The sequence below is a fragment of the Acipenser ruthenus genome, chromosome 17, assembly GCF_902713425.1.
Source record: "Acipenser ruthenus chromosome 17, fAciRut3.2 maternal haplotype, whole genome shotgun sequence".
In the NCBI taxonomy this organism is placed as follows: Eukaryota; Metazoa; Chordata; class Actinopteri; order Acipenseriformes; family Acipenseridae; genus Acipenser; species Acipenser ruthenus.
In genome coordinates, this window is record NC_081205.1 from 10,528,908 (window position 1) to 10,778,146 (window position 249,239).

General features: G+C 40.7%; 8 protein-coding genes and 1 long non-coding RNA gene across 31 annotated transcripts; 6 read left to right on the plus strand and 3 right to left on the minus strand.

Annotated features, from left to right (window-relative positions):
• Positions 1 to 2,161: 2,161 nt before the first annotated feature.
• ubald2 (UBA-like domain containing 2) lies at positions 2,162 to 24,347 on the plus strand. The gene is made up of 3 exons (XM_034039682.3): positions 2,162 to 2,556; positions 8,972 to 9,028; positions 19,769 to 24,347. The coding sequence occupies exons 1-3, from the start codon at positions 2,437 to 2,439 to the stop codon at positions 20,090 to 20,092; spliced, it is 501 nt and encodes a 166-aa protein (XP_033895573.3). The 5' UTR covers positions 2,162 to 2,436; the 3' UTR covers positions 20,093 to 24,347.
• Positions 24,348 to 39,968: 15,621 nt separating this feature from the next.
• Positions 39,969 to 84,913, minus strand: LOC117423169 (uncharacterized protein C16orf96). Its single transcript, XM_034038654.3, has 16 exons — positions 84,077 to 84,913; positions 71,342 to 71,446; positions 68,624 to 68,674; positions 68,198 to 68,311; positions 66,597 to 66,912; positions 65,398 to 65,483; positions 59,280 to 59,402; positions 58,499 to 58,573; positions 57,732 to 57,896; positions 57,034 to 57,152; positions 56,212 to 56,277; positions 55,354 to 55,449; positions 50,755 to 50,920; positions 50,105 to 50,252; positions 46,591 to 46,701; positions 39,969 to 43,389 (listed from the first exon to the last, which is right to left on the minus strand). Exons 1-16 carry the CDS (start codon positions 84,524 to 84,526, stop codon positions 43,187 to 43,189), a joined length of 2,394 nt encoding a protein of 797 aa, XP_033894545.3. The 5' UTR covers positions 84,527 to 84,913; the 3' UTR covers positions 39,969 to 43,186.
• A 2,356-nt stretch (positions 84,914 to 87,269) lies between these two features.
• mfsd11 (major facilitator superfamily domain containing 11) lies at positions 87,270 to 101,649 on the minus strand. Of its 4 annotated transcripts, none has more exons than XM_034039869.3 (15): positions 101,547 to 101,649; positions 100,202 to 100,297; positions 99,776 to 99,922; positions 99,502 to 99,557; positions 98,303 to 98,410; positions 97,741 to 97,820; positions 95,556 to 95,652; positions 95,256 to 95,314; positions 94,141 to 94,306; positions 93,457 to 93,497; positions 92,424 to 92,489; positions 91,834 to 91,959; positions 91,414 to 91,588; positions 91,032 to 91,167; positions 87,270 to 90,285 (listed from the first exon to the last, which is right to left on the minus strand). In XM_034039869.3, exons 3-15 carry the CDS (start codon positions 99,869 to 99,871, stop codon positions 90,124 to 90,126), a joined length of 1,368 nt encoding a protein of 455 aa, XP_033895760.2. In that variant the 5' UTR covers positions 99,872 to 99,922; positions 100,202 to 100,297; positions 101,547 to 101,649; the 3' UTR covers positions 87,270 to 90,123. The 4 variants fall into 4 exon arrangements, with proteins under 4 accessions (XP_033895760.2, XP_058845931.1, XP_058845932.1 ...); XM_058989948.1 differs by lacking the exon at positions 101,547 to 101,649 and adding an exon at positions 101,338 to 101,538; XM_058989949.1 differs by lacking the exon at positions 101,547 to 101,649 and adding an exon at positions 101,215 to 101,258.
• A 304-nt stretch (positions 101,650 to 101,953) lies between these two features.
• srsf2b (serine and arginine rich splicing factor 2b) lies at positions 101,954 to 106,124 on the plus strand. Of its 5 annotated transcripts, XR_009307563.1 has the most exons (5): positions 101,954 to 102,538; positions 102,996 to 103,318; positions 103,994 to 104,234; positions 104,862 to 104,966; positions 105,706 to 106,124. XR_009307563.1 is itself a non-coding variant. In XM_034039692.3 (3 exons), the coding sequence occupies exons 1-2, from the start codon at positions 102,183 to 102,185 to the stop codon at positions 103,309 to 103,311; spliced, it is 672 nt and encodes a 223-aa protein (XP_033895583.1). In that variant the 5' UTR covers positions 101,954 to 102,182; the 3' UTR covers positions 103,312 to 103,318; positions 104,862 to 106,124. The 5 variants fall into 5 exon arrangements, 2 of the variants coding, with proteins under 2 accessions (XP_033895583.1, XP_033895584.1); XR_004547812.3 differs by having other exon boundaries at positions 104,862 to 106,124; XR_004547813.2 differs by lacking the exon at positions 103,994 to 104,234.
• A 1,455-nt stretch (positions 106,125 to 107,579) lies between these two features.
• mettl23 (methyltransferase 23, arginine) lies at positions 107,580 to 114,130 on the minus strand. Of its 7 annotated transcripts, none has more exons than XM_058989952.1 (5): positions 113,961 to 114,130; positions 112,668 to 112,772; positions 110,366 to 110,603; positions 109,813 to 109,897; positions 107,580 to 108,824 (listed from the first exon to the last, which is right to left on the minus strand). In XM_058989952.1, the coding sequence occupies exons 1-5, from the start codon at positions 113,973 to 113,975 to the stop codon at positions 108,620 to 108,622; spliced, it is 648 nt and encodes a 215-aa protein (XP_058845935.1). In that variant the 5' UTR covers positions 113,976 to 114,130; the 3' UTR covers positions 107,580 to 108,619. The 7 variants fall into 7 exon arrangements, with proteins under 7 accessions (XP_058845935.1, XP_058845938.1, XP_058845933.1 ...); XM_058989955.1 differs by lacking the exon at positions 113,961 to 114,130 and adding an exon at positions 113,514 to 113,635; XM_058989950.1 differs by lacking the exon at positions 113,961 to 114,130 and adding an exon at positions 113,336 to 113,502.
• Positions 114,131 to 114,594: 464 nt separating this feature from the next.
• jmjd6 (jumonji domain containing 6, arginine demethylase and lysine hydroxylase) lies at positions 114,595 to 127,299 on the plus strand. Of its 3 annotated transcripts, none has more exons than XM_034038614.3 (7): positions 114,595 to 114,678; positions 115,362 to 115,497; positions 118,220 to 118,608; positions 119,243 to 119,529; positions 119,922 to 120,057; positions 121,274 to 121,412; positions 122,498 to 127,299. In XM_034038614.3, the coding sequence occupies exons 2-7, from the start codon at positions 115,369 to 115,371 to the stop codon at positions 122,627 to 122,629; spliced, it is 1,212 nt and encodes a 403-aa protein (XP_033894505.1). In that variant the 5' UTR covers positions 114,595 to 114,678; positions 115,362 to 115,368; the 3' UTR covers positions 122,630 to 127,299. The 3 variants fall into 3 exon arrangements, with proteins under 3 accessions (XP_033894505.1, XP_058845939.1, XP_033894506.1); XM_058989956.1 differs by lacking the exon at positions 114,595 to 114,678 and adding an exon at positions 114,808 to 115,040; XM_034038615.2 differs by lacking the exon at positions 114,595 to 114,678 and having other exon boundaries at positions 115,060 to 115,497; positions 121,274 to 121,509; positions 122,498 to 122,636.
• Positions 127,300 to 135,361: 8,062 nt separating this feature from the next.
• si:ch73-366l1.5 (FILIA-N KH-like domain-containing protein) lies at positions 135,362 to 175,354 on the plus strand. Of its 5 annotated transcripts, none has more exons than XM_058989957.1 (5): positions 135,363 to 136,015; positions 157,256 to 157,310; positions 158,336 to 158,477; positions 160,219 to 160,287; positions 174,823 to 175,354. In XM_058989957.1, exons 1-4 carry the CDS (start codon positions 135,539 to 135,541, stop codon positions 160,250 to 160,252), a joined length of 708 nt encoding a protein of 235 aa, XP_058845940.1. In that variant the 5' UTR covers positions 135,363 to 135,538; the 3' UTR covers positions 160,253 to 160,287; positions 174,823 to 175,354. The 5 variants fall into 5 exon arrangements, with proteins under 5 accessions (XP_033894963.2, XP_058845940.1, XP_033894964.2 ...); XM_034039073.3 differs by lacking the exon at positions 174,823 to 175,354 and adding an exon at positions 172,062 to 173,862; XM_034039075.3 differs by lacking the exons at positions 160,219 to 160,287; positions 174,823 to 175,354 and adding exons at positions 165,875 to 165,924; positions 172,062 to 173,862.
• A 3,997-nt stretch (positions 175,355 to 179,351) lies between these two features.
• Positions 179,352 to 192,715, plus strand: LOC117423165 (alpha-N-acetylgalactosaminide alpha-2,6-sialyltransferase 1-like). 4 transcript variants are annotated; one of them, XM_058989960.1, is made up of 9 exons: positions 179,377 to 179,547; positions 181,527 to 182,085; positions 183,669 to 183,837; positions 184,332 to 184,497; positions 185,547 to 185,685; positions 190,263 to 190,366; positions 190,450 to 190,533; positions 191,978 to 192,077; positions 192,326 to 192,715. In XM_058989960.1, the coding sequence occupies exons 1-9, from the start codon at positions 179,444 to 179,446 to the stop codon at positions 192,494 to 192,496; spliced, it is 1,596 nt and encodes a 531-aa protein (XP_058845943.1). In that variant the 5' UTR covers positions 179,377 to 179,443; the 3' UTR covers positions 192,497 to 192,715. The 4 variants fall into 4 exon arrangements, with proteins under 4 accessions (XP_058845945.1, XP_058845943.1, XP_058845944.1 ...); XM_058989961.1 differs by having other exon boundaries at positions 181,553 to 182,085; XM_058989959.1 differs by having other exon boundaries at positions 179,378 to 179,547; positions 181,503 to 182,085.
• Positions 192,716 to 240,953: 48,238 nt separating this feature from the next.
• Positions 240,954 to 246,343, plus strand: LOC131697934 (uncharacterized). The gene is made up of 3 exons (XR_009307564.1): positions 240,954 to 241,069; positions 243,757 to 243,907; positions 246,077 to 246,343. It is a non-coding gene; the product is annotated as an uncharacterized LOC131697934 (long non-coding RNA).
• The last annotated feature ends 2,896 nt before the right edge of the window (positions 246,344 to 249,239 follow it).

Genomic DNA, 249,239 nt, shown 5'->3' on the forward strand with positions numbered 1-249,239 from the left:
TAAAGTGGGGGTGCTGAAAGCCATTGAACAAAACTGTAACCCCTATATATGATGGAAGCCATGCAAAGCCAAGGGGGTGCTGCCCACCCCGCAACCCGCACCCCGCACCCCGCACCCCACACCCCGCACCCCGCACCCCACACCCCGCATCCCGCACGCCTAGTTCCAGCGCACTTGTATATGCCACCTGCTGGAGAAATTAATTGCTGGCTTTTCTGTACACCCCCTTACTGTGGCGTGGTGTCTGCTATCATTCAGAGAGGATATGGATTGTGCTGCTCCAGTATTGAGCTATTATCGTTTTTCTCTAAATCTGTCTTTATCTGACTTTGGTCTTGTCTGGAGAATCATAAGTGCTGGGACTGAGCAGCCTTCATTGCATTCAAAGCATGACTTTTCAGAGACACAAGTCACATTGTCACAGGGTTTGACAGAGATGAGGAAGGCTGGTCAGTGCCAGCACGTAGGAGTCTCCAGACAAGGTCAAGGCAGATCAAATACAGTTTGGAGCAACAGAACGGAACTTGGTGACAATAACATTTTTGGGCAATAGAGGGAACTGGTAAACATATTTTTAAAAACCAGTTTGTGAAAAAAAATGTTTAAAAAATGTGACTGGGCCAACCAGTTATTATAGACACAGTAATGTGTACATTTATTAGAACACCTCAAGATTTGTCATTTATATCCTTTATACCTATCTGCATGAAAACCTCTTCTTCCTCTATCTTCTATCTTCCTCTTCAAATATATGCAGTTGAGCAAGTCCTCTCCCAAGAGCAATGCTACCCAACATTGGTATTGAGGAATGGCAAGATATTGAGAATACAAGAGGTCTGACGGTGCAATAAATACCCCATTCCTCACCGCTTGTCATTCCTAGACAATGTACATAATTTTGAGGTAGCACAGCTCTTCTGACCAACACATGCTATACAGCTGTTCATTTTTGTAACGTAACGTCTTTGTAGATACGACATCTTGATAATTCATTTTTTACCTGTAGTGCTTTTCTATTATTAGTGAAATGTTTTGGCCAGATTCAACTGAAACAAACCCCATTCTGCTTGTATTGTACCTTGACAGCACGTACCACCTACAAACACACACTGCAGTAGTGACTGTACACGCCATTACACGTGTCATGTGACTTCTCTGTGGCTGTAATATCTGTCTTTCCACGATAGATGGCGCTATGGGAGTATGTATTTATTTCGCTGTAGACAGTAAGACAGCATGTTTGTGTATTGGCTATAACATTTAGCTTTTGTAATGCCTTGCCTCACCACGCACCAGGGCGCCTGCGTGTAAGCTGCCCAGAGCTGCGTTGTCCTCCGACGCTGTAGCTCTAAGGTGGCTGCATGGGGAGCCTTCAGTGTGTAAAGAAGCGGGCGGGTAACACGCTTCGGAGGAGAGCTGAGTCCCTCCCGAGTCAGCACAGGGGTGGACCCTAAAAATAATTGGACATTCTAAATTGGAAGAAAATAATCAAAATAATTGGCGACGACTAAATTTAATTTATCTAATACAATATTTACAGATACTATCGTGTATATTCTGATAGTTAATAGTAATATGTGGATGGTAAGGAAGTTTACAATAATATTGCTTTAACAGCAATTGATAAAACTGTATGTGTGTGTTTGGTTCAATACCGGTAAATATGTGTTTTTTTTTTTGTAGTCGTAGTAGTCGTATTAGTATTGCATGGTAAAACGTTTACTTAATTAAATAGTCTTTGTTATCCGCCTTCTCAATATTCAAGGCAAAACATACCATCACAACAATACCAGCAGAGAACAGTCGCTCCTCAGAAACGACTGGCCTCTGCAGATGTAAGCATCGCCAATCAATGAACTCACTGAACGCCTCCCGAGCAAAACAAAGCGCCGCAGCACCCAATCAAACCCCTCGGTACTGTAGCAGACCTTAATTAGTGCCTCCCGACCAATGAAAACGCAAACCTTTTTCATTTGTATCCAATTCCAACATTCAATGAACACAGAAAACAAATACTATGCAATCGGCGGTGGTGATGAGGGCTCAGTAACTGATTTGACAAATATGGAACTTCGAATGGCCACTATCCAATGATATTAACTCAAACAAAACGGCTGTCCAACCAGGTTTGGTATTTCCCCAAATATTACATCACTTCAGTACCGTGGACGGCCAATAGGATCGCCTGAATCGAGTATAGAGAACGTTGATATATTTCCTGGCAGCCAATCCGTGAGATCGTTCGGCTGTGTTATTGGTGGTGACGCATGAAAATATTTTTGTTGGTGCTAGAGAACAGGACGGAGTGTAGGTAGCGCTAGAGTCTAGTCGAAAGGTTATTTATTTGTTTATTTATTGCATTTTTTTTTGTTTGTTCCACACCGAAGACCAGTCGCAGCTGCGTCTTTGTTTTATCACAGCAATAAAAAAATAGCCATGTCGGTGAATATGGACGAGCTCCGGCACCAAGTGATGATAAACCAGTTCGTTTTGACTGCTGGCTGTGCGGCGGACCAAGCGAAACAGCTACTGCAAGCGGCTCACTGGCAGTTTGAGGTGTGTGTGTGTGGGACCGGGGGACGGGGGACAGATGAGAGGTATACTGGTACTCGTGTTGGCAAAAGTCTGATATGAAGTTATTTATAATAATAATTTGAGCCGAGGGATTGGGGTGGGGGCAGGGTTAGGTTGTTCGAGTTGGACACAGGACGGTTGGGACACCGAGTTTGAATTTGTGTAATTTAATATGTAATGGTGTTGTAATACACGTTTAGTTATGTAAATGCCCTGTTGCTTGTTTATTTTACTATATTACGGGATTTCTTCAGCATGTAATCGATTGGAAAACGAAAACAGTGAAAGTGAAACGCGTGTATAAATTGCTAACACGCATCAGTTATTGACGTGTCCTTAAAAAAATCTTAGCTCTGGGAAAGTTGGTGACATTTGTATAGCATTCGTTTAATCCTATTGGTTTTATGAAGTGCGTACTGTAATGTTGGCCACTGAGTCAGTGAAACGTATATATACAGATTTCCTTTGTGTATTTCTACAGTTTAACGACATTGTTCTTTGTTTACAGTAGCTACAGTTCTCTCTACACAGAGCGGTGCATTTCACATTTTTGAAGGTTACGCAATCATACTCTTTCACTTTTCTAATTCTCAGATCTAGACGAAAACAGATTAAGATACATTAATACAATAATAATGTAAGTCTCCCACAAGTAAAACAAACAAAAAATGCCACTGTACATAACAACAGCAATTCTATTAAGATATTATATATGTGTAGTATCTTAATAAAATATATCGGTGTAGGTAGATATACAGTAGTGTTGAAAAGTTTGGAAACGACAAATGATTTGCAGCAAGATTATGGGTGGGGATTGTTTTCCCCATTTTTCCTCTCTCAGACCCCTTACTTACTAAATACCCGGGTATCTCTGAATAGATCATCGTTTCCTCTTTAAAAATAGAGATTTAAATGAACAATCTCTCCCAAAAGTGCTGTGATACCCCGATGTGATCCACAATGCAGAATGTTTTCAGAAATGTAAAAATTAGCTTGTCATCTGTATTGGATGAAGGTAGAACAAGGTGTTTCTGAAATAAATGTAGCCTATCTAAAATGGACATTTTCATTTAATTAAACAGCAGCAGGTCTAAATACTTAACATGAAAATATCTTCAGTATGCGAAGGTGCCGGAGTCAGTTTGGCTGTATTTTTGTAGCTTGTAGACAGACACGCCAAAACAGCTTCCTCTGAGAGACTCAATTCTACACATTCCAGCACGTTCAGGTTTGTAGTTGTGCATGGCTTCCCTCCTCTGTGGTGTTTGGAAATGGGTTTCTATTTGTGCAAATGTACACTCTCCCTAAAGTGAACGTCTGCACAGGTAGAACTGGTAGGTTCTCTCTTGTTTGTTTTTCATTTTGAATGGGTTTAACGGAAAGCATCGTATTTCGATGGTAATCTTGCCATGTCTCACCCCCTACTGTCATCTCTCTCCCTATCTGTAAAGGAGATTATATATCCTTCCTAGCATAGATCTCCTTTTTCTAATGATGCAGGCATTTGGGGATTAAAATGAATAATGAATGCAGATGTGCGTCTTATTAATACAGAACCATTTTGAACGGTGAAGACATGCTGGCAATATACAGTGAGGTTGCAAGGGTGGTCCACTTCTTGGGTCCATTATCTTCTGCTCTTTTTAAAAATAAAATGTTGCATTGTGCACCTAACTGTAACCCTGTTATAATGAACCAGATGCACAAACCATAACAAAGGGTGTAGACTTGCTCCCCAGCTCCTACTGTGTAGCATTTTGATCTTGGGTTTGTCGTTATTTCACTATTACTGTTACGTAATAGTCTGTAACTTAATGGAGGTACCTTTGGTGTTGCCTACAGAATATGGAATGCAAGATCCTATATTTAGAACTCTGAAAGATAAAAAAAAAAAAACTGCAGAAGCCATTCAAATTCTCCCCCAGCTTCTCTGTCTGGAATGCCGTAGGCTTCTCTGATCTCATGGAAGAAAGGGCTGTGTCAGAGTGTTTGTTATTGCAGCAAAGCATGGTGCATTTACAAAGGATTCAGAAACATTTCATTAAACAGAACAGGATGTAGGGTTTACAACATAACACGTTGGTTAACATTGCTGTCTGGTGTGTGGGATTAGTTCCCCTGTATCCTTTTCAGCATTATTCTGTTTGTGATTATTATATACATGTCTTTTGTCATAAATCTTTTAAAAAGCAAAATGAGATGCTAAAGCAGGTTCATGCAGGGTAGGCGCTGTCTCTCATTTCTATCAATTTAATATTCTGGTACTAAAAATTATTTATTAACAAAAAAAATCAATTTAGTTCAGGTGGTATACAAACCAGTAAATAATAAACTAACCAATAATTCTACTCGCTAAGCCACCCAGCAGCATTTAGCCATTTTGCAGATTTCACCATGTATACAGTTTGTTGTGTGAAAATGTTGAATACTGCTAGAGACACAGAAGACAAAATTGAAGACAGTTTTAGTAGCAAGCAGCTGCATCAGTTGAATGATAACCCAGGACATGTGGATAAAAAACTGTAGTCTGGTATCAAGGGAATTATCCTCTTGCTAGTCTTTCATTGAGAAACGCAGCAATAGGATGAATGTTACGCGCCTCCAGGGATGTGGCATAGCTGTAATTACTGGCTGTTCTTGCTGATGTTGATCCAGTATCCAGATGGAATGTAACAGCATGGTGGCGGTTCAGCTGTATTGACATGAGTGTCTTAATATGCCAGTTTGGAAGGAAGAGGTGCCTTGTGTTTCCTGACTCCAGTGAACGGTGAGACTAGACAACCAAAACAGGAGGAAGTCTGTTGCACTCAGAGAAAGCTTCTTAAAATGGATGTGTATGCATTGCATTTCTCTCACAGTGACAACCCAGTTTCTCATTGGCTGGTTAACATGCCTATATCTATATGTCTCTGGTTCATGCTGTAAACAAACAGCAGATAGTTGTATAAAGTGACAGTCTTTACAGTCTGGTAGTTTCTGTATTCTAGATTCTCTCAATGTGCAGGGGGTGGCCAGTAATTTTTTATTATTATTATTATTATTATTATTATGTTAGATGCCTTTGTCCAAGGCAATTTACAGAGACTAGGGTGTGTGAACTATGCATCAGCTGCAGAGTCACTTACAACAACAACTCATCCGAAATACGGAGCAGAAGGAGGTTAAATGACTTGCTCAGGGTCACAGAATGAGTCAGTGAGTGAGACACGATTTGAACCGGGACCTCCTGGTTACAAGCCCTTTTCTTTAACCACTGGACCACAGAGCCTGCTCCAGTAAAACATTGTCTGTCATTTTACCCTCTGGGCTCATCAGTGACTTTTTTCATTTCCATTTTACATGCCATTTCCCTTACATTATGCCCATGGGCATGCTTTGTTTTTGTTTTGTTTGTTAAAACTCTCTGGGTCAATTGCAGCGTACCAGTGCTTTTAGTCCACATTAAGTGGACTAAAATGCGCGCTAGAAAATCCTGCACATTTTTTATAACTTAAATCTGATTGCAACATACCAAGCAGGTGATCCCAGTAATTGGTTTAACTGATCGGAGCAAGTTAGACCAATAATGGGGACTAACCTACAGCGAGTGCCAAGCGTAATGCATCACCCTATAGAATGAACATATTTTGCATCAACGAAACCTGCTAAATAATGTTACGTTAATGTATTACATTACATACTGCTTTGTAGTTTTCCATATACTTAACAAAAAAATGACAAATTGAAAAATGTGACATTTTCGAAATCCAACATGAAACACTGTAATACTACTATTTTGGCTTCAGGTAGACACTTGCGATTTCATTTTGTAGTTTCTTTGCTTAAATGATGTTAAATAAAAGATCTAAAGTATGTTTATATAGTTTATTTTATTCTAGGAGATCTAGACTAAACCTGCTTAATCCACTGGTTAGACACATCAAGTGGACTAAATTTTGTACAGTGCAATTGACCCTCTATTTCTAGTTTTAATGCTGTTTACGCTGGAAAATATATAGCAGAGAAGAGGTCAAGCAGGTGATCCATACCAACAAACAACAAACCAAAAGCTTGAGAGCATTTAAACTGGGAAATAAAAGTATATATTTGAAAATTAGAAAATGTTGGCGGGTTAAATAAAACTTTAGGGGAGTTCAGAATAAAACTAATTTCGTTTCCATGTGTAGCTCGGGATGTGATGGCCTCGGCTCTATTCAGACTGTGTTCCTGACTGTCAACGTGAAATGTCTCTCCATTTCAAAGGGGCATTGTGTGCCTCGTGTTTTTACAGTGAGCTAATGCTTCAGTTTTTTGTCCTGTTGTCCCCTCCAAGTATTGAGACTGATGAATATATGCAGAACGACTGGCGGTGGGACATTTGTTGATTTACTACAGTAAATATCTACAGTAGTAGTCTTTAATACATAATTTCTTTTCAAAAGCATTCTTTCTTGGAGCAAAATATTATCCATTTAAATTCAGCACGACCGAGTGGGGAGGACGTTTGTTTTTAATTTCATTCACCCCAACAAATTGATTTCTGCAGTGACTGCCAAGGCTGGTAGTGAGTGATAGACTGCATGCTTCTTGTGAGACTGCATGCTCATTAAAATTACATTTGCTCAAACGGACAACAAATTACCTGGTTTACTGGAATGTAATACACATGTGTATATACGTAAAGCGTTAATCCTAATGTATGGTAAAGTGACAACAGTAAACATCCAATGCAACTTTAATCGCCTCTCTGTCTCTCTCCCCCCTCCCCCGACTCTACAGGCCACACCTTTCTTTTCCTGTTTTACTGACAATAACAAAGGAAGACGGGCCTCTGTGCTTTACAATGCAGCAGAGTTCAAGACTCCTTCAAAAAACATCCCCATATGTTCAAAACTATTCAACTCCTCAGAGGGGCATTGTTTCTAGGACTGAACGCACACGTTTATTTTTAAATGAACACAACACGCATTGGGAGATACCAGTGACACTACTCTATATGTTACAATACACCCACGCACTGAAACAAAGACAGGCCTTGTATGAGTTTGAAATGTAAAACCAGCTGGTTTTTTTTTTGTTTGTTTTTTTTCTCCTTTCCCGTAAGTCTGCAAGGTTTTTGATTACATTTGTCCCACCAAACAAAACCTTTCTTAATTTCACGATTGTGGATTTTACCTTTATTTGTTTTAATACAGTAGCCACATTCGATTTGTGGTTGGCCTTTAGGAACAGCATGCCTGTAGAATTGTGGCTGGATATATCTGGCTTCAGACAGGAACACTGTACACTGTAGAGCCTCCCATGCACTGGTGGATGTTTTATTTATAACCTGCTGTATGTTAATGACGTACTCGTTGATCATGAAGGAAGTGGTGGAATTGTCCTGTACACTATCTCTCAGCGATTGCGTGTTGAAACTTGCATGTCCTTGAAACCTGGCGACGACGTGTTTTGTAAAAGAGCAATAAAAAGCACACTGCAAAAAAGAAAAACTCAGTGCTTGGCTACCCCTCGCACTGCTTGATTTGCATTTTAACATAGCCAAGGGTGATTTAGAAATATGTTGTTCTGAAGACATTCCGCCACTAAAGGAGTTATGACTGCGCTTCTAAAATCCATTCCATTGCCTTGTATTTGCTCTGTGCAACGTTATGGCTGCCCCCTCTTTTCTTGTGTTGAAGATCTTCTGTTTCTTTGCTTGTAATTTGGAAGCTCCAGTGGTCTAGCTGCAATCAGACCAGCACAGCAGCTTATCTGTTGCACAGAATTTTAAATTGCTATCCTGACATAACATAAAAAAAACAAATGGCCCCAAAGATTATCAGTACAAAATAAGGGGCAGCCAGTATTGATGTATATGCGGCTCATACTGTGACTAAATGTTAAAGCACTGGTAATGGAAATGTATGGGAATGTAGACTATTTGAAATGCCGCTTGGAGTGTCAACTCTCTGACTGAACCAAGCTGAGCTGTTGAATAAAATGAAGTAAAAAAAAAAAAAAACAGTTGATTGCTGATGGAAATCAACTATTGCTAGGACAAATAATTAACATTTTAAATGTGGTAAATATCGACATCTCACAAACATTTGTATTTGTTATTTTTTATTTTATTTTAATTTCTTTGAAGCGACCTGCCCTATTACCTGCCAAAATGGGCATTATCTGCAAGACTTCCACATTGTAAAACATGATCTAGCTGCCAGAAATGTTAATCTTATTTCACTAGTACAGTATATAGTCAGACCACAAGAGTGTTTTAAAATGCGAAAACAACATTTTGAACAGACCTGTGCTGTTTTCATTAAGGGGGGTAAACCATAAACTAGAACACGAGTGAGTTTCTGATGACAATGAAGGGCAGTGTGTTACTTTTTTTATTCTAAAACATCTTCTCTCTCTTTCTCTTTGAATCCAGACGGCATTAAGCACTTTCTTCCAGGAAGCCAATGTTCCCAGTCACCACCATCAAATGGTAAGATTGTTTTATTTCTGTCACCTGGTTGGTCTGTATGGCACAAGTACAATGGGCATTCCAATCGAGTCTTACTGTCAAGGAGTGTCCAAACACAGCTGCATCACAATTGAATGAGTAGTTCACACGATTAAAAATGAATACAAATTCAAGTTTGACATGTATGTCAAAACGAATATATCCCCATCATAATAATGTGCAGAGGGGGTAACTCCCATTGGATAATATTTTGAGCCATTCCAGATTTTACTGTAAAGTCAAATTTATTCACAGCTGAGATTTCCCACACCTTAGTGTTTTACTGTACCATGACTTGAGATCTATGTCTCCCATTGTTCTGCAACTTGGTAAGGACACTCCTTACTAGATCAAAGGTCATGGCTGTGCAAGAAGCAAACAAAACAGAAATGTCAGTACATGCCAGCCTTTCAGTTCAGTTCACAATGTCAGTATGAGCACCTGTACAACACCTAGCCAGCTTATTTCCACCAAGCACATTCTTGTGCTAAAAAGCAAGAGCTACAATTAATAGAAGATGGAAACAGTTATATGTAATAACAGGCTACTCTATGATCCTAGTAAGGCAGAGCAGAGGAGTCGCTGTATTGAAAGCTAACCTAGCAACCAAACGGAACACCTGAAAAAGTGTAGCTTGCATGGGGCCGCTATTCTACATTGCTTTGATGTGAACTGCCACTTCATTTACATAACAATGTTTGCATAATTACAAGGTTCCCTTAATCGGAACCCATGTTGTAATTTAGTCTCTTGAGATTTTGTACATTCAATTGTAGGAGAACGATTGCTTGCTTATTGCCTCAGTAATGAAAACCCGAGTAGGATAATAAGAGACTGTCATGGCTCTACAAGGATGGAAATAAGGCTTCCGTTGCATAGCAGTTAGTTCCATTCCTGGTTTTACTATGAGTAATAAAAGTACACCTGAGCATGTTACCTGTACACTGTGGCTAATCAAACTCGCAGTAAAGAGGCTCTGTGTGTGTGACACGCAAAGAATACTCCCACATTGATTCGTTTTTGCAGATATCCACAGAGCCATAACGTAGCCTCTGCTTACTGTAAAGCAGACTTTGCTTGCGCTGTACTCTGTGTGTATTTTGCTTGCATTAGGGGGGGGGGGGGGGGAGAGAGTCACGAGTGCATGCATGTGCTTGCCTTCTGCAGGCTGTGTACAGCAGGGTGTGTCTCTACCTGCATTATGAGAGCTTTCATGAACGTGTGTTTGTTTGTGTAAATGGAAACTTGCTTTTACTAGCTTTGTGGGGTTGGAAGCATCTTTGTATGTGGTGAGAGGTCGGGTGGATCCACCTGTTATTAAAGGGCACATAAGGTCATTCCCAGCACATCTCCACTCTGGCACGCACTTGCCGATTCTTCCTGAGCAATATCCGAAGAATCTGACCCTTCCTCACCAACTATGCTACCCAGCTCCTGGTCCAGGCCCTGGTACTCTCCCGCCTAGACTACTGCAACTCCCTCCTGGCTGGCCTCCCTGCGTCCACCACCCGTCCGCTCCAGCTCATCCAGAACTCTGCTGCCCGCCTGGTGTTCTCTCTGCCTCGCTTCGCCCACGCTACTCCACTACTCCGCTCGCTCCACTGGCTCCCGATCACCGCTCGCATCCAGTTCAAGACTCTTGTACTAGCCTACAGATGCCTTGACCAGACTGCACCCAGCTACCTCCAGACCCTCATCTCTCCCTACACCTCCACTCGACCTCTCCGCTCCGCCTGCACTAGAAGACTGGCTCTACCTCCGCTACGCTCCCCTGCCTCCAGAGCCCGCTCCTTCTCCACCCTTGCTCCGCAGTGGTGGAATGACCTTCCTACAGATGTCAGGACTGCCCAGTCCCTGACCACATTCCGGCGCCTCCTTAAGACTCACCTCTTCAAACAGCACCTGTAGAACTCCTCTGTTTGTATCCTGGGACACTATCACCCTTCATTTAAATGTGCTTTATTTTGCTCTTATCTGCCCCCTATTTTACTGCATTTAATCCTGTACTTCAGAATACTATAATCTGCCAAGTGTTTAACCTGTAGTATTTTGTATTTAATCACATCCTGATGTAACTATCACTATTTAATCATATCCTGATGTAACTATCATTATTATCTGCTGTATTATTGAATTGTGGTTTGTCACACTTGAACAAAAGTTATTGTATTTCTTGCTCTTATTGTATTACTTGTATTGTAACACTTGAAATGTATTTGCTTACGATTGTAAGTCGCCCTGGATAAGGGCGTCTGCTAAGAAATAAATAAATAAATAAGGACCTTTTTATTTTATTGTGTTACATGATCCCATGTGTTGTTACAACTGTTTACGTAAAATGTGTGTATTGTTTAAAAAAATTTTTTAACAATTATTTGATCACTTTTTTAAACTTTTACATTGCATTCCCTGCCTCAAGATGGCTTTCCATGTACCCGCATGGACCACTCAGAACTACATTTCCCATCGTCATCCTCCTGCTCACATATATAACAGAGATGGATTAACCAGTGAGCAGGAGGATGATGGGAAATGTAATTTTGAAAGTTTAAAAAAAATGGTCAAAATGTAAAAAAAAAAGAAATGTTTAAAACAACACACACACCTTAAGTAAACAGCTGTAGCAACACATGGGAACATGAAACACAATAAAATAAAAAGGTCCTCATGTGCACTTTAACAATGAAATTTACTCCAGTCTACTTTTAAATGAGAAAAAAAAAAAACTTGTATTTAAGGTACCTTGTGTTTAAAAGTAAAATGTGTAGACGAGTAAAAAGCTTTGAGAATTCAAATTTAGGCTCCTATTGGCTAATACCTTCATCAGTGTTATTAACCAAAACAATTGTCTTTTAAATGATAGAAGAATTTTTTATATACAGAAGACTGCACGTCCTCTGCCTTTACCACCCCTATTGATTAATTTGCATGTGTAATGCATAAATATTCTGCACCCCCCCCCCCTCTCTCTCTCTCTCTCTCTCTCTCTCCTCTCCAGTTTGTACGTATATGCCATGGTTTAACTGTGAACTTTGCATGTGTTTTTAGTTCTGTGTTATTGCAGCTCCTTATGTAGTGTATCATACAGTAGGTGAATTGTTCTTTGTTTTCAAGCTGTCCATTGCTACTGTAGCTCTGTGTGTTCTTGTGTGTGCATGTTAATTTATTTGTATTGTGTATTTTTATTCTCCTCTTTGTTGGTTTTGTTGTTCTTCTCTCACATGGTGCTGCATCTCTTCTTCCTCTATGCTTTATGATCGCTGGTTGTGTGTGTCTGTGTCTGTGTGTGTTCCTCTCAGTGTATCGGCAGCAGCAACCCAGCTTGTTTTTATTTTGGCAGCAGCCATTACATCATACTGCTGGAGCTTGTATTTTGGGGGGATGGGCAAAGGAACACTGTGTATGCTGTCAGCTACTTAAAAACACAACATAAGATTTAGTGAGCCATGTTCATGTTACACTGCAACTGGAGACTGGATGGAGAGAGAGAGAGAAACAGAGGGGGTGGGTGGAGGGAGTTTAAGACCTACAAAAATAGATGGAGGGGGTACTGTTCTGTTTAGAAAATCTGTCCCTAATAATTGAGATACTGCGCTTTAAGCGGAAAATGCAAATGCAAGCGCAGAGCACATGCGAGTTGGTTTAGCAAGACTGAGACTGTGTTGGTGTGCATGTGCAAGCCTTGTGATTAATCCCCGGAGTAAATAATGAATAAATACTTGTCAGTATGATTACCAGGGACCAGGTTTTATCTCAAATGTATTAACTGATGGCTTAAATAAAGAAGTTCTGTTCTTCTGTGTGGGAGTCGTTCCCTCTCTCTAAGATAATTTTGTGGAGTACAGCGTTTATTTTACACCTGACGTGTTTTTTTCTGTTAAATAAATGAATGATTGTCCGTGGTACTATCATTCAGTATTCTGTTTATACCACAGCAGGGTTACAAATTAACGCTCGCCCGTTCGCCGATGCAAAACTGATGAGGACCAGTTGGTGTCTGTGTGCCTCTATTCCTGTGGGAAAGTGTAGAGATACTCTCACATTCACAGGCTTGCATTTAAATGATGCAGGAAACGTACATTTTCACACAGAACTGAAACCTCCTGTCATCTCCCCTTGTCATGCTGAGTTTTGCATGATTTTTAGATATGCAATTGCGTCGGCGTTTCATTGAATTTTGTCCAGGTGATTACTTACGCTATTGATTAATTCATCACCGTGGTTTAACTTTGAACTTTCGGTATACACAGAACGTACTTTTTAGACATCAAAACAGTATATAAACGGCCATTTCCTCACATTACGTTTCACTTTTCAATGATGTATTTCTTGTTTGAAAAAGCCCAGTTATACAACGCACTTATTTGGCAGGTTGATCTTTAATCAGTGTAAAATATTAAAGTATTTAAAACTATATAGATTTAAGGGATGATTGTGCTGTCACGCGATAAAAAAAAAATGTGATTGGTTAATTTATGGGCATTAGTTGATTAATCGGTGCACATTTTTAATAAAAGTAATGATTGTTTAGCGGCTATCCTGCATAGTAATACTTAAATCAATAAAATCTAAAAAAAAAAAAAATGTCCAATGGGAATTTGGTCTTTTTAAAACAATTTTTATTATTATTTAAATTTTAGTAAATGTAACAAATGTTCCCTTTCTGTCCTATTACCCTAATAAAACCATTTAGGGGCCTGATAACTCCTGCCTCTTTTTCACTGTACAACCGAGCCCCCATGGCAACGTAATGATGAAAATCCCTAACCCCGCCACTGGCTCGGCTCAGCTCGCAGCCGGATTCAGATGTCTTGTGAGGCCACAGTTTCACGGTTTGGTTCCACCCGTACAGTACCGTACCGAGCCCTCACGGGTCGGATGTGCCAGTGGAGAAGGGGTATCAGTCACACAAATGTACTGTTTAACCACTCTGGGGTAGCCCCATAACAGCAAAATTATTAGCAATGCACAAACACGGAAATCAAAAAGCACTCTGAGGTTTATAACTAAATCAACAGTTTATTTATGATGTTGGTCAGGATAAATGCGCCACACTGGATTTTACCACAGAGCTCAACAGCTCTGATTACAATGCACACAAGTAACTTTGCAGACACACATTTGTCAATCATTTAAATCAACACAGATAAACATTCCAGTTCCAAATACATATGTACACCCGTAGCACACTATCAGCAATCCTTGTACAAAACAAGACAACAATTATAATTTTTACACAACTTTAACCCCTTTTTATACAAGCTTAAAACCACAGTGTCCTACCACTTCCCGGGAGAGAGAGTATGCTTCAAATCAGCACTTCCCTAAACAGCAGCGCACATTTCTTTCTCTACCCAGATTTAAATTTAAATTGTAAAAAAAAAAAAAATCTGCGACCAAATCTTTAGTTGATTAATCGGTCTGATTTAATCTGTTATTCTGTAAAATATTAGAACAGCATTTCATATGGTCCGTAAACGTAATGTGAGGAAATGGGTTTGCACTTGAGCTAAGTGTGTTGACAAAATTTTAGATTTAGTTGATAATACCGTAAGTTTACATTTAAACCAATGACTAGCGTATTGCATCTTTTGAAGTAAGTGTAAAGTAATTTTACAAAAATGTGGAGTTTTATACCGGGTTGTGACCCCCCACCACAAAAGAAAAAAAGACGATAATTCACAAAAACAAGCAAAATAACAGTGAAAAGAGGCAATAAGTCTACACCTTCAGAAAATAAGATGCATTGCAAGGCTTGTGTCCAGCATAACACATTTGTGACCTTTAAGAGAGATTTTTTCTACCTTTTTAAGAGAGTCGATTTTAAAGCACATGAAGAATCAAGTAATCATTATAACTGTGTGAAACTGATGAAGGCAAAGACTGCCAAACAAGGCACATCAAAAGCATAACAGTTACTACACACCATAAACACCTCTGTGGTTTTAAAGCTAAACGTGCTTTTCAGAACAGCTCAAGCCCTTGCAAAGCATCCACAACTGTATTCAGATTTTGAATGGATGTGTGACCTGGATGAGACAAAAGGATTCAATGTGGAGAAAACCTCTCGACATTATAAACAGGCACAGGAGTGTATACACGCTATTGTGAGGACCCAGCATCCAGCCCAGTTAACCAGAATGGCAGCTGCTAAATATTTGTGGTTTATCTTGGATGGTTCTACAGATAGTTCCATTACTGAGGCAGTGATATGCTACATGAAGTATGCTGTCAACGGTGTTGTCCACACAGACTTTATTGGGGTTCGGAATGTGGGGAAGGCAGATGCAGAAACCCAATCAATGTATCTGGGAAGGAGCATTAATGTTTATTGTATCTGTGTGTTTTGTTTTTTTCAATTTCTAAATTTATAAGTTTTTAGGAAAATCCAATTTAAGCCAAATATTTTAGGGACCCCTACAGCTGTTGTTGATACCGACTCGGTAGCTTCACATAAGGACTCGTACGTTTCAAAAGGTACGTCCTTAGGACCAGTACCACAATTGTGTTAGTTTCTAACCTTGCACAGATATATATTTAAAATAAATAGCATTACATGTGTACATTTTTATATTAAATCGATTAAGGCAGGGGTGCGCTGCCTGGGTTCTCTGTTGAGCTGCATTAGGCACTGCGTCCCACTATTAGCACTCCTTGGAAAAATGTCAAATTAAAAACATTTTATATGTTTAAACCTGTAACATTATAAATAACCCTAATCTAAGCTGTCCTTTATTCATTTGAATAATATTGTGAATATAGAATATGCACTGAGTGAAAAAAAAATTGAAACAAATTTTAATAAATAAAATAAATTGCAAAAACTAAACAGACGTTTTTATCAAACCTTTAAATTAGGTACCTTTTGTGGACTTTAAAATGTTAGAAATGCAGTTATTTTTCTTGGTCATCAAACATGAATCACTTTTGAGTAAAACCAGTACAACGTGCACAGAAACATAACTCTTAATCCTAATTTCTGAACGCTGTGTAACTAAAACGTCCAGCAGTTACCTCTCATGCTGAACTGTCATGCACAAAAAAGACGAATGCGCACAATACAGAAGGAAACGAGAGGCTTGCAGAAGTTACTTTTTTTGCCACTACTCTGTACAACCAAATAGAACTTGCAAAATCACATTCAGTTGACTTGCAACACCCCCCCCCCTCACTTAACCAAAGAAAACTTATGAAAATAAATCCATCTGCAGCGAAATTTGAATCTGTCAAAAAACGTTTATTTTTTAATTTTTTTAATTATTATTTTCCAACAAAACATATTCTAGCATTATTTAAGACGACTGTGAACGAGCCAGTAATCAATAAAATAGCAGTATATCCAAACATTTTAATAAATTAATTACCTGTATGTAACAAGATTTATCAGTTTGATTAATAACTTGATTTAGTTAATATTGAAACATACTGTACATCAAAGTACTCTATTTTAAATGTTAATAGTTAATTGGTCACAAAAACGTATACATCATAGGCATCAATTGAATTTTTAAGTGCATGTTAACAAGTACAAAAGGTTTAAGAAAAAACCCATTCCAGCACCTCAGTTTGGGAACCCCTTAATTAAGGGATTATTTTATCTGGTGGATCTTTACTTTCATTGTCAACAGACTGTGCTCCGACACGGATTAATTTGACCCCTGTTTATATAGACCTTGTTGTTTCCTACTGTTACCGTGTTAATGAAGTCAGACGCAGGCAGATCGGTAACTGGCATTTCTTGACTTCACTGGTTCTCAAGGAAATCAGAGTCCAAATCAAACAATAGAAATGAGACATTTTAAAGTTTTATAAAACGTATCAGTGGCAGTATTGGTTGAAGCACCGAAGCGCAGCTCCATCCTGAATTTCAGCGGCACTCCACTGGATTGGAATGGAAACAAACACATTCGTAACCCATGTTATCTCACTCTTATCTCTTATTATCACACTCGAGTGGGATAGCACAAATGTATCCCGCACTAGATACACGACGCTTGTGATATAAAGCTAATCCAAAACAAAAAAATGAAAGCATTTTCTAATGTCGACGTGAGAATTTGAGCAACAAGAATCTGTGTTTGTCCCAGCAGAATTGTGAAAGTATAGATTTTTTTCTTCTGACTTTGTTTTGCGTGATTTTATTTCGCTTGTTAGGGAATTGAAGTCCTTTGGGAATAATCAGTCCCTTCCTTCATCGTGTGAGCCTTTTCCTAGTGACAGAAAGATGGATGATTTCCTAATCGAATGTCCGTCCATCCTCTCTTTCTCACTCACTCCTTCTCTGGTGGCACAGGGACTTTGTGCTGCATGGCTTTGAAAAGCAGAATACAATCCTTGAGCAGCTGCAGGAAATGATTTAATATACGAATTGTGACCTTTTAAAATCACCAGCCACTTTAATCAGCTAGGCTGTAAAGGTTTGAACATTTAAACGGTAAAGGGAAATACAAATCTTCAACGGCATTGTGTTTCAGTGAACATTTAACCAAGAAAGTTGCGTTCTAGGTGTAGGTCTTGTATTGAAATGAACATTGTGTCATGTTTGATGCATTCTAAACTACTGCAATAGAAAATCCATGTAAAATTGAAAATGCACACAAAAGGAAAATATAAATATGACAATATAGACAATCAAGGCTAAAGTTTCATTGACAATGTATCTGATGGTTTAAATCATAAACAAATGTTTACACTGAAGGTTTAAACGTTTTCTCTGTAAAACTTGGGTTACAGTATGTGATACAGTACCAGATTAAAAAGAACAAGATGAAATAGACTGCTGCTTTTAATAGGTCGCAGTTCTGAAATTTGCAGTTTCAAATAACCAAACTGATATGAAATCAAATTAGTGATATCCACAGTTCTCGGAAAACCAGACCCCTGTTGAAATTCTCCAAATGTTTACTAAGATTTCCTTTAAATTTTTGTAACGCGGATACCAGAACAAAAAAAGCCAAAGGAATTCCAATCATTGTGAGTTGAAGAAAAGCCAATCTTTTGAGTATTGCAAACGTCGAAAGGTGCAGAAAACATTTGAAGCTCTGTTCAAATAAATCAAACTTCTTACAAATAACTAGGATCTGTAACACACATATTGCATTATCTTTAAAAAGGGGAGTTTTGGTGATACAAGTGAGAGGTGCTTTTGTTTTAATCTGTGCAAGAATGCTTAGAGAACGCACAGAAGGCACCTGCAGTGGGGGAAGCGGCGTCCCTCTCTGGCAGGCAGCTGGGGACACCGAATCTCTGCAGGTAGAATCCCTGCGTTACTGTTACTGAACTCCTGATTGGAGTGGGAGGAGAAAGAACATCTGTAATTCTACAGGTGTTTGTCAGTAGAAAGAATACATTGGTCAATTAGCACGACTGTAGTTTCCCCTGCTCAGATTTTCCAGGGCAGCCCCTCCTGTTTATAAACGGCACAGCCTCCCCACTCACAGCATGCAGGCTCGTTTGAAGGTGGGCCAAGGGTTTCCCCTGGCTGTATTGTAATGTTAGTGTGTAATTGTAATCCGTATCAGTAGGGGTACAGCAGTAATAGTAACTGGATTGTGTCACATGAGAACCATGCTTTGTACAATACTAACCTGGAAACAAATGTAATCAAAACTGGATTTATAACTTTTGCTGTGCTACATTTTGCAACCAAAAAAAGTAATGTTTTTGAGAAGGTTGCATATACTGAAGATATACACAGACGCATATACTTCATCCACAAAGCCTTTGAGGCAGCAGCGACCTTTTTTTAAACAGTATACTGTAGCTGTTCCTGTGCTATTTATAGTGCCGGCCGTGGCTAAGCCTCTGATGCTGCTTGAAAAATGAGCCCCTTCCTTCCTGAGCAGCTGCCGTCCCACAGCGCTGTTATTGAGCTGGTACTGCTGGGACACACGGCTCCAAATCACGGGCTGTGGAAACCAAATTCTACAAAACAAACGTTACTCAGGAAGGAAATGACTGCTTGTCGTGTTATTTCTCCCTTTTAGCCCCCTTACATCAGAAATAGGCATCTGTTTCACACGCTGCAATACACTGGTCTCCTTGTAACCCCTGTATGCAAAGCTTCATTAACATGCACCACATGTTGCAGGCTTTGCTGATCGATGATGTTTTGCAGTTTTTATTCGTTGGTTTTTCTGCTAGGTTCTGGACAGCAGTCATGATTTAAGTCCTATCATGGGAAGATCAATTGTATATGTTTTTAATTATGGTTTGGCCCAAAATAAAAAAACATAAGTGTTTAAACAGTTGGTGTACAACATGAAAGCCCAACAGTGGTATAATAGTTTACTCAGTGGCTGCGCTTCAGCACTCCAGGGTGCACATAGTGAGCAGACTATCTTAAAAGAGATAACTAATATTTCTTTTAAAGGTCTTCTTTTTTTCAGTCTTTAATTTGAGATATGCAGATATTTTAAGTATCACTACAGATGAAATGTTGCTGCTGATAATTGTAGGTTGTGCTACAGTATCGGCCGATTTCAGTCTCCTACAGTAGCTGCGATCAGACCTATAAACCATTTGTCTGTAGCAATATATCGGAAATATTTGCGTAGCCTCATTTTAAAATAAGAAACAAGATTCTTGGGCACGATGCAAGTAATGATGTTAATATGGAATGTATTTTAAAGCTGAATTGCATAGCTCTGTGTACAGTCTCTTGTTACATCTGTTTTCTAATGATTCAGTAACCCTGCATTTCTTCTCCTTCTTCCTTTTTAGATGTGTACCCCACGCAACACCCCGGCTACCCCTCCCAACTTCCCAGACGCCATAACCATGTTCTCCAAGCTGCGTGCCTCGGAGAGCATGCACAGCAACAACAGCCCGGTCCCAGGCTCCATGGCCTGCTCCCCACCGGGAAACTTCAGCTCCTTCTGGGCTTCCTCGTCCCCCAGCCACCAGCCCGCCTGGCTGCCCCCCTCCTCCCCCACCAGCCACCACCTCCACTTGCAGCACCACCTCCACCAGCCCATGTGGCCCCCAGTCTCCCAGCCCGGCAGCGCACAGCAGAAAAGTGTGACCGCCATCCACGGCCAGAGATGAGACTCACAAACTCCAAGAGCAGACTGGCCTGCTATGGGGAGGGAGGGATGGGCAGAGGGTGCAATAACCCTTTTTCTTTTTTTTTTCTTTTTTTTTTTTATAATAATATTAATAATAGTTAACTGTCAAATTTTTTGTGTGTGTATGCATATTCATGTGCAGTATAATGATCATCACTAAAACAGGGGAGAGAACCACTAATCACAATCGGATACAAACATTATTTCTGAGAACTACTACTATATTGCGTGGACTTGAAAGCACTGGAAAATGTGTTGGTGTAGCAGCAAGAGTGGCACCCCCTACTGGGCTGGCATAGACACAGATTTTTTAAATTTTTCTGTGTTTTTGTTCCCCTCCCCAACATGACATCAACAAGATACTCTTCATTCAAATTGAAAAGCGTCTTCACTGTTCAGGAGCACATTAATTACGTAGAGCATGGATGGTACTGCTTACTAGGTGAGAGGAACAGTCGGCACTTTTTACCTAATCGTCTTTGCACAACTATTCTTAACACCAGCCTCAAGAACAAGATTTTTAACTCTATAAACCTCTATAGCACAGCCCAGGACAGATGTTATTGACATGATGATAATGCACTGCTTATTTCTACAGCAAACCCTGAGCGTTTCTCGGTTCTATTTAGATTCTTTTTTTTTTAATTGATACCAGCAATTTTAAAAAACTCAGTTCTTCAGTTTCTTTTTTTCTTTCCTTCCTTCCATCAAACTGGTGTCTGACTCCTCCCTACACCACCAGATATGTTGGCTACATCTCCAACTGAACTGTGCATGGTCCCAATAATGAAAGATATATCCAGATAACCATCAACAACTCCTGCCACTTCCAGACCTACCATGTGACAGCAGGGTGAATGGGAGAAGGCAATTTTGCCTAAACCTCAGAATACAACAATCATGTCCGACATCCTAAGTTGCAGAAAACATCAGGGTTTATTTACACAATGCAAAGACCACCCCAATACTGCATTGCCTTACCGCAGGGTTCCTCGGCTCCTCTGAGTCCCCTGTCCATGCAGTGGGAGAGCGAAGCTACACAGCACACCTTTCCTGAAGCTAGGTATTCACCGTGGTTAGAAACACACCACAGCCAGGCTGTGTTCTTCAGGGACTACCTTCTCACCTCTTTTATATTGAATCTATACTACACACGTGTCTATATAAGAAATTATGGATTTTGATTACTGATTGCTTAGTTGGATAATTACCAGTTACCAACTGTTGTGCTTTAGCTGTAATATATCAACGTTTTGAAATTCCTGACAAAAGCCTGTACATTCTCCACTCTCAATACATCAAAGAAAGATGGACTGCCCATGGATGGTTGTATACCAAGGTTGTCTATAAGCTAGCTTTGTATAACCATGGCAGCTGAATGAAAACGCAAGGTCATCGCATCTCGCAGTAATATTTTACAGAGAACACTACAACAGCGTAACCTCTCGTCTGCTGCTCCGCTCTGCCTTCAGTACAATTACATTTAGAAAGACTGTAAAATAATGGCAGCAAGTGTATGAACATCCATCTTAATTTTATAGGAACAAATCCGAGCGAATTTCATAATGTTGTTAATGAATGCACATGGGTTTAAATGCAATAACAAATGAATAAGAGGGATTAGAATGTAAAGTAATGGGTAATCCATTGCAGTTCATGTGGATTTGCAGCCCTTACTCTGATCTTGCAACTCACTTGCATGGTCAAAGAGCTAGCTAGAGGCTCCGTTCATTCACTCTCTCACACTCCCTGCTGACTGAAAGAGTTGTAGACATATGTGGAGCACCTTTAAACTATAAGGAACAAGGTTGAGCGGACAAACAGTCCAACAAACTCCTTCAGCAGAACAGTTTGATTTGAAACGGCTGCAGATGATGGATTGACTTTGGGCACAACCTCCCCACTGGACTTCCCAACGCTACACTGCACCAAGGTGGGATTCTGGGGATTTCAGGATTTCCTCGTTTGGATTTGCATGCTTTAGCCCCCCCTGGCTATTTTAAGTTCTGCGATTTATGGAACACACCATGCAATTTGGGATTATTGAACTCGGCCCATTAAATACAGACATCATAGGAACCTTTTACTTTTGTACACATCTCTTCAGTAAACAGAACTACTGTGTCATAGAAACTATGAATTTTGACAGTATTTTTTTTTTAAAGATCTGTAAAGTGTTCTGGGATTTATTATTATTATTATTATTGTTGTTTTCATTTTTATTTTTGGACACTGATGTTTTTCCTCTTCTCTCCATGAAGTTTTTCAATGCATCAAAAAAAGAAATGATGTTGGAACAGGGGTTTATTGTGCTTTAAAAGTGTTTGTGGGTTATGAACTCTTGTCTTGTTTTTACTAAGGGGTTTGAATTGGATGGTCAGTTTACAGCATTGCCTGAACATAATGCACTGCCCAGCCATAAGTATATGGGGTATACTCTGCTAAGAATCCAGGGCACACTGAGTGACTGACTGATCGCACTTTCACCTGTCATCCCAAAAAACAAGTCCTGCAAGGGTTTTCTTCATGCCGCACATTTCTCTAGTGTTTGTCTGGTGTTGGAACCGCTGCTTAGAAAGGGGGTGTTTAGCATTCTAGTAACTTGTCTAGTATGATTTCCAGCAGGTATTTGAGTGGGATGATTTATTGGCTGAAATTGAATGGTAATCCTGCAGAGAGAGAGGAAGAGAAAAAATCCCTGAAATCATATGTATGCACAGGGCATGTTGTCCAAACCTGCATTCAGAATGATACTATGTGAGCTTGATCGGAGCTGTGTCAGCAACACGGTTTTATTTGGGTCTATGCTACAAATTGCATTTTGCATTTTCATTTGAATTCTTTTTTTATGTTTTTGATTTTTAATCTGCCAGCAGCGGTTTGGCTGAACAAACTGGTTAGTGAGTCTTTAGCTTTTGTGCTGTGTCACCATAGTAGGCAGTTTACATGTCATGCAGCAGCTTGTGCAGCAAGTCTTAATTGAATGAAGCCCCTGTTGTGGTAGGTAGTACACCCTGCTGTATATTGCAATATAAATCTCAGTTGTATGGAACACTGGGAGCACATCGAGGTACATTTGAAAAGCACAGTGCTGTACACTCATCACTGTTCAGGCGCTAGGACTTTTCATATTTGATCTGTGGTATGATTTATAAAGATCAAATCAGGAGGAGAAGGTACTTTTTTTAATGCTGTGGATGAAATCACATAGGAGTAATAGTCCAGGAGTCAATAGTTCCCTGGATATCCGCTATCCATGGTAACCTCTGCATTGTATAATGTGCACCGGTCTCATAACAAAGTGCCTGGAGTCTAGTGAAACTGTGCAGTCGGAGAGAAGGTGACCTGTACTGGCGCTCCAAGTCAGCCGACGCAGAACACAAATGAATCCTCTCTCTCTCTTTTTTAAGTTGGAGACTTACGGAATTGTCTGTTTACAATAACTCTGGTGTGACCTCCTGCATTGTGGATTTTCTGTTTAAAGGATACTGTTATTTTTCTACACAAACCCTGATATAGGAAGCTTTGCAGATTGATGGCATAGGAGTTGATTTCAGTGATGTAAACAGAAGGGGATCTTAATACATTTAATTACATACGATGATGTGTGAAGGGGGAGTCCTTCCCCAGCCCAAAACGCCATTAACAGTACAGTGAAAATAGTTCTGCATTAGAGCAGGGTTACGTGGTATTGAGATTCGCTGCGGGTTACATCATTGAAATAGACCCATTTATTGTTGCTTAGTTCTGTTGCCTAGTGACAGTGGATTGCTCGTCTATTCAGAAGGGCCCCTCTGTGACAATAGAAAAGTGCACTTCAATGTGTGCTGTATTGGTAACATACACCACAGTGCAGAATGGCATTCTGCCATCCAAGGCATTTCTCTCACTAATGGGGGCTCCAAATCGTTTAAAACAAACAACTTTATATCAGTCTAGTTGGATCATGTTTTATAGACAGACTTTCAACTTTTGCCATGGACCTCCGGACTATAGATAATTTGTGCATGCCCTAGTTTGTAGCCTGACATTTAGGTGACTGTTCTGTTGTATGATATAAACTGCAGGAAAAAAAAAAAAGTTTAATCAAAAGCCAAAATTTTCTTTTGTATATATGTAAAAAAAAAAAAAAAAAAAAAAAAAATGAAAAAAGTACCATCTTTCCTGTTTTATTTTCCCCGTTTGAAATTTGTATTTATATATTTAAAAAAAATAAAGTATTATTTGCTACCATCCTAATGTGTCCATGTTTGTTTTTAAAGTTTGAGTCCTGTTATCACATTTTATTTGTTTCTGGGGTTAACAATATGAGATGGGGATAGAAATTAGACTCCAATTGCACTGCATGATTTAAGGGTTGTATTTAGGGTCAAGTGCAAAGGTAAAAGCAATTTTCTTAAAGGAATAAAAGTTAATTACCAGCAAGAAACAAATTAGTTGCATGCAGTACCAGTTGCACTTGCTTCAAAATAGAGCCCAAATAGTGTATTCGATCATTCATTTCTCAACCTGGATTAATGGGAATAAACTTAAATAATGTGTTTCACATATAGAATTGTTTTGCAACATGTTTCCACTTGCAACTGGGACTGAGTTGACTGAACTCAAAACTCTTGTCTCTTCAGCTATCGAGCTACATGAGCCATGTGAATGACGCTAGAGGCGGGTCTTAAACCTGACTAGAAAAAAAAAGCGATGCTAATGAAATTGACCAGGCTGGGGCGTGGTGTGGAACAGGCGAGGAGTGCAGGGCGGTGTGGGTGGGCTACCACATCAATGTCCTCGAACTGCAAACAGTGTTTTTGGACTGGCAGCACTTTTCTCAGGTTTAAGGCAGGCATATGTTGATATGGACGGACAACACTACAGTGGTGGCTTACGTAAATCACCAAGGCGGCCTGCGGTCACCCCACCTCCTTCAAGTAGCCAGCAAACTACTGTTTTGGGCACCCGACAACATTCTATCTGTCAGAGTAGTTAATCTGCTGGGAGTTATGAATGGGGCAGCAGTCCTCCTATCAAGGAAGGTTCTGTGCGGATCGGAATGGAGACTTCGTGGTGAACATGATTTGGGACAGATTCGGGAGAACAGAGATGGACCTTTTTGCCTCCCTGAAATCCATTCAGGAGAGCTGGGCTCCGCTAGGTGTAGACGCCATGGCCCACAAGTGACCAAGGGCTCTACTGTACGCCATCCCGCTGATAGCTGTGCTACCGATGTGCCTGGATAAGATCAGGCGGGACCGGGCCAGGGTGCTCTTAGTATTATTATTATTATTATTATTATTATTATTATTATTATTATTATTATTACTATTATTATTTGTTTTATTTAGCAGACGCCTTTATCCAAGGCGACTTACAGAGACTAGGGTGTGTGAACTATGCATCAGCTGCAGAGTCATTTACAACTACGTCTCACCCGAAAGATGGAGCACAAGGAGGTTAAGTGACTTGCTCAGGGTCACACAATGAGTCAGTGGCTGAGGTGGGATTTGAACCGGGGACCTCCTGGTTACAAGCCTTTTTCTCTAACCACTGGACCACACAGCCTCCTTAGTAGCCCCATTCTGGCCCAGGAGGACTTGGTTTTTGGCGCCGTCGCAATTACTGTGCGACCACCCCCGGCAACTGCCTCTCTGCTGCGACCTGCTCAGTCAGGCGCGAGGGACCCTGTGGCACCCTGACCCCTCAAGCCTACAGCTCTGGGTCTGGACCCTGAACAGCTGCATTTTAGACAGCTGGGGCTGTGTTCCATACCTGGTGTCTGACATGACACTTCAACCCCACTACATGTCCCATGCCAGTCATTCTGCAGTTCTTGCAAGACCTCTTTGATGAGGGGAAATCACCCTCAACATTAAAGGTGTACTTGGCAGCGATTTCTGCTTGCCATGTTAAAATCAACTCTGGTGGTCCCTTCCTGGCAGGGCAATTTATGAAAGGGGCTCGGAGGCTGCACCCTCCCTTTAAGGACAAGGATAAAAGAAAATATAAAAAGAACCTATACTGTGGCAGCCTTACCGTCTGACCCTCTGATTTAAGTCATTCTGCAAGTAATGGACTTTGCGAAGGCTTCGATATAATTACCCATTATGTAATGGATATATTTCATACTTGAAAGGGAATGTTAGGTTATTATCATAACCCTGGTTCCCTGAAATATATGGAGGACATTTTTAATAATCAAAGTTGCAGCACCAAATATTAATGAATGCAGATCAACTGGGTTGGGGCATTTGTTGCCTATTTTGCCCTACTAAGACCCTTGGTTTACTAAATCTATTTGTATCACTGAAGGAATAATCTTCCCACCATCAAATACGCAAAAATAGAAATCTGTGCTGTGCTGTGTCACCCAAATAATCATCCCCATCACAATCACAACATTTCTAACCAATCAGATTCAGCAATACAAGTATTTCTTAATTTAGTGACTGGGTGGGGCACTTGTTCTACTAGAAAAAATGTGTTTCAGCAATGGTGAATGCCAAGACAACATTCAATGAGTCTGAATGCAAGGGGTCTGAGTTGTGACACGGACAATATCCTCCCCCGGCTGCTATGCATTTATAAACCCTTACCTGCACTTGGTGTAACTGTGTGCGTGAATGGTACCTTGAGATACTGTAGTTGGCTCATAGGCCTGATGTGTCCTACAGTGACCTTTTGAATTATTTCAGTTGCTCTCATGATTTGTGTTTCACGTGCTTTAAGATTATATCCAACTGGTTTGCGTGCGAACGTGAAAAACAAACAAAGGCGTTCGTGCTAGCCAAGCCTGACCGCACTGGACTGGTGTCTCTCCAAGTCTTTATTTGATGGTATGCTCTGGCGATAAGGTCTGTTCTCCTAGCTGCATGTAAACAGTTGCAAAATAATGAAGGGATAATGACACGGCTGTGACGTGTCACATGGTAATAATGGAACTTCAAAGTCAATAAAAGACTGAGTTGTTTATTTACCTTTTTCTGAAATAATCCCTATATTCACTGAAAGAGTTCACTTTGAGAGCACAGCTCGTGCATCCCTGTGTAGTGTTTCATCAGTAAGCAATGGATTTAGAACAGGTTTCATTAATTAGTGTCATGTTTTCCGTTATTGAGCAATAACAGAATGGCTGACCTCCATAAAACAATGGGAGAGCAGTGGGTGCTTGTTGTATAATATGATAAAACACTACCCTCCCAGAACAGGGCAGGGGAATAAATGCAGAAAGCAGACCGACTGGGTGGAATATCTGTTCTTCATTCTACCCTAAAAATTGATTTCTGAATGTCTGCTCACCTCTTTTGAATATTTCAAATCCATGTCATTTTTCTTTTCTATAGGACAAGCCACAGAGGTTTTGGTTCATATCTGGCATATAGGGGCAATTTTTTAATTATCTTCAGGACAGGAAAAATGCAAAATAACAACTCTGGTCCAACCTATTCCATGCCATAGGTGTTCTCTAAAGGGCTCGGTAGACCAAATTGAAATACTAACATTGAAGTGTTAAAGTGATTGTAGCAAACAAAACAGCCGAGGTACAAAAACATGAATAGTTCCTGTTCAGAGTATTCATGTCTTCCACATAATTGTGTCTTGTGTTGTGAAACCTCGTGCTCCAGAGCAGACCCACAGCAAGGTCAAGTTCCAGTTATTTTGTCTACAGTCTGGCTGTCTGGCGGCTCTATGAATCAACCACTCCCCAGCTTGCCTGGGAGACACCATTCTGCAGATCTGTAGCAAGTCTGCCTCTTATACCTAGGTAATAGCAAGGACCCTGAAATATCTTTACAATCAGAACAATATACTGAAAGATTCAGGAATGAATCAATTTAGGGGTGTGTAATTCTTATACCTGTTTTGTTAGCGGACCAAAAAAAATTCTTCGTGTTTAAGAGAAATATGCTGAATTCTATTTTAAAAGTGCAGGACCTTTAAATAATGTATCGATCAAACTACTTTTATTTAACCTTCATTTTGCATTTCTTTGCATTTATTCTTCCAGAAGCACTGTAAACTAGTTTTCATCTGATCTGAATTGATCCTCTGTAAAACAATCTAATCACAAACGGCTTGATTATGATGATGTGAGCACTTTCATATCGACATTACAAGTTGATAGCTTAGTCCCGCTTGGGTCTTGTATAAACCCCTCGATCATGATTTTTTAATTACATTTTTTGACATGTTCAGTTTCTTTGAAGTTGCCAAAAACTTTGGAGAAACTTCTATGCATTATAAAATACATACATAGATCATTCCAACCAGCATGACTATTTGAGAACCAGCACCAAGATAAAACTATTAAGAACGTTAAGAGACTTTCAACCAGAAGTCTTTATCAATGTCTTCATTTAGTAAACTGTGGATTGTGGTACACCTGCATTCACCAACTATGCTACCCAGCTCCTGGTCCAGGCCCTGGTACTCTCCCGCCTAGACTACTGCAACTCCCTCCTGGCTGGCCTCCCTGCGTCCGCCACCCGTCCGCTCCAGCTCATCCAGAACTCTGCTGCCCGCCTAGTGTTCTCTCTGCCTCGCTTCGCCCACGCTACTCCACTACTCCGCTCGCTCCACTGGCTCCCGATCACCGCTCGCATCCAGTTCAAGACTCTTGTACTAGCCTACAGATGCCTTGACCAGTCTGCACCCAGCTACCTCCAGACCCTCATCTCTCCCTACACCCCTACTCGACCTCTCCGCTCCGCCTGCACTAGAAGACTAGCTCTACCACCGCTACGCTCCCCTGCCTCCAAAGCCCGCTCCTTCTCCACCCTTGCTCCGCAGTGGTGGAAACCTTCCTACAGATGTCAGGACTGCCCAGTCCCTGACCACATTCCGGCGCCTCCTTAAGACTCACCTCTTCAAAGAGCACCTGTAGAACTCCTCTGTTTGTATCCTGGGACACTATCACCCTTCATGTAAATGTGCTTTATTTTGCTCTTATCAGCCCCTATTTTACTGCATTTAATCCTGTACTTCAGAATACTGTAATCTGCCAAGTTTTTAACCTGTAGTACTTTGTATTTAATCACATCCTGATGTAACTATCACTATTTAATCATATCCTGATGTAACTATCACTATTACCTGCTGTATTATTGAATTGTGGTTTGTCAAACTTGTACTTTACTTGAACAAAAGTTATTGTATTTCTTGCTCTTATTGTATTACTTGTATTGTAACGCTTGAAATGTTTTTGCTTACGATTGTAAGTCGCCCTGGATAAGGGCGTCTGCTAAGAAATAAATAATAATAATAATAATAATAATTAGGATGGGCCTACATTTGACATATAGGGACGTCACAAAGGCTCCCATTGACAGCACAGCAGAGTAACCACATGACTGACTCAAAATAGAATCTTGAAAAACAAAAGACATGTAAACTTAATGTAAACACTGTCTAGCTGCTGTGATTTGCAAGCTGTTGATCTGGGCAGTGAAGTGGCGTAGAAATAGGTGAAAGGTGAACTCTAAATAAGCTCAGTAAGGGGAAGTGTGTGTCCACTCTGAACAATAAAAAGCATTGCTGTCCAGCAGTTCTATTGAGTCTACACTGGTTTCCGTCGGCTCATTAACTTCACGGCACACATCCACGATTCTAATCTAACAGAATGTTTCCATTGTGGAGGAACGCGCCATGTGTAGCTCCTAGGTGTGCCTGTATGAGATGTTGACTTGCCAATCGATTAGAGACTGGATAAGTAAAAATCAGAACCACCCCTGGTCTGTAATGTAAGTGATTATCAAAACTGAACTGGGTGCCAAGCGGCCTGAATTAATAATAATACACTTGCATAGTACCTGCCTTGCTTTGACAGAACCATCTCAACATAAAATGTATTCTCGTTTGTTATCTTATATATTTAATTTTATTTTTTAGATTTTGTGGCTTAAAATGTTAGCTGTATTTTAGCAGCTTTTGGTCTTTTTTATATTATAGTATGGTTTCATCGACCACAATCAGCACAAATCTGTCAAAATAGCACATGAATGAATAAAAACACCACTGTCCAGAAAGACAGGCAGAAAGTTGGGAAATAATATACAAATATGGACGAGTTTTCAAACAACTTCTTTTTTGTTTAGAATTTGTCTGTTTTTGTATATTTCATTATATGGGTCTCAAATGTGCAGTTTGGAAAGAAACACATGTTATATTAAACATTTGAAAGAAACACGTTATATGGTACTACACTAGGTTAAGGAAATCTCTCTTTTTTATTTTGTAGTTGCCAATTGATTTTACCCCATTTTTCTCCCAATTTGAATTGTATTTTTAGGCTTAGCTCACCGCTACCACCCCTGCGCTGACACAGGAGTGGCGAAGACGAACACACACTGTCCTCCGAAACGTGTGCCGTCAGCCGACCGCTTCTTTTCACTCTGCAGGCCCACCATGCAGCCAACCCAGAGCTACAGCGTTGGAGGACAACGCTCTCGGCAGCTTACAGGCAAGCCCGCAGCGCCCAGCCAGTCTACAGGGTCGCTGGTGCGCAGTGAGCCGAGGACACCCTGGCCGTCTTAAGTCTTCCCCCCCAGGGCGGCGCTCGGCCAATTGTGCGCCGCCCCCTGGGAACTCCCGTCCACCGTCGGCAGTGGAATAGCCTGGACTCGAACCGGCGACCTCCAGGCTATAGGGCGCATCCTGCACTCCACACGGAGCGCCTTTACCGGATGTGCCACTAGGAAGTCAGCTCCTTCCCCTATTGACTGATATGCTTCGACCCAGAAGACACTGCTTCTGTGCTGAATAGGCATGCCTTACAGAGGGCGTTGCAATGAGATCACTCAGAATTCCATTGCCACTCATCAGAGGCATAGCGAGAATGGAATGGATGCACATCAAAAACAGAGACAACCTTCTATCCAGGGGGGGGGTGAATCTGTGCACCTCCAGCACAGCACATGAAATAGGATCCAGGTGTAAAGGCTTTCCCTGTATGTGTCACAAAGTTCTGTTTTAGTTTTATTTCTACTAATTCAGGCCACTTCTACTGATGGTTGTTGTTAAAATAATGGTCAGTGTATTATTTACTGTGGCCTGTCCTGAGATTCTGGGATTCCATGAGCCGGGGATATGAGGAGGCATCTGGCTCTGTTTAACACAGCATATTTAACTTGAACTCTCTGCCTGGTTGCTGTGGTTGGAATTCCCATTAAGAGGGACTCTAGGCTGCTTTGCCTGTGGGAGTCACACCAGAGTGTATCCCTCCTGCCTACCAAGACCCTGCCTCCAGCACCCACAACAATCCAGGCTTGTTTACAGCCATGGTGCTCCCCAGTACATCTGTACAGCACAGCCACCCCTAAATAGTAAATGACATGTTGATTGAATGATGCAGAATTCTGCAAATGCTGTGTATTTCTTTTGATGTTGTTTCTTAGTATAACGGATCATTGCCAGAAAAACTAAGAGGGAAAGTTACTGAAAGTGCCAGGTCACCAGATGGTGGTGGCTCTTTCTTCTATAAAGAGAACCTAGAACTGAAGACTCCTGAAAGCTTCTTAACATAGACTTATCAAAAATAAAACGAAAAAACGATATTTGCACTAGAGACCACTCTGAATGATTATGTACAGTAAGGATCCTCTAAAGCTAAACAGATAACACAGGAGCGCAGCTGCACCATGGGAGTCTGTTACCCTGCTTGTTATTCTACTCCATCAGCCTGGATTTATTTATTTGTTTATTTAGCAGATGCCTTTATCCAAGGCGACTTACAGAGACTAGGGTGTGTGAACTATGCATCAGCTACAGAGTCACTTACAATTACGTATCACCCGAAAGACGGAGCACAAGGAAGTTAAGTGACTTGCTCAGGGTCACACAATGAGTCAGTGGCTGAGGTGGGATTTGAACCAGGGACCTCCTGGTTACAAGGTCTTTTCTTTAACCACTGGATCCTCTCATGAATCCTCTCCTGACGACAGACCGTACCTGAGCTAGCTCCCAGAGAATTAGATAACTGATCAGTGTCTGATTTCTGTTTATACTAGGTGCCACGTTTGTTGTGTCTAACAATAAATGTTTATGCTGTAGGTGTGTAACTTTTGAATATTGGAATCAATAAATGGAAACTTACTAACATAGCCATTGGTATTGAGTGCACTCATTTGCAGACACCAAATTAAATGTGTTTCCTTACAATTACAAACATCATAAAAGGTACAGTAAAGCAAGTTATTTCACAGTCTGCATACGAGTTTACCAGCGGTGTCGTAGTGCAGCTCTCAAAAGGGGCCCTTTCATTTTTAACAAGAAGTTTCTAGTTATTATACATGATAAGCCCATCAAGCATATCTGATAACTCATACAAGCTGCTACATATCTCCTCTGTTCCATGTTAAGAACCTGTCACCTGTTGCCATGGTGCATTTTGAGCTGCGTTTGATTGTGGTAATGCAGGTTCGCATTCCACAGCCGTTCAGAGTTGTAGGTGCAGTTAAACAGAAGGCCAGACAGGGGACAAGCTGTCTCGGAAGAAATATAGTTCAATTTTTTTTTACGTTAATAATTTATTAATAATTTTGCATTGAACCCACTATGAAAACAAGTCAGACCCAGGGTAGCTGCAAGGGTGGAGGTGGAAGAATTGAACACAAAAGGAGGAGGGCATTTGTCTGTCCAATTAGATTAGTAACATGTGTCGGGGGGGGGGGGGGGGGGGGGGTTCCCTCCTCCCGAACTTTAGTTTCTAAACTACAGTATAATTTAGGAAACAAACAAGAGTCTGGACCAGTTTCATGAAACTGTATTTAATTAAACCAGCAATAAGAACGCCCTGAGAGGTGATAAAGGTAATATAAATAAAGGGTGAAATGAACTATCTGGGGGTGACTGAACCTGGTTCAGTTCTCTGTCACTTCCTCTATAGAGTCTGTGGACAGGCTTGGCTGGTTCAGGAATAGGCCCTTCTAAACTAGTCTCTGTTTACATTCTGTTACTGGGTTGTTTTCACTGAGATAGAGAGCTGTGCTCCAGCAAACTGCTTTAGGTTAAGTCAGGGCAGTTTATTCCTCAGTGTAAAGCTCCTGTGCGAGTTAAATAAATCCTAATAATTCCCTGCCCAGATTATTAGGACTGAACCCCTGTCTTAAAGTGTTCGCATAAAAGGCCTCCTGACAAAGTGAACCCCCACCCCACTAGTTATATTTTATGTTAAGGACCTCTGCGGTTACAAAGCGAAGCAGTTAAATAGTTGTTTTGAGAGTCAGAGGTAGGCAGGCAGGGAGAGAGGAAGGTAGGCCGTGGGGCCAGAGTGGGTTTTATTTATGTTTTGTTCACTGTGAGACTGTTCTGGAGTTGTTATTATCAGCAGTTAATTTGCCATGTTTGGCTCCTGTAGGAAAGTGTTTAGCCAGGTTCATGTGTGTAATCATTCTGCTCGGGGGGTGAGGGGATGGGGGTACTTGTAAACACTGGCAGGCTGTGCACTATGAAGAGCTGTCTTTGTTTGGACAGACCTTCACAACTGAGATTTGAAAAATACTGTGGTGTGTAAGTGCTCCTGAGAGGCAGGGTGACCTGTACATAATCTGAACTGCCCAAATAAATCTTCTCTGAATGAGGGGGTCAGCATTCTGGGATCAAGAGGAGGGCAGGGGGTCACATCCTGTGAACTCGCAGTTTGCAAGGCTGGCAGTGTGATCTACACAGCGACAGGTGCCCTGGCTGTTAGTATAAAAACTAAGAGCAAAGAGGTTACTGTATCTCTCAACCTTATGAGTTCCCTCTCAGCAGTCAGCTCTACTGTTGATATGTCCACCTTCTGTAGCTTCAATGTGCAGTGTTTGTCTGTATGTCTATATGTTAGTCACTCTGCACCTTCTTCAACATTACACTGATGTGTATACTTGACTACCTCTCTGCATGGCCACTGTAGCGCCCCTGTCTGTCCATTGCAGATCATTTGATTCCCCTGTCACATCATACAGTGACTTCCTGAAGTATGGCTGGTTTGGACGTGCTCAGATTTCATATCTCTGCTGTAATTGAATGTGAGAGCTGATCGATAGCATGGGGTTTCTGTCTGACTGAATTGTGTCTCCTACAACCTTCAACACCCAGAGGTGAAGCACAGCATTAACGCCACAATTCCACAGCAGAATGCAGGAACACACATGCATACTAGCTAATGTATTGGTGCCCCAATATATTTTAGTTTTTTTTTTTTTTTTACTGGTGAAACCAGATAAATTAATGAAGACCCATTTGTCAAATGTCATTCTCTCAGGGAATGCACCAAATCTATTATAACCAATAAAATACGCCCAAACTGCACTAGAAGGTTGTAATTCAAAAGGTTTGCTCTTGTGGTTTTATGTACCAAGAACCCCTTGATGGGGATTGCAGCCTTATCTGCCATCTGAATGTATTTTTATGATTATTATCATCAGTTTGATAATCATTGTTTCTGCTGAAAACCACAGCTAAGGGAATTGTGTAAAGTTTTTGTTCTGTGGGTTTTTTTTGTTCTTTTTTTATCTGAATGGGTAGAGTGACACACCTTTCCTGCCTAGTTCTCAGAAACTGTATCGTTTTCTGTTTCTCGTAAAGAGGAAACAAAACTGCCTTAAACCTAAAAGGAGTTTGAACTTGTCAGGCATGAGAGTGTGATTCTCTCGCATAACCAATTCAGAAAGTAAATATGACTTTGGTATGCAAATAATTTAGCCCCAGCTGTGCCATAGATAGTTATTTCATGTGGTTTGGTTCTCTGTGCCCACAATTCTCTTCCCAGGTGATTTTCATTGGTAATGTAGTGACTCTGTACAAGGGGTAACACAAGGGCAGCTACAAGGGTGTACCGGCACCATAGAGGGAACTGTTTACTGTGTTGATATACCAGTGGCATGACCAATACACACATTTTTAATTCATTAAAACAGATTAGTATAGTACTGTGCGATATTTGTTCCACTGTGCTGGGAATGCTGTGTTTGGCTAATGGTTCTGCAAGCTAGAGTTTCTTCAGGGAGAGGGGGAGAGAGAGAGAGAGAGAGAGAGAGAGAGAGAGAGAGAGAGAGAGAGAGAGAGAGAGAGAGAGAGAGAGAGAGAGAGAGAGAGAGAGAGAGAGAGAGAGAGAGAGAGAGAGAGAGCGAGCGAGCAAGTGGGACAAACACCCAACAGAAATCCTGCATGCCAAATTAGGCCACTACCCACTGATTCTTATTACCCACTGACTCTTCAGCCCAGAGAAGAGTCCCTTCAGCCAGCTGGCCATGAAGCTCATTGTACTGAGTGACGCTGACATAAGTCAGCTTCTGGACAGTAATGCCAAAACAATGCCCACTGTTACCTAGCTCCTCATTTCTGATCTTCTTTCTGTAAACACCAAGTTACTTAAATAATGACATATAAGAATTCTATATTTCTGTAGAAACTTTCACAAAGTCACCAATTATAAAACAAACAGGAGGACTATTGGAATATATGTTTTGCAATGGTTGTGATTGAAATTTTAAAAGAACCCATGTTAAAGAAGGTTGTTGCCTAACAAACACTTAAAAATGAGTAAAACCGACTCTGCACTTGGAAAAAATCTTTTTAAAATTGTCTTTAGCTATAACAGAGCTGGTATTCATAACCTCCTACTGCTGCAATCGCTAGGAGTAAGCAGAGAAGACTATGGAGGACAGGAGTAAACAGTATTACACTGAAGAGGGTCACAGGACAGTTCAGTTTGAAATAGCCTCAACTTTACTGTTGGTTATTTGAAGTTTACACCACTAATTTAATTGTGTTTTGGAACCTGTGAGTCTGTGATTAAATAATTTACTCTACATTGTATGGGTTAAAAGGACAAGCATTTACACAGAACATAAGCTACACATTAAACAAGACCTAGTGAAAACAAGCCAAGCTAAGCACACAGTACCTAACACTGTTTAGATATTACATCATCCTGTGACTGCTAAAATGATAGCAGGAGTTACAATATACTGTACAGTAATTCAACAATTCAAGTCATAAATAAAACAGTACCATAACTAGGCTGGTGGGCTGATTCTTGGGTACTGTTTTTAGTTATTTCTACGCCGCTTGTCTCCCAGTATAAGCACACCGCAGCTGAGACAGGTTTGAATGCAAGGCGAGGGAGTAAAGATGTTCATGAATCTCTGTATTAATATACCCTAGCATGGTACATTGTAATGGTAACATTTATAAAGACCACGTAGTAAACTGACAATCCTTCTCTTCAGCCCTTTTCTAAATTGTCTCGTATACAACCCCATTTGCTTTTACACAAAAGAACGCTCAATTTGCTTATGTATACTGTTCATTTGAATTGGACACGATTCAGACAACTATACAACTGAAGAGCTGCTCCTGAGCTCAGATGAAAGCATCTTAACATACTGTAGACTTATCAAAAATAAAAGCAAAAAAACAATATTTGCACTAGAGACCACTCTGAATGATTATGCAAGGATCCTGGAAGGCTAAGCAGATAACACTGGAGCTAAGCTGCATCGTGGGAGTCTGTTATCCTGCTGTGGTTAAAGCCTTCATCACTGGCTGTTTATCTACTTAGATTTCTACCTCACAAGCAGAATAGTTTGTGGTAGGATACTTAACTAAATATTTATAACTGTAAAAAATGTATAGGTGGCAAATAACATTAGAATGGGTAACCATTTTGGCGAAAAAGCTTTGTCAGTAAATTTGGAATAAATTAAAAAAATATATATATATTTATCCTGACCTCAAACTGAAAGCAGAAAGTCTTCACTATTACTGTCCTGCCCATAATGTTTAACTGGGCTGTTTGACAGATGACCCACTTGTGTTTACCTCACTCTCTTACCCAACATCCTGGCAGCCACGTCATGTTGAAAGCCTGTGGTTTTCTCCTGTGTCAGTAAGAACACAGCATGTGATTGCACCACAGCAGCGAGAGCCAATCACACCCCAGCCGCAATCAGGCAGGGCGGGCCTATCTCCATTGAGGCTTTCTGTTTATTACTCTTCGAAAGAAATGAGTCAGGGAAGAGCGATATTAGTAAACAAACAAAGCTACCAATGCTATGATAGTGTCCTGCTTTGTAAACCAGGATTATGAAAATCAAACGTTGAACCCCACAAGTCTCTTCGGTGTATTCCTGTCTTTTAAAATACATATACATTGAAGTTGCTGTTGTTGTTGTAAAACTCCTAGGTAACTCTTGTGTCTCTAATTCCTGTGTATTTACATAGCAGTTACTTAGTAAATACATGTGTACTTACACATAATTACAATGTTATTATGCATAGTTACAATGTACTTAACATGTATATGTAATTACACAATTGTATCAGAAAAGAGTTAGGGATAGGGTTAGGGTTAGGGTTAGTCTGCATTATAACATTGTAATTATGTGTAAATGCACAGACACTTAATGTAAAGTGCTACCAACCTCTGTCTTAATTTGGGAGGCAGGGTACTATAAATGTTATTGTTTTAATTAGGGTATATCTGTCCGTAAAAAAAAATAAAATCTGCATGCTGCATGAAGATTAATGGTCCTAAACATGTTTTAATGAAAGTACAGTATGGTGACATCAACAGTGATTCACAAACCTGGCAGCCGCATGGAACACTGCTGTGGTGTCGGGTTACCAGACGTCCTGGGATAACTGGCATTGTCCCCATTTTCAGCCTTAGTAAAACCGTGAGATCGTCCCGGTTTTGCTATTGTATTCAATTTTTTTTTAAAGTACAAAACTGTGTCAGTGTGCTCAGCCAGTTAACAGCAAAGTAATTAATTAGCACCACTGAAAAATAAAATCAACAATCTTATAGATTATTTGTTTAATAATTCAGATTATGTGTATATCACATGTTTAAATGGTGATATCTCATCTATGTTTTCTAATCTGGCTTTTTGTATATTTAGCATGTTTTGATTAGATGAGAATAGAAAGAAAACGAAGAGTTGTTATGATCTGTAACAAATACACCCGATGCTTCATTTTAAAATTATGATTGTGTTATTCTATACTGTGATGTTCAGCTTCAGGGTTGCCAGTGAATTGAAGAACAAAAAAGTGAGTTTTGCACTCTGGAAATCTGGTAACCCTACTGTGGTGTGACCGCTTTGGCTTGTCTGGAAGTCTTTAGATGGACGGTCTCTGCATTGGCCTTGACTTGCACACCGGAATACCAAGTCCAGACATTCTTCAACGCTGTGTGCGTTTACGTCGGCTGTTTGGTTTTGAATCATCCCATGCATACATTTCTGTAAAACTATTGAGTTAATTTGTGATGTGACTAGTCATTTTAAAGTATGTATTACTTCTCAGGGTTGTTTACACATGCATTTTTTGTGGAATAAGAGGTATATTTAGTACCGTAAAAAGAACATAGTAACAAATGGAGTAATAACAGAGCTTCTTGTACAATGTGTGCTTGCGGTACTCACAAGAACATTGTTTTTGGTAGAAGAGGAAACTGTGGCTAAACTGAAGAGATAGCAGCGGGACACTGTAGCCTTCTCAACCCCAGATTAGCATATTTCTAATAACACAACCACAGAACCTCCTTGCACACATATACAAAGTAGCTTCTTCTATCCTGTTAGATTAGTACACTCAGCTCAGTCTGGGACAGACTAAGTGTGCCTACATGTTTTAAGAAGCCATTTTATTCAAGACATGACTCCTTTACAGCTTCACAGCACTGCTCTATATTAGTTGTTTGTTATCCTAATACAGTATGTGTGTTTTCTATCATTCTCTTTTTTGCTTAGGCCATTGTTTACCGTGCCTACTAATTCCTCTTTCAGCTGCTGAAAAGACAGTGAGCTGGTTTGAAAAGTGACCACATGTCCTCTTTGCAACTGTCAGTATAGACATCCATCCCCTACCATGGCTGAAATACTCATTTATGGCTCTCAGTATCAGGGAGTGCTGCGCTAAGTGGTTCAGTTATTTTATGCAATATAAACAAGTCTGTAAGGGTGCCTCTGGGGATAAGAAGTTAACATGGCTTGTTTTCAGAAATATTAATGGTGGAGGTCGGATGTAATGCCGTTGGATTGGCACACACTGTGGTGTATTAGAGGGACGCCCATTCAGTTTTGTTATTTATTAAACTTTCATCCTGGTTTGGAGTTTATTCTTCCTGTTTCAGCATTCTCTCCCATCAACACTTTTAAACTGCTTGCGCTGAAGTACTCTTTTTACTTTCACAACCTAAAAATGAAAAAAAACAAAAAAACAAATGTACTGTGTGCTGCGTTAAATTCTGATTGGCACTGAGAGAGGCAGGGAGGCAGTTTGACTGCAAACCCCCCCCCCCCCCCCCCCCCCGGCGAGGCTGATCATGAGGTGCAGGTTGGGGAGGAGGAGGTAAACTCAATAGCACGGTGCAGACTGCAAAGAGAGGTGGGTTTAAATATACCTGGCTTGAATACCACTAATTGAAGGGTGTCTGATGTGGCAGTCACCTCCTTCATCCGAAGTCTGCTTCACCCTTCGTGGTGGTTGGAAAGAATTTTCTGTAGAACTATCACATTCAGAGTGTATTTATAGTTCCCATAGCTTTACGTTCAGAAAGGACATTTTGAAATGTGGGTTTAGTATAGAAAGGAGTTAGTATAGAATGATGCTCTCATTTAGTATAAAAATGATGCTCTGATGACTTGTTGGTAAATACACGGTAATGATTATATAATAAGTCAAATTAACCCTTTGCGCCTCTCCTGGTCTAAACAAAAGAGAAAGCTGGCACACAGTCTTAAAATGTGAGTTTAAAAGTTCTGTATGCAGGACTCTACATTAAAAGAAAACACAGCACACACACACATTACATAATTGGGTAAAATATTTATTTTTAAGCAAATAAATAAATTAAATTAAAGTGCAGCAAAATCTTTTTTTTTTTTTTTTTTTTTTTTGTCAGAAAGCAAAGTGCAATCCAAACAAACCCAAACTACAGCATGTTTGTCGTTTTACTCCCACGAGTTTGAATGCATTCTGAAGTCACCACCCCGTTGATGCTAAGGCAGGATTTCAAGTGTTCAAGACAGAGGGTGTAATACACACATATCACAACAACCCACACTGACATGGCTGATTAGGTGAAACTTTACAATCCCCTGGGAGAGATATCACGTGTACAGCGTTGTCTCTTCAAATTGTTTAAAGTACCTGGGGGTGAAGAGAACAGTTTAAAACAAAGGCTAAAGTGTGGAGCAGCCCTGGCTTCATCCTCATAAAGTATGTTACTCACAATTAAAGCCAGATGGTGATCCGCTAAAAAGCAAGCTTTACTAAGAATGGTATGAAATTGTAATTACTGTATTTTGTATCAGATTCCCTGCTAGCTGCTATAGTGTATAAATGTGAAGGAAGTGTACACAGTTTGCAGTATCAAGGTTACCCATCTTCCCCTTTGCAGATTAAAGGGGTGCTACGTTTTTAAATGTATTTTTTGTACCTCTTTTTTTTTTGCATTAACAGCAGTATCGATGATCCCCCTTTTCTTGTGTTTAAGATCTTTTGGTCGGTTGCTTGTTTTTATATTTCATACCAGGAAGCAGCAGCAGCTTTTTCTTTTACAGCATTGATATAGCAAACTGAAGCATGAAATACATGTAAAAAGAACCAAACGATCTTCAACAGCAGAAAAGGGGGCGCAGTGATAATAATGACAAGATTAGCGAAACTGATCTTAAAACTATGGTTAGCACTCCTTTGAATGAGTGTACAAATGCCCAAAGCCAAACTGACTAACCCAGGAAGGAAGTCTGTGTTGTGAAAATGTAAACTGCTCTAACCCCTAAACCTTTAATTAGTGGAGCAAAGTCTCCCACTGGTCTCCGCGCTGCCATGGTGTTGCAGTATAAACTGTAGGGGCTGTTGGATATTTAAGAAAAAATAAATAAATAAAAAATAATGAATGTAAGCAGTCTTACCACAAAGTATTAATTTATTAATGTTTGAAAATGATTTTAAGTTAGCATTCAGAGGAGGTTTAGGGGTTTATTTTAAACAGTTACGGATCTAAATACACCCTCTTACACTTTGTAACAGGGTGTGTATTCTGAGCCAATCAGATCTGCTCAGAATATTTATTATTTCTCTGCAGAAACGCCCCCTTCATCCTGCAGACTGGGGGATTGACTGACTCCTTGTATTTTAATTGAATAAGACATCTCTGTGAAGCAAGGTCTGTAAATAGCAGGGTAATGAGTTTTAGAGCAGTGGCATTAGGATCTGCCGCGGATTCCATTATTAAAACCGATCCCCATTGAGATTAATGTGTATTGCAAGTAGAACGTTCCCAATCGCTGCAGCCCTGGCTGGGGTAACAGAAGGCTGCCGTGAAACACACTGAATGTGCTGTATGTCACAAGTTCACACGTCCTTCTCTCCTCTCTCTGTCCGTGTGAAGTTTTTCACTCTTGCTATTGCAGTGGCATGTTTGGCAGTGTCCGCCTACATCCGGGTAGGTTGATTAAATAGCACCATTATAAAGCATAAAGCAGTGCTGTATTATCTGATTGAATCTAATGTTAATACGTTAATGGGATTTCTATTTAGATGACCACAGAGCTTCCAAATCACAACCAAATATAACTGCTATAAATTAGTAAAATGGAGCCAGCCATTCCTCCCTTGTCGAGACAGCACTAGAAACTGCAGAGTGATGGCATCCTTCAAATCATGAGGAATCAATTTACCTTCTCTATTATTAGAAAGCTGTGCTACCAAGATTTAAAAAGCATGTCTTCCCACTTATTAGCACTAGCAGCATTAGCATTGGGCCCCCTTGTGTTGGTTTTTTTCAAGATAGACACGTTTCCTCTCCCTCTCTGGCAGCATTGTTCTATGTTTTAAATGACGGTTTGGACTCTATTGCTATTGCGGTCTTGTGTGTAGGAGTGTCCTTCTATATCCAGGCAGATACAGCAGGGAAATAAAACAGAAAGTATTGCTGTATTATTTGATGGAATTTGTGTTAATATGAGAATGAGGTAAGACCAATCACCTTCTCAAAAGCCTTACTGTGTATGATCTAGAAATGAAATTCACAACAAAGGATACAGGAAGTGATGCAGTCCTAGAGATCCAGAGAATGTAAATGTACAATAGCGCCTGATCTAATCCTCTCCTCTCTGATTCCCCTCCAGAGGTACACAGCTGACTCACTTTGGACAGCTATTACAGGTTTGTTATTACCAGAGCATCAATGCTGTCATGATAGATTGCGTCCTGACGTCCTCAGTTAGGACCGGAATGAGATTCTGTTCTGATTTCAGACTGCTTTGAGTAAATGAGGTCAACATGTCCTAATAGACTCCAGAAGCTCCCGCACCCCCTCACTATACACTGCTTTCACATCTGTCCTTGTAGAGGTCTGTACCCCCCATTCCTCAACGCTTTCCTGATTGTTTTATAAAGCCCTGTTAAGAGGAAAAGGGCTACAAATATACAGGTTTGTAAAGATGTGGGGCAAATTAAGGAACTATTGAGCAAATGAATACCCACTCTAAATACTAGACAGCCTAAAGTTCTCTTGTGCTGGAAATTATGAACGAATAATAATAATAATAATAATAATAATAATAATAATAATAATAATAATAATAATAATAATAGAGAAATCATATGCATCCCACATCCAATTTCTTTTTCGCTTGGGGAGACATTTGTGAGTGCTTGTTGTAATGGAGACCCACTCTACCTGTAAGACATGGCCGCTATAGATTCATTAACTAACAAGCTTACACAATGTTGCTCTCTGTCTCATATGATCCCATTCCAGTCCAGGTCTTTATTCCAAGAATGTCCCTCCAAGAGTCAGATAACTCATTTAGGACATGATTGGAATGGAGACATTTTGCCTGTCTGAGTTTAAAGATTCAGTTCACTACTGTTCTGAAGCAGTATGCTGCTGGTCTTCAAGCGGAACTGTTGTACTAACACAGTGGGCAGTTTGCACGCCTTCTCAATATCCCTGCGTTCTAGGAGTTCAGAAATGAAGGAATGAGTGTGGTTCCTCTCACGGCAGCGTGAGTTTATTATAAATTGGGATTGTGTGTGTTCTGCAGTGTGTGTTGATTGTGCACAGTGAGCTGTGGGGAGTGCAGTATCACAGTGTCGTCACCGGCTCCTCCTGCCCTGACTGACTCATGTCGATCCTGAGCTGCAGGGTCTCCAGACCGCGAGGATGCTCGTCGACACCCACCAGTGGGGACGTGGGTGGCGTGGGCGTGGGGGGCGTGGTCTGGGAGGGGCCATCAGGCATCCAGCCCAGCGATGACACGGGGCGCTCCCTCAATAAGCGAACTGAGGCTAGGAGACAGGAGAGAGCAGACAGACTAACATGCTGAGGGCTGTCCAAAAGCCTGCTGTTACCACTGAAGTGATGGTAGATAGCAACATCATTCTATACATCTTACTGTTTTACTTCTGCTTGCCACATAGGTCTCAAGTGTGTAGTGTTGAAAGAAACACATGTTTTTCATTTTAAAACATGATATCTGGTACTATTTTAAGTTAATTGGAAGTTCTCAGTTTCTATGCCATATTCTTAGACATCTGTTACAGCACGTCTTACGTTGTTTCACCTCAGCAGTGTCTTCTGGGTCATGGTACTGGCTGAAAAAATGTCACTCATAAGGGGAAGCAGCTAGTAATTAATGACACCAAGTGAATGAAATGACCAAGCAAGTGCATCACTAACTGAAATCATGGCTTGTAAACAGAGATTTACTTAAGCAAGTGTAGTACTATACACCTTATTTTAAAATAAAAAAATACATGTTTACTATAACATGTGTTTCTTTCAAAACTGCACATTTGAGAGCTTTATAACAAATTGAAGAGCACAACAGGTAAGATTCATGGGATTATTTTGTTAGCTACAATCAAGGAGTGCTAAACAAGCTTTTAAAATCCACTGTTTTTACCTCTTATTAGACCTTTTCGGCTCTTTGCTTGTATTTTACAATTTTCAAACCTTAAGTGGCTTAAAGCATTGGCTAGCCATGTACAGATGTACAATTGGCGAAGTTAAACAAGACACAATTGGGGCAAACTTGGACCCCCAAGTTTTAATTGCAGTAGGAACTAGCAGCCCCAATTGTGACTACAGTGCTATAATTCAAACTAGTTGTGTGTGATGTCAGAGTTTACAGTTGTCCAGAAAAGAATATTTGAATGGGCAAAAAAAAACTGGGCTAGCTGAGGCAATACCCTAGTATAGTTTTCCTCCATACTTTATTCTAACTATGCCGGAGTAACTATTGTCATTACCAATGTGGACAAGAGGAATAGTGTCATTCTCAGCTGGATTGCAATGAATGGGGTGCAAAAGGAGATGCATTTATTTGCATGGTTCTTCATTTCAAAAGATCCCAGTACGGTAATAATAAGCCATGTGAAAAGCTTGCATATGAGTGTAGTCTGCCTGTCTGGAGAAAGGAGGGTAAAAAGCACTGCACAGACTCAGCACATTTCTCTACAGTTAGCTAACCCCGAGCAGAGAGCAGGGAGCAGGAAGGTGGCTGCCAAAATAAATTAGACTTCATTTATTTAATTCAATTCTTTATATAGGAGATGACTCACTGAGACTAAACATTTCATTTGCGAGAGTGACGCACTGCCTCAACACCACAATGGAGCCATTAATGAAGCCTAACACAGACAAAACAGCTTAGTCTCCTAGAGAAATGTGTTGACAGATGTGGCATTGGATACAGGTGAGCGCCCATTTCTGTGCAGACTCACTTCACCTATAAGGAGGATCTCATTGGATGAAAAGCAGCTGCTTTATATTTCTAGGCTAATAAACTGCACTGGAATGTGGCTGGTAGAGTTACTGCATGAAGGGCTTCCTCCACTTTATCACAACTTCCACTGCTGCCAGTAGGAGGTGCTGCTTCCCCTTATCCAAAGCTTTCAATCTCTATGCTGTTCAACAAAGTTTCCATCTGCTTCATGTTATAAACAACATCATTGCAAAGGCTTCAGAGTTGTTGCATTGCATTGTTGGCATAATAAAGGTGAGCAAGGCTTTTTCTCATGTTTTGTGTGCTGGAAACAACCAACCTGTTAGCTTGAGGCAATCTGATCAGATGCTAAGGAATGCTAGTGGGGACTGAGACAGTGTGGAGTGCATCACCAGTGTCAGTGCTCTCTTTCTCTGACTAGCACCCTTTCTCCACCATTACTGTCAGAGACTTTATACAACCCTTCTTTGTGTTTAAAGAGGCACTGGGCTGGAACCAGGTGTTGATGGTTTCTGTCATTTGAGCCACCTCCCTGAGATCCTTCTGCTTTCCCATGATTGTTGCTGAATAGTTGCACACCACTCTCACACAGCTTATTTAGGTCTAGTGGATCACATGACACTGTAAATTTGCACACATTGAATTTTACTTACAACTGATAAAGTCTCCATCTAGTTCATAACTGTATGCATAGCAGAGATGCCATTGCACTTGATATGTATTGGGACCTACTGGGAAAGTTTGAGCACAATGAACTAAACACAAGCATAATTTTGTGTGTTCTGGTTTTCCAACCAAAGTCCCCTGAGGCACAGATCCTTTCAGCATGAACATGCATCGCACCATGACTCAGAATCCTTCACTCCATCACACTTTAATAAAAGGACAGCTTGTTTTCATTACTCTTGAGAGAAAGAAAGAAATGTATGCTGACCACAGTTTGATTTTAAGGTGTGGCCTGAGTAGAGGAAAACACTAAAGCACTAAATTAGCGTGAGCAGCCTTATCACTGGTCCCAATCACACTGTGTTGAAAAGCTGTTGTTTTGTGGCTTGTGCTTTATTACTTTTGTTCAGGATATACATAAGTGAATTAAAGAGCACATTGGTATGGGTGAGAGATGTGTTAACTAATTCTTCTTGTTTAGATTCACTTTGTATCATGTTTCTATTTCAGTCATCACATCCTGGTGAAGTTTTAAATCTCAGAAGACCTCATGTCTCACCTCCAAGTGCATCAGAATGTGATGCGTGAACCAGAAAAGAAGATACATGAGTTCAGCTACTCTAGGCTGCTCTTTAGGTACATATTCAAATAATGAATCTGCTGCTTAATAGGACCTAACCACTTCCGGTGAAAAAAAACACTGACCTACAGGACAGGAAGTAAGCAGGTACCAGGAATCGATGGTTTAAACTTTGATCTATCTACTGCGTTGTATTTAAAAATTCTGCACATAGTCCAAGTTCCAGTTTAGAAAACAAAACAAGCAAAGACCTAAAAGATCACTGATACTGGGAGGGGATTTGAAACCCCTGGTTATCGTTCCTTTAAATTCTGAACATCAATCTGAATGGATTCATGCAAAAGTCATCCTTACTAAATGCAAACAATTAGGGAGGTAGCTGGCACCAGCATAGCTCAGGGAGGTATGCAATTCACCGCCCTTGTTTAAAGCAGTGACTGTGTTTTACCATGTTTCCTTCCCCATGCTTCCCTGTGCCTCCCCTACACTCCCTGCTCTTTGATTTGCGTCACTAACCTGATCGGCTGCGTGGTACTCTGGCGCTCTGTGGGCGGACAGGAGCCCCAGCCATGGACTCGTAGCTGCTCAGATTTTGGCATGTGGCCCGGCTCAGTTTATGTTGGTTGACTGCAGAGAAAATTAACAAGAGAAGAATTAGGAAATAATTCATTTTTAGTCTTAATTTAAAAATACCATTACCAGCAAGGTACAAAAAAACAACATTATATTACAAAATGTACCAGCACTTCAGTTGTTGATATATAGAGAATAATGCACGGGGTAGCGTGTGCTATGATAATTTAATGCCCACCCTTGGGGTGAGATGCTACATAAATCCAGAGGGCGAAGCATCCCACCCTGAGGGTGGATATTCAATTCTCATTTATCACACCCTGCAGTGTTTTTTTTATAATCTCTGGTGAGCAATTTTGACCTGCCAGAGTTCTAAAGTTCTGTTGCTTGTTGTGGAATTCCTTTCCGTTTGACAGCTCGGGCTGGGGTCAAACTCTGTTGCTGGCGTTAATGAGCGTGTGTTTGAGAAATACAGGAAATATCAACTGGATGAGCCCATTGAAACAACTGATTACCAGTTATTATATGAGAAGTAAATCACATCCAACTGTATAGAGGTTTCGTAGGGTAGTAGGTTCCTGGAGCAGGATGTTCCTTTTAGTGGGACTAGCGCTCGCTTTGTATGGCAAACTTTTATTTTGAGCTTTGTTTTGTTTTGTTTTCTTTAGTAAATGTGACACCAGGGCTACCATTGCTGGTACCCTAGTGTCAGCACTTGTGTTGAATTAAATCTGCGTGCCTGTGTGAGGTGTCAACACCCACTGCTCTGTGCCTGCCTCACTATTATCCAGTGACAACCCATGTATGTAACATCACCCTCTTACAGCATAATAAGGCTGTAATTCCTTCAAGGGCTAGCTTGGATCACCTGAACCCTGAGGCTGTATGTACAGCAGGATGTACTTTATTTGATACAATCAGATGTAAATGATTTCATGAACTCTAGTTCCTCTGTTCCCTCTTGCATTAAATTGGTACACCACTCAAAGTTATTTAATTGGTGCAGTGTTTTCTTTAGTTTGAATACATTCTTACATCCTTCTCACAAATCATTGTGATCTTCATATTTTGTCGTTTGGTTTGTACAGCTGAGGTGAAGTCAGTAAAAGCTTTTGTTTATTAACTTGGTGGCACAGTCTTATGATCCTACAGGGGTCGCCCACACCTGGAAATAATAAGACTCTAAACTCCTGCAGTCTGTACTAGTGTAAGTGTTCGATGGCTGCCTCTAATCAAGTTGAGAGTGCATTTCTTGTGCATGCTTTGCTGTGGCAAGTCCACAAGCAAACAAAGAGAGCAAGAGAAAGGGTGTTCTTGTACTGTATATCCCTTGGCTAGTTACAGTGCTCATTCAAAACCTGAACTAACAGCCAAGCATAAACACTGAGTCATACTGGAAAAAGTCAACTTGCTTTATTTTAAACCTCTCCCACCACCCCCAACTCATCTATCTAACAGCAGGTCATTTGATTAGCTTGTTTACATAAGCAGATGAAAAACCCTTGCAATGCACTTCCCTGAAGGGTATTCCAATCCATGTGGGAAGAACAAGCTCAAGGGCACAGAGATAGCACGTACGATCATGCTAAGAGCACTGCAAAATAAAATAAGCAGCCTCTGATGAAGCAAGGCACTGATCTGACTCAAGCAATAGCACAATTAATAACAAACAGCCCATTGGGACTTGAGAAAATAACACCGCTGGACCAGAAAGCGTTTACCAGTTTTTGTCAGTTTATCTAAATTCGACTCTATTGAGTGTTTATTGATTAGTTAATAATAATCTACTGCATTTCTAAACTCAACACACAACACAGCAAATAAACAATGTAAGTTCACTGACCGTATTTTGAAATCTGAAGAGGTTTTTCAAGGCTGTAGGGCGTTGGCCAGTGAACTTATAAATAGACAAAAAATCGTTGGTTTGTTTAAGAGTCAAGGGCCCCTATTTATCAAATATGAATACGTAACTGTCTCGTTCAGAAGCATGCGTACTGTACAGTATTTATAAACAGAGAAAGCTGTTCTGGGATTCCCACACACTCATGATCATTAGAGTAGTAGGGCAGTAGTGTGGAGTAGTGGTTAGGGCTTTGGACTCTTGACCGGAGGGTTGTGGGTTCAATCCCCAGTGGGGGACAATGCTGCTGTACCCTTGAGCAAGGTACTTTACCTAGATTGCTCCAGTAAACACCCAACTGTATAAATGGGTAATTGTATGTAAAAATAATGTGATATCTTGTAAGTTGCCCTGGATAAGGGCGTCTGCTAAGAAAAAAATAAAAAATTAGGGTTAGCCAACTGGCACTGCCAGATAAGCTTACATTTTTTCTTTTGTTAGGGATCTGCAACGACTATACTTCTTTGAAATATAAGATGATGTACTTCCATTATTTTATTAATACCACTGTTGCTGAAATGCTATTAGTCATGTTATTGTTTCTTTGAAGGTCAGATTTGTTTTTAACCTAAGGAATATGTATATATCTATCTCTAGATTTTGCTGTTCACTTCACGTGCTGCTGTCATTTTCAACATTGACAAACACGCTTCAAAGACAGCTTATATAGGGTAAAACATAATATGGGTATTAATGGGAGGGAGTTGGAGGGTTCAAATTCAAACTCAGATTTAGAAACATAGAGATTTATTTACTAACACCAATTCATTTAAACTGGTTTGTTGCAACACTGTTTTAAATGATTAAAACACATTAAATTGCAGACCAGGTCCTAAAGAACTTCCTAATTCAATTATAATTCTGTTACAGAGCAGCTAGTCAGGACCGGAGCTGCCTACCTCTGCTCTACTGCACCCCTTCAACACCCAAAATATCACCAGTAACAATGGGGAAAAAATTAGAAAGCTGTGCTACTGTCTTTCACCACTTGGGGGGGCTGCCGGCCTGCGTTTGCTCAGTGATTGTGACTCACTCTGAGACATTGGGGCTGGTTTTCATTTTACTCCTAACAGTAAATTACTCATTATTTTTTTTTAAAGGAGAAAAACACTGGTTAAAGTTACAAAAATAGAAATAAACACATATTTAGGGCAGTTTAAGTAAGTTAGGTAGTTTATTCTCATTTTGTAACTTGATAAGTTGTTTTGAATGTTAAAATGTAAGTGTTACATCCGGATGTACAATATGTACAGAGAGGAGTCTTCGAATATCCCAGATACTGTACTTACAGACCTTCATATACTGTAAATCCATAAATATCTGCCAATACATTTTTGGCCCGAATATCAAATTCCACTAACAATACTTTGTATATTGCAACAGGTCAGCAACATTTCCGGATCAAAATAGGTATTATGGCTGTGATTCGCCAAATATTTTGGTCGCAAATATTTATGGTTTTACAGTATCCCCAGATTCTGATACACAAAGAATGCCCAAAACAGGTTCTCTCTGTAGTTGTGTCCTATGAACCCCCTGTTCTGAAGAACTGCTTACCGTCAGCCTCTGCGATGTCAGGCAGCCTGGACTCTGGCCTGCAGTCCAGTTGTGAGTCCTGCCTGGGATCCAGCATTGAGGCTTTCTGACGCTGGTCCAGCCGGCCCTTGTAGATGACTCCGTCCAGCCCCAGGATGTCAATCTCCTCCTGGGAAAGGAATGCCATTGTAAATGTGCTGCCTCACACGCTGCTCTACCATATTATACTCTTCACCATCCCTCCAGATAAGAAAAAAAAACCCAATGTGATTCTTTTGTGTTGGAAATCCTGTGAAACAAAGCTGCAAAACTAAAAGGCCGTTTCCAACCTTATACTGCAAAAGTTTCCTATAATGAAAGCAGCATAGCAAAGTGTAACAAAATGTAGTGAAAGCACTGCAAAGCACAAAGGTGAAGCAAACAGGTAAACGATAGTGAACGCATAGCAGAATACTGAAGTAGAAGCGGTAGCATGGCAAACCACACCAATGTGCTCTCAAATGATTCTGCTCACACATCTGCTGCTAGTCAGCTGAGTGGAGCTTTGGACTATTTTGGGAAAACCTTTGTTACTATAATGTGTGCCAGTTTTGTTCCCCCATCATAAATTCCAGATCAACCCAAAAGGCGTTCAGACGTGAAATGGCTCCCAAGCTTTCATTGAATTGTACCTTGGATTGGACGGGTACTTCTGGCACCTCCTCCTCAGGTAGAATGATCTCTGGGAACGGCTGCACCCGGGGGTAACGCCGCTGGGGGATGGTCATGGTGTGGCTCCCCCCACAGCTCCGCACAGGGCCCAGGTAGCTGAGGTCAGACAGCTCCCTGATCCGGTCACTTCAGAAGAACAAAGTGGTGAGCCCACGTTAATATAGTGCTTTTCACACTCACTGAACCTCACACTGCTTTACATATTGAAAGTTATCCATTAGTGGCCAATTCTGTAAAACTCCAGAAAGCCTGTCATATTTTTTGCCAGCATCCTAATCTCCGTAAATTGTTGGTAAGACCTGAATTAAAACAGCCCGTCATTGTTCCTGAATCTCACCACTGCACCTAAACAGATGCACTACCTGTGATAATCTTGAAAAAACTGTTATTGTCAATAGTACCACAACATGTAGAGCCTACAGTATAAAACACACTATCTCCTGTAGATCTACCAATGTCGTCAATATTATACAGTGCAAATGTCCTCACTGCAAAAAACAATTTGTGAGTAAAACTACCTGCGTACTCGTCTCAGAAACCATAAGTCACCTATAATTACCAGTGAGCTGGATCCACCTGCTGCAAAGCACTTCATCTCTCAAAACTACAGCCTTGCTCATATGAAGATTCTTATGAAAGTGTACAATCCTAACATGTCAGATAAAAAGGAAAACATCGGGATTCACAGACTGAAGGCTTTATTTCCCCATGGACTGAACCTGGAAGACAATGCATGCTTTTAGGATTGGAACTCCCCCCTCAGAACTGTCTGTGTCTCAGTGTTCTTAGAACATTCACCTGAAACCACTGTGCAGCTTTCAAACTTAAACAACATCACTCTACCCAGCTATTTCTACCATGCTATCTAAGAAGATGGAAGCCACAACGGTATAGCTAATTATTACAATAACAGGTTTTAACTTTAGCAATTACTTTTCGTCTTCTACTTTATCCACCAACATTGATTTAGAAATTCAGACTGATTGATACTGTGTTTATATTCAGCAATAATGTGTTCATTCAAAATAGAAGATAGTGGACTTAATGAAATGTTACTGACAGTGGTATTATTGATCCGCCACATGTGCGCAGTTTAATGAATAGTGTTGCAATACCACGCTATTGTGTATTTTTACTTTTTATGTATGTATTTATTTAATTATTTTTTATGATGGAATCATGGACTTATGGAGAAAAGTGTAAGGTACTGCACGCAGGCAATAAAAATGTGCATTACAAGTATCATATGGGAGATACTGAAATTGAAGAAGGAATCTATGAAAAAGACCTAGGAGTTTATGTTGACTCAAAAATGTCTTCATCTAGACAATGTGGGGAAGCTATAAAAAAGGCCAACAAGGATATATTGTGAAAAGTGTTGAATTGAAATCAAGGGAAGTAATGTTAAAACTTTACAATGCATTAGTAAGACCTCATCTAGAATATTGTGTTCAGTTCTGGTCACCTCGTTACAATATCTGCTCCCTATTTTACTGCATTTAATCCTGTACTTTAGAGTACTGTAATCTGTCACAAATCTTATTTAATCTGTAGTATTTTGTATTTAATTATATCCTGATGTAACTATCACTGACCCTGTTAACTGCTCCGTTATTGAATCGTATTTTGTCATATATTTGTACTTGCTAGAACCGAAGTCATTGTATTTTATCTTGCTCTTAATTGTATTAATACTTGTACTGTGATTCTTGAAATGTATTTTTGTTTACGACTGTAAATCGCCCTGGATAAGGGTGTCTGCTAAGAAATAAATAATAATAATAATAATAATAAAAAGGATATTGCTGCTCTAGAAAGAGTGCAAAGAAGAGCGATCAGAATTATTCTGGGTTTAAAAGGCATGTCATATGCAGACAGGCTAAAAAAACGGAATCTATTCAGTCTTGAACAAAGAAGACTACGCGGTGATCTGATTCAAGCATTCAAAATCCTAAAAGGTATAGACAATGTCGACCCAGGGGACTTTTTCGACCTGAAAAAAGAAACAAGGACCAGGAGTCACAAATGGAGATTAGATAAAGGGGCATTCAGAACAGTAAATAGGAGGCACTTTTTTACAAAGAGAATTGTGAGGGTCTGGAACCAACTCCCCAGTAATGTTGTTGAAGCTGACACCCTGGGAAGCTGCTTGATGAGATTCTGGGATCAATAAGCTACTAACAACCAAATGAGCAAGATGGGCCGAATGGCCTCCTCTCGTTTGTAAACTTTCTTTCGTTCTTATTTTTTCTTGTTATAAAGTAGGTGCCATAGCTTGTCCTTTGATGACGAGGTCAATGAGCGGTACAAACTCAGCCTTTAGGTTTGTTGTGTGGTGAATGTAACACCAACTGTGTATGCTTTGCTGTCCTGCAAAATCAACTACAACTGACCTGTTTGCTGTACTTTCTGCTGCCAAATCAGCCATCAACTACAGTACAATAAGAACCACAGGGGCCCAGAGAGGATTGGATTGTGAAACATGGCATGGTTGTATTTCTGTTCTGATAGTTTTCCTTATTAAAAGCAATTAGAAGGAGACAGTCTATCATTCTACCAAGTAATGAAGTGGAATAGTCGTATGCCTTTGCCTCATGTAGGTATTCACTTTAATTCAGGCCACTAAGATTTCAGTTGACAAAAGCACCCTTAGCGTAACAGGCATGCTACAATATTGTAGAAGAAATGAATGGTATTTACTCAGATATAATGCACAGCTCTGGCCAAAGGTTAGAATGTTAGGATTGAGACATATGATATTGTCTTTACTGTGGCGTATTTAATATTGGAAATAACAGAACGAATCACTGAAATGTAAACTTGTTCTTTACTGAAACAATAAATGGTTACATGTACAGTAAAAAACGTAAGAGCTGGCTGTTTTACAAGCTCTCAGACCAGGACTTCACTACCTAACACTAAGCATGGGAGCTGCAGCATGCTATTACAACTGGACACAATTAGATAGAAGTGCCGTCACCAATTCCATACACAACACTTGCAAAATATCTCAAATAAAAAAAGAGTTAACTGCAGTCATCAGGAAAAAAGTTAGTCTGGAGCCCAGTCTAGGCTGCTGGTTGACAAAAAACACTGCATTTTCTGAATAGTTATTATTAAGCTAAACTGTGTTTTTCTTTCTGTGGCCAATAATTAGCTTTATATATGAAACCTAAGCAAAATTACGATCTTGATCCCCCCTACAAATTTATTGAACTGAAGGCCATTTGAGCCTAGCCCTTTTTGTTGTCCCCTTATATTAATGCAATTATTCAAATGTTGTGTTTTTTTAAAATTTTGAATAATCTGTGTTTTAACTTTGATTATGACTTCAGGAACTGTACTTCCGTTCTGTTTGCCTGCCATCAACATCTGTAATGTTAACTAGATTACCCAAAGTGTCTCTATTTTAGTAAGCACCAGCACCATCTAGTGCACAGCAGTGTATTGCCAGAAAATAAAAGGAAACCTAATCCAAAGTGGCAGTCTGCTTCTATACCAACGTGTTGTCTCATCTGTCCTATGGTAGATCTATTTATGCAGATTACTTCTATACAGATGCATTGTCTCATCTATCCTATGGTAGATGCATTTATGCAGTCTACTTCTGCTCACCATACTGTCTCCTTGCTTGCTATATTCTCTGTCTTAACCTCAGTATACTCTCTCTCTCTCCACATTACTCACCATACTGTCTCCTTGCTCGCTATATTCTCTGTCTCAACCTCACTATACTCTCTGCCTCCACCTTACTCACTGTCTAGGGCTGTCTCCAGTTCTGTCCATGTAGCCCTGTCTGCTGCCCCTCTCGAAGTGGACCTGCACCCTCTCTATCTGATTACTCATCACACTGTAGATACGGCGCATGTTGGCTATGCGTCTTTCCGTCGAGGCCACCTCAGAGTTTTCCTGGTTGGTCACTGGCTTCAGGCTAACACAGCAGCGAGGAAATCTGGTGTTACTACAGATGCTGTTACACATCAATGTACAGCAGTCTAAGGCACGGCTGTTTGCATTGACTCCTGATGAGATTATCCTTTCTTCTGATCATAAATAAGCATTATCTATAGCAGTGTATCACACCAACACTGTTTGAAAGTAAAACCAACTGCTAGCTGTTTCAGTTGCACAATTGGACACGCTGCGCAGGGCAGGGTTCTACTCTCAAGTGATCAGCTCAAACAGCTTGTACAGCTGTGGCCAAAAGTGTTGCATCACCTAGAATGTTAGGATTGAGACATAATTAAAAAAAAAACAAAAAAAAAAAAAAAACATTTAATCAAAGAAATCACTAAATCATATTGCAAAAGTCTACCGGAAGCCTTTATAGTAATACAGTACTTCATGTTAGATTTCAAAATTTGTCAGTTTTTGTCAGTTTTTTGTTAAGTATATGGAAAACTACAAAGTGGTATGTAATTCAACATGTTAATGTAACATTATTCCAGCAGGTTTCATTCAACTTTATGAAGCAAAATGTGTTAATTCTACAGGGTGATGCTAAACTTTTGGCTGTAGCTGCACATGTCCCTTTCCTGACTGGCTTAGGCAGTGCTCACCAGCGTGTGTGCTTCCGGATGTTGTCCAGCTCATAGACAGTGTAGGGCCGGTGGGTCTTGTTTCCAGGAAACCCAGTGGATATGCTCACTAAGTGTCTGCAAAGGAACAGAGAGGGAGAACGGGGTAGAAACGTTTCTGAGACCAACCAGATTAACAATAACAGGAAAGAAAACTAATGATGGAGCAGCTCTCAACCGTCTTTCCTTGCTAATCCCTTGACTACAGTAGAAGAATCTATATTTACTGTAGATCAGAAACCTGAGAGTTTTAATCCAACAGACTGGAAGCTCCATTCACAACACTACCAAATAGCAGATAGATTACCCAGGTCTAAAGAACAGCATGTACAGAAAACAAAGCAACACACTGAAAAGGTCAATCAAACTGTGATTTCAAATGTTTAAAATAACAATTAAGACACTGTTTACGTGTTTCTAATTGCACAAAAACATGGCTGTCGGGCAGTTCCTTGTTTGTACAATACCTTCCCATTAGGGTTCTTTTGCTTTAGTAGTATTTCTCTGTGTTTTGTTTTCAACTGTTTCATTCATTTGCACCAACAGTCAAATTAAATTGCCAAATCGTTTTACCAGTACTAAGCATTTCTGCAAACGTACGACTGAGGAGACTTGCTGTTCCCTGAGAGAATTACCACTGGAAGCAGGAAGGTGGATTCCGCTAGACGAATGGTTCCACCTGTAGCCCCTATAAGAGCTGGTTCTTCATAAAAGACTTCCTTTTACCGCACATGTTAATAGCAACTACATGTGTCATGACAATGCTGGTGTCTCTTGAAATGCATTGTCGAAACCCATTGACTAGCCATGCAAAGAGTGAGGGAGCAGCTGTGTACTCACGGGGGAGGAACCATCATGTCCACGGGTCTGGCACACGAGATACAGTTGAACCGAGTCACCAGCTGCCTGAGAACACAAGCAGAGTAATAATGCCGCAATTATAGGTTATTCTTTGTTTCTGACCATTGGCAAACACTGGTACCCGACTTAATGGTTTGAGGTTACAAGACACATGCCTTGTCTGGCTGAGTTATATTGAAATCAGAAAGATCCACAGCAGCCCTTCTTCTGCTTCGCTGTAACCTAGTAAAGGTAAAGCATGAGCTCCCAGGTCTCTGTTGTCAAAGGTTGCCAATAAGGCTGATGGCAATCCACAGTAGTCGAGCACTTGTAATACTAAACTTGAAGCGTTTTTATGTTCTACATAAAAGATATCTGTTACTAATATAATAATTACATGGAAAAAAGGATGGGGGGGGTCAAAAGTGGCAGCTGTGATTTGTGTATAACTCATCTGTTTTCCTGCTGTATTTGTGTGTAACTCATCTGCTTTCCTGTTGTATTTTATAATTTGATATCTCCGTCCCATTGAGTCAGGCACCGGTGTTTCAGCTGGTCAGAAGCAAAGAAGTCAGCATCATTCCCAGTGAAAGGGAAATGGATGGACGTACCTGAAGCCTATCCATTGGAAAGGGGGTTGTAGCCACTGTCTGATTATATTTTAAAAAAGCAAATTTAGAGCATAATGGCTCATTTTGTAACATAGTAAAGATATAACAAAATAATTTTATTTAGTTTGCAGTAGAAGGCGTTGATCTCTTCTATTGAAAAGGACCACATGCAATTGCAGCACTGATCCACAGGGTGGTGCTGTCTCCTTACTTTCTGATGCCTGCAGCGTCGCCGAGCTTGACCTGTGGGGCTTCCTGCAGCTGCTTGCGGACGCTCTTCCACCGGTCCTCCAGCTGCTTCTTCAGGGGATCCAGCTCCATCCGGTTCAGCTAGAAGATGCATGGGTAGAGAATCAGAAGGGGCTGCTCCCTGAGTGGCTTACCTGGTAAAGGAACAGCCATGTGGTGTACAGGGTGAGTCATACAGTCTGGGGATTCTGGAGGGAGTGCTGAATTTGCTCTGGCACTCCCGCGGGTTAGGTTATGTTTCTCCTCATTGCGCTACAGCGGACCCTGCTGGCCAGGTGCCTGGTGAGCTCTGACGGACACCTGCAGGGCTTTGTCCACAAGCAGGTGGTAACTCGTCGACATCTGCTCTCGAGTTCCTGGTAGACGATTGGCCAATGACCTTCAGTGCTCCTGAGCTGTTTGGGGAATTGCTTAGGATGCAATCTATTATTGTCACAATGTTTAATGTGTACTTTGGCACTGCTCAAGTTTAATCAAACGTGTTACTTCACCACAGTGTGTCCACGTCAATGCTCCCTCCTGCATATAATAATGCCATTGGCTTATTTACTCACTCACTCACTCATCACAGCTTCAGGCTTGCGTCATTCTCGTTCTGTATGCGTGTCGAAACATGTCAAACAGCCCATTAACCCTTCCTTGACCCCCCTTGAGCTGTACCTTCAGCTCCATCTCCATGGAGATCTTCTCGATGACTTTATTCCAGTCGCTCTCCTGGCCGGACATCTTGTTGAGAAGCTCCTGGAACATCTTGTTCAGCTGCTCTGTGGTGGCATCAAACCGCATGCGGCTGACCTTTGACTCCAGATCTAGCTTGTCTGCTTTCTGAGAAGCAAGAAGGACAGACGGGCATCTGGGCTTGTCACTTGATGTTTCACCACAGAACACAGCATTCCCATGATCAAACCACAACAACAACAGAAGTCTTTCACAAATATAGCCCCTCTCAAAGTATGTCAGTAACATACACACCCCACCACGGCTGTAAACCTACAATTGCAGCTAGCAATATGACGAAAAAGACATCAACAGTTTGTACAGAATACTATAGAATAAGAAATGGCAATTAATAGCTTAATGCATACATACTCTATAGGGGAATAACACAAACAATGAATGCTTTTCAAAACAAGTATCCCTTTCTGGTTTTACTTAAAGGTCTTCATTAGGACACCCCGCCCTGTATCGGGTGTTTTGGTTTCTTTAGTCTAGAGAAGAGCCTTTAATGTAGTACCAGTCTTAACAGTCACCACTGCAGAAAATATTTTTGTTGGGCTACAATTACCAAAATGTAACTGCATTGGCAGCAAGGGGCTACTAATCTGTGGCAAGGATTTCTGTAAAATTCTTTTCTAGAATGGTGAGTTCGGAGGTTGCCCATGCAAAGTGCTCAGAATGTAGTTCCTGAATCTCTTTCAGTAACTCACAACATCGATCTCCATTTCCACAAGTTCTTTGTCAGCCTTCTTTTTATCCAGACCGTCCACAGATTCGTACAAATGCTGAAAATACATTCAAACCGCAAATTTAAAGGGCAATTCACAGACCTTCAAACAGTCAATCCCACATTTAGAGTTAATAATATTAAGAGTGTTTACTCCAATCTTTTTGAAAAGAGAACATGCTAATGTTAGAAAATTAGAAACAAACTTCTAAGTGCTTACAGACCTTAGATTATGTTAGTTATTTGGTTCTAGTTTTTGGTCGAGGGTGTCCCATTACTACCACCATGGGTGAAACCCTAAAACTCTCTTGTATTTGATTTCCATTCATTTTAGCTAATTAATGCTTGGACTCTCACAATTGACTTTTGATACATCCAGTATAGGTGCCTGTGACTAGGATAATAAAAAAAGGGTAATTACCCAAAACATTTTGGTAAAATATTGTAATAAGCACAACTGAGCGCAAAGGCAGTTATCAAAAATAAATCCACACATTGTAAATGTTTCCAGTATAAATGCACCCTTGAAAACAATGTTTACCCTGCAATGTTTGCCCTCTCATTTAAGACTCTATCAGAATATTGTACTTTATGCTGCTTAACATTTGAATGCAGCACATTAACCTGATTGAACTTCAGGAGAACAGCTTACACTGTGGGGCTGAGCTATCTATATACATACAGTGAACATGCAGGGATTGCTTGTGATAATAAACCCACTGGGACTGACAGGCTCACAGCTGCTCATTACAGCCCCCACTCACGTCAATGTGCTTCTGTTTCTTGCTGTGGTCCTCCACCAGCTCGCTGGCTGTGATGTTCAGTTTCTGACACTCGGCCTGCAGCTGCAGAATGGTGTTCTGGATCACAGTCAACGCCTCTCCCCCCTGAAACATCCACAGAGGGATTAACACACACCATCATCCAGCAAGGGAGACCCAATCAGCAGCGAGGCACGACATCCAGCAAGGGAGACCCAATCAGCAGCGAGGCATGACATCCCCTCTGGAATGGACTGGGTAACACCACTTAGGACAACAACACCGACACTCCTTCATTGTAATGTTAGTCCTGATTGCGTCTTTCCCCTAGGGAAATCGCCCTTAATAACATTGCTAAGTAAAATACAAAATAAAGTGGAAAGTGGTTTATGAATTATAGTGTGGCAGTATTCAGAGTATTAAAATGTAATCTCCTAGGCTTCTCTGCCTGACTACTACTGCACTATGTGCCTACTTCTGTGGCAAGATACTCCAGTCTCGCTTCAGACTTATATTATACCAATTCTACATTTGACATATAGCCTACGCCCACTGAACAATTCCCTTCCTCTTTATAGATATCACAAACGTCCTAGTAAGAACCAATGCAGTAGCAGGCTGGCAGAAATGTTACTTAAAGCAGCCTCCCTAAGGACGGCACTCCATGGAGTGTTTCGGAATCTTACCAGCTAATATTCCAAGTGCACCTGGTAAAGACACAGCTTCGCTTAGGACTCAGCCAGGCCAGAACTGCACTGGCCTGAGATGCATCCATGACCAGCCCTAGTCTTCCCTCGAAGATGTTGAAAGGATCACTAAGTAGACAGCACTTCCTATGGCACCCTCACAACATGCTGGGATACTGGTTGAAATGATAGGGAACAGCGCCCTCTACTGAGATACCAACAGCACTTTCTGCAGCACCAGATTTGCACGGGGGTCACCCATCCAAGTACTAACCATACTCAAGCTTGCTTACTGTAGCTACTGAGAACTGACCAGATCAGGAGTCATGGCTGCAAACCACACACACACACCAATCATCAAAATCACCCCCACCCCCGAAAACTGAAAAATGAACTGGACTAAGTGCTTTACTGCTTGATTTTCATTTCCTCAGCAGCTTTGTGACACAATTTATACTACCAATGTATTATAGATTAGGAGATACCACAATAATCTGCCCAGTAAGCCCTCCCAGTTTATAATAAGTTTGAATTTTTGTAACAATACAAATTGAATAGTGCAGATGCAAGATGTTTTTAGGTTGTGCTGGTTTCTGCTATGCTTTACCTGAGGCACTGGTGTTTTCATAAACCTGTTAACTAACTCCTGCAGCTGCTCATAGCGCTGGAACAGCTGGCTAACTTGCTGGCTGACATCCAAGGAGTTGGAGGGGCAGACATCTTTCATGCTCGCCTCCAGTAACACAGAGGAGGAGGACATGGTGCTCTCGAGCAGGGCTCTAAGCTTGTCTAACTGAATACACAACACAGGGATGGGGATGGGGGGGGGGTGAGGGTTATACATTTCAATAAAGGAATATATACAAAATTACAAAAGATATTGCAATACATATATACAGTAGTGTGCAATTTTATTAGAACACCTCAAGATGTGTCATTTATATCCTTTATATACCTACCTGTGTGAAAACATCTGGGTGTGAGAATTTCACCCAGTGATATAGAAAATGTGTGAAAATGTTAGACCACTTTGTGCTTTAATTAGGCATCTTAAACAACTTCTAAAAAGTCCCATGCATTTTACCATTTGTGGCTGTGTGTTCTTTCTCTCGTACTATTTTAAATGAATTGCATGTGGCCTATTAAAGCCATCAATTAAATCAGAGAATTGCTAATTTGCCTACTTTGACAATTTTGCAAGATTTTCAGTTACAGTGGTTTGATTTCACACACACAACAAATCAAAATTACAGAAACCATGGGGTGTTCTGACACATTTGCACACGACTGTAGATACAGTATATACAGTCGCAGACAAAAGTATTTGGGCAGTTACAAAAAAAAAAAAAAGAGGAAAACCAGAAAGAAAATAATTTCTATAAATTTCTAATTGTTCTATTGAAAGATATAAATTATAGAGACTCAGCTTTATAATTAAACAACAAATTATTACATAACATGCATAACATGAAAAATAACATGCACAAACTAATTTCATACTTTGACAAAAGTATTTGGGCACCCTTACAGTATTTTGTCAGCCCATCCTTTACAGCTTGCAGTCTTTCTTTGTAATTTGAAACCAGTTCCTGGCATCTTTCTGGATATATTTTTGCCCATTTTTCAACACATACAGCTTTGAGTTCTGCAATCGACTTTGGTTTCCTTTTTTCAACAGCAGCTTTCAAGTCAATCCACAACATCTCGATGGGATTCAAGTCTGGGAACTGAGATGGACAATCCAGAACTGTAATCTTCCTTTTTTTTCAGAAATTCCTTTGTAGACTTCACAGAATGCTAAACACTGGGCATGATGAACTTTTCTTTAAATTCTTCTCTCATCTTCCAAACATATTGTTGCTTTCTTGGTGAAAAAAGTTATATTTTGGATTTGTCATAACATTTGGTTGAAGAAATCATCAGCCTTCTTCAAGTATTCAATGGAAAACTCCAATACTTTCTTTTGTGTATTGTTTTTAACAAAGGTTTATCTTGGTTTTCGTCCATGGATATTCATCTTGTTAAGGTATGTTTGAATTGTTTGCTCATGAATTTCTTAACCATCTTCTCTCAATTCTTGTGTCAAATCTTTTGCAGTTATCCAAGGATTTTGCTGGGCTGCTCAAATGATTCTTCTTCCAGATTTTGTAGACCTGGAGCTAATTACAATAGTTCCTGTTCTCCTTTGTTTGTCAATAATAGCTATTTCTGCTATTTTTCTGGTAGTTTCTCCTTTTTTGTTTAGTTGTACCACTGCCATTTTGAGATTGTTGCTGTACTCTTTAGTTTTAACAATTTTTGTTGCTTTTTTGAATCACAAATTTCCAATTTATGTTTCAGCACTTGATGATTATTTATTTATTCTATAATCATCATAATTGTTAATAATTAGCAACAAATGGGTTTCATGCAAAATATGTTGATTGCCCAGATATTGTATTAAATTAGTTTGTGTTATTTTTCATTTTATTTTTTAACCGCCCAAATACTTTTGTCTACTTATATATATATATATATATATATATATATATATATATATATATATATATATATATATATATATATATATATATATACAGTACTGCGCAAAAGTTTTAGGCAGGTGTGAAAAAATGCTGTAAAGTAAGAATGCTTTCAAAAATAGACATGTTAATAGATTATATTTATCAATTAACTAAATGCAAAGTGAGTGAACAGAAGAAAAATCTAAATCAAATCCATATTTGGTGTAGATTTGGTGTAGATTTGATGTAGATTTTTGTTCTGTTCACTCACTTTGCATTTTGTTAATTGATAAATATAAACTATTAACATGTCTATTTTTGAAAGTATTCTTACTTTACAGCATTTTTTCACACCTGCCTAAAACTTTTGCACAGTACTGTATATATATATATATATATATATATATATATATATATATATATATATATATATATATATATATATATATCAAAATATATATTTTTAATTAAATGGAGATATTTTTGTAAAAAGATCTGAAGTACATATTGCAATAAATTGTGATTAAATTCCGAGTTTTACATGCTGAAATTTATTAAACATATTTTGTATCCTTGAAGGAATGTACTCATGCATTCTGCTAGAATACACTGTACTATTTAACATATATATTGGAAAAGGAATATAATTCATTGGACCTCTTTGAAATACATTTTGAATGCTCTGTGAGCAAATGGGACAAAATGTGAGAGTGACTTAATTTATCCATTGATCTATTTCCTTCTGTTTAGAAGGTGGCTTTTGTAGAAATGCATTTAAACACAGCACTAGGTATGCCACAATCATACAGTATATAGATTAAGCATATTGTAGATATTCATTTTTAAATAGATACACATGATAAAGGGCCCTCATTCATTTTACAATATGCAGAAGAATAAAACAAAAATAGTGAATGAAATAGTTTCAGGATCTTATACGACAGGGTAATTAGTCACGTGGAGGGTGTCTCATGCTGTAAGACACCCTGATATCTCATCTCATGCAATTTGGTTACACTGTTCGAACTGAAGTCTCTTATAAAAAGAGAGACTCCTATGCATAACATATTAACTTACTACAATCACAAAAACACATCTGTGTTGATCAAGATCTGTGTTAATCAAGGTCAATGTGAATTTGAAGACTTGATACGAGTTATAATATAAATTGTGATGCAAACACTAGCTTTCAAAACCTCAAAATCCAGGGCCAAGCGGAAATAATAAACTGTGATACAAACACTAGCTTTCAAAACCAAGCGGAAATATACCTGCAGTGAGCAAAATGAAATATTTGCAATTGTGATATATGGTCCTATCGTGGTATTTATTGTACTGATTACTGCATGGTGCAACTTTAATGCTGTGGCATGCCTGTTTGGCATATTAAAAAGACCTAGTTTCATTTGAATAAATCTTATTGTATCTGTCCCTCATACACAGTAGAGTGTCCCTGCCTGACCTCACTTTGCAGGTGCACCCCTGTCTCACTCATGGTCTGCTCCACCACCTCTCTCAGCTTCTGGGACTCCTTCTCCATGGCCTCCACTTTTCTCCTGAGCGCCAGGCAGAGGGAGAAAGCAGTCAGCAACAGCACAGACTCCGATCTCCTTGGATCTTGTCAGTTTAGGTTTCAAGTAGATGCTAAGAGAGTATTTTACCACAATCCAGTCCTAATCTTACCTGCATCACAGCTAAATCTTACTTCTTTCTTGCATTGGCACGAGGATACTTTCACCCTATTTCCCTATGTACTCATATGAACTTTGAATGAGGTGAAAGTCAATGTAACCTTTCATTGACTCTATTAAGTTTCTTTTAGTATTTTCTATATAGTAGTAGTGAATATATGCATGAATTTTAAAGTGAAATTTGGGAGCAATGCATCTCTGGTTCTTTGATTAAACACACAGTTTCTATGCGACAGCCAACAAAGAACATATCTCTGAGCTGCAGGAGCTGCCGTTAATGAATAAGTTGTTTAAAATAAAGTCATTTCCGGTTTGTAATAGAGATGGAACTGTCCATCCCTAGTCTCAGAGATTGCTTTGCTTTCTAATCTTGGTAGAAGGTCACGATTACCTAAGGTACCCTAGCTGTAAAGTCAATCTAGACAGACATCATTTCCTGACCTTAGTTCTTCCATGGAATCCATAAAGTTCTGCATCAAGTCCAGCTAAAACCACAAGAGCAGAACAGAGTCACACTACATAAGAGCTAAACTAGGCTATGTCCCCTACATGAGTCTCTTCCCCTACTGCCCTAGCCTGAATGGAAACTGTGTTCTATACTGTTCAGTTTCTATAAAAAACAACTGCACTGTACTCTCTGGGAATCAAAAGAGACAGAGTTACAAGGCAAAAACTACATTTCCTACAGTTCCATCTGTATTACAGAATTCATGTATTGCTCTTCTTACTACTCTTGTAAAAGTTTACCATAGTAAAAGCAAAGCAAAGTGTAATAAAGCACAGTGAAAGCATGGTAAAGCATAGGTAAGCATTGTAAAGACCAGGGAGACATGTTAAGACATATTAATAAATATGGTAAACCAGAGTAAACTATGGTAAAGGTATAGTATAATCAGGGGGAAAAACAAGGTAAAATGGCAAAAATACTGTGTTAAACTAAACTAAATATAAGTTAGAGAGGGGACAGAATTTATAACGTTACTAGTCAGAAATCCTGCGTTTAGGAGTCTTTTCAGATGCAGACCCATTAGTTGAAAAATGACATGCTGGAATAGCTAGTACAACTGGTAAATAATGACTGAATCAGACACAACAAGCAGGTACCTTCTATGGTGTTTCACAGTTACACTGTCTAGTCACCAACTGGAGCAACATAGGACTCTACATTTCTGAGGTTTCATTGGGCTGCGTCAACGTTTGTGCCCGAGCCTGGATGCAGAACCCCAGATCAGACTCATACCTTCTCTCTGTCAGCCATGCATTTCTCCATGCTTTCCTTCAGATTGGCCAGCTGCAGCTGGAGGTCATCAGGAATGGATACAGGTTCTGCAGAGAAACACAGCATTCAACCATTGCTGTATAGAATTGTTCAATTGAACAATTCCATACAGCAATGGAACTGGGACTGTACTAAAATCTACAACAGTTGCATATCAGATTTTTAAAGCTACAGTGTCCCGCAATTCCCGTATGTTCAATTGTTTACTGCAATATGACCCCTGTATGAATGTTTACTGCATTCAAAGCAATGATATCGGGGCTTAACAAAAGCAATCAGTTTGCATGCCTGACTGTTACACTTGCACTTGCTAGATCATTTCACATGGGGAGTGAGATTCAGAGTGCAGTGTAGAGTCAGAGAGACGTACTCTTTTCTAAGGGTTTACACACAGGCGTCGCAGTGTAGAGAAGCTTTAGAGTCAGAGAAACGTACTCTTTTCTAAGGGTTTACACACAGGCGTCACAGTGTATAGTCAGAGAGACGTACTCTTTTCTAGGGGTTTAAACATGGGCGTCGGAGTGCAGAGAAGCTTTAGAGTCAGAGAGACGTACTCTTTTCTAAAGGTTTACACACAGGCGTCGGAGTGCAGAGAAGCTTTAGAGTCAGAGAGACGTACTCTTTTCTAAGGGTTTACACACAGGCGTCACAGTGTATAGTCAGAGAGACGTACTCTTTTCTAGGGGTTTAAACATGGGCGTCGGAGTGCAGAGAAGCTTTAGAGTCAGAGAGACGTACTCTTTTCTAAGGGTTTACACACAGGCGTCGCAGTGTAGAGTCAGAGAGATGTACTCTTTTCTAAGGGTTTACACACAGGCGTCGCAGTGTAGAGAAGCTTTAGAGTCAGAGAGACGTACTCTTTTCTAAGGGTTTACACACAGGCGTCACAGTGTATAGTCAGAGAGACGTACTCTTTTCTAAGGGTTTAAACATGGGCGTCGGAGTGCAGAGAAGCTTTAGAGTCAGAGAGACGTACTCTTTTCTAAGGGTTTACACACAGGCGTCGGAGTGCAGAGAAGCTTTAGAGTCAGAGAGACGTACTCTTTTCTAAGGGTTTACACACAGGCGTCGGAGTGCAGAGAAGCTTTAGAGTCAGAGAGACGTACTCTTTTCTAAGGGTTTACACACAGGCGTCGCAGTGTAGAGTCAGAGAGACGTACTCTTTTCTGTGCGGAGCTGATCCAGGTCAGTGAGGTCAGCCTTTATTTTCTCCAGTCTTGCGATTCGCTCCTCCAGGGCCTTGTGTCTCTCTGTCAGCTGGCCCACATGCTGCAGAGCTTCCACCGTCTCAGGGTAGCGGTCCTTCCCACTGCTGGCCCGGGAGGAGCAGGAGCGTGAGGACAGATGGGGGCTCTGGGGCTTGGAGGAGGAGGAATGGGGGGGAGTTTGGGGATTAGGAGAAGGTTGAAGCTCAGGGCTGGGTGATGTTGAGGCTTGTGCCTGGAATACAGTTTGGTGTTGAGGATCCTTTACTTCCTGGAAATTGAAATAAAACATTAAATTAAAAACAAAAACAGATACTGGAATGTCCAGCTTGTCATTCTCAGACACCAGCAGCAGTCAGAGAATACTCTGAGCAAAGTCAGTCGCTGATAGGGCAATCTAGAGTCTACACTCCTTAAGGTATTGATGAGAAATTGAATTGCAAAGCTGGAATGCTGCAAAGATGGATAATGACAGGGTTAGAAAATCACCCTAGTCCTGCACCAAATTCAAAGGTTTCAGAGTTTCCCTTAATGAAGTACATTGTTTTTAAATAACCTGTTCCTCCCGTTAACCCTACAGACTCAGGTGAGCTTTTTCATGCTGTGATAGGTGTGATAATTTCAGAGCTGATTTAGCAGGGGCCTGATCAAACCTGTGACCTGGTCATTAATAATATACCTAAACAAAGGGGATTCTGAAAACCAGGACTGGCTGCAAGGCTGGCGAGTAATATTGCCTATCCTGTTGTGATCCCAACACAGCTACTGAACAAACCCAACATTTTGAACACATGCATGTTCTCTGTCACACCAATGCTGCTCATGGCTGATGATAGCAGCTGTTTTGCTTGTTTCTTTGCCCTCAGGTCAATCAGGCCAGTGTCACTTGTGCTGACCTCAGCTTTATACCAGAAGCCTGGCTTCAGTCACCTGATCTGGGGCTACAGCTGTGTCTGTGTTCAAATACAACAAAACTGTTCAATTAAAGTGACTGGAACTCACAAACGAATAACATTAACTAACCACACAATGTACAACCACTATATAGGTCTCAAATGGGCAGTTTTGAGAGAAGTCTATGTTTTTAGCAAACATGTATTTTCTTTTTGAAACAGCTGGTACTGCACTAGGTTAAATAAATCTCTAGTCTTGGACTTTCTTGGTGAACTTGTCCCCACCCCTTTAGGGCCTTCTTTCCTATCAATAACCAACCAGCTGCTTCTCCTAATGACTGACAAACTTTGCAGCCAATAAGATGCTTTGACCGTGAAAAGACTGCTGAGTTAAAATGACCAAGGAAGTGAAGCAGTAACACTGGAAGCCAAGCCAAGGTCCTTAACCTAGTGTAGTACTAGATGTCATGTTTTAAAAATAGAAAATACTGCACATCTGAGACTTATCCAGTGAATGGAAGTGCATGGCAGGTCAAATGAAATTGGTTACTACAAGCACTTTCAGGACCCCCACACACCCCAGGTGTTTATGTTCAGTTTTGTGCTGTCAATGAAGCCTTGAGGAGTGAGTCGGTGATAAGGCCCTCCTGCAGGGTGACCTACCTGCTCCAGTCGCACCTTCTCCTTCATCAGGCTTTCCTGAAGCTCTCCCCAGCTGACCAGGTTACCCAGGTCTTCTGGGCTGGGGTACAGAGACATTCTCTCCTGCTGAGCATGCTGGAGAGCAAGCAAAACAACAGGTTAGTAAGCGACACCTCTTCAGCGACACCTAGTGGTCATGTTCCTGACTAGCCAGGACGGAATTTGATTTTCAGGCCTCCTGATCAGTAATTGGGTTGCAGCAGTGGTGCGACATTCAGATTGAGCCTTTCAAATTGGATAGAAAAACTGGGCAGATATTGGTTTGGAAAATAAAAAAACTGATTATTATTAGTTTGTGATGCATTTGATTTAAAGGAATTGGAAATTGCATTGCATTGTACTGTACAGTACTGAGCTGTGTTCCTGTATAAGTTCTGATAAACTCACCAGTAAATTATCCAGATTGTCCAGTCTGGCCATCAGCTCATTCATATTTATCTGAAAAAAGGAAAGATTCTGAAGGACATTTCTGAAATATAACGGTACCCCTTTCCAAAAGCAGCCCTTACATACCATAACATCACCTGCACCATTAGTAGTGGAAAAACGATACTAACAACCTAATAACTTCTACTAGAGGACAGAAGAAAGCTAACTTGCTTTGTCGAAATGTGGAAACCATTGATCACTTATTTAATTAAAAAAGTGACAAACAATTGTAAAAACTTATGTCATTTAGGCTATATAGCATGACATTCTTTGGCGGGAAATATGTAAGTATGGTAACTCCATACTATATATGTATTTACTTATGTTAAAATGAATGTGTGTGGTACATTAATACAGAGGGAAAATATATAAGTTTAAAGACTATCAAGGTCTATTTTTCCGGATAGGGGTTTTTAAAATTGTAATTACAATTACCTGCCCACTAGATGTCACTGTTTGGTTATAGTATCTGGGTTTGACAATGTAACAGTCTTTAATTAGAGGTAATGATTTCATGATTGTTGAGTTGCAATTAACTCATTAACTAATTACTCAGATGTGTAAATAGCCCTGTTTGTTTCAACTCCATGTGGAGTGTAAGGAGCAGGTGAACTAGGAGGTGAACTAGTGGTAGTTACTTGTGTGGAATCAGTGTGCTAGTTATAATCACAGTACTTATGTTTTGTTTTGACAGGGAAATGGTTTACCTGTCCCGAACTTAGTTAGGGAAACCAACAAAGTCTGTACAGATAGGATCTCCGTTAAACTGTGTTGTTGGAATGACAAAACAAGTCTCTGAAACGATTACTGCACATGCACACTCAGCCTACCTACCACAGCGTATGTATCTATATAGTATGGGCCCTATGCATCATAGTGCTTCCTGTGATTCTGTTCAATGCAATACCAGCAGGAAGGAACTATTATTAACATTCAGTTGTGCAGGTGAAATATTTATGGATTTGCGTAACGAATTGCAACAGGAGGTTCAACCCACAGAACGTAAATCCTGTGCTGATATGTGACCTGGGAGGAACCCTGTGCCTCTGTAGACAGCTGCTTAAAGGAGTGACAACACATGACTTATTTTGTGTTGAGGAATTTAATAAAGTCTGACGTTCATGAAAGTGTTCTACAACTGCCAAAAAAAACAAGATTTATTTGAGTTCTCACACTTTGTAGGGGGTCCCACTTTAAAAACAAATGCTTTGAAATAGAGATTGGGTGGACTGAGGAAGGATGTCTCTGTTGATTTAACTCAGGATGAATTTGATAAACCCCTGCTCCATCACAAACCGGTGGTTATCCTGGGATTACCCTTTAAAATAAGAGGCTGATGAAATCCAGATGCATTCCCTGGTCCTGTACTATCCGACTGGGGCTTATCCATATAGGATGATGAAATTGACCCCATAGTACACATGTCCAGTGGAACCTCAGTTACAAACACCTTGGAATGGCAGTTGTTGGTAAGTCTGATTTGTTGTTATCAGTGTAATAGTCCAGTAGAAGGGACTATGCACACAGAGGCGCTCTAGTGCATGGAACAATCCTTTGTTTTGAGTTCCATTGTCGGTATAACAAATGGAGTGATGTCACTGGCCCATGCCTTACTGTCTTGGAAGCTTAGTGGTTTCCAGCACAAATGCAGATCGCTTCAGTTGGGGGGGGGTGGGGTGGGGGTGACACTACTGAAAATTATTTTGCAATGGCAAATATTTTAATTATTCACACAGTCATTTTCAATCTATACCTGCAATGAATGGGCATTTTCAACACTACTTAATTATGGGTAGTAAAAAAAATCCAGAGAGAGAGAGAGAGAGAGAGAGGGAGAGAGAGAGAGCACATCTCAATCCTGACCTGAACAATTCCTGTCTGCCTGCTATTCAGTACTGGGCCTCTCTCAAGCAGAGACTGACAATAGTGCGTGGTTGCATGGTGTTAGTTTGTAACATGGATTTCCACTGGGGGCAAGGCTGAGACCTAAACCGGATTTGAATCCAGGCCTCCAGAGGTGAAAGGCATGGCTAGTGAATTATCCTGCTGTGCCCTGCTGTGGTTTTAAATACCCTGCTGTCGACTCAGCTGCTATATTAAAAGCCATTTATTTTTGAGTAAAGCTGTGTCTAATCAGTATCGTACCTCATGCATGACTGCAGATCACTATGGTGACCAGCCACTAAGCCTATAATAAACATTTGAATAAAGCAGTTTAGCTTTCCCTGTCCTTTTCCAGGTTTTGAATCAGAAAGAAGAATCTAGCTCCAACCTCCAGTTTGAATGAATGTCAGAGATAAGAATTCATAGTATTGCATCGATATCCGTGCCAGAGAGTCTTATACTGGGATTGTGGACACCACCTGCAGGTAAGGACGTGAATGCGGAGATTAGACCCAGCGCAGGGGTCCCTGGCTGAGATTATACCCAGCGCCAGGGTCCCTGGCTGAGATTAGACCCAGCGCAGGGGTCCCTGGCTGAGATTAGACCCAGCGCCGGGGTCCCTGGCTGAGATTAGACCCAGCGCCGGGGTCCCTGGCTGAGATTAGACCCAGCGCCGGGGTCCCTGGCTGAGATTATACCCAGCGCCGGGGTCCCTGGCTGAGATTAGACCCAGCGGTGGGGTCCCTGGCTGAGATTAGACCCAGCGCCGGGGTCCCTGGCTGAGATACTCACGGTGGAAAGCTTCTCGTTGGCTTTGCGCATGTCGACCTGCAGCTCGTCCCTGGATTTCTTCAGCTCGTTGATCTCCTTCATTAGCTCGTGCATCAGTGCCATGGCCTGCAGCACAGAAATGGCACAGTCAAATACAGGATCTTCTTACTCTTTTGGTTAAATATTGACATGGATGAATATACAACAGCATGGTAAGAGGTAGTGCTGTGACTGACACGGCTTGAAACGCATTCAGTGGGAAACATGACAGTATTCCAAATCCATTCATATAACACCATTTCTAAACGACAGTATCAAAAAGATATCATATACAGAAAACCAATGCATACATGATTTCTACAAACAAATAACAAAGTTGAGAAGAGAATTTGATGAGGTGCCAACAGGCTGTTTTTTTACACTAATATAACAGAATGCATACTTTTGTTTTCCCGCTAATTCAAAATTAAAGACGAGCATTTCATGTAATAAATATATACTTTGAAAATGTAAACGAATATGTAACACAATTTTTGTTCCTGGGTAGTAAGTGTTATTTCATAATTGCTTATGCCTCAAAAGTATAGAAAATGGCTATTATTCCCCACAAACTTTGCTTTTGTGACCAGGACAGTGATATTTTGAAATTGACCTATTTCCAATGAGAAAACAGGCGAATTTGTGTCTTTTCGTTCACATAAAGTCAGAAAAAAACAACATATGAATCCAAATTAACATGTATTTGTACTAAAGTAATACAAAAATGACTACAAAAGATTTAGAAGTGAGTAGTTTTTCGAGATTTACGATTATACTGTAAATCACTTTCACGAATCAGCCCCCAAATGTAGTCTCCCATCATGTTCTCGTTATACTGTCCTTGGTAGCGGCGTTCAAAGTCCAGTATATCCTGGTGGAAGCGCTCGCCTTGCTCCTCCGAGTACGCTCCCATGTTCTCCTTGAATTTATCAAGATGAGCATCAAGGATATGGACTTTGAGGGACATCCTACAGCCCATTGTGCCGTAGTTCTTCACCAGAGTCTCAACCAGCTCCACATAGTTTTCGGCCTTGTGATTGCCCAGGAAGCCCCGAACCACTGCGACAAAGCTGTTCCAAGCCGCTTTCTCCTTACTAGTGAGCTTCTTGGGGAATTCATTGCACTCCAGGATCTTCTTTATCTGTGGTCCGACAAAGACACCGGCTTTGACCTTTGCCTCAGACAGCTTAGGGAAGAAGTCTTGAAGGTACTTGAAGGCTGCTGACTCCTTATCTAGAGCTCTGACAAATTGTTTCATAAGGCCCAATTTGATGTGCAGTGGTGGCATCAGCACCTTCCAGGGGTCCCAGCCATACTCATCATACTTCAAGACGTCCAGCAAGGTCTTGATGCTGTTGTAATCCTCTTTGAGGTGCACCAAGTGAGCCAGGGGAAGAGACGGGTACTTGTTACCATTATGGAGCAGCACGGCTTTGAGGCTCCTGGATGAGCTGTCAGTGAAGGACAGTATAACGAGAACATGATGGGAGACTACATTTGGGGGCTGATTCGTGAAAGTGATTTACAGTATAATCATATATAATCTCGAAAAACTACTCACTTCTAAATCTTTTGTAGTCATTTTTGTATTACTTTAGTATAAATACATGATAATTTGGATTCATATGTTGTTTTTTTCTGACTTTATGTGAACGAAAAGACACAAATTCACCCGTTTTCTCATTGGAAATAGGTCCATTTCAAAATATCACTGTCCTGGTCACAAAAGCAAAGTTTGTGGGGAATAATAGCCATTTTCTATACTTTTGAGGCATAAGCAATTAGGAAATAACACTTACTACCCAGGAACCAAAAAATAAAAAAAAAATTGTTACACGGTGTTATTGGAACATGACAAACCTGTGTTCATCCCACTACTAGTAAGTTGCATTAATAAAATTTATAAAAGGCCACATCAACTGTGGAGACAGTGTTTGAAGCCAGACTTCAGCTCATTAAGGTCAATTATCTACAGGTAATGAATGCCATTGCAAAGCAAAGCGGTTAGGTTAGGTTGCTAGGTTATATTTTGTACTAGAACTCTGTAGGGTGCTTGAAAGTGAGTGAGGGCAGCTACTGTAGGATACTAGGACCCCGAAAAAATGAGACTAAGGGGTTTACAATAGATCTGAATTTGCAAAAACCTTTTAGTTTTTTAATATATGACAGGGTGTGAAATTCTGCATGAGATGTACTGGTTAACAGAAGGATTACACCTGTTAAACTCACAGCTCCCTTTGTTAAATCGCCCAAGTGTACACAGTACATTGTGAAAGACTCTTTCAACATGAGAGATCCAGGCTGGGAGTGGAACAGAGTGTGTGGTACAATAAGAGTTAAACTGGAGTATTAGGATTCCCTACACTGCAGTTACCCTCAGAAACACAAATAACCAGGGGCTGGAGGGACGTGAGAAACTTCACTGAAATCAGACTGCTGTTTACACACAAGCACACACCTGTGTTACCATGCATAGGGTTGCCTATAGAGTCAAGCAACATGACAGCGTGTGTGTCACTGTGAGACACGGGACTTTTAGCCATTAAACAGTATTTGAGTTAGATATCCTCAAATCTAATCATGTATTGCTATTGCTTACTTTATTATTCAATCCCAGCCTCCGGTATTCATTTCAGATTGCATTTGACTATAATCTTACTGTGCGTTTATTACGCAATCATGAGGACTCTCTGTATGTGCCTGCACTGGTTTTCATATAATGAAAATAGCAAAAAACATGATTCTAGTTTATATTAAATATGCTGTAGTTTTCTGTCCACACTGTAATGTACTGGACAGGCTTCCCAAGCTGGGATACCAGCATTAGCACAGCAAATATGCTGTTTGCTTTCTCCATGGCAATCGCCAGCCTTTAAGGAAGTCAAGTGGGTAGCACAGGCAGAAGCAGGTACATGAGTGTTTACTGGGCACCCCAGTGTCCATCTGTAATGGTCAGAGGAGCCAGGATCCGGTGGCAGGTGGTGAGTTTGGCTGGGTTGCCAGGAGACAATTCAGTTGTCTTCGGTTTTCATTTACTCAGAGCCCAGATAACCTTCTGTTATTTACTGTTGCCGGCTAAGCCAGGGCTTCCTGCAAAACTTGTTTGTAATTCCACATTTCTATATGTATTGATAGTGTAAGGATTTTTTGCTCACATTGTCAAACAGGTAACAGATAATAACGATTCTGATGTGGTGTGGAAAATAAAAGCCAGAGCACGTGTTATGTTTTTTAACTGCAGTGATTTAGAGGACAGATCTCAAACACCAGTGCGCTACAGTGGGCATTTTGAAAAGAGCTTTGAAACTGACTTTAAAGTTATACGAGTAAAAAAGTCAGGGTGTTAACAATGAAAACAGAAATGACAGGTACATTATTTAACAGCTGTAGCAACACGTGGGACATGTACAGATATATTTTTCGGAACCCCACTACTTACTCTTTAACACATACAAGGGATGTATTTTCAAAGTCTGTTTTTTTTAATGAACTACTATAAAGCAGGAAAATAGAACTAAACAAGTAAGAAATATATTGCCAGGCACCCTAAGCACCCGGTGATTCTCTATTATAATCAGTATGTTCAGTTGACCCTGTCTGTTATGGTATACAAGGGTCTTCTCATAAGCACATATAACTGCACAAAACCATGCCAAGGTGTGTATATAGAACGTGAGAAACACCTGGGTTTTATAACACTGTCAATGAGGGGTTCAGAGAACCTTAGTAAGGATAGCCTGTATCTTCCATAGCACCCTTTACTATATTTATTTTTATAATATATCATTAAATAACAATCATTTAACAGCATAGCTCATTTTTAAATTTGAAAATGTTAAAATTTGAATGCAACAGTGAAAATATACACGATTCTTTTTACAAATTCATGCAAGGACATTAATGGAGGACAGTGGAGAGTGTGGTACCTGCGACTGCAGCTGGCATTCTGACATTCTGAGAAACACACAAAGGTGCCCATGGCCATGTGGACCACTGCTACAGGATAGTCTGGTTTCTCATTTAAAAAGACTGCGTGCACATACACATCTCATCATTAAGAACATAAGAAAGGTTACAAACCAGAGGAGGCCATTCGGCCCATCTTGCTCATTTGGTTGTTAGTAGCTTATTGATCCCAGAATCTCATCAAGCAGCTTCTTGAAGGATCTCAGGGTGTCAGCTTCAACAACATTACTGGGGATTTGGTTCCAGACCCTCACAATTCTCTGTGTAAAAAAGTGCCTCCTATTTCTGTTCTGAATGCCCCTTTATCTAATCTCCATTTGTGACCCCTGGTCCTTGTTTCTTTTTTCAGGTCGAAAAAGTCCTTTTAAACCTGGAATAATTCTGGTCGCTCTTCTTTGCACTCTTTCTAGAGTAGCAATATCCTTTTTGTAGTGAGGTGACCAGAACTGAACACAATATTCTAGATGAGGTCTTACTAATGCATTGTAAAGTTTTAACATTACTTCCCTTGATTTAAATTCAACACTTTTCACTATATATCCCAGCATCTTGTTGGCCTTTTTTTATAGTTTCCCCACATTGTCTAGATGAAGGCATTTCTGAGTCAAAATAACTCCTAGGTCTTTTTCAATTTCAGAATCTCCCATATGATATTTAGAATGCACGTTTTTATTGCCTGCGTGCAGTACCTTACACTTTTCTCTATTAAATGTAATTTGCCATGTGTCTGCCCAGTTCTGAATGCTGTCTAGATAATTTTGAATGCCCTTTGCTGATGCAGAACTGGCAATACCAAACGGAATACTCCGTCCTCAGCTAAAGCTGAATGAAAATGCTCACTGTCAATTCCAAGTACCTCTGTCTATTATGCTAAGCACTAGAAGTGGCATCCAGGCACCTTTTAAATGCAAATGAGAGAGGGATCAGATCTCAGTTGCTCCTCAATCAAAGAGGCCAACACCTACAGATGAGATTTTCAGTGCTGCAACATCAAGCCCTCTTTAGGTAAGGAGCCAACACTGATAATGTGAGACTGAAATCTACAGCGGCCAGCCTGGCAAGCACAACATTCAGACCAGCCTCACAGGCCAATCCATCCACGCTGCGGCTCCCAGCTGCACCTTCTCTCTGTCACTGCACTCCCCTCAAGTGAAATGGATGTGTTTTACTGCAGTCTGTAGTTAACTGATTTCTATATGTTTCGTTTCTTCATGGTTTCTTAAGCGCTCAGGTTGCTGCTTCTCATTTTGTACAAATATTTTTTTGGTGGGGCAGAGCCTTCTGTTACTATGTGCTAATATTGCGTCACTTTAATCTGGCAGTGTCTTGCTTTGCCATTGTTATACAATGCATGTCAGTTTTACCTGGTTAGCCATGTTTTTTAATATGCTTCACCATACCTCTATGGGCTTTCACTGTACCTGATTGCACTTTGCTATGCAACATGAAAAGCTTACACAGTGAAATCCCTCTATTCCAACCAAAAGGGTCTGAATCCAGTCGTTTTAATACAGGGGGTCTTCAGTTAGGAGATGGGCCACAATAAGGGAGTTTGCTGTATATAGAATAAGAATAATATGAGCAAGGATTATCTGCTATTAGGATTTCAAAGGAGTGAAGCCTCACAGTGGAAAATGGAAATATTCTGCAATTTTGTGACCACAAAATGCAAAACACAGCGAAAGTAACAAATACACCGCTACCAACCTTACCCAGTACTGAATTCTCCATTTGTGAGTCTGTTAATGGGTACTGGATGGTGTCTGAACACCAGATTGAGAGTTTTACAATTACAAAACCTTGGTTTAAAATCTATGGATAGGTTTCTCGGTGACAATCCTCTAACTATGAAACTGCTACATTCTTACAACAGCGCAAGTTTACTGGAAGCCTCTACCCATCCCGATAAAGTCACATCCTGGGATGATTTGCTCCTGTCAATGAATTACCAGCTATTAATAAGTGAACCAATGCCTTGATTTGTATTCCAGCACAGGTGGTGATTCACACAACATATATGAACTGAACACAATGTCCCAGGCACTGCCTGTGCACTGGACAGGCATTGCTGATTCTTCAGCCATTGCCAAGGGACTGAGCACAACACACCACATGTCTACACCTATTAAGAGTGATCTGGTGATACAGTCATCAACTAGGAACGGCACACAGTTTGACATGCAAGGATCTCAATTATTAAGCATTTGTATCCAATGCTGCGGGTGTTACCTGCTAGATAATTGACAATAGCTTATTGTCATGACGTACACCAATAGCATGGGATCAAGACGAGACAGTGGGGTCTATTCAATTGATCCATACAGGGTCAGATCTAAATACCATTACCAGACTCAGACACAGTTACAGACGTTGGTTTTCTCAGTATTTAAACAGTATTTATTTCAGCCACAGTTTTGATCAACTGAATAGAACCCGGAGTCTTTAAAGAGGTCCCACTTATTTTATTAGGATGTCACGCATTGTTCTGACCTTTATTTTAATAACATGTTTATGATGATGTATGAGAAATCAACCAATCACCGCTAAGTATTTGTTAAATTCATGTCCATCTTGTCCTGTGTATAGATGTCATCCGGTCATCCAGTGTATTCTAAAAACAACACTTAATAAGTTTAATAGTGGTTCATGAGTGCAGCCTTTGTTTTTATGATTTAAGTTAGTATGTCGTGTGCAAGGTGTCTCTTATTATAAAATAAATCATTTCTCACAGCTTAAGAGCCACCCAACACAATGTATTCAAAGAGCAAGGCACAGCATGAATAGATGTAGTATACAGAGATGCCAACTTTTAATAGTAGCATGTGCCAAGTGAAGCGCTGCAAAAAATAAATAAATAAACAATTAAACAATTACTAGACATCAAGGGCTTAAGCTTGTTTTTGTTGTTCAATCTATAATTATGACAATTGAAAATACACACTTCACTTTAATATGAATACTATATATAAGAAAATACTATAGTACTGTCCAAAAACACTATAGTTTGCTATAACATGTACTGTATTAAACTATTGGAAACTACTGTCTTTCTGGATGGTACTATAGTATTTATATATGGGGGTCAGGGCACAAAACACTGTGTAAGTCACCAACAATGAATTCTTTAAAATGAGTTAGACTCATCTGCACACATATACATTTACAGAGCAGATTTACTAAGAGTAAAGACTATAAAAACAATTATGAAAAGCCAAAACCAGGTAAAACACTATACCATCTAGGCTCTTAAAACATTCACTACACACTGCAAGACAGCAAGCACATTCATTTAAAAGGTTATTAAGGGTTGTGCTTGCAATGCATGACAAAGGCAGATAAAGGACATGTTTGGGCATGTCCTTTGGGCTCACAGTAACAGTACCAAGACAAGAAAGCACTAATCACATTTTAATGTTTGCACAACTTCTAAAACATCAGTTTTGCATTATGTAAGCGATAAGACCGGACCCAAGAGTGCAATGTGCCCCTGCAAAGTCTTGTATTTCCCAATACTGCCCACCCTGAAGGGTCTGCAACTGTTACAAAAAAAAAGACCTGATGAGTAGGTCGCTCAAGGATATCTGTCCAGGTGAAAAGGCACTTATGCTGATTCTTTTTATTTCCTGGTCATCTATTGAAAGTTAATGTACCCCCCTGCCAAGGGTACCAGCCAATGAGATGCCAGGAAATAAAAAGCCCATTTTCTAATCTTCATTAATCAATGGTATAAAAACTAAAATGTTCTTAAAGATCTTAACTTTTAGAGGGAGGTAAGCTGAACGTCCCCCTTAGACTTATGGCAAGCCTCCACTTATACTCGTTATTGGTACATTAGGACAGTAAAATGACTAGACCTCTCGTCAAAGGCACTGAAAAGGTCAAATCTCTGTCAAGGACATGAGGTCCATCTGCGCAGAACTGGCAGGGTCAGTGCGTAACTGACTTCCCTTGACTATTTACCATTACACCACCGCCCAGCATGTCCTCACAAGGCAACTCAGTCTTTCAAACGAAAAGAAGAATAAAGGTCTTAACCCCGGGGCTGCAGTGCACAGGTCAGGAGCTGGAGAGGAAACTAGGCTTCACAAAGCAGCAAGGTTAGTCTCACAAGCCTCCCCACGGCACTCATTACTTCCACTGCAGGACTTCATGCAGATGTTTCCAGTAAACCGTTAACTAAAACAGTCAGGCTGCTGTCGGACGTTTATTCAACTCTGTAAATAGAAACCGAATGGATGGTTCTTTGTTGAGTAACGGAACACACACTAGCTTTTGGAAAATCTCGTCTTTTTCGTTTTTATTTCCTCAGGTTTGGTCCAAGTTGGACGTTTTTGTTTGTTTTAGTTTTAAAGCTTGTTTCTTGTTTATGCTGTTCAGAGCAGATTTAGCAGATTTAGCTGGCCTGGATGATCACATTCCTGGCACACAGTCATTTCAATATTATAACAAAGGACATTTCTTAAGCCAAGGACTGGGTGCTGGGCAGGATGAGTTTATAACACTGGTAAGATGGCACTCTGTGTCCAAGTGCTTTGTCACAGGGCTGTACAGAACCTCACCAGTGTTATGATTTTAGAGCCAAAAGTTTAAAAATAATGGCATCAACATAACTTAATATAAAATATATACCGTCAATTTTGATATGCGCCTTGCTGTATGTTCGATTTGTGTGACACCTGAGTAAAAAGAGTTCTTATTTGAGGACTTGTAAGGCACACTTTCCCTGTACGCTGCCATATCTGCTGTCTGGTCCAGATTAGTTCCGGTGAACTAGTCTTCAAAAGGAGCCTCTTCTGTTATTGACACACAGGACAGAAGTACAAATACGCTCTTCACCCACCAGCCCCAAACAGCTCCCTGAATTATTCAGAGTGCTTTAAAACAAGTGCACGTCACGGCGTGGGGTCTGCCTTTCACATCACCTGTGTCTATTCTTCCCTGTGACAGGCACGTCCCTGGGGATCAGTCCTCCAGCCTGTAATGCTTAGAACTGCAGCAGAGACATGCACAGATCTAGTGGTGTCGGTATAATCAGTTTCTGAAGAACCTGTTTACATCTTCCTCAAAATCAGTCAGTGGTCCTATTCAAAGTGCCGTTGTTTCAATCTGCTACTGGATTTTTACAGCAAAGGTTATATGGGTTTTCCAATCAAATACATTCTACAGATTCCAAAATGACCTCCAGCCGGAACTGAATAATGTGAGATAGAATCACGAACATGTGACCTGTAATGCACACATGGAGCTTAACAACAAGGTGAAAGAGAAGGATTGGTAGGGAGACATGAGCCACGCATGTGTTTGTCAAAACTTCCACTTCTCTACTCACAAACCCTTTTCATCACGCTGGTAATATTTGAATCGGCCTTGTGCTCTAACACCAGTATGTAGGTGTTGCTGTGCACTGATAGTTTATCAAGCTGCAAAAGCTTTGACAATAATCTTTTTATAAGTTTACCAAGGTATTTCTGAATGGTATTTCTCATAGTTCTCAAAGACATGAAAGAAAATAGTTTATAACAAATTTCAAAAACTGAAATATTTTTTGAGATTTATATATTCACTTCCTAATTTGAAATATAGAACAGTAAGGTCATTTAAACCTATCTGTGTTCAGAAGAATTTTCATATTGTACACCCACACTTCATAGTTTTAATCAAAATAAATTAGAGCATTTTGCATTGAAAAGGTAGGAGGGTGTCAATACTTTATATACGCACCTCTGTGTGTGTGTGTGTGTGTGTGTGCTTTAGCTAAATTATTGACACAAAGAAGCATGTCTCATTAGGCAAGACAAGCTTTGGTGGAGGCCAGCACTAATGTTTCGAAGACTAATTAATAAAGCATTAGTCGCATTAAGAGAAGTACAAGTATTCAAAGGCGACAGCATTAATTCAACAGCATAACGCACAACCCATGCAATTAAATATTAATAGGGCTTCTTAATAAAATCTACAGCATTACTGCAAAGCCAGGTCCTGCTGTATTAAACAAAGGTTGGAAAAGGGGAGTTGTATCGGGGTTGAAGAATGGACCATTGCTTTTGACACTGCACTAGGTGAAATGTGTAGTCTTTGCTATGGCAGCACCTACCAACAGACAGTGACTTGCAACAGGGAGATGCAGCTTTTATATATCACAGCATACATGCCACTACTGTTGCATATTCAGTTAGTGCATGGTTCTGGGGTTCAAAAACCATGATAAACCCTCACATCTGAAAGCAAGTATGAAGTACCACAGCACAATGCTCAATGGAAAGGTTCATGAAGGTGTAATGCATTTTTAAAAGGGGCAATTACCTTTAACATACAGATCTCTGAACTGACTAATAGCAGCTCAGATAGCATGCTGTTCAGAAGAGTCAGTGTAATGAACTCCTGGTAACAAAATCCAGACACATCGATGTTTAAGAGACAGTCAAACTGGCATTTTATTGAGCAGGAGGTTTGAAAAGTTTACTGTTTTGTAATTTGACAATTTAAAGTGTTTCTTCTCAAGCAAATATTTAACACTCCAAAACCCAGACAGAAACAGCCCTTTATCTAGTGAACCACTAATCCAATTGTGATGACACTTGGTATTCTTTAGCAGGAGTTAATAATAATCTGGTGGTGGAGACGGTGCCTCTCATTGTTATCCCATGCAGTTTGGACGAGAGGACAGTGAAGCGAAGCTGCTCAAAATTATTTCTATTTAGAGACACCCAAAACCCCACATATTAACTGATTAATATGAACTTACTATAAATCACAAAAGCAAAGATTGCTCCATGAAGTACTATTAAACACAGACAAGTTGTGTTGTTGGGTTTTTTTTAGAACAATGCTGTGTGTTCTATAAACAGATCCTGGAACTTTGAGAAACCCTTGACAGTGATTGGTCGTGTTTTATAATTACATACATCTTGAAGACCAATTGGTCCAGTTGGGTCTAATTTTGCATTTAGAGCCATGGCAGGAAGGTGTATTTATGGTACATACTTGTTAAGAGATACAATACATTGCTAGACAGTCAATTTGCTGGTGGCTCTTACCTTTGAGCCCTAGCAATGACATGTAATGGAGTGGTTGCTATGACACATGACTTATTACATTGTGCTCAGCAACATTACAGGACCTGTCTGCACTTAAATACAGTCGGCACACCTTAATCCTTGACCTGTGATATCAAATGACGCCTTGGCCATGTCCTCGAGCTTCCTAATGCTCACTGACACGCCAACACATTGAGAAACAAGACGCAGGCAGTCACGCAGATCAAAGCTAAAACCTTGGGAGACATTGCATGCCGCTCTCTATACTGGACAATTCTACACTACAGTATAACCTCTTGCCCTCCAAAAAGTGTTGCCTTAGTTATATCCAGAACTGAGCAGCAACAGGTCAACAAAAAACAGCCTTTGAAAGCATCTTTATGAGTTAAAGGTTTTTTTCTCTCATGGAATTTTTCAGAGGATTTTTTTTGTATTTTTTTAATTGATCAAAAATCTATATTTTTCTTTTTTTTTTTTTTTTGCTTGGTAATTATCGTAGGGCAGTGGGGTGAACAGACAGGGAATTGGCCAGCATATTCTTAAGGTAGTAGAAGGTGGCGTATTTCAATTTATTATTTTTTTTTAATGTAGCTAATGTTGAAATTCCTTGTTTCACTGAGTGAAAATCAGTCAAATAAATACATTATATATATATATATATATATATATATATATATATATATAAAGAATTACAACTTGTAATAAAGTAATGTACGCCTTAAAAATATACATGAACTGCTGTGGTTGAACATCTAACAACTGGGCTGAACATGTAATTTCTTTCATTGTAATAAAAACATTAGGAAAAGAAAACACTGTGGTAGGTAAAAAATACTTAGGAGGGGACTAAACTGGGGGGGGGGGGGGGGTCTTTATTGAGGCCTCATCATGATTAACAAACCTTTCTCAAGGAAGGAACATGTGTTTTGAAACAAACAGTGAAGGCATGGCAACTATTCCTGAAAGAAAAATATCTATCCATCTATCTATCACTTGATTATATAGATTCCCCCCCCCCCTCCCCCCAATGGAGCAGTCTTTATAAGCAGACTTGACAGTCTATATAATATCAATATATCACATGTCAAAAACAGCTTTTAAGGAACAGCTCTATATAGATGTAATATCTATACATAAAGGAACACAGAAAACAAAGTTAAACAAGACCCACACGTTTATGGGTTTATGAATAGGGTGCAGGGTCAACATTTTCCCCAGTTTGGATTAGCAGTGACAACCAGTTCATTAACTTGTCAGGAGTCACTTCCCTGACTCTAGATCATGGAGTGGTTGTTATAACAAGGTACCACAGCATCACCCATAACTACCAAACACGCTGTGCTAAATATAGAAATGACTAACTTTTCAACTACAAGTCCTTTTCACACGTTTCTCATTGAACTTATTTGGTGCACACTCCCCATGTTAAGGCACTGAAATATAAAGACCACATTTAGATGAAACGTGAGCTCCAAGCAGGCTTGACTGCACTCCCCATGTTAAAACCCCAGGATATAAACACCACATTTCTATTCACAACACTATTACATTGACTGTATTAAGCAGGTTTGACTGTAAATCTCCCCCATGGTAAAGCAAATAAAAGACTGCACACCAGCCTGGACAGAAGCAGCACTTGTCTTTAGGTTAGGATACAGTAGACAAGCGATAAAGAGCACTGGTGCAGTCTCCATGGCAGTGACAAGGAGATTACCTTGGTGACGCCCTCTTCGTTGGCCTCCACCTTCCTCTTCATCTGGATCATCTGCCACATGTCGCTGACTGGCATGGCACCCCCACCGCTCTCCTTGGTGCGCTCGAGCAGGGCCCCCCCGCCGGGCAGCTGGCTCAGGGCACTCATCTGCATCTCCATCTGCAGCAGCTTCTTCTCCATGCTGTGGTAAGGGCTGGCTTTCGCCCTGTGCTCCTCCTGGGAGCCCCCGTCTCCCTCCTTTCCCCCATCCCCTGCAGGGATGAGAAGACCCTGGGCTGGCTTCAGGAAGTCATGGTCTTCGGTTCTCAGTTCAGCCTTCACGTCCTGGATGTTGAGGTGTCCCAGGATGGCATGCAGCAACGAATGGAGAGCATTGAAGTTCACTGCACCCACCTCAGGGGTGCCAATCGATAAGTTAGCCAGTTCATATAGGCTAACTAGAGAAGGCATGTTGTTTTTGCTGTTTTATTCTTATTTGTATTTATTTTTGAGTTTCCTTCCCCACTGTCTATGAGGAACATACCTTTCCAAGAAAACACATCTATTGCAAATGCTGCTTTTTGGTTTACCTCACCTACTCTCTCTTTTTCAGTTGCATTCTCTTAAAAATATGTCTAATTAAATGTTTTGTTTAAAATCTCTCATAAGAAAATGTTGAATGAAAAACTGTCCTCAGTCCGAATTTTTTTCAAATAGTATCTCTTGAGCCCTTAAATGCTATTAATAAAATATGCCAAATTTAACTATGTACTATGCGGATACCAAATAATTTCGATTGGTTAGAATACAATTGCCAGTACACGCTCCCGTGTGCTGCCCGTTTCAATGAAGCTTTTCGTTAAGATTCTGTTCCAAGTTTCTTCAACCTAACCCCGCTGGGGACACGCCCATCGCTCACGAATATTGATCGTCACAATAGCCTTCACCTCCAAAACCTCGTTTCATTGGACAAAGCCACTGTCCATCGTCTGTCGTTGGTATGGGGGCCACCATACCAACTGTGGGAGAGAGTTGAATTGTAGCGTTGTCGGTTGCTTAGCAGCGGTCGACTTCATAACCTTGTCTCTAAGGAATTAGCACGCAGGGAAAAGTAGTTCCTAGTTTAATTACAATACATTTTAGAATGGTTTCCAACCTGCTAATTGTCGTCTATAGTTTAGTCTAGCTCTGAGTACCGTTTTATTTTATTTGATTATATTTTCAACTAATGCGTTTGTATAGTAGGTGGTATTCTTTCGCACGTGGATTGGTGTCTCGCTTGTGCAGTTAGAGAAATGTATAAAAGCCCATTAAAATGTGTTTTTACATTTTAAACAAGTGTTGAAAATACCAGTAGGGGGTTCCTGTAAAATGTAAACTGTATTTAACAAAAACACACATTTGTGTGGAGCTGTAAAGGAACCTTAAAATGTACAACTCCATTATGCAATTATCATGAAAGCCTGCCTATCTGAAGCGTATGTCTCAACAACAAAAATACTCTGGAATGTAAACAAACAGGGCTGTCAGCACGTTTTCTGATAAGAGCAATAAGGTTAAAGCAAGGCTGAACCGATCGATATCAATAATTCAATTGTAGTTCAAATGAATATGATGATAGCGCTCCATTTATTTTTTAGTTGCAATACGGTACTGTTTTTAAAGCGACACAAAATGTTTTGACATCAGCTCATGTAGGCACATGGCGTATTATGGACACGTGGTATATTGTTGTACTGTTGTGTTTGTTCAGATCCGGCAGTTATTTCTGACCACACTTTGTAAGGAGCGTGAACAAGTTTAGGAAGGCACGGGCACGAGTGGTTAATTACAAAATTGCCTGGCTAGAAACGTCCATGCACACCAGAGTAATGGAATAAACATATTTAAATCTATATTATATGCAGCTTTCAATTCAGTTAATCAGAATTATGACTGGAGTCACACTGTAATATTCCACAGAGGTTTTAATGGAAATAACGATACATATTTTATATAATGTAAAAGTTATAGATTTTGTTTAGATAAATAAAATCAAGTATAATGTATTGTGTATTTTTGTGTGTCTATTCTTTTTTTTATTATAATGCATTTTGAGCACATAGTCAATTCTTGTCAACAAGTGGCTGGCATGGTGGTTTGCATGCAAGTAGACATGTAAAACAGGATTACTCAGCTGGACAGGGTTGTGCAGGTCCATAACCATTATCCACAAGACAATAATTACCACATAATAACTGAAAATGAACAGCACTTAGAAAAAAATGTCAAGTGTCAAAGCACCTGTGTGTGTGTGTGTGTGTGTGTATACAGACATTATACTACATTTACATGAAAACCCATGCAAAATAATTGCTAAAATAGCCACAGAAAAACAACATACTATAATACTGTGCACAAAGTTAAGGTTTCCTATTGACATCTTCCACATGTTTTAGTGTGCATGTGTGTTGCTGGATACATCGTTCTGTGTCCACTGTACCAATAGCAAAAAAAAAAAAAAAAAAAAAACAATGCCAACAGAAAGTGGGTTTAGTGTAGTAATATAGTGATAAAAGGGGCATTTCCAAAAATATTGTTTGGTGGGCAAAAAGCTGCCCTTAAAGTAACAGTTCTCTGCATTTTCTCTGCCATGCACATTTATTCATTGTATAGGTCTTTTGAAAGAAACTCGTTTTCATTTTAAAACATGGTATCTGTTACTACACTGCATGTTAAAATAAATCTGTTTACAAGCCATGCTTCAACACTGCTGGGGTGAAATTACAGAGGAAGTAATAATGCAGTAACTGACTTCCTGGAAGGCAAGGGAAGCAAACAGAACTGAGTGTGTATCTGTTTAAAAATGAAAATACATGATTGTTATATGTGTTTAAAAACTGCACCTCGGTCTAAAGCCTATGCAGCCAACAGAAATACAAAATGGGTAAGATGTAATTATTTTGACAGATACATACTTTAATAGCAGGTGTCTATTGTGTCTGTGATATTTATAGAAAAACTTGATATATTCTAGGAGTAATCAATGCCATAAATATATATTTTAGCTCAAAGAGCCAGCTGCCCAATGTTTCGATATGTTGTACATATCTTTCTCAAGGGAGTATATATATATATATATATATATATATATATATATATATATATATATATACACACACACACACACACACAGAGAGAAGGTAAAAATAACACATAATATATTGCTCATAAATATTTGTATATTATTTATTGGAGCAGAGCAAAAAAAACAAACATTCTAAATACATGTGTGCTATATTTCAGATTTCTTTTTCATTAGGTTGAAACAGAATGCAGAATGGAAAGGATTCCCTTTTACAATTAAATCAACTTTTAAATCAATCCAGAAAGTTAATGCAATTCTCTGCGTTTACAATGCATAACATTAAAATCAATGACATTAAAAATGTATCCTACTTAAATATACATGGCAAATCACAGTTTGGAGTATTCCCTATTCATCCTACATTCCTTTCTTAAGCAGCCCACTATTCTACTTGTAATGTTTCCTTTTGAGTCACAGTGACCCCTAATGGTCGAGATGGAAAGTGCTTGGAGTCCCCACAGAGCATGTTCTGACTGTACAAAGCAGCCCATTGTACACATGGGTAGATTTGTCTGGATATAAAGGAAGATATTTGCACACATTGAGGCATTCCCACATGTTGAAGAAATTGACTACTTTTCAATTACGGCACCACAATCCTAATACTAGTTTTAAATTAATCAAAGGTTAGCTGGGATTTAATTATAGAAAACAATGTATTAAAACAAATTTGTTCTTATAAAATCCTTTCTGTGCTGCGTATTGCATTTTCTATTCTTTAGCAGTTTGATTTATAACTAATTTCAGCTGATTTTTCTGCAACACATTAAAACGTTAGTCTTCACCTTCATGGACATCAATAACCATGAACTAAACTGTCCATCTACAAGTCAAATTTGCTTTACTTTACCATCAATGGTCAGAGGTGAATCGGAAATGTTTTGAATACAAACCAGCTGGTATCTGACTGTGCTGGAGATCAGTTCAGCTGAAACTGACTTTTACAGGCTGGGTTTTTTTGCAGATGGAATATCTCATTGTGAGCAGTCTTTCAGAATTCTAATTGGCAGGGGACTCGCTCTTTCCTAAGTTCAGAATAAAAGCATGTCAACAAATTCACCTCCCTCCTAACTAAGTATATAACGACTGTGTCTTACAGTGCCCCCTGGCTACCCCTATGTGAAGTACACTTGTCTGACCATCTTGTAGGGGCTGCAGCCCTGGTCTCAATCCAATAGCAGCTTGGATGCATAATAAACATCCTTATTAGTATTGAAAAAGTCCTACATGTGACAAAACATTTTTAATGAAAATAAAAAACTAATGAGATGATCCCAAAGAAAAAAAAAAAAAAAAGCAACAATTTCAAGCTCCCAGTTTTAAAAATATTTTCCATACCTTTAATTAGTGTCACTGCTCTCAGATCATTGTGTAGTTCAACTTAATTTCCAATGTTTTCAGCAGAACCGTAAGATCTTGAATAACTGTGTAAAAAGGGTCTCTCCAAAACAGTTTCCTTAGCCTTTTGTATCAGCCAGTATGTACCATAACATAGTATCTTCATGGGGGACTGCAATAGATGCAGACTAACATGGAGACGAGGGCTGCTCTATAGTATTGATAGTATTTCAAAGTTCAGCTCCACAATGATGAGGGTGCAGTGAAAATGGTACTGAAGTTAATTAAAGGTAAGGAAATTGGTTTTAAAACCTTGGTTACAACACAGTAGTTTTGTAATAAGTGTGTAATTGTTTTGGTCCCTTGGAGAACTACCAAACCTGTAATAGTGAAAGCCTATAAATCGCTTCTGAATTCTTAAACTTTCAGTGTGGCGCCGATGAATCCCAAAACAAACTAGGCAGGGTTTGGGGTTTTTAATGTAATATGTAAAGAAAGGATGGCAAGGAGATTGGGTCTTCACTTCAAAATATGATCATACTCCAAAAATATTACACTGAAATCAGCTTAAACTTAGTGCTGCAATAATTCATCAGACTAAAGAGTAATCAAATCACATTTTTATTGAACGTATTACTTGAAAAGGCGCTCCTCCTGCTATTTGTACACACAATTAGTACTGCTAATTAAACGTCATTTTTGTTCTGTTTAATTTCTTTAGAAAAATCAAACTCCAAAACCTTTCACAGTGCATTGCTCAAAGAAAACGTCATTGAAAAGTTATGGAAGTTGTTACTGAATTAGATGTAGGACATACTTCACATTATTTCATTTTAAATGCTTGAAAAGTTAATCCAAACAAACAGCATCGCTTTATTAGGTCAAATAAAACATCAAAATAAAAAATAAAATACTGCCAGAGAATTATCCAGATAACAACTCTGACACAGTAATAGAAGACATGAAAATGTTCTGAAACCATTGCCCATCCTTAATTCGTGCCCCCTTATAAAAAAGTTTACCACAGTAAATGTGCAGTCACTTTGCCCCATCATTATGCTATGCATTTTCCATAGTTTACTCCAGTTTAATTCTATGCTTTAACTATGCTGTGATTTTTCTATAGCAAACGTTTATAAAGGTACATGAGCCTAAGAGAAGCTGTGTTTGGATTTCTCTGTCCGCTGTTTAGCAATATGCATGCTTCCCATGTGCCTGACAAAAGTGTTTGTGTTTATGATGAACTGGATTCAAACAGCGTACGATGTGGTTGTGGAACCTAAATAAAGTGCTCCCTCATTATTTAAAAGAACATTTTCATCTGTCTATTTTTATGACTCAAACCAAGTTTTCAAGAAACCATTCTAGATATTTGTAAAGACGTCCACAACCGTGTAGAAAGGTTGGAGGGATATCCAACAGATTTGAGTTTGGGAACAGGGACTGTTGTGGGCGGTGAATTAGGGTCCTTAAACAGTACAGTGCAACTAACTGAGAATTACCAGCATTCGTGAAGAATCGGGAAACGAGGGAGGGTTTGGAGGCAGGGAAACGCGCCAGGACTCTGCCGTGTGGTGGCTCACTGGCTTGCCCCCACGCCTGCTCAGATGCTGTCGTAATCAGAGTCGTGACGTTTGGCCGTGACCACCCGCTCCGCTGTGAAGAAGGTGAGCGTCCCCAGGAACCCTGTCAGCACCATGATCAGCAGCTGCCAGTGCAGCAGGAGGTAGTTACTGTAGAAGAAGGAGACTGCTGCACTGATGGACTAAAACAGAGAGGGACAGAAATACCAATCAGAGCAATCTCCTGTAAAGGAAATGGGAACTGAGATACATTTTCAAATTCATTACCTTTTGGTTCGTAGCATTAACTTTTAGATTATTGGAGGAAAGCTGACCTACAGCTCGGGAAGTGATTTTGTACCAGAAAGCTGCAGCAACGTTGTGTTTGAAATGATTAAAATATGTAAGAGATCAAATAAAGCATTATATAAACGAATGACCCTGGATGCTTTTCTATTATAATTTAGGTGGTTTCAAGCCAAAGGCCAATCGTCGTGCCCCTTATGAATCACACGGGTGTTCTTTACTACAGTTTTACTATTTTAAATGTTACTAGACAGCTCTTTTACTAATTGAAATTATTGCACAGCAAATCTATAAGATAAAAGATTGTGCAGCCAAACAGCACTGCAGTAGAAATGTGGGTTAAATACAAACCTAATCCACAACTATAAAATGGTGGCATATGTGGTAATACTAAAAGAAACTGGTCAAATTGAATATGGATAAAACATACAATGAACTATTTTGATCCCGGGGTGTCTGTGAAATGTTCAGTAATCACCAGAAATAACTACAATACAACCCCTGTGCCTTTAAATATGTATCATACAGTCCTGAACAGCACAGATAGCGTGCTCTCTTTATGACAAAGGGGCAGAAGAGGGCAGGGTAACAGAGGTGTTTAAAGAATGGAAGTTTAATCAAGGTCTGGCAGTCTCTCCCTCACCTGTATGAACTTGAATACGGCGAAGGCAGGCGCGCTGTCCTGAGGGAACATGAAGCCCACGATGCTGAGGAGCTGGGTGTTGAAGCAGCTGTCACCCAGACCCAACAGGAAGCTGCACAGGAGCGCCACCTGCACACTGAATTAAAAAACAACCCCAGCTATTAACACTCAATAGTGCTACATATAGAAATACTGAAAGAAACTTCAATTACAAACATTTCGACAACAAATTGTTTTGAAGACATTGAAAAATAAAGACACTAATGGTCTTAAACAGAACTATTCACTGCCATTTCTTATTCTATATTCTGTACAGACTGTTGATATGCACATTGTTTTCTATCCATTCCCCGTCGATTAGCCCTGCTGAACAGAAAGCTACCTGGGGATCATGAAGGCCTGCAGGTCGGTGCCCTGCTCGGGGGCGATGGGCGCGTCAGCCGCGATGTTCAGGAAGATGAGGAAGAATGCCACGAAGTGAGTCAGCAGCCCCAGCAGCACCACAGGGTTCCTCCCAAAACGACTGCGCGTGTTCAGTATGCCAAACACACCCCCTCCTGCACACACAGAGGAAGGACTGGTGAGAGAGAGGGGGAGAAGCGACAGGACAGGACAAGATAGGGAAGGGAGAAGAGAGAAAGTGAGGGGGAGAGAGAGAGAGAGAGAGAGAGAGAGAGAGAGAGAGAGAGAGGGAGAGAGAACAGGACAGGGGAGGGAGAGAAGGAGGGAACAGGAAAGCGTGTGGAGCATGGACAGGTATCAGCTTGGCCTGCAGGACACTGGCCTCGTACCGCACACTCACCCAGGATCTCTCCCATGCCAATGAAAATGCCTGAGAGTCCGATGAGACTCTTGGCATCGTCTCCAAACTGGTTCATGGCCCCAATGCAGGTCCCGTACACCCCACTGTAGAAGGTGAGCTCCAGACCTGCCACAATACAGGATAAATCAGCAATTACCCAAGCAGAAATACAAAGCAATCCAGTCAATCTCACTGTACAACATACCCGTCAAATCTGAACAGCAGCTGTTACCAACCCTGGTGGAGAGGACCCTCCCTGGGAAAGTATCTGCCTAACCCTGCTTGCTTGTTTTACTTTAATGCAGATATATAGATGAAATGTTGTTGTTGCTTCCTGAAACATAATCACTTCCAGTTGGTGGAGCATATTTACTTCAATGTTCTAACTGCAATCGGACCGTGTGACCTACAGCAGATGAAGTAACTGGGTACCAATAATCAATAGCACTATATTTGAAATAAATGTATTTGATAAATGCAACCAAAATGTCTTCAGTACAATCGGTAACGTTGATAGAAAATTGATTTTGAAACCTTGGTTAGCATTTTAAATGTGAAAAGAAATTGTAGGCATGTTGAGCACAGCTTACCTGTGTATGCAATGGAGATGCTCAGCAGCAGCATCTCCTTTGTGCCAGACAGCTGGACAGCTTTCTCTGTAAAAGAGCAAACACACCACTGATCAGATCACTGATCACTGAGGCAGGAGGTCCAGCACACATGCTGGACAGTGAGGAAGGAGGTCCAGGACACATGCTGGACAGTGAGGAACGAGGTCCAGCACACACGCTGGACAGTGAGGAAGGAGGTCCAGCACACATGCTGGACAGTGAGGAAGGAGGTCCAGGTGGTGTCATTTTTAACAAGCTTTAAAATATTTATAAAAAGATGCCTGGTTATTTTGCACATATTACAGGGTCTTGTTCACTACACAATAACTGGGCCAGCAATAGGAGTCCTACTTTAAGCCTAAAAACCGTTAACAAATAATAATAATAATAATAACAATAACAATAACAGTAATAATAGATATGGTTTGGTACTTCAGCCACTTGCTTTTAAGACTCAGATCACTCCGGGTGAGTAGATGATTAACAATGATGGCTTCAATTCAGGCTTCTGTCCAGCATACAAGTGGGCACTTCAGCTGGATGTAACAAAACAACGATCCCTTTTAAAGGATTTCAAACTGAGGCGGCTCGCTGTAGTGCCTGCATTGGGTGCGCCTGAAGGTTTCTATGGAGATTTGAGCTTTGCTAACTCACAGTTGCCATAGTTGCAGAGGAGTAAGAAACTACAGTTGCACAGCTCTGGCAGTCATTTCTAAAACCATTTTACAGGAGTTTTGTTTTCTGGAATAATTAGCAAGCCTGCTAAATAACAGCAATATAGGATCTTATGGAATGCTCAAGAGGGTAGTTCACTAAGAAATGTAAAGTAAGGTATAAAGGGTTTAACTATATACACATTTACGAGAACACAGTCCACCAGCAATACATGGATTTCTGCTTCCTGCCTCCACACAAACTGTTGTTGCGAGTGTTTGAGATACAATGAAGTTACAACGTGTTCTTTCTGAAATGCCTCTATACAGATTTGCACATTGAATAAGTTCCTACTTACTAAATGCATCTAGGGCTTGCGCACTCCTTCCTTGTGCTAACCTACGAGAACAAAAACAAAGTCAGTCAAGCAACTTTCCAACAGCCAAGCCAAATCAAGGTGCCTTTTGAAGTGCTTGCTTTGACATTGGTTTTGAGTCCAAGCTTCATAGAGCTCCAAATCCACAATCAATTAAAACTAAGAATGGATTGTATGATTGTTGAGCAGAAGTGGGTGACAAACATTACGATTTGAATTAGTTAAAAAAGCATACCCAAGTTATAGCCTTCAGTGGCCCAGCTTATAAGCTATTAATGATGTAGAACAGGTTATTGTTTCACATTTAAAACACAAAGGCCAATTAATTTTTGTTCTGCAGATACAATGGACTAAATACTGGAAATACAAAAAGATGGATACTTTAGCAACACCTAGAATTGGAATTGCTTCCATCATAGCATAAAGATGGAATCTGATTATTTTTCTTTCTCTGGTAATAAAGATCGTACTTGAATGCTTCTCCTTCAGTCCACATTAACAAAGAGATACGTCCTATTAATTCTGTTCTGTGATCTCTGTCTGCTGCTGATTAAGTTTGAAGCACACGTTTTTATTGTGTTGCTTGTACTTATAATTGAGGCCTCGGTCTCAATGGGTGAAAGATTCACTCCCCGTGTGGTATAAGCAGGGAGAAGTCAGACTCACGGGGTGGTGCTGCCACTGCTGCTGTCCCCCAGGTCAGCCTGCAGCAGGGCCTCAGTCCCCTCAGGGGCAACGCTCTCCGGCTCTGGCCGCCGTATGAGGAAGAACAGGAAGCTGCCCACAAGACTGATGACTGTCAGGGAGATGAAGACTCTCCTGGTGTCCCATTCTGAGAGAGAGAGACAGAGACAGAGAGAGACAGAGAGAGAGAGAGTGTGTCAATGCAACAGATCTCCTACAGCATCTCCACTGCAGAACTGACACACCACTAAACGTACATACTTCTATGCAGATTTATTAGGGCTGTGTAAATACTCAAAAATCAACATATTTTCTTAGAAAACAATGAAGTATTTCTTAAGTAATTACTTAGTACTGGTAATGCATTTTACACATTTTTTTCTCTATGTTAAATTGTTTTTCTTTTTTCATTACTATAATTTCACCCATGGATATTTGGCATGCCTGATAAAGTCACCAGCATATTTTACCTTTTGGACAAGGTAGAATATCTGTAATGAGACCACAATGCCCACTAGTGGTGTATCAAGGGTGTGCAGTGGTAGTGCTCATTTTTTAAATGTACATAATTTAAAATTCAATCAACAGTTGTGTTGAGATCCTTTATTTAGATGAATCAAATACTGCGAGAGAGAAGGAAGCTGTGTGTTGATGTGCCACCATGCTGTAGGGCTGTTTCCCTCAATGCTGCTCAACTATCCGCCTCCAGCGGAAGTAACAAGTACAGCAGTAAGAGATACCACGCTGAGTAAGTATGGTATTGCTTACATCCACTAGGGGCAGAAGTGTTGCAGGCGCACACATTAACATTTACAACATGATTGAAGTTTAAAGTCACCAAAAGTGACAAACAGAAAATGCTGAAAGCGAATCCAAACAAGAAGGATGCATTGTGAAGAGAAGTGTGATATTGCAGATCCGTAGTAAGTTGCCCTTTCATGATCCCAAGTTAAAGAACATTGCTATAGAGTTCGTACTTGTATGTGTTTTAAATTGTTCTTATTATGCTGCAGGCATAAAGGTCGAGAATACAGTTAGCAAGGGCAACAAACCAAGAGGCCAATTGGAATAGGAAAATAAATCACTTGAAAACGTACCTGAAATGTGGGCTTTGCCGTGCCAAGCAAAATATATATAGAGGTTCCCAAAGAACAGGCTGTAAAAGGAAGAGAAATTACCAAAGTAAAACTGCTTAGAAACTAGAAGTCAATTCGAAGTACTGCACTTGAATAAATATGCAACAAACACTATAGAGGCTCAGCATTGTATTTCTCACATAGCCAAGGTGTCAGAAGAAACAGAGGTCATTTGCTCAACCTGAAGAGTGATCAAGGAAACACTCTTCAAAGAGAACACACACATGTTAGATGAGGTTTCGTGAAGTGAGAAGCTATTACCTGAACTGCAGGAGGGCCCAGAATATCCCACTGTTCCTCCCGATGGTAGTGTCTGTGGAGTTGATAGTCAAGACGTTTCCCTGTGCAGTCCAGAGCACTGCAACACAAACACAAATTCTGGAATATTCAGCGCATGCAAGGAAAAGGATAGTTCCTACTGACTAGCTGTGCACATGTGATAGCTAAGCTTCCAATTACCGCTGGATCGTAGACTTCATGTATTATTACAGTGCTGTAGCCACGAGCAAATGGAAGACATGACCATACCACCTTATGAATGAAGGGTATGAAGGGCTGCCTTATAAAGGGGGAGCACTGTTATTACAAACCTGAAGAGTTCTACTGCTTACAACTTGCCGGTAATTTAAAAAGATCTGCTGAAGATAAGGTTTTATTTGTATTTTTAAACTGTGCATTTGAGAGAGAAACCACTCAAATTGGCTACTTCCTTCCATAGTAAGTGAGGTGTGAATATAATAAACGACTTAATGACATCCAAAGTTTACATTTAGATGGGAACTGTACGTATGAACTGAAATTACCCTATCAGTAAAGCTGGAATGGTATTATTGGGAAAATAGGAGCCACGATCACACTGCCATATAACCCATTCCGTGGTATAAAGGGCTGAGCACTGCATAACCATGGTTTAACCGAAAATGGAGTTCACATGCAGGCTTGTTAAGGGACCTGATTAACAAATACAGAGTATTAACTGGAACACTCGTACGGAAAAATTCTGCAAGAATATCTGAGTGATAAATTGCTTATCAGTTAATCACATTAGTAACTAGAGAACCGATGGCGTCATTACACACCATCATTCCACCAACATTTAAAATGATGCTGTTATGGTTGTATCCCCAGATAAGCTGGGTTAAATTTACAACATTTTGAGTTCCTGCTGGCATCTTGCAGTTATTTTCTGTACTTCTGTAACATTAGATGCTTGTTTGTCATTTCACAAAACAAAGCTGAAAACACAGTATTGAGGTAAAGTCTGTGTGAATTTGGCCCACCGAATCGAGTCTCCTTTAGCAGTCATAACCAGGGTCTGGTGTACCTGGAGAAAGCAGAGGGGCCACACCCAGGGTCAGCATGGGGCCTCACCATGTTATGAGGAGCAATACTGCTTGAGACAGAAGGCACTCTCACCAATTTTGTTTGTGGAGGGTATTATGCAATGTATATGCCACTGTCACTGATATGATTTTAATCGCTCGGTTTTAAGAAACAATGATTGTAAATGAAAGTCCCCCTTATAAGAACAAAGATAAATCACAGCTTTGTACAGAGCTCTTGATTATTTATTTATTTTTTAAAATCAGCTGCTACTGGAGACTTGAAATGCAGCTTCTTGGTGTGCACGCAAACATTTGATTTAAAATAATTTGAATGCTCAAATTATTTGCAATCACTGACTGATGTCAGAAATATTTGTAGGAATGGATGGTGTAAAATATAATAGTGTATACTTTCAGTTTCCCTGTGTCTTACAAATACAAGCCAACTTAACTGGAGTGTGTGTATTCTCCATGCTGGTATTATGGTGTATCTTTCTTTTAACTCCAGTGATGTGGTCTCATGGAGTTCCCAGGCAATGCACTGCTAGATGAATGAGCGCTATCAGGACAGCGCCTCCTCGCTGTGTGTACTCTATCGCAGTGGAGAGGCGTTGATCACTTCACTGTCGTGGTCTTTGTCTGGTCTAGCACCTCTTACTGTCACTACAGGAGGGAGACTCCGGCAATTCAAGCTCCTGATTCAAAGATATCAGGGGGGCTGGGGTTTATGAAAGGTGGCAAAACTATAGGGAATAAACAGCCTGAGGTATTTTAATGTAGCGATGCAGTATCTCATTCAGTGGTAATGGTAATAGGCTCAGAAAGACTTCAAGACATCAGGAGTCTCTGGTACAAGGCACTAGAGTAAAAATGCAACAAAACTGTGTTACGCTTGTAAAAACTATTTTGTTAAATAAATAAATAACGGAGAGTGTATTTTCATGTCAATTATAAAATGAATCACTTGAACTACAATGAGCTCTCGTGTGCTTTTGGTATTATATAACGATCCAAACTACACATATCTCTTTTACAATACGATATATTATATAAAGACAGTATCGCGATTCCTTATCACACCCCCAGCTCTCATGTACCGTATATAAACAATTCTTTCCTACCTGCAGCTGCTATCCCAACCAACACTGAAGCCGTGTAGAAGGACCAGGTTAACGGATATATAAACACAGCAATATAGGCACTGTGAGAGGAGAAGATGCACAATGTTACAGTAGCAGAGCCCTTTTTTGTGCTTTGCCATGCTCTCACTAAGCTTTATCACACTCTGCTATGATTCTTTCACAAACTTTTCTAAGGGCCAGTCTGTCCTGGTTTGTGGTTCTCTACTCAGACTTCTTGCTTAGTAAATATCTTGGTAGTACTAAAACCTTGCTTTAAAAAGCCACTGTTAAAATTATCTCAAATAAAATAATCGAAAAAGACCAACATGCTGTAAATTACCAACCCCTCTGAACTAGATTTAAAAAAGAATTGGAACAATTTGCATTGCAGAAAACCAAACACCTTTGACCACTGAATGGAATTGCAAAGTGAATAATAATCACCTACTCTATGAAAGCAGAGGATTTTAATGAGCAAGCTGTGCAGCATTCTTATCGTTTAGAACTGACCCAAGTTTATTAGTTCCTGTGAGGGAAGGGAAGGTCATTTTAAAGTGCTTACCTGTAAAACAAACCGCAGATAAACATTGATATTTGGGGGCCAATTACAGCGACTACAGACGGGGCGATGAGGTTAGACGCTGAGAAAACCCCATAAATAACGGACATACTGGGAACAGAAGACAGAAAATATTACTTCAGAGTGTGTGTGAAATAAATGAATACTAGCAGCACAGTGGGATTCACAGTCACAAAATAAATAATATTACTAAGAATGTGTACTTATATTGTGAGGAGCCACTAACATCCAGAAGTGTTTTTACAGAACCTTTTGTTATTATGTGGAGTGCCCATTTACAGTAGAAAGTTTATTTTATATGCTCCACTGAGAGGGAGAAAAGCAGCACAATTTTATTTTATATTAAGTTAATATGTCGTGTCTCTTATTATAACAGAAATCATTTCTCACAGCTTGAGCAGCCAGAGCCACACTCAAACTACACAAGGTGACATCTCTTATAACAATAAGAGACTCTCTACATATTCACTTAGAAATTATTAAGTCCTTTGTTTCCTGTATTTTTTCTTTGGCTTTGAGTTAGGAATAACAAATTATAATAAAATCTAAAATGGCATGTCTGTGTGTGTGTGTGTGTGGGTGTAGTGGGGGCCCATTTGGCTGCCACAACAAAATCAAACTAACACGGAGTCACTAAAAAACACACACATACACACGGATGCACTGTAGTTTCTTCCAGACAGGAAAACAATAGCTGGCTTTAAAAATGGTTAAAGCATTGTTTAACATTATCGTCTGACTGGTGCTTCATCCTGCATTTTTACATTTGTGTTGGATAAGCAGGTCTTTGGCCATATGTATAGATGTGATAGATCTATCTATCTATCTATCTATCTATCTATCTATCTATCTATATGTTCGTATATAAAAAACAGTAAATCCTGATGTTGATGTGATACAGCCGTCTGAAACTTAAGTATAACTGTAGTTTGCATCGAATGGAAATTCCATCACATTAAATAAATAATCTGTACTGGTTTACTATTCTTATTTAACTATATGTATAACAATATATAGTATTAGGTGCTGTATAAGATACAAGATGATTTTCACCCACTCAAGGTCACAGTGACCAGTAATTACATCCCCTCTCACCTCTCGTGGAGTGAATTTCAGTTTGTACTGTACAGCATCCTATAGGATATTATTACACTGCTAGAAATGGTCAGCAAAATAAATACCTAGTATACCCGCTCCCATGGAATTTGGAGCTGTTGAAACTCTTAATCACGGTTTGCTGGAAAGAGAAGAACATTCAAGCATGAAGCAGAACAGTTCAGTACATTAAAACTACATTTTATTAGTAAGAACTGACTTTGAAAGGGCTTGTGAAGAGCCAACATGTGTACGGATATCTGAGGGATTTAGACTAAATTTAGTGTCATTCTAGTTCTACTGTCACGTGGAATACTGCCATGTTGGTGTGAAAAAACGACTTTCTTCTCGCTTACTTACTTCCACATTGCCGCAGGTCTGGAAAGCTGTAAACATAAACATAAAAGCAAACCCTAAGATTATAATATTGAGGAGTCTTTTCCCTTCCGGAGACATGACTGTATCTGTGGATGTCAAAACTCGTTGAGTGAAGCTCCTTGGCAGATCCTATGCAGGAAGAGAAAAGGTGTAAATATATCGCAAGTAGAATAGGTTCTAATTATGAGACTGGTTTATGTGTTTATAGATACACATATAGCACAGACTATTTTGTAAAAGTATTACTTTCTCGTTTGTTCTAAGTACAAAGTACAAAATGCGAGTCTTCCGCTTTTAATAAACGTTTTATGGTACAGCACCACAGATATGTTTGTATCATCTGTAACATTAATTACAAAATAACATTAACATCATAGATCCTGTAAATATCGCAAAACCAGAACTTACCTGTAAGAAATGTACGTCTGACTCAGTGTTTCCCAAGATGTATGGCGGATATAAACAGTTTATAAAGATTTCCTGGTAACCATCCTGAATCCGTTTCTGTCCAAAGAATAAAAAGTCAGCTGATAAATCTGTATCTGTGGTGGTTACACTCAGTACACAAGCAATAAATTGTGGGTTAATCGTATGTTAAGACTGATGAAAGCCGACAAACTCACTGTCAGCTGAGGCGATCAGCTGACTCGGGAAACTAGGACAAGGGCTTCTGGGAAATGGAGTTCACATGGCACGCAAAGACGCACAGTGACAGGAAGCTGTATATATATACACGTGTTTGTGTGGAAGTATTTGTAAATATTGATTTGAACTAGTGAATGCAGTTAGAACTGTGTGGCAATATACATTTGTATTAATCCCTGGCCAACCACAAAACACCGTGTTCAATTGGTTAACAAGAAAATGGTGCAAACTCCACGCTGCAGTGAACAGTTTGGTCCCGGTGTCGGGTTAAAGTTTCAGTTTACCGTGATATTCAAGTACTACTGGTCTCTGGGAAATGCAGTTGCAATTGGTTTCATATTAAGAGCATACAATAACACTAATAGCTAACACGTGTTTACGTGTGCATTAGCGTACACCAGCATTGTAAACTGAAGCAGAAGCACCGATAAAAGAACATATTGAAGCCATGGGTAATTGGATTTCTATAGTTAGACGTTGTGCATTGTCTTTAGGTTCTGCTCTTTAAACCGTCCCGCATACAAGCTTATGCGGCCGATTTCCGTGAGTCAAACCTACACAGTAATCTACCTGTGTATCTTGCCAGTTTAAATGCTGTATTGCTTGTTTTCCGTTACCCATCATATTGACCAGTGACCACACTACCAACAATTACACTCCTTCTGTACTTATACACTTTCATTGTTTTGTACCACGAATGACCTGGTACAAAATGCAATTTTTTTTTCGTGCTTCTCCACAATTTAACATACAGAGCAATCTGTATATATTATTACCGTGCTTTTACTCCCACTTAGACTACACCGCACATAAACCAGTAAAAAAAAAAAAAAAAAAAAAAAAAAAAGCTGGTTATAAGGGGTTGCATATCTAGTAGGTTAAAAAAATGGCCTAGTTACCTCTCGCAACCCCACGTGTTCGGCTACTTTTCTACAAATGTTTGTTTTATTTAATAACCCGACAATTTAGTTTGTTACATTTTAAAGGGGTCGATCTAAACAAATAAACGTATCCTACAGCTTCAATCGCATTTTCAAATAGCGCATTAAAAACGAAACTGCAGTTTAATTTCTTATTGAAGAAATTATCTAAAAACGATAGGACCTACTTGATTTTAAGCGTGTTGTTAACCCCTAAAAATCTTTAATCAGGAACGCTTTATAACTTTTAATTTTCTAATATTTTAATAGCAATTTAACAGAAAAAAGGATAACAAGTTAAAAAAAAATTATATCATCATTTAACGATATAGTTTCAGGATATTTTATCAAACTTTCTGAAAAAAACTAAATATTTTTAAAAGAAAGTTTAATTTAGAATACTTCCGGGGTCACATCCGGTATTATTGTCTGACAACGTTTTTTCAATTAAACACTAAAACATGAAAAGTTTTATTTTGTAAACATTTTCTACGGCTATCTATCTAATTTGTAATGATATTTTGCTAATCTCACTTATTTTGTGAGCAATTAAAATAGTTTTATATTAGCATTGGCGAGCCTATAAATACTGGGTTTCCTGAGCAAGAAAGCGCCATTTTGCAGACAGGTAGCTGGGTGCTTAGTTGGTTTGTGCGTAGCGTTTGTAAAACTGTTTTCCATTCGACATGGTTCGCTAGGGTCGTAGTTTTCAAGCTAAAATTCATTCATATTTGAAGAATCTCGAATGTTACATTTTTAAACGTTTGTTTTGATTTTCAGGTCGACATTTTTCTTCAGTTTGTGTTTGATTGTCAGTGGTGAACATGAGTTACGGTAGGCCGCCGCCCGATGTTGAGGGCATGACTTCCCTCAAGGTGGATAACCTGACGTACCGAACCTCGCCGGAGACGCTGCGACGGGTTTTTGAGAAGTACGGGCGGGTCGGGGACGTGTATATTCCCCGAGATCGCTACACGAAGGAGAGCCGCGGGTTCGCCTTTGTGCGGTTCCACGACAAGCGTGACGCGGAGGACGCGATGGACGCCATGGACGGCGCGGTGCTGGATGGGCGGGAGCTGAGAGTGCAGATGGCTCGCTACGGACGGCCGCCAGAGTCACACCACGGGCGCCGAGGAGGCCCGCCACGAAGGTATGGGAGCTCCGGGAGGAGAAGCAGGAGGTAAGGGCGCCGGGGTGGCGGTATTTAATGCGGGGCTTCAGACTCTTATTTGGGGGTGGTGGCGGACAAAGATAGAGGGATACTTGGTTATCGTGCTGGTAAACTACAGTCTGAAGCGCTAGTTTAGAACACTATCACAAACGTTACGGTTTGCAATTTCAGTTGCATTGTTTATGTTTGTATAATCAATGCGTTATTACATGTGCTGTTTGCATAGTTTTCGTAATCTAATTCAAAGCCGACATAATCCTATGCAGAAAATGGCAGCCATTAAGCCGAGAACTTCACTCGTGCACACAAATTACAATTTTGCAGGCGCCTTTAAGCCTTTCTGGGTTGTAATAGTGCTGTTATTGAAACACATGGCGATGCAACTGATGCAGACTATGTAACATTAAATTAAAACTTGGAAGTGAGTAAATGGTGTGTTGTTGTTTTTTTTTTTTTTTTTTTTAAGCCCTCGACGACGCAGGCGCAGTCGCTCCCGAAGCAGGAGTCGTTCTAGGTCCCGCAGCCGCTCGCGGTACAGCAGATCAAGATCCCGTTCATACTCCCGCTCCAGGTCTCGCTCCAAAACTCGCTCCCCACGCAGAATCAAGTCTAAATCCAAGTCAAAGTCTCTGTCCAGATCCAAGTCGCGGTCCAGGTCCAAGTCGAAGTCCCGCTCCAGATCCCGAAGCCGCACACCCGCCTCTGCCGTAAACTCCAAGTCCAGGTCGAGGTCCAAGAGCGTGCCCAAGTCTCCGGAGGAGGAGGGAGCAGTGTCCTCCTAACTCAATGGTAAATGGAACCGGTGCAATGTTACAGCCCTAGAGAAATACTTTTAGTCTGAACACTAAAGCATCACGTTATTTACCGAGTTTCTATGTAAATATAATAGCAGTGCCCATTAGTCTTGTGTTCAGGGGTGATTTCAAGGCAGTTAATGCAATCTGGTATTGTATTGCTAGGATTTGTAAATGTTTGTTTACCCTTATGGACCTACTGTATGTAGTCTTAAGCATGACTCCATACCCCTGCCTGTGAAACCACTTGTTAAACAAGTGTTCTCCAACCTGTTTGCACCCAAATGCCCAATACCACTATACAGTACACATTTGGATAGCTTAGAGGGGGAGGTAAAGAGAAGCAACTTTACTGGTATGTCAGTTGTGCCAAAACTTATTTCTTAATTTGGTCACTAAAGTCTAATCATTACAGCATTCAAATTCTCCCTTTTTGTAATGAAGGGACCCTAGTTGCTAGGGGAGAAGCATAATGTCCCAGAAACAACAGGTTGGAGAATGCTGCCCCCTATATCTTGGTATTTGCCCGAACACTGTTAGGAATATTATCTTTTCGTTCTCCTTTTATGTACAATTTAGAAAACCTTAAAGGAGTGCATTTTTTTGCAGTATTGAGACTGATTTGGAAAGTAAGAAATATTCACCAAAAATGTGGAATTTTCTCCTCAAGCTGCTGTTTCCTGTTTGCAAAAAAGGAGTTTGGGGCAGTTTGTGCAGTTAGAGATTGTGTGATCCGCCCTGAGGCCGCCTCCTGCTGTTGGGGTATGCTTTGGAGCAGGCTGGTCAGAATCAGTTATGAGTTGGTGTTGAGGTACGTCTGCAGGACAATGGAGAGAAGCCTTGCATTGTCCTGCTCATGTGTTGTCCATGACCTTGGGCTCACATACTTAAAACAGGAGGGGAAAAAAAAGGTTTGTCTGCTTTTGTTTGGGATTAACAAATGTTTAACTTGTGAAATACTACTGTTTAGAAAGCTACATTTTATTTTTTGGTTTTCCCAGTAGTTTACACAATAAATACCAAGGAAGCATTTCATGCAACATGGTTGGGTTGGGCCCTGCACTGTGGTGATTAACTTGCTTTTATTTGAATACTTGGCTCATTTTGGCCAAGGACAAAATAACATTTTATAGCAAGTGCTAGCTGACCCAAGAGTTGATTTTTGTTGGGTAAATCCATCCTTTAACTGGAGTTCTTGTGGGGATGTCGCTTACCTGCCAAAAAACTATTTGGAGGCATTTGCTTATTGGAAAGACAATTGTATGAAGTGGCAAAAAACACAAACTGAACCTTTTTAATGTTGCAGAATAAGTCTCGCTCCCACTAGCACACGTGATCAAAAAATTGAGTGCAGTAGAAGGTGGGGTGAAGAGATCTCATTCCAAATAACTATTTTACACATTCTTTATACTGTCTGCCTGAAATCAAGGAAATGTTATGCAGAATTTGTAATATCTGCAATTGTAGGAAGTTTAACTGGTAGTGTTTTGGTTTACTCCAACTTGCTAAACTTTTTTTTTTTTTTCCTTTTACTCTAGACTTCACAGATGAACAACTAAACCCAGTGAGGACGTCACTTCGAAAGTAAGATCTCTCTGAAAGTGACTGAGAGATCCCCAAAACAAATTGGCTGATTAAAAAAGGTTATTATTGTAACGATTTATGGCCTATAAAGTTTTAAATGTGTGGTTTTTTTTTTTGGTTTTTTTTTTTCTCTGCATAGAAAATGAGGTTAATTTTGTATGTGCCATCTTGTTCCAGTTTCTTGTAACTATTAAATAGGAAGGACCTCAGATACATTTTGGGCTTGTATAAGTGAGGTAAAGCAAAAACATTTGATATGTTTTATATTTTTCTGTTAAGTGCTTAGTCCACTGCTGGGGTTTCCTTAAGTTAGTAATTTGTTGAAAAAATATAAGATGTTAAAACTTCCAAAATGGGGGGGGCGGACCTGACTAGAAAGTTCAGTAGTGTCGTAGAAGACACACAAGCAGTGTTTTAATTAATTGCTATTGCTGACTAGTTGAACATAATTGCTCTGAGAAATTGGAGTCGAGACTAAAATTGCATTCTGGCTTTGCTACACCAAAGTTAAGATTCTTTTGTGGTAACTGTCAACTAGTTGCCCATTACAGTCTAAAGACATGTTAAGTGGTTTTAGCCAAAACTTTAGTAATTTTAAAACTAGTCTAATACATGCAGACGTCATATTAGACATTTATTTAAAATAATTTTGGTATCAATTCTAAAGTACTAGGCGTGTGGTGACCTAAAGTAGTTGCTTTTGAAACCCAGCACGGACTTCCTTTATTTGCGATTTTATTAATGTTTCATCTGACTTGCGATTCTAATCTTTTCTCTTGTGTATTTTTTGTGCACTAGGCGCAGTTGTGTAGCAGTTGAGTATTGCTGGTTAGCTGTTAAGGTGGCGTGTTGCAGTGCAGAGTGCTTGGCTGTTTCCAGTTTTCTCCTGATTGCTCCTGTGTAACGATGCCTTGGCGTGCCGGTTTTATTTTTTTATTTTAAAATCCGGTCTGCTCTACTTCCTGAAACCAGGGTCACATGAAAATGCTTTATTTTATTTTTTTTGTAATATTGGAGCATACAGTGAGCACATCTAGCCATTTATTACACACCTTATGGCTTTTTGGTAATGGTAACTTTGAGTACATCAAACCTGTAATTGCATTTAATAGACCGCTCTTGGTGCATTCCTTTGTAATTTGTATCTTCTGCTAATATTTCTGTATTTGTAACCACTGTTCTTTGAATGCTAATAAAATCTTTTCTTTTGGTGTAAATTTGTTTCTGTGTAACTATTTGGTCAAGAATTCCACTGATACTGTGAGCATTGGGGACCTGCATCCCAAATCTGACCTTGCTATGCAAGGAGGTGCAGATAAGGTTTTGTTAATACTGTTCCATCCCTTAAATACCAAATCACGTTTTATGTAGAATATACACTGACAAACTACAACTGTTAAATTAGAGGAAGGAAGATTCTGCCTTAAACAGAGATACTGATGCAAATAAACCATGATACTAAACAACTTTTAGATGTGACCAACAAGTGCTTCAGTTTCTGTATACTAGGGTGAAAATTTTAAGTGGATGCAGCAAGTTTGTTGGTAGTGTTGCAACCATATTGCACTGAAGTTGCAGGGTCCCAAAAATTAACTTCCTAATGATCCCAGGGTGATTTACTATATCCATTGTTCATACTACAATGCACAGCTGTGAAAATGCTCCATGGGCACCAACTATTATCTCCAGTGATGGAGATACAGTAGGCGGGTATGTATACAAAAATGGCAAAAAACAGATCTATACCTCTTGAAGACAAGTTGACTGGCAATGTAATGAGGTGTGTTATTCTCCCCCCCACCACTGAGATATGTATCTAATGTCACATCTAATTTTGATGAAACTTGGTTAGCATTTGGCAGTGGCAGAATGTTGGCATATATGGAGGTGCCTGTCTTCTGAAGTATGGCATTTATACATTGCTAGAAAGCCACTTAAACAATTGTGATGAAAACATGGTCAGGATGTTCTTCACAAGTTCAGTATCAAAACCTGTTGATAAAAAGGTTTATGAACGTGTAATATATGTGTTTTGCTTATATCTTCAGAACCTACAGTGAGTAATTTCAAATTAACTGCTTTCCTATCTTTTAGTGAAGTTTCAAATTACTTTTTTGTAATAAGTCTGTAAGATGCCTCAACTGTGAGTTCAGGGGTTGCCTGGCAGTGACATATAATGCAGAGAAGGTCAGGAAGAGTGTTTATAGTACTGGTATTAAGCACAGTACTATATATTCATTGTATTTATCTTGCTCAATTGTATTATTACTTGTACTGTGATTCTTGAAATGTATTTTTGTTTACGACTGGAAGTCGCCCTGGACAAGGGCGGCTGCTAAGAAATAAATAATATTAGACTGCATTGCCTATATATTTGATTGCCAAAATGGCAGATCAATAAATAGCACTGACAGATCTAGCCTATGTTACATCTATGATAGGCACATAGAACACAGGGAAAGTGCCTTATTGCTAACTTACCAAAATAAGTTTTATATATATATATATATATATATATATATATATATATATATATATATATATAATTTGTAAGTCAGAAAATAATAAGGGAAAAGCTGCTCAGGGTATCTCAGTCTAGGTAATTTTGTTCTAAAATATGCTTGTCTAAAGCGTAGGTGCCAATAAGACCCCCCGAAATTTTGAAATCCTAACAATACTTCCCACATACACTGCTTTAAGGAGTTTCCTTTGAATTGAAGGTCAGGCTCTGTTAATACTGTTACCAAAACCTTGCAATTGTGCCCTCCAAACAGCCATGTGGCTAGACAGGTCAAAATATGATACCTCAAACTTTCAAGATTAGCCTTATCGTTGCTATATTTTGGGAATATTCACATTGTAGTTTTCATTGGTGTCAAAATCCCATAATGAAACTTTGCATGTATATTTTAAATTAGCATTTTTATTTAACATAAAAACAGCACATTAATTTTGCTGAAGATTTACATTAATCTAAATCAGTATATGTGACCACTGGTCTGTCAGCTAAAAAAAAAAAAAAAAGTTGTTACAACTTTAAAGTATAAACATAGTGAGTACTTTATATTTTTTTCACGGTTATCACAGATTTCACGATTCATTCAACCACCTCAATTGGATTTTTTTCGTTTCTCGAGGTTTGAAGTACTGCTGGCGTTAGGTGGCTCCTGGTTCACAAAAACTTGAGAACGCCCCCCATTAAATGTGCTGCAGAGAATCGCAGACTGCTGTCCTGTTCGGTAGTCCAGCAGAAGCAGTGGTGTTTGCAGCAGGGTTTTCGGCATCCATTCAATTCTATGTAAGTTGACACTGAAAACTCCCTTCACACACTCTGAAGGTTTGATCCTCGTGAAGGCGGCTCATAGTCTGAACCTTCAATTTTTGTGTTCATTTAATTGAGCAGGAGGTATATTTTCAACAGGTCACTTCGCATTTTGTGTTGCTGCTAAAAATCATTGTGACATCATATTGTGTTTTCTTTACTGTATTTTTGTTTTCATTGTCCTTAAGGAAACTTCATTTTAGCAATATCCACTGATTTAAATCATTTGTTTTCATTCGGCCGGTCTCCTGCCGTTCCGTGTTAATGAAGGGACTACAGGCTGTTTGGATAAGTCAGACACGGGCAGATCATATTGTACCTGCACGTGGGATTCAGGCGCTTTCTGCTGGCATAAAGGTTTTATCCGTGTTGCTTTAAGTAGGCATATGTCTACCACTGGATTGGACTGTAAACAAGGAAGCTTGGTGGTCCAGTGGTTAAAGAAAGGGGCTTGTTACCAGAAGGTTGTCGGTTCAATTCCAGCTCAGCCACTGACTCGCTGTGTGTGACTCTGAGCAAGTCACTTACCCTCCTTGTGCTCCGTCCTTGGGATGAGACGGAAAACCGAGGTCCTATTGGAAGGTCTCCCCCTGGTCTGTAAGTTGCCAAGTTGGATAAAAGCATCTGTTAATGATTAATTAAAAATAAATAAATAACAACAAAGATGCATCTAGATATATTTATGCTTGTGGTATAACCCTGTAAGTACATGCTCTTATTGTAAATGGTCTCAAATTTGTTACGCAAATTACATGTATTGTGTAATCGAGAAAACACACTTGATCATGTTGCAAGACAGCAGATCTGACAGACTTTAATACTAGAGAGGGTTGGCAGGCAGGAGCACAAAGTACTAATGTTTCTCCCCAGAACAATTTGAACATCTTGCAAACTCACAGTCACGTTGAATCAGTTAGGCCTGGCTGCCAATGACAGTGGTATGGCATTTTATTATTGTTTTCAACCCCTGTATGGGCCGCTGGTCTTCAATAGCAGATTGCCTGTGTTTTCCCCCAGGCTCCGGCTATGTGTCCCCAGATTGCTTCCTCATGGTTATGACTATCATGTGCACAGTGTGACTTCCCGGCAAATTAGATCCTGCTAAGCACTCCTTGTTAGCCTGGAAAGACTCCAAAGGAATGTGAAGGCACTGCAAGCTCCACTTGTGCAGCAAGGCCTCGATGGACCAATCGGCACTAAAAAGAACACAAAATACCATCAAACCCTTTTAAAAGCACTGAGTGTACATGGAGACACGCAGTGCAGGAGACTCTTACCATGAGTTCACACTAAACCTGGCCACATGAGTATTAAAACAGCACATTTTAGTGCTTAGAATAACAGCTACTGTAACTAGAAACACTCCCCAGACCACAGCAAATTAGGAAGTGGTAGTTTTTCCCAAATATAATATATAAAAGAATATGTTTCTTCTGCAAAAATCCATGTCTGCCTTTGCCATCATACAATTGGCCAGTAAAAAATAACCATCAAGTTATTGGTGTTCTTTCTTAGCATGCTCAATAAACACCATGGTTGATTTTTTATATATAGTCCACCTACAGTTATCCTGAAACATGTACCTTCTTTCCTGATAGGTTGTCCAGAACTGAGCTTGAGGGTTTCTTCTTAGGAGGAAGAAAACAGTCACCAGCACATCTTCAAAGTCTGCAACAAACTTGTTTAAGTCAGCAGGTTTTAATTAAAACATAAAGAAACCTGTTAAAAACACGTTCATCGCAAAACACAAATCCATGCTTTTTCCCCATCATTAGCAATCTACACATTATTAAATACCAAGCAGTGATAAACTAATCTAATAAAACCACATTATTTGTCTTACTCTCCTTTCATCTGTTTAACATAAAATACATATTCTGTTGATTTTCTAACGCTTTAATAAAACCCAACTCTGGCAGTGTCCAATAATTCAGCATTTTTCAGTGACTCGTATTCAGCGCTTGTATCTGACTAACTTCCACTTTCTGTGATTCCAGAGCCAATCATTGAAAATATTCTTCAAGGGAAAGTTTATTGGGCCTGAATTGAGATGGAAGTTCATTGATGTTAAAGGGAATTACTTGGAAAACCCAAGTACCTACACAGCCCTATCTCCAGACCCATTGCTGCACTGACCTTCAGGTTCATAGAAGACGTCTGATCCCAGGATGATGTCCAGCGCTGGGAGGATGAGCAGGTCTGGAGATACCTGTCCCCAGGTTAGACCCACAACAGAGACATCCCGCAGACCGTTCACCTCACAGCTCCGTCTGCAGTTCTCCAGACACGCGGGCAGCTCTGCACTGTCTGACAAAATCACCCTCGCCCCACACCTCCCTGCCACCACGCCAGGCAGGCTCACCCCTGCACCGATCTGAAACAGCACAGCAATGCCAAGAGACGTGGAACCGTCTTCAAACTGAAACACGGTCATCACTGGAAAAGAGCCTACTGAAGCAGACTATACACTCAAACCCTTGTGCTTCTATTGATGTTCCTACAGATAACACTGAAGAATGCAAACTGCACTGTCAAGGCGGTTCTGTTCAAGTACAGTTCAGAGAACTTAAACTATGAAAAATAAATTTCTCAATGAATGTGAGCATGCTGAATCCTTTTCTCTGAAATGTAAACAATTATTTGCATGTATGTGTCCGGTTTATTAATATGTATACTAGTAATGAAAATTACATTAATCTTTTTGTTATATATTGATGATTAAGAATTGCATGTTTTTACAGGTAGCTCATTTGCATATAAACAATATAATCCCATTACTGGATTATACTGTTGTACACAATAAATGTTTCATAGTGGCATATCTTTAAGCTTTAAAATATTTCAGCAGTTGTACTTGTTTACGTTTGAACTATAACAACAGTGGTGTGAAGGGGTAAAACAATATTCAAATAAATTAAAGGAAACCCTGCAACTCACATATCTACAAAATAATTTACTGGTTAAAAAAAAAAAAATGTAAAAAACTACGGGCTTTAGCTTAGCATTGCCTCCAAGCCAAAAGCCATGTATTTGGGGTTTCTTTAACCGATAAAACATTGTTGTTGTGAACCCAGATACACACTCCTACTATACCAATGCAAATAGTGCTATGGAAAATATTCAAATCTCTGGTGCAAAAGCTTTTACATGGATTTAAATGAAAGGAATTCCAGGCAGGATATTCCCACAGCAAACGCACACAAAGATCATGCTGTTCAAATGATGAGGAAGGGTTCCTTTCAAATCCTTAAAAACAAGGCAACTACCAAATGTCTTGAGGTTTTACACATGATATCAGTGCGCACTTAATGACAAAACTGCAACTGAAATATTAGAAAGCTGATACACATTTCATAGTTTGACTCGAAAACGGTCTTGGCATCTGGCAATGCAAGGGCCTCAATGAGCCAAGGGCTCACTCGCTAGCTTTGAATGCCTTCCAGCTGGGTTCAGATTGGACTCTCACAAAACAGACAATCTGGTGCAATTGTCAAGTCTCTGCTTGAGAGAGGCCCAGGACTGAATGTCAGGCAGGGTGGTGTTCAGGTCAGCAGTAAGGGTCTCGCTAGCTCTCTCTCTGTCAGCCTCCTTTCAGTGTGAACAGCTCCTTTGACTATGACCAGCTTACTCAGTCCTTTTGGTGGTCATAATTGAGAGATTATACTGTATTTTGAAAAGCGTGTCGGACAACACGTATACGTCTAATTATTCTAAACACATTTAACAGTCAATAATCTTCTAAGGATATTTGCAGGGATGTCATGATACAGAGAAATATAAGTAAAAGGAGACCCTGTCTTATCCTGCAGTGAGGATGCATATCCTAGGCAATGGGGATATGCTGTATGTCACACATTTCCATACATTCAGAGTACTCCTTGTCCAATTGTGAAGAAAGCGCCTTCTTTAACACAAGTTATTCAGTCTAATAATAATCTGGGCGTATGTGGAGGCTGTGTGTCCATCTGTCCAACCATCTGTCTGTCTGGAATGTTTTGCATACCTACAGCAGTGTGCACATGCATTAGAACACCCCATTGCTTCTGTAGTTTTGATTTGTTGTGCATGTGAAATCAAACCACTGTAACTGAAGACCTTGGAAAAATGTAAAAATAGGCAAATTAATGATTCTTTTAACTGATGACTTTAATAGGCCCCACAAGCTATTCATTTAAAATAGTAAGAAAAAATGAACACATAACTTTTTAGAAGTTGTTTAAGATGCCCAATTAAAGCACAAAGTGGTTGAACGTTTTCACGAGTGCCTGTTGTTTTTATATTACAGATTACTGAGCGGAAATATAATTATAATAATATAAGGATATACATGTCAAATCTTGATGGGTTCTAATACAGTTGCACGTGACTGTATATATGTAGTAAACAGCATATGCAATTTCACATTTAAACACACTGGAAAAGGAAGTCTTTAAAATACCTCCAGCACAGACTTCTGTTGTAGCGCCTCCTTGTGGTGCCACACGTACTGGGCAAGCACCACAGCACAAGGCCACACGTACATTCCATACTGGGGTTCAAGCACCTGCAACCAACAAAAACACAATGCGTGGTTAAACCCTACCACGATATGACAATCGAATCCATGTTAGAATTCAAGACTTCTACAAAAATACATATCATCTATAAAATGTTATTGCTTCTCCATTTGCACACAACATGCGGTAAATCAAGACATAGAACAAATGTTATATTTCAGAGTTCTGATTTTAGCGTTGCAACAATATATACCATTTTACAGGCAAACACAGTGTGAAAAACGAAAACACTGTAATTCATATCGAATACATAATAACCCAATTCCGCCACAAGGGGCTCTCTTATTTGTTGTTAAGGTAATTTGGTTGAGTAAATTTGTCCACCTGTTTCGTGGCTAATATTATACTGTTTTTCAGTTAAATGGAAATACAACACTGTTTAAATATATGAATTGTGTTGCACGGTCATCGCAAATCGTGTGATTGTATCTGATATATACGACTGCAGGCAAAACGTTTGGTTTTGAAATCTAAGATTAGCACAGCGAGTTGTAATTTATTTAGCCGACCATTCACAATCTTGGGTCAGGTTTCAAATCGAAACTATTACAGCTTCCTGCAGAACCACCTCGGGAATGGAAACGCGCAATGTACGCGCTCCTTCGCTCCTGCTCTGGTCTTCCGCCTTGAAGTTAAAATGCTTCAAATTGCCGCCGCCGGCTCGACAGTCCTGTTCGCACATTGTCCTCTTCATCGACACACTCTAACCTAACTAGAGGTAACCTCACCCACAGCTGAGCGGGCCAATCCAAATCGCAGAATTGGCAACAGATGCCCTAGCGGACCAATCACGAGTCTGGAAGGTGAGGCTTCAGGCTAAACTACCACCGCCGTCATTGACGAGGAAAGCTGCAGGCATATAGGTCGTGTTCTTATAACGCAGATTTACGCAGTTCTGCACAGATGCGCGTTCTTCGAGGGCTGCTGCGTGAGTAAGCCGCACCCGCTGAAATCTGCGCAGATCATGCACAGCCCAGCGCAGCTCTGAATAGCTGGGAACCAAAGAGATGATGTAGAGATCATGCCTGCAAATCGTAATTCAAATAGCTACTAAAACTACTGCTGCCCCTTGTTAGTGGAGGGGAACGACATGTTATCTTTATGCAAAGAAGGGTGAACAGCCTTATCAACGCTGTATAGGCAGTAGCTAAAGTCCAGTGAGCAAGTCACTTAACCTCCTTGTGCTCCATCCTGCAGATGAGATGTTAAATCAATGTCCTATTGGACAGCCTAGCTTTGTGATGGTGGACCACTATGAAAGGTGCTGTTTAAATATATTACATTATTATTGTATTAAATAAATGGTAACACTTTAAAATAAGTGACTGTTCATATGTAATTCGTGATGAACTGCAGACACGAATAAAATTAAATTAAGTGTATTTATCATGCTGATAAATTAGTTCACACGTAATTTATCATGATTTACATACGCTTGTTTTATATTGATACATAAATAGATGAATTAATCAATATAAAATAGTAATTAATAGTAAATTAAACCGAATGTACTAATCCATGATAAGTAATGTATACAATAAAGTTAATGTTCAACAATTACATCAAACTGACTCTGTATACCTTAGTCTGATAATCCAGAAACTATAGCACGTGTAAAAATGTATATTAAATTATAATGGATTGCAAATGAATGCAATCCCCATGTGTGATACATTGTGATAAATTACATAATTAAATACAATTACGTTTCATTATATACATCAAACAAATAGAATAAGTCATTCATTCTGCAGCTGGAGTATAAATAGGTGATGTTGTTGGTAAGTTTCGCAAAGGTTTGGAGAAGGCGTTACTCGTAGCAACATGACGTCAAACCGAGAGCAGCCACGCGCAGCCAGCCGTGGGATGCAAGAACACGACCTATGGCTGCAGGTCTATAGTGTTATTTTAAGAGACAGCGCCTTGTTTTTGTGGTATTTTCTTAATAAAGAAACAAAAATATACTGAAAACGTTTGGAATCTACATTTTCACAAGTATTTGTTGTTTTAAATGGTCTCATTCAGTGTAAACATCTCGAAACTTGCAAGTAACTGCTTTATAAAATAAACACATTTGCCTCTCCCAGTATGGCGGCAGGGGGCGAAGTGTTTAGCCCTTGTAAATGATTTATACCGGCTAACCCAATCACCGCTCAGGAGGCGGGCTGTGGTGACAATCATAGGTTTCGCGCACAAGGGTCGAAGGCGTCATCCTCAGGACAGCAAATCACATCGCAGGAAAACAGGACAAAAATGTTAGTTTTCGCCAATCATTTCCACGCCTCAGGTTGGAGGCGGGGGATAGCGCAAGTTCAGTTGAGAACGCTGAGCGTGGAGCTAGAAACCAGTGGCGTGAAATTTCTAGAAAGAAATATATGTGCATATTTTTATATTTTAATCTCAGTTCTGCGTTCAAGACACGCAATATTGTGTGCATTAAACACACGACTAAGTATTCCGGAATACTGTACAGCCCTAACACTGTTATTGTTACTGCCTTGGTTCGTGTTTAAGTTTTCTTTTTTTTATTCAGCGTCACTCATTAATTACACCGTATCCCACTTGCTATACCCTAGAAGGAGAATGAACCATAAAAATAAGAAGCGGATTAAAGAGGCTAAACGAAGCGCGAGACCAGAATTGAAGGACTCCTCAGACTGGATTAAACATAACTACCACGAGACTTTCGATTTATCGCATCGGACAGTCAAGGTAATCTTCAGAGGCAAACTAAGTGAACATTCATGTAAAAAAAAAGAAAACGAGCTGGCCCGCTCTCTGCCTGTTGTACTCTGCGCGTTTGTTTTGTTTTTACAGTATATTTTCCTTGCGGCTGCCCATAAACAGCACACAGTGAATACAGCACTGTGTAGTAAGTTTTGTGTATGTAGCTGCGTACTTTTAAGTGTTGAATACTCTTCCCCGTCGTTTGCAATGGAGGTCATTCTGTTATCTCCCTGTCCTTGTCTTTATTTAATTTCATTGCTGAGGTAACAGCAGTGCTCTCGTGTTTTTGACTTGGCCATAAGTTTTTTTTTGTTTGTTTGTTTGTTTGTTTTTCAAATCAGTGCCATCGATTTTTTTTGCTTCAAATCAATTTTCACAGTTCCCGCTATCATTGTGTAGTTAAATGGCACATAATTCAAATTGAAGGGGCTGTTTTAAGTATTGGGTGGGTTGGGGCTTTACCTATGGACCATCTGGAGAAGTGAAAACACTCTAGATTTGAATAGCTGCACTAAACAATGATAAAGGGGGCAGAAGGTAGGATCATCGTCTTATTTACCGCTGATTAGCATAGATTCATTATCACAGGCTGCTGCTTTTTTGTTTTGTTTTTTAAAGCTTTAGCTATTACACCTATGACTATTGAATAGTTTTGCATTAAGTTTAATTTTGAATTTGAAGAGGACACTCTTTGTAAAATCTTGTTTCAAAACTCCCAAACCTTACAAACTTCACTTTGTACACAAGCGATATACATAGTGTGAATATTGAGTTTTTATTTTATATGTTTCCTGTAAAGTGTTATCAGCATAGCAGAAAAACTTTCCTAAACTACTGTGGAGCTTGTATGTGGCAGTTATAACCTCACACTGCTGCATGTTGAGCAGGATCATGCCTGAGTGGTTCCGACTAATAGTGACAAGAATGAGAAAGAGATTGTGTGCTTGCAGCTGCAACAACATAAATTTGTAAACAAAATAGAAAAAGTAGAATGCACAGAAAGGTTAACAATGAAAGAACCCAAATCAGTCACCCAGGAGTTTGGTGTAGAATAGAGCATGATTTATTGGGATACTGCCACTAAAGAAAAATCAAAGCAAGATCTAATAATATGCTGCATCTTTGAATTTGGGTACAAACTAAGGATAAACAATTGAACTATGATGTATTTTAATCTATTGTTAAAGCAGAGCTGCCAGTTGCACAGGAAGAATAAAAGCAGTTCCAGTTGAAAAGAGAAAGAACAGTTTAACTAGGCCTGCCTGCTTGTGTAGGTAGAGGATTGTGGGAGGGCCCTGCTCTGCCTGCTGTGTCAGTAAGGGGAGGGCATAGCAGCCCAGCGCACGTCCTCCACGTACTCCACTCTATACCCAGCTCTCTCCTGTGCAGCACTGCTGCCGTGTGCTGGGGAATACATTTCCAGGAATGAGAATTTATCTGCACGCTTCGTGGACACTTTACAGACGGTAGTAGTGTTTTCCAGTGGGTTTGCTTTTGAGTTATAGTTTACTTAACCCCTAAACTGCTACCCATTTTGACAACTATAAACCATCAGCCCTCAAAACTTTCAGCATCCACCATTTTCCCTTCCGCACCCAGGTTTGTACAGATAGATATACATTCATGAGACTGAAGCTATCAGGGAATTAGAGGAGTTGCTGTTTCGAATCCCTGTTGTGCTGAGTTTGGCTGGTGCTCCTAGGGAGTGCTGCACTGGCCTTTGTGTTTTTGTGGGCTGGGGAGGATAATCTGGGTGTAGGTTCAGTTGTGACATTGGTACCCTTTATTTATCATAACTCTATTTACATTGCAAAGAGAACCCACCCATGGAACCATGCTGCCTAAGTGTGGTGGCAGTTTGAGCCCAGTTTAAACGCATGCTCATTTCAAATGCAACCTCCAGTGGTGGGTTTGCATCTTCAAAGATAAACGTCTTCCCACTGAAGAATGTGAATTCGGGATACAAGTTTGGTTATGATCGGTTCTGTGTGTTTTTTGTTTTGTTTTGTTTGTTTTTTAAATCAACTCTTTCAGCTGTTTTTGGCATCCAGAGCGGTTTTCAGTAAAACTGAAATTAACATTTAAAACTCGAAAAACCAAACTCTATTTGTGTAGCCAAAGGAACCGCACATACTTTATTACATGTTGTTTTTGTTTTAAAACTGATAGATAAGCTCGTTACAGTGTTATCGAGTAGAATAATGTAGTAATAGACTATCTGGATAAGGCCCTTACGCTTGAATTCAATCAATATGTCGATAGAATTCAGCAACAACATAATCAGACAAACAAAACTTATTTCAATACATGCACAGTAATTAAAGCTACCACAATAAAAACAAACAGACCAGCTCACAGAAGCATTTCATTTAAAGCAGCTTCCAGATATTTGATCACAGCATCTGTTTTGCTTGTTTTGCAGATTTGCCCAGTTTACTGCTTATTCAAGTTTCGCAGTGGTTTGGGAGGAACGTTTTCTTTCAGCACTTTTTAATTCCATTTTTTATTGGGTCTACACAGAGTAATTTAACAGAAATGACAGGCTGAATGTTTTTAACCCAAAAACGTCCAGCTTCAGCTTTTAACTTCCAAAGATGCATTAGAACACTAAATATATTAACCAAAAAAAAAAAAATCTATATATAAGAATATTGAATTGCAACCAAAGTGCTATAAATGGTAAACGTGCTGCTGTTGTTGGTTCCAGGACAGTGTGGAGCGTGTAGACAGCCTGCAGCTGAGCCCGGAGGAGTTCATCGAGCGCTTTGAGAAGCCCTACAAGCCTGTTGTGCTGCTCAACGCCCAGAGCAGCTGGCCAGCCCAGGAGAAGTGGACGCTAGAGCGGCTCAAGCGCAAGTATCGTAACCAGAAGTTCAAGTGCGGGGAGGACAATGATGGCTACTCGGTGAAGATGAAGATGAAGTACTACGTGGAGTACATGGAGACCACGCGTGATGACAGCCCACTCTACATCTTCGACAGCAGCTACGGGGAGCACACCAAGCGCAAGAAGCTGCTGGAGGATTATCAGGTGCCCATCTTCTTCAGGGACGACCTCTTCCAGTTCGCCGGAGAGAAGCGCCGGCCGCCCTACAGGTGATCTCGCAATAAAATAGCAGTGAATCCAAAAGCATATTGCAGAATGAAAAGGCCAGTGCAAATTATTGTGGTAAAAGCAGTGAGTGCAAACCAAACTGATAGTGGAATTCCCCAGGATTCAGGAAGCTACAGTTAGTACAGGGATTCCAGTCAGAAGTTAGGTAAATATCCCCTTCTAAAGATCTGTTTACAACAGTGCCTCTGTGCACACTGTAGTCTAGTGAATGTTGTGTGGTAATGGTGCACAGCAGCTGCCAAGACCAGCACAGTATCTACTGGGAAACACACAAGTAAGGGATAGGCTGTCTCAGTACAACGGCACCATCAGAAATCTGTAAATTATCAATTATTTTTATGCCTCCAATGTAAAAAAATAAAAATACAAAAAATAAAAACACATTCTGAATTCTGAACCATACAGTGGCAATAAATAATGGAATGTTTGAGCCAACTCATAAAGTAATCTTGTAACTCGTTGAATGCATACATTAATCATTGTACATATACGATAGATATTAATGTGTAAATAATTACTGTATACCAGTTTTCCCTGGCAGTCTGTGAAACCACCCCTATAAATGAATATAAACATATTAGTAGATTACAGCTAACTTTGTTTTCCACTGTGCAGGTGGTTTGTGATGGGCCCCTCTCGCTCTGGGACAGGGATTCACATCGATCCACTAGGCACCAGTGCCTGGAACGCGCTGGTCCAGGGATACAAGCGCTGGTGCCTGTTCCCCACCAACACGCCTCGTGAGCTCATCAAGGTGACCCGCGACGACGGCGGCAACCAGCAGGACGAGGCCATCACCTGGTTCAGCGTCATCTACCCACGCACACAGCTCCCAGACTGGCCCCCGGAGTTCACACCCCTGGAGATCCTGCAGGGACCCGGGGAGACCGTCTTCGTGCCAGGTGAGCTGCTTCATCATCACCAGATACAGGGCTGGAAGGGATGGGACACAGGAGGGGGGTGTAATCAGAAGAATGGGAGGAGGCTTTTCCAGGCGAGTGTTAATCAGAATTTGGATTTCCTTCAAACCACTTAGCCATTTTCAGAAATATGCATGGGAAGAATAGGCATCCGTGTTGGTGTTCAAACGGTATTATATACTGTACTCCACTGATCAAACTGCAGGGACATTGCTAGGTGGTAATGGGCCTGAAACTGTGCCGTGAAGTGCAGTTGTCTGGTGAAGTATGTACTTTGAGGTTGATAATCGGAGTTCAAAGAGTGGCTGTTCCTGGAGCCCTTGCCTCCAGATGAAGTGTTTGCTTCTTCTGACCGTCTCCCCTCGGCCCTGCAGGTGGCTGGTGGCATGTCGTCCTCAATCTTGACACCACCATTGCTGTCACACAGAACTTCGCCAGCACCACCAACTTCCCCATCGTGTGGCACAAGACCGTGAGAGGCCGGCCCAAACTCTCCAGGAAGTGGTACAGGTAATGCTGGACTTGCTTTTACTGCAGTCGTCTTATTTCAGACCCGTAGGGGTCATTCCGTGACAATTCACCCAACAGTTACCCCCTACACCAAAGGACATGTGAGGTGAGATGCTTGTGTTAGCTGTCTTTTTATTGGAGATTGCATGAGGAATCCAAAAATGAAATTAAAAACACATTTAAAAAACAAATACGTTACCCCTTAACAAGGTTTTTGAAAAAAACCCAATAATAAAAATCTGAAAAAAATGTAATGGAAAGCTCAAAGTCTCTGCTTCATATATACAAAGTTACAGGAAGGTAATCTTTTTTTGTTACAATTTGTATGTCATTTTTGGATTCCTCGTGCAATTTCCAACAAAGACGTCTGACTTTCTTCTTTATCATTTTTCTGTGATCGTTAAATGCAAGAAAGTTGTTTTGCTCACAAGGGAAGACTTATTACCTGTTACAAATTCAGAGAAACATACTAAAAATCTCCTGTGCTGTGTCTCGATGCACTGTTAAGTGAACAGGAGCAGCCCATCATTTACATCAGGGAGCAGGGTTGGGATTGGAGGCCTGTCTTTTGAGAATTAGTCAGGATAGAGGGCTTTAGTTGTATTGGCTTGTATTGAGATTTATCCACAACACTGGGGGAGGTCTGTGATCTTAATGTCTGTAGAATATCTCTGGATCAGAGAGAAGAAAGAGAGCCCCTCCTAAAACACTGACACCACTCTCTGCAGCTCCTGCTTTCCCAAAGCACCCCATTCTAAAGACAAGATCTAGCTCCACAGCTGCAGATTGATACCATTTCCACAAACAATACCCTTTCACTTCTTCTAGTTCTTGCACAATCTCTCCTTTGTTGACTTTACAATGAGGAACGAGTCCAGAACTCGCTGTGCAGCAACAAATAATTTGTTTACACACTGCCTACACTAGTTAACCATTAATCTGCACATGATCCCAGAAACTTAATGTCACGGACTGGATAAAAGGAGTAAGCCTGTGCAATATAGTTACTCTTTACTGTGCTGTACTTGTCTTCATACACATACACACACTACTTCAGGATTAGTTTGTGTTTTGTAACTCATTGGATATCACTACATCTGGGAGTTGGATTGATTAGCTCTTTTAGTGTTGGCTCGCTGATGGTCCTAGTCCTAGGTGCTTCCCGGCTCGCTCCGGTGCAAGCGGCTTATGTGTGTTATGGTGCTCCCTGTCTCAGGGTCCTGAAGCAGGAGCGACCTGAGCTGGCTGCACTGGCCGACGCGGTGGACCTGCAGGAATCGACGGGGATCGCCTCTGACAGCTCTAGCGACTCCTCCAGCTCCTCCAGCTCCAGCTCCTCAGACTCTGGCTCCGAGGTGACTGTCCGTCGTTCATTATTACAAGCTGCGCAGGGATCTGCAAGGTTGTTTGCTCAGCAGCAACAGGACCATTCCATGAAAATGTAGACTAAAGGCAAGCCCAACATTTTGATGGTGATACATGTAGGTCTATCCTAATTACATAGAGGTTTTCTCATCCAAAACATCTTGTGCAAGCCGGTAGTCTGATATTGCTGACTTGTGACTTGAATGGCCCTGATAGCTTGTAAATGTGTTCCACTGAGTGTTTACAATGACGTGTTGCACACTGGTCTGGATCATGTGGACTGGCACCTGCAATTGGAGGCTGCGTGTGCAGAACTGCTCTGGCTGGCTCTGTTTCATTGTAGGATGAGGTTGTGCTCCAAACTTCACCCAAGCTGTTATATAATCATAGTTATTTTATGTTTGAATTCCCATTTAATTATGCCTTCTAGTTATTTGCCTTAGATTGTGTTTTGCTTGCCTTTAGTTTAAGTTGAGTTGGTGTATGTGTTGCAGCTCCCTGTTCATGCCAGCATAATTACAAAATAAAACTGAAAAATTTAATTTTTATCCTGGACTAGCACTTGAATTTGTATATAACAGACAAGCCTTTCACACTACTCCTGAATTTCAAATTTCAAGTTCTGCTCAATTACTAGTGCTAGGATGAACATACATTTTTCCTATTAGAATATTCTTTTAAAATTTAAACCTATACTCAAATATTCTTAATTTTGAGATAGCTGTAATTCGTACCACATTACAATAAATATATGTATGTCATGGGAGTCTAGTAAACCCAGTGCCCCATCAAATAACCTCAAGATAGGAGAGAAACCCCTATTCTGTAACCAAGAATGGGTTTTATTTACTTCAAACCTCATTTATTCATACTTTGCAAGATAGTCATTTATAAATTGTGAACCAATATATTTAATGTCATCTTTTATTTTCAAATCTAAGTACTTGTCCCAGCGCTATCAATGACCCTGAGATCACGCGACCCTTGAATTATGTGCCATGTATTGTACTCAAGTTATGTGAGCAGCTAGACTGAACAGGGAGTTCTAACCAGGTGACTGCTCTCCCATCTCCAGGACGAGTCAGGATCAGAGGGAGATGCGATGGCACACCGCAGGAAGAAGAGGCGGACCTGCGGCATGATGGGAAACGGAGACTCCACCACGCAAGATGACTGCGTGAGCAAAGAACGCAGCTCCTCCCGGTGACCCCTCGAGGGGTTAATCATGAGGTGCTCCGCTCATCCACTTCCCAAGGGAGCTCCTCCTGGTGACCCCGCTCCCTCGAGGGGTTAATGGCGAGGTGCTCCGCTCATCCACTTCCCCAGGGAGCTCCTCCTGGTGACCCCGCTCCCTTGAGGGGTTAGTCATGAGGTGCTCCGCTCATCCACTTCCCCAGGGAGCTCCTCCTGGTGACCCCCCTTCCTCGAGGGGTTAATGGCGAGGTGCTCCGCTCATCCACTTCCCCAGGGAGCTCCTCCTGGTGACCCCCCTCCCTCGAGGGGTTAATCATGAGGTGCTCCGCTCATCCACTTCCCCAGGGAGCTCCTCCTGGTGACCCCCCTTCCTCGAGGGGTTAATGGCGAGGTGCTCTGCTCATCCACTTCCCCAGGGAGCTCCTCCTGGTGACCCCCCTCCCTCGAGGGGTTAATCATGAGGTGCTCTGCTCATCCACTTCCCCAGGGAGCTCCTCCTGGTGACCCCCCTCCCTCGAGGGGTTAATCATGAGGTGCTCCGCTCATCCACTTCCCCAGGGAGCTCATCCTGGTGACCCCCCTCCCTCGAGGGGTTAATGGCAAGGTGCTCCGCTCATCCACTTCCCCAGGACAAGCAGCAAGAGCGCTTCAGTGGCTTGACAAGCAGTGGCAGAATCGCAATAACAAACAGTTTTAAACTTGGAGTATTGTTTTTTAACAGAGCAGTTTGCTTCACAGCATTTTTTGTAGCTTTGTGTAACCAGGAAAGAGATTTGGTTGTCTCTTATATACAGTGGATACTGTAGAAGAACAGTTAGTGGAGGCAAGTTTCCTTTAGTCCTTTCTGAATGTATGGGTGCGTCATTGTGGTACTAAAAATATGCTTAAAGAGAAGTAGCTGCTTTTCGTCTTGCATTGCTGAGAGTTCATTTATATGGCCACACTTGGGGAAAGCATTGTGGCATAAAATAGACCAGAGGTAATCCTAGCGTCAAACTAGCAACTGAATTGCTCTAGCCATATGACCACGTGCTGGCATAGCAAGCTGAACTAACACTGTTAAAGTATTTTAAAGGGTACATAAGGACTTGTATTTTATTGTTACATGTTCCCATGTGTTGCTACAAATGTTTACGTAAGGTGTGTGTATTGTTTTAATTTTTTTTCTTTATATTTTGACCACTTCTTTTTTTAAACTTTTAAATTGCATTCCCTGCCTCAAGATGGCTTCCCATGTAACCGCATGGACCGCTCAGAACTACATTTTCCCATCCCATCATGTGCAGGAGGATGATGGGAAATGTAGTTCTCAGAGGTCCATGCAGGTACATGAGAAGCCATCTTGAGGCAGGGAATGCAATTTAAGTTTAAAAAAGTGGTCAAAATGTAAAAAAAAAAAAAAAATTAATACACCCACCTTAAGTAAACAGTTGTAACAACACATGGGAACATGTAACACAATAAAATAAAAAGGTCCTTATGTACCCTTTAATATCTTTGCCTTGGATCTATATGAGCTGATGTTACTGTACAGAAAGTTAAAGAAAGTTTGCATCCCCTAGAATTTTAGGATTGAGACATTTAAAAAAAAAAAAAGAAAAAAAGCAAACAAACAAAAAAAAACTTTATGAACATAATTTTAGATATTTTATTTAACAAAATGATATCTCAGAAGTCTACAGGAAGCCATAATAGTAGTACAGTATTTCATGTTAGATTTTGAAAGCGGTATGTAATTCAGTATGTTAACATAACATTATTCAGCAGGTTTCATTCAACTTTATGAAGCAAAACTAGTTAATTCTATAGGGTGATACAGCTATGGCTAAAGGTTTTGCAAGTCGCAATCATGTTCTCTTTTTTCTGAAGGGGAAAACAGTCTAGATAAATGAGAGCAACAATAACACTGGCTATGCCAGGCAAGGAATCAGCAGACAAAACCCATGACCACTTCCGCTCACAGCTCAGTGCTTTCTTTCTGGAGCTGGTTTTGATACATGTAGGTCTATCCTAATTACACAGAGGTTTTATCATCCAAAACATCTTGTGCAAGCCAGTGGTCTGATATTGCTGACTTGAATGGCCCTGATAGCTTGTAAATGTGTACCACTGAGTGTTTACAATGATGTGTTGCACACTGGTCTGGTTCATGGGGACTGGCTCCTGCAATTGGAGGCTGCGTGTGCAGAACTGCTCTGTTGTACCAGCTCACACTCCAGAAATAAGAAAACGTATTGGTCTGGCAGCACATTGAAATCTTTGAGAAAGTAATTATAAGTCATGTCCCAGTTGGAACCTATAATAGAGTGTAGATCTCACAGCTAATTTCAGTGACTAAGCACTCTAAATGTTTAAACCTCAGCAAGATCTATATATATTTTTTTAATTTAGATTTAATGACTTATAATATGTTTATTGGTGTTTGGTGGCTACGTCTAATCAAGTTGAGAGACAGACCTGACAAAGCAAATAATGCAAGACAATGAAATACTCAACTTGATTAGAGATAGCCATCGAAGTTTTATAAATGTACATGTAAAGGCTCCCTCTGTCAAAAAACTAGAACTATTACAAACTAAATTCCTGAAGTTCTCATAACGAAAAATATAGGAGTTTTACAATTTACTGTCAACGTCTCCTAACGAATGAAATATCAAGAGAGCACTGAACTGCAAAGATTGTGTTTTGCATTCAGATTTGAGATGTTGGCAACTTAGCAGTCCTTTTTTTATTTTTTTTATTTGTAAATCCTTGCTCTCATCCTTGCTTGATTGCTAGCTTAGCTTTGGCAGATTTTGCGATTTGGATTTACGCCATGTTGCATTTGATTTGCTTCAATATTGCTGCTAAAGCAACTTACTGATACCACATACTGAGGTTTATTGAGGAATATTGTTTTTTAAATTAGTTATGTACAGAATATTTATGTTCCTATGAGTTTGCTGAATGTACATAATTATCTGTGTTTTTATTTATGGTGGGATGACATATAATCCTAATATGTGGTATTAGTACACATTAATATGTTGTCTGCAAACTACAGCTTGTTGTATAATACAGTGAAATCAAGGTAATTATGAAGGCATACTTCACAGTCACTTCATGTTTTTGTTGTCCAGTTCTATCCACGAGGTAAGTGTTGCACTACAGACCAGTTCAAAGGTCATTGAATACAGTGTAGCATCAACACAGATATATTGTGTTGTTTCATTGTAATAAAGGCCTGAACAAGGTGCTCACTCTTCATGGGTCAAGGTCATTTCAACAAACCCAGCATGTGGCATTTTGTCAGGGTGCCCTGGTGGAGTTCTTGAGTCTTAGAATGACAAAAACAAAAGAGAAAACTGCACTAATTCTCGTGTTTTTTGATGTTCAGCAATGTGAATGCATATGTTTTGTGGTATCTCTTGGGATTTGAGTGCAAGTGATTTCTACATCCAGGAAGGCAGTTGGGAGGCTGAATATTAAAAGCTATGTTTTGGTTGTGTTTGGTTTGCCCACTCCCTCTTGACTTGGCAGTGTATGAGAGGTGGTCAAGGAGACCCAGGTCAGCCAGTGTGTGCTCAAGGGGAGGTGCATGTGCACTGAACAGGAAACAAGCAGTTTATTATACAGTATAATGAGGTGCCTTGTCTGTCCCGTTTACCACATGCTCCTGTCCTGGTGGGGCTCCGCGGTGAAACTATTCAGGAGTTAATAACTTCTAATGTCATTTTATTGTAGTTTCCTTCCTTTGCATTTTTATGATGTCCACATGTTGCTGCTCCCAATATTGAGTGCAGTGGTGTTCTCTAGATTTAGTACATTCTCTGCCCCATCCCACCCTATCTTATTCCTGATCATTTTATCTTACTGCACATCATACAAAGTAGCCAGTCTGGACCATCACATATCGTATCTTGGTTTGGTCTGCATATCCTGATGGTATTTATCTTGACCTTGGCATATTGTTTTCAATTTACAACCCCTGCTTCATCCATTACTATACATGGGAGCTTGACTTTTAAATCCTAGGCTGGGCAGGCAGTCCGATAGCTGCTCACAGCTTGTAGTGAATCAAGTTTGAGATGATTGCAGAATATGGCATTGGATACTATTGATGCTAAGTGAATAGTATTGCATTGCGAATCTCAAATGATAATTGAATGCTTCCTGCATCAGTTATTTCTAAATATTTTAACATTTAAATTTGGGTTATGTTTTTTTTGTTTGTTTGTTTTCTCAATAAATGGAGCAAACTTTGAACTAGATCAAACGCTTAGTAAACCTGTCTCACTGTGTCTTATCTGATACTGCTATCTGGTGAGCCACAAAACCCTTTTAATGTGACCAAGTTACTTAAAGGACTGACATGCAAGGCTTCACATTGTATTGTACCATTAGCAGAGGTCCCCTAATTGCTGTCCACATTTTTCCCCTCTTAGAGATATGGAGATTATTTGAATACAAAGCTGAAAATGTAGACAATGAACTGCTTCCTCTGGATACCTTTCATCACTTCCTGTCAGCATGGTCTACCACAGTAACATGCAGCACAGGAAGCCGGTATTTAAAATATATAAATACATTGTTGTACTTGAATCTGCTGAAGCCTTACATAAATTATAAAGATATAAAGATTTTAAAGTCTTGGTAATCTTTTTAAAAATGGCAACAAAAAAAAAATCAGTGGCCATGGCAACAGTAGGAAACACCAGCCTCTGTTAATCCTATACCTCTGGATTAATCCAAGGGGCGGCTTTGAAAAGCGCTGCGTCTAATGCAAACGCTATTTGAACTGTACATGTTGACATGTTATTGTTATTGCTCCGCTAGGGACAGTCGGATGTGTCAAAAAGGGTTTGAGGGTTAAGGGTCTGAGGCTCTGCCAGTGTGTGCCTCTCAAGCCCTGAGCCCTCTACCACTGGTTCATATCGCAGTACACTGGGAAGACCATCGCCTCCTGTGTTGTTGTTGTTGTTGTTGTGTTGTGCCTCAGTTTCCAATCTGTCTCCTGGCATGTAGGGAAATGAATTAATGTTCTGTATGAAATGATGGATTTTGGTTGTAAATGATTGCCAATGAGAGTATGATTAAATAAATAGTATATACATATTGTCCAAAACCTGTATTTGATAAATAAAGCAATTTTTAAAAAAGTTTTGAATGCTGAGCTGTGGTTATTGATCTCTGTACAAAGTGAAATGCAACACATGTTCTTTCAGGATGTTGATCAGAGCATCATCCTCTCAAGGGCCTTGTGGAATTCATGATTCCAGTCGATTTTAAGCTTTGGAAATGATGGCAGCATTGCTCTCGTTGGCATAATAAACACGTACAGTGCGTATTCGCTCTTCCCAGGGTAGCATATTGTTTATGCAGGACACAACTACTTTTTTTAGCCCGCTTAGAGCTGCCGTGTATACTGTGCAGATGCTGGTTAATGCAAGTTTGTTTATTATTTCTTAGCAGACGCTCTTAGCCAGGGCGACTTACAGTTGTTACAAAATATCATATTAGAAAATATCACATTTACAGATAAAAGCAGTTATAAGATACAGTAAGTCAGTAGTAAATAGGAGCAAATTTAAATAAGAGAAAATAAAAAATACAGGAAATAATTACATTTTAGACTGAGCAGTTAACAGTAAACTAAAAAAAAATATGCTTTTTAGAGTAATTCCATTTAGAGCAAGTAGTAAGTACAATACATGGATAAGAACGAATTCAAATAAGAGCAATTACAAAAGCATGTGAATACGGTTGCCTTTAAGAGTAAAATCAAGTACAAGATACAAAAAAAAAATGTTAGAATTGAGAGCAGTAGGAGAATCCAGCTAAGTGTGGAGCAGTTAAGTGCAAATACAGTGATTCAAGTACTGATACAATTGGGTGCCATCTAGTCCAGTTTAGTCGAGGGTTGTGAGGTTTACAGATGCTGTCTGAACAGGTGTGTCTTGAGAAGGTGCCGGAAGGTGGTCAGGGACTGAGCAGTCCTGATATCCGTGGGTAGGTCATTCCACCACTGAGGGGCAAGGGTGGAGAAGGAGCAGACTCTAGGGGGAGCGAAGGGGGGTATAGCTAATCTGCTGGTGTCAGAGGGGGTGTAGGGAAAAGAAATAATTGTCTGGAGAGAGGAGGGAGCAGAAAGGTCAAGACAGTGATAGGTAAGTACAAGAGTTTTGAATCGGATGTGAGCGGCGGAGAAACAAGGAAGGGAAAAGAAAAGGCGAGCAGCAGAGTTTTGGTCGCACAGCATAGTAGATTATGTAACAACATTGTGCACATCTGTCATCCATATTGCACTGGCTCATACCCTTTCTCCATCCCCAATTGACTGTTGTAATTACATTTTTACATGTTTGCAAGAGCACCCCCTGGTGGTGATGATCTGTTAATGTCTTCAGGAAATCTGTGAAAAGCAGTCTTAACTTGTGAAGATCCAAATCTGTTCACCGTTAGCCCTTTTTAAGCACTGATTTCTGTGCTAAAAGGGGAATGTGGGGTATGTACCAGCTAAGTCGCAGGTCCATGTCAAGCTGTGATAATGCAAATGTACATCCAAACTTGATACAGTACATAGGTGACAATTTCCAACACAGACACTGCGCTGAAGAGGTCTCTGTCTTGTCCACACTTCTGCAGGGTATCTGTTTGGTTTCATTCCACAATTGATTAATCACCCAGTGTATAGTGTGGGAATAACTCCTTTCAAAGCAGCCGCAGTTAAGAGACAGCTGGGATAGGAACAGCACAAGACAGAGCTTGATCTCATTGCTGTTCAGTAACACTCCAATAGCCTGCAGCTGTTAGTTGTCACTTGACTGAACAGGAATTGCAGCTTTTATTACAGAATCATTTCTAACATTCTGGGACACAATATTAATGTAATTTAGAATGATTTCTGTTTTCATTTTACCATTTCTTTCATTTTATACATCTAAATCAATCATTTTAGATATAGAAAAGGAATTAAGTCATAATGGCTGTACAGTACCACAGCACTGCATTGGGACAGCATACTGTACAGTATCTCAGTCATAAGCTCTGGGCTGCTATGAAGTTGCCCTTTCTATTATAAGGGAAGCTGTTGCTGAACAGAAAACTAAGAGTCTTGACAGGGCTTCCTAATCCATTGCGAGCTGCATTCCCCATTCCCCTGCTGAGGGTGTATTTTACTGACAGCCGAAATGACAGAACCGTCTGTCTCTGACAGCAGGCAAACCTCCTAGTCATCATTCCTGGAAAATAGTTACTGCGGCCCCCTGCAAAAATGTGGTTAAGGTCCTGGAACCACGGGCAGAAATGACTGGGATGTACACTAGCTCTGAATTTAGCAATGGGTGTGGAAAGGAATTCAGAAAAATCAAACAACAAAGACCTTGGTTGTCCAAATGTAAAAAGTATTCAAGTAACACACATTCTCTGCTATAGCTGTAACCGTAACTAACACGCATCCTCTACTGTAACTGTAAGAAGACAGATGCAGTATTTATGACTCACATCCACAGTATGTTCATGTAAAAAGTGTGATTTTAAGACCGGTACTTAATATCGGGTTGGGACGCCATTTCTCCTGATCACAGCCTTCCCACGCAGCGTGGTATAGACTCCACATTAATATTTCACCTAATTGGTGCAGAAGAGAGGTAGGCAGAGGATTGTGCTGCCAAATGTATTGTGCAAGTTCATCCCAAACATGCTGAAATGGATTGAAATACAGGGATTGAAGTATGTCATGCTCCTCAAACCAGTCCTGCACAATTCTGGCGCAGTTCATGGGTGCATTGCTGTCAGGGTACGTGCAGCACTGTTGAGTGGACTTGATTCGATGCTTAAGTAAATGAGTTCAGTCTTCAAATTTGACATTTACACAAAAATGTGATCTTCTCAATCTGATCTAAAGAATTACCTTACCAAGTTTCATTACAATTGAACGAGAAGTTATATTTTTAAAATTAAAATACTTGCCTACATACAGCTCCATCCTATTACTGGAGATATGCATCTACCCAGTGCTAGCACTATTTTATGCCTGTGCATTCATCTTCTGTTTGACTTTGACTGGAAAGGTGTTGGTGGTGTAATAGGTAACATGCTAACACACTGTACCCTTACGTGGTGTGGGGGGCTGTGCTAGCTTTTAAGATATACATAAAGCTCTGGTCCTATCTGAGGTGCAGGGTTATCAAGTCCAGTTAACAGCACATATAAGCTTGTTATGCAGCTTGTTTACTACCTGCATTCAGCACTAACCTTTCAGATTGCCATTCCCCTATCAGCAGTGCTTAATTTGAGCCGGATCCTGCCGGAACAGGATCCGGCACCTCTCAGATTTGACTTTTTTCGTTCCGGCACCTTATCTGCCCGGATCCAGTACCTCTCGCGGCATGATTTATTATTTTTTTCACTGTTTGCACTGTAAACATTCTAATAAAAGCGATCAGAGTTAAAGCTGCCTCTGCCTCCTCGTTATTTCTCCCACCCACCGTAAAAGCGCATCCTATCCTGCCACACCGATTCCAGACCTGCTCTCTTATTTGTACATAGAGGTTATGGGGCGGGCCGGCGAGGTAATCCCGCCAGTTCAGCATCACCACCGGCACGTCCTCCACTAGCTAGTAAACCTACTAGTGAGTCTGACTCGGCGGGGGACGGGGGACGGAGAGGATTAGTGATGGGCAGTTCGATTATTTTTAGTGACTCGATTCATTTGATTCGGTTCAGTTTGATGAATCGATTCATTTCGTTCATTTGATTCACTGATTCAATGACACAAAACCAATCAATGTAGACCGCATTACGAGTCGTTCACGAACTGCACATCACAAAAGCTAGGGGGAATCTATATTTGGTTGACTGGGTTCATAAACATTAAATTAAATATAGGTTGACAAAAAATAATATATATTTAGAATCGTTGAGAGAACATAACAGTTTGAACCATTAGCATTGTTTAGCCATCAGTATCAATCTAATTTAATTTAATCTTTTTTTAAAAAAAAAAAGTCAATTGCATTTCTTACGTGTTTTTTTTCTATACATTTGGAGTCACCGATTGTTTTTTACAACAACAAAAGAGAGGCCGTTACGAGTGGTATGTGTGGAAGTAATCCGTGGTATTTATTCAGCACATAGCAAAACGCTCAATTCCTCTTCTATCCAGTAAACCTTTGGGATTAGTCATGTGATCAAGTTTAAACGTGTATATATTTAGTATTTTTTAGTGTTTAACACAGTAAAATAACATTTAGAAAATGTATATTTAATGTGCGTGTAAAATATAATAGACGTTTAAGAACGTCATCTGTTAGAGTGTGCAATATCCTCCTAGAAAGTCGTTGTATCGTAGCTGATACTACGTTTCACCTTGTGGACTAGGTGAATCGCCGTCATTATTAAATTATAAAATATTTAACCGTAGTTGTAAATTGTCAGGTATAAAATACATTCATTCCTCAAGGTCAAATATGTAATCACAAGTTATATAATTAAGGCTTGGGTACAATAACGTTACAATACCAGTAGATGTTTGTATTTATTTATTTTGGAAATGAGGTGTATCTCTCAATTATTATTATTATTAATAACTAGGGAGGACAGTGCATCCACCGACGAAGTGCCCGGAGCAGGTGCAGTTTGGACGGAGGCTCAGTTCAAGAAAAAGCAAACGTATAACCCCTGGCTTGTCATGCAAAATTCAAAGCTGGGCTGTACAACATGCAAAAAGGCAGGGAGCTTGGGTCCGGAAAAGACTGGAGCGATGAAACTAGCAAAAGAGTGGGTGGAATGTACAGTAACGTCCTCTGCCTCCGACGTAAAAAAAAACAACAAAGAGCCCTCAGAAAAAAGGTTTTTGAACATGCCCGAATCAAGACCCATTTAGCGGCAGCAAGCATTGTAGCCAAGGCTAAAGATGACACCTTAACACAGGTTATAGTTACATTGTCTGGCTACATTGTGTTTGTCACTTTTTTTCTCATGCGTTCCGGTACCTCAGAGCCCCCCGGAACACCCCCCCTCTCGCGCTCACTATGTGTTCCGGGACCTACCGATTTACAAATTATCACTGCCTATCAGTCATTAGTGGCTTCTGGCTGCTCCCAGACTGATCATTGATTGTCTGCTGGGAAAAGATTCTGAGATTCTACCTCTTTGTTTTACATACCAGTAACTGCTAAAAGTTCTATGCCTTACTGTATTTACTGCCCAGTCACTCTTGTCCTTTTTGACAACACTGCAGCTGAACCATATGACTAGACCATCACAAAACCGCTGATCTCACAACAACGGCCATGAAGTCATTCGGCTTTGTGTTTGGGTATGGCAAACGGCCCAGACAATGATCAAACTCAAGCAACTGCCCGACAGGGAGGGTGGTGGCTGCAGAGGTTTTAGACTGTTGAGAGATGTCAAACAGCATGCACAATAACGCGAACACCTAATTGTACCTCAAGTGAGTGAGACGCTGTATCGACCAGAACAGCACAGTAATGAAATTGTATAATTGTATTCACACACACACACACACACACACACACACACACACACACATATATATATATATATATATATATATATATATATATATATATATATATATATATATATATATATATATATATATATATATATATATATACAGACGTGCTCAAATTTGTTGGTACCCTTACAGCTCATTGAAATAATGCTTCATTCCTCCTGAAAAGTGATGAAATTAAAAGCTATTTTATCATGTATACTTGCATGCCTTTGGTATGTCATAGAATAAAGCAAAGAAGCTGTGAAAAGAGATGAATTATTGCTTTTTCTACAAAGATATTCTAAAATGGTCTGGACACATTTGTTGGTACCCCTTAGAAAAGATCATAAATAACTGGATTATAGTGATATTTCAAACTAATTAGTTTCTTTAATTAGTATCACACATGTCTCCAATCTTGTAATCAGTCATTCAGCCTATTTAAATGGAGAAAAGTAGTCACTGTGCTGTTTGGTATCATTGCGTGCACCACACTGAACATGGACCAGAGAAAGCAAAGGAGAGAGTTATCTGAGGAGATCAGAAAGAAAATAATAGACAAGCATGGTAAAGGTAAAGGCTACAAGACCATCTCCAAGCAGCTTGATGTTCCTGTGACAACAGTTGCAAATATTATTAAGAAGTTTAAGGTCCATGGAACTGTAGCCATCCTCCCTGGGCGTGGCCGCAAGAGGAAAATCGACCCCAGATTGAACAGAAGGATAGTGCGAATGGTAGAAAAAGAACCAAGGATAACTGCCAAAGAGATACAAGCTGAACTCCAAGGTGAAGGTACGTCAGTTTCTGATCACACCATCCGTCGCTTTTTGAGCGAAAGTGGGCTCCATGGAAGAAGACCCAGGAGGACTCCACTTTTGACAGAAAAACATAAAAAAGCCAGACTGGAATTTGCTAAAATGCATATTGACAAGCCACAATCCTTCTGGGAGAATTTCCTTTGGACAGATGAGTCAAAACTGGAGCTTTTTGGCAAGTCACATCAGCTCTATGTTCACAGACGAAAAAATGAAGCTTTCAAAGAAACGAACACCATACCTACAGTGAAACATGGAGGAGGCTCGGTTATGTTTTGGGGCTGCTTTGCTGTGCCTGGCACAGGGTGCCCTGAATCTGTGCAGGGCACAATGAAATCTCAAGACTATCAAGGCATTCTGGAGCGAAATGTACTGCCCAGTGTCAGAAAGCTCTGTCTCAGTCGCAGGTCATGGGTCCTCCAACAGGATAATGACCCAAAACACACAGCTAAAAGCACCCAAGAATGGATAAGAACAAAACATTGGACTATTCTGAAGTGGCCTTCTATGAGTCCTGATCTGAATCCTATCGAACATCTATGGAAAGAGCTGAAACTTGCAGTCTGGAGAAGGCACCCATCAAACCTGAGACAGCTGGAGCAGTTTGCTCAGGAAGAGTGGGCCAAACTACCTGTTAACAGGTGCAGAAGTCTCATTGAGATCTACAGAAAACGTTTGATTGCAGCGATTGCCTCTAAAGGTTGTGCAACAAAATATTAGGTTAGCGGTCCCATCATTTTTGTCCATGCCATTTTCATTTGTTTTATTATTTACAATATTATGTTGAATAAAAAATCAAAAGCAAAGTCTGATTTCTATTAAATATGGAATAAACAATGGTGGATGCCAATTACTTTTGTCAGTTTCAAGTTATTTCTGAGAAAATTGTGCATTCTTCGTTTTTTGTGGAGGGGTACCAACAAATTTGAACACGTATGTATATATATATATACACATATATATATATACATATATATATACATATATATATATATATATATATATATATATATATATATATATATATATATTCAAAGATAGAAGTAAAAATGATGTCACAATATTTAGAACACCATTACATCACGTAAGAATAAATCATGGATTTGAATCTAAACAATAACAAGTAGTTGTCATGCTGTCAAAAACCTATAAATACCTCATTTCAAACACAGGCTCCCTTGAGAAAGATATGTACAACATATCGAAACGTTGGGCAGCTGGCTCTAAGCTAATATATATATATATATATATATATATATATATATATATATATATATATATATATATATATATATTAGTGTATCACTTTAGTGGTCGCTGTCTTTTGTTGCGTCACGACGCGAATAAGTCGTTTTTAAAGAGGTATGTGCGTTGGGCGGGGTTTCGGTTATGACGCTCTGTTATGAAACCTGATCCCCAGTATTATAATCTGGAGCTCTGTGCAGGATGCAGTGCTGTAGTGATATCGACTGAACCTTGGAGCGGAGCAGTGGATAGCGGGAGCTGCTTAACTGGAGATTTGTATATGCAAGAGAAAGCTGCAAGTGTTAGTCTATTAAACAAAACAAAAAATTAGTAGAAAATAAAATAAAAAACAAACACAATAATGGATGTTGCCACGGAAATGACCTATGCGGTACCTGCAATGATATTCAGCGTCCTAGCCATTATTTTGGCAGCTATATTTCTAAAAATGAAATTAGCCATTCCCAAAGACCAAGACGCAAACAAATCCGACGACGCCACAGATGGTGCAAAGATTTCTGAGCAACCGGAGGGAGATGCAAAGGCAGCAGACGGGGAACAAACAAAGACGAGCAAGGATGCAGAACCCGCAGAGATAAAGAAGGGGGAAGATGTTAATGTGAAGGAAAAGAACGAGGCAAGTGCTGCAGCGACAGAGAGCAGAGACTCGGAGGACGTGAAGGGGAAAGCCGGGGGTGCTGCTGGGGGAGATAAGCTAGTTGTGGAGGAAATCGGAGCAGAGGATGGGGGGAATCTGAAAACAGACGTGGGCAAAGTTGGCGAGTCTGAGGAGCAGGGTCACCCCCGTCAAGAAGACAATGCCACAGTCAACCGTGAGGTAAGGTTATACCCAGTGTGGCTTTGGGGTTCTGGGAGTGAAACATGAGTTTATCCCCAACAATAAAAGCTATATAACTTGCATTACAGAACACCTCAAGATTGGTTATTTTATATCCTTTTATATACCTACCTGCATGAAAACCTCATGGTGTGAGAATTTCAATTTTCGGTCAGTAATCATGATATAGAAATAAACAACGTCTAAAAAGTGTCATGCATCCATGTATGGCCACGTGTTCCTTTTTTCTCATTATTTTAAAAGAATTGCATGTGCGGCCTATTAAAGTTATCAATTAAATTAGACAATCGCTACATTGACAATTATGTGACAGTGGTTTGATTTCATATGCACAACAAATCAGAACTTCACAAGCAATTGCGTGTTCTAATCTACATTTGCACTCTGTATGGGTTGGCTGAAGAAAGGGCACCTAATGTACAGTCAGTATTTATTCTAGAATGATCGTGACTTATCATTATTGCAAACAGGAGCGTGGCTACATACTACTTTTGAAGTAGTTTCTGTCTTTAGTATCCATGCATAGTACTTGCTTTATCATTTGTACATCCGTTTCTCCATTACGCTTGCATGTGGTACCTGCCTGTGTTGTGAAATGTAAGAAGCCGCACTTCTTTATCAGAACTGTTATTTGTGCTGCGTCTCCTGGGTCAAGAGACTGGTTGATTGTAGATTTAAAAACAAAAACCTGTGGAAAGTACATTTAAATTAGGAAGTCAAGCGATTCTGTAAGTTACAGTCCTCGTGAATTATAATAGCCCTATACTATAGTACTGGTGCTGGAGTTTTTAATGTTCCATTTCATCATCTCACCAGCTGTTACTGTCATTTTCAGCAGGGTGTGGCTATTGCCACATTTTATAAACCCAAACAGCTGGTGTAGACCAGTATTGAGGCATTGCTACAGATAATCCTATAGCATGCTGTAGACCAGTATTGAGGCATTGTTCCAGGTAATCCTATAGCATGCTGTAGACAAGTATTGAGGCATTGTTTCAAATAATCCTATAGCATGCTGTAGACCAGTATTGAATCATTGTTACAGATAATCCTATAGCATGCTGTAGACCAGTATTGAAGCATTGTTCCAGGTAATCCTATAGCATACTGTAGACCAGTGCTGAAGCATTGTTACAGATAATCCTATAGCATGCTGTCTAATGCTCTCTGCAGAATTATTTTTTAGTGCATGTGTCATAGATTGGACATCTGGTGCTGCTTTCCTCTGGTATGAATTGAAATTCCTGGGCAATGCTTGGAAATTCTTTTTCATTATGACCACTGGGCTATATTTGGGCTTTAAAGAGAGGCAGTGCAAATTTCTGTAAAAGGGTAGACTTTTTTTATACTTATTTAACTTACAGCAATAGCTACTTGGATTTCCTGCCACCACCCTATAGTTTACTCCTGGTTTATCTAGGATCTTTGTGAAAATCGCATGTAGTGTGTTAGAGATGCAATGAGCAAACATTTTGCTAATCAAATATCAGAATTGTAATAATTGTCAATAATCTGGGCGAATTGAGAACACTGAATTATTTAAAAGCAAGAAGCAAAAATGTGTAAACTCTTTAGTCTTGAAATAAAAACATATATGTGCAGATTGTTAAGCATCCCTTATTAAGGTTTCCCACAGTAAAAGCATGCGATGTGTTATAAAGCACAGTGAAAGCATGGCAGAGCATATGGAAGCATTGTAAAGCACAGAAATATGGTAAAGCATATTTAAAAAACATGGTAAACTCAATTCATAATAAGCATGGGGAACATTTACTGTGGTAAAATGTGTGGGATAGTAATGAATATATGCATGGAGTAAATATTATTATATAAACAAGAAACAAACAAAAAACCCATGGTGGTCAATAATGAATTGTTGCATCTCTACTGGTCATTATCCAAGTCACCACTTCAAACTTTGAGTAGGGTGAGGGAGAGCGGAGTAAAGTTCAGAACAGTTGGAGACGGCCTGTGGTCTTTCTCAACATTCATTGTTCATAAGTTCTGTGTTGCAAGATCTAGGCCCTGATCTGAACTTTCCACTCCTGTTGTAGCTGCCAATAGGGAACGAGGGTTCCATTTGGTTCTATTTCTTGTAACGCAGGAAGGCATTGAACAGGGTAAGGAAACCAAGGACTTCCATGAAACTTCAGACACTGCAGGGTCAATGGGCTTCACCTGTCGCAGTACAAAGTCTGGAAAACAAAACAATCAGTAGCCAAACGATATGGCACCTGTGAGAGCTTTGGTTTAAGTACATTTGAATGTACAGAGCAGGTGCAGGAGAGGCAACAGTAATGCAAGCTATCTGCTATGAAAGTCTACCACAGTAAATTGGTGCAGTATTTGTGCAGTTTCTCTATGCTTCCCTGTTGTTATACTATACATAGTTTACCTTGGTTTGCCATGTTTAATATGCTTTACCATTTCTCCCTGGGCTTTGATAGTGCTTCCCTATGCTTTACCTGGCTTGACTGTGCTTTATTACTCTGTTTTGCTTTTACCATAGTAAGCTTACAAGGGCCCCCTGCTCTCCATTACCCCACGAGTGTGCCTCGAGTCTGCCCCAGAGAGAGCTCCACACCCATCCAGTCCTTTCGGAGACTACCTTAGTGCAAAGTGACAGTGAGTGTCCGTTGCCATGTTGATTTGGTGTTGGCAGCTCAATTCTCAAAGACACGTAACAGCCAGTCTGATAAAAAGGAGGAGCCCTTGGATGCAATCTCAGCTCAGCCCCGACTTGCTTCATAGGTTTGAACAAAGTCATCCAACGTTTTTTTTATTTTTATTTTGCAATAGGTTATGCTGCCAACAATTTGACTCTGTTTGCTTCAGAATATTATTATGGTATTTTAAGAAACCATAAGAAAATGAACTTCAGTTCAATGACAAACGTTTTGATATTGCAAGAGACTTCTAATCAAAACGTTTTGTGATTTAACTTTCAGTATTACTAAATAAGCAGAATTGACCTTTTTTTTTTAATTTAGTAGTCGCCAATTGTTTTTATCATTTTCTCCCCAATTTGGAGTAGCAAATTATTTTTAGGCTCAGCTCACTGCTACCAACCCCTCGCTGACTCGAGAGGGGCGAAGACGAACAGTATGCATTGGACAGTAGCTTTAAAGGAACTACTGCTCAGGACAGGAGGCACATTGGAAGCAGCAGAAACATATTCCAGCTGTGAAGGGGTTAGCCAGTCTCTACCCTTGAAGAATGCTCTTGTTGTTTTGCTGGTTAGAGCAGGTGCAGTAAACTGTGCTAGCTCTCATGAAGAGGACCCGTCCCCTGCTGATAATGGATTGAGTTAAAGAAGGAACTGTGCCTTCATCCAGAATGAGGTATTCATGAGGGATGGGAAGGACACAGTTCTGTGGGTGAGCTCTTGTGCCAGTTCTGCATGGCTCTGTTCTGTGGGTGAGCCCTTGTGCCAGTGCTGCATGGCTCTGTTCTGTGGGTGAGCTCTTGTGCCAGTTCTGCATGGCTCTGTTCTGTGGGTGAGCCCTTGTGCCAGTGCTGCATGGCTCTGTTCTGTGGGTGAGCTCTTGTGCCAATGCTGAATGGTTCTGTTCTGTGGGTGAGCTCTTGTACCAGTGCTGCATGGTTCTGTTCTGTGGGTGAGCTCTTGTACCAGTGCTGCATGGTTCTGTTCTGTGGGTGAGCTCTTGTACCAGTGCTGCATGGCTCTGTTCTGTGGGTAAGTTCTTTTGCCAGTAGTTCACCGACATCCTCTCTCCAGTTCCTTGGAACAGTGAGCTTGGTCGTGGGATTGGAGGATGCCCACTGCTCTTAAGTTCTCCTGAGCTGTTGTATTGAAACGTTATTTACCAATAATATTGGCCAGTGCAGCCAAGGTCGTCAACTCCATGCTAACAGGATTCAAAGCAGATGACTCGCCCTGCACTCCCTTGGCACTGCCTATGCAAGATGAACCACTGGGGAGCACTGTCTTTATTAACCTGGTGTGACCTTTCACAGCTTTTGATGACATGTCTCGGCATGTACAAGCCATTTGCTCAGGTCTTTTTCCAGCCCTTTTTCCCCTCTGCCTGTGCCCTTTTCTACAGTGAGTATATTGGATACAGAAGCTGTGTTTGTGTTCTCCCTGAAGCTTCTCAAGCATTTCGAATGCAGCGGCTGCTGAACCAGCCTGTGAACCGCTCTGCAACGCCCTGCTCAGCTCTTTTCATTGGGAGCTGTGGGCTGGCTGTGGAATGCTATGGAATGCTGTGGGGCGACGTGCTTCATCACACTCCAGTGCAGAGAGGGCCATGGGTTCAGTGTGCAGGGCTGGGCTGGAGGCTGGAGTTCATTCTTTCACAGCTCGGACTGGAAGCAGCTGGAGACACTTCCTCACAGCCTTAATTTGAACTCTAACTCCCAGACCAGTGCTGTCCAGCAGAAATTTATTTTTGTATTAATGTATTTTTGTTTACGACTGTAAGTCGCCCTGGATAAGTGCGTCTGCTAAGAAATAAGCAATAATAATAATGCACTTGAGCCATATAGGGTTCAATGAGCTCCATGCTCCATATACGACTGTCTTGATTTAGAGGTGAAGGCTGGACATTCAGGAGTTTAGTAATAGCAAGGAAAAATGTTTAAACATGTGAACTGTTTAATGAGCATATATAGCAAATAGTCCAATTTTAAGTTTTTTGCTTTTTATGTTTCGTTTTTATGGGTTATCGATCTGGTTTTTTCACTCAAAGTCTGCCCTAGAGCAGACAGTAAGGGCTGTATACTTCTTCCTTTTCCAGCCAGAGATACATGCATTTAAAGTATAGCCCACTCCTCTGTTTCTTTGTGGATGTTGGTGTTCCAGAACACACTGCAAAGTAAACAAGTTACTTTCCGTTTGCTGTGTCCTGTGTTGTCCGTATCGCAGGGCTGTGCTTTTTTTATTAACATATTGACGACTCTTTTAATCGCGCATCATGGGTCATAAGCCACCCGGGCAATATATTTCTCAACATTTCCTCGGGTGAGTTTGCCAGGAGAAAAAAAAAACATCTTCTAAGGTTTGCAGTTTATCCAGAACACATCTGTAGCAATGCTGGTTTTCTGATCCCACAATACACCCCAGCAGCGTTGCAGAAGGAAGCATGAACGAATACACGGCAATCTTTCTCCTGGCCAATGTTCCCGAATAATAGTTAAATAACAATTTGATGAGAGAGAGACAGAGAGAGAGAGACAGAGAGAGAGAGACAGAGAGAGAGAGAGAGAGAGAGAGAAAGCTCTCGATTTGAAGACTCTACCATGCGGTAGTTGACCGCGGCTTGAGTTATGCGTCCCGAATCGAAAGCGAGCTGACAGGCTGTGATTGGCTAACTCTGCAGTTGTCGGTACAGGGCCTAGTCACTGTCCAATAGATGTGAACTGAGCTTGCAGTACAGCAAGTTAAATGAAAAAGCTGATACGTTTGCGTATTGATTTTAAATTTGATTTGCAGTTGATGCCGTGATGTAGCAGCATGCATCTACTGTCTGATAGAAGCATGCTAGAGCTGGGAGCTGATTGACTGATTTGCTCTGAATCGTTTTCTAATATACTAGAAGCCATAACTAGTACCCCCTGAAACGCACCTCGTAAATACTGTAACGAGACATATATAACACCCATTCATTTTGATTAGAACAATGGCTCTCAAAATTATAAACTCCATTTAGCATGATTTTTTAGAAAGTAAAAATGCATCCAATAAACCTACAAAACTCAAATCAATATGTGTGGCTTGTGAGTTGCATCAGTCATTTTAGAATTGTAAATGGTGTTTTTGCAAATAAGTCTAGTCCAACAAGCTGTTTTATGCCTGTATAGGTATGCTATCTAAAACTAAACACTCTGAATTTATTTTAATGGCTACTGTAAATGTTGTTTTGTGGAGGAGATAGTCAGATACTTACTTATATGCAAACCTCTATTTTGAACTGCAGGTATAGAGATTTGCATTAACTGCCTGACTAGTATTCTGTTGACCCCAGGTGGGGTACGAGCCTGCCTCCCTCAGTCCTGGTTCGGATTCTCAGGAGTGGCAGTGCCTGTCCACCCAGCCCCCTTTCAAACTACATTCAATTCTTGCAAGCTCTTGCATCAGATGAGGAATGAGAGGCACACCATACATGGTGATGTGTTTCAAAGCCTCTGTCCTGCCAGGGCTGCACTGTGGTGTATTTCAGGATATTGGCTGTTTACTCTAGGGCCTTGTGGGGGCAAGACTTTTTGCAGAATTGTTTTGCTTGTTTTCTTGTATGTGTGTGTGTGTGTGTGTGTGTGTGTGTGTGTGTGTGTGTTTTATAGATATGAAATAGTTTGTTATTCATGAAACTTTTTGACTGTACTTTAAGAGGCAGTCTAGAAGGGTTTCATGTCTTTTATTTATTCCTAAAAACAGATTTGTGAACACTTGATTTATTTCATATATTTTATTAGAAATATCCCAAAACATTGAATACAATAAATAATGTTTTACTCTGAAATATGAAGCTCTTAAATACCAGAACAAAGTAGATTTCAGTAATTGCATTTGTAATTATAAAATGATTGCAGATGTTTAATGAAATATCAGGATTTAATGTATTTAATGTTCATTTGATTGAACTTGAAGTATTTGATGAATTGGTGGTAAAAGCAGTATGTGTTCCCCATGCATTCTTCCATGTGTATTATTTGCACAAGGTCCAAGAGATAAATAGTCAAACTACAGGGAAATAGTCAAAGAGTTACTTGTTTAGAATGCAGATTTTGACAGCAAAATGAAGTTGATTCATAGAGCACCGTACAGTGTCGTGCAGGGTCTCTTAATGTGTTCATAGTGTTAGACCTGTTTGTATTTCCTGTAAAATGGTTTCAGTGCTTGTTAAACTTAGCTTAGTACCCTACCACCCTCTAAATATTACTTGATGTTGAGCCCATTCCACCTGACAGCCAAGCTCCTACTGTCAACCCTCTCATCCAGCTTACAGTCCCATCACGAGTAAAATAGGGAGATGCAGCTTTTATATAGTGCATGATACCTTTTAATGATGTCTTATGCATAACATAATGATGTGTGCTACAGGCGTTATAATATTTTGTATGTCCTTGGCTTTGCAGCAGCCAGTGCAAGGCAGGTAGAGAGTTAAGTGGCCAAGCTGTCTTCAAAAGGGAAATGCTTTCAGCAGGACGTCAATGCATGGCAGCCAATCGGCACCGAGAGTTTCTGTTCCTAGTTTATACAGCGGTTAACAAGCTCTAGCACAGGAAAACAAGGAATCTGGGAATGTTCTGGATGGGAGACTGGAAACGACTCCCCCTTTCTCTTGCCTTGTTTTAAAAGCTCCCTAAAGTAAGAACATTGTCGCTCTGCGGTTGAGTTTATAATTTTTCAGGCTTTAGTTTCATCTGAACTCGGCCATTTCCTACACAAAGGAGACATTTTCTGAGAAGAAAACGTTTGTAGTTCAACTGTTAGTTATGTCTAGAGCTCCCAGCCCACCAGTTTTATTGTATTTTCAAATCGAGAAATGTCATCAGTTTTATGCAACGGCTGGTCAAAAGATACGCAGCTCCGGTAATGCAAACCCATCCTCTAGAAGCATCGCTTCAGCTGTAGTCGCGTTTTGTGTTAGAGTGTTATATTTAGGGCTTCTGTTTTTTGGGTTTTATTAATTGTATTTTGCGGTGCTTATTTTTAGTTATTTGAGTTTTATGTAAATCGTTTTTTTGGGGGGCTTTTGATACACTGTATGAAATTAGTGTTATTGGTTACTTTACAAAATGCTTGAGCATTTTTTTTGTGTCAAAAATATGTATAGTAACTTGACAGTACTTGCACACTTAAGTTGTACCTTCTTTTCTTTTCAGCCTTCCACAACGAAATCCCTATGGTCATGGGTACATTCTTCTTGGGTTTTTGTGTGTACGCATTTTTGTACATTTCAACACAATTGTGTTTTTTAAATCCTCTGCATCTTAACTGTAATACAGCTTTAAATTCCGCTAACAAGCCTCCATCCTGATTGTAATCTTGTTTTAAATCTCACAAGCGGAGTCTCCAATAGAAATGTAGGAATGTGCTGTCACTCCGTAGTTGGGGCGGGTTTAAAGTATTCAGAACGAATCAATGATAGATACAAGTCAGGAAGGAGGGACATTGCCCAGCAGCACTGGGAATGTATTTATTATTATTTTTGTAGTATGTTTTATTTTTTTAATGTGAAAAGGGTAAGGTCAACGTGAATAGATTCACCATTTCCACATTTTTTGTGTTTTCCGGTGTTTATTGGCTATCCACCGATTTCTTTTTTTTTTTTGTATCGGGTATGTTTTATCGGTTAAAACCGAAAATCAGAAGCCCTAGTTGTATTCTAGATTGTTATATTCATAGAAGACAGGACCTTTGTTGAACATCTCATCCTGAAAGTCAGTACCTCAAACCCTGTAACCCCACACTGTGTCTATGAACACCACTTGATACCCTTCTGCTGAGGTCACAACCCAGGACTGAAGATTTCAAGCGACTCAATGAAGAACAGGGACAACAGCTCCCTGGTTAAATTTCACTTGGAAAAGCAATCTCACTGTCCAACAAAAACAGGAGCTCTTGTACAAGAGGCTATTGCTAAAGGTCAGTCCCGGCTAAGACTATTTAATAACAACACTAACACACACACATGCTTGCTCTCACAAAGAGCCTGCTTGTCTGCGTTGTGTAGACGTGCCAGAGACGACGTGCCAGAGACAGAGGGCTGGTAGAGTGAAGCAGCTACAGCCTTGAAACCAGTGTGGAGAAAGTGGCTCAAACTAGGGGTGGATGATTAAATATTTAGTTATGGAGTATTGGCTAAAAATGAGCATGGTGATCAACATAAGTAGCTCTTTCTTTCTGTCTTGTCTTGTACACTTTTTTTTACTGCTTATTGGATCTCAGAAGTAGGTTAATCTTTTATAAAAGTTTATTTACCATGGTACATTTCCACAGTAATTTTGCATTTTTCCCATGCTTTTTAAAAAAGATATACTTTACCATACCTCTCTGGACTTTAGAATTCGTACCTATGCTTTCACTATGCTTTATTAAACGTTGATTTGCTCCTACTAGGAAAAACGTTTAAGACATGCAAAAGGAGAGAAAAACAATACATCAGTGACTGCCAAAACACAATAATCCATGGTTTAATGTGATTACTCATAATTAGGTATGTACATAATTAGGTATGTACAGCTGTTCTGAGGTAACCACTTTTATGTTTATGAACTTCAGGAGGCACAGTGCAGTCTTATCTTACAGGGGTTGCCCATAACTGGAAATAAGACTCTGAATGCCTGTAGTCTTATACTAGTGTAAATGTTTACTACTAAGTCACTGTATTGTTCCTACCCCAGGTCAAACTCAGTTTTTGAAACCTTCTGGATGAGTTTTGCTTAAGACCTGTGTTGAGTCCATGGTTACGATGGCTATTAGTTCATTATTTTTGTGTGCTCCTGCACTAGCGCAGGGAGGAGAAGAAGTGCCTGTCAAAGTAATAAAAAGGTGCATTTCATTACAACTCTGCAGTTCATATGGATAGAGTAGATTAGAAGCAAAAGGCTGAAGCTCAGCTCTGTGCCATGAAATCTACCCCTCTGGTTCTGTAAATGTCTGCAGCGAATGGGCATGTCTTATGAGATACCCTACCCATAATGCACTGGTGTTTATATACTATATCAGTGGCTGTTTAATCGGAGGCATACATCGTACTGAATCCCAACAGGTATTGCAACTGCCAACCAAGACAGTACCCATGTGAACCTTCACAGCCACCATAAGGGTTACAATCCGGTTTCCTTTCTCCATACTCCCCTTCAGTCCAGTGTTTGCTTATAAATTCCACGACTGAAAAATGTGCTGCAATAGCCCAGTTTTTGTTCAGGCACCAATGTGCTATTTTCAGTTGATGTTTACTTAAACACATACCTACAATTAGTGTCACCTAGCAACGTATGTAAAGTTCTTCTGTTGACTCATCCTTTTTTTTGTTAACTAAGAGGAATGGCAGTACAGTGTAGCTACGATTTGAATCCTCTTTAACCATTGTAACGTCTTTTAAACTTAGATTGTAAAGAATGTTTACCCACTATGTTGAAGTTTACATCTAAACGTAATATGAAAGAGGCAAATAGTTGTCCTCTTAACTGTCAAAATAGTTGAATATATAAACGAAAACTAGTGGTAGTAGTCGCAAAGGATTGTTAAATACCTATACAGAGTCTCTTGTACATCAGTTTGGTTTATTAACATACATTACATGAGTTAAGTGATCTAATAGAAGCAAGACCTGTCACCTTTTATTGTCCATTTCTTTCATTGATCACACTGTTGATTTTAACTATTAGAACATAAGAAGAAGCTGCTTGATGAGATTCTGGGATCAATAAGCTACTAACAACCAAACGAGCAAGATGGGCTGAATGGCCTCTTCTCGTTTGTAAACTTTCTTATGTTCTTCTTATGTTCTTATATTCAATAAATGTGTGCATTCCATTCCGAATGTGGCACCTGTCAGGGAGCATCCAGTATATCAGAAGATAAAATCCCAGTCGAGTGTTCAAGCAGGGAAGAAGACATGTCTCCACAAAGAGTCCATGTGCTCTTTAGTTCTAGTTATTGCAAGGATGTCTTTTGGACCTGGATTTTAATGAAACGAGTAAGTTATGCGCTTCTTCGATGATGCTCCTGAGTTTACCTAAACTAGACACGGTGATTGTGAATGCTCTCACGCTAGCTGTACAGTTCAGGTAAGTGACACAGTGATTGTGCGTGCTCTCACGCTAGCTGTACAGTTCAGGTAAGTGACACAGTGATTGTGCGTGCTCTCACGCTAGCTGTACCACAAGCACAGTCTTTTTTTGCTCTCGTGTTTTAAGAAGACAAGACGCTTGTCACATCTGAGGAGGGGGTGTTGGAAAAGTCTTGAGAACCCTGTTAAGAAACTAACAATGGCATTCTAACCCTAATCTGAGAATTCAACTCTCTTCATGTGGCCAGAAACACTTTTAATCACTCAGTAATAACAGCAACAATGCAATGAATGTCTAGGGTTCATTTAAATTGAAATTGCTTTTTCAGTGCTCTCTTCCTAAGGCCCTGGGATGCAGTGTGGGAGATATTTTCTCATCATCACTATCTTACTTCTCCAGTATACATTGTAGATTGTTTTGGCATTAGCTGTATGTGAAGCAGGGGAATTCCATGCTGCTGAATCAGAGGCCTTTGTCGGAAGCCAGCCAAGTCTGAGCATAGGGAGGCTGATGGCCTTTGCTGTGTTTCTTCTTTCGCTTGCCTGCTCCAGTTCTGTCTTCTAATTGTGCTGAAAGTATTTTGAACTTGAACACATTTCTGTAAAAATGACTGTTTGTAATACATTTAACAGTATTATGGAGTCTAAATTACCCATGAACTAATGAATATTGCATGACAAACCTATACCTGTGTTTGATTCGGAGCACACACAATTAGAATCGTAATGCATTTACAACATCCCTATCCAGGTGACTGATGATAAAAAAAAAAAAAAAGTAATGATTTGCATTCTCTCCCAAAAGTAGCTGTGATTTTTATTGTGTTACTAAATGAATCTTTGCCACTGCACCATATTCACAATATTCAGATTGAACAAAAATAAGAACAACTAGAACTGTCAGGCAGTTTTACGGCTCCCAAGCTCCAGTACCAGTACCAAACACTTAAGCAATTACTGGAAGAAGCGGGTTTAGTTCTTGATATTTGACAAGTTGGAAATTAGTAACTTCACCAGTTCTCCAGAAGATGATTTTTTTTTTCCCAAAAATGCATTGGGCGGCCATCTTGGTTCATGCACAAACACCATTTTGAAAAAATTGTACTGATACAGGCATGATGGTTTTCAGGTTTGGAGTTAATCAAGTAAACCGTTTTTAAACTGAAGCAGTTTTACATTTAATTTGAAAATGTAGGTCTGGCAGCTATCTTGTTTAACAAAACAACACCATTTTGCCGTATTTGAATTCTATTGTCACCGGGATGATGCTACCAAGTTGGGAGTAAGCTGGTTAAATGGTTTGCGAGCAGTTTGTTTGAAGCGCTTTTTGGCGAATTTGGTGGCAGCCAGTTTGATTGTAAAATTTATCGGAGCAACTTCTGCTTCACAAAGTTGAAGCGGGTTTGGTTGCTGATGATGTATACCAAGTGTCGGATCAATCACTTCACCGGTTCCCAAGAAGAAGAAGATTTTGAAAGGTTTTTCGAAAAAATGCATCAGGCTGCCATTTGGTTGACGCAGGAGCGCAATTCTTTTGCATCTGAACTGTAATCTATACAGGATGATACCTGACAAGTTTCATGTTGATTGATTATACCACATGCAAACTGGAGCAGTTTGAAGTTGATGGAAGAAGAAGAAAAGTCCTAGCAATAACAATAGACGCCCCAGTCTTTCTGGCTTGGAAGCCTAAATATGCGATGTCTTTGTATTTGTATGCTTTTTTGTACTTTCAGTATTTGTAACTTGTTTTTGTTGTGTTTTACAAGTATTACAGGTACAGGGTTGTGATATTTTGGGTGTTATCCAATAAAGCCAATTTCTACCCCTCAGAATAGGATCTTTTAAAATTGGGTTTAATAACTTCACCATAGTGGTTAATATGGTTAAGTAAACCATATTTACTTAACAAATCAGGATCCTTTTTGCAAGTTATTTCCTTCTTTTTTTTTTTTTTAAGTGTTTTAAATTGGAGTTATAAGATGTTCTTGTATGTAACTAGGTCCCACCTTTTTTGATATGTCTTTATATGTTATAGGACTCCGTGTTCTTGTTTTAAAGTAATTGTAGCTGACAATAATTCCATGAATCCTTTTTTATAACTCTCACATGTGCAATTTCAAAGAAACACATCTTATAGCAAACATGCATTCCCATTTTAAAACATACATCTGGTGCTACTTTAAAATAAAATAAAAACAATTCCATCCACAATGCTTTATATAATACAGGGGCTTCCCATATTGCACACATTTTACTGTCGAGTTTTATCGTTGATCCTGACAGGAGGCAGTGTCCTCAGTGGGAGATTCATTCTCTTAAACTTACGGCTTGCTGGGAAAAAGAGACCGGTCAAATCAGGATGGCTCAAAATGACGGTCCCAATCCAGTAGCATGATCAAGCACAAGAGGACAGATTCTGAAGGGGCGTTACAATGTACAGTGATTTATAAAAGCAAAATCAAACTGCTAACGTTACAACCCCAGTAACAAGCAACATGGTCATGAGTCCTTAACCTGCTTTTATCATTGGGAAAGTAAAACTTGTCAAGCAATGTGTTTGCATAACATGAACAACAGAACAACAGAGACACTTAATTACTTAATAACTGAGCATTTGCATTTGCATCTTTCTGTGTAAGGTTCATGAGCTGTGTTAATAGAATGGAAGCGAATTCAGTGAAACAATCATTGCTCAGCTGTCTCGTGCTGCAATAAGAAGTGAAGGACTCCTTTGTTTGCTCTGGAGCCAGCATGGTTCCGCAACTTCATTAACTGTATTTTAAGAGTGCTTTGGAGCACTGCTGCCCAATGTCTGGCAAACACATCATCAGAATGAGTTTTAGCAAACTAAAACTCCTGCAATAAGGTCTAGTGGTGCCACTACAAAGCACCCTGCAAATAAGTCTACTGACTGCTGTATGCTGCCTTACTGCTGTGAAAAACACACTTTTTGCAATATATCGCAAAAAGTGAGTACAGTTAAGTACAGTAATATTTAACCCATTAATGCCTAGCATCCCATATATGGGACAGGGTGAATATGTGCATCTCCCTGGTTATGTGTTCATTGAAATGAAATAATTAAACCTGTAAAATATTACCCCCTTACAGCTGTGTTTTTCCTGCTTTAATTATTTGGTTGTCTCAGCATCAAATGCAATCTTTCAAGTTGGCTGTTAGTCACAAAGACGCGACTACATATGTTGATGCCAATTTATTTAGCCATTATCTTTCATTCATTCTTATTTATTCACAAATTTGTTTGTTAGTGTGTGCCTTAATTATTTGCATATTGTCTTGGGGCGGTGAACCATCAACAAGAAGTGCAATTCAGGTCGAAAGAAGTCACTGGACAAAAGGGACAGATGTCCGCATCCTGGGGCAAAGACCTTATACCGTTTCTCGCATTGCCCACACTGTGAGATATGAAATCCGGAACATATTCCACTTCACCACACCTGTTTAAATTGTAATAATGTGTTAAGTTATTTTAATATTTGTTTCAAGACATTTAAGTAAATGTGTTATTTATATTTACAACCAATCAAGTTTGGGCATCATAACCCACCTACATTTTCCAACTTTATGTTTCTTTAACTGAAAGATGTGCAAGTAGTATCACAAAACGTTGGGCGCTCTCCTGCCTCCAACACAGTGATATGTAACTAAAATAAGATATATATCAGGGGTTAATTTGTATACAAAATAAATAAAAAGAAAAAAAAGTCCCGGATCTCAACATTTAACACATTTTCAATGTTTTAAAACATTGATCTGCTAACTGGATTATTCTCGCCAGTTACACAAAAAGGTACCGGATCCGGTGTGATCCGGCACAAATTACCCCAGCCGAAGTACGGTTAGTTACAATAATGTTACAATGATAAATTACACGATCAAATTAGGTCCACACCTGTGGGTTTCACTTTAACTGTGTTAAAATTCTAAGGTCCAACATGCTTAATACTAAATCGCTACACATATTTAAAATGTTATGGAGGGTCATTTTTTCCCCCAGTGAAAACTGTGATCATTGTACCCGTAGCTACAAGCTGCGCACAGTGGCCTATATTGGCATTTAAACAATAAAACTTAACGTAGCTAACACAACATGTTTGAAATTAACTTTGTTTTAGTACCTAAATTCATGTATATATAATTAAGCAAAACACTTACTATGGTCAAATAAACTTTTTGTTTGTTATTAAAACATGTTTTTCACTTTCTCTCTCTCTCTCTCTCTCAACAACCAACATCGTCAAGCCACCAACTCCATCTGACAAATCTTCCACAAAAACTTTTTTTAAACCATGACATTGCACCTGTTCCAAACATAAAATAGCTATCACCCTTATCATGTGATCGGGCTGTAGCGTATAATGATGACGTCTACTACGAGTTGTTCACGCAGTACTGCCCTGCGTGAGCTAGCCTGTGAGAGCTACACTGTGGGAGCCTTTGTTCTGCAGCAATACCCCTCTCACTTTGAAACATTGATCCACTAGACTTTTAAAGTTTATTTAGTTTACTCGCTTTGAGTGTTAAGTTATGGATTAATTAGAGCGAAAAAGAAAGAAAAGCACTGACTGGTAAATCCAATTCAACTCCAGTAGGATGTCCATTCCTGTTTAATCACAGGATTTGATTTAAAGGAATCTCGGCTGTGTGGCCCTGGGTGAAGGGTGTGTTTGTTTGTTCTACTCGCTGGTTTCTATTGAATTCCTCGTCTTCTGAACCAGAGAGATCATTTGGGGGGGGGGGGGGGGCTGCAGGGCTCAGCAATCTAGAGGTTTCTGAAGAGCTGGCGGCTCCACAGGAACTGTGGTGGTCAGACCTTTTGTATCTCGTAGCAATTTTTATAGAGCATTTCATGAAACTTTGCATGTAATGTTTGTTGCAAGACATTATTCATCATACTACTAAGAATGTAACCATATATCAGACTTAAGAGCAACCCAATGAAATGGTATTAAACTTGTCAGACACATTATTTTTTACAAATTCCTAAGGCTCTCCTAAATGTAGCTCATGGTACTTAGACCTGTCATTTCTGGCTTGTGATTAAAACTACATTGTTAAAGCTGTCCGCACACATCATGCACACCCTCAAATCCATTTCCCCCCTGGGACAGGTTGAGTCCTACCTCCCTTAGCTGTGGAAGTGCCACAAATATAGAACCCATTCTTTTCAGTGAATGCCAAGTTAACTATATGGGAACTGGCTATTTGCGAAACAGCAGGATGTTGATTCTCAATTTAGTTTCTGCCAAGAATGTGAAGAAAGATTATACCAGTGCTGTCAAGTTAACCAAGAACTTCTGCATTAATCCTATAGTATAAATTAGTTTCAAGAATTTCCATGTACCTTAGGTAATAAGTCCACACTTACTTTAAAGCCACGTCTTGCAATTTAATGAAACATTTAGTTTTAAATATTGTTAATCATCCTTACATTTAAACAAGTAATCCAATGTCTTAGCCGTACAAACAAATAAAGGGGAAAAAGTGGCCTTAGCGTGAGCTTTTACTGTTTATCTGCCTAGTTGTACATTCTTTTAGTACAACAGTTCATTTCATTAAGATGTTAAGAAGCCTGAAAGGGGAATCATCGGTTTGTTGCACTGCTGGTCGATGGAGGAGAATGACTGGTGTATGTAATGGAAACAGTGCATTGTTAGGCAGGGCAACACTCCCCTGAAGAGCCAACATCTGTGCAGCATTTTCCATTGCTTGGTGCTGACATGTAAAGGTCATCAAAGGGTACACAAGTAACACTGTGGAGCCCAGCTGCCTTGGAGTAGGTATCTTAGTCAACCAGCCCAGGCACAGGGATAAGGGACTGATAAACTGTGACCTTGCATACGTTTCTTCTCTGGAATGACCTCATAACTCATGCCAAGAAATGAATTGGTGTTTAGATATAGTGGAAGCAGATTTCACAAAGTTCAGTTTCACACACGCAGTTAGGTAGGATATATAAGACAGGCACTCATTAGTGCGAGTGAGACAAGCTTACCTGAACCCAACAGACCTTTTCCATACCTGAGCTCTCCCAGAGAATTAGAGCACTGATCATTATCTGATTTCTGTTTAAAACAAGGCGCCACATTCGTTGACTCTAACAGTGCATGTTTACTGGGATTTATTTTGTTAGCTTAGAGTCCTTTTTTAACTAGCTTGCAAACCGTGCTTGTGTGGAGGCATTTTGGTTTCAATGGCTGTGTTTACAACACTAGTGGTAGCACGCTATGACGTGTTTACAAGAGATATAACTGGAGCTTTTAACTTGCTTGTCCTCCTTGCTTGTTTCTATGAATCCGCTACTAGAAACTGGGCGAGCATAGATAGCCTCTGGTTTGTACTTTTTGTTGTGTTATGTTCATAGTTCTAGTAGAGCAGTGCTGAGAGTTGACTGCTGTCACAATACACAGCATGGAAAGGGTTATGAAACAAATCTTGATGAGAAGCAAGGAAACCATTGCGAAAAGGCTTCCTTCAAACCTTATCTAAAAGCTTGCACACAGGTAGAGGAAAGAGCAGGAGATCAGTTATCTCTGTTATCAAACATCGTAGCCACAGTAGCTGCAATATCTGTCATTGCTTTGTGTATTATTTACATGTTGCATATCCTTCTGGTGTATTCCAATGAAAAATCCCTTCTTGAACTAGACATGCTCAGCCTGGTTATAGGGGGGTGTAACAGGGCGAGCAGCCCTGTACAGGGTTTGTTTATTTCAGAACGGGATTCCCCCTCCGCCCCGTGTTATTTTGTGGTGGTGTTGGTGTTGTTGTTGTTAATTATAATTATTATTCTTATTATTATTATTGTCGTTATGATTTAGTTGTATTTATATGACGGCGAAGCGCCGGTTGTTTTGTTGTATTTATTTAAAAATGTATTTACGGCGTAGCCGTGTTTTTGTTTTAAAAAAACCTTGTGGAAATGCGTGACTGTCAGCTGGCGATTTATTGAATTAGCTGGCAGTCACGCATGCTACCTGTGCAGACTGTGGCCGAGGGGTAATGAGAGAATTGATAGCCAGTTAACCCCTCAGCCAGGATATAAAAGACCTGCTGTTTTAGCTGAAGGGGTGGGTGTTTGAGAGGAGGAACGAGAGCGAGAGCGAGAAAGAGAAAACGAAACTTCAAAATAGTAAGACAGGAACAGTGACAGCAATTGCCCAGCCTGACCTGTGTTTTGTTTTGTTTCTGTTCGAGACTTGTTTTGTTTAAATATTTATTTTGGCTCTGTGAGCACGGTTTCTTTTTGTTAAAATATTTTATTTATTTTTGTTATTTAAAAATAAAATGGCGCGAGCGCCTTTAACTGCAGTCCCTGGTGTCAGTTTTCCTTCCTGCTTCTGGCCTGACGTCAGACCACTCGTCCAGCCTGCCACAGGGGGATAAAAAAAAAAAAAGCTCAAGAGCAAAACAGATTTACTCATTTTTAAATGTAAATTTACTACTTTTTTTTTTTTTTTTTTTAAGAAACAGACCCAGCCTGAGTTCTGTCCTGCTGATCCACCGTGCTCCGGTCTGGGTAGAACACAAGCCCTTGTTTCAACGCACATTTCTATTTTGTTAAGCGATCCGCCTTTTACCTCTAAGCGCTGCATTCTTTCCATCCCGTCATGGTTAGAGTTTGTTTTTGTGGACAGCAAATGCGGAGGTCCGTCGGGAGACTGCCTGACTGGCCTTCTTGGTTTGGCTGCAGCGTATTTGTGTAGCTGGGCTCCTTTTATTATAGCACAGCAGCATACCATGTTAAAAGGCATGTAAAGCAAGTAGACCAAATGTCTTGGTGTCCCTCAGTATGTAATCAACAAACAGCTGGCCTTGCTGTACCTTAACAGTGTTTTTCCATTGGTAGTAATTGCACAATAGCACATTCTCTGGTATTGATATGAAAACAAAGCAATGCTCTATTCAGGGATACCAGTATATTTCACAGGCAGGCAGGGGTCACTAGTCGTTGTGCATTTATTCATGTGAACCCCATTGTGAAACGATGGCTGGGTTTGGTGCTTCACAGCGAGCAGCGGAGCAGGTAGACCGGCTGACACCACTCACGTACAGCTGCCCTGGTGAGCAGTCAGCTGGTGGAGTGTGGGGGGCTCTTTGTGAGAGTGTCAGGGTCAGGCTGGTGGAGTGCGGGGGGGCTCTTTGTGAGAGTGTCAGGGTCAGGCTGGTGGAGTGCGGGGGGGCTCTTTGTGAGAGTGTCAGGGCCAGGCTAATGCTGGAGTGGCTCTGGAGTGAGCTCTGTGAGGGAGGATGTAAGGAGAGGGTTAAACTAATTGAATCTCTGGCTACATTACAACTGAATGAAGAATGTTCAGGAGGAGAGGTATTTTTGTTACTAATAAAGTAGCCACACCATTACATTAGAAAAGTATGTTATTATTTTGTTAGCTACTAATCTCTTTTAAAAGCTGCTTTTGATCTAGCAGCTTCCACATGTGTGCTGTTCAGACTGTTTGTTTGAGAGTTCAGTGCAGCTGCCACTGGTTGGCTGGGCTGCTCATTCCAGTCCTTGGATAATTTTCACATTTTCCACAAATATTATTCTGCCTGCAGTCTCTAGTCATGTGTTTTCATGTTGTTGACTGAGATACTCTGGTCAGAGGCTCTGTGCAACAGCTTAGAAAGAGCAGACAGTATATTACATGCATATCCCCAGCAAGCTAGTGGTGCCTATCTTTGTGCACCTTCAACAACATCAAAAACCATGAATACAGCTACTGTAAGTTTCGTTTTATATGCTATTCTTCCGTTTGGGTTCAAAATGAAATTCCCATTAAAGATACCTACCTGGAAAGAATTGAAAAATAAATAATTTGATCTACAATTATCAGGTGTCAGGTATTCAGATGTTCGTGGAATAACTTCTTGTGTTCTCAAAGCATGTGTAAAAATGTAAGTGTGAGATACATATACAGACCGTCGTCCACATATAACCCCATAATGCAATTCAGTCCGTGACCTGTGCTTCATGATGTTCATACCAAGTTTCATCACCATTAGGTAAGTGGTTTTCCACATCTATGCAAAAATGTGTGACATACGAATGTATTATAGGGTTAATAACATTAGGACCGCTGTCTGGGTGTTTCTGCTGCCGCAGTTTACACTCACATTTACCAGGTCACTGTTACACTATTTCATGTATCTGTTATTTTTAATCATGATGTTGGATAGATACCCATGCTTTAGTAACATTTACTGCGGTGCTGGTATAGCACAGCACAGTAAAGCATGGGGAAAAGGGCAACTGTGGCAAATCAAAGCACACGTAAGTAAAGCATGGGAAATGCATAGTGTACGATGGGCTGGAAATCAAAAGAAAACCTCTCTTAAATCTGGCAGCCACGTTTCCAAGTTTTGTTTGTGGTGCCAAAAATATATTTAAAAAAAATGAAAAATAGGGAACAAGAAGCCAACCCTGTGATTTTAAGTTAATGATTTTAGATTATCCCTCCTTTTTTTCTTTAAGAAATCAAAAACAGTGTCTGTTCCAGCTGTTTTAGCTGCCTCTGGAGATGGAGAGAGCTAGGAAATGGAGGACTGGTTGCTGACTCTCCGTCTGCAGCTCCAATCCCTTTAGCTGCAAATTGATCTGAGCCTCCGAACAGTTCGGTCAATACTCTTATTACCGCTGCCACATTCATCACCTTCCTTATCAATCAGGGTCATACACCGTGGATGCAACCTTTCGTATAACTTGATATTGAAGTCTTTAAAATCTTTTAAAGTTAACCCTTTCACCTGCACTAAGTGCAGCACAGAAACCAGGATCAGAGGACACCGTTGTAAATTAAGTAGACAGATGGTAGGAGACGCTTATCTACACAGACAGTGATGAGGGATGGTATGGAATGGGATGACTTGCCATGTTCTTGCTACCGATCATCTAGGACCCGACCTTGAAAAAGTTTTGACATCAAACAGCTACTAGGAACCGGACGAACATTGATGGTCTGAATGGCTTCTGGCGGTACTAAGATCTGCTAAATCAACTCCTCGGTGAAAAGGAGAATCATTGCTACCCTTCCCATACCATTGTATGCAAAGAAATCAGCAGTTTTGCTATAATCCTGATTTCTGGTGTGAAGGTCTACATGTTTAAGCAACCTAAGTGGCGAGGGGGAATTCAGTCACATACTCCAATGTGTCATGTCAATATTAGAAATAAACAACTCCTGGAATTAATTCCAGGGCTTTTCATTGTTTTTAAAACCTACGGCTGGGTTCTAGGAGCTTGGCCTTGTGGTCCTCTTGATAACAGTAAGAAACGCCCTACACATGACGTATTGACTTGTGGTTTGCAGTTCAAATGTAAGTCTTGCAGTAAGAAGTATTCAGCCTTATTGTTTTAAAGTATCTTTGCAGAGGGTGTCACTTTGTGTTAGTCCTGTGTATTAGACCCTCATTAACTCCTGTTTTCTTTGTCTTTCAGGAACGAGAGAGTGAGGCAGAGACTGGGGGGTCAGTGCAGGCTTCTCCAGAGCCGGGTATGTGTTGCTTCAACTACCTGTCTATGTATCTGTATCCTACTATACACCTTTCTCTGTCTGGAAATGAGTTTTGGTTCACTTTTCCTATATCCTTTGGTATTGTGGTCTAGGATTGATTGGCATGCGTTTATGCTAATGTTACACATATTGGACCATACCCTTGTACACACGTGAATTAGTCCACTGTCACAAGGTGCAGTTGGTCATGCAGGCAAGGGAGGGAAATAAATGAAATACATGAAAAGTGAAATTGCATAGGCAAGAGAGGTGGAATTTGCAGTAGGACCCCTGCCCAAAGAATTCAGGGAAAGGTGTATTTTCACCCCCTTAATCCTGACCTGAACATCCCCTGTCATTCCACTGTGGGCCTCTCTCAAACAGACATGACCAGCTGTACTGAAATGTGTGGTGGTTTTGACCACCGTAATAATTTCACTGGCCTAAGCTGGATTTGAACCCAGGCCTCCAGAGGTGAAACACCTGTGTATAATCCATTCTGTTGTCTCAGTCTGTACTGCAAACTTTAACCAAACTATTTTTTAAGAGTTACTTATTTATCTATCGATCTAAAAATTGAAAACAGTTGTTTAAATCACTGTCGGCAAGGCCTGACAGGGTTTTGTTTCCTTTGTCACTTCTGCCCAGCGCTGGAAACAAATTGGTTAATTCTTCCAAAGATGAAGAAAATAAATATGCGTGCTGCAGTGTGTTCCCAGATCAGAGAGCGAGGAAATTGAAACCACACGGAGTATCAGCCTGCCCCATGACGAGACCAGCACAGACCAGCACCAGCACAATACAGCCTTTTGGTGTTTTTAAGGAGGCTGGATTTAAAGTTGATTTTAAGCTACAAAAACTCATGTCTTTTGAAGTCAATGGGCCCTATTCAAGACTAGTGGTATATATATATATATATTTTTAAAGCCCATTTTGACTAATTTAAATCAAGTTTACAGCCCCTGAAATCTTATCAGCTGTTTTAGAGAAGGTTTAAATGTGTGTGTTCCCGTTGTCTTTCTCAGTGGATGGTGATGACCATGATGAGGACGAGGACGAGGACGACGATGACGAATACAAAGTGAACCTGAAGTACAGCCTGGGGAAGATGAGAGCCAGTCAGTATGAGACCATAATGACCAGAGAGGAGCAGGAGCAGGAGCAGAGGTAGGGCGCCACACTCCCACAGGAGTTCCTGTTAATCCTACTCCTGGATATACAAAATGGAGATAGCTAGATAGATCATAGATTTTATATATATATATATATATATATATATATATATATATATATATATATATATTTATTATAATTGGCAGCTTTTGTTTTGACTTGGCAGGATTAATAAAATACAGTCCTGATCAAAGGTTATTTCTTGATTTTTATTTTGACAACAATATTTGAATAGGCAGGTTTTCCCCATTTTAAATGAAAAAAGAGCCTGTTTTTAAATGGCAGAATTACAATGTGTCCTTTGATAATGAATTATTTAACTGTACAACACAGTTCTGGCCTTTCCTTTGGGTATCTTCAGACTTCTAAAATGCTTTACAGTCTATTAACTCATTCATGAGAGTGAGGCTGCATGATAGCACTGTCTGAAAGCACACAGAGCTAGCTAAATCATTGCCAGTTTATCTTGCATCAATCTCAGTGCATTGCCATCATTTTTTAGATCTCATATTTTCCTATAAAATGTAGACGTTATGGTAAAGGTGTGACTGTGCCAAGGTTATTGAAGTGGAGCGATGTGTTTGTATGCTAATTTTATGTGTTTAGTTATTACAAAAAAAACCCAAAAAAAAACAAACTATTGATTTTGTTTATTTTATTGTGTTATTACTGTATTTGCATTACAAGCTGCATTATTTGATATGTTTCTGTGCTTGATGTAACAGGTGAATGTGTGTCTACTGTCACCTGGGGACTTAAGATGTTCCACCTTATAAATGCTAAAACAGGTTTGTGTTATAATCTGTGACACGCACAAAAGAAACACCAGTTATCTTGCTGTTTCAGTTTTAGATGCTACAAAAGCAATATTTAGGATCATCTTGGAAAAAACAAACTGGACTGTTTTCATGTATAGAGGACTACACTTGGAAACCCCTTACAAGCAACCAAGCCTTCGTCACTGCGTGAGCAGACGGGGCTAGAACACAAAAGGGTGGAGCTAGAAAGCAGGGCTTGAGGTTTCACTTGCAAGGGTGGAGTTTAAGGAACAATGTGATGTTCACATGGCGTAAGTGTGGCCCTGAAGCTGTAAAAAGCCTTCAGTTTCTTTTAACATGGGAGTTGCATCAGTCTCTAAAATAAACCACTCGGACTCCACCAGCCCAGCCCACGGTGACAATTAATTGTGTTCCCATGGAGAAATGTAAAAACAAGGCAGGCAACAGGGACTGTGCCAGGAAAATTGCAAACAGACAGAGCTCTTTATTGTGCCCTGCCCAGAGCCAAGTGTCAACTCAACTGTACTGGAAAACACAAGCACATTCTCAGAACGTAAGAAACATCGGAAACGAGAACCGGCTGGCTCTTTGCTAGCACTAGGGTTGGTAAAACCCATACAAAAACAAATCCTGTCGTTTTCTACCATAGTGGCCTAACCACTGTAGTTTACCACCATATAAAATCTGGATTTCTAGAAAATACTATACACTAGAACAGGACTCTGGATGGATGTTGAGTGGGGCAGGTTTCATTTGTTGCCCGTTTTTATTAGACCACTTGCTCACTAAACATGTATCCTTGAATAGGTATTTGTCCCATATTGCGAAGTATAATATATATTATGCATCAATATTAGACAGAAGCATGCACAGTTTCATTTCTGCGCACATTTCACAACAGGACGACACACGTACTGAACTCCCTATAATGGCTTTCCCTGCCTTTATCTTTCCAGGGTAGAATTCACATCTGATTTTACTTCTCTTTAATCAACCAGGACAGCCACTGTTTTAGAAACCCATTGGTAAGGTATAGCCTCTTTTCAGTTTCCCCTCCCCTCCTTCCCTGATTTCCTTAACAGATATAGCCTGACACTACCCCCCCCCCCCCCCCTCCCATGATGCAACAATTCACATACATGCATAACCTAGTGTGTGGTCACGTAGCCTGTAATCCCAGAGTCACCATTGTGTGGGAGTGTGCCCGTGTGTTTTACTATTTCAAATGAATAGTCATGGAACTGGTACTGATGGGAGAAATCACTCGTCGACCTTCCTCAATGACTGACCATCGATTTTCCTAATGTTTTTTTTGCGTAGTTTTTCACTGTGAATGTTCCAGGTTAAATGCATTCTGTATTGCCCTCATTTTGTTCAGACAGTACCCTTAAAGGAGTGTTAACCAAGGTTTTCAAATTGATTTCCTTACCTCTTAGCACTAGCAGCACTTTAATGTACTAAATCTTTGCTTCTGTGTTTTGTTCTGTACTTTTTAATTTTTTTTTTTTATTAATAAGTTGGGATGTGCAGCTATTACAAATCCAGTGCTATAGATATTGAAGTTGCACCTAATGGTCAAGCAGACCATATGGTACAGCACAAGTATATTTATGCAGCAGGTTATCTAAGGAATTGCATTTGAGATATTTGCACATCCTGAATTTAAAGGTAGAACAAATAGGGTGTACATGTATTTGATAATTCCTGGTGCTCTATTTGTGAACATACTAATTCATATTTGTGCAAAATATTTTAAAACTGCTTTGGGGATTTTTTTAAAATATTTAATAATGTTCTAAAATGTAATTTTATATGATCATGGATTGCAACCACCATTTCTACACAAACGAATGGACCCGTGACTTCACAAACACTGGACCAGTGTGTTTTGAGCTGTCTCTTTACTAGTTGACAGTGCAGTGCTACACCCTATTAATTCCACCTTTTTTAAACATAAAACAAAGCAGCAATAGCCAGCAATAACATTAAAGTTAAAAATGTCCTATTTAAACTAGAAAATGTGTTTGTGTTAATGACGTTGGTAAGCACTCCTTTAGCATGTGAACTCCATCCTCTATCAATCATTCTGTTAACAGTCTGTGGGGGCTCATTTCATCCTGTGTACAGATATTACAGGTGGAAATAATCAAGGTCTCCTTTATCATCACGCAGAAACGATCCACCCCTTCTAAATTCAATGTCAGTTTCCCATGTTGTTTTACATGGTTATACTATGCAGTTACCATAGTTACCATGGTTTGCCATGTTTAATATGCTTTGCAATGTCTTCTTTTGCTTTTATACACTTTGTTATAGGGAAACTTTTCTAAAGGTATAAAGTCATGATTTTGTTCTTAATTCTTTTTGGAACAGAGTTTTGTGTTTTATTCACAATCAGACTGTTTCCAAAAGCAAAACGGGGCCAGTCTGAGTTTTATTGACAAGGTTGATCTAGGGTTACCCGATTTCCAGAGTGAACCTGGGACATTTTTTTTTCTTTAATTCATCAGCACCATTGCAACTCCTGAAACAGTTAAAACAACTATATATAATAACACAATCATAATTAAAAAGGTAAATATTGGGTGTATTTATTGCAGACCATAACAAATCATTGTTTTCTTTCTATTCTCATTTGACCAAAACATGATCATTTTCTCGGTTTGCAGTTCGGGTCAGGCTCGGGACTGAATTTGAATCGGCAAAAAACATTTTCTGTCCTTTTCAACGTACTTGTTTGTAACCCTTTGCCAAATAACGTACTAGAAGCTAAATGTACAGGTGTAGTGTTATTTTCAGGTACGCTATAAAAAGTGGTATGCAGCGCACTGCGCTTCCTTGTGCATGCCTAAACAAATTCTGCTAAGAAAGCAAGGAAACGCCCATTAAAATCTGATATGTTATGCTGTTTTTCGTCTTTTTACATTTTTTTTTAATTTTTTTTTTTTTAATTTTAATTTATCATATTTTTCCACCATTAAGAAAATAGTATGCAAAATATGCATCCTATGCAATACATTAGGTCTTGTACATTTTCTTACTTCTGCAACTTTTCAGTGGGCTTTTTTCATTTTAGAGAAATTTGATTTTCCTGCTTGTTTCCAAAAAAAATGATGTATAATTAATGGTAAATGTACCTCTGTTTGAAAATAGGAAAACACCCATCATATCGCAAATGATTGCACGTGTACCAAAATCTGACAACGTACCACTTTCTGACATTACACAGGCCACATTTTGGTACGCATAGCCTATTGTATAAACTGGAGAATGGTAGAGATCTGTGTGCTAATGTGAGAGAGTCAGGTGACGCAGGCAGTAGGTAAAGGACAAACACTTGCGGGTTTGTGTCGGGTTGCAGGTCTTATTAAAGCGGGTTGGGTCGCGGGCAAGAAGACGGTGCTGTTGCAGGTTCGGGTCGGAAATGGGGTTGCTCGAGAAATGAATACATGCAATAGGCTTCCTTCCATAGAAAGTAATGGGGAGCAGTCTCCAGCTGTGTAATAGTTTCAGAATGTACAGTATTATACTGTTACTAACACTCTCTGTTAGCAGGCTTGTCATCACATCTGTCATTTGTGGAGAAATGGCACCCTCTGTTGGGAATAAAGATATAGTAATTACAGTATGCACATAGTCTGCTGGAACAGAGATATTACCAGGAGTAATATTTTTAATATCCAGTAGAGGGCACATATTCATCATCGGTCTGGATTTTTCCAATTTAAGTGAACAGTATAGCAAACTGGTAATTTGTAGCCACATTGTGGTCACTGGTACATTGGGGCAAACCAATTAGCTTAGTTAATAAACATAATCTTAGAAAAACATAACCACAAAACATTTGTTAGAGGGTAAAAAAAAGAAAAACATTCCAGCAAAGGGCAGCACTGGCTTGCCCTGGCAATGTCCTTTAGTTGTTCTGCTCCCTGCCTCTGGAACTCCATCCCAAATCATATTGGGAATGCTGGCACAGTTTTAAAAACATATTCAGTTAGTTTCTTCTTTTTTTGGTTTTATTGTAAAGCGCCCTGGGATGCTTGGCATGAACAGTGCTATGTAAGAGTAGGTTGTGTTGTTTTGTATTAGTGTCTTTCTTTATCAAACATAATTAGTAAAAACTACAACTACAAACCCGTGCACAACAACCACAAAAACGGCTACAATAATTGAACTGGCTGTTATGTTGAAGTTCAGAATATATCGTTTTTCCTTCTTGACTTTTTTTTAAATAATCACAATCCCAAAGAAAATACATTTTTAATGAAAGCCTCCTCACCAAACTCCACTTTTCTTTGAGTGCTGTCATCTTGGAACGATGAAAAAATGACATCACATGTAGAAAAAAAGTTCTATTAGTTTAGGAATCCACCTCTATGTGGATGACACAGTTAGTTAGTGCTGTACTTAGGACCTAAATCAGAAGAATTTTCCACCTGTGAAAAACAGGCATAACTAGGGATCAGTGTTTCATTGTGTAACACTTGTCACCTTAGGTTTCCCTCTAAATCACAAGAAGTGAACCAGAGTTACCAGAAATCTCTAACCGGAACGGAAACAAATATTCCACCATGTCCTGGCTTGAGCCATGCTTGTGCACAGGGATTTTATTACTCATAAGGGATCAGTAGAATTGAGCAATAACATCAGGGTTGAGGTCACTGAGGTGTCAGATAAATGTAATGATGTTCATGTATTTGTGTCTGTTGGCTCCAGATTGTATTTTGAGACAGGCAAAGTTTTTATTTATTTATTTGTTTCCTCTCTAGAAAGATCTTTTTGGTTTTAGAGAGTAAAATACTTCCATTGTTTTTCTATCGTATTATTGGACGATGTTTGCAATCATTCTCAGTGGTTCTAATTCCAATTCCTCAGATAGTTGTTTTTTGTGTTAACGTGCTTTGAGCCGAGTTCAGCAGCTTCTTTTAAGTTCTAGTTCCCTGTCATAGACCCACGTATCCTAGACTCCTCACCCAGTTAGTCTTTTCAGAAGAGTAAGCCGGCGCGATCTAGTGATCTGCCACTTTGGAAACAAGTTTCCTTTAGTTTTCCTGGCAGTGCACGAAACAAACATCATATAAAGGCAAGGGAACAGTTAACTAATGAATGAAGAACACTGTAATTTGAAGCTATGTCTGATTGCCTGTCATTTATCATCGCTGCGTGGAAGGATCGAGTTTCCCAAAGACTCATTAGCTCAGCTGTACACATTGTGGGTTTTTGTTCCCTATCAATTAGCAGCACTTTTACCTTTTTGGCAAGACGAGCCACATTGATGAGGAGTTGCCTTTTAAACCACAGGCATATTCATTTTACAATTTGACAGTGAGGTAAGCAGCATCTTTTTCAGGGAAGTATGATTTATTGAATAATTTATTGTGCATTGAGCAATCGCGATACTTTCTTTACATGATCTATCGTATCATAATAGAGATATGTATCGTGATACAAGAACAAAAGCACAACATAGCTCATTGTAGTTCCCCAAATGGATCTTGAATGAAGAATAAGTATGTTTTATAGGTGGTATGAATACATACTCTCCCTATCCCATTTAAATTGTGTGTTTTAACACAATGTTCCAAGATCTTAATATGCACCATACAAGTAGCCCATCAAGCCCATCACATGTATCGTATGATTAGTGTATCGCTACACCCCTATTAGATACATGCTGGACATGTTTAGTCACATGTTTCCTGTATGTTGAGGTAAATTTGCTTATAACCTGTTTAACAAACATCATTCCAGCATTTGAAATACCTAAAACTCCTTCGTACCCCGTGCGTGCCTGCCTGTCGTTCCTGGGGCTCTGTCAGGCACTGTCTGGGACCATTAGACAGTGGAATACTGGGCACTGTCATAGCCAGTCAGGATGTAGCGTTCCTTCACTGGTAAAGACCCCTACTGAAACAAAAACCCACATTACATTTATTCAATGGAATCAGTTGACATTATTTTATTATTCTGCTTTCTTCTGTGCCGTGGTGTCCACATGACTTGAGCCCAGCCTTCGTGCTGCTTTTATAAAGTTCAAAGCTCTTAAACAAACACAGCAAAACGACAGTACAGGTAGAGCGTCCAGCTGAGATTAAAGACAAAGAGCTGAACTAACATTCAGATGTGATTTGATTTAAACAAAACACATAATCTTGAAAATATAGGATGGGCTTAAATATATATAACATGTATATATGAATTAATGCAAGGAATTTAATAAATTAAATATTTATTTTATTGGTATTATTAGTATAAAGTAAAGAAGGGTGTTGGCAAAAGGCATCATTATTTGGCTTCCTATAATAACCACCAAGGCTGTTAGTTCAACAAAGGATTTTTTTTTTTCTTAACTTCCTCATTCATTTGAGGTCACATCTTGTAATTTAAGAAACGGCCATGGTTTACTATTGCTGATTCTAGCTTTATTAAAGGCAGGTAACATGGAAAGAAATGAAGTAAACAAGAATTAAACATGCATTTAATTTGGCTTACATACTTCGGAAATATGGAGGATAATTCGTGCCAACTTAAAAAAAAAAAAATAACGAAATAAATAAAAATCTAAGTACATTACATTAATTAATTCATTTTGGCACTATCTTTTCCTTCTAGTATTTCTCATTGAGCGTCAATCATACTGGAAGGGCGGGACACTGCTGCTGGTGAGTTTGATTATCTACTAACTGGTCTGCTGGTTAGAGTCAACGTAGAATCGAGAACTGACTGCTGAAAAAATCATTCAAATTAACATCCTCAAAAAGAGGTTACTAAATAGGTGAACATTGTAACTCATTTTAAATAAAATTAATGAATTTAAATAAAAAAATAAAGTTTAAAGGACTGTAAATTCCACAACTCTATAGCGAAGCAACAAACTTCCTGGAGCGGGAACCAAGTTTGTGTACCACTAGTCTCTCCTGTTTCCAGCAATACTAGTCCATCACACACAACTCATTTGAGCTCAATGAGAATTTTGCACATCCGGGTGCCTTGTTTCTATTTTACGAGATTGTAAGTTCAAATATGAACGGGCTTTCGATCAGTTATCGCCTGCAATCTATGAGCAACGTTATATGGAAACGCTATGTGATACGACATTGTATGATATACAAACGAGCCCCAGGTCTTTCAGGGGACCAAATTACAAACTACTGTATGTAAAAGCAAATCGCTTTATATTTTAGTGGGTCACTGTGGGATGCAGGGCATATGGTCTGGAAACAAAAAATAAATATATAAAGAATGACATGTATGTATAATCGAAAGAAATAGAAAAAAAAACATGCACAATAAAAATAACCTAACCACCAAAGACAGTTTACACTCTAGATGCTTTCAAAACAAGCCAGGTTTTGCTGGAAAACTGACTAGGGCAGTAGCCTGTAAAAATTGCATGCAAGACACATGCATTACCTTTTTAAAAAAAATGTTACTTCAAATAAAATGTGAATTTGTATAATTTTGTCAATAATAATCAATATTTCATTGCGTTCCAGTACTTTCAGATTCAGGATTACACACGTGATTAACGTAACACTTGAATCGAATCAGAGTAAGAGCGCACACACACGCACACACACACTTATTTAAACTGTTAGTATCAGAAGATATGGCCAGTTGATCATTTTGGCCCGAACAGTAGACGGTTGGGTAGGTTTTGTTTTGGACGTTTCGACATCACTGTGTATATATGTGAGGCTGCAGTGTTTACTGTCTAATGTGAGACTTGCAGTGTGTTCTTTTTCCTTTGGCTGGTTTATCTACATTTTGTATAGGCAAACCTAACTAACAACATGTTGTTTATTACAGTAACGTAAAAGACCCTTTCAACAAAGTTAACTGTGTTTTCAATACATGTAAGTAGATATAGTATGATCGCAGATTAAAAGCACTTTAATCAGGCATTACTAGTGAGACCAGACCGTCCTATAAAATATATATTGTAATAATAGTAAAATCACTTTAATGTGAAACTAAGTGGGTTTTTAAATCTTCCAATTCTTTATTTTCTCATTAAAAGCAGAATGAAGAATGCTAAAATGAGAGCGCAACATTTTAATAAGTGACTAGTCTGTATTAATGTTAATACAATTACAAATAGTGATTTGTAATCATGTGACCTGCATTCATTCATTCTTTTTTAAATTAGCTTATTGTCATCTGTGTTTTCAGTGGAAACATGGTCTTTATTCCCTGTTTTATAGTCATCCTTTTGTATTTATTTCAGTTTTAACAGTGATTACCACATACATTATTCAATTACAGTGGTTTACAAGACCAGAAACTAAAATAAATGATGTTTAGTAAAATACTGCTGTTTAAGATTGTAAACTTGGTTGCTTTTCTGCAAGGAGAATCTGATCTTAACCAACACATCAGTAAGCGCAATAAAGACTCTGTGTGTTATTCTCCCATGTTGCTGCTTTTGTTTTGGCCTCCCAGTCACGCGCTGGGAGGCTGAAACGGGAGTCATCCACTTAGAGCCTGGAGGATGGGCTACCCTCAGCCACGGATTCCCTGAGGTTTCCCCCTACGTAAACAATTAAATATGTGAGTAGGGGTTTTTTTCTTACCTGAGTGCTGAGCGGTTCGTATTCAGTTCTGCAGGGTGTGTGGTCGAGCTGGAGAGGCTGGGCTCTCTTCCCCCAGCGCAGTCATGCTCTGAGGGACGGGCCGTGTCTCAGCTGCTCATTTTCATGAATTTCTTCATTATTTTGGGGGGTAGGTGGCAGTGCGCCACTGTGGGGTGCGTTAATCATTTATTATTATTTTTCCATTCATGGTTTGATGGCCTTATCTTTTGTGGGTGGTGGCCCATTGCCACTTCCTATCTGCGGCACTGGGATGCACGTAACTTTTCGTGTTCCAGCCAGCCTCGCGCAGGTAGCTGTCGAGCACCCACGGACGAGGCCTCCACCCAAATTTATCATTCACTCGGGCCCTGAGCACCCATCACAATCATCGGGCCTGAGGACCCATCACAGTCAATAAATCATTCATTCATGGCGGATTCTCCATGCTGAATTGTTTGTTTTAAAAGCTTGAAACATTTTTAGCCCTACCAAGGCTGAGCCATGAAGATGAAATTTCACTGTTACAGTGCACTCCGTTTACAAGAATCACATCCGTCCTGGGTGTTTTGATTCTTATAAGCGGTTGATTCTTAAAAGCAGACCGATATGATTACTGTAGTACAGAATCAAACTTAGTATGAGAATGATAAGAGCTTGTTCCCAGGCTGCAGTGTAATGGGTTGACCACTAGATGTCATGAGTTCCCGCATGTATGCACGCCCACGAAAAATCTACAGCTGCTTTTCTTAACGCATGATGGATAAAAGTCAAATTATTAACTGCTTGTTAAAGTTAATGACACCTCTATAGAAATGGCTTAGCCGATAGCTTTGTTATGGGGTATAGAGGCGTAAGGAAGCAGAAGTAACAAAAAGAAACCAAAACTTGAGTAAGAGATCTAGTGTTTGTTCCACATGAAGTACTGTATAGTTAGTGCTCCAGCTGAGAGCTAGGTTTATTTTGTTTGTTTTATTAGCGGCTGTTTCGCCACTGCTGTGTAAGAAAAATAAAACCAACACCGCTTTAAAACTGTAAATCAAGACTCCAGCATGATCATTTACACTGTTCTCAGCCACTCAATTAGCAAAAGTTTGCCATCAGCAGTTTAAATACAGTATACAGATGTCAATGGTGCTCAATCATTGAAGACAATACATCAAAACAAGTGTGGGTAAGCAGCTTGTTATATGATCACGGTTATGTTTACTCAAGGCTGCAGAATCCTATTTTACTACAGTATACTTGAGAAGCGATCGTCTCGTGAGGGTGCCTAGTTTAACTGCCGTGCGGTGTTACGTGTAATGGCCTTTGAATTAAAATTACATTACAGTATTTTACTGTGGGGACTACCACTGCATTTAAGCATCTATGGCTTAATAATTTTATGTTGCGATGCAAATCACACAGTTTTTCATTAAGCAGCACAATCCCACTCCCTCTACATGCATATCACACAATAACACTGCTGTACTCTGTATGTATTCAATTAATGTGTATTCACTTTATTGAAACACATTTTCACAAAGAGAGAACACAAAAAAACATACCTGCACAATGCAGTGGCGCAGTCACGTTTGATTACAAACAATGCAGTGTTTTTCCTGCATCATTGCATGATCCACGCTGCGTACGTGCCTAATCACGAGAGATGTGATCAAATTCAAAAACAGCTTTATTGGCTGTACATGTCATTGCACTTACCATATTACATGTAGTCAGTTATAAGCAGATTGCTTGATTCTTACAAGCAGATTATTTTACATGGGTTGGTATAGGAATGATTTGGTCCCAGTGGTTTTGATCACAATATGCAGTTGATTCTTATATCCGTGATTTCTTATAAACGGACTGCACTGTATTTCAAATGACTTTCAGTGCTTTACCTGGTGATTTTGATAAAGTGCAAACACCCAATCAAGATTAAACACAAAGCTTTTTCAGGATCGGCAAGTTTCAGATCTAAATAAAAACATTTTTTATGGCCACCCAGTAATGACAATAGGTTACAAAAATAATTCATGTTTTAATTATAATTGTGCTTTAAATACATTAAAAAGGTATGACCAGAGCACATTTTACTAAATCTTTTCTTTGAGCCCTTGGCATTGGACTTTTAAAATAACATTTTCAACTAGCCTTTTTTCCCAGAATTTGTTTCAACCCTGTTCTGTTTTTATTCATTGTTAAACCATTAACATGGTCACCCCTAATTTGACCCTCCATTACCCTGGCTAATCATTGCCAGACTATGCTTGGTATATGGGACAACAGCCAAACCGTGTTCAGCCACCATCATTACACCATGACTGGTCAACAATGGTACCATGGAGGATAACCAAATGTCTGGATCTTTGGGTGTGTGTCTCAGCCCCTGAGTGTTGGGGCTCTTCCAGCAAGCTGTTCAATGTTTTTTTTGTGGTGCGCTTTGATTGAATCTACTTTGCATTTTTGGGCTGCTGTGCTTTGCTTCGCCTCTCCTGCTCTCCGCATGGTGCAGCGATGCCCCCCCCCCCCCCCCTTGGCCCCCGCCCCCCCCAGCACTCACTGAGATGCTCAGCGCTGGTAAGTTGGCTTTCTTGTTTATGTATTTACTAAGTGCATGTAGCTGTCTATTCTTAACTCGCCCCCTGCCTTTTACAGGGCACGCAGCTCAGGAATAAAGAACGCTTGTGTTGACTAAAACATCAGTGGCATCAGGAATCCTTGCAAGCTTCAAATGTTCAAGCTGTTCTCCAAATGGTCCATACTATCATCTCTTCAGTTGGGAAACAAAGGATTATGTCACTGACATTATACCAGAAAATAATACACACCTCTCCTTTCTATTTATTCCTGCTTGCTGTTGTCTCTTTCTTATCTTCTACCTTTCTCTTGCCCATACAATTTGACATCTTACTATATTCACTTGCATACATGTGTATCTTGTTTTCTTACTAAAACTCTACATTTACTAACAGTAGTTGACTTATTCACATCTAAATGAGGCTAATGCCTGACAAGACCTCATCAAACCCTATGGTACATGAGCGTGACCCAAAACTCATTTCAACATTGAAGATACTGACAAAGACTGACATACTATAGCTGACTGACTGTTACTAGCTAACGAAGACAGGCCCTTTCTCTGTACATTTTTATATAACCCTCTTAAGATCAGCAGCTATTCAAATCGGAGTAAACCCATTTCTAGTACACTAGCCTCTAACCATTCCAACAGGCTGTAATTAGCATGCTCCATATTCTTTCTATTCTAGTCCTTAATACTCCACGACAGGGTGTGTGGTAAGACCCTTCTTGTGGCTCGGGTGCATTGCTTTGCTTTTGTTCACAAAAACTCACATTTCTAGTTTTTTTATAAAAATATTTATACAGGTCAGCCCTCTGAGAAGCAACATGAAATGTAACCAGGTGGAATGGGGCGCAGCTGTCTCATTGCTGCATAGCTCTTCACAAAAAGCTGCTTGAATTTTGAACATATTTTACAAACCCCCCCAAAGACAAAAAAAAGTGGAAGATGATGTTTAGAGCTCTCACACTTTGCAGCGGTTCTCTGATGAAGGAAGTGATGTCAGTTCTTCCCTGGTGTATTGAAACTGTTAAACACAAACACATTTACAGTCCACATCGAGTTGGGCACGCTCAATGGGGTTTGAATGCAGATGAGGGCAGTACAGCACTGTCTGCTTTCGAAGAACCTGAAGGATGAAAAGCAGAGCAATGCTGCAGTGTGGGAATGTCATCCTGTAGAGGTAGACTTAACATATTGTCTTGCAATTGGGATCAATGGGTGACCAAACTTGCTGGCCATGATTGAAATTGAAATCCGTGCAAAGGCTGATAAGAATGTAAACCAAGAAAATCCACATCTCCTCTCAAGCAAAAACCCATTAAGTCCAGAATCCAAAACAGCTGGATATTTGTATTTAACTTGTCAAGTTATATTGATGCTGCACAGTGTGCAGGGCTGTTGCTGCATCAATTAAGAAGTTGCACAAACAAGAACTGGTGTTGGTACATTCTGTAAATAGGTTTGCCAGCAAACTGCCTGCAATCTGGATCTGTCCCAGCTCTACCACAGAGTAACAAATGAGGCGGTTTTGCTCAACGGTTTATTACTTTATCTGACTTCTGAATGGCCCTACACAGGGGTGTGCAGATGTATTTGCTGTTTGCAGGTTGTACTAAAAAACAAACTCAACAGCCCATTGTTTAATTTTGTCTTACAGAGCCGAAGTAAAGACTTAAAGCCCCCCACCCCCATCCCCTACGCCCTTTTTTTGTTGAGACGAGGCCTCTTCAGGACATCTTGAAGACTTCTCTCCGCACAGCTTGGCATTCACTGTTGCTGGCAATGCCACCTCGCTCCACAGAAGTGAAAGGCTGCTGGACCATCTCACAGCGCAATATCAAATCTGCCTGATATTTACAACAAATCTCACTTTTTTTCACATTGTAAAAGACTAGATGTTTCCACATACTAGTCACATCAACACCCGTATCTCTCTTTTTTTTCCATTTATTTAATCTAGTCGTCTGCATGCCTGACTCTGAAAGCATTTGTTCCACCATGTATTCGCGTATTAAAATCTTTAGGATTACATTTTCCTCTCTGAATGTATTTCTGTTTGTTTTTTTCCAGGGAGGCTGACCATTTAGAGTGAAATTTGAACACATTATTTTGGAACAGATAGAGATCTAGATACAGCTGTGCCTAGGCGTGTGTGTGTATGTATGTTTGTATGATTTATTTCTTTCTTTTCAGCTAAAGTATTTATTAGTGTTGGTCAAGGGAATACACAGGCACCCTGAATTTTTGTTTGTTCTATGAGTCTCAGATGTGCAGTTTTGAAAGAAACACATGCTATTGTAAACATATACATTTTTAATTTTAAAACATAATGGGCCATAGTTTCAAAGGGCTTCTTCCAGTCTAACTCCTAAAACATCTGTACATTTTACAAAACTAGAACCAAACAACTGAGTTGCAAGACTGCACACTGTGACCGTGTAAAACACGTAATATTTAAGTAATTGCCACAAGTACACAATAACTTTAGTTGTCAGGGTTGGTAGGAATGTGGTTTGACGAACAATAATAGTGCTTTACTTTTTGATTTTCATGATAATTTTGTGCTTGAAATAGCAGCCTGTTTGACAAAGCTCTTGGGCATCAAGTGAAAGATAAGATCTCATTGTGAGGGTGTGAATGAGCAGGAATATCACACGGGTAGCTGTGGGATAGAAAAGGGTTCTGGGTGAATACAGGTTGAGTTTATATTCTTGTTGGATAAATGTTATTATTAGTCTGCTTAACTGACTCCCAAATATATTATTTTGGTTTATGGTATAGTAACTGTGGTCATCTGAATATATGCAATAAACAAAAACTATATATTTAAGAATGAAAAGCCATAATGCAAATGGTAGGGTCATATGGGTATAGTTCATAGTATGTGCTATACTGTACTACCTGAATTATGACAGCCTTAAGTACCAAGAAATCTAATGTTTATTCCAGTTTAACGCTCGTGTGTCTACATTTCCTTCAGGTATTTTAAGGTTATGTCCTGAACATTTAGTGACTGGGTCTTTTTTTTATTGTCAGTCATTTTTGTTTTGCCATTTTCCTACAGATCAACACCCTTTTCTATAGATTTCTTACATTTCCAACAGATCTGTAAAACTAGCAATACATTTCTTACATTTTCTGTAGATTCCTATAAACATCTATTGATTTTGATAGGATTGATTTTCAGTAAGGCCAGAACCACAATGCCCCAATGAAATAGATTTGGTTCAGATTCTAATCAGTGCTTAGAACAATCACTATTCAGAACAGGGTTCACATTAGGGTACTATACATATATAGCTCTGTACTATAGTTGGGCTTAATTGTACCACATTGTAGCACCACAGTGTGTACACACAGAATTGTAACTGCAATGTATCCTGATTTTATCGCACTATATCCTGTAATTGTCTATGTATAAATATGCTTTGTGTCACTGAATAAATGCCTTTCTGGTTGATTGCCTTGGGTGTTGCTGTTGTTTTACAGTATAGAGGGCTTTGAAACACGTCACTGTTTTCCCCACAGCTACAGCAGCATTCTTACCATTGTCTTGCATCCCTGCAGCTCAGAGACTGTACCTATCCGATTACTGGAATGCCATTCCCCTGACGTTTCAGCACAGATACCTTAACGTCACTTCATAAAGAATGTCTTACTGATGGATTCTGCAAATCTCTGGTCCAGGATGACCATTCTACACCTGGTTTAACAGTTGCAATGATATCATTACATGCTTCAGGAACTGGCCAGAGGCCTGATGGTCCAATTTAACAGTTAAGAACATAGTTGAAACAAAGACCTGATCTGGAAGGACCAGACTTGCTCATCCCTGGATTAGGAGAAATAGCAGAACAATCTAACATGAAATGTGCAGCACTTTTATCCGTTTCTTCATAATGCTATCTAATTGAATGTGGAATTACCACAATGCCCAAGATAGGGGGGTCTGCATTGCCTTGCAGTCAAAAGGCATGGATTGCTTTTTTTCCCCCAGAATGTAATTGATAGAAAAGATACCTGACTGAAAACATTTGACGTGTCCAAAAACAGCCGAATTAGAATAAAGGGAGCAGCCCTGTAAACGTGTGATATCTACAAGTTTTAAAAGCCACTATTGCTAACTTGGACGCCCTTTTTATTTGCTAATAGTTCCTGTTGCCTAATCCCTTTATTGTAACGTGGCTGTTTTAGTACACATGAAACGTACATGTGGAAACAAACCCTTTAAAAAGATCATTCCTACACTGTCGGTCCCAGTATTGTTTAGGCAATGTATTATTATATGAAAACTTCCTATCAGACCAATCATGTAATAGTTAAACAATGTTAAAGACTAGGCGCTATGGGATCAGAGCTTCCCAAAACTGGGGGCCAAAAGAAAGGTCCTCCACCAATCTGTGCTGTTTGTGTTTCAGAGTGCAGAGAGAGCAGCTGACTGCGATCTTCAAACTGCTGGAGGAGAACAAGGACACCTTTGGAGAGATGTCAGATGTAGACGTGGAAGAACAACTGAAGCTGTACGCCATTTAAAAGGAACTGTTGTACTTCTTCTTTTATATTCAAATGATATACAAATATTGAGACATACGGATAGATACAACTGGAAGAACATTGGGTCTTTATTTTATTCCTGACTGCCGGCAATGCAACCACATTGAACAATGTACCTGGAAGACATTGAGAAGGACTTATAGTCTAAACATTTGTCATTGAATTTATTACGTTTCTTTTAGTATTTCTAAATCCTTTTAAGAAAATAAATGTTATTAAAATGTAGACATTCTGAAGTATGAATAAGTTTATATTCCAGGAATATATGTAGTATGAAAGGTGCTGAGCGAGCCTCATCTGAGCTGCACTGGTGATACTGGGACACTTCGCATATGTGAACAGGTTGGCTGCTGAATTTAAATATTAATAAAATAACTTTGAACAAATGTGGCACAGCTCTGAAACTTGTAAATACACATTTATTTATTTTGAACACCTTTTTTGTTTTTTCTAGTTAGGTCCTCATTCAAAAAATAGGGATTGTTTTCTGCCTGTCTCTGTCTGCCTGCCTGCCTTCCTGTCTGCCTTCCTGTCTGTCTGTCTGTCTCCCACACTCTACATGGTAAACATGATAACTTCCTTCACTTACCTGTAATTATACACTCCTAACTTTCCGATTACATGAGGCAGTAATCCTATAAACTCTCAATTTCACATGAATATGTTTAACCCTTTCAGGTACTGTGTGATTCATATAGGAATACAAGGACATTTTGGGGAGAGCACAAGAAGCACATGACTTTACCTTTGCAGTATCCCGTGTTGTCAACATCTCAGCAGTTTTTTTTTCAACATATTCCTGATTGTTTTGACATTTTTATTCACTCATCATAGGCAATCAACAAGGGAATCAACTCTTCCTCAGGAATGTTCTGCACATCGCAGTGTATCAAGTTCCTGCTCCCTCCTGCAACAAAGCTAGCACTTGAAATGCGTGGTATATTGTGGGAAACGCAGCATTATTGCAGGAGGGAGCATGATTAGGATGCACTGCAGACCATAGAAGAGGTTTTTTTCTGCTTGCGAACACTCCCAGGTTGAGAAATATGTTGCCCAATTGACCTATGATCCATGAAATGCTGGAGTATTTCTGGCATAATAAAGCTATAGAATAAAGCACGACACATCATTACATTTAAGTGGATTACACAAGCAGAACAGACTGAACTTTTGGAATTGATTCACATGAGTACAGAGCTTGTGTGATTTGTTAATTGTAATTTTGTAATTTCTGTTTTTCATTCATTCAGCTCCACAGCTGCTTGTGTGAAACACTGTTTCACAACTGCACTGAGACCCGCTACAAGCTAGTCTTCATGAACCTGTCTACCCCCTAGATTCTGACACAATACCGTCTAAAGAATGTCTGAACCAGGATTCAAATGGATACCTAGCTTACTAGATCTATCTGGAAAACTGGGTGTGCACCTCCTATATATATATATATAGTGGCATAACAATACAGTGGATCTCAAAAGTATTCACCTCCCTTGGACTTTTCCGCATTTTATTGTGTTACAACATGGAATCAAAATGGATTTAATTAGGAGTTTTTGCCACTGATCAACACAAAAAAGTCCATAATGTAAAGTGAAAAATAAAATCTACAAATTGTTCTAAATTAATTACAAATATAAAACAGAAAATAATTGATTGCATAAGTATTCACCCCCTTTGCTATGACACACCTAAATAAGCTCTGGTGCAACCAATTGTCTTTAGAAGTCACATAATTAGTTGAATGGAGTCCACCTGTGTGCAATTAAGGTGCTTCACATGATTTCAGGTTAAATACACCTGTCTGGGAGGTCCCACAGTTGGTTAGTACATTTCCTAACAAAAACTACATCATGAAGACGAAGGAACATTCCGCAAATCCGGAATAAGGTTCTTCAAAAGCACCAGTCAGGGGTAGGATATAAGAACATTTCCAAGGCATTGAATATCCCCCGTAGCACAGTAAAGTCCATTATTAAGAAATGACAAGAATACGGCACAACTGTGAATCTGTCTAGAACAGGCCGTCCTCAAAGTAACCTGGCAAGAAGGGCACTAGTTTGCCAGAAGGCATGTGGGAGACTCTGAAACCAAGTGGAAGAAGATTCTATGGTCTGATGAGACCAAAATAGAGCTTTTTGGCCTCAATGCTAAGCTCTATGTTTGGCGCAAGCCTAACACCACACATCATCCTGAGAACACCATCCCTACCGTGAAGCATGGTGGTGGCAGCATCATGCTATGGGGATGCTTCTCTGCGTCAGGGCCTGGAAAGCTTGTGAAGATAGAGGGCAAAATGGATGCAGCAAAGTACAGAGAAATCCTGGAGGAAAACCTGCTGAAGTCTGCAAGAGACCTGGGACTTGGGAGAAGATTCATCTTCCAGCAGGACAATGACCCCAAAAATACAGCCAAAGCCACACTGGAGTGGCTTAAAAACAAAAAGGTCAATGTCCTGGAGTAGCCCAGTCAAAGCCCGGACCTCAATCCAATTGAGAATATGTGGAAAGAGTTGAAAATTGCTGTTCACCAAAGGTCCCCATCCAACCTGACAGAGCTTGAGCAATTTTGCAAAGAAGAAAGGGAAAAAATTGCAGTGTCCTGATGTGCAAAGCTGGTAGAGACTTATCCAAATAGACTCATGGCTGTAATTGCTGCCAAAGGTGCCTCTACCAAATATTGACTCAAGGTGGTGAATACTTATGCAATCAATTATTTTCTGTTTTGTATTTGTAATTAATTTAGAACAATTTGTAGATTTTATTTTTCACTTTGACATTATGGACTTTTTTTGTGTTGATCAGTGGCAAAAACTCCTAATTAAATCCATTTTGATTCCATGTTGTAACACAATAAAATGTGAAAAAGTCCAAGGGGGGGTGAATAGTTTTGAGAGCCACTGTATATAACCTGTACACGGTAACTATGAATATTTGTCTTTTTAACTATTTGAATTAAACTGGCCTGGACCTGTTTTACATGTTTCAAGAAAAACAGGAGTAACATGAAATAGTGTGCTTTTACTTTCCATAAACAAATACAAAACATAAGGTTTTCAGGTTCTGAGTCCTGGGCTTCAAACGCTACATACTATCCTGTCCTGCCAGAGAAGTGGCCAATATTGGGTTTTCTTAGAGCTAATATTTTTACCAAACCTCTAATGTTGAACATTTTACACATAGGCTTAATAAAAACGTATGAATAGAAACTGCAAGATGTTGGACAGATATTTAACATTAAGACACAGTCTTAAGACACAGTCCTGGTTTTAACAGTCTAGCAAGGAAAATACAGCGGACGATTCTTCAAGTCAACATGAGCAGCACCTCTTTTTTGCATTTCTGAGTATTTGTTTTAGATATGCATAAATGTTTTTTAGTTTTATGCTCCATAGAGAATCAATGTTGTGTGCATCCCTGGTTTAAACTATCCGGAATTAATTACTTGTTAATTGGACTGGTAGTGGAGAAGCAGTGTTGTTGTAGTGTCGAAGTAGAAAAAATGTTTAACAAGAGAGCTACACCAAATAAAAACAACTTCCCCTTGTTTAAACATCTTCAGAGGGTAGAATAACACAATTTGAAGTATTGCTATCAGGTGAATCACTGTTTAAATAAGGGCATGTTTGCTTTAATTCAGTTTCTGATATATATTACGCCTCTTCAATTCATTAGTTTACTTTCTGAAAGCAGTTTGTCATCTTTAAAAATGGAAATGAAATGGATACATGAAACCCAGTTCTGCCCTGCATGAAATCCAAAATGTTCATGTTTGTTTCATGCAGAAGTATTTGTAAACTAGAATGTTCATATAATTAGCAACTGATAGATAAAGCGATGGATTTCACTGTATGAATCAGAGCGCCACGTGATATAAAAACAAGAGTGTGTAACTGTATCAGTCCTCGGAGAAGCTGCAGCTACCCTTAATTACAAGCTTGAGGCAGTGACTTTTTCTCTGCTTATTTTTGTCGCCCAATCCAACAATAAAATTTCTGCCTTGGCTGCTCACAAAATATTTGAAATGTAGTTTATTGATCCGTCTGTGTTCTAGTATCCATGGTGCACTAAGATACTCGCTGGCACTCAAGAAAAATCAAACAGATGTTTTTAAAAAACAAGACAGACTAAAACCCAGGCGCTAGGACTAAAACCAGTTTGGTGTTTGATTCACAGCTCTGCTGGTGTGCTTGTAGCAGAGGTTAGAGGTGACACATTCAGCTCAGGAAGATAATAAAATGATCTTCTAGATAGATAACCTTCTAAAGTATATCAACTTTATTTTTAGAACTGTACTTTAATGTCAATGCTGTCAAGTTTTTCAAATTAATGCTGGATACAGGTACATGCTGTCACAAATCTGGCACTGAAACAATTCTGTTTGCCAGTAAGAGAAGTAAATCACTGAAGGAACCTCCCTCAGGTCACAGTGTACTCCCATAACAGGCAGATAACTTCAGTGTGCAGGTAGCTCTGTTACCTTTACAGCATGAAGTGTCAGAGTTTGAAGAACAGATTTATTGGTCTGATAGCCGTAGTTTTTCTACTAATCGGAGCTTTTGTTTTTAAATATGAGGGAAATGTGGATTACCGGTGAGTTACCTATATATATATATATAAACATTTAACAGTGATAAAGGCAGGAGCAGATTAATTTGTGTACTACCTATCTGTCTAATATCTGTTTCGTTTAGTTGTAACTCAGTATGTATGATTAGCTACCCCTTTGAGGAAAGGTGTGCATATTTACCTTTACAGTAAAACTCTTCCTCATATATATTAAACCAATATACATTGCATTTCATTTTACATCATTCAAACTTATATTTACATTTGAAGTACTTTTTGCATGCAATTTCAGGACACAAATTGAACAAGGACCTATCCCTCTGTGCCCTACGTTTCTTATTCTGTGCTTCACTAGCAGAGTAGAGAGCGTTAATAAACAACCCAGACTTTAAGTTTCGGGAGACTGCACCTGTGTACCCGTTGCTTGCATTTCTGAAATATACGTGTGTGTGTGTGTGTGTGTGTGTGTGTGTGTGTGTGTGTGTGTGTGTGTGTGTGTGTGTGTGTGTGTGTGTGTGTGTGTGTGTGTGTGTGTGTTATAATTATGGCTGTATTTCACAGCATTTCACAGTCTAAAAATATGTATTTCAAGATATTATAAACATAATGTTTATTGAAACAGAAAAAAATAGTATACAATATGCTTACCTGAAAAACAGTAAATTGTAGAATATTTCGATTTTTATGTCCACCTTGTAAATAATGAATACAAACAAATGTTGTTTATTATTATAAAAGTTCTTATTTAAAACAGGTCTAGAATGTGTGTTGCCCAAGCAGTAATGTAATTACAGTTGATGGATCCACCTGAAAATAGTGAGTGGACTCTATAGGGTTAGGAAATGGGGAGCAATGGTGCGTGTTTTCCTACACGCAAAGGGGTTTTGGGACCCAGAGGCAAAGCCCCTGGGGAATTTCACATTCACTGTGCCAGTGAAGTCAATTTTACACTTAAAAAAATGAATACATTGATCTATAGATATTATTTAGGGAGCCTGTGTTCATGTAAAAGCATGTGTTAGTTGGATGGGAAATGTTTATTTGCATGTAAATCATTATATTATGTGAAGACTGGAACTAAGTTTTAGGTTACCAACTTTAATGCCCCATCATTAATTGCAGCGAATATCTTCTTGTATATTTTCCTTACAGTATGTTTATTTTGGTCTAGCTGCAATGCTGTAATGCAGTTCTTCAGAGCCAAAACTATTCCATTTGCTGTGAAATCTTCAAGTTCAACAGCACTTAGAAATCTTGAAACAATTATTTTTTTTGTTTTACACTACAATACGTTAGGACTACGCCAAGAACCTTGACCACAAAAATGTCATTCAATTTATCTGAATGGACAGCCATCTGACACTAGCTCACTGACTAAATGTGGCGCTAATGAATGGTTAGACCTGTGCAGCCTCAGACCAGATGCATGAGAATCCTTAAATCGAGTTTTGCACAGTTTAGTTAAATGATCCACACTGTACTATGTTCAGCAATATAAAGGGCCAAAACTGCTTCAATTTATGCAACAACTAACAAATGTTGGGGGGGACACAAATAGACCTGTGCATAAAGACCCTTTTACTTAATGAGCCTTTCTTTTTACTCCAGCAAATGATGTGTTGCACACTTAAAATATTTGAACTCAAAGTAAGGAACAGGAAAATCTTTTACACAATTTATGTACTTTAAGTTAATTCTTAACAAGGTTCTGCCTTTAGAAAAAAAGTACCGGAATGGCGTTCTGGCTCGACTACATCAGTGGTTGTATTTACAGTACATACTATGCAACTTGCAAACTTAAAGTACAACATTAGTTGTTTTTTTTTTTTTAACTCTCTCTCTCTCTCTCTCTATAACAAAACACAACAAGCAAAACAAGTTAATCTCATCTCGTCATTACTTTTTATAGTGCATGCATATGTTGTTTATGGAAATATTGTAAAATATTCATTTTAATTTCCCCTTTCCACCATTAAAAGTAATAATCATAAATCCAACAATAGATATGTCATGGTGGCTCCCGTTCCAGAAAAGCAAGACAAAACAACTTTAGGAGAAAAAGCAGCCTCTTCTCTAAGATCTACAGTGATGAGCCGGGAGCCACCTCTCAAACCCACTGTGGAAAAGCAAGCCACGCCAGTGATGAGCCGGGAGCCACCTCTCAAACCCACTGTGGAAAAGCAAGCCACGCCGGTGATGAGCCGGGAGCCCCCTCTCAAACCCACTGTGGAAAAGCAAGCCACGCCAGTGATGAGCCGGGAGCCACCTCTCAAACCCACTGTGGAAAAGCAAGCCACGCCGGTGATGAGCCGGGAGCCACCTCTCAAACCCACTGTGGAAAAGCAAGCCACGCCGGTGATGAGCCTGGAGCCACCTCTCAAACCCACTGTGGAAAAGCAAGCCACGCCGGTGAATGTGCCCAAACCCACGACAAAGAAGGTGGCCAAAGAAAAGCTAAGACCACAGACCCAAAAGAAGCCCTTGAGGATCGAGGACTTTATACTCTACCCCAAGTGGGACATAGAGGAGGACTACCACCGGGACCCTTCTGCAAAAAAGACAGTAAGAAAAGTGTTGGCTTGATGGTTCTTACAAATTCTTATTTCTAATGTAAAATACAGTGATGTTCTGTAAGGGTGATGGGTGTAAGGAAAATGCATAAGAAAAGCAGATAACTGTAAGAAAAAAGTCAGCACTCCTGTATGCTTGTTGGAGCTGGTGGCTTTTATTAACTGGTCATGGTGGTTTAAGAGCTGGTAAAGCTTGTTCAACACTGTCAAACAGTCATTTAAAAAATCCCTTTACTGTAAATCTCTGCGGTTAACATGCACACTTTGTTATATACCAGCTGTTTATAAAACTCACCAACTCAACAGTGTCTCAAGTGTCTATCGGTACTGATGTTTTATATATTAAAATAGGGGCTCCCTATTGAATACTTAAAATGAGGGGTGTGCAGAGAAACCATTACTCGTAATCGTACTCGGAAAGCAACAATACAGATGCTCTCATGACATCACTGGGAGGAGTGACAGGGCCGAATGCAGGAAGGGCTGTGAATATGTATTTCTGGCCTGTGCTCCAGACAGTGCTTTAATGTTTATTTAACAATGATTTCGATTGTTCTGGAGTCCTAATATGTAATTTTAATTCCCATTGTGTAAGATGTGTTATTTATTTACAACAATTCCTATTTATTGTGATCTGAAACAAAAACATGCTGGAAATGTGAAAAAATGCGAAGTTATCAAAAGTGCTCAGCCATTTAAAGTGGAGATATCAAAAACACAAGCCAAGTTTCAAGAAACCATTGGGGCAAGCTTCCCAGCAGAAAGCAAATAGGCACAACTGTAAAACCGATGGGGACCAAGGTTGCCCCAATTGTTTCTACTAACTTGGCTTGTGTTTTTGATGCAAGTTCGATCCACTTTTATTGTGCCTGAAAAGCACAAGCCAAGTTAGTAGAAACAATTGGGGCAACATTGACCCCCACCGCTTTTGTTACAATATATTTTTTAATTTGAAAGTAAAAATATATGAAAGCATGACGACCTTTATGTACAAAAATCTTCACTAATATACAACTGAACAAGAACTGTTGAGTATTTATTTTTGTTTCATACAGTATTAAATGGCAGTATTTATATCTGATAGTGAAAAATAAATAAATATCAAGATGAAGAAATAAATGTTTATGTATTGATTTATGTATTCATTTATTTCAATATTTATTAATGTATTTATTTATTTATGTTACAAAATAAACTACAATGCAATTAGTAGTAGCGGAAACATTTAACAAATCCTCGGGGAGAAGCAGAGCGATCCAGTTATACCTGCTGTTAACCTGGATGGCCATGATTACTTAAGTAAAATTAGAACGCTTCTGCAATATTGTGCTAACATCTTACAAAGTCCTTGTAAACATCCTTTTTTAACACAAAGCATGTTTAATTTATAGCATAGTTCTTTTTATGATTGACACCCAGAATATTAGCACAGCCCCTCCTTTACCACAAAATGACTTAGAAGTATCTTATAATTAGCTTTAAGTAGAATTATCTTATAATTGGTGCTTATATTGTTGGCATTTCATGACCTTCTCCTTTGCAACCCACTACAGATTCTCAATGTTTCTGTTACAGACCTGCCCAGAGTCTATAAGGTCCAGGTCTGCTGAAATTGATTGGTTTAAGCAGCTCTTCATCCCTGACATCAGCCTCTTCATGCACAAAGAGCACTTTAATGATGAGGAGTGGAAGAGGCTGGAACATTTCAACCCTCCGTATGGATGGATGGGGACTAATTACACAGGTGAGGAATGAGCTTGGAAATGGTTCCGTCACACCTAGGGCCTTCCTAGGGATGGTCTGTAGCCATACTACCTTGATTTGCACACTTGGTCTTGGTTAGTATGTTGATGGATGACCTGCATGGAATACCAGGATCTGCAATGCATGACGTGGTGTTGGTGTCAGAGCAAGTCTACTCTGTAAAGGTCTTCATGAAAAATGAAACATGTTGTATCGCTTGCAAACAGTGAACTATGTCATTGAGTCATTGTAAGTCACCTAGCAATACTCTATTCAATTGATCAAAACAGTGGCGGGTCTAATTCATAAATAATCATTGATCAAAGCCCTTTATCCCTTAAGCTTGATTTTATTAGATCCCAGAAGCTAAGCAAGGTTGCTCCTGGTTAGTACTGGAATGTGGTCCTGAATGGAAAATCAGGTGCTACTAGAAGCTAGAAGTGGTGCTGGTGGCTTAGTGAGAATTAATTTCCTGTCCTGTTCATTTTTCTTTAGAAGTCAAACAGGCTGTAGAATTGATACCTGGGCTAAAGGAACAGACAGTCCTGCTCAGTCCCAAGAGGAATGACGGTTGTATCCGCTGTGCCGCTGTTGGGAATGGAGGGATCTTGAACGGCTCTCGGAAGGGTGCTGAAATCGACTCTCATGATTACATATTCCGGTACGAAGTGCTCTGAAGTATTTGCTAATCCAGGGTAGGGTCTTAGAGAAGTTCTGTTAAAGATATATGTTTCAGCTACTTCAGTAGAAGAACCGCGGGGGCCATTGTCAGCTCAACCATGACTATATTTGATCTCATAGAACCATCAAACACCTGATTATAAATCTGATTTATTATTGTCTGTTTCAGGAAACATATCTTATCTAACATAATGCAAAAAACAAAATGGAGTCTAAGGCAATAGTTGCTTCTGATTGAGAATATGTGGCCTGACTTTTCAAAGTTAGGAAGAAATACAGGGCTGGTGTTACAAAATGAAAAACAAAACACACTGAGAGTGCTTAAGAGAACTTGAAATATATAACTTAGTTGCCTGGCTCTAGTTTTGTAAAATGAATAGGTTTATTTATTTATTTATTTTTAATTGTAATTAATTAAAGACTGGAGTAAATGCTTTGAAAATATGGTGCAATATGTCTTCATCCACAATGTGTGTTTATTTTTTTTTGTATCAGGTACCTTTTTCACACTGTGGATGTATATTATGGTAGTCTGCATTTTCATGATGCTAGTGTCCATGACGGGGATGTATGTTATGGTAGTCTGCATTTTCATGATGCTAGTGTCCATGACAGGGATGTATGTTGCTGATATATACCTAAACAAGCTTAATATCCTTAAGCTTAAGAACAGGAGCAACTTCCATAATGCCAAGCACAGCCTGGTTTATATATATGGGGCTAGGCACTATAATAGGATAATAAATATTGGGGGAAAATGAACAAAACTAAAAGGGTTTAGAAAGACTTTTGGTGTAAAGTGTAAAGGCCAGTCATCTAATGTGCTAATGCAGAATAGAAAGGCAGCTGATGACAAAAAAGCACACTTGTCTCTCATTTATCAATCATGGATTTATATTATTATGCAGACCATAATATTTTATTTTATTAACAGAATAACTCAATTTGTCCCTTTTTAGCGTCACCTAGCACACACTGTTTATATTTATATAAATACGCATATAGACTGATGTGTTTGTGTTCCTGCAGTGTGAACGGGGCTGTTATCAAAGGCTTTGAAGATGATGTTGGAGTGAGAACCTCATTTTATGTCCACACAGCTCAAACCATGCTCTCGTCTCTCTGGGGTTATCAGGAACTAGGTTTTACCAATGTACCCATGGATAAGGTAAAGATTGAGACTTGATACTAAGTACTTAGGGTCAGATATTCAAAAGAGATGTGAGTTTTGCACAGGCAGTTGCAAGGATTTTTTCCCCTCAATTCAGCCTTGAGAAAAAGTTGTGCCTACGCGTGAAATTGAAAAACTCTTGCTCATTTTTTTATCGTAGGTGTTTTTTCCTCAAGCCTGGAGGCCACAGATTGGTACATAATTATGCAAGTCCACAAAAGCAAAAAAAAGGTAAAAAAGCAGCAAAAGTAAAAAAAATGTTTTCCACAAATCACAATGTTGAGGACAGATTGGTTGCGCATGTTTGACTTCGCTTAACTCATTTGCAACAAATGCGACTGAGTGTGTGAATGTTTGTAATTGGTCAAGATGGCATTTTGAAATGTGTTACTTCGATTGCTAACTGAACAACAGCAACAACAAAAAATGTTTAAACAAAAAATAATAAAACCTGTGTGACAAGTTGTCACAAAGACGGCCGGAGTGGGTGGCGTCAGACCAGATGCAGGAAATAAACAGACAGAGACTTGGGGTTTTGGTGAGGCTGAGCGCGTGATCGCGCTCAGCATTTAATAATTAACAGACAGAACAGAAAATAAAATGTTTTAAACACAAAACAGGACACGGCACTTGCGCCAAAATAAATAGACAAACAAAACGTACTAAATACTTAACAAACGGTGCACGGAGAGACAAACAAACACGGTGAGTACAAACACTTATAGATTTCACTTTACTTTCCTTTACTTTACTACTTTCCTCCTTCTCCTCACCCGTTCTCCACTCTCGAACACCCAACCCCGACTGAAAGAAATGTGCGTCTATATATACTATTGTGCTGGGATTCAATTACTAATTAATTATTCACTTGAATCCCAGCACGTGAATTAATTCTGTGCAACACCGTGCTCACATATTACATTTAACCAGCACGTGAAGTGATTTGTGCCCTCCTCGTGCCTAAATACAAATCTACCTTTTTAAATCACACGTGAAACACAGACCCGTTTATATCCCGTGTACCAATCTATACACCAACATTAACACACGCACGCAACATACAACATATAATATGCACACAGGGGCGGGGCACATTGCCACACATGTCTGCTCTCATCCATGCAATAATGGCATTCAAAAAATAAAACACTACTGCGCAAACGTTGACTACAGTTGGGAGCTTTGAGCAATGTTGTCCGTATCCTCCTTTGTAAAAACTTGTAAAAAGTAATCATTTAATATATTTGCTATTTTTTTTCTTTGTCTATGATATTGCCATTTGTGTCTCTTAGACATTTAACCTCCTCTTTGAATGTTCTCTTGCTGTTATAATATTGGAAAAACATTTTGGAATTGGTTTTAGCCCCCTTAGCAATGTTCATTTGTCTCTCTCTTGGCCTTTCTAACTTTCTTATTGACTTGCTTTTGCAGTTCCAAGTACTCTTTCTGTGTACTTTGTTTTTGGCCCCTTTTAAACACTCTGTAAAGTGCCTTTTTTCGCTGGATATTTTTTTTAATTGATCTATTAAACCATTTTGGCCATTTTGTTTTAGATTTAGATTTGTCTACTTTTAGGATGTAATTGTTTTGCGCCTCTAGTACTACATTTTTAAAAAAACAACCATCCTTTTTCTGTGGATGTTTTCTCTATTTTACTCCAATCTACTTCCGTTAGTCTCTGTTTCATACCTTCATAGTTTTCTTTTCTAAAATTGTAAACCTTAGCTTTAGTCATTACTTTTGGGGTTTTAAAAAATACTTCCAATGAGACCATGTTGTGGTCTGAGTTTACCAATGGCTCTCTGTTTTAGTTACTCTGTCTTCGTTATTTGAAAAGACTAAATCAAGGCATGCCTCCCCTCTAGTCGGTGCCTTGACAAATTGCGTTAGGAAGCAGTCATTTGTCATTTCCACCATTTCAATTTCGTCCGTCGTGCTCCCCACCGGGTTTTCCCATTTTATATGGGGGAAGTTGAAATCCACATGAATACTGTAGCTAAATATACAAAACAGGGAGGTGATATAAATCACTTGCTAGCTGATCACTGTACATGTTGTTTATCAAATGATGAATGAGATACTAGCCATAGTACCACATGGGTTGAAATCCTTTAGCACTTGCGCCATATTAACTTGAATATCTTGATGCAAGTGCATGAGTTCCAAACCCATGCAATTCCACAGCCAAGTTTTCAGTCTTTGTAGTGCAGTAAATTATCTTTCAGCCATAGCAACGCTTACTGGCATTGTGGCCAAAACACAGATGTGCTGATATTAGGGTAGAATGCGGCATTCAGACTAGAGTGTCGAGAGAATCCTTTTGGACTGGATAGACAGTCTTGTATCCATCATACACATCCAACACGATGTTCTCAGTTTCCATACTATTCAATGAGTTGCTCTGTCAGTTCTGAAATTACATGGAAAGAAAGGAATAAATATATTTATTTATTATTTACTTTCTGAGCTCCATCTTGTCAAAGAATAATTTAAGAGCAACGCAATGCCGACAAACAACAACTCAGAGCTGAATGAGCAGTGTACTCTGCACGGTACCGCCTTGGTGCCAACGCTATCTCACAAGTATCTGCATAAACTTAGATATTCAAGCGTGGCTGCACATTTTTTATGAAAAGCAAAGTATGCAGGAATCTTTCAAATATGGAGGCATTTTATGGGTTAAACTGAAGCGAACAACGAGCATAAAATAAACAGGCTAATGGTAAAACTTTTAAAAATGTTGCCCCCCCATTGAAAGTTTTGTACTCAATTGTGTACACTGCGTATGCCTGGCTACACCCCTGTCCAGGTAAGTTTAACACCTCAGTTTCAGATACTGGTTCAGTGGCACTGATGGCTTAGCTGTGCCCAGAGCACTCCTGACCTCTATGGGAATAGTTTGAGACACCCTTGTCAGGCAATAGAACCTGAAGAAGAGATCTTTACCTTCTGTTAAGTCCCACCTTGTTAAATACCCGAGCCGAAGGCGATATAACGAGAAGAGCCTTTACCAGACGGTAAAGTTTATACAGCATTATTTTTTGTTGCTATGAATACAAAATGATTCCCTCACTATTCCATGAGTAATGCAGTTTGCACAGATTTCGATATATGTGTTCTGGTAGCCTTCAGGCTACGGTATACCAGCAGTGGATGACGTTGCGTTGTGGCATGTCTCGTAAAGTTGCTGAAAGTAATCAGTCTGCATCCAGTTGTTTGATTTCTAGAACTTGTCTTTCAGATCAGAGTTTTTATTGCTGCTGTAGTTAATCTGACTGGAAATGACATTAGTAGAGTCACGCGACAAATGCGTAAGGGAGGCAGCACCTGTGATGGAGACACAGATGGATCACATTAGTTAACTGTAAGCTACGTAGTTGGTGCTTATCTTGGCCAGAGCCGAGTTCAAATCAGCATGGAGTTTTAACATCTACTCTCGTGTAATGGAAATAATGTGTTGCCTCTATTCTTGATTTTTTTAAAAATATTAGCTTTATTTGCTATACTAGCAATTTAAATAAATAGATTAAACTCTATAGGACAGCGACGAAGCAGAATTAGTCTACAACAACATTCAGAGAGGACGTGTACTGGAACAGACCTTTCCTTTCATCAAGTAAGAAAACACTTTCAGCTTTTATCTCACCTCGCACGCAAATACACCTACGTCAGTTGGGTCTAGTCTGAGTTGCGATTAATTTATTGTTTAGATGTTTCCTGTTGCATTCATTACCTCAGCCTTTCAATATCTGATCGGATTGATATAATAAAGGGGTCCTATTTACAAATCTTAAACTATTTTATGACTTTTTTTTTAGGTCTAGTATTCATGAGAAAACATCAAGAATCTGAAACTATAATGTTGATGCCTTTGTGTGGGATATACCATTTATATATTGAGAGTGACATTATGGGGGCTGGAGTTATCCTACAGGTCCAGCTTTTCATTATATGTCAGACAGGGAACCAAACCACCTTTTAAATCAAACTGAAAGAGCAGGCTGGTATGGGCATGCAATATGATCTGATGTTATCTGATGTATTTGTTTTGTTAATAATAGTTTAATCGCATTCCTGTCACCTCAATACAGCTCAAGAATGATGTCTACTTCCACACATGTCTGGTCCTCCAGAGAGTCGTTATTAAGATGGCCCCCTGATTCTGGAAATAAAATTGCTATTCATGAAACGTGCCGAGGCTGTTAAGGAGTCGAAACAGCGATTTATAAAACTGTATTTCATACATTGACTCTCTTTAGTGAACCATTCTTTATATAACTCAGAAGTTAAAGGTTAGGGTCTAGTTTAATATCCCTTTCTGGAAAGAAGCGCACTCATTTTCATGGCAATGAGCAAAGGCATTGCCATAAGTTAACTGTGCTGTGTCTGTTTTAACTGTGCTGGGAAATAACCCTGGATTGAGACTCTGTGAGCTATACTGAGGCCATGGGGGTTCATTAAACACCAGGAAGTGATAGCAGAACAATGATACAAGTAATCATCTGTAGAATGATGCTGAATGCTGCAATTGTGTGCTGCTTTAAAACAGACTCTGTTCACTTTGCCTTTTGTAGGAAATAAAATACATCATGGTTACAGAAGGTATGAGGGATTACCAATGGCTAAGAGCATTACTGCTGAATACTACGGTTTCCAGAGGACCCTATCTTAAAATGAGGTAAGGTTATTATTGTGTCTCTTTATGAATACAATGTGCTTTGCTTGTGTAACTTTCTTCATGTTGTATTTTTTGTTGCTTAGGCCAAGGTCGTATTTTGGGACGGATTTCACACCAGAAAAGTATTTGGTTGCTCACCCTGATTTTAACAGATACATTAAAAACAGGTACCTCTTTTTTGTCTTTATGTGTCTTTCTGATCTTGTGGTGGTATACCCTTCTAAAAAACATTTGAACTACTATGTACCTGAAGATTTTTAAATGACGAGCCCAATAACACACAGGACCTGGAGCTTGTGTATGGAATGCATAAAAATGACAATTGTGTATAGATACAATATTGGGCCTCTCTCCCGCTGGGCTTATCGCTCGATAGATATTTTGGGGCAATTGAAGACCCCCACATATATAATCCTCGGGGCAGCTGTAAAGGCGGAGAAGGGGGAGATGGAGGGATGTTGATTCTGGTGTGGGCATTGTTGTGAACGTGATTGGAATACTGGGAATGTATATGCTGAGGGAAGGGACAAAGATAGGGGCTTGGCACGGAGGCTGTCTCTCGTCTCGAACTATACCTAACAAGCACCATATCTTTGACTTTTTTCACTTGTTTAGCAGTACAGTGAAACCTGTCTAATTCAGCCCCTCTACATATCAGCAATCTATATAATTTGCAAGATTTTTAGGTCCCGATGAACTCCCTATTGAAATTAATGGTGTGATACCCTCTACAAACCCAAAACCTATTCTGGAATCCGACATGATTTGTAAGTCATGTCTGTCTCAAACCAAGGTAAATCAGACGTTGTGTATATACTCACATGAACGGCACACAAAACGCCTAAACTTCCACACAGCAGGCTATCTCTTGATAGAAAGAATTAAACGCTTAAAGTTTATCAAAACCAACACTAAAAGAGCTAAGAGAAAAATTCACAATTGCAAAGCAAACCGTTTCAGTCATTCTGAAAAGTAAATATGCCTTAAAGCAACACGGAGAAAACCTGAAGGCCAGCAGAAAGCGCCTGAATCATACAGTGCGAGCAAATGAATGTCTTTCAATGGGAATGGTTTAAACAGGCTTGTGCAAATAACCGGTACAGAGTTTTCTGAGGCATTATTGTGTTTATTATACTATATGTACAGTACTAATTAATTTTAAAGCATTCAGATATTTTGTCATTTTGTTTTTTTTAGGTACAGTATTAGATTTTTTTTCCAGTAACTCTGTAATCCAGCACACTGTCTAATCTGGCACAATTCCAGATGCTGGATTGGACAGGTTTTACTGTACATGTAAATGTTCATTGGCAATGGCATTTAAGTATTTTTTCACGGACCACAGCCAGCTTTGGACTCAAAATATCAGAATTACGCTACAAACTATTCAGGATTAATAGGTAGCAGGATGTTGTAAAGAGGCATATGTTGGATATGTTGTGTGTAGATGTGTTGTGGTGTTTGCTGAGTAGCAAGTGAATGGTTTGGAAGTGTGGGAGATGGAGCTGCATTATTTTATAGGGACCCCCTGGTATTTACTCACAGACCACAAAGGCTGGGAACCTCTGCTACTGTAGAAAGTGACTCAGAGCTGTTTCATCTGACTTGCAGGTTCTTGAAATCAAAAACTGTTGAAGGAATAGATTGGGCCATCTACAGACCAACCACCGGAGCCTTCGCTCTGCTCCTGGCTCTGCACCTCTGTGATGTTGTAAGTACGATTGGGAATGGGGGATACCCTGGTTCCTTGGGTCTGCTGAGATACACAAACACAGACAGCTTAGTCATTGTATTATACACTATCCTCCAGCAAACTGGGACAGATAACCCAATGTAGAATTTACTTTTCCCTCACCTTGCTTACTGAAAACGGAACTCCAAAAATGTTGCCCACACAGCACCCAAAACACACATACACCAACTCGCTGTTCTCAACCATTTCTTCATTTATCTCTACAGGTCGATGCCTATGGATATATCACAGAAGACTATGCCAAATATCCAAACCACTACTATGACAAGACGAAGACAGAAACTGAGTTTTACGACAATCACGACTTTGGATTGGAAATCAAGGAGTGGAAGAAACTGCATGATTCTAAACTCATGAACCTGTATCAGGGGAGATAGAGAAAACTTTCCTATTATTGACACTGTATCAGATACGTGTTTACAAGGAACTCTGCCGTGGCAGTTATATTCATTACAGAAAACCATGTGTTTTTGTGCCGTGGTACCAAACTGTTTGAAAGTTTCCAAAAAAAACAGCAGCAACAGTGACTAACTATGTTTAAGTACATGAACATTTGCTATTTGATAATAAAAAGACATTTAAAAAATATATATGAATACATGTACCATGATGTGACAAGGCAGAAGCCCTGCACTTCTAAATAGTGTATTTTTATTGTTTGGCAGGGATGGGGTTAATTCAGTCCCTGCCAAATACACATGTGGACGTTGTGGGGACTTCCCCACTTTGTAAACCCACGTTTTTAAGAACAAAATTTGCCTCCAAAAAAAAAAAAAAAGGTGCCAAAATATTTAGTTTGTTGTCGACTTTCACCCTGTGTGAAGTTTTGTCTGACTGTAGTTAGAAATAGTAAATAAAACTATATTGAGAGTCAATGAGAAGTCCCCACAAATATAGGAATGCAAATATGTGTGTGTGTGTGTGTACGTGCGTGCATGTGTGTACTGTATGTACACACATGCACGCACCCCTCCCCACAGAGAACTCGGTCCGCTATGGCCAGTCCCGCCTGTGGTAGTGCGCCTTGGTGTCCCTGCTGTCCCAAAGGCAAAGATAGCAGGGAAACTTGGTAAAACCGCCTTGGAGACGCATCAGGAATGCCACCATTTTGAAGTCTCCTATGACCTTGATGCCATCTCAGAAAAATGCAGATATGTATCCACTTAGGCAGCTGGAACTAAACTGAACTGGTGGGCTTAAGGCCCCTGTATTTATACTACTATTTATATTACTGGAAAGTTCTAGAAAGTTCTAGAAGTTACTCCAAGTTTACTCAGCACTGAATCTATCGGGAATGTTCTGGAAAATAGGTACATTTCAAAATATCACTGTCCTGGTCACAAAAGCAAAGTTTGTGGGGAATAATAGCCATTTTCTATACTTTTGAGGCATAAGCAATTAGGAAATAACACTTACTACCCAGGAACAAAAAAAAAAAAAAAAATTGTTACACGGTGTACTCAATGAAATGTTGAAATAATGTAATTATCTATTCCATAAAACTACTCACTATGGATTAATTTACACCTTCATTTTTAGTAAAAATGGATTATTTCATGTTTGTCTTTTATCACTTAAAGCAGTCCAAATGTCGTGCAGTGTGACTGTCCCCAATGGTGTGTAATAATAACTGAGTAATTTAATCTTTTATGCTTCAAAAATACTAGATAAGGCCCCTAAACTAATTCTACAGGGATATCCTCTGCAACTATAAGACACAGTATTCAAAAAGTCATATTAACAAAAGTATTATCTAAAAAAAAAAAAAAAATCAAATGACCAACGGTGTGACGATGAATCTACAAGGAAATTCAGGCATTTTTGGAGATGACAACACTTAATTTGTGACATCTGGGAAGTCAACAGGCCTTTGGAGGACCCCCTGCATGTGCATCAAGGTAAATTAGTCTCAGAAATATCTTTGACATCATCATCTATGCCTCCCTGCAGGAGTTGGAGTTGGAGCTGGATTTGGAGCCTTCACTTTCGATGCTTGGATAGAACATTTTGCAGCCAGTCCACATAGGCCTGTCCTCATATGGACTACCACCGTGTAGACTACCAGCCCTTTGATGATAAGGCCCTTGAGGACTACCACTGTGTAGACTACCAGCCCTTTGATGATAAGGCCCTTGAGGACTACCACTGTGTAGACTACCAGCCCTTTGGTGATAAGCCCTTGAGGACTACCACTGTGTAGACTACCAGCCCTTTGTTGATAAGGCCCTTGAGGACTACCACTGTGTAAACTACCAGTCCTTTGGTGATAAGGCCCTTGAGGACTGCCACTGTGTAGACTACCAGCCCTTTGTTGACAAGGCCCTTGAGGACTACCACTGTGTAAACTACCAGTCCTTTGGTGATAAGGCCCTTGAGGACTACCACTGTGTAGACTACCAGCCCTTTGTTGACAAGGCCCTTGAGGACTACCACTGTGTAAACTACCAGCCCTTTGGTGATAAGGCCCTTCAGTGAGCTGGCGCTGAGTGCTGGCACACTAATTTGCCTTCAGTGCTTTTATAATGCCCTGGAGGTTGAGAGCTCTGCTGCAGAAAATTGCTTGCAAATTAGCCTAAATCGAGTCAGCCGTGCCCTGTTGCAAGATGCCAAGTTGTTGATTTAACACAACTCACTCACGTTACAGCATCAGACTGGCAATAACTCACTTTACAATTAAGACAAACCAATAGTTATTTATTACAAGAGCAATGTAAATAACGACTGTGGAGGGATACTTTTGAATGCCTCCCCCTGCAGCACATCTGTCGTATGATCCCTTTCTCCCACACCTTTTACTTGCGCCTCTCGCCTTGTAGCAGGTTTTTGATTTTAGAAAAAAAACTCCCACCCACAAATTTCCTTCGTAACGAACAGACTACATTTAATGAAAATAATCACTTGAGCTATAAAGTAGAATGCCATATTTGTTTTCCATACTTAATGTTACTTGTTACTTATGTTACTGACTTGTTAATGTTATTGAAAATGGCTATGAAGTGCCTGGAAAAAAGTGTTTTGGCCACTATATCAGTTTTTTTTTTTTTTAAAGAAAATATTGTCGTCACACCACAGGACATTTTTAGACCGCAAATGAACTAAATCCTGCAAAAAATGTGAAAATTAATTAGATCTGGTGTGGACAAATGTATGTTCAGAAAGGTAAGACCCTATAAAATCCAATGCAAGGTTAGTTAGTGTTTTTTAAACTTTGATTTTTTTCAATTTTGAAAACCTTATTTGTCTTTCACCCTCTTTCTTTACAAGATGAACCTGTAGCGATGCGTGGTTGATATGCCAGTCAGAAGCAGGTTGAACGAGTTGAATTTCAGACTCCTAGGATCTTTTTAGAGTGATTGTGTTTTCTTATTTAAACAGTTTTTTTTAAAAACATCAACCTAGATTATTTAGTATTTTAGCATGGTTAGTATAAGAATGATTTGGTCCCAGTGGTTTTGATCACTAGTATATAAATGTATATAAAGTAATAGTCACCCATAATTTGTTATATTAGTACAGCAAAATACCACATTATATTTTAATTGAAAGGTTCTGGTAAGCAGATCTCTCTCTCTCTCTCTCTCTCTCTCTCTCTCTCTCTCTCTCTCTCTCTCTCTCCCTTTCAAATTCAAATTCAAATTCAAATTGGCTTTATTGGCATGACAATAAAAATAATTGTGTTGCCAAAGCACATACATGGCATAACCGACTCAACTATACAGGCAAATATACAGACAAAAGAATTTTTTTTTTTTTTTTTTTTAAATACTTAACCGTATCCCTCCTCCCTCCCTCTATAGTAAACAGAATCCCCCTTCCCCTCTATATTAAACAGTACCCCCCTCCCTCCCTCTATAGTAAACAGAATCCCTCTCTTCCCCTCTATCAAACAGTACCCCCTTCCCCCTCTATTAAAAAGTGCCCCCTCCCTCCCTCTGTATTAAACCGAATCCCCCCTCCCTCCCTCTCTCTCTTTTCCCTTTCTAGTGTGACGTGTTCACGGTCTGTCCCTCAGGCTATGACAGGTCTCCACGTATTGACCAACTGGCTGAGGGGACTCTTTTCTGGGCTGAGCTCTTGGTATTGCAGGGCTTTATGATGGAGTGAGTTTGGGTCACTAGTTTTTAGATGAATCCAGTATTTTAATGCTCTTTTTTGGATATTAATAATCAATGGATAAAGGCCTAATTCAGCCCTGCATGCATTGTTTGGCGTTTTTCTTTGTAATTTCATGATGTTTTTGCAGAACTCTGCATACAGGGTTTCTGTGGGGTGTTTGTCCCATTTTGTGTAGTCCTTGTTGGTGATTGGACCCCACACTTCACTGCCATAGAGAGCAATTGGCTGAATTACACTTTCAAAAATTCTGAGCCAAATTTTGACGGGGGGATTTATATTGTAGAGCCTCTTTATGGCATAAAAGCCCTGCGTGCTTTCTCCTTTAGTGCATTCACTGCCAGGTTAAAGCTCCCTGATGCATTGATGGTCAGACCCAGGTATGTGTAGCTGCTGGTGTGCTCTAGGGTGGTGTTGCCTAGAGTGAAGTGGTACTTGTTTCCCTGAGATCTGGCTTTCTTCTGGAATATCATGACTCTGGTCTTGTTCATGTTTACTGTCAGGGCCCAGGTCTGACAGTACTGCTCTAACAGTGACAGGCTCTGCTGTAGCCCCTGCTCTGTGGGTGACAGCAGGACCAGGTTATCTGCACAGAGCAGGAATTTAACTTCAGTGTCATGTAGAGTGAGGCCAGGGGCTGCAGACTGCTCCAGCACTGTGGCCAGCTCGTTGATATAGATGTTGAACAGTGTTGGGCTCAGACTGCAGCCCTGTCTCACCCCACGCCCTTGTGTGAAAAATTCTGTTCTTTTGTTGCCAATTTTCACACCACACTTATTTTCTGAGTACATCGATTTTATGATGTCATAGACTTTACCCCCTACACCACTTTGAAGAAGTTTAAGAAATAGTCCTTTATGTCAAATGCCTTTTTAAAGTCTATAAAGCAGGCGAATATTTTTCCTTTATTAGTTTGATGGACGTGTTTATTTATTAGGGTGTGTAGGGTGTAAACATGATCAGAAGTGCGGTGTTTTGGTAGGAATCCAATCTGACTCTTACTCAAGACACTGTGTTCGGTAAGGAAGGCCAGTATCCGGGCGTTAATGATCACCTTCCCCAGATTACTGCTCACACAGATGCCCCGGTAGTTATTGGGGTCGAATTTGTCTCCACTTTTATATATGGGTGTTATAAGCCCTTGGTTCCAGGTCTCAGGGAAATACCCAGCTCTCAGTATGAGATTGAGGAGTTTGAGCAGGGCCTCCTGCAGCTTGGGGCTGTTGTGCTTCAGCATCTCAGCGTTGATGCTGTCAGGCCCACTTGCTTTTTTTGATTTGAGGGCCTTGAGTTTATCATTCAGCTCCTCCGCCGTGATTGGGGTGTCTAGGGGGTTCTGATTGTCCTTAATACAGGATTCTAAATTTTTTAGTTTTTCACAAATGGCATTTTGAGTTTTTTGTTCTTTGTTTTGTATTTCTTTGTAAAGGTTTTCAAAATGTTTTTTCCAAATGTTTCCGTTTTGGATGGCCAATTCTTCATTTTTTGTTGAATTTAGGTTGTTCCAGGTTTCCCAAAAATGATTTTGGTTTATTGACTCCTCAATTTCACTGAGTTGCTTATTAATATAGTCTTGTTTTTTATTTCTTAGAGTGTGTTTGTATTGTTTCAGTGCCTCACAGTATCTGAGGCGTAAATCTGGGCTGTCTGGATCTTTATGTTTTTGATTGGATAGCTGTCTTAGTTTTTCCCTTCTAGTTTTACATTCTTCATCAAACCACTTTTCTTTGAATTTATTCTTTTGGTTGTTTTTCCGATTTACTATTTTTAATTTAGATTTTTCTGCTGCTTTTCTAAATATGTTATTCAAATCTTTTACAGCCAGAGTTACTCCTGTTTTTGTGTGTTGATACTGTGTGTTTTGAAATGTGTGTATTAGGGTTTCTATTTCATTGGTGCCAATTGCTTCTTTGTATATTTCTGTGCTGTTTGGAGCCCATCTGTAGGAATGGTTTAGATTGTACAGCTTACAGGGCTGTGTCTGTGTGTTGTTGATCTGCTCTGTTCTTTTTATGAACACAGTGATTTGGCTGTGATCTGTCAGGGGGGTTTATGGTCTGACAGTGAATGCATTAATAAAGGAGGGGTCCAGGTCAGTGATGGCATAGTCTACCACACTGTTACCAAGAGCTGAGCTGTATGTAAACCTACCTAAAGAGTTCCCTCTGATCCTGCCATTCATGATATATAGGTCTAGGCCTTGACAGAGATTCAATAATTGTCTCCCATTTTTATTTACCACACTGTCATGGCTATTCCTGTTTGTAGTCATGTGCGTGTGGTATAGAGGGGATTGTCCGAATATGTGGCTGTTCCCCTGTGAGTTCATGAAGTCAGGCAGAGTGCCTGTTCTGGCATTAAAGTCACCGCAGAGCAGCACACTTCCCTGGGCCTGGAAGTGGCAGATCTCTGTCTGGAGATCGTGGAAGGTGTCTTCCTTATAATAAGGGGAGTCCGATGGGGGGATGTAGGCTGCACACAGGTAGATATCTGTTTGGCAGGTGACAATGCTATTACTCATTTTTAGCCACAGGTGGGTCTCTCCTGTTCTTATTGGTCTAATAGAGTCGGTGAGCTCCTCTCTGTACCACACAATGATCCCCCCTGAGTCTCTGCCACGCTTTACGTGTGAGTGTTTCAGGGAGGGCACTATAATCTCCCTGTAGCCTGAGGGACAGTGAGTGGACACATCAGCACGGCACCACGTCTCGTGGAGAATAATTATATCTATGTTATTTATATTTCTGATGAATTCAGGGTCTGTGCTCTTCAGCCCAAACACTGACGAACACAAACCCTGAATATTCCAGGAGCTAATTTTAAGCGATCTCATATTTATAATTTAAGCTATTTATAATTATTATCTAGAATAAAATATAATGTCAGAAACATTGAACACAAATCAGTAACATGTTATACACTATTAAGTGTTTTCTTCTTATTTGTATTATTTTCTTATTCTAATTTTTATTATTAGTTGTATATTTCTTTTCTAATACATTTAGAGTGGGGTGTACTTAGCTCATGATTTTGAAAATTAAGTTCAGGAGCTGCCGTATCTCCCCCATCTCAGAGCTGGCTAGGGTCCCTGGTTTGGAAGCAGCTGCTGCATAGCTGTGCTGCTGCTGCTCTGTCTGAGTGCTGTGCTGGAGCTGCTGCTGTTGCTGGATCTCTCTGGGCTGGGCTCTGCTGGGCTCTGCTGGGCTGGGTCCCTCTAGGCTGGGCTCTGCTGGGCTGGGTCCCTCTGGGCTGGGCTCTGTTGGGCTGGGTCCCTCTGGGCTGGGCTCTGCTGGGCTGGGTCCCTCTGGGCTGGGCTCTGCTGGGCTGGGTCCCTCTGGGCTGGGCTCTGCTGGGCTGTTGTAGTGTGTGCTGCCGGTGTCCAGGCTGCGGAGGCTGGTGTTCTTGGGGGGGGTCTCCTCGTAAGCACAGGGCTGTGCTGTCCTTGGTGGTGGTCCGCTGTGCTCCTGTTTCGGGGGTGGCTGGCGGGGTCTCGGCCCATGGCAGTGTCCTTTAGGTTTTTGGCGAAGATCCTAATGCCTTCCTGGTCGAGGTGTACGAGGTCTTACAGGTGCAGCGTGCTCAGGGTGGGGTGGTGTGCCAAGTGGACATTAGGCAGAAGGGCACAGCCTCTGGAGATGTCACTGTTGATCCTCTGAATAGTGTGCTGGGGGACGTCCTCTCTGGGCAGCAGGGTGGAGATCACTATCTTCGCCCCAGGGAACTCCTTTGTGGCCTTCTCCGCTACTCTCCTTACCGACTCGGCCACATCTTCCCCCTGAGAGCCCAGGTCGTTGGTGCCAGTGTGGATGATAATGTGCTCGGGGTCTCTCAGGGTAGCACAGCAGCTGGAGCGCCCTTTCTGTAGTTGGACACCAGAATCTTGCTACCCAGCTGCTGGGGAAGAGTCTTCGCTGGTTCAGGTACTTCCCATTGGAGTCAATAAGAATGGCTATATTGGAGCTGTATATTTTAGAAGCCTGTCTGCTCGAGGGAGTCTGTGTCTCTGGGGCAGTGTGTGTGGTTGGGGAGTGGGGGGTAGTGTGTGTGGTGGGGGGGAGTGTCTCAGTGTTGGGGTGTGCTGGGGGAGTGGGGTGTGTGTTTGGATCAGCGTGTGTGTGGGATGATGTGGTGTGTGTATCGGTGTCGGTGTCAGTCAGACAGGCCCTGCTTGCTGGATCTCCCGTGTTCTTGGGCTGGCTGTAGCGTTGCTGTGTCGGGTGGGGGGGAGGAGGTGTGACTCTGAGTAGCTGCTCTCTCAGACTCTGTATGCTCCTCTCTTTGCGCTGCAGCTCCTCTCTCAGCTCGGCCAGCTTGTTTCTCAGGGCCTCGTTGTCCTGCCGCAGCTCTCCCATCTCAGCTCCCAGCTCCCTGATGGAAGCCCTGGCCTCGTTCCTCACCTGCCTCACCTTGTCTCTTATCTGCTGCACGAGGTCGTTCTCTGTCAGCGTGGTCAGGGTGAACTCCTTGAATTCTGCAAACTCCACCTCCAGCAGTGAGAGGCATTCCTTCAAGTGCTGCACTTTGCTGGGCAGTCTGGGGATGAGCGGGAGGGTGCGGGGGGCTGCAGTGGGGGAGCTGCAGGGGGCTGTGTCTGCAGTGGGGGAGTTGCAGGGGGCTGTGTCTGCAGTGTGGGGTCTGCAGGGGGCTGTGTCTGCAGTGTGGGGTCTGCAGGGGGCTGTGTCTGCAGTGTGGGGTTGAGCCAGACAGCCCTCTCTCTCTCTCTCTCTCTCTGAGGATTGTGGGAGGGGCCTGCTGCAAGCAGGGTTTGTGAGCTGTGTGAGAGCGGTAGTGGTGAACTATTCGCCATGTACTTCTATATTTATTTATTATATATTTATAAAACTTTTTTTTTTTAAAGTATTTTTTGTAATCTTAGTACTTTTTAAACGTTTTAGCCAGTGCGTGCCCAAAGATGGGCTCCCACTCCGGTGGGTTGGGGGGGGGCTTACTAGGCGCCACGGTTTTAAAGTTTTTTCTGAAAATAATGATTCTGTTGAAGATGTGCTGCTTGCCGTGGGGCGGGTGGTTGGTTTTGAAAAGATCAAATCCGCCTCACGGATGAACAAAGCTATAGTTGTTTTCCTTAACCAAGAAAATCTGGTTAACAAAATTGTGGAAGAGGGATTAATATTGAATGATTCTTTGGTAACTGTAACACTGTTATCTACGCCTCTTACCAAAGTAACATTGTCGAATATTCCCCCTTTTATTAATAATTCATTGATTGAAAGAGAACTTTCCAGATACGGTAAAATAATGTCGCCGATCAAAATGATTCCCCTTGGATGTAAAAATCCAGAAATTAAACACGTCATGTCTTTTAGGAGACAAGTATTTGTACTGTTTGATAACCCGGAAAAAAGTTTAAATGTAGCTTGGCGTTTTAATATAGAGGGCAGGGATTATGTTGTTTTTGCTAGCACGGAGGTTTTTAAATGCTTTTTTTGCGGGGAACAGGGGCACCTTAAACGGACCTGCCCCAAGCTACAAACTGAAGCAGGGACAAGCAGTAGTAGTGGTGACGGGGAGGCGGCCCGGGGTTGTTCGGAGAGCGGAGGTGGAGGAGCCGCCGAGACCTGAGCCGCAGCCCAGGAGGAAGAGACCGGAGGAGCCGGGTACCAGCGCGGCTGCAGCCGAACCGGGGGCTGCAGCACCGGCCGACGCAGACAAGGAGGGGGTGTACACTGCAGTCGTCAAAAAAAGAAAACTTAAAAAAAAAAGAACATCTCCTGCTGCTGCCGACCTGGTGGCGGGTGAGGAGGAGTCTGTGTGGGGGCCCATTATGGTCTCTCACGACAGCGGCGTAGGGTCTCAACCCTCCGCTGTGGTGGAGCCGAGCGCCGGTTCTGAAGGACAAGAGAAAGGCGGGCCTCAACCCGCGGATCTCGTGTCTGAGGACCCGGTGCTGGAAGGGAGCGGTGTTGGGGGGGATAGCCTTGGGGCTCAGGTAGGTCCTGTTGGTGTTCCCCCCAGCGATGAGACTCCTCAGCCTGCTGCTGGGTCGGTAGCGGAGGTGCCGGCGGCTGATGGAGATTCTGCGGATGAGGAGGAGGACGGCTCTCTGACATCACGGCCAGCCAAAGGGGGAAACTGTATTCACTGAAAGAGATCAGCGACTTTCTTGAAAGAACAAAAGGTAAGAGGCGAGTAGACATTAAATCCTTCTTCCCAGACCAGAAACTGTTTTTGTGTTCTGCAGATTTAATATTAAGGAAATTGACTATAAATGAGTTTGATCAGAAAAAGAGGTTCAGACTTAAAAAATATGTCAGCTTAGTTCGGAAAACGTTAGCAGCATCTAAACATTTTTAATGGCTAATTTTATTAAGAACATTTTTATTTTAACGTGTTTGTTATTTTTGAATAATCTATTTTTATCAATGGAGAAAATTATTTTAGGTTCTTTTAACGTGAACAGGTGCAGGGATTTTAATTAAAGAGCACAATTATTTGATTTTTTAAACAGCAAGCGTTCAAACGTGATTTTATTGCAGGAGACACACTCGGACAGCAGTAATCAGTCTCACTGGCAGTCTGAGTGGAGGGGCGACTGTATTTTGAGCCACGGTTCTAATTTTAGTGCTGGGGTTGCTGTTTTATTTTCTCCAGGATTTGGGGCGGATATTTTATCTATTGAGGAGATTATTCAAGGTCGACTTTTAAAAGTACAGATAAAACACGCTGGTATTTTTATTGACTTTATTAATATTTATGCACCAAATGTTGGGGCAGAGAGAATTTTATTTTTTAAAAAGCTCAGTCAGGTACTGAGGGGTTGCAGTACGGATAAATTCCTCGTGGTGGGGGGAGATTTCAATTGTACCATGGATTTTAATAAAGATAGAAACCACGGGGAACCCCATCCCCAATCTGTCAGGGAGCTGGCCACTGTATTAAATACTTTTGACCTGGTTGACATTTGGAGGATTTTTCACCCCACAAGTAGACAATATACCTGGATCAAATGTAATCAAAATCAGCTGTCAGGGGCATGCCTGGATAGGTTCTATACTCCACAACAGCATATTAACAAATTCACTAAAAGTAGTATAGCACCCAGTAGCTTTTCAGATCATCATTTTGTTTCTGTCACTGTTTCACTACCAATCAAATCACATTCAAAGTCATATTGGCACTTTAACAACAATCTGCTACAGGACAAAAACTTCACTGATTACTTTGAATTATTTTGGAAAAATTGGCAAAATGAAAAAACAAATTATAGTAGTTTAAGACAGTGCTGGGATATAGGGAAAATTCAAATAAAACTTTTCTGTCAACAATACACACAAAATGTCACCAGGTCAGTGGATGCAGTGGACAGTGAGCTGGAGAGAGAGATTGTTGAGTTTGAGAGCCAGCTGGCCAGCGAGAGCGATGAGGGGGTGTATCGGGGCCTGCAGGAGAGGAGGCAGCTCCTGGGCAGCCTGCTGGAGAAGAAGGTGACGGGCTCTCTGCTCAGAGCCCGCTTTACTGAACTTAAAGATATGGACGCCCCCACAGCCTTCTTCTTCGGCCTGGAGAGGAGGAAGACAGCAGAGCGCAAGACAGTGTGCTGTTTGAGGCTGCCCGGGGGAAGAGAGGTCTCCAGCCCTGCGGAGATCAGGTGTGTTGCAGTGAGCTTTTATTGTGATCTCTACAAGGCTGAGGGCTGCGACCCGGGAGAGATGGAGTTGCTTCTCCAGGGTCTCCCCAGCCTGGACAAGGAAGAGAGCAGCGGATTGGACATTCCGCTGGCATTCCCAGAGCTCACTGCGGCCGTGGCACAGCTCTCCAAAGGGAAGGCTCCCGGAATAGATGGACTGCCTGCAGAATTTTATCAGAGGTTCTGGAACTGTGTTGGTGAGGACCTGTACCAGGTCTTGCAGGAATGTGTCCGGGATGGGGAGCTGCCGCTGAGCTGCCGCAGGGCAGTGATAACACTGCTACCCAAGAAAGGAGACCTCTGTAACATCAAGAACTGGCGCCCTGTCTCCTTGCTGTGCTCTGATTACAAACTACTTTCCAAGGCTCTCGCTAATCGCCTAAAGACCAACATAGGATCAGTGGTGCACACAGACCAGTCAAACTGTCTGCCTGAGAGATCGATTTTTGATAATTTGTTTTTATTAAGAGATCTTTTTAATGTGTCCAAAGTTTATAACGTTGGTTTTGGTTTAATTTCGCTTGATCAGGAAAAGGCTTTTGATAGAGTTGACCATGAGTATCTGTTTCGTGTTTTAAAAGCTTTTGGTTTTGGCCCTGTTTTTACTTCTTTTATAAGACTCCTTTATCACAATGTTTTTAGTGTTGTGAAAATTAATAACGGTCTGACTGTCCCCTTCCCTGTGCAGAGGGGGATACGGCAGGGCTGCTCCCTCTCAGGGATGCTCTATGCCCTCTCTATAGAGCCCCTGTTACACCAGCTGAGGGAGAAACTGCCTGGATTGGCTGTACCAGATGCGCCCAATGCAACCCCTATTAAGCTCACCGCATATGCTGACGATCTCAGCGTGTTTGTCACAACTGACCGAGACGTCGCTGTGCTGGAGTCATGCATTATAATGTATGAAAAAGCAACCTCGGCACGAGTAAACTGGGCAAAAAGTGAAGCTTTTCTTGTTGGCAGCTGGGAGGATACCCCCCCTCCATTACTGCCTTCAGTTTTAAGCTGGAATAAAACTGGGGTCAAACTTTTAGGTATTTATTTTGGGAATGAGCAGTTCATGCAGCAGAACTGGGAGGGGCTGCTGGACAGGGTGAAGGGTAGGCTGCATAGCTGGCAGTGGCTCCTCTCTCAGCTCTCCTTCAGGGGCAGGGTCCTCATAATTAATAATTTTGTCACCTCCATGCTTTGGCATAAGCTGGTGTGCCTGGATCCTCCCCTGGTTTTAATAAATGAAATACAGAAATGCCTGGTGCAGTTTTTTTGGAGCGGGCATCACTGGCTGCGCCCCGCTGTTTTGTATCTCCCCCGTGAGGAGGGAGGGCAGGAGCTCATTGATATCCCTAGCAGGATGGCAGCGTTTAGGCTGCAGGATGCCCAGAGACTGTTGTACACCCCACAGCTGAGCTGAAGAGACCTGGCATTTTTTTATTGCAGCAGACAGGGAGGCTGGGTATTGACAGACATTTGTTTTTAATATCTCTTGATTGTTTTAGTGATGCAGGGTTTTTATAAGAATCTGTTAAATGCTTGGAGACTTTTAAAGATCACAAGGTCAGAAGAAACACAGAGCACACAGTGGGTTTTTGAAGAGCCCCTGGTTCTTAACCCCATTTTTAAATGCAAGGTTTTTAGCTCTGTTTTTTTATCCACTTTGTTTTTTAAAGCCGGTTTTAAAACCGTACTTACCAGGTAACCTGGCGTGGAGCAACCTCCACACCTCACCCTCTCTTAACTGGAGTCCCCCAAGGGTCAGTCTTGGGTCCTCTCCTGTTCTCTCTCTACACCCGCTCCCTGGGCCCCCTCATCGCATCCTATGGTTTCTCATACCATTTCTATGCTGATGATGCTCAGATTTTCCTCTCCTTCCCCACCTCTGACTCCACCATCTCCTCCCGTATCTCTACCTGTCTGTCTGCTATTTCCTCCTGGATGCACTCGCATCACCTCAAACTCAACCTCTCTAAATCTGACCTCCTTTTCTTTCCCTCCTCCTCCCCCTCCTCTGATCTCTCTATCTCTGTTCCTCTGGAATCTACCACACTCTCTCCCTCTTCCTCCGCTAAGAACCTTGGAGTCACCCTGGACCCCTGCCTCTCTTATTCCCAACACATCTCCACTCTGGCACACACTTGCCGATTCTTCCTGAGCAACATCCGAAGAATCTGACCCTTCCTCACCAACTACGCCACCCAGCTCCTGGTCCAGGCCCTGGTACTCTCCCGCCTAGACTACTGCAACTCCCTCCTGGCTGGCCTCCCTGCGTCCACCACCCGTCCGCTCCAGCTCATCCAGAACTCCGCCTGGTGTTCTCTCTGCCTCGCTTCGCCCACGCAACTCCACTACTCCGCTCACTCCACTGGCTCCCGATCACCGCTCGTATCCAGTTCAAGACTCTTGTACTAGCCTACAGATGCCTTGACCAGACTGCACCCAGCTACCTCCAGACCCTCATCTCTCCCTACACCTCCACTCGACCTCTCCGCTCCGCCTGCTCTAGAAGACTGGCTCTACCTCCCCTACGCTCCCCTGCCTCCAGAGCCTGCTCCTTCTCCACCCTTGCTCCGCAGTGGTGGAATGACCTTCCTACAGATGTCAGGACTGCCCAGTCCCTGACCACATTCCGGCGCCTCCTTAAGACTCACCTCTTCAAACAGCACCTGTAGAACTCCTCTGTTTGTATCCTGGGACACTATCACCCTTCATTTAAATGTGCTTTATTTTGCTCTTATCTGCCCCCTATTTTACTGCATTTAATCCTGTACTTCAGAATACTGTAATCTGCCAAGTGTTTAACCTGTAGTATTTTGTATTTAATCATATCCTGATGTAACTATCACTATTTAATCATATCCTGATATAACGATCACTATTATCTGCTGTATTATTGAATTGTGTTTTGTCACACTTGTACTTTGCTTGAACAAAAGTTATTGTATTTCTTGCTCTTATTGTATTACTTGTATTGTAACACTTGAAATGTATTTGCTTACGATTGTAAGTCGCCCTGGATAAGGGCGTCTGCTAAGAAATAAATAATAATAATATTAATAATAATACTAAACTGGGGCATTTAATTGATTTTAACCTTTTTAGTTGGAAAGCCAGCAGGGTTTTAACCCCTGCACTGAATATTAGATCAGAGCGTTTCCTGGAGAAAGCGGCTTGGAACAGCTTTGTCGCAGTGGTTCGGGGCTTCCTGGGCAATCACAAGGCCGAAAACTATGTGGAGCTGGTTGAGACTCTGGTGAAGAACTACGGCACAATGGGCTGTAGGATGTCCCTCAAAGTCCATATCCTTGATGCTCATCTTGATAAATTCAAGGAGAACATGGGAGCGTACTCGGAGGAGCAAGGCGAGCGATTCCACCAGGATATACTGGACTTTGAACACCGCTACCAAGGACAGTATAACGAGAACATGATGGGAGACTACATTTGGGGGCTGATTCGTGAAAGTGATTTACAGTATAATCGTAAATCTCGAAAAACTACTCACTTCTAAATCTTTTGTAGTCATTTTTGTATTACTTTAGTATAAATAGGGCAGCAGTGTGGAGTAGTGGTTAGGGCTCTGGACTCTTGACCAGAGGGTCGTGGGTTCAATCCCTGGGTGGGGACACTGCTGCTGTACCCTTGAGCAAGGTACTTTACTTAGATTGCTCCAGTAAAAACCCAACTGTATAAATGGGTAATTGTATGTAAAAATAATGTGTAAAAAATAATGTGATTGTATGTTAAAATAATGTGATATCTGGTAACAATTGTAAGTCGCCCTGGATAAGGGCGTCTGCTAAGAAATAAATAATAATAATAATACATGTTCATTTGGATTCATATGTTGTTTTTTTCTGACTTTATGTGAATGAAAAGACACAAATTCGCCCGTTTTCTCATTGGAAATAGGTAAATTTCAAAATATCACTGTCCTGGTCACAAAAGCAAAGTTTGTGGGGAATAGCCATTTTCTATACTTTTGAGGCATAAGCAATTAGGAAATAACACTTACTACCCAGGAACAAAAATTGTGTTACATAGTGTACTCAAATCTATATTAATTCTAAACCTGATATCAATGTTGCTGCCTCTGCCCTAACTGCCTGTATCTCTGATATAAAAAATCGGATGTCGCAAAATTGTTTACACCTTAATTGTTACAAGACTGAGGTAATGCTGTTAGGTACTCCCCGCCAACTAGCTAAAACCAATGCCTTAAATCTGTCTGTTGATGGAACCATGCTTGAGTTGAGATCTAAGATGAAAAATATGGGTGTGATTTTCGATCCTGGGTTAACTTTTGAATCGCATGTGCTGAATACTGTCAAGGTTTCTTTTTTTCACCTTAGAAATATTGCCAGACTGCATCCCATGCTTTCTCTACCTGCAGCTGAAAAACTGGTTCATGCCTTTGTTTTCTCCAGGATCGATTACTGTAATGCCCTGCTCGCTGGGGTGTCTAATAGCATCCTGTGGCAATGTGCCCTGCCCCTGTGTGCATATTATGTGTTGTGTGTTGCGTGCGTGTGTAAATGTTGGTGTATAGATTGGTACACGGGATATAAACGGGTCTGTGTTTCACGTGTGATTTAAAAAGGTAGATTTGTATTTAGGCACGAGGAGGGCACAAATCACTTCACGTGCTGGTTAAATGTAATATGTGAGCACGGGGTTGCACAGAATTAATTCACGTGCTGGGATTCAAGTGAATAATTAATTAGTAATTGAATCCCAGCACTTACACACGCACGCAACACACAACACATAATATGCACACAGGGGCAGGGCACATTGCCACAGGATGCTATTAGACACCCCAGCGAGCAGGGCATTACAGTAATCGATCCTGGAGAAAACAAAGGCATGAACCAGTTTTTCAGCTGCAGGTACAGAAAGCATGGGATGCAGTCTGGCAATATTTCTAAGGTGAAAAAAAGAAACCTTGACAGTATTCAGCACATGCAATTCAGAAGTTAACCCAGGATCGAAAATCACACCCGTATTTTTCATCATAGATCTCAACTCAAGCATGGTTCCATCAACAGACAGATTTAAAGCATTGGTTTTAGCTAGCTGGCGGGGAGTACCTAACTGCATTACCTCAGTCTTGTCACAATTAAGGTGTAAACAATTTTGCGACATCCGATTTTTTATATCAGAGATACAGGCAGTTAGGGCAGAGGCAGCAACATTGATATCAGGTTTAGAATTAATATAGATTTGAGTATCGTCTGCTTAAAAATGATAGTGTATGCCATGAGACCTTAAAATGTGGCCAAGGGGAAACATATAAATACTAAATAACAGGGGGCCGAGGATAGAGCCTTGCGGGACGCCAGAAGTTACTGGCCCAACCTCAGAACTAAACCCTCCCAGGGAGATAAACTGTTGACGTCCTGTTAGATATGATCTAAACCAGTTAAGGGCAGTGCCAGAGATGCCAAATAAACACTCTAATCTATCACGTATGATCTCATGATTTACTGTGTCAAATGCCGCACTAAGATCCAAGAGGATTAAAATTGATAAAGCACCTGAGTCAGCAGCCATTAACAGATCATTAGTGACTTTGACCAGGGCAGTCTCAGTGCTATGAAGATGCCGGAAGCCAGATTGAAAGGGTTCAAAAAGATTGTTAGCAGTGAGATGCCAGTTTAATTGCCTAGTGACAGTTCATTCTAGTAGTTTAGCTAGAAAGGGCAAATTTGAAATAGGGTGAAAATTAAGATTATCCAAGGCCATATGAGGTTTTTTAGGCACAGGCGTGACTGCAGCAGTTTTAAAAACCACACCAGAACTCAGGGACTCATTTATAATAATTAACACCAAGGGGCAGAGCAGCTCAAAACAGGACTGAAAAAGAACAGAGGGGATAGGATCCAACAGACAACAGGTGGCTTTCATACGAAGGGCCAGATCTGTAAGAGAATAAGAGTGAGACCCCACAAAGCCAGACAGACCGAGAGACTGTGCAAGAGGAGTCTGAGAAGAAATACTAATGTGTAGAAGGATATTGTCAACCTTAGACTTAAATGAATCAAAGCATGTAAACGTCCAAAAAAAACAGGCTATAAAAATGAGATGGGCTTTTACCATCTAAAAATATGATGGATATATAGTTTATAATTCTTTGCAGTGCCACCAGCCAACGTGTCTTGATTAACACAGTCATTTTTATAACTGATTTAATATAAACATTTTAGCACAGAAGGAATGTGCTGACATGTAACCAACCGTCCCCTCTCCCCATCCAAATGTGCAGAGGACCCTCTCTCCGATAGCAGAATTATGTTCCCTTGTAAGCAGGGTTGGGTTCGGGTTGCTCAAGAGAAATGAACTGCAATAACCTTCCTGAGGCCCATAGAAAGTAATGGGGAGCAGTCTCCAGCTGTGTAATAGTTTCAGAATGTACAGTATAAAGAGAAAAAAGGCAGAAATCAAGAGTAGTACCGTGACTGCTTTACTTGCAAAGAAACAAAAAACGATGACTTCCATGTTCCAGAAGTCCACAGAAAACCGTGAAGCACAAAACACATTACATTTTGACCTGACAGAGGCTTTTGTTTGTGCAAATATCCCTCTTGAAAAATTGGATAACCAAGTTACATAAATTCTTCAGTGTAGCAAATGCTGGAGCGATTCCTTCATCAGCCCAGTTGAGACGTGAATACTTATTTAGAGGCTGTGTGGTCCAGTGGTTAAAGAACAGGCTTGTAACCAGGAGGTCCCCGGTTCAAATCCCACCTCAGCCACTGACTCATTGTGTGACCCTGAGCAAGTCACTTAACCTCCTTGTGCTCCGTCCTTCGGGTGAGATGTAATTGTAAGTGACTCTGCAGCTGATGCATAGTTCACACACCCTAGTATCTGTAAGTCACCTTGGATAAAGGCGTCTACTAAATAAACAAATAAAATAAATAGTTGCTGAGTATCACAAGCAGGAGATTATGGAATTGATAACACAGTGTGGTTGCTTGTTGTGGTCACTGACGAGTCGACTGATGCCCAAGGTCAGTATGGGTTACACATTGTATTTGTTTTGCAAGGTCTAAATAGTGAACATGCATCTGACGTAGTACTGAAAGCTTTCATTGCAGATACACTTTACCTACAGGCTGTTAATTACAACACCACTTCACAAGCTATTGTGAATAGGGCCCCTAAAATATGGGTTAGCATAGGGCCCCCTTGTCCTTTATTCCGGCCCCAATGGTCCCACGACATTATGTGCTACTTGAGTCGCCACAAGATACCAAATGCTATTTGTATGCTGCATTAAATACTAGCAGGGGCATCATTTGGGTGGGGACTCCTGCCAAGCTCTCCAGGGGGCCCCTAAATGGCAGTTTCTGTGAGAAGAAAAGGCTTAAAAGGAAAGGGCTTATGCTTTAGGACATCGAAAGTTGAATGAAATATTCTCTTTTTTCTTGCCAAAAGCTGCAATGCTACTATATTTTAAAATTGTTCTGCTTAAAAAAAAATGTCTCAGCAACAGCCTCTACCAAGCTTTTGCGATAATTTGTAGTTGTTGAAATTTAAAATTAATAGCAGCTGTTGTGTACATTGAGTTACACAAAGAAAAAGATAAAGGTACGTTTTACTAATAAATCTGTTCAAGTGTTTAAGACGTGTTCTGGAAACTTGTCAGTAAAAGTGCTCCTCTTATAAGATCTAACACTTCACTAAACTAAGCAAATAACTATATAGCCAGGGCCGGCGCACGGGGCCATGACGCCAGAAGGGGCCCCAACACACATACAGAAATAAAATTGGAAATATGAGTAAATGTACTATTTCTGTGCCAGCTGTCCTACTCAAGCAGCTTTAGGACTAGAAATGTTTAGTTTTCACTCAGCTAAACTAAACTGTATGCATGCAGTGCAACTTTACAGATCTCCCCCGCCCTTTTTTTCATCTTTTCCTGCTTGCCTCCTGTTCCCTTAGTCCTGCCTCTTCTCACTCCCTATTGGCTTCCGTCCTCCCCAAGGCTTTGTAAAGCTGGAAGCTATTGGCTGATCTCGACATACATTATACAAACATGCCAATTAAAGACATCTTATAATTGGCATATTTACTTTCCAAACAATCAGAACTTTCATTTGACAAGCATTTTGTTGAGCCTCACTATCATAACGTCTATTATTAATCGGCAGAACGAAAGGCAGGTTCAAATAGAATCAAGTGAGATCAATGCATGTTGTTTGTTAACTCAAGATATGAGGGTAAAAAGAAACAACTTCCTTTGGCAATTAGTGCCAATCTAATAATTTATTCGGCATTAGTTTCTATTAGTGCATCACTAAATTTAAACAATCTGGTATTCAGTTAAAGCTTAACTATTAAGGTTTAAAGGGGAGGGAGAGAAGGAAAATAAAACCCCAAAATTATAAGCCCTAATTATCATAATGCCTGAACGCCTATTATAATTATACGATTTTGAACCATCAAAAATGAAACCTGCCCACCCTCTGGAATCTCCAGGCTAGGCGAAAGTAAAAAGAAAGTGTGCTACAGGTATTCATTTGATTTGTGTATAGACATACTGAACAGATTAGGCCTACTGTATAGATTTATTAAATGTTTTATTATTTTTTTTAATATCAGACAACTCGTGTCCAGACATGTCCGGTTTAGCGAGGGACTACTGATTAGGAAAACCTTTTTGAAAGAAAAAAATATATGATTTGGGGGGGGGGGGGGGGGAGTGGTCCATTGCCCAGGGCCCACAAAAACCTGGCGCTGACCCCGATAATAGCCAGTGCCATTTTAACTAATTAAGACGTTACCAAGTCAAAAAGTAAACATTGCTGGCAATATTGCTCCAGAGCCAGTCTCTGACTCCTCTTAGCAAAATTGCAAGCGATCTGGTTTTCTATGTTACACTAAGCAATTCAACAGCAATTTTGTCCCAGGCAAGGGGTGAAATAATCTAATACCGCTCCATAAGCAATACCGCCAGACTATGCCAACTTATGTTGATAGAAAATAAGGAATTCTAACCTATTATAATTGGTTTCTATTTGTTTATTACACACAGGTTCAAGGCATCCATGGAGGGAGACAGCAACCAGCCCACCACCAACATCAAGGAGGACAGACGGTAAGTAATGTAAAGAGTTTATTTGAACAGACTCACTTAAACTCAATAATTTGGTATAAAATTACAGAATAAAAAGGCAATAGTTACACATAACAATTAATTCCCAATCAATATTGCACTTGCCCTGGCTGGATCATCGGTAGAGGATGTGGTTCCAGTCTCCTGCCATCCCAATTTGGACTGCTCAATTACCCCTTCCCCAACAGGGGGCACAATATAGATTATATATATATATATATATATAAAAATAAAACTGTAGAACCACAGAAAGAGGGAAACAGCAACTCCCTTGGATTGATCCAGATCTGCACTCGATTTGCCGATAAAAGTATTTTTATTTTCATATTACAAAAGTCAGCAAGCTACAATGTTAACGCGTTTCGACAGTTTGTCTTGTGACAGGATGAATGGTGCAGTGCAAAAGATGTGGAATGTCCAGACTGTTGTCTCCCAAAGAATAATCCTTTTTAATAACACAAATATTACAAAAATAATCCAAATGAAAAATAATAATATATCCCGCTATCAGCGATGATATTGGGGTAAAACAGCAACAAGTCCCGACTCAAAAAAGGTAAACAAAAGACACTCCTTAAACCACAATCCTCCGTACACGAAACTGTGCTCTTCTCCTTCGGGGATCGTGGTGCGTGCGCTGTGCTGTGTTGTGCTCTGTGGTGAGGGCGTGCTCTGGGGTACTTGCTGGCTCCGATCTAGGAGGCAGCATACCTTCCCCCTTACACAGCGCCCTTTCTAATCGGGAGGGAGATTTACATCATCGATCCTTTCTCTCTCTATCACAGTCTTCATCAGAACATTGTATATATACAGACGTGCTCAAATTTGTTGGTACCCTTACAGCTCATTGAAATAATGCTTCATTCCTCCTGAAAAGTGATGAAATTAAAAGCTATTTTATCATGTATACTTGCATGCCTTTGGTATGTCATAGAATAAAGCAAAGAAGCTGTGAAAAGAGATGAACTATTGCTTATTCTACAAATATATTCTAAAATGGCCTGGACACATTTGTTGGTACCCCTTAGAAAAAGATAATAAATAATTGGATTATAGTGATATTTCAAACTAATTAGTTTCTTTAATTAGTATCACACATGTCTCCAATTTTGTAATCAGTCATTCAGCCTATTTAAATGGAGAAAAGTAGTCACTGTGCTGTTTGGTATCATTGTGTGCACCACACTGAACATGGACCAGAGAAAGCAAAGGAGATAGTTGTCTGAGGAGATCAGAAAGAAAATAACAGACAAGCATGGTAAAGGTAAAGGCTACAAGACCATCTCCAAGCAGCTTGATGTTCCTGTGACAACAGTTGCAAATATTATTAAGAAGTTTAAGGTCCATGGAACTGTAGCCAACCTCCCTGGGCGCAGCCGCAAGAGGAAAATCGACTCCTGATTGAACAGAAGGATAGTGCGAATGGTAGAAAAAGAACCAAGGATAACTGCCAAAGAGATACAAGCTGAACTCCAAGGTGAAGGTACGTCAGTTTCTGATTGCACCATCCATCACTTTTTGAGCGAAAGTGGGCTCCATGGAAGAAGACCCAGGAGGACTCCACTTTTGACAGAAACATAAAAAAGCCAGACTGAAATTTGCTAAAATGCATATTGACAAGCCACAATCCTTCTGGGAGAACTGTCCTTTGGACAGATGAGTCAAAACTGGAGCTTTTTGGCAAGTCACATCAGCTCTATGTTCACAGACGAAAAAATGAAGCTTTCAAAGAAAAGAACACCATACCTACAGTGAAACATGGAGGAGGCTCGGTTATGTTCTGGGGCTGTTTTGCTGCGCCTGGCACAGGGTGCCTTGAATCTGTGCAGGGCACAATGAAATCTCAAGACTATCAAGGCATTCTGGAGCGAAACGTACTGCCCAGTGTCAGAAAGCTCTGTCTCAGTCGCAGGTCATGGGTCCTCCAACAGGATAATGACCCAAAACACACAGCTAAAAGCACTCAAGAATGGATAAGAACAAAACATTCGACTATTCTGAAGTGGCCTTCTACGAGTCCTGATCTGAATCCTATCGAATATCTATGGAAAGAGCTGAAACTTGCAGTCTGGAGAAGGCACCCATCAAACCTGAGACAGCTGGAGCAGTTTGCTCAGGAAGAGTGGGCCAAACTACCTGTTAACAGGTGCAGAAGTCTCATTGAGAGCTACAGAAAACATTTGATTGCAGTGATTGCCTCTAAAGGTTGTGCAACTAAATATTAGGTTAGCAGTCCCATCATTTTTGTCCATGCCATTTTCATTTGTTTTATTATTTACAATATTATGTTGAATAAAAAATCAAAAGCAAAGTCTGATTTCTATTAAATATGGAATAAACAATGGTGGATGCCAATTACTTTTGTCAGTTTCAAGTTATTTCAGAGAAAATTGTGCATTCTTCGTTTTTGTGGAGGGGTACCAACAAATTTGAGCACGTCTGTATATAGCAATAATTAGAAGATAATCAGCTAAAATAATATAGCAACAGTATTGAACATTAAATGGACATCACACAGCCATAGTATAAAGTAGCAGCAATACATAAAGCAATCGGCTGTAGTATAATGTAGCAATAATATGGGACACTAAATGGAAACCACACGGCTATACAGTAGGCCCTATAATATAGCAGTTCCTAAGAACTACTCGGTTATAGTATACTGCAACAGCAATATATGACAATAAAGCAAACACTTAGCCGATTAGTAGTAAATATAGTGCTCCACGGTGCTCAGCGTCTCGCCATGTATCTCTCTCATAGACTGCCCATGCTCTCTGTTTCTCTCCGACCCGCACTCCTCGGATGACCGTGTTCAGCTGCTCGCGTCTCTCGTCCCGACTCCTCTCCAGTGAAAGGCCGGCTCTGCGCGTGGCTCTATGCACCCCAATTCGCTTCCCCTTCTGGACTCTTCTTCTCGTTCTGGAATTCTCAGTTCACCAACTGTCCATCAGCTGCTTGTCCAATGCGCTCTGCTTCGGTAACTCCCGGCCCAACCATTATAGTACACAGCTGATTACCTATTGTCTACACCTGGAATCAAAAGCCACAAGTCAGAAGCTCCTTACAGCTCGTTTCAGTGGCGTTGCTATGGAAACGGCCAACAGCGTGGGTACAAAATACAAAATCAACCAAATGAATAAATACACATACAATACGTCTAGTGTGCTCAAAAATAAACCAATAATTCTAATAAACCAATTGTGCAAAAAAGGAAAAACAATTAGATTAAAACATTCAAAAATCATAAATAGTGATACTAAATAAATAATAATCAACACATTTGTCACCCGTGACAATATGCCTACTAGCCATTATTGCTAACAGTACTTACTAGCAATAATTGCCAAGTGTAAAAAGTGTACTTCTCTTGTATATTCAATCAGTTCTATTAGTTTAGGTATCCACCTCTATGCCAGTGGCGTGCCGTCAGGACCTTCAAGGTAATCTCTGCTGACCAGACAGTGCCAAGTAAACCGTCAGTCACATGACATTACGTTGCCTCACTCACTTGCGTACAGTGTGCTTGCTTATACTATGAAACATACTACTCTAATTATTATTTGTTCATTTGTCTGACGCCTTTATCCAATGCGACTTAGGGTTTACTAGAGGTTTTTTAAGAGTCTAGGACAGAGGTACTAAACTCTGGCCCTCGAGATCAGTTCCAGTCCTGGTCTTTATTTCAACCAGGTCCTAAATTTGTTAATTGCCTCTTAGCAGCTTCAATTAACTACATTGGAACATGCTTGGAGTAAAAACCTGGACTGGATTAGATCTCGAGGGCCAGAGTTGAGTACCACTGGTCTAGGGGTTTCCTGAAGGGGATGTGATCAGCCAATAAGAGATCTGCATTTTCCCTGCATAAGTCTAAAACAACGACCAGACGCTTGAAAAAAAGGGTATTCTCCGCTTCAGTTGAAGGTCTTGAGTGAGTTTAACCGAGTCAAAGAATGTCCTTTTTTTTAGACAGGCGATCAATCAGGAGTGAGCAGAGGCGGGCCATAAATCTCCCAGGGTATTCTCTGCCTCACTTGAAGGCCCTGCTTTAGCAACCAATGGGAAAGTCAAAGCTCTGACAGCTGACCAATCATTAGTGAGCAACCCCAAAACATGAATATTCCTTGGTTAGCACTGCAGTTAGGAGGATAGCTGGATTTTGCACGATATTTCTTATAAATATACATCTAATTAATTTGAATTTTATTTTACACTAAAATAAAAATAAAAAATGTGAGGAAACTGAGACATCATAGTCGATTTGGTTAAGAATCCTTTTTCAAGGAGAACTTTCTCTGAAAAATTGGAGATTGTTAAAAAAGAGATATATACACCACAGATCCCTGAGCTGACACAGGAAGGGAAAGGATCGGCACTTTCAGAATTCAAATTATGAAAGGTATCTGTGGCTTACAGTTAGCTGCCACTTAAGAAAAGGAGGGGGAGGGGGGTTTGCGACGACTCTGCTACCCCAGTCCATTTTGTCACAGCACGCCACTGCTCTATGCGGATGACAAAGTTAGTTAGTTATCGCTATACTTGGGCCTAAATCAGAAGAAGTTTCCACTCGTACAAAACTGGAAAAACTTGAACATAAGCAATTTGAAAAACAGCCATGAATAGGTACACTGTTTCATTGTGTAACACTTGTCACCTCAGGTTTCCCTCTAAATCATAACAAGTGAACCAGAGTTACCAGAAATCTCTAACCGGAACGGAAACAAATATTCCACCATGTCCTGGCTTGAGCCATGCTTGTGCACAGGGATTTTATTACTCATAAGGGATCAGTAGAATTGAGCAATAACATCCGGGTTGAGGGCACTGAGGTGTCAGATGAATGGAATGATGTTCATGTATTTGTGTCTGTTGGCTCCAGGTTGTATTTTGAGACAGGCAAAGTTTTTATTTATTTATTTGTTTCCTCTCTAGAAAGATCTTTTTGGTTTTAGAGAGTAAACCACTTCCATTGTTTTACTATCATATTATTGGACGATGTTTGCAATCATTCTCAGTGGTTCTAATTCCAATTCCTCAAATAGTTGTTTTGTGTGTTAGAACATAAGAACATAAGAAAGTTTACAAACGAGGGGAGGCCATTCGGCCCATCTTGTTCGTTTGGTTGTTAGTAGCTTATTGATCCCAGAATCTCTCAAGCAGCTTCTTGAAGGATCCCAGGGTGTCAGCTTCAACAACATTACTGGGGAGTTGGTTCCAGACCCTCACAAAGATTGTTAACATGTTTTGAGCCGAGTTCAGCAGCTTCTCTTCAGTTCTAGTTCCCTGTCATAGACCCACGTATACTAGACTCCTCACCCAGTTAGTCTTTTCAGAAGAGCAAGCCGGCGCGATCTAGTGATCTGCCACTTTGGAAACAAGTTTCCTTTAGTTTTCCTGGCAGTGCACGAAACAAACATCATATAAAGGTAAGGGAACAGTTAACTAATGAATGAAAAACACTGTAATTTGAAGCTATGTCTGATTGCCCGTCACACTCTACATGGTGAACACAATAGCTGTCTTGATTTTGCATCTTCACCAAACTTTGAGAATACCCTTCTAGACTCCTATAGACGTGTCTGATTGCATCGGTCTACGATCCGATAAACTCTCTATTATACAAATGCGATTATGAGGACCCTCTGAGTGCCTGGCCTGTTTTTTTATGTTTTGATGACCGATTTCTTGTTTTTAAGAAAGATTGCTGGCAATATTGCTCCAGAGCCAGTCTCTCCGACTCCTCTCTCAGCAAGATTGCAAGCGATCTGGTTTTCTATGTTACACTAGGCAATTCAACAGCAATTTGCCTACTAGCCATTATTGCTAACAGTACTTGCTAGCAATAATTGCCAAGTGTAAAAAGTGTACTTCTCTTGTATATTCAATCAGTTCTATTAGTTTCGGTATCCACCTCTATGCGGATGACAAAGTTAGTTAGTTAGTGCTATACTTGGCCTGATTTCCATTACACGAGAGTAGATGTTAAAACTTCATGCTGATTTGAGCTCGGCTCTCGCCAAGATAAGCACCAACTAAGACGTAGCTTTACAGTAAACTAATGTGATCCATCTGTGTCTCCATCCATTTGCGCTTCCTTCCATATGATGATGTAGATATCCTTCTGTCTGGTGTTCTAAATCAGAAGAAATTTTCACTCGTACAAAACTGGAAAAACTTCAACTTAAGCAATTTGAAAAACAGCCATGAATAGGTACACTGTTTCATTGTGTAACACTTGTCACCTCAGGTTTCCCTCTAAATCACAAGAAGTGAACCAGAGTTACCAGAAATCTCTAACCGGAACGGAAACAAATATTCCACCATGTCCTGGCTTGAGCCATGCTTGTGCACAGGGATTTTATTACTCATAAGGGATCAGTAGAATTGAGCAATAACATCAGGGTTGAGGGCACTGAGGTGTCAGATGAATGGAATGATGTTCATGTATTTGTGTCTGTTGGCTCCAGGTTGTATTTTGAGACAGGCAAAGTTTTTATTTATTTATTTGTTTCCTCTTTAGAAAGATCTTTTTGGTTTTAGAGAGTAAACCACTTCCATTGTTTTACTATCATATTATTGGACGATGTTTGCAATCATTCTCAGTGGTTCTAATTCCAATTCCTCAAATAGTTGTTTTGTGTGTTAACGTGCTTTGAGCCGAGTTCAGCAGCTTTGCCTCCAGTCCAATAAACTCTTGATTTGATGCAAATGCGATTATGAGGACCCTCTGAAAATGCCTGCCTTGTAGTTTTTTTATGTTTTCATGCCCGATTTCTTGTTTAGAAAACAATACATTGAATCGACAATACTGGTCTAATTAAATAATCAGAGCAGACTAGTTGTACATTTAAATTGTACAGTTCAGTCATTGGAAGGGAACTGATCCTTTGTATCCATCCTAACATTAATACAGAGAAAGATTGATCACAGAAGGAGAAATACATGATGTGTCCCGAGATTGTTCATAAGCGTGTGATTGAGAACAGTGTGTTTTGGCTTCCAGTATGACAATATAATTATTGATTATTGTGCACTTCAGTGAGCCAAGTCTCCTGTTTGATTCTAATACTAAAGCATGTGGATCCCTTCAATGGGTTATCGCTGATCAAATAATGAGATTGTCCAGAACATTACCTGTATTGACCTGCAGATACACTGGTTGTGAAGTGGTCATTTATCATCGCTGCGTGGAAGGATTGAGTTTCCCAAAGACTCATTAGCTCAGCTGTACACATTGTGGGTTTTTGTTCCCTATCAATTAGCAGCACTTTTACCTTTTTGGCAAGACGAGCCACATTGAGGAGTAGTTGCCTTTTTTAAACCACAGGCATATTCATTTTACAATTTGACAGTGAGGTAAGCAGCATCTTTTTCAGGGAAGTATGTATGGAACTAGGGGTGCAATGATTTATTGTGCATTGAGGAATCGTGATACTTTCTTTACATGATCTATCGTATCATAATAGAGATATTTATCGTGATACAAGAACAAAAGCACAACATAGCTCATTGTAGTTCCCCAAATGGGTCTTGAATGAAGAATAAGTATGTTTTATTGGTGGTATAAATACATACTCTCCCTATCCCATTTAAATGGTGTGTTTTAACACAATGGTCCAAGATCTTAATATGCACCTGTGACAGGATGAACGTAGTGTGGTGTAAAATGACAGACTCCAGTCCAGTTTTCCAATTAAGCACCTGGTTTTTATTTTCCTTTACCCAAGCAACCAAAACACGCTCCAAACAAATAATAATAGATTAAATAAACAATAGGGAAGCCGGGATACACAACAATGTGTAACCCGACAAAATAACAAGAAACGGGGGGTTGCAGTCCCAAAATAAACCAACAACAAAACAATAGTCCGTCTTCTTTGTGCAATCCAAGCACGGGGAAAAACACGGGGTAATAAAACTCGGCACTTCCGGGTTGTCGCTCCTCCAGCGTATTCCCGGAGCGTCCCGTTAGTGCTCTAAAAACACAAAGAGTAGATGGGTTAGCAGGACAGTTCAATCCACAAAACGTCCCGTCCTTTAATTCCCTTCCTCTGTTTCTCTATTAGTTAGTTTTAGTTTTAGTTTTAGTTTCAGTTTCTCTCTCTCTCTCTCCCTCTCCCTCTCTCTCTCTCTCTCACACGCACTGTACCTTGCCAGAAGGAACAGAACCCCGGGCCACGCCCCCTTTTGTACGCCCCATCCCGTCCCCATTGGTCAGTGAGGGCAACCGCCGTCAGCCAATGCGTGATTGCCGACCGGGTCTGTGACGTTGCGCACCGCGGCTCCGCCTGCTCCTCCTCCCCAGCGTCCTCACCGGTCGGAAGGGAGATCTAAAACAAGAGTTCACTCTCTCTTTGTCACATATCCCACCGCTCAGACTGGAGCCGAAGGAGCACTCGGCCAAATCTACCATTCCCATTACTCCCCCCTCCCGGGAAAAATAATCCGCGTTTTGGTGATCTTTCCCTGCACGATGTACCATACGATACATATAAGGCTGCAATGCCAAATACCACCGAGTTATTCGGGCATTGCTATCCTTCATGGTGCTTAACCATCTGAGTGGGGCGTGGTCCGTGACTAGATCAAATGCATGTCCCAGTAAGTAATACCTGAGGGAGTGGGTAGCCCATTTAATGGCCAGGCTGTCCACAACCGAGTAATTGCGCTCCCAAGGAAGCATTTTTCTACTAATGTAGAGAATGGGGTGCTCCACCCCGTTAACCCTCTGGGACAAGACCGCCCCCAAACCAACCTCTGACGCGTCGGTATGGAGGAGGAATCTCCTGCTAAAATCTGGTAATATTAGCGCAGGAGCCTGGCACAGTTTTTGCTTGATGGTCTCAAACGCCCCGTGACACTCTTCTGACAACTTGACTAAATTTGGCGCACACTTCTTAGTGAGGTCTACCAGGGAATTGACCACGGTGGCATACTCGGGGATAAAGCGGCGGTAATAACCAGCCAATCCCAATAGTGACCTCACCTGGGACTTGGTTTTGGGGACCGCCGCGTCCACCAAAGCCTGGACTTTGGTGGCCACGGGTTTCACCCGTCCGTTTCCCATGATAAATCCTAGGTACTGGGTTTCTAATTTAGCAAACGCACATTTCCTCAGGTTGGCTGTCACCCGGGCAGCCCTTAGAGACTGAAGGACGGCTGTAAGTCGATTTACATGCTCTCTCCAGGTGGAGCTATATATAACCACATCGTCAATATACGCTGCTGCATACTCACGATGGGGATGTAACACCTCGTTCATCAGTCTCTGAAAGGCGGCAGGCGCACCATGTAGCCCAAATGGCATGGTTTTAAAATGGAACAGCCCATCCGGAGTTGAAAATGCCGTCTTTTCACATGAAACGAGGGTCAAAGGGATCTGCCAATATCGCTTCGTCAAGTCCAGAGTTGAGATAAACCTGGCTGTCCCCAGTCGGTCGAGGAGTTCGTCGATCCGAGGCATGGGGTAGGCATCGAACTTGGCGATAGCATTGACCTTTCGAAAGTCGACACAGAAGCGATTAGTGCCGTCCTTCTTGGCCACGATAACAATGGGACTGCACCACTCGCTTCTGGAAGGCTCAATGACCCCAAGTTCAAGCATCACCCTCACCTCGTTCTGGACGCCACTCTGCTGGCTTTCTGGGATCCGGTAGGGCCTCTCCCGAACAGTGACCCCTGGCGGAGTAATAACAGCATATTTGGTAAGGTTAGTCTTGCTGGGCACATCAGAAAACACATCCCCAAATTTCCCGATCAACACACGCAATTCTACCTGCTGATCCGGAAGTAACTGTTCCCCCATTGAAATCTGGCTGGGGCTAGGGGCCTCTATGCAGGGTCCTAAGTCATCCTCCAGCTCGCCTGGGGCTATGAATAAGACCTCCCTTGCCTTCCAGGGCTTTAATAAGTTGACATGGTAAATTTCTGTTTTATTTCGGCGATCGGGCTGTCTAATTTCATAATTTACTAGTCCTACTGCCCGTATCACTTCGTATGGCCCCTGCCATTTAGCACACAGTTTTGACTCCAATGACGGAAGAAGCAGCATTACTTTATCTCCTGGCTGAGAGGTTCGAATTCGCGCATTAGTATTGTAATGCTGCTGTTGCCGATGTTGAGCCGATCTAAGATTGTCTTGAGCCAATCGACCAATTAAATCAAAGCGATCCCGCAGTAGGAGCACATGCTGCACTACATTTTTAGAGGAGCTTTTGTGTTCTTCCCAACCCTCTCTCAACAGGTCGAGGATGCCCCGTGGCTGCCGGCCATACAACAGCTCAAAGGGGGAAAACCCCGTTGAGCTCTGAGGCACCTCTCTCACTGCGAAGAGAAGGTAAGGAAGAAGAGTAGCCCAATGTTTCTGCTCCTGACTCACAAACCGTCTCAACATTTGCTTCAATGTTTGGTTAAAACGTTCCACCAATCCATCCTTTTGGGGATGATAAACAGACGTCCTGATGGGACATATTTTTAGGATTTTGTACATCTGCTGTAGCGTTTTTGACAAAAAGTTTGTTCCGTGATCAGTTAATATTTCTTTGGGAATCCCTACTCTAGCCATAATCTGACTCAATTCTTTCGCAATTGCAGTGGCACTAGTGGACCGCAACGGAACTGCTTCCGGATACCGCGTTGCATAATCCACCATCACTAATATGTGCGTGTACCCGGAATCAGAAGGCAGCACTGGCCCAACTATGTCCATTGCAACGCGTTCGAAGGGAGTGGAGATACTAGGCAGTGGGACCAAAGGGGCGGGGCGCACTCGACCCGGTGCTACTCTCTGGCATTCCGGGCAGATAGCTACATATTTCGCCACTTCGGTGTAGAGTCCTGCCCAATAAAATCGAGCCAGTATTCGGTCCCTCGTCTTGTCAACACCAAGGTGTCCTGCAAAGGGAACGTCATGCGCCAGCCTCATGACCTCTGGTCGACAAGACGGAGGAACCATCAACTGTTCGACAGGCTGTCCTGTGCCCGGGGCTAGGTTTACCCTATATAGTAAGTGCCCCTCTACAACAAAATGAGGATATACCAGCGTCCCGATGCCGTCAACATCCTTACCCTCAATAGACCGAACCTGTTCCCAAGCGTACACCAGTGTGGGGTCGTTCTTCTGCTCCCACACTAGGTCTGCGCTTGAGGCCCACACGTCCGGGATATTGACAGGGGCTGGAGCAGTCTCTACCCTCGAGGGTCCAGTAACCTCGCCCGCCCGGTCACACTGTGTTCCCACCCCCTTCGATTGGCGTTTGGGACCATCAGAACCTTCCCACGCCAGACCCCAACCGTGTCGGATCGATGCGCCTTCCCACTTTTCCCTCCGTCTCTTCTTGTGTGTTTTCCTAGGACGAAAAAGTGGAGAAAACAGTTCTGCATGGAAAGGAAAAATGGTGCCAATTACTTCCTTTCCCTGGGGTCTGCCGTGTCTACACGTGTGGTCGAGGCTGCCGATACTTTTAGTAAATCCTTGTATTGCGGCCAGTCTCGACCCAGAATAATCGGGTGTGGTAACTTTTCGGCCACCCCCACTACCAGGTGGCGCTTTATCGGACCTACCGATAAATATACTTTTAGGGTGGGGTATGTCGCCGTGTCTCCATGGATACAGGAGATCGCCACCTGTCCTTGTGGCTGCCACGACACACCGCCGAGGAGAGCTGTCCGAATCAAAGTTTGCTCACACCTGGTGTCCACTAACGCGTGGGTTTTCACCTTCCCCAGCATAACATCAACCATACACGGGCCCTCCCGACCATTTCCCCATTTCTTACCTGTCTGCGATGCCAGGTGACACACAGCCACGTCGCACTCCATGGCTGCCGGGCAGTACCTGGCGATGTGTCCCGGCTGCTGGCACCTAAAACAGACTGGTGGGGCAGAGGGCAAGGGCGGTACATATTTGTCCCGCTGTTGGTATGACAGCGGGGCGGGGGAAACCATTCTACCCCAGCTGGGGGCCAACCTCTGCCACCATGGTAAGGGGGCCGGATGGCCCAATGGGGTCGGTGGTCTGGCAGGTCTTGGTCCGGGGGGGTTCGATGGTGGTTTGGCAACGGAGGGAGAGGGGTAGTTCAGCAGGGTGGTGTGGGCGGACATGAGGGCGTCCTCAAAATTTTCGGCCAACGTCACGGCCTGATCCAGGGTAGTGGGGTTGTGCTGGCGAATCCAGGCTTGCGTTTCAGCCCCGACCACATGGCAGAACTGCTCCATAACAATGGCTTCCCCCATCTGGACCCCGGTTTTCTGGCTGGGGTTCAGCCATTGTGCCATGTGGTCGCACAACCGCTGCGCCACCACCCTGGGCCGGGTGTTCGGTGGCCGCCGGAACTCCCGGAACCTGACCCGGTGGGTCTACCCCGTGATGTTAAGACGGCGGAGGATAGCCTCTTTCACCAGGTCGTACTGGGCAGCGTCGACGTCCGTCATGGCCCGGTACGCCGCTTGCGCTTCCCCAATTAAGTAGGGGCCCAGTTGGCTCGCCCAGTACTCCCGGGACCACGCTGCGGTGGTGGCCAGCCGCTCAAACGCCACGAGATAGGCTTCCGGGTCATCCTCCGCCGTCATCTTCTGGGCCCGGGCCTTCGGGGCCACCATCACGGGCCCCACTGACGCTGCCGACGACATCCCCATCCCAACCCTCTCGATGAGGGCTGTGTAGCGCTCCTCCCTCCTCCGTTCCTCGGCCTCCCTTCGGCTGTCCAAAGCCTCCAGGACCGCCGCCAACGTAGCTGGATCCATCCCACGATGACACCACGTGTGACAGGATGAACGTAGTGTGGTGTAAAATGACAGACTCCAGTCCAGTTTTCCAATTAAGCGCCTGGTTTTTATTTTCCTTTACCCAAGCAACCAAAACGCGCTCCAGACAAATAATAATAATAGATTAAATAAACAATAGGGAAGCCGGGATACACAACAAATGTGTAACCCGACAAAATAACAAGAAACGGGGGGTTGCAGTCCCAAAATAAACCAACAACAAAACAATAGTCCGTCTTCTTTGTGCAATCCAAGCACGGGGAAAAACACGGGGTAATAAAACTCGGCACTTCCGGGTTGTCGCTCCTCCAGCGTATTCCCGGAGCGTCCCGTTAGTGCTCTAAAAACACAAAGAGTAGATGGGTTAGCAGGACAGTTCAATCCACAAAACGTCCCGTCCTTTAATTCCCTTCCTCTGTTTCTCTATTAGTTTTAGTTTTAGTTTCAGTTTCTCTCTCTCTCTCTCACACGCACTGTACCTTGCCAGAAGGAACAGAACCCCGGGCCACGCCCCCTTTTGTACGCCCCGTCCCATCCCCATTGGTCAGCGAGGGCAACCGCCGTCAGCCAATGCGTGATTGCCACCGCGCTTCCCGACCGGGTCTGTGACGTTGCGCACCGCGGCTCCGCCTGCTCCTCCTCCCCAGCGTCCTCACCGGTCAGAAGGGAGATCTAAAACAAGAGTTCACTCTCTCTTTGTCACAGCACCATACAAGTAGCCCATCAAGCCCATCACATGTATCATATGATTAGTGTATCGCTACACCCCTATTAGATACATGCTGGACATGTTTAGCCACACGTTTCCTGTATGTCGAGGTAAGTTTTCTTATAACATGTTTAACAAACATCATTCCAGCATTTGAAATACCTAAACCTTCTCAGTCCTTCGCACCCCTGCCTGCCTGCCTGTCGTTCCTGGGGCTCTGTCAAGCACTGTCTGGGACCATTAGACAGTGGAATACTGGGCACTGTCATAGCCAGTCAGGATGTAGCGTTCCTTCACTGGTAAAGACCCCTACTGAAACAAAAACCCACATTACATTTATTCAATGGAATCAGTTGACATTATTTTATTATTCTGCTTTCTTCTGTGCCGTGGTGTCCACATGACTTGAGCCTAGCCTTCGTGCTGCTTTTATAAAGTTCAAAGCTCTTAAACAAACACAGCAAAACGACAGTACAGGTAGAGCGTCCAGCTGAGATTAAAGACAAGGAGCTGAACTAACATTCAGAAGTGATTGATTTAAACAAAACACATAATCTTGAAAAGATAGGATGGGCTTAAGTATATATATATATAACATGTATATATAAATTAATGCAAGGTATTTAATAGATACATATTGATTTTATTGGTATTAGTGTAAAGTAAAGAAGGGTGTAAGCATAAGGCTTGCTATAATAACCACCAGAGGGGGATCCCAAGTGGCACATCCGGCAAAGGCACTCTGCCCAGAGTGCAGGATGCACCCTATAGCTTGGAGACCAGTGGTTCGAATCCAGGCTATGCCACTGCCGAGCGTGGACGTGAGTTCCCAGGAGGCGGTGCACAATTGGCCAAGCGCTGGCCGTCTAGGGAGTCTTTTGCTCACTACACACTAGCGACCCCTCTGGCTGGCCGGGCGCCTGCGGCCCGGCCTGTAAGCAATTCAGAACTGTGTGGTCCTCCGACGCTGCAAGTTCTGGATATGGCTGCGCGCCGGGCTTGCAGAGTGGAAAAAAACGGACGACTGACAGCCCTCATTTCGGTGCGTATTTTGTGTTTTATGTTGTATGTAGTTTGTCATTGTTGGTGTATATTGGTGCACTGGTTATTTAAACTGTATATTTGTATTTAGGCACAGGAATTGCACAAATTAGTTAATGTGCTGGGATTCAAGTGAATGATTAATTAGCAATTGAATCCCAGCACAGATGTATATATAGATGCACGTATTACTCACTCAGGGTTTGGGTGTACAGTGAGGAGGTACGGGAGAGAGAGGGGAAAGAATTAAAAAAAAAGAAAACAATTGTTACTCGTGCTGGTTGAACACCAGCATGATTCTTGTTTGGTTGAGTGTTCATTTTGTTTGGTTTGTTCAGTGTTTGTTCTGTTTTGTTAAACCTTTTATTTTGTTCATTTTTTATTTCCAATAAACCGGCACAACAGCGCATTTACTCTCAGTACTGTTGTCATTACTTCCTGACCTGACGTCACCACCAGCCAACCTGTTCACACAGTTTGTTTAACAAAGGTGTTTTTTCTTAACTTCCTCATTCATTGGAGATCACATCCTGGGTCACAGAAGGGAGCATTGCATCATTGTGTAACAGGCTAGTCCTTACACAGGATGATGCAAGATTGAGTGACTTGCTCTTCCACCCACGATTTGATGTAAGTTATTGACTGGAAATGGACAGCATATAATTAAAGGTTGTTTGGCTAGTTGAGGTACTTTACGCTGTGCAGCCTATTTTTCTTCCCAGAACTATACCCATTAGACAGCAGCTCACAAAAACAAATCCACAACATGGTGCACCATTGCTTTAATGGTTGTTGTTGTTACTATAAAGCTGTTTACTATGAAAGAAGATGCAACACTGACTTGCAGGTGTATTCAGAATAGAAAATGCTGTTTCAAAGTTAGCATAATCAGTAGCTTTGGGCAGCTTCAAAGGACTACTCACAGCTTTAACAAATACCAGTATGACTCAGACCTGGGTAAATATAGTTATAAATATGGTTTATGAAAGATAACTATTATTTGAAAATAATTAAATACAGATTGCAGAAAGTGACTTTTATTTGAAAATATTTAAATATGAGTAAAGAAGTTGAAATACATTGAAATACTTTAAACTCTTCATAAATATGTAACTGTAACATACAGCCTGTGACAAAGAGAGAGTGAACTCTTGTTTTAGATCTCCCTTCCGACCGGTGAGGACGCTGGGGAGGAGGAGCAGACAGAGCCGCGGTGCGCAACGTCACAGACCCGGTCGGGAAGCGCGGTGGCAATCGCGCATTGGCTGACGGCGGTTGCCCTCGCTGACCAATGGGGACGAGACGGGGCGTACAAAAGGGGGCGTGGCCCAGGGTTCTGTTCCTTCTGGCAAGGTACAGTGTGTGTGAGAGAGAGAGAGCGCGAGCGAGAGCGCATTTATACTGCAGTGTATACGAGCAGGGGAATAAATAAACGGAATCAGGAGAGTTCTTATTGTGTGTTTGAATATACCTGCTAACCCCTTCACCCTTTGTCTGTCCATAGAGCACTGACGGGACGCTCCGGGAATACTTTGGAGGAGCGCGGACCCGGAAGTGCTGGACTGTGTGCAGTAATTCATCTCGGGGGGGAGTGAGGAAGGACGGACTGTGTTTTTGTTTGATTGTCCTTGCGTTTTGGTTTCATTTTCATTTGGGACTGCAACCCCTTTCTTTCCCTTTGTTTGTCGGGTTACACATTGTTGTGTATCCCGGCGCTGTTATTATTATTATTATTATTATTATTATTATTATTATTGTTGTTTGACCGGGTTACACATTGCTGTGTATCCCGGCGTTATTATTGTTGGATTTTTTCCGTGTTGTGGATTAAAAACCCGGAGTTTTTACCAACAAACCTGGACTGGTCTAGCGATCTTTTACACCACACCCTCAGCCAACCTGTCACACGTGGCGTCAGAAGAGGGATGGATCCAGCCAGTTTTGCGGCGGTGTTGGAGGCTTTGGACAGCCGAAGGGAGGTTGAGGAACGGAGGAGGGAGGAGCGATACACGGCCCTTATCGAGAGGGTCGGGATGGGGATGACGTCAGCAGCAACAACGGGCCCCGTGATGGTTGCCCCGAAGGCCCGGGCCCAGAAAATGACGGTGGAGGATGACCCCGAAGCCTACCTTGTGGCATTCGAGCGGCTAGCCACCACCGCAGCCTGGCCCCGGGAGTACTGGGCGAGCCAACTGGGCCCTTGCTTGATTGGGGAGGCGCAAGCCGCATATCGGGCTATGACTGATGAAGACGCGGCCCAGTACGACTTGGTGAAGCAGGCTATCCTCCGCCGTCTGAACATCACGGGGGAGACCCACCGGGTCAGATTCAGGGAGTTCCGGCGGCCACCAAACACACGACCCAGGGTGGTGGCCCAACGGCTATGCGACCACATGGCGCAATGGCTAAACCCCAGCCAGAAAACTGGGGTTCAGATGGGGGAAGCCATTGTCATGGAACAGTTTTGCCATGTGGTCGGAGGCGAAACGCAGGCCTGGATACGCCGGCACAACCCCACCACCCTGGACCAGGCCGTAGCACTGGCCGAGAACTTCGAGGACTCCCTCATGTCCGCCCAGACCACCTTGCTGAACTACCCCTCCTCCTCCGTTACTAAGGGACCACCACCAAACCCCCCCGGACCAAGACCTGCCAGACCACCGGCCCCGTCGGGCCATCCAAGCTCCTTACCATGGAGGCAGAGGTTGGCTCCCAGCTGGGGTAGAATGGTTTCCCCCGCCCCGCTGTCATACCAGCAGCGGGACAAGTATGTACCGCCCTTGCCCTCTGCCCCACCAGTCTGTTTTAGGTGCCAGCAGCCGGGACACATCGCCAGATACTGCCCGGCCGCCATGGAGTGCGACGTGGCTGCGTGTCATCTGGCATCAGAGACAGGTAAGGAATGGGGAAATGGTCGGGAGGGCCCGTGTGTTGTTGATGTTGTGCTGGGGAAGGTGAAAACCCACGCGTTAGTGGACACCGGGTGTGAGCAGACTTTGATTTGGACAGCTCTCCTTGGCGGTATGTCGTGGCAGCCACGAGGTCAGGTGGCGATCTCCTGTATCCATGGAGATACGGCGACATACCCCACCCTAAAAGTATATCTGTCGGTAGGACCGATAAAGCGCCACCTAGTAGTGGGGGTGGCCGAAAAGTTGCCACACCCAATCATTCTGGGCCGAGACTGGCCGCGATACAAGGATTTAGTAAAAATATCGGCAGCCTCGACCACACGTGTAGGCACGGCAGACCCCCGGGAAAAGGAAGTAATTGGCACCATGTTCCCTTTCCATGCAGAACTGTTTTCTCCACTTTTTCGTCCTAGGAAAACGCACAAGGAGAGACGGAGGGAAAAGTGGGAGGGCGCATCGATCCGACACGGTTGGGGCCTGGCGGGGGAAGGTTGTGATGGTCCCAAACGCCAATCGAAGGGGGTGGGCACCCAGTGTGACCGGACGGGCGAGGTTACTGGACCCTCGAGGGTAGAGACTGCTCCAGCCCCTGTCAATATCCCGGACGTGTGGGCCTCAAGCGCGGACCTAGTGTGGGAGCAGAACAACGATCCCACACTGGTGCACGCTTGGGAACAGGTTCGGTCTATTGAGGGTAAGGATGTTGACGGCATCGGGACGCTGGTATATCCCCATTTTGTGGTGGAGGGGCACTTACTGTATAGGGTAAACGCAGCCCCGGGCACAGGACAGCCTGTCAAACAGTTGATGGTTCCCCCGTCTTGTCGACCAGAGGTCATGAGGCTGGCGCATGACGTCCCCTTTGCAGGACACCTTGGTGTTGACAAGACGAGGGACCGGATACTGGCTCGATTTTATTGGGCCGGACTCTACACCGAAGTGGCGAAATATGTAGCTACCTGCCCGGAATGCCAGAGAGTAGCACCGGGTCGAGTGCGCCCCGCCCCTTTGGTCCCACTGCCTATTGTCTCCACTCCCTCCGAACGCGTTGCAATGGACATAGTTGGGCCAGTGCTGCCTTCTGATTCCGGGTACACGCACATATTAGTGATGGTGGATTATGCGACGCGGTACCCGGAAGCAGTTCCTTTGCGGTCCACTAGTGCCACTGCAATTGCGAAAGAATTAAGTCAGATTTTGGCTAGAGTAGGGATCCCAAAAGAAATATTAACTGATCACGGAACAAACTTTTTGTCCAAAACGCTACAGCAGGTGTACAAAATTCTAAAAATACGTCCCATCAGGACGTCCGTTTATCATCCCCAAACGGATGGTCTGGTGGAACGTTTTAACCAAACATTGAAGCACATGTTGAGACGGTTTGTGAGTCAGGAGCAAAAACATTGGGCTACTCTTCTTCCTTACCTACTCTTCGCAGTGAGAGAGGTGCCTCAGAGCTCAACGGGATTTTCCCCCTTTGAGCTGTTATATGGCCGGCAGCCACGGGGCATCCTTGATCTGTTGAGAGAAGGGTGGGAAGAACATAAAAGCTCCTCTAAAAATGTAGTGCAGCATGTGCTCCTACTGCGGGATCGCCTTGATTTAATCGGTCGGTTGGCTCAAGACAACCTTAGATCGGCTCAACATCGGCAACAGCAGCATTACAATACTAATGCACGAATTCGAACTTTTCGGCCAGGAGATAAGGTAATGCTGCTTCTTCCGTCGTTGGAGTCAAAGCTGTGTGCTAAATGGCAGGGGCCATATGAAGTGATACGGGCAGTAGGATTAGTGAATTACGAAATTAGACAGCCTGATCGCCGAAATAAAACAGAAATTTACCATGTCAACTTATTAAAGCCCTGGAAGGCAAGGGAGGTCTTATTCATAGCCCCAGGCGAGATGGAGGATGACTTAGGACCCTGCATAGAGGCCCCTAGCCCCAGCCAGATTTCAATGGGGGAACAGTTACTTCCGGATCAGCAGGTGGAATTGCGTAAGTTGATTGGGAAATTTGGGGATGTGTTTTCTGACGTGCCCGGCAGAACTAACCTTACTGAATATGCTGTTATTACTCCGCCAGGGGTCACTGTTCGGGAGAGGCCCTACCGGATCCCAGAAAGCCGGCGGAGTGGCGTCCAGAACGAGGTGAGGGCGATGCTTGAACTTGGGGTCATTGAGCCTTCCAGAAGCGAGTGGTGCAGTCCCATTGTTATAGTGGCTAAGAAGGACGGCACTAATCGCTTCTGTGTGGACTTTCGAAAGGTCAATGCTATCGCCAAGTTCGATGCCTACCCCATGCCTCGGATCGACGAACTCCTCGACCGACTGGGAACGGCCAGGTTTATCTCAACTCTGGACCTGACGAAGGGATATTGGCAGATCCCTTTGACCCGCAATTCCTGTGAAAAAACGGCATTTTCAACTCCGGATGGGCTGTTCCATTTTAAAACCATGCCGTTTGGGCTACATGGTGCGCCCGCCGCCTTTCAGAGACTGATGGACGAGGTGTTACATCCCCATCGTGAGTATGCAGCAGCGTATATTGACGATGTGGTTATATATAGCTCCACCTGGAGAGAGCATGTAATTCGACTTACAGCCGTCCTTCAGTCTCTAAGGGCGGCCCGGCTGACAGCCAACCTAAGGAAATGTGCGTTTGCTAAATTAGAGACCCAGTACCTAGGATTTATCATGGGAAATGGACGGGTGAAACCCGTGGCCACCAAAGTCCAGGCTTTGGTGGACGCGGCGGTCCCCAAAACCAAGTCCCAGGTGAGGTCACTATTGGGATTGGCTGGTTATTACCGCCGCTTTATCCCCGAGTATGCCACCGTGGTCAATCCCCTGGTAGACCTCACTAAAAAGTGTGCACCAAATTTAGTTAAGTGGTCAGCAGAGTGTCAGGGAGCGTTTGAGACCATTAAACAAAAACTGTGCCAGGCTCCTGCGCTAATATCACCAGATTTTAGCAAGAGATTCTTCCTCCATACCGACGCGTCAGAGGTTGGTTTGGGGGCGGTCTTGTCTCAGCGAGTTAACGGGGTGGAGCACCCGATTCTTTACATTAGTAAGAAAATGCTTCCTCGGGAGCGCAATTACTCGGTGGTAGAGAAAGAGTGCCTAGCCATTAAATGGGCCACCCACTCCCTCAGATATTACTTGCTGGGACATTCATTTGATCTGGTCACGGACCACGCCCCACTCAGATGGTTAAGCACTATGAAGGATAGCAATGCCCGAATAACTCGGTGGTATTTGGCATTGCAGCCTTATATGTATCATATGGTACATCGTGCAGGGAAAGATCACCAAAATGCGGATTATTTTTCCCGGGAGGGGGGAGTAATGGGAATGGTAGATTTGGCCGAGTGTTCCTTCGGCTCCACTCTGAGCGGTGGGATATGTGACAAAGAGAGAGTGAACTCTTGTTTTAGATCTCCCTTCCGACCGGTGAGGACGCTGGGGAGGAGGAGCAGACAGAGCCGCGGTGCGCAACGTCACAGACCCGGTCGGGAAGCGCGGTGGCAATCGCGCATTGGCTGACGGCGGTTGTCCTCGCTGACCAATGGGGACGAGACGGGGCGTACAAAAGGGGGCGTGGCCCAGGGTTCTGTTCCTTCTGGCAAGGTACAGTGTGTGTGAGAGAGAGAGAGCGCGAGCGAGAGCGCATTTATACTGCAGTGTATACGAGCAGGGGAATAAATAAACGGAATCAGGAGAGTTCTTATTGTGTGTTTGAATATACCTGCTAACCCCTTCACCCTTTGTCTGTCCATAGAGCACTGACGGGACGCTCCGGGAATACTTTGGAGGAGCGCGGACCCGGAAGTGCCGGACTGTGTGCAGTAATTCATCTCGGGGGGGAGTGAGGAAGGACGGACTGTGTTTTTGTTTGATTGTCCTTGCGTTTTGGTTTCATTTTCATTTGGGACTGCAACCCCTTTCTTTCCCTTTGTTTGTCGGGTTACACATTGTTGTGTATCCCGGCGCTGTTATTATTATTATTATTATTATTATTATTATTATTGTTGTTTGACCGGGTTACACATTGCTGTGTATCCCGGCGTTATTATTGTTGGATTTTTTCCGTGTTGTGGATTAAAAACCCGGAGTTTTTACCAACAAACCTGGACTGGTCTAGCGATCTTTTACACCACACCCTCAGCCAACCTGTCACACAGCCCTACACAGGGGTGTGCAGATGTATTTGCTGTTTGCATGTTGTACTAAAAAACAAACTCAACAGCCCTTTGTTTAATTTTGTCTTACAGAGCCGAAGTAAAGACTTAAAGCCCCCCACCCCCATCCCCTACACCCTTTTTTTGTTGAGACGAGGCCTCTTCAGGACATCTTGAAGACTTCTCTCCGCACAGCTTGGCATTCACTGTTGCTGGCAATGCCACCTCGCTCCACAGAACTGAAAGGCTGCTGGACCGTCTCACAGCGCAATATCAAATCTGCCTGATATTTACAACAAATGCCACTTTTTTACATTGTAAAATACTAGATGTATCAACACATTAGTCACATCAGCATCTGTATCTCTATTTTTTCCATTATTTAATCTAGTCATCTTCATGCCTGACTCTGAAAGCATTTGTTCCACCATGTATTTACATATTCAGATCTTTAGGATTACATTTTCCTCTGTGAATGTATTGCTGTTTGTTTGCCAGGGAGGTTCAACATTCTTTTGTAACAGATAAAGATATAAATACACACACAGCTACCTAGGTGTGTGTATGTGTCACAGATGGCAAAGATAACTATTATTTGAAAATAATTAAATACACATCACAGAAAGTAACTATTATTTGAAAATAATGAAATACAAATTGTAAATAATTGAAAATAATTAAATACAGATTGCAGAAAGTGACTATTACTTGAAAATAATGAAATACAAATTGTAAATAATTAAAAATAATTAAATACAGATTGCAGAAAGTGACTTTTATTTGAAAATATTTAAATATGGTTTGTGAAAAGCAATTATTATTTGAAAATATTTAAATATGAGTAAAGAAGTTGAAATACATTGAAATACTTTAAACTCTTCATAAATATGTAACTGTAACATACAGCAGCCTAATTATTATCCTGCATTCTAAGAAGGCTAAGCCTTGTTCTTGTTAACCACTCAATTATCTTTTGGAAACTGCTCTATTTCAATTAGATTTAATCTGATCAATTAATTGGAGTAAATGGAAATAATTTATTTCAGTGGGTAAATATTTGAAAACAATGAAATAACTTTAACCTCTGGTTTAATGGCCTGTTTTGAAGTTACTGAATTGAACATGTTTAGCATTTTCGTTGTTCGAAATCCTCCTCAACCACCATGTGGTAATTACAAGACTTGGTACATAATTATACATTTAGGGTAATAATTAGGTTTTAGTTTTTGATTATTCATTAACTATTTGGGAATAGTTGAAGATATATACTGTATATATATATATCTTTCAAATAACTTACATATATTTAAATATTTTCAAATAGTATTTGTTTTCTTCAAAAAATGTTAAATACTTTCAAATGATATTTGACTTTGTGCAATTAATATTTGAATATTTAAAAACAAAACTGATTTATTCGAGCATATATATTTAAATATTTCAACTATTTGAAATAGTTGGTGTTTACAAATAAAATATCAAATGCAAAGTATATTTGTCCCAGATGTGGTATGACTACTCAAGTACACAAATGTCTGGATCTTTTCTTTGGGTGTGTGTCTCAGCCCCTGAGTGTTGGGGCTCTTCTAGCAAGCTGTTCAATGTTTTTTGTGGTGCGCTTTGATTGAATCACGTGTCAAGTTATATTGATGCTGCACAGTGTGAGGGCTGTTGCTGCATCAATTAAGAAGTTGCACAAACAAGAACTGGTGTTGGTACATCCTGTAAATAGGTTTGCCTGCAATCTGGATCTGTCCCAGCTCTACCACAGAGTAACAAACAAGGCGGTTTTGCACTTTTTGAACCATTTCTTGCTTCTCAAAAACAATCTGCTTCTTAAATCCGAGTACAGTAGTGATGCGTGTATTACAATCGCAAACAAAAGATGTGACTACCTGAGTACACAAACAGCAACATGACTTACTACCGAGAAAAGACAAACCAAAATGTTAAAGCCCGATCTCGAATCATCCATGACATACAGGCAACCATTTCATTAGCTTCCAGAGGAATTCAAAGAGAAGCTTTTACAATTTCAACATTTCTAACAAACAGTACCAGCTTGGACAGATCGGAAATTTTTCGGATCGGACCCCCGTATTTTTTGACATGCCAAGCAATACCACAGTTTACAAATTGGGAGAAAAACAGGTGTGAGTAATCACGACTGGAAATGAGAAGCAGCACATCACTGTAATGCTCTGTGTGACAGCAAATGGCTGCAAACTGCCTCCATATGCGTAATTGAGGTTGTATCTTTGTAAATGAATATTTATTTGATGTTTTATTTTTTCCTCAAATTGAGGGTGGGAAATGTGGGCTGCATCTTAAATTCAAGGGAATACGGTACTTTGCCTGACTTCTGAATGGCCCTACAAAGGGGTGTGCAGATAGTTTGCATGTTGTACTAAAAAACAAACTCAACAGCCCTTTGTTTAATTTTGTCTTACAGAGCCGAAGGAAAGACTTAAAGCCCCCCATCCCCATCCCCTACGCCCTTTTTTTGTTGAGACGAGGCCTCTTCAGGACATCTTGAAGACTTCTCTCCGCACAGCTTGGCATTCACTGTCGCTGGCAATGCCACCTCGCTCCCCAGAACTGAAAGGCTGCTGGACCATCTCACAGCGCAATATCAAATCTGCCTGATATTTATAACAAATCTCACTTTTTTACATTGTAAAATACTAGATGTATCAACACATTAGTCACATCAAGACCTGTATCTCTACTTTTTCCATTATTTAATCTAGTCATCTTCATGCCTGACTCTAAAAGCATTTGTTCCACCATGTATTTACGTATTTAGATCTTTAGGATTACATTTTCCTCTGTGAATGTATTGCTGTTTGTTTGCCAGGGAGGTACGACATTCTTTTGTAACAGATAAAGATATAAATACATACACAGCTAGGTACAGCTGTGCCTAGGTGTGTGTATGTGTCACGGATGACGGAGTGGGGGACGTCAGACCAGGAAGTAAACACACAGACTCAGTGCTGGGGGTGAGTTGCAAATGCGCTCTTATTTATTAAATAGAAACAAAAGCAAAGTAGAAACAAAAACGTCACAGTGGCCAAAATAAACAGTGACAATAATTCAAGTACTTTTATCATGCTGGTAAAGTCAGCATGAGTAGCAATTGTTATTTTTCTTACTGTTTCTCCGTCTCCTTTTGTGGAGATTTTTGCAGATGGGTAATAATTAGGGCTGTCAATAGATTTGCAGTTAACGTCTATGAAAACGCGTTCATTTTTTGGGAGATTAATTTTTGAACGCATGTTAATCGCACTCCCGTCTTGTCCCTCTTAGCAATATTCTTTATTTCTTTGGCAGAGGTTTAGTACTTAATTACAGCATTAGAATACAGAGCTCAATGAAACTTACTCAAAGTACCCTGTGGTAACGATCTCTCCCCGTCGTCCCAAGACATCACCAAACTCCCCACAGTTCAGCAGCCTCGTCACAGTGTGTAAGGTCTTCCAATTAAAGCTACAGCATTAGCTGCTCGGTACAAAGAGTGCGAACAAATCATTTTTGCTATTAATTCTACACTAATAACATTAATAAAATAATCTGAACAGTGCAAATACTGCAACCTAGCCAAAACAATAGAGAATGCATTCCAACATTACAATAGCATCAGTTATAAAACAAACTTAAATGAGATGGATGCAGTAATTGTATCAATTAAATATGCAATTAAAACCAAGATTAACCGATCTTTTTTTTTTTTTAAATCTCAAGATCAATCGCTTGACAGCCTACCCTGATAGCACCTATATGTAGCTCTACGTAGGCCCTACATCGTAGGTTTAGGTCGGCCCAACACCAGCTGCCAGCATTCAACGTAATTCTGCTCATAGGCACTCCATCAACCCTCTTATGTCGGCCCTACGTCCACATACCCCCTCCAGCCGATGCTGAATACTACGGTTCGACAGAGGCCCTCCTTTCTCCCGCTTTATTACCTACTATATTAATTCTTTCTTTTATCTGAAGCCTAGCCAGCGTTTACAAGAATCATAATAAAATCTTTATATTCGTAACATTATACACATCATAGAAGTTCAGTTATACAGTATTTTACAAAGAACAAGGTTAAATAGCAGGAAATGACACGCAAAAAAAGAGAAAAATTGTATTCATTTACAAAAACGGAGCCAGCAGTGAACAAGGCAGTACATGGGGAAATATGGGGAAAAGCATTCAGTATATTTAATAATCTGAAATGCTGAATACCACCAATGAAAACTCAATGCAACATTTGATTCATTATTATTTTTTATTATTAATACTTCTCAGTAACATATCACTTTATAACATATTAATAAAAAAGCTCTGAAATGTGATAAAGCAAAAAAAAAAAAGGGGGAACTCTAAACATTCTGAGTGGTCGCCCTCCATGGGACCAATCAGCTTAATTCAGTCATGTACATTACTTCCCATAGGCCTAAACATGTCCCTAATAACAACTTTCAGCACTCTGCAATAAATTGTTTTGGTCAAAAATTCAAAATGACTTCCAACCATCTTGTATATCCTCGAGACCTACCACACATGCAAACCTGATGAGAAATACACAGTGGAAAATAAGACACTGAACTTGCCAAATGTGTCAAATTAAATATTCTATATGTAGGGAGAAAAAAATATTCAAGACACAGAGACGACTGAGTCAGATTTCAAAACCGCAGATGGTTTATTCCAAGTCACAGCAAAACAGCATACAAAACACAACGCTCTGGAGAAGGTATAAGATCTTCTGAGGAGCTCTCCTTGAAACATGACATTTTACAATGGTTAACTCCCTAGTGCATATCCCACCCCAGATGATTAAGCATTTAACCAATGAGTACAGACAGCACCCCTAACTAAACCAATGTATTTCCCAGAGGTGTCAGCCCAAAGCTTCTGGAACATGCTATGCTACATACTTATCCCCATGTCCTAAATATTGTTTTTCAATAGTGTACAAAACTGCTTCTACCTAGCTGCTTCTTTCTTGGCTAACAGCTCTCCCACCTACTGATGTACGTGCTTATCAACCACAGGTTTGCTTGGCTGTACTCCCAGAATCTTATATTGTATCTTTTTTGTCCTGTACAGCACTTTGCAGAGTTGCTTAACACACCCTTTAATAAAGGTTAAAGCTAACATTGCGCTAAAACCCTGTTCATCATATTTTCCCCCCTTCATATAGGATAACATTACACAGATTGGGTTGGGCAAAAAAACATAGATCGAGTTCTGTAAAGGAGATTATATATATATATATATATATATATATATATAAACACCATCTTGTATACCATAGTATTTATACATTAACCACAGTTCATGAACGGCCCCTCATTTCTATTGCTACTTATAGAAACTCAATTTAAATCAAATGTTCAAATCAACTTTTGGTCTTGCGCCTCCTTTTCTGTCCTCAGCCAGCCTAAACCATGCAATTTTCTGCCTCCACTTCACTTGCTTTACAAAGTAATGGATTCCCGAGTATTGATTCTAAAAGACAGTGTAAAATCACAGTAAATAAATGAAGAGCTTCCAAATGGGTAGAACAGTTCAAAGGTGGCGTTTCCATATGTAACACATGCAAGGTCACGGAAGCGTACAAACGCACCACAAACCTGCCTTTAATTACAAGATGTAGCAAGTGTTGAATGTAAAAATACTAATGTAGGCCGACTACGCCAGTTTAGTGCAATAAGACACAGAACAAAATTACAGAAGATCCTTTAGGTTCTTTTTATTCAGATAACAGATCTAAAAATGTAGGAACAAGGTCGCCAAGAAAATCACACAGATACATTAACAAGCGTTTGTTTATAATAAACTTCCAATAGCAACACCTAATTTTAAACAGTACTGATACAATAAAACAATTCCATTCACCTACTAACAGGTAGCAAGATTTCAAGCAGTTAAACAAGGTTCACATGAATGAGGTCATGGATTAAAGTGCAAATGCAACAACGCTGCTACCCAGCAATACAGTGGAGATACACATTCAAAGACACGGTAAAACTATCATAATAAAAACAATACCGCAGTATAAAAGTACAAATACCCACACACACCCACACCCACACCCACACCCACAATGTCCGTGCAGGGGAGGAAACACACACAGAAAGAGCGAGAGAGAAATCAGCATCGCAATATAACACATTCTGTGCACTTCTTAAACTCCAATCGACTACCAAATAGGCTAAAAAACACTCGGGCCGTTCGCGCTCATTATTCAACACCGGCATACAATCAGTCCATACTTATTGTCGGGATACTCCATTTACTGGTCCGTTTCCGTTTCCGTTTCCGTTTCCGTTTCCGTCTCCGTCTCCGTCTCCGTCTCCGTCTCCGTCTCCGTCTCCGTCTCCGTCACACTGCGTTCCCACGCCTGCACAGACACACAAACCCCAAGATGGCCCTGCTGTTTGTGCAAACATGTGCTATTTATATTCAGGTGCGTAAATTGATCAATAATTCAATTACTAGGTGCTCAACAAGGCAAACACAGGGAAGCGGGTGGAGAAGCCAACATAACGTGATACAAATCAATTATCAAAAAGTGTCAGACAACACAAAACGTGCACTAATCAAATCATAAAATAATTTTATAAAAATGATAACATACAAGTGTAAAATAAATTTGAACAGGGCATTCTTGACACTGTTACACATGCATGTTTTTTCTTTAGCTCGAGAAAGATTATAATAATATGTTTTACTGCTCTCGCCCAAATTGTTTTTTCAAATGTCATTAGTGGAGTGTCATGTCAGTTGTGAATACTGTTTCAACTAATTTATCTTACGACTTATTAATTAAAATGAACTCGGAGGTATAAAATTATTATTATTATTATTATTATTATTATTATTATTATTATTATTATTATTATTATTTATTTCTTAGCTGACGCCCTTATCCAGGGCGACTTACAATTGTTACAAGATATCACAGTATTATTATTATTTTTTTTTTTTACATACAATTACCCATTTATACAGCTGGGTTTTTACTGGAGCAATCTAGGTAAAGTACCTTGCTCAAGGGTACAGCAGCAGTGTCCCCACCGAGGACCGAACCCACGACCCTCCGGTCAAGAGTCCAGAGCCCTAACCACTACTGACCAACAGGTATTGCAGATCACCATGGCTGAAAACCGGCAGAGACGTTATATATATTTCCCTTTCATTCAGGCAATACAGCATATAGGGGACCAGGTGATGCTGCATATACTACTTCCCTGGCTTATGAAACCCTACCCGTCCGGTCGGCTGACAGCTGCTGAGGTAGCATTCAACACCACGCTTGGGCAAATACGGGTAGTGGGCATTTGAAAGGGAGGTGGCAGATACTGATGAAACGGACTGAAGTGCAGCACAAGTTTGTTCCCAAAATTGCCACTGCCTGCTGTATCCTGCACAAACTCTTGTCAACAACAAAATGAGGTGTTCTGCCTGTGAGACAGACATTCAATATTAATGATGCAAACAAATAAAACACAATCAATATGTTAATTTGCAATTTTATTCGGACAGTTCTGAGAGGGCATCAACAACTTGTTGGTATATATGACATCCATATGGCTCATGACATCCAGTTCACCAACTATATGTATTAACGTGGATGGCAGACACGTGCTGTGTTTGGTCATACCTGGGATAAAAAAAAGCACAGGTATTAATTCAGTTAGACATTTAAGCAGCTCACTTGCTCTTCGTGTTTAACTTTAGCGTAGTTTTTACAGCAAGGGTATTCTCAAACAGCTGCTTTAATATTATAACAAGTGTACACCGCAGTTCATGCTATATTTGTAACTGGTTTTATACTGTAAACCCAGTTGAGATATACAGCATGACAGGACAGACACCAACAGCACCAGAGCCTTTCTTTAAAGTGGGTGGGCCAAGGTCGGGGGAACTAGATTGCCATCACGAGTAGGGACAATGACCCTCTCCACACCCACAAATCTTAGTGAATGTGGAGAACATCCATGTCCAGCTTTCCTATAATGTTTTGCAGTAGAATAATCTTGGTTATTGTTTCTAATTGCTGCTTTATGTTCAGCAATATGTAATTGAAAGCTCTTTTGTTTGGCCCACATATACCTGTCCACACAGGCATGTCAGCATGTGAATTACGCCAGTGGTATTTCATTTTGATTTTTCTGCCAGATTGGGCTGAACAAAATACTTGGTGTTAGTTGTACAATGTCCGCCCTTAAAATTACCAATGTCCTTTAGTAAATACCATGTGAATACAACTCCTCTCATTATTCTGAGCTGGATGCTCATTAAATACATCAGCAAGCATTACAATAAAAATCACATATGCATTTTGATTACCATAGTGTGAAGCACTACATTTAGTGTGTGCCATAATATGCCAAGTATCGCACGCAATAATGAATGAAATTACAATATCTGTATAATGTGAAATAATGTGATATCTTGTAACAATTGTAAGTCGCCCTGGATAAGGGCGTCTGCTAAGAAATAAATAATAATAACATATATCTCAGGACTGTAGTTGGGTTTAACTGTACCACATTGTAGCGCCAGTGTGTACACACAGAAATGCTTTGTGTCACTGAATAAATGCTTTCCTGGTTCATTGCCTTTGGTGTTGCAGCTGATTTACAGTATACAGGGCTGAAGGGATTACTGAAGGATTCTGCACATCTCTGGTCCTGGATGGCCATTCTGCACCTGGTTTAACAGTTACAATGACATCATTTCATGCTTCAGGACCTGGCCTGTTCAATTTAACAGTTAAGAACATATTTGAAACAAAGCCAAATTAGAATAAAGGGAGCAGTCATGTAAACATATGATATCTACAACAAGTTTTAAAAGCCACTATTGCAACTTGGACGCCCTTTTTATTTGCTAATAGTTCCTGTTGCCTAATCCCTTTATTGTAACTTGGCTGTTTTAGTACACATGAAACGTACATGTGGAAACAAACCCTTTAAAAAGATCATTCCTACACGGTCAGTCCCAGTATTGTTTAGGCAATGTATTATTATATGAAAACTTTCTATCAGACCAATCACGTAATAGTTAAACAATGTAAAAGACTAGGCGCTATGGGATCAGAGCTTCCCAAAACAGGTCCTCCACCAATCTGTGCTGTTTGTGTTTCAGAGTGCAGAGAGAGCAGCTGACTGTGATCTTCAAACTGCTGGATCTTCAACTGCTGGAGGAGAACAAGGACACCTTTGGAGAAATGTCAGATTTAGACGTGGAAGAACAACTGAAGCTGTACACCATTGTAAAGGGGGAGTACTGTTACTGGGTGGGTATCCGCTGAGAAATGTGAGAGACACAGAGGGTTTGACTTTGAAACGCCGCTCAGGCGTCCAGGTTTTATTTATTTTACAAGCAGTTGCAGGCAGGTGCAATGTTGGTGGCCACCACTAGGGTACCAGCAATGGCACCCCTAGTGTGGGAGGACATTCACAACGCAGTACATGAATCACAAAAAGGCAAAACAAAACACTGCAAAAACAACTAGGAAATAAAAGGTGGCCAAGTGCTATTCCCACTAAATGGGAGGCCCCTCTTCAGGAACCTTCTCCCTACATAAACTAAAATAAACTTTGGTAGGATTAATAAATCCCCTAAATTAATACCTACCTGTGGTCCCGGTCCCTCCCCCCTCCCCCCTCCACCTTCCCCCTTCACCTTCAGTCCTGCCACAGCCATTTAAAAGGAACTGTTCTACCTCTTCTCTTTTTTTATATTCAAATGATATACAAATATTGAGACATACGGATGGATACAACTGGAAGAACATTGGGTCTTTATTTTACTCCTGACTGCCGGCAATGCAACCACATTGAACAATGTACCTGGAAGACATTGAGAAGGACTTATAGTCTAAACATTTGTCATTGAATTTATTACGTTTCTTTTAGTATTTCTAAATCCTCTGTAGAAAACCATCTGTTGGGGCTTAAAAATAAGAGCAAATGTATCTCCTTTCCTGTCTATAATCTCTGTTTGTAAGCCATGCTTTTAGATGGTCTTGCTGTTCCTGGGTCATTTCACCTGGAGAGTGGCTTCTTTCCTGTCTATAATCAGCTTCTTCCCTTACTGATTGACATGATTTCAGCCAGTAACTTGCTTTCACCCAGAAGACACTGCTGAGGTGAAATGACCCAGCAAGTACAAGTGCAAACAGATAACCCAAGAATAAGGCATAGAAACTGAGTTTCCTTTAAGCTAAAGTAGTACCAGATAGCATGTTTTAAAATGAAAATACAGGTCTGCATGTGTTACTTTCACAACTGCACATTTGAGACCTTTGTAGTTAATGGAAGTGCAAAATGCCTAAGATTCCTGGAATGGTGCTGTGAGTTGCAATTACTTTAAATATACAATGGGGTGCAGCTGCCCTTGTGAGCTGGATTTGTCATTTAAAGGGAAATCTCATTTGGACTTTTTAAGATCAGTTATAAGCGTGCACCATACAATCTGTGAAATCTGTGCTTGACAGTTTTTGCTCTTCGGTTGTTCTGATTGCTTTGGCTTTGATCTCCCGTACTGCAGTTCGGTGGAATTCAGGAAAACTTCATTGGAAGCACAGCTTCTGTACCTGTGACCGGACCGGATCAATTCATCTAATTGAGTTGCTTTCTAATGGATTCAGTCTAAAGACCAGAAAGTGATTTTTAAATTGCTTTGCTGCAACAGCTGTATGTGTGGACCTAATGCTTTTCAATTGGCTATTATACTTAAGGCCCTGTGTAAATTGCAGAAATTTTCTTTAAAATTCTGTCAAGTAAAGTATCGTATTTCGCAGAATGTGCACAGAAATCTAAAATAAATTAGGTGTACAGTGTATTTATTTTTGAAACAGCAAATATATAGATAAATGCACTGACATCAAAATTAACATCAAAGTTACTCAAGCACTTTACAGTAGCTTGTGAAATGGTGTTGTAATTAACAGCCTGTAGGTAAAGTGTATCTTCAAGGACAGCTTTCAGTTCTAGTATTTCAGGTGCATGTTCACCATTTAGGTCTTGTAAAACAAATAAAATGTTAACACATATTGATCTTGTGCATCTGTCTACTCGTCAGTATGACCACTGACAAGCAACCAGACTGTTTTACCAATTCCATAATCTCCTGCTTGTGATACTCAGCAACTTTAGGTAAGTATTCACATCCCGACCTGTGAGGGTGCTCTGTAAAGGGAACAGAGTGCCCTGGACTGGATGGCCAGACAATTCATTCCCAGGGTTAGGTGGAAGTCGGTGAAAGGGGATGGAACTACGGTACATTAAATCATCGACCCGGAAGGGAAACGATGTGGCAGCCACGGATTGGAGGAGTGGTTGCAACCGTAAACCAAGGGGGTGTGATTGATAAGGGGATGTAGCGAGGTGATCTGTTCCTTTGTTATCGTGAGTGTTTTGTTTTTTTTGACGTGTCTAAAATACTTGTTTGTTGTTATTAGATGGCTACCACAATCCGGAGCTGTCACTACAGGCCAGCACAAAACCCGGACAACACTGCACTTGAGTCACAATTAACTGTATTTGCACCACAAGCACTAAAGCACTCACTATGGACTTGTGATCACGTTTGTGTTTATTGTTGGTGATATCTGGACTATTATTTCGGGACTGAACCTATGGATTAAACGGAGCAATATACCACGCTGTGTACTGCCTGTTATCATTTATTGTTTACTGTTGTCATCAGACTCTGGATTACAAATAAATAAACCATCATTTCAACAGTACTTTGTTGTTTGTCCTTGTCTTGAGCACTGCATCACCCCTACACCTGCGCACTGCAAACCACTTTGCCACACAGTGCAAAATGCATTCACAAAACAAATGCAGAGCAGCATTCATTCACAAAACACATAGCAAAACAGCATGCATTCACAAAACAAATAGCAGAGCAGGTTGCTGTAAAGAATGCAGCTATCAAATACATTGAGGCAATCCCATGGACTTCAACATTATTATTATTATTATTTATTTCTTAGCAGACGCCCTTATCCAGGGCGATGTTTTGAGATGGGTGCGTTCGCTGACTATTAACTTGCAAAAGATAAGTCATGTAATTTTTTATAACAGTACATTTGAAGTGATTATTTAAATTAGTAGTAATGTAAAGTAAAAAGGAAATGACTGAGTATTTGTTTTAGATATGCATAACTGTTTTTTAGTGTTATGCTCCATAGAGGATATCCCTGGTTTAAACTATCCCAAATTAATTGCTTGTTAATTGGACTGTTAGTGGAGAAGCAGTGTTGTAGTAGTGTCGAAGTGGAAAAAAAAAGTTTAACAAGAGAGCTACACCAAATTAAAACAATTCCCCCTTGTTTAAACATCTTCAGAGGGTAGAATAACACAATTTGAAGTATCACTGTCAGGTGAATCACTGTTTGATTAAGGGCTGGGTCATGTTTGCTTCAATTCAGTTTCTGACAGTGTAAATTACACCTTTTAATTAATTAGAATTTACTTTCTGAAAGCAGTTTGTCATCTTTAAAAATGATTTTTCCCACGTAGATATATTAGGAAATGGATACATGAAACCCAGTTCTGCTCTGAATGAAATCCAAAATATTCATGTTTGTTTCATGCAGAATTTTTGTAAACTACAATGTTCATATAATTAGTGACTGATAGATAAAGCAATGGATTTCACTGTATGAATCAGAGAGCCATGTGTTATAAAAACAAGCTCTGCAGTTTGGTGTGTCTGACTCACAGCTCTGCTGGTGTGCTTGTAGCAAAGGTTAGAAGTGATACATTCAGCTCAGGAAGATAATTAACTAACCCTAACCTTATTTACAATGAGTGTATTATAAGACAAGCTTCTAAAATATATCAACGCTATACCATCTGGAAGTTGGTTACTTATTCCCGGTTCCTTATTCCGTGTCCTTTTTCTGTGTGTTTTAACTCACTTACACATCTTGCGCAATATATATATATATTTGTACCATTTAAAAGATAATGACTCTCTCGTTCAGGTAAAAGTCGAAAATATGAATTACAAATTTGCTCATTAAATATCTAGGTATTCCTAGATATGTTATCATCCTCTCTGCAAAAATTGTTTTAAAGAAATGTAAATGTGCATTTAATTGTTTTAGGTTTTATTTCTTCTTGTAGCAGGATATTAATCCAGTTTAATAAATTATGGACCCCCTTTTAACAGACCATCTGTGTTAAGAGACCACTATTTGACTGTCCTTGAGTGGTCACTTAATACAGGTTTGACTGTATAAAACATGTTAACATAAAATGTTTAAAAGTACACTTGTAGCTAATCTCTCACTGACCTGGGGATCTCTGGCACTGCTCTGGCCTGGTTCTCCTCCTACCTCTCCAACCGCACTTACCAGGTAACCTGGCGTGGAGCAACCTCCACACCTCACCCTCTCTTAACAGGAGTCCCCCAAGGGTCAGTCTTGGGTCCTCTCCTGTTCTCTCTCTACACCCGCTCCCTGGGCCCCCTCATCGCATCCTATGATTTCTCATACCATTTCTATGCTGATGATGCTCAGATTTTCCTCTCCTTCCCCACCTCTGACTCCACCATCTCCTCCCGTATCTCTACCTGTCTGTCTGCTATTTCCTCCTGGATGCACTCGCATCACCTCAAACTCAACCTCTCTAAATCTGACCTCCTTTTCTTTCTCTCCTCCTCCCCCTCCTCTGATCTCTCTATCTCTGTTCCTCTGGAATCTACCACACTCTCTCCCTCTTCCTCCGCTAAGAACCTCGGAGTCACCCTGGACCCCTGCCTCTCTTATTCCCAGCACATCTCCACTCTGGCACGCACTTGCCGATTCTTCCTGAGCAACATCCGAAGAATCCGACCCTTCATCACCAACTACGCCACCCAGCTCCTGGTCCAGGCCTTGGTACTCTCCCGCATAGACTACTGCAACTCCCTCCTGGCTGGTCTCCCTGCATCCGCCACCCGTCCGCTCCAGCTCATCCAGAACTCCGCTGCCCGCCTGGTGTTCTCTCTGCCTCGCTTCTCCCACGCAACTCCACTACTCCGCTCACTCCACTGGCTACCGATCACCGCTCGCATCCAGTTCAAGACTCTTGTACTAGCCTACAGATGCCTTGACCAGACTGCACCCAGCTACCTCCAGATCCTCATCTCTCCCTACACCCCACTTGACCTCTCCGCTCCGCCTGCACTAGAAGACTAGCTCTACCTCCGCTACGCTCCCCTGCCTCCAGAGCCCGCTCCTTCTCTACCCTCACTCCGCAGTGGTGGAATGACCTTCCTACAGATGTCAGGACCGCCCAGTCCCTGACCACATTCCGGCGCCTCCTTAAGACTCACCTCTTCAGACAGCACCTGTATAACTCCTCTGTTTTTCCCCGGGGACACTATCACCCTTCCTTAAATGCACTTTATTTGCTCTTATCTGCCCCCTATTTTACTGCATTTAATCCTGTACTTTAGAGTAGTGTAATCTGCCAAGTGTTTAGTAGTATTTCAGTAGTATTTTGTATTTAATCATATCTTGATGTAATATCACTGTCACTGTTATCTGCTGTATTATTGAATTGTATTTTGTCAAACTTGTACTTACTTGAACCAAAGTCATTGTATTTATCTTGCTCTTATTGTAT

Bases quoted from the DNA above. Each gene is read 5' to 3' on its own strand.
- ubald2 (XM_034039682.3), top strand. From the start codon at position 2,437: ATGTCGGTGAATATGGACGAGCTCCGGCACCAAGTGATGATAAACCAG. The intron at 2,557-8,971 runs GTGTGTGTGTGT...CTTTGAATCCAG, and splicing joins CGGCTCACTGGCAGTTTGAG to ACGGCATTAAGCACTTTCTT. The intron at 9,029-19,768 runs GTAAGATTGTTT...CTTCCTTTTTAG, and splicing joins CCAGTCACCACCATCAAATG to ATGTGTACCCCACGCAACAC.
- LOC117423169 (XM_034038654.3), bottom strand. From the start codon at position 84,526: ATGCCTTCTCTAGTTAGCCTATATGAACTGGCTAACTTATCGATTGGC. The intron at 68,312-68,623 runs GTGAGTTTATCA...CTTGCTCTCCAG, and splicing joins ACAATCTGGATAATTTACTG to CATGCTCAGCAGGAGAGAAT. The intron at 56,278-57,033 runs GTAAGGAGACAG...TTGTGTTCTCAG, and splicing joins GACGCTGCAGGCATCAGAAA to GCAGCTGGTGACTCGGTTCA.
- mfsd11 (XM_034039869.3), bottom strand. From the start codon at position 99,871: ATGTCTCCGGAAGGGAAAAGACTCCTCAATATTATAATCTTAGGGTTT. The intron at 92,490-93,456 runs GTAAGTAGGAAC...GCTCTTTTACAG, and splicing joins GCAAGCCCTAGATGCATTTA to AGAAAGCTGTCCAGCTGTCT. The intron at 90,286-91,031 runs GTGAGGGAGAGA...TCTCTGTTTTAG, and splicing joins CCGTATTCAAGTTCATACAG to TCCATCAGTGCAGCAGTCTC.
- srsf2b (XM_034039692.3), top strand. From the start codon at position 102,183: ATGAGTTACGGTAGGCCGCCGCCCGATGTTGAGGGCATGACTTCCCTC. The intron at 102,539-102,995 runs GTAAGGGCGCCG...TTTTTTTTTAAG, and splicing joins TCCGGGAGGAGAAGCAGGAG to CCCTCGACGACGCAGGCGCA.
- mettl23 (XM_058989950.1), bottom strand. From the start codon at position 113,479: ATGAAGAGGACAATGTGCGAACAGGACTGTCGAGCCGGCGGCGGCAAT. The intron at 109,898-110,365 runs GTCAGTGCAGCA...AGTTTGTTGCAG, and splicing joins CGTCTTCTATGAACCTGAAG to ACTTTGAAGATGTGCTGGTG. The intron at 108,825-109,812 runs GTACATGTTTCA...GGCAACTTACAG, and splicing joins ACAACCTATCAGGAAAGAAG to ACCAGGGGGAGACCTTCCAA.
- jmjd6 (XM_034038614.3), top strand. From the start codon at position 115,369: ATGAACCATAAAAATAAGAAGCGGATTAAAGAGGCTAAACGAAGCGCG. The intron at 118,609-119,242 runs GTGATCTCGCAA...TCCACTGTGCAG, and splicing joins AAGCGCCGGCCGCCCTACAG to GTGGTTTGTGATGGGCCCCT. The intron at 119,530-119,921 runs GTGAGCTGCTTC...TCGGCCCTGCAG, and splicing joins GGAGACCGTCTTCGTGCCAG to GTGGCTGGTGGCATGTCGTC.
- si:ch73-366l1.5 (XM_034039072.3), top strand. From the start codon at position 135,539: ATGGATGTTGCCACGGAAATGACCTATGCGGTACCTGCAATGATATTC. The intron at 136,016-157,255 runs GTAAGGTTATAC...TTTGTCTTTCAG, and splicing joins ATGCCACAGTCAACCGTGAG to GAACGAGAGAGTGAGGCAGA. The intron at 158,478-174,822 runs GTAGGGCGCCAC...TTTGTGTTTCAG, and splicing joins GAGCAGGAGCAGGAGCAGAG to AGTGCAGAGAGAGCAGCTGA.
- LOC117423165 (XM_058989959.1), top strand. From the start codon at position 179,444: ATGAAGTGTCAGAGTTTGAAGAACAGATTTATTGGTCTGATAGCCGTA. The intron at 179,548-181,502 runs GTGAGTTACCTA...CACCATTAAAAG, and splicing joins GAGGGAAATGTGGATTACCG to TAATAATCATAAATCCAACA. The intron at 185,686-190,262 runs GTAAAGATTGAG...TGCCTTTTGTAG, and splicing joins CCAATGTACCCATGGATAAG to GAAATAAAATACATCATGGT.